The following is a 243,793-nucleotide window of genomic DNA, read 5'->3' on the forward strand; positions in this document are numbered from 1 at the left end:
GCCTGAGACGGGGCTATGAGTGCAGGAGTGAGCCTGGAAGTAGAGGGAAGAGAGACTCCTGTGAAGGTGCATGATCGAGCTGGTGACGGCACTGGACAAAGGAACCATGTGGAATACGCCTCTGAATTGCCCCTCAGAAGGACAGGCAGCTGGGCATTTACCCCCTGGCTCCCATCCCCTGGTGGTTCACGGTTGCCTGTATCAGTCAGGGTTCTCCAGCGAAACAGAACCAGTAGGAGATATGTGTGTGTATATGCATTATAAGGATTTATTATAAGGAATTGACTCACTTGGTTATGGAGGTTGACAAGTCCCGAGATCTACAGCTACCAAGCTGGAGACCCAGGAAGAGCCAAGTTCCAGTTTCAGTTCAAGTTCCAGCTCAAGCAGCCAGGCAGGAGGGGGGGGGGGCGCCCTCTTCCTCCCCTTTTTGTTCTATTCAGACCTTGAACGGATTGGACGAGGCCCACCTACATAGGGAGAGCAAGCTGCTTTACTCAGTCTACCAAGTCAAATGTCAGTCTCATCCAAAAACACCCTCACAGAAGCACCTAGAATAATGTCTGACCAAATATTTGGGCATTTCATGGCCCAGTCGAGTTGACGCATAGAATTAACCATCACACTGGCCCAAGGGCTTTATCCTTCCACCCCCTGCTGAATAGCTACTGAAAAGTCCGATGGATGCTGAGGTGTGCATTAGAGGTGGGACCCAGGCTGTGTTCAAGGGACTGTTCACAACCGCTGTGCTGAAATCAGGGGTGCCCAGGGGATGCAGCTAGGATGCAGAGAACATCAGCCCCTGTCTCCCGAGTTTCCAGCTTGGGCAAGTGCTGCAGTGGGGAACCTGGGAAGAGGAGCATGGGTGGAGGCAATGCTGAGTCTAGTCAGCAGTGGGTTGGGTTTACATGCCCCAGGTGTCCAGGCAGGTTGGCCTAGGGTATGGCTGAGCCTCTGGAAGCCACTGGACTGGGGGAGGTGGCACTTATGGCCGTGGTGAGAACAGCTGTAGTGGAACAAAGGTGCAGAATCTAACTGTGGTGGGTGAGAGTGGATGTGGTGTGGGGACCTGGAGTCCATATGCAAAAACTCTCCTTCAAGGAGGAGAACTATAGGACAGAGGCTGAGGGAGACCTGGAGTAAAAGGAGTTTTTTCAAAAAAAGATTATTCCATCAGTCAGTAAACATTATTGAGTGTCTAATCTGTGATAGTCCCTTAGGATACAGCTGTTATCAATACACAAAGCTTCTGTCCTTGGAGAGTAATCATGTAATAAAAAGAAATAATTTCAGATACTGATAATAAATATCAAGAAATACATCAGGGTGATGTGATAGAGAGCAACAGGGTTACTTCAGCTGGACCACAAGTTAGGGAAGGCCTTTCTGAGGAGGTGACAACTGCCCTGACTCCTGGGTGATGAGAAGGAACTGCTGGGCAGAGAACTGGGGGAGGATGTGCCCGTGCAAAGGTCCTGGGGTGGGTATTCAGGAGAGAAGGAGGAAGCCGTGTGTCTACAGCAGTGAACGAGAGGGTGGGTGGAGGTGGGGGGCAGGAGGCTGCTGGTTCACATCCCGCAGGGCACTTTCACCTGTGGAGGGTTTGAGGTGAGTCTAGTTGCCATGTGATGCTGTTGTAGCTTTTGAAGCAGGGAATGACATGGTCTGATTTATGTTTTTAAAAGGTTACTGTGGCTTTCATGGGGAGAACGGACTTGAGGGCAAGAGCGAAGGCAGGGAGGCTGGTGAAGAGGCTCTGTGACCATCCAAGCTGGGGTGCAGGGGAGAGATTTGAGCATGGTCAGGTATTGCAGGGACAGGTCTGTCTGGATTTCCTGTTATAATCACTCTAGGATTAAAATGATACATAGGGGGACAAAATGACTATTTCCAAATGGAGGTAAGGTCAGGGTGGGGGTTGCCAGCTTGGATGGACCTCAAAGACATAGTAGTGGGGGCGGCCGGTTGGCTCAGTTGATTAGAGTGTGGTGCTCATAACACCAAGGTTGCTGGTTCGATTCCCGCGTGGGCTGGTGAGCTGCGCCCTCCACAACTAGAGTGAGAACAGTGGCTTGACTTGGGGCAGAGCTGCCGGTGAGCGGCCAGTTGGCTCGATTGGTTAGAGAGGCTTGACTTGGAGCTGATGGGTCCTGGAAACATACTGTTCCCCAATATTCCCCAATTAAAAAAACAAAAGGATCAAAAGAAAAAGACATAATACTAAGTGAAATAAGCCAGACACAAGAGGACAAATATTGCATGACTCTGCCTCTAGAGTAGCCAGACCCTTAACACACAGAAACTAGAATAGAAGTCACAAGGGGCTGGGGGAGGGGGAAAGGGGATTTATTGTTTAATGGACACAGAGCTTCTGTTTGGGATGATAAAAGTTCTGGAATAGTACCAGTTGTTGCACAACAGTGTGAATGTACTTAATGCCACTGAATTGTACACTTAGAAGTGGTTACTATGGTACATTTTATGTTCTGTATATTTTACCACAATTAAAAGGGATTAGCACTTTCTAATGAACTGGAGCTCCCGAGGCTGCTGGGACCTTGGCTGGCCCCCAGCCCAGGCCTGGACTCTGTCACCATTCTAAGGTCACAAGAGACCAGAAGGGAAGATAACTAACTGTAGATAAGTTTGAAAAGAATGAAAGTACATGAAAACAGAACTACGTCACCCGTAATTCACATAGGAATCTATGCATTTTTTCTTTATAAAGTTTTATATAAGTTTATACCTTAGTTTTTGTTGTTGTGGTTATTTAGCATTTTTCATAAACATTTCCACATCACTAGAAACTCTATGATAAAACACTGCAATGGCCATTAATAGTCTACCCAATGCCATAATTCACTTGACCAATCCCAAATGTTGGATATTTAAGCTTTTCACATTATAAACTACACTGTAATCAACATCATTTTTTTTTTTAAATTGGGGAATATTGGGAAACAGAGTGTTTTTCCAGAACCCATCAGCTCCAAGTCAAGTTGTTGCTTTTTTCAATCCAGTTGTGGAGGGAGCAGCTCACTGGCCCATGTGGGAATCAAACTGGTGACCCGGTGTGATGAGCATGGCGCTCTAACCACTGAGCAAACCGACCTGCCCTGTATCCAATATCTTTGTGCATCAGTCTCTCTGTCTGCACCCTGATTATTTCCCTGGGATAGCTTTTTAGAATTAGTATACTTGGATATAACACTGAGTCCTTTGAGAGATTTGCCCCATGGTGACAAGTCGATTTCCAGAAAGGCAGCACCTGTGGTACCCTCATTGTCTGACAGACGTGTTCTTCCCTTAGCATTCAGTCCACCACCTGGGTCCCAGCACTGCTGATTCCACATGGAGAAAAAGATATCTTGATTTACTGTGCAGCACTTTTGAGAAAGGCGCTGCCAATTCTACTGGGGGCTGGGGAGCTGAGTGACTGTACATATCCACCTGAGAAGCTGGGATTGATGAGAGGGAGCAGATGTTAGAGACCATCCCAAGCAGAGCTGCACTGAGCTCTCCTGACAGTTGCAGCTTTGCCATTCATCAGGTAGCCTTAGCCCAGAAGAGACAGAAGGGCCTCCAGCCCCCATGGGGTCGTTTGTCATCTAACAAGTGTCATTTTTGCCTAGTGCCTTGTAGGTTCTTCAGGAGGCAAAGGGAGAGAGAGATTTTTCAGGGGTGTGGAAGAGAGGTAAGGCCAGCCCTTGCCCTGGGTGCTTTCAGAGGAGCTAGTGCGACCTGCCTGGAGCATGGTGAGGCAACCAGACACCCTGGTCTCCACTGCCAGCTGGCTCTGGGCCCCACCCTGCCATTTATTTCTATGAGACCTGGGCCGTATTTCTGAACCTCCCTGTGCCACCATTTCCCCATCGGTAATAGGGGCTAATGATACTTATTTCCGAGGGTTGTGGGGAGGGTTAGGTTTTGCAGGTCAGAGCACCTGGCCCAGCCCTGTGTAACAGAGCAGCACACAGTGTGCCGGCCAGGTCCCCTCCTCCCTCTGCCACTCACAGGACAGCAGGCTTTTCTCCTCCCAGACGCCTCACCCAGCAGGGCTGGGGAGGCTTCGCCCTTTGTCCCAATCATCAGCCAGGTGGGTCTGGAGGTGGTGTTTGCTAAGTCCATGGTGGGCATCTCGGCCATGAGTGCTGATGCTCTCCGGCACCTCTGGCTCCCCCCACTTTCCTGTCCCTCAGCAAGAGTCTCTTCCTTTGTGCTATGTCCCCTGAAACCCACCCACCCCCAAAATGTCAGCTCGCCAGCGTCCCCACTGCGCTTGAGGCCTTTGCTTTCTTGGTGATCATTTTCAGCAAGTAGACCCTCCTCTTAATATATTCAGCAGACATCTGATAATTGTGATAACCCTGATGGGTGGCACGCAGGCAAATTAGCTAAAAGATGATTGATTTTTTTAATGCGCAATTTTGTCTTCAACCTTTCCTAGCAACGTGCTATACCAGAGTAATAATTTCTTCTCCCAGGTATTTGCCAGTTTCGAGATTGCACATCTATTTACGGTTGCCTGGAAGCCTCATAATTACAATACAGTCCAAGTGCCCATTTTCTTTTCCAGACTACAAATAGGGATCAATCGAATTTTAAATGACTTCTCCAGGGCTCGCTCCTGATCGTGACCTTTGTAAATGATTAGAGCTCAGCACCATTGCTGTCTGCCCAGAAAGAACGAGGGGGCAGAACTTTCTAATTGGCATTTAATCTGGATGTGGGCCAAAGATATTCCAGGTAAAAACCGGCCAGGAGCTGCCGGTAGAGAAAGAGCTTGTGGACTTTCTCTCCACCCAATGGACACTTCCTGTCTGCCCTCCATGCACCCTTTCCTTTGTCTAAATCCTGCCTTCCATGGATGCCTGTTTGTTCTGGAGCTTGATATAGCTGCCCTCAGTGCCCTTCTGGACTGAATTCAGAACATCCCCGGAAGTTTTAGACAGGCAGATAAAACTTGTTTTGTTTTTTTGCCAGAAAGAAGTTTCCTTTTCTTTTATTTAATGACTGAATTTGATCTCAAATGCTAAGCTTTAGATTGTGAAGCCAGAGAAAGCTGCAGGGTAAAGAGTTCTTACTAAGGAAACTGAGCCCAGGCCTTGCCTGGAGCTCCCTTTTAATACCCACATGGGCCTCAGAGCCCATCTCTGGTCCAACTGGAGCCAGCAGCAGGGGGTGCAGCCACCCCCAGTTCCCTGGCAGCACTTGAGGGCAGACAGCTGAAGCCCGGGCTGCAGAGCCATCCCTCCCTCCCCCCCTCCCTCCCCCTGAACATAGGTCTCCAGCATTTCAGGGTGAGGAGTGGGAAGGCTGCTTCCCCCCTACCTCCCTTGATGGCAGTGCAGGGCCACGAGAGGGAGGCCAGAGAGCATCCTGTGTCTGGCTGTCAAGCCCCCTCAGTCTGCTGAACCGCTGCTCTTAGGAATGAGTGCTGTCTGTCTGTGGCCAGGATGCTGACTTTGTCACTGAAATACACTGGTGCCGGCCTTGCCTTTCCAGAGTCTTCTATGCAATAGCAACATGTTTCCTTCTGGGCAGTAGACTTTGGGCTGTCTGCTACTAACACAATCTGGGGTATCTTTGAGAATCCCTAAGCCCATCCTTGGCGACTGCCCACTGGGTCTCTCTACACCCTCCCTCCCCTCTCCAGCCAGGCCAATCTCACTTGGGACTGACGCTCCGCTCCTCAGCTACCCACGCCATACCTCAGAACACCCCATCATTACCCCCATGCCTCCCCTTGCCCACATCCACCCAGGCCCACCTCTGTGCCAGCTTCCCTGAGCCCTCCAGGCATTGGGGGTGGCACCTGCTGGGGACCCAGACGGTAGTTACCCGTCCTGGCCCCAGCACCTGCTGTATCTTTATAAATACCTCAGCTCCTCAAGGAAATCTTGTCTCCCTACAACCCACGAGAGTTCTCTTTGGCTCCTGAACACCTGAGGTCCCAGGAGGAGTGGGGGAAAGCTGGGGAGGGAATAAATTGAGGTGTGTGGGCAAATCAGGCTTCGTCTCCTGGTTGGCCTGCTAGCGTCTCTCTCTCTGGCGCAACTGCTAACAGAATTCTTAGGAAAGCATCAGTGTGGCCCAGAAATGAAAGCCATCATCAAGAGTTTAAGATCTATAATCACACAAAAAGTCTCAAGCAAACCACTGTTTTGGCCTGCTGTGAAAGTCTCTGGAAGGTGTGTCTCCCCCATGAGTCACAAGAACATGTGTGTAGAGAGTCATACAATAACTGAGAAAGAGAATTCGGAGAACAATATTCTCTCTTTGCCACGGATGCAGAAACAAGAGCTGGTTCAGCTGAGATGAAGGCAGAGAACCAACAGCATCGGCAACCAGCAGCCCTCGAAAAGCTGGGAGCTGAACTCACTTGAGCTTCTTTCTCCAGGTGGAGAGGTGGGCACCAGCCTGTGTGCATGAGCACAGTTTCTGGTATGGCCCTCTAAGCATTCCTTCTGTTGGGCCTTTCAAACACAGCAAAACCCAGTGCCACAAATGTCCTTTGTCCCCTCCCTTTATTTATAGAACAAGAGTTCAGTGTGATCTCACAGGTTGGGGCGAATTCGAAGGGCCTTTGCAGTTGCCATAATTGGGTTTTAATGGATAAATTCGAACAGGCTCCAGTAATGTGAGCATGGCATATTTCAAGATATTTCTCTTATGGTATATTCAAGGATTACAGTTTGAAACAATTGATTTAATTTCCAAATACCGTGTCAGTCTGGAAGCATGAGATGCCTTTTGTGGGCTGTCAGGATGGGCTCTAAAATGTGTCCTTGGGCTCCGGACAAATCAAGCCTGGAGCCAGAATCCATGGAACTGCCATCCCGGAGCCGCTGACATCACCAGGCATTAGTTCCGGCACAGGTTGGGAGGGTAAACCATCTTGACTGTGGAAAATGCCTCTGCATCGTCGGTGTTTGCAGCTACCTTTTGTTCACTCCCTGAATGAAGAGCAGCGACTTTGCTGATTTCCATTTAGTTTATTTTCCCACCGTTAACATGTGTACATGGAAGTGTTTTCGAAGATGCTTACATTAGTGTCATGTTTTGCAGATGATGTGTCACCATAGGATGTAGGTGAGAATCTTTAGTGCAAAATCTATTGCTCCTGGTGGTGAAGGAAGAGTGTGGTCCTCAGTCGCAATGAGGTGTGATCATTGATCCCGCCACAGGCAAATTGTGTCTCTTGAATTTCACCTTTGTCTTGGCACATATAGTATTAGGCATTCTTCGCATTAGAATAAGGGCCTGCATCTTTAAAGTGTATGCTTTGCATTTAAAGTCACTGTTTAACCTCTGTGGTGATGTCACTTTTGCCAAGTTCTGCTGATTCTACAGACAACCAGAGGACCCAAGTGGAAAAAAAACAGGAGTCTGCTCGTGGGCAGAAAGTGTCATCCCCACCCTCCGGGACTCAGGAATCTGGGTCTGTAAATGATGAATGTTTGATTGAGGGATTGGTTCGCTTTCGAACCATTTCTTTTCTGCAAAAGCACTGCCTAAGTGCCTCATGAGTTGGAGTAACTGACTTGTGTAGTGAGGTAAATACTGCAGGTCCTCGGATGATATTGTTTTGTTACAACATGTGTGTGGAGAGTCACACAGTAACTGAGAAAGAGAATTTGGAGGAAAAACATAATCGATTCCCAGCTGGAGCCACTGTCTGTGTGGATATGCACCTTCACCCCATGTTTATGGAGGTTTTCTCAGGGTCGTCCGGTTTTCCCCTACATCCCAAAAATGTGCACATGAAGTGAACTGATGTGTCTCCATTGTCCCAGCACGTGTGAATGTGGGTGTGGGTGTGTGTCCTGTCCATGGTGGGGTCCATCTGTGTATCCTGAGCTGCCAGGAGAGGCTTCATCCACCAGAAACCCTGATCTGGAATATGTGGGTTGGAAAAGCATTCTCTTGTTTTTATTAATCTTTCTTAAATGGATGTATAGCCTACATTTATTTCAATGTTTAAGATTAGGCGTGTTTGGAATCTTTATTTAAAAGTTTGGTGATGTTTTTGTGACTAGAAATAGTGCCGTAGGAACTTAACTCTTGTTTGTATCAATTAGCCTGTGGTCACAGTGGTTTTCTTGTAAGTCGTTTTGCTTAGAGTCGCAGGTTCCAAGAACCTGTCGATGATGTTCAGTGAGGATTTACTATGCAGTGTAATCTCATGTCCCGACCAACTGGCATGGGCAAAACCAGCAAAGAAGATGGCTTTCATGAATAAGAAGTTAGCTGAAAAGGGCAAAGCAAACAGCCATATTTCCCAGCATGTGTTCCGTGAAACACCCATGCTGCAGGAATAGATGAAAGGGGGCTACAGGATAAAAGGGTTCTGTCATCAAGGAAGTTTGGGAAGTTCTGGGTGGAACAACGTGAAACAGATTTCTTTACTAACCTGCACTATGTATCTCTAAGAGAGGGCTGTGATGTCTCCCAGCCATCCTAGCTCACACCTCCGTCCCCACTCACCTGGACAAGTGCCACAGCCTTCCACCTGTCTTTTTTCTGTCCTCCACAACCCGTTCTCTACACACAGCCAGAGGGGACTTTTAAAAAGATAACTTGGCATGTTACTCCCCAGTTGAAGACCCTCTAATGGTTTCCTATTGCACTCTAGCAGTCATCGTGGCCCAAGGTCTGCCTGCCCTTGCCCTGTCTCTCCTCTCCACCTCTCCTGTTCCACTCTCCTCCTTCCCAAAGGCTTCAGCCCCCGCTGGTAGCTTCCAGTCGTTGGAACGTCTCAAGCCCTTTTCTGCCTCAGGGCCTTTGCACTTACTGTTTTTCCTACCTGGAAACTTCTTCCCTCTGATCTTCACGGCTATCTTTTCCTTGTGTCATACAGGGTGGCAGGCGGGGTCTCTAGTCCTGCTCCCCACATAAGAACGCAGGATATGGTGAGGCTAAAAAGGAACACCCACAGAGCCATAGGTAGGGGAGTCATACCACCATATTCTCACTAGCGGCTGGGTTAGACACACAGGAAGCAGGAGCCATATGATCCACAACCTGCTGTCCGCTTCTCTGTCAACCAACCAACCCCTTGCTAACTGCAATCCACGCTTGCCAGCCACCATCTTCTTGCTAGCCCCCATTTTTACTGCCAGTGTAGCCACAGCAGTTATATTAGTGGCCAATGGCGCACTGCTTACAGCTGACGGCCAACTAGCCACAGCTGATGGCCATCCAATCACAGTTGATGGCCATTTACTACCTGAGCCAGCACCTTTCCACGTGAGGCCGAGAGCCTGGAAACTGCACTCCCGGCTCTGTCCCCACACCTTGCCATTTGGATCAAAACTCAAAACCACCTTGTGAGAGGTGCTTTTTCTGATCACCAACTCTATCCCAGCCCCCAGTCCCCTGTCACTTTGTGTACCATTAACATGTATTATTGCCTTTATAGCATTCATTGTTCTCTGAAATTATCTTTTTTAAAAATTGCTTTATTATGTCTCTTTGCCTGACTGTGAATCTCATGAGGACAGATCAGGGGCCTGGTGTGTCTTTCACACTGACCCCTTATGTTTAGAACCATGCTGGGAAGACTCTACAAATACTTGTTGACTAACATCTTGATCAGGGGGCACATGTCTGGTGGAACCTGGTAAGTAGCCAGGTGTAGGCCCCAGGCATTCAGGGATGTGTGTTCTGTGCTTAACCCACATGCAGCTCCTGACCCAGGTGAAAACCTCACCATTGAATGTGTTCAGTGTTTGGAAAGTTAATTGCTCAGAGCTGGAAAGCATTCTGAAAGTCCCGCCTCACTTCCCCAAATCTGGTTATCTCAGGAGTAGGTGCACATGTCAGGTGCCCCTCCTGTCCCCTGGTCCTGATTACAGATGCCCCATCCTGCTGTGTGTGCTGCAGGCAGAGTCCCTTCAGGGTGAACAGCCTCACATGGTTCTGTCACCCCACCACTGCTCCCGTCTCTGGGATTTTGCTCCCCCTCTCTTTTTTGACCCCGCCCCTGCAGGTGTGAGCTCTCATTTCACCTTAATGACCCCAGAAGTTTAGGAACATCAGCCTCCTTGAGAGGGAGCTCTGGCTGAGCAGAGCAGACACAGGGACCCTCATGTGGCGGCTTCTCCTCAACCGCGAGCCACCAGTTTTCCTGAGCTGCTGTATCACTGAGCCTGGAAATGGCTTACAGTTCAGTGCCCCTCTTCAGCTCAGCAGGATTGAGGGGGATGGCAACAGTGGTGTGGGAGCCCTAGGATTCCCCACCATTGAGGGGGCAAAAATGATGGCAACCTCCTGGCCAAAGCCACAACCAGGGCCTTGTGAGATGCTGGCCTCCGAGCCTGCCTCCTGGGCTCCCACCCCCACACCTGTCCAGAACTTCTGCCATCTTCTGTCTGGTGCTGCTGGCCTCTGTGGTGCCTCCCTCTTCTAGACTTCCAGAGCCATCATTCACTGTCAGGAACAGCCAGTCTTGTTCATTCTCCTTGTTCCTTGCTTCCCATGCCACGTTACAAGGCTTTTTGTGGCCCTTCCCTCATCCATCTCTCTGGCATCTGTCTCTTCAGCCTTGCTTGGCTGAGTTCCACATGCCAGAGAAGTTGCGATGTGTTCTGGCTAAAGTCAGACTGTTCTGTGAGTCTGTGGAAGGGAAGATAAATCCCCTTAGCAAGAGTTTCTCCTCAAGTCACACTGTTTAGAAGTATGGTTTTCTAAATGTTTACAACTGCCAGGCTGTAGAGCAGGAACATGGATGGTGCCAGCAAATCCATGAAGACCCTGTTTGTCTCTGTGGTGTGAGAGCCATCGCTTTAGCTTGTGAGGAATATTGATGGATGAAAGTGTGGATTGGCCGGAAGCCCTGGCAGAAGGAAGCAGAAGGTGTGAAATGTGAATGTCCCCATTCACGGAAAGGAGTGTTTTTTTCAGGACAGGCACCGGTGCCCAGTGAAGGGGAAATGACTTAGAAAACACAAGTGGTCACCTGTGGTGTTTGTTCTTTCTCCATGGGCCTGTGGCTCTCTGAGACATATGCATCTGTAAATGGTGTCTTGGACGGATCCTGAGAGTGGCCCTGGTCAGAAATGAGAGCTGGATTTCAGGGTCGTGGGTAAGGGTGTCACACCACTAGAAGGGACTCTAGTTACGTTGCTTGCAAACATCAAGGCACATGAGACGCCCAGACGAAGAAATCCCTACTGAAGTTGAGTTCACAATAATAAATTACAAACCACCATAAGGGAGAGTCCGCTGCATTGAACAGAAGAATTGACATTCCAAGAACCGGAAATAATAGAACAGCCTGAAAAAGAGTCTAAACTGTGTTTAAAATATTTAGAGATGATTGAATATGGATCACTTTACTTTCCTATATATTTGAAACCAATTAGCACATTTAAAATGAGAATCAAAGGAAGAGGACAGTCAATAGTTTAAATGAAAAAGTGACAGGAATTTTAATTAGAAATGAGAACCTATACCTAGTAACACCCACCCCTTTTATTCTGTCCCCTTCTTCTTGGTAACCCATGGTATACAAAGCCAGTGTGCAATCCAGGTCAGAGTGGCCTGTTACAATCTTTATTCAAAACTCCTGAAACAATATGGCCTCTGTCTTGTCAAACAAAAATACAAGAATTTGTTTCTCATGAATAGATAGAACAGGTATGAATTTTCTGTTTGCTCAATGAAAGGAAAGTAAATGGATATGTATGACATTCATTTCTTCTACTCTCTCGCAGCCAGGCACTTAATTTCCCTGGGATGCTATCCATAAACAGAAATTGCTTGTTGCCATGGATTTCTGCTCTCAAGATTTTTGTGTTTTTTCCTAGCCTTTTCCAAGACTTGAGCAAAAGTAGTCTAGCTAAGAAATAAGTGAGTTGTTTCCAATTCTTTGAATAGTTTTTCATGAACTCTTTCCTTCATTTGACCCAAGGCCTACTGGCCCATCAAAGGGATGTTAATACTAAAGCTGGGAAAGGAAAAGGGGCTTTGCTGGGCGACTTATCTCAATGCTAGCCCCTTACCAGCTAGAACCCTGGGCACCCCCAGGAAGCCCATGCTTCTAAAACAGTGACAATGCCAAATGCTGGCGAGGACGTGGGGCAACAGGAATTCTCATTCATTGCTGGTGGGAACGCAACATGGTACAGCCACTTTCTTACAGAGTTAAATATACTCTTATATATCATATGAAGCAATTATCCTCCTTGGTATTTATCTAAATGAGTTGAAAACTTATGTCCACACAATAATTTATATACCAATGTTTATAGCGGCTCTATTCATAATTGCCAAGACTTGGAAGCAACCAAGTGTCCTTTGGTAGGTAAATGGATAAATAAACTGTCGTCCATCCAGACAATAGAATACGATTTAGTGCTAAAAAGAAATGAGCTATCAAGCCTTGACAACACATGGAGGAAACTTAAATGCATATTTCTAAGTGAAAGAAGATAAGCTAGAAAGGTTACATATGATTCCAATTACATGACCTTTCAAAAAAGGCAAAACTTTGGAGAAAGTGAAAAGATCAGTGATCTTCAGGGTTCGGAACAGAGAGGGATGAGTAGATGGAGGAGCACAGGGGTTTTTCGGGCAGTGAAACAATATGATCCTATAATGGTGGACACCTGTGATATTACACAGACTGTACAGCACAAAGCGTGAACCTGAGTGTAAACGATGTAATTATTAGTTAACAATAATATATCAATATTGGCTCATAAATGATAACAAATGTACCACCGTAATGCAAGATGTTAACCATTAGGGAAACTGGGAGTCGGGGGTATATGAGAACTCTACTTTCTACTCAATTTTTCTATAAACTGAAAATTCCTCTAAAAAATGAACTTTGTTAATTTTAAACAAAGGTTCTTAAGAGACCAAAGACCTCCCAGAGTTTGCCTTGTAGCTGAGGTCCAAGGCAATTTTGGGACATTTGAAATGCACTGTGAGTATCAACCCCAAAGCAAGAGTGTATTAGGTGTTCTGGAATGCTTGCCAAAACAACTCTAAACGCTAGTGATAGAGCATATAAATTTTCTATCAATCGATCTGTCCGGAGGTATACTTGACTGGTCGAAAACCCTGGATAGGAGATAATGTCACCTTTCCTGAACACTGTCTGTAGTGTCTCCCCAAATGCCAGGAGTGGGTGCAGCTCTCTTCCTGTCCCTGACCTCATAGAGCAATGCTCTCAAGCATGAGTGTCTTGGGAAGACTTGCTCCATAGCCCTTCATCCCCCAAACCTATGCAGAGTCGCAGAGACGTCAAATGCAGAGCTCTGCTCATCTGACAGTGGACAGTGTCTGCCCTCCTGGACTCAGTCTGCTCCTCTGATGGAGAGTGACGTCAGCCATGGCCAACCCCCAGAAGTACCGCGGTGAGAGTAAAGTGACTTTTCTGAGAGAACCTGAAACCACTGCAAACGTCCTAGTAAAGCTAAGAGGTAAGCTTCCACTTCTCTTAACAGTGCACCGAGGAGCTTTTGGTTGGCTTAGCTTTTCTCCATTAATTACCAGCCTTCTGAAGAAGGCCAGAGGACAGGAGCCATTTCTTTTTTCTGTTGTTATTTTGACCTGGAGCTTTCTCCAGTGACACTCCCTAGTACCCAAGCCATGCTGGGAGCAGGCAGGATGACCTCAGGTTCGAATGGGTGTTGTTGTGGTCTGCCTTGCTCTGGATTTCATCCAGGAAAACATCAACTGGCCACTGACTCCATTTCTTTTTAAATTTGGAGATTATGTTATTGCTTTGAAAGCCGAGGACATTGCCCTATTTGTAGAGGCAAGGTTTAGAGGACAGCATTTTCAGAGATGATTGTGTAAAGCAGCAAGCATGTGCAAAAGTATTGGGGGAAAAAACCGTGTGAGGGCAGGGCTCTTCAAATCTCCTTCCGAAGCACAGAAAGCATGTTTGTCGGCATTGCACAAAGCTTGAGGCACTGCTCCGTGAAGGGCCTCTCAGCAAGGACTGCATCTCCGCCTCTGGAGACAGGGGACCAGATTAAACTAGCGCCTCAGTCCAGTTCTGTTGGGAGGAAGGACAGCTGAAGGGCTCGGGGCTGTAGCCCTGGCAGCCTGGCCCTGACCCGCAAAGCTTCCCAAATGAATCTCACTCCCTCACCCAACCTCTGTCTCCCCAGAAAGTGCCTCTACTAGTGTCGCAAACGTGCTGTGTGACCATGGGAACAGACAGGCTCGGATACTGACTCTTTCTCTATCATAACATCAATCTCTTTTAAATTCTCAAGGCAATTTTGAATAGTTTTTATTTTTGAATAGTTTTAGACTTACAGAAAAGTTGTGAAGGCAGTATAGAGCGTTCTCATATACCCCACACCCCGTTTTCTCTTTTAATCACATCTTGCATCTGTAAGGTACATTTGCCATGATGAATGAGTCAGTGTTGATACATTATTAAATAATAGTCCATATTTTATTCAGGTTTCCTTTTTTTTTTTTTTTTTTGCCTAATACCCTTTGTTCTGCCCCAGGATCCCATTCCAGACACCACATTACATTTAGTTGTCATGTCTCCTTAGGCTCCACCTGCCTGTGACAGTTTCTCTGATTTCCCTTGTTTTTGATGACCTTGATAGATTTGAGTCAGGTATTTTGTGGAGTGTCCCTTGGTTGGAATTTGTCTGATGTTATTCTCATGGTTCGACTTGGGTTGTAAGTTTTGGAGAGAGAGCTCAAGGAGGTGAGGTACCTTCTCGTCACAGCCTATCAAGAGTACATGTTATTCCTCTGCCTCTGATCACCTCGCTGAGTCGTGCTTGTCAGGTTTCTCCACTGTAAAGTTACCCCCCCTGCCCTTTCCATACTGTGCTTTGTGGAAGGAAGTCATGACGCGTAAGGAATGGGCAGCTATGCTCCACCTCATTAGGGCAAAGCACATACTTAAATTATTTGGAATTCTACGTGGAAGATATGTCTATTCTACCGCACTGAGTTATTTAATCAATAATTTATTTATATTAGTATGAGCTCATGGATATTTAGAGTATACTTTGAGATATAATCCAATACTATGTTATTTATTTTGTAGATCGAATTGTTTTAGCTTTGCCATTTGGGAGCTTTTTCCGTGAGTTCCTGCATCTCTTTGACATACCTCCACAATTGTGCCTTCATGGAACACTGCCTTACTTTCTAGTGCTATGAAATGCTCCAGGCTCGTCTTGTGTGTCCCAGTCCTAGAGTCAGCCATGTCTCCAAGGAGCCCGGGCTCCTTTTTATTGGAGAATGAGATTAGAAACCAAAATCTGGGCAATAGGTATGTTCATTGCTACTGGGGTCTTATTGCTTCCAGGACCTCTCCCATGACAGAGCAAGAAATTACGTGTGTGCATACTAACTTGGGTATATATACCTATCTATAAATATTTCTGTATGTAGCCATATGTATCTATAGTAAGCTAAACATGAGTTCATGCTGATGTTTCCAACTGAAATCTATTACCACATGGATTATTCTAATCTCCTCCCCTTGCTTATCTGTAAACCCCACTCCAGTAGTGAGAAACTTGGCTCCAACCATCCCTCATGGTGGTTTTACAGTTGTTAACCCTTACCCCTCTGGGAAATGCTTTACCAACTAGAGTTCAGGAATTATGTACAGTTCCTCTTGCCTTTAGTCTTAAGTCTCCACTCATTTCCCAAATTCCTTAGGTCAATACCTTTTTCCTCCACACCTTTAGGGAGGTTATTTAATACATTTGTAATACTGTTAAATTCTTTTGTCACCATCTGCATACCATCCTGGGAATTTTCCAACCTCCTAAATGATTTTTTAGATTTACCCAAATTGAGGTTTATTCTTTGTGCCGTAAAGGTCCGTGGGTTTGCTAAATTCACAGTGTCATGTACCCACCATTACAGCATCACACAGAGCAGTTTCACTGCCCTAAAAATAAACACCTGTGTTTTGCCTGTTTAAGTCTCCTCCCTCCCCAAACCCCTGGCAACCACTGACCTGTGTACTACCTTTATAGTTTTACCTTTTCCAAAACATCATATAAATGGAATCATATGGTATGTAGCCTTTTCAAACTGGCTTCTTTCACTTAGCAATATGAATTTAATATTCATCCATGTTTTTTGCATGGCTAATTCCTTTTTATTGCTAAATAGTAGTGCACTGAATGGGCCTACCACTGTTTATCCTTTCATTTATTGAGAAACATCTGGGTTACTTCCAGTTTGGGGTGATTATGAATAAATTTACGATAAATATTCACGTGGACTTTTGTGTGGACATAAGTATTCAAATCACCTAGGAGCATGATTGCTGGGTTGTATGTTAAGACTATGTTTAGCTTTGGAAGAAACTGCCAAGCCGTCTTCCAAAGTGGCTGCACCATTTTGCATACCCACCAGCAATATGAGCTCCTATCGCTCTGCGTCTTCTCACCAGCAATTGGTATTGTCAGGTTTTGGGGCTTTAGCCATTCTAATATACGTGTACTTGTATTGCGTTACTGTTTTAATTTGCATTTCCCTAATGACAAATGACATTCAACATCTTTTCGTTTGCTTATTTGCCATCTGTGTATACTCTATAGGTAATTTTTAGTTTTAAATGATGTTCAACCTACAGAAAAGTGGTAAGTACAGTACAAAGAACTTCATTATTCTTGAACAGTATCAGAATAAGTTACTGCCTTGATACCCTGTCACTCCCTAAACCTTGAATATGTATTTCTTACAAACCAGGACATTCTCCTAAATAACCACAGTACATAGTTAAAATTGGGAAATTAGCATTGATGCGTTGCTAACATCTAGTCTCAGACCTCATTCAAGTTTCACCAGTTGTTTCAATAAAATCCTTTATAGCAGAAAGAATTGAGTCCAGAATCAGGTGGTACATCTATTTGTCAAGTCTCCTAGTCTCCTTCAATCTGGAGCTGTTCCTCAGTCTTTCCTTCACTTTCATAATCTTGATACTTTTGAAGGTTACAGGCTAGTTATTTTGTAGACTGTCGTCCCTCAGTTTGGTTTGACTGATAAATCCTTATGCTTAGATTCAGGTTTTGTATTCTTGGCAGGAATATCACAGAGGTGCTGCTGTGCTTTTCCAGTTGTATTTTATCATGTAGCACCTAATTTCAATTTGTCACATTCCTGATGATGTTAATTTGATTAAGGTGTATCTGCCAAGCTTCTTCACTACAAAATTACTTTTTCCCTTCGTAATTAATAAACATTTTGTGGGGAGGTGCTTTGAGACTAAGTAAATATTTTGTTCTTTATCCAACCTCCACCCACTACTTATAGCATTAACTGATGATTCTTGGATGAATTAATTACTGTTATGGTTGTGACACGATGATGTTCTCACTTGGGATAGGTTGGGACCAAGATGGTCTGAGGCTTTGCGGGGTGTAAGAAGGATTGGGTGCCATCAGAATGGCTCAGCACAAACCATTTTCCTCCCTGGGTCGTTCCACTCAAAACTCAAATTCCTAACTTGGAAGTGTGTGTTGAGCCGAACCCTGGGCTGGGGATTGGGTACTGAAATTGACTTCCCACTAGAGCCACCTGAAATAGGAAAGGGCAGGTCGTCAAAGGAAAGGTGGGGCCTGTTGCCCACTAAAGGACAGGCCATGAACAGCTGAGAGTTCAAAATTTTGGTCCTTGATTTAGTTTCCTAGGGCTGTCATAAGAAAGTACCACAAACTAAGGGCCTGAAACAATAGAAATGTGTGTTGTCTCACAGTTCTGGAGGCTGGAAGTCTGAGATCAAGGCATTGGCAGAGTGGGTTCCTTCCAGGAGCTGTGAGGGGAGCATGTGTTCCAGGACCCTCTGCTAGCTTCTTGTAGCCTGAAGTGTTCCGTGGCATTTTCCCTATGTCTTCATGTCATCTTCCCTCTATGCATGTCTGCCTCTGGGGCCATATTTCCCCTTTAGAAGATACATAGTCATATTAGATTGGGGCCCACCATAGTTTAGTATGACGTTATCTTAACTTATTTAATTACATCTGCAATTACCCTATTTCCAAATAAGGTCACATTTTGAAGTACTGGGGGTTAGAACTAAAACATGAATTTTTTTTGAGGGAGGGAGGATAATTCAACCCATAACAGTCTTCGTAGGGCATCCAATCCAGTGTTTCAGGAAACACTAAGTTCCAAATAGTATCTTTCTCACCCCTGTGTATCTTGCTCAGTTCTGGAAGAAGTGTCATTCTGGACAAATTTGAAGACTCAAACTGATTATCTTCCTGGTAAAAATAATCTACTGTTATGGAAATTTCATCTGAGTACATGGCTACAAGTAATCTCAGTGGCAGAAAAATACAGCAGGAGCTGACACCTCCTTCTCCTGCTCAGAGAGGCATGGCCGTCGTGTGGCCATGACAGGGCCCTGGAGTCCTCATCTGATGTCCATCCAGGCACAGGTGACCGACTTTCAGCTATCGATAGCTGTCATTCTGGTTAGTAAGATCCAAGGTAATTGTAAGGTGTTTGCAAATCCTTTCACTACTTCGTATTTGCTAAATCAGCACACAGTAGAAATACAACAGCTATCTTGGAGGTCAGCCATATTTTATGTATTAAAAAGGGATCTTACTCAAAAAAGAATGGGAGCTTCAAGATTTACTACAAAACTATAGTAATCAAGACAGTGTGTTGCTGGCAAAAGGATTGGAAAAAAAATAAATCAATGAAGAAAATAATGACCCAGATGCAGATATTCACGAATATAGTTATTTGATTTTTGACAAAGGTGCTAAAGCAATCCAATGGGGGAAAGAAAAGTCTTTAACAAATGGTACTGTGACAACTGGATATCCATATGGGGGAAAAAATGAACCTCACATGCCATAGCAGTCAAGGTTTGATCAGAGAAGCAGAGCCACTGTGAGTTATAAAGAACAAGAGTTTTATTATAGGAATTAGACCTTACCAATTGTGAGAGCTGGTTTAAAAGTCCAAGTCAAGCTGTTGCTTTGGCTTAGGTGTTAGGCCTGAAATCAGTAAGACTGGTCGACAGGAAGAAAGATGGATGTGAGGAAAGAGACAGCAAAGACAAATTGGAACCTGCACCTGTCTCTCAATGGCAAGGGTGCCCTACAGAATGAGCTGGTGCCCTTCACTATGGAGTGGCCTTTTCTAGCCCAGGACTCAGAGAAGTGGGAGTAGGCAATCTGGCAGAGCTGGAGAAGATGTGTGCTTCTCCCAGTCAACTAGGTGATCCAGCAATCCTATGGGGAAAAGAAAAGTCTTTAACAAATGGTACTGTAACAACTGTGTCTGGCCCTATGTGGATCATTAGAACTTAAAGATGGTGCTTCCTTCACTTCCACCTTCCAAGTATGGCACAAATTTCTCTCATCCCTAACCTAGAACCATACAGGGTTATGTAATTCCAGCTTAGTTACATTGACATGGGAAAAAGCCTCCCCAACTCTTACTTCACACAACACTGAAAAATGAATTAAATATGGCTCACAGACATAAATATAAATGCTAAAACTATAACGCTTCTAAATGAAAACATGGGAGACTATCTTTACAATTGTGAGTAGGCAGATATCTAATATGAGACATAGGGAGCAATAACCAGGAAGGAAAAAAAACTGATAAGGTAGACTTCATCAAAATTAAAATCTTCTGGGGAGGCCAGATGGCTCAGTTGGTTAGAGCACGAGCTCTCAACAACAGGGTTGCTGGTTCAATTCCCGCATGAGATGGTGGACTGTGCCCCCTGCAACTAAAGACTGAAAATGGCGACTGGACTTGGAGCTGAGCTGTATCCTCCACAACTAGATTAAGGACAATGACTTGAAGCTGGTAGGCCCTGGAGAAACACACTGTTCCCCAATATTCCCCAATAAAAAAATTAAAATCTTCTGCTCATCAAAAGACACCATTAAAAAAATAAAAAGATAAGCTAAAGACTGGGAGAAAACATTCATAAAACATATAATCCTTACTAACTCAATAATAAAAAGTCCAAAAAAATGGGCAAAAGATTTGAAAAGACTTCACAAAGGAAGATGTGGTCAATACGCATATGAAAAAGTGATCAACATTGTTATTTAGAAATGGAAGCTAATACCGTAATGAGATAACACTACACACCAACCAGAAGAGATAAAATGTAAAAGATGGACAATTCTAAATGTTGACGAGGATGTGGGGCAGTCACACGTTTTTGGTGGAGGATTATAATGATACCTGTAACTTACTTTGAAGTGCATCAAAATATGGCAGATTACATTTTCCAAAAGCAACTACAGCAACGTCTCCTTTCCCACCTGCGCTTGTACAACTGAGAGCAGCTGTGCCACTGCCCTTTCTGAACATGGAGTCTAATTCCCCTCTCCTTAAATCTTGTGAGTTCAGTGGAAATGATACTGTATGAGTTACAAGGCTGGGTCAGAAAAATTCAAGACACTTCCACTTTGTTCACAGGAACACTTGTGCTTGGAGTTCTGAGCCGGCGGTAAGAAGTTTGACTCTCCTGGGGCCACCATGCTGTAATGAAGCCACCTCCATGGAGAGGCCACCTGTAGTCACTCCATTTGGCTGTCTCAGTCTTTAAGTCCTCCTAGCCCAGGTGGCAGATAGGTGAGTGAAAGAGCCTCCAGCTATTTCCAGCTCCTCGCCATCAAGTGACCCCCAGCTAAGGAGATTTCCAAGCAGAACATTGAAAGTATCACCTGGTTTCTTTTAGCTCTGGGTTATAAGGTATGATATAGAAGGATGCACTAAAGAAGGGAATAATCAGTTTCAAGAATTAAATTTAGAAGAATTTAGAAGTCAGGAGTAGCTGGATTCAAAAACAATTTCTCATTCCAAGTTTCTCACAGTAGGAGATTCTCCAAGTTAGAAAGAGCCTCAAGGCAAAGAACAAATCCAAGGCACTGCCAAGAAAACATCTCAGGGTAAAGGTGAAGCAAATGACCAGCCTTAAAACTCATCATCAAAACGTCAGGAAATTTTTAGGCAGTGACTGGTAGACCCTTTTCAACCAGACAGGAAACTTTTTAAGGATATTGACAGCATGCCTCAAAGATCCTTTGTGTGAAACAGCAGAAAGTCTAACAATCTTAAGGGCATTATCCCACAGTAACCTCATGAATAGCCCAAAGTAGAGGAGGGCTTATTTTGAAGAGATTTGTTAAGTGTGGCTTATGTTTAATAGACTGGATTACAAATTGATACCGAAGAAATACATAAAAGTTTTCAAGGAATTGAATTAGACTGAAAGGGAAAGAGACAACTCAAAATGAAAAGAGGCCTTTAAATTCCCACACTTATATGGGCAGGAAGCAGGTTCAGAAGGCTACTTAGTTGCAAATGCAGGCCCTTTCCTATGGAAAACAAAGGATGACTCAGAGGGCAGGGTGAAGAGCCATGGAAAACAACTCCCAAGGAATCGGCAACATGTACCCAGCTAGATTGCAGAATTATTATGGTCCAGTGGGACGTCCCCTATGTGCTTCCCATTTTCTCCCTTTTTGAATCGGAGTATCTGTAGTGGTTATCTTATTCCTGTCCTGTTCTTCTGTCTAAGGGATGAGGCAGGGGGGCAGACAATGTGTCCATTTAGTTCACAGCTCTTCAAATAGAGTACCCAAGGAACCACACCTGAGGAAACACATCCACTCTTAGACCAGATTCATATGAAGAAACGTTGAACTTCACACCTGAGCCTGATGCTTTAAGGGAAAGATTTTGGGGAGATCTTAGGGTGGGCATTTTACAGAAGAACTGTTATGACCAAAGAGGCAAATGTGGCATCTCCAAAGATGGCCGCAACAAGAGCTCTCGTCTCAGGGGATCTTCTGCAAAGTCACCTTGCCACTTCACCATCAAGAAGTGGAGTCTAAAAAAAAAAAAAAAGTGGAGTCTAATTCTCCTCTATCTGAATCTGTGACTGCTTCCACCAATAGGAAGTGATGCTATGTAACTTCCAAAGCTGGGTTGTAGAGGCAAAGCAACTTCTGCCTTGTTTGGAGCCCTGAACTGCCATGTAAGAAGGCTGATGACCTTGAGTCTACCATCCTGGGAGGAAGTCCAGGACTCATGGAGAGGACACACGCAGGCTCTCGGTTGTCAACCCCCAAACATGTGAATGAAGGTGCTTCCAGATGAGCCCCCAGCCCTCAAGTCTTCCCAACTGAGGCCCTAGACATCGTTGAGCAATGACAAGCCAACCTCCTTATGCCCTGTCTGAATTCCTAACTCCCAAAATCCATGAGCATAACAAAATAGCTGTTATTTTAAGTCACTACGTTTTGGGGAGTTTGTTACATAATTGTAACCAGAACAGCTGGGTTGCTAGATGGATCGATGAATAGATTTGTGATGAAGCAAGTATAGTACAATGTTAGTTGTAGAATCTAGGTGGAGCATGCATGGATGTTCTCTGTACAAATCTTGCCATCTTTCTGTATATTTGAAATTTTCTACAATAGAATGCTGGTAAAAGGAGAAAAGAAGAGGAACTACCGTGAACAATAGAAAAACACTAACTAGCATTTAGCCTGTATTACAATGTGCTGGGCCCCATGCCAAGCACTTTTATATTCATTATCTCATTTAACTTCTCAGCAGCCCCATAGTTGGTGTTATTATTTTCTCCATTTTACAGATGAGGAAACTGAGGCTCAGAGCGGGTAAGTCACCTATCTAAGGTAACAATGCCTGTAAATGGTAGAGATAGGAATCCAGGTATGTGTGATTCCATAATTGATGCTCTTAATTCCCTCAGGTTTAGAGCACCCAGCATTCCTGTCCACCCTCATCCATTTCTTTGATAGAAAGAGAAAGTTAAAACTTAACAAATGGCTTCTAATGACGCCTTAATTTTAACACTTCTCCAGTATTGGATTGTGTTTTTATAAAAGGAAAAATAAAGTTCTTATTGAAGTTCTCTTCCTTCAAGGATGGGATTGTCTCCTTCCCCAATCTTGGCAGTTGCACATTCTTTTCCAAGTGCTAAGAAAACTTGAAAACTCATACCTGGGGCTCTAAAGGTGGCCACGAGTTGTTATGTCTCCTTTTGTTCTCACTTTACTCTGAAGGTAGGGCAGGCTCTTTTTATGAATGAGAACACTGTGAGGTTCAGAGACTAAATAAATTTACCAAGGTCACACAGGATTACAGGACAGGACAGATCTCAAACTCACTCCTGATGCAGTCCCTTATCTGGTCTGCAGACGGGTTTGAGCAGGTGAGCAGAAATTTGACCAGTGGTGGACATGCACTCTTGGCCACCTGTGGGCCTTAAAGAGCTGTTTTCATCCAGGTGTCCGTTTTTCACAAAGGGCCTGTAAGACCCCTGGGTGTCCCATCCTGTGCTTCATTGTGGACCTGAGGGAGGCCATGGGCAGACTTGGTGGTGTCCACCTTCCCCAGCAGGAAAGGGCTCCTATTCTGTGGAAAGTGCTAAGAAAACTTGAAAACTCAAGGAGGAGACAGGACCTTGTTGGACAGTCAGCAGGGCTGCAGCCTGGGCAGGGGTCGACCGGCCTCCCTAGTGCTCTAACACCCACCCAGGTGGAGCTGGTACACAAGCCCGTTGACCACATGGCCTGGGCTGAGAATTCCAGAGACTCGAGCGGGCTCTTGCAGCCCCCAGACCCACCGGTCTGCAGCCCCGGTCTGAGTTGGCTGGCCGCTGCCCTCCTTACAGGCTCCGGGCCAGGCCTGAATCCCACGGCGCAGCTCAGCACGAGCGCGCGTTTTGGAGGTGGCAGCCCACAGCCGTGGAGTGACGGGGTGGAGGCCAGCGGGGGGTGGCAGGGCAGGGACCCAATCCCACACCCAGGCCCAGAGGCGCGATCCTCCTGGCCCAGGCGGGGCGGGAGGAGCTGGGGGTGGAGAGCTGGCTTGCCGGTGGGTTTTCACCAACGGAACTGCTGTCCCAGGTTCTTGTCTCCGCCTGGGGTCGCCTGAGCACTGCAGCTCCTGAAGGCTTTTCGGGGCCGTATGGGGGATGGGGGAGGAGGCAGCTGCGCCTGGGCTGCTCACTGCTCGAGCCCGAGGCTGGGGTTCTTGACACCAGATCTTCCGCTCTGGTCTGGTCCTCCCTCCCTCTGTCCTTCTGGGTCGCTCTCTCTCTCTCCTCCCCCATTGAGGTTCTGCGGAGTCAGAGCCGGGGGACCAGAGGTAGAGCCCAAGTGATGCCTCAGGGCGCAACCTGTGGGCGGGCCCGGCGTTGGAGAGAGTGACCTCCTGCTGCCCCAGCTGCTGGCCAGCGTTTCCCCAACCCGCGGGGCTGAGAGGGGAGGTGGGGTGGAGGGTGGGGTTGGGGACGGGGCAGAGGACTCGGAAGGCTCCAAGAGAGGCGACAAGTCTGTTTCCGCCCGGCCTCCGCCTGCTCCAACTGAAACGAGTCTTTCCAGTGGGGCTGCTTAGCCGGGTCCGCCCCGCCTGGCCTCCCGGAACCGGCCCGGAGACTTGCACCATCCCGCCCAGGCTGCAGGCGAGCTCTGCGACCAGGCCCAAGGGTGGAGCCACTGGAGAGGCGGGAGAGCGTGGCTCCTGGGTTCCAGCTGGACTGCGAGCCTCCGGGTCCTTTTCACACCCACCACCCATTCCGATCCGGTGGGTCCCCAGGCCACCTTGACAAGAAGGTTTTGGAAAAGCTTCCTGGGTGATTGTGTGAATCAAGGATCAAGTCCAACTTTATTACTTTGCAGCTAGGGAAACGGAGGCACAAACAGACTGTCGCAAGGCCGCACCACGAGTTAGCAAACCACACTGGTGTGCCTAGTGAAAGCTTACGAGGAGTGGCCAGACAGGTCAGAATCTTCCTAGGGCCTGAGTCTTGGGGGTCTGGGGTAGACGTGAGGAACCCAGAACTCAGGAAGGCCTGGGCACCCTCTGCCTGGACAGCTCTACAGGGTGGACGGAGCCTCATTGCCGCGAAGGTCCCCGGCCTCAAGAAATTAATGAGAAAGATGTATTTCTTCCCTCAGCTGTGGAGTAGATTCCATTTAACCCCTGCAGAAAGCAAAACAGGGACCACTCTCTCTCCCAGCCTGGCACCAGAATCATGTTAACAGGAGCCAGGAGCTGGGGGAGAAGCCTCAGCTGTGGAACAAGTGAGGTCTCTGATTGCCAGGGTCTGGTTTTTCAAAATCTCAGCATGCTAAGGGGCTGGGGGTGCCCTAGAGGGTTTTTTTTATCTGCTCAACCTTGAGTCAGACTTGCAATCAGTATTTGATCAAGAAACTCAGTCAGTTTCTCAAAATGCAAAATCCATCACTGATTTTACTTTTTTACTTGGCATTTCCTTGGGATATTCTTGGTGCTGGGAATGAAAGATTATAAACTATTGTCTTAAATTCTGTCCTGATTAGCATCCTTCCTCAATTCTGGATTTCCCTGCAGCCAGATCTTTGCAGTTTCAAGATTATGGCTTTTTAAAAGTATAATTTTGATGAATTTTTATCTGTTCCCCAAATTAGAAACTCCCTTAATGATCGGAGAAAACATTTTCAAAGAGAAAGGGTAGACCTTTAGAGTAAAGCCCTGGAACAATGGCTTCTTAAGGAAATCTCAGGGCAGCAGGTCCTCAGCGGACTGGTGAGGGAAGAACCAAGCAAGATCAACTTTTCTGCAGCCTTCAGGCCCACCATCTTGCAGTTATTTCTTGGCTAGAAAATAAAGAATAAATGAAGGTTTGCTTAAAGTTGTTCATCTTCTGGCGGAAGATTCCAACTTGAGAGAAAGCATGGTCTTTTGTGGGGGGAAAGGGATCAGCTGAGCTTTATGTGTTATTGCTTTGGTGGGGGGAGGTGCTCAGGAGCTCTGGGTGGGGCAAGGCTGCTTCCTCTTCAGCATCAGAGGCTCCTGGCTGGGCAGGATGGCGCTGGCTCTGCGCAGGCCCGGGAGGTTGTTGTTCTTGGGATCGTGTGCCGGATGCTGCTGAGGGTGACCCGGGCGTTCTTGTTGATGGTGGTTCACACATAGGAGGTGGTTGGCTTTCGCTGGTCGGATCTCTGCTTCATGATGACCACCACAGCTTTGCCGAGGGCTGCTGGCTCCACGCCCACTGTCTTGCGGTGAATCAGCCCATTGTAGCAGAAGGAGTTGTGGGACTTCAGATTACTGGGTTTGGTGCTGTCGGTCCGCTTGTTCCTTTTGATTAAGAAGCTGGAGCAGTCGCCTGCAACCATCCATTGCAGATGTGCGGACGTGGCGACACCTCTTGTTGCAGCCGCGGGAGATGGAAAGAGACAAGCATGGTCTTGTTAAGTGGTTTTAAATGGTAGATGAGGGGAAATTTCTCTTTATAGAAGTATTTCCAGATAATAAATGAAGAGTGAGATATAGAACATCATCATTTTGCATTCCTAATTAATTAATGGATCTAAGCATTACCAGCGATGGCTACTAACACCATGAAAACTGAACCTGACACGATGCGCCTTCAAATGGAAAAACTCAGCACCAATTATGAAGTCGTCTTGACACTCCTCATGCCCCTGCCCCTCCACACAAATCAAACCTGAATCTGGTTGAGCCTCATCTAGATCAATTACCACCTTTCAGGAAATACAAAGCGTAGGAGACCGTGTTAGAAACACTGTGGGGCCATAATTGAAACTATCCAGATCTTATGGAACTCCAGGACAAAGGACCCAGTTCTTCAATAATTAATTGCAAGGAAAATCATCACATTTAGATCCTAAATCAAATAAATGGTAAAAAGAAAAAGGTAACATTCATAGGAATATTATAAATTTAAACACGGATGGGATATTTGACATTTTAAAAGTATTATTTAGGATTAATACTCTGCTTGAGCTTCTGAAATTATGGAGCTCACTCTCCAGATTAGAAAATGATAAAGAAGAAAGCCACCAAATAGAAGCATGGAAGGCTTTGCAGAAGAATTGATGTTTGATACGAGTCTTGACAGATGAAAGGGAGTTCCCTAGGTGGTGTCAGCTCATCTTCTATGAGATAAGATGGTTAGACTAGATCTACAAGAGAACCCATTTAGTCCTAGTAGATTCTGTGATTATAACCTGCCTGTAACCATTTTTTTCTTCTGTGTTGAAAGACCCCCATGGACTTCCTGTCGTCATCTCTTATATTGTTAGCTGAAGCAATCCAACTTAAGCTGTTGGTCTTGACTCTCCCAATTGTGTTTCAAGGCCAAAGATAATCCCATTAACCAGTCTCTAAACTTCTTAGGGAATGGTCTCTTGAGCTTGCAGATTTATCTCCATCCATCTAGTTCCCAAGGCATTTCACGTAGTAGCCTTAACTATACATTTGCTGGTAGTTATGTCCAGACTTGGTAAAAAAGCCCATTTGCTTATCAAAATGTGAGTGCCTGCAGTCAATACCCTCAGCCTTCCCAACTGCTCTCGTCTTCTCTCTCTTCCTATAGGGCATGCAGTTCAAGATACAGTATGCAGCTCTGGTCTTGAAGTTAACTAGTTCGTCCTGATACTCTGATTGAAATTTATGCCATGATGGCCCTTTCACCTATATGACATGAACCATCTGTTAGGGCAAAGCTTAAAACAGCAGTGTTCATTTGACAAGTATTGAGCTGTATCATGTCTCTACTCTGTTATGGAAAACTATGTTTGTTTTGTCTGCTTATTCTTTCATCTCAGTTTTTATGGATGTTTGCACTTTAAAAGAACAAATTCTGAAACTTTTGGAAAAGATAAGAATCTTTAAACTTGGTTGCTGTGTTTGCTGAGTGAATTTGCCTGGCCTGTGATGCAGAGTCAAACACATTATCTTCTTAGGGACCTGGCAAACATCTTATAGTGTGACCCAGAGTCTGGCAGAGGGCTGGGAATGCTAGGAGCTCTCCTAAATTCTTGCTGCTATAAACCAAAGGTACACTTCACTATGGGAAAAATATTGGGATGTTAGCTGTGATATATTGTATGTTTCCAGTGACTGCTGCAAAGCTCCTTGTACTAATTTAATTAGAATAATTTGCCTTAATAGGAAACTATAATTTTCTTTTTTTCCCAGTTAACCATATCAATTTGTACTTTGTTTTTACCCACCCAGATAGAATTTATTACTCCAAAGCCAATACCCCCAAAATTTTATTTTTGTGCTGACCATCATTATAGCTGAGAAATTACGCTAAAGAAATAGCTGAGACCTCCTCTTCTAGCTCTGGAACACTAGCCTGAATCAAACTAAACTTCTTACCTCAAACAACTAGAAGAGTTCGGAAAATCTGTCTGAAAACATCAGGGATCTACCCAGGCAGTGAGAACTTGAGAGGATAAGATCCTGGAGAAAAGGGAAGCATAGAAAGATGAGCCTGACACCTTCTCTTAGTCAGCTTGGGCTGCTATAACAAAATACATAGACTGGGTGCCTTAAACAGCCGACATTGATCTCTCACATTTATGGAGGTTGAAACTCCAAGATCAAGATGTTGGCATAATTGGCTCTCGGTGAGGGCCCTCTTCCTGGCTGACAGATGGCTGCCTTCTCACTGTGTCCTCACAAGGCAGAGAAAAGAATATCTGGCATCTCTTCTTCTTCTTATAAGAGCATTAAACCCATCGTGGAGTCTCCACCCTCATGACCAAATCTAAACCTAATTACCTCCCAAGACATTACTTCCTTATACCATTAAATCGGGCTTAGGGCTTTAACATGAATTTGGAGGGGACACGAACATTTCATCCATAACAGTATTACTATTTTCCTCAAGGCATTTATTTCTAAGAGCAGTGACTTAAAGGCTAAGAAGCTGAGCAAAACTTTGGCAATCTCAAGGAGGCCCTGTCATAGGCTTTTGGTTAGGACCTCTGAAAGCCTATACTAGCAGTAAGGGCAAATTACAAAAGGATCAACTGTCACAAAGATAAAACTTTGATTCAAACCAGATTAAGATGATCTGCCTCTATACTGTTTTACAAAAGCAAAAAGACAGTCTATGGAGAAAGATAGCATCATCTACAGTATCACATTAGTTCTACAAATTTTCATATACAATATGCAGCATTTAATCAAAATTTACGAAGCATACAAGGAGACAAGACCAAATGACCCAAAACCAAGAGAAGAAATAGATAATAGAAACTGACCCACGGGAAATTTAGTTATTACTGTTATCAGGTATAGACTTCAGAATAACCTCTGATTGATACATTCAGAGAGATAAAAGACAAAATGGAAAATTCCAACAGAGAATAGAAATGTATATATAAAAAAAGAATCAATTGGAAATTTTATAATTGACAAAAATAGAATTAAAATTAAGAATATATTAGATGAGTTCAAAGCAGATTAGACACAGATAAAGAGAGGATTGGTGAATTGGAAGATACATCAGAAGAAAATATCTAGACTGGAGCACAAAGAGACAAAAAGATGGAAAATATAGAAAGAGTATGTCATATTTTGGACATAGTGAAGATGTCTAGCATAATTGTAATTGAATTCCCAGAAGAGGACAGGAAGAGATAGAATAAAACAGAAGCAATATCTAAATAGATAAAGGCCAGGAATTTTCCAAAATTAATGAAAGACATAATTCCAAGATTCAAGAAGCCCTGCAGGACCCTAGGCTGTATAAATACAAAGAAAGTCACACCGAGACATGCTATAGTAAAACTACTGAAAACCAAAGAGTAAGAGATAATCTTAAAAGTAGCCAAGTAAAATGACAGGTTACCTTCTTTGGAGCTACCACAGCACTTACAGCTAACTTTTCAACAGAAACCATGAAAGCCAGAAGACAATGAAATAACATCTTTACAGCATTGAAAAGCCGATCCAGAATTCTATAACCAATAAAAATACTCACCAATAATGAAGTTCAGTTGAGGATATTTTTAAATAGACAAAATATGAGAGCATTTGTCACTAGCAAATATGCACTAAAAGATAAACTAAACAAAATTCTTTAGGCAGAAGGAAAATTATCACAGATGAACTTCAGAAATGCAGAAAGAAGTGAATGCAGAAACAACAGAGAGTGTAAATAAGTGAGTAAATCTAAATGGATAGTGACAAAAATAATGTCTTATAGGACTTTAAATACATATAGAAGGGATTTTTAGCAAAATATATGTAAGAATTAAAATGTCTGACAATAGAACAAAAAGTGGGAACTAATGAATAGAGTTAAGACATGTCAAGGTCCTTCCATTGTTCTAGAACTAGTAAAATTACTAATTTATTTTAGATTTTAATAAGTTAAAGATGCATGTTGTAATCTGTCTTAGTCCATTTGGGCTGTCATAACAAAATACCATAGACTGAGTGGCTTAAACAACAGAAATTTATTTCCTCACAGCTCTGGGGGTTAGAAGTCTGAGATCAGTGTTCTAGTCAGGCTCTAGTGAGGGCTGTCTTCCTGGCTTTCAGATGGTCTTACCATGTCATCGAGAGAGAGAGAGAGAGAGAGAGAGAGAGAGAGAGAGAGAGAGGGAGGGAGGGAGGGAGGGAGGGAGGGAGGGAGGGAGGGGGAGGGAGGGAGGGAGGGGGGGGAGGGAGGGAGGGGGGGGAGGGAGGGAGGGAGGGAGGGAGGGAGGGAGGGAGGGAGAGAGAGAGCTCTCTGGTGTCTCTTCTTATAAGGATACCAATCCTATTGGATCAGGCCCTACCTTTGGGAACTCACTTAACTTTAATTACTTCTATAAAGGCCCTGTCTCCAAATACAGTCATACTGAGTGGCTAGGGCTTCAATATATGAATTTGCAGGGGGACGGGACATGATTCAATCCATAACATAATCTCTAGGGTGTAGCCACTAAAGGAATGGTAAAAATATATAACTAATAAACTAATAATAGAAAGGAAATTACATGAAAATAATTTTTCCAAAAGAAGGTAAATAAGGTGAGATAAATAGAAAAAGATATAGAAACATTATAGATTTAAACCTAAATATATAAATAATTAAATTACATGTAAATGAACTAAACATTGCCATCAAACTACAAAAATTGTCAGACAGGATAAATAACCAGCTACATAGTGACACACACCTTAGGGCATAAAGATCAGAAAGGTAAAAAGTGCAAAGGTGGAAAAAAATATACCATTTAAACAATGACTAGAGAGATAGTTGGGAGACAGAAAGATGAATATTTCTAATGTGACCACACAAATTTGCCACTGTCAATGATAGTTAATGGAAAATGTATTTTTTTTACTTTTATTGAATCCAATTGACTGTTCCAGCATGTCTTTGAGGCAACTCGTTTTCTTAAAGCAGGGTCCCACTCTGTCTTATCCACTATGTCATCTATACTCAAATGGTCAAGTGCAGAGCCCTTCTTTCCAGCCTAGAAAATCAGACTGTTGAGTCAGTGATCTATGTGTAGGGAGGAAATTCTAAGCACTAGAAGCTTTCTTTCCATTCACCCCATGTTTGCTGAGTTTTGCCGGAAGTCAGGCTCAGAGTTGGGCAGTGCCTGTCCGAGTGGAGTTCATAACACCAGAGAGAGACAGACATGCAGCAAGGACACCAAATCTCTGAGTGTGCACTGTAGCAAAGACACAGGAGCCTGACGAGAGAGCGACCCACTCTTCCTGGAAAGTTTCTTTGTTCCTTCCTTATTCCCTTCCCCAAACATTTATTGAGCACTTACTATGTGCCAGGCTAGTTAACATTGCTTTTTTCTTTTTTCTGACCTAAGACCAATTTTCTTTCCAAAATACTTTGACATCTCAAACAAGAGGAAGGAAGGAAGGATGGAAGGAAGAAAGAAAGAAGAAAGATTTTTCTCCCCAGTCAGTGAACTTTGTGAAATACCTATAAAATTAGGAGCAAATGGGCAGATACAGCGGCAGGGTAGGAAAAGAAGAAAAGGAAACCAACCTTTTTAGAGCTCCCATTCCTTGTTATCTCATCGACTCTCATAATAACCTAACATGGGATGTATTGATGCACTCTAAAGACTGGAAATTAAGGCACAGAGAGGTTAAGTAACTTGACTTGAGGCCCCAGCTTAGGAATTGAGGAGCTGACCTGTAGATGCCAAGTTTTCTGACTCTTGATCCAGTGTTCTTCCTGGCATACCAGGCAGCTAAGAAGTAGGTGTCCTGGAGATCTTCTTCCATACCGATGGAGCCCTTGTGCTTGGGGGTGGCATTTGTGAAGCAACATGAGGGGACAGGGGCGAGGGGGGGGACACACATTTCAGGCTCTGCATTTGCTATACTGATGGATTAAAATGACCAGATATCCTGGATGAGGTTGGAGGCTGGTTGCCTCCTCCACCCCTGCTCACCCCTTGACCTCCCTATCTTTGGGACTTTGCACCAGCGCTGGCAGATGATAAGACTGAGCATGGGAAGGTGAGTGAAGGCCTTCGTCCTTGGGGGTGATCCTCTGGTCTCAGGGTCCTAGCATTTCTTTGACAGTTTCCGGATGCAAATCATTAGGAACTGAACTGGTCTGTGAGATAGCTCTGGTGCAAGGTACTCAGCTATTCAGCACTCACTGTCCCCTTGACCAACAGTGTGGCTTCAAGACTAGACAGGAAGAAAGAGAGCAGAAGTCCATTTGTTGGTGTCTTAGTCAGCTGAGGCTCCCATAACAAAATACCATAGACTGAGGGGCTCAAACAACAGAAATTTATTTTCTCAAAGTTCTGGAGGCTGGGTGACAGCATGATTGGGTTCTGGTGAGAGCTCTCTTTCTGGCTTGCACATGGCCACCTTCTCACTGTCCTCACATGGCAGAGGGAGCAAGCTCTCTGGTGTCTCTTCTGGTAAGGGCACTAATTCCATTATGAGGACCTCACCCTCTTGAGTTCATCTAACTCTAATTACACCCCCTAACCCCAACCCCACTTCCCCCAAACAGCCCATCTCCAAATACCATCACATTAGGAGCTAGGCCTTCAACAGCTGAATTTTGGTTGTTGGGGTGGAGGGGAGGGAGGTACAGACAACACAATTCAGTCCATAGTAGTTGGTCTTTTACCTTCAGGCAAATACCTTAATCTCTTACTAATATAATGGACGTATTATAATTCCAAAAGGGTAGCAAGTGAGAGCCCTGCCCTACTGTCTGTTCTTTTCCCTGTCTTTTCAGAGGCCCTTTGGCCGGTTGACAGCCACAGATCAGGAGAGACCAGTCTCCCGTACTGAGAAAAATGCTCTCGAACAGCCTCCATGCTGTTTCCCCAAGTAAGTTAAATGGGGGTATCAGAAGTCCTGGGTGGCACTGAGCATGAGTCTAGACACCTGGACACCTAAGGAAGGTGGCTGCTGCTTTGGTCTGAAGGTCAAGTCATTAAGTTGCTTTGGTATGTTTTATATCTTTCCAAATTAACTTTTAAAACCTCCAGTGTTTGAACCTTGTGGGCTCAACTTCTGAAAACTGAGATGCTATGGAGGCTATTGCCCCATTTTCCCTTGGACGGACTTCGCTCAGTCTCCCTGCTCCCGCCCCACTCCCTTCTATCCTCAGGAGACCTCAGCTACTAGATCTTTCTTTCTGGGAGCCAGGCACCCATTCTCTGGTAAGACAACCTGTGTGCTCTAGGCACAGGCAGGGCTCCAAGTAGAGGCTCAGATGCTCCAGCCAGGCCCTGCCTAGGGAACTGGGTCTGCCTCTCAGGTCTGAGTGGGGGTGTTCCAATAGGCTGAAGATTCCTAGTGCTGGACGCGTGACTGCTGTTGACCAGCCTGGACCTAGAATTCTCCCTTCACTGAACTGCAGTCCTGGCTTCTGATTGGTGATGCTACCACCCCATGTCCTGGTGCCCTTGAACCATTGCCAACTCTTTATGGCTTCCCAGGCTACACCTCTGCACACACACCCCTCTCCTTAGGACATGAGCAACTGTTCGGGTCTTCCTGGGACCTGCATCCTCCCTCCCCACCCTGGAGGGGTGCTCCTGTGACCACACCTGCCAGGTGGCTTGGGAGGAGGCTGGGGAAGCCTCCAGGGAGGGCAAGCTGGGTGGGACAAAGCTGGTAGGGTGTGGAATGCTCTGTTGTGGCCTAGAAACAAGGTTTTACAAAATTGCCCTATAATGCATGCTCTCCCAGTCCCTGAAGCTTTGGGATGGGATGATGAATTCACACACCGCTTAGTAATGAAAACCAGCACTTCTGGTTTGCACTACTCAGCTTTGACAAAGTGGCACCAAAACAGTTGGATCAAGCTGACTCATATCAGGACGTCGGAACCTCCTGGGACAAAAACAAAGACTTCATGTGTGTTCTATTATTTAACCTTCACAACCACCTTGTGGGCACAGAGTGCTGTCCCTGAAAACCAAGGCTCAGACAGGTTAGGTAACTTGGCCATGGTCACACAGAGCTGCTGAGGTCAAGACCCAAGGGGCGCTCAGGCTGTCCTGTGCTCCTCCTATTGCTCCACACTGTGCGGACTCAGGGTAGGGGTGGGGAACTGACATTTGCAAAGATATTTAGTTACTTTATCTTTGAAAAAACACATCACTCTACAACTCTTCAAGTGTGACTGTTTCACAACTTTGCAGACTTTGACAAATGCAGAAACACAGGACAAAGGGCCATAGTGGGAGCGCCCTGGCAGGGTAACAAACCAGCAAATTGGGAGGTAGTGGTTCTCACCCTGCCTCGAACCCTGGAGCTGCCATGACCCCCACCCCAGATGTTGAGACACTGAATGGATGCCCACTAGAGCTGTGCCACACACATGACTGGGTAGCTGGTATGTACACCTTGGACTTCGCCAAAGTGACCATGCATCCCAAGGGATACCTTTGCTCTAAACAGTAACTTCTGAGACCCAGTGCTCTGTCCTGAAGGGGTGGTACCCAGCTTCAAAGGATCCAGGAGAGGGTCTCCTGGTTGCTACCCCTCCTAGGACAGAGCAGAAATTTCCACTCTGCGGCCTCTGACTCACCCTTCCTTCTTCGACCACCCAATGCCCTTTTTTTATGCCCCCCCTTTTTCTGCAGAAAGGGCCCCAAATCCCAGGCCCTCTGACTTCTGGCAGCCACCTCTAACCAGCCACCACTCCCAGCTTCCCAGTTGCTCCAGCATCAGGCGTGGGGCCAGCTTCTCTGGCAGCAGCCGGCCTGATGAGACAGAGGCCTGGGGATGGTGGCTGGGCCCGATTGAAGTCCCCTGTTCCCTTGTACAAAGGCAGCATAATTAATCAGGCAGTAATGAATTCAGGTGCCACCAGCTTGTCACCTCGAGAAAGAGGCTATCTGAGAGGGCTGGAATTCAAAAAAGGGAATCAGGTCACCATTAGGATTTTTCAGTATTAAATGTTAATATTAAGTGGAAAATTTATTGGAATTTGAGTAAAATTTGGTCTGTCAACCTTCAGGAACCCTGCCTCTCTTTCTCAGTGGGCTCTCAGAGCAGGGGCACACAGGGTGGGTGGGACCCTGGCTGTCTCTGACCCTCACCAAGGCTTTCTCGGCTCAAGATGGCTCTCCCCATGTGTACCTGTTACTCAGCATCCTCTGAGATGGGACCATGGGAGGGGGAAGGCAAGGCTCCCCAGGGCTCTGCCTCCAGTGGCTAAGGCCATGGACTGGTGACACAAATGCCGTAGAGAGGGCATGGGTGTTGGGTGGGGGTGCCGGGTGCTGTGGCTGGATCCTGAACACACTGGCTACACTCAGCTCAGCTTCCAGGAGCAGCCAGCCCGGGAGTGCAGCTAGGACCATCAGCAAAGCATGGACACTGTAGGCAGGCTGACCCGAGTTCGAATCCCAGTCTTGCTAGGGCCCTGCTGGGAGGTTTGAAGCAAGTCGTGGAACCTGGTATTGGCAACTGTAAGTAGTGGTGTTAAACAAAGGTGTGACATGGGCCACTTTGCTGAGGACTTGCACACAGTAGGCACTCAGCTGGGAAAGGCTCTGGCAAGTGAAGCCCAGAGAACCCTGTACCCTGGGCTGAGTCCGTGGCTGGGACCAGCGCACTAGTGCTGCACAGCTTTGGGGAGGAAGTCCCAGCTGGTTGTGAAAAGACCCCTGAGGCAGTGCTGTGGGGCCTGAGGTGCAGTGTGTCCCAGGGTCCCCAGACTTCAAGGGGCTCCTGTCAATGGTACTAGCTTATGTCACTGCCAGCTTCAGGATCAGCGATCCCCAAAGGCCATGGGAATACTGAGAAGGCTTCACAGAAGGGGCGATATTTGATCCCTTCTAAAGGAATGTGTCGGAGCCCAAAGCTGCTGTGTCCACCTACAAAGGGAATGGGTGGCTTGAGATCCCGCATGTCCAGAGCTCCTGCTCTGTGCTCAAGCAGGGAAGCAAATGATTTCAAAAGAAACTATTCATTTTTTTTAATGGGCTAAGAATATAAACAGGCAATTCACAAAAGAGGCGTGGGAGATGGATTGTAAATTTATTACAAAAAAAAAGGTGCCAATCCTGTCCAATCTTAAGAGAAACGCAAATTAAATGAGATAATATTTGTCACCCATCAAATGGGCAAAAATTTACAAGTCTGATCGTAGCAGGTACTAACGAGGCCACCAGGGCACTGCTCTCAGATGCGGCTGGACCACACGTTGGTGCGCCTGCTTTGGAGGGCCTGGCGGTGTCGTTTAGAACCAGAAATGTGCAAGCCCTGCAGCCCAGCAAGTCCTTCTGCCTTACCTACCCTCCAGAAACATCTGTGTGCCCAGAGAATCATCTCAGCAGCCTTTGTAGTAGCAGAAACTTAATAGATTGAGGCACCTTCACAGCATGGAGTTTTAAACAGCAATTTTTAACAACTGAATTGGACATATGGGCATGCAAATAGATTTCTAAGATGTATTGTTCAGTAAAAAAAAATCTATGGAACAATATATGTATAGTTTACATTTAAAATATCAACAAAACTCATAAAAGCAATGAATACTACCTAGTTTTAATGGAGTCCCATGTATGTTGCAAAAGCATAGAAAAAAGTCAGATAAAGTATATACAGATTCAGTGGTTACTTTTTGTAAGGTTGAGGAGTAGCCATGGATTGGGATCTAGGTGTCCAGGGGGACTTGAGACTTCTCTGTAATGCTAAAGGTTTGGGGGAAGAAATGGTTCATGTACCCCATTATAGAGGTTAATTTATAAAAGAGGTTTGGCTGGGGAAGCAGACAGTACATCTAGGGGCTCTTGGCATAATACAAAGTGAAAAGCTGAGAGAACGGCTAAGAAGGAATGGAGGTGAGCATACTATGAGCAAACACCCCCTGGGGCTTGCTGAGGGGCGAAAAGGGAGGAAGAGAGTGACAAAGCCAGGGCGCCCACACATAGAAGGTACGCCAGGAAGGGAAGGTGAAGAGCCAGGGCTGGTCACTGCCTTGACCTGGCTGACTTCTCGGCAGGCTGGGAACATGACACACAGAGACGCTTTTCCTAATGCTTAAATTTCCAGCTGTGACAACCAAGGTTCTTCCCCACACCCCTCCTTTCCTCTTTTTAAACTGGAGATCTGTTTATCCTGCTGCTCAGACAGCAAGTCTTGATTATTTTTGCAGAAGGACTCAGAATTAAAAATCAGTGCTCCTGTTGCCGACTTCTCTGAAGGCATTATGTAGAGGAAGCAGACTCTGGTTCTGGGTACACCTTTGTGTCCAGGGCCGCCCAGCAGAGTAGGAGCCCTGCCCCTTCCCGTGGCCATGTAGCTGGGGAACCTGCCTCTGCTGGGTCACATTCAGGGGCCCTCAGCTGCAGGTCCTCAGGCTTATGGGGGGCGGGATGGTGGTGATGGTGGTGGAGTGCCATGATTGCAGCCGCCTGGCCAACCTTCAGCCCTGGTCTCAGCATCCCTGCACAGAGCTAGGCCAGTCAATTGTGCAAGAAAGAGTAAAACCACACTTACCTCCAAGCTCCATGGTATGTGGTTTTTGCAGTCCAATCTGATTTCATCTCCCAGCTCAGCTGCATGGCCAGTGCAAACTCAGGTTTGCCATCAGGGTTGCCGGGAACTAAGCATATTAAAACATGCAGAGCCCTCAGCTCCATGAATGGCAGCCAGCAAGTGATGGTGGTGGTTGATAATAATGAAGCTAATAATACCCGTACATCTCCTCCTGTCTTTTCAAGACCTTTATCAGAACAGCAAACCTTTATGTACTATGAATGTGGTTTCTGACGGTACGTAGAATAATTTGGTCTAGTGTAATGTATAAGAAAAGCTCTATTGTAATTCAGTGACTCTCTTCCCATGTTGGGTTTCAGAAGTCGGAGTTTTCTTGTTTCAGAAGTCTTTATGAAGGTATGAAGTTTGAGAGATTCCAGTGAGCCTGGATTGAGAAGGGCCAGTAAAGGAATTGCTTCCGGCCCTCTGAGACACAGGTGTTGGGAGAAATGGTAGCTTCTCTGCCATGTTGGTTGGTCTAGTCGGGAGCTTGCCTGGATGGCGGGGCATCCATTCCCCACGGAAAGGCCAGGACCATGAAGATGTGAGAGGCACTTGCCTGGGGGCAAAATTTAAGGAGGCACCGAAAAACTTAGTAATCAAGATAAATATTTGAATGCAATTTTTAAAAAATAAGAATTAATGCAAAAAAAAAAAAATCTATGATGACTAAAACATCACAACTTTATACCCTCGCTTGCAGGCCCATCTTACTGACCTGCTCAGCAGCTCTCAGGCTCCTGACACCCCCCTTCCTGGGCTTTCTTGGGGAGGCCGACATCAGCCCAAGTCTAGCGGAAGGGAACTAGGAGGTGAGCTCTGTGGATTTGCCTTCCATCAGCATGGGGAGGAGCTAAGAAACCTTACTTGGCAACTCTCTTTTGAGTATGTATATGATTTTTTAAAAATTTCGGTGGTGACCTGTTGAGAAAATGAGAAATTTAAACAAAATAAAATATGAAAACCAGGGATAGGAACGTGAGAGTTTACAGTAGAAAAGCAGATTTGAAAACTGTTTTGAGAAAGCCTTTCACTTTCTATTGTCTGATCTTTCAGAAAATACTCAAGTGTTTGCACAACCAAGAACAATTTTTCAGTTTTAAGTGCCTTCCCTTTCCCCAACAATACTGCTGTCATAAATACAGGTTAAGTATATAGCACATCTGCCCCTCTAGGATCTGAGCGTTCTGTATACTTGGCTTGAAAGCTCAGCGGATTTGGTCTCAGGCACGCACTCATCTCAATCCCTCCATCCCTGGCCGATGGGGCTGGATTGCCAGTCAGGGAGGACACTTTCACCCAGGAAAAGACAGGAAAATGACTAGAAGGTGTTGGTTCAATGAGACAATCCATTAGTTGGTTGAACACCCTCCCGTAAGAAAAAAAAAAAGCAAAACACAAAACTATTTCTGAAATTTGGAAGTTATGTGACTAATAAACGAATACTTTATTTGTTGCAATAAAATATATTTAAATCAAACTAAATGAATGGTAATGTAACCATATACATTTATTCAGCCACTCTTCTACATATTTTTAAAAAATTAATCTGAGACTATTTAGACATAAGGTAAGCTGTTTGCGGCCAATTATTTGTGGTGTGTGTCTAAACACACTGCTGAGGGGCCCCAGTTCTGTAAGTGAGGACAGTGGAGGGCTGGGTCCAGGAGAGGTGGAGGAAACCTGGGGAGGAGTAGGACCCCCACTTCCAAAAGAAACGGTAGTGGAGGCCGGCGGGTGGGTTTTGTTTCAAGTTTTCAGACAAACACTGCTTTTGAGAAATGGCTTCTGTAATTTCTTCTATTAATGATATTCTTTAAATTATTACTAAAAATGCCACATAAGTGACTGAGAAGGTAGAATCCTTTTTGTCCTTCCCTTTATGTATGGACTTCACTTTAGAATCACTATTTTCAGTACCTCAGTTTTTGTTGTTTTGCCAGAAAGTAACTTTTCTGTTCAACAGTATATTAATGCAGAATAGAAATAAAGATGCTTGAAAAAATTCTTTCAAGCACAAAAGGAGATGGTTTTCAACAGATAATTTTACATATTTACATATTTTACCTTAAGCATTTTGTAGTCTCTGCCTACTGGTGAATGGATCAGATTTTTACACTTTTTCAAAATGAGCCAGTTTGGCTTCTAAGCCACTGCAAAGGACGGAAATGAATTCTAACTTTTTTTCACTTCATTTTCGCATCTTCACATTTCCTTATTTCACATGGTTTAAAATAAAATGCCTGCAGCATTATTTTTCCTTTCTCAAGAGCAAAGTGAATGTGACTTTTCGGAGGGGTCACAGGATGCCCCGGAGGCCTGTGGGTGTTGTTGGACTGCTGCCTGCTTTCAGCTTGACTGAAGGGCTTGTCAGAGTTTTCATCTCCTAAGAAACGAGCCCCCGGTGCTGGCCAGAAGCAGGAGAAGGCAGCAGTATGAGTCCCACGCTGGTTCTTTCCCACTGACATCAAATCCTGAGGTTTTAAAATTAATCCCACACAAAGACAGCCCTTCATTGTGGTGCCTGTTTGAAATTAGACGAGCAATAATGACCTTTCTAAGATGTCTTGTTGTTAAGATAGCCCCCTGTTGAAACTGAGAGGCTGCCGGACGGGGTGGGGGTGGGGAGCCCAGAATGGGTGAGACACCCCAGCAGCCCCGTCAAGGTGACTGCCTGGCCTAGCCCCAGGGTGTTGCTGGGCAGCAGGAAGTGGCCGTTAGCCCAGATGGCCAGGCTGCCTCGGGCCTCTGTGACCTGGAGGCACTGTGGCTTCCCAGGTCTGAGCTGCTGACTCTCCCCAGCTAAGAAACAGGCTTCACCTCCAGTTAAACAGATTCCTTGAGCTCTAAGCAGTATTTTTGTTAAAGGGAACTGGAGACGGGGAAGGGACTAAAACTGAACATTAGCAAAGACAGCAGTCATCCCTCCGAGGAAGAGAAGCCCCCAAGGGGCAGAGAATGAGAGCCAGGTGGTCTCCCACGGAACCCCCATGAACCTCCGTGAATCTTGCTCATTCTGCACAGTGAGTTCTCTTCCCCACAGCACAGTGGCTTCCACAGCAAACTGCCTTGCCCAGAACGTGGTGGTGTTGGGGGCAGCATAGCAGGCCAGCCCCGGCTCCAGCAGTGGACTCTGCCTTCTGACTCTGTGGCAGCACAGCTGCCTGTCTGCTGGACACTGGACACTCATCCATGGCCTCTGCAGCACCTTATGGGCTTCTCACACGGCAACTAAGAAAACATTTCTCAGGGAGAATGAACATTAATAGCCACGTCCCTGTGCATTAATAGCAACTAAGGACTACTTAGAGTTTATGTGGTTTGCATGTGACCTTCTTACCAGGCTAGAGCAGAATAACAATTTAGTTATTTTCGATAACTGCTATGCTTCTAAATAATTAGATATTGTAATCATTTCCATCAGTGGCTCCATTCGAAGCCCGTTTCAGTTAAAATGGTCATTGTGCCACCGCGGCCTGCATGCAGGGGCCCGGTCTTTAGAAACAGAAAGTGGATGTCAAGCGTCTATTATTTGTGCTGCAAACCACAAGCTGCTGCTGTATATTCCTGGTTGTCTTGTGTGGAGAAGGATTCTGTGGTATTGGATTTTGAGTTCCAAGCGTAGTGTCCTCTGCAAAGGTGCTAGCTCCCTCAAGTTGCTTCTTTTAACCCTGGGCTGTGGTTTTGAAGAGAAGAGGCACATGAAGGCAGTCTGAGTATTTTGTAAACAACCAAAGCTGATTTATCAAAAGAGCATTTATTTACTTATTTTTTTTATAGCGTAATGGTCTCTGACAAACTCCTTTCTTTATGCTGGGTGCTGGAGAGTGTGCTGGGTCTGGTCTTGCATTCGGAAAGTTAGAATGACGCCTCCTTCTCTGTTTTAATATATTTCACCTCTCTGAGGCAGACAGATCAGAAGCTCACAAGGAAAACCGATGCCCTTTCCCGCAGCGAAATTAACCAGAATCACGTGGAAAACAATCCAAGCCTTGTAGGAAAGGGGAGCCATTAAAATGTGCCCTGAGCAATGGGCTGCACCCAATCCTGAGCCCGGCTCACTCGGTGGCAGCAGACAGGGGCTGCTCCCCGGCTCGGAGGGAGCCTTGTTGTAGTGCCACAATTAAAATCAGCTCCTCTGCCAAAAAATAAAAGGGAGGAGGGAAGAAGGAGAACATCAAAGACAGATTGAAATGTGTAGTTAGTAATAAGAGTGGTCTCCTCTTGAACCAAAGCCTGCAGCGATGCACGGCCCCCTTGTTAATGAGAAATTTTGACCTCTGGTTTGTAAGTTAAACTTGTAATCCCAGCTAATGAAGTAAATCATTTCCAACTTGAGTCTGTTGTTCCCCGTCTGCTCTGCACACTGGGTCTGAGAGTGAGAATCCAGGTCCACACACACGAATCGAGGGGAAATATAATTATTCGGTGACTGCCTGTTTCTTGCATGTTGGGGATGAGCTTGCGGTAATGATGCAGGCATGTATTGTGGACTGATGCATTATTTTATCATATCCCATGTGTTGATAACAGAGAGAGACCACTAGACGCTGGGTTAAACGGCAGGATTGAATGACACTGTGCAGGGAGGTAAGCCCGGGACCCTACACATTGCATTTCTTCATTTGTCTAACAAATAGAAGCAGGCCTTACTCAGCTCCATGCCAACGATCTAGCACCAGCTCAGTGCTTTGCATATGGTAGAAGGAGATGCATATTTGCTGAAGAAATGCTGCTGACTGAAGGAAGGACTATTTGGGTGCTTTGGGGCTGGGAGGGAAGAAAGTGTGGCTAAGGAAAGTGAGTCCAAGAAAAGCAGGGCTGAAGGGTCGAGCTGGCTTCTGGAAGCACTGAGACTTGATGGGGAGAAGAAAAGCCATTGTGTGAAACTGGATCCAGCTGGGCCGCTAAGGGGGCTTCCTTCTTACAGTGACAGATTATAGCTGAGAGAAAAGAGCAGAAAAAATTACCCTATTTTAATTGTGTGAGGGCCAAAAGTAGGTACTGTGTTTCTCTGAAAAATAAGACCTAACCGGAAAATAAACCCTAGCATGATTTTTCAGGATGACATCCCCTGAACATAAGCCCTAATGCATCTTTTGGAGCAAAATTTAATATAAGACCCAGTCTTATTTTGGGGGAAACGCGGTATTAGGCTATTGTTTCGTCTGAAAGGGATTTCCTTGAGATGGCTGTTGACATTCTGTTTAACACTTGAAGAAGGCCCCTATTTTTATTTGATTCCATGACAGATCACATTCTATGTCTCTAAGCTAGTCTAAATTCTCTCAAGATTTTCCAGATTATTTTGTAAATTAGCTTCTGATCCGGCAATACTATTATTAATTTTCTGCCAGGAGACCACTCAGCCACACAGTATGGTGCCATCCTTGGGGCAGTTACCTAGGGGGTATGGGCTGTTTGGAGGTGAATCTTATCCCTCCCCACAGTGGAGGATACCTTTTCTGGAGCTCAGGCCACCACCCTCCAACCTAGGCTGACTTTACCGGTCGTGGGGAAGCGGCAGCCCCTCAAACCTGCTGGGACCACGAAGAACCAGTGGGAGTCCCCAAAGGGCAGGGACAGGTGTTGCCCACCCTCTCTGCATTCAAGATTTTTGTGACATAACCCCGCAATGGAAAGTCGCACTTGTTCAGAAAATGTGGGGAAACTGTCTGTTTCTTCCCCAGTCTCTTATGTTGGACATCCTGTCCCTCTCACATCCCTCGGTAGGTATCAGCCTGAAAGGTTTCAGAAACTTCTTCAAGCTTTCTGGGCATAAGAGGGGAGTTTAGGAAGGGGGAAGGGTTGTTTTTAAATCACTGGCTCCTGTTATTTCTGTTGAAAGGCACTCAGACATAGTGTCCTTGTGACTTTCTGGTTTTTCATTAGACAAAGCAAAGCATTTGGGGCATTTGTCCTGTTTCTATGACCTGCAGAGAGCTCTGGGGTGACTCTCCAGGCAGGAAAAGTCACTGACTGGTGTCTGAAATCTGAGGACGTCTGGGGCCCCAAGGCTGGGCATTTAGGTTTACTACAAACAACAGAATATTATACGTAAAGTGATTTGAATAATCCAATTTTTCCTCTAAATATGAGCATGTATGAAATGTTAATTTTGTCAACAAGTGGAGAAAATGCCACAGTGAATCTGTTCTCAGATACTATACCTGGTATGGAGAGAAGCCTGTCGAGTGCGGCTGTGAACACAATCATGGTTTATTAGCGGCACAGCCTTTTTCCTTTGTTTCTATTCATTTAATTCAAAGTGAAACAACTCAGCATGCAAAACTAAAATTAGCTAGAAAAAAAGGTGTAAGTGAATAAACAGGCAGATCCATTAGAGTCGATGGGTTATCGGATCCCTTGCCACTCCTCAGACAGCGGCCTATTAAAAGTGGTAATGTCCGCTGCTGGCAATGCCCCCGGCAAAGTAAGAAGGCCGAAGCAGGCCTATTTCACATGCATCAGACACAAGAATTAAATAGACCAATGTTCCCTAAAAGACTGAAGTACATCTCTTTCTGACGTTCATCTCAGGCAAAAATTCATTGATCTCAGTATGTCCCTTGGCAATTATAAAATATTAAATCCAAGTCACACTTTTCTAGTTGGCTTAATTTTTTCTCTTTTCACAGCTTTCTATTTGATCAATTTTAACAAGTTAGGAAGAGCATCTAATAATAAAAAGTGCAGAGTATAAAAGTTTGTTCTTTTGACATTCTTTCCTTTTTATTTTGTTTTGGGTTTGCATTAACTTTGTGTTATGTAAAATGACTTGAATGCTTTTTTAACAAACAGAAAGAACATGAGTGAGCCAGAAGGTTCTTTATTGGGAATGATATTCATTAGTAGGCATCCAATGTTAAGAACAGCCTGTTTTAAAGATGTTTTTTTAGCACATGCCCAAAAAGCCTTCTTATTGTTTTATAGTCATTAATGCTCCCATATTCCAAAATTATCATGTGGTTTGAGCTGGGAGTATCTAGTAGGGCTAGAGGTTTGAGTATGTTCCACTGAGATTTACAAAAGATGCATATTCCTTTCCCATTTTTATGCATATGTAATTTTTTAGCGTTTGATGTTTGTTAATTCAGAATATAACATAAATGCTAGCAAAGACACACATGATAAAAATGCAGAATTTGGGGAGCCCATTTTCATTAGAATATCAATATGGGAATTCGTTGAGGGCAAACGTTGCAGAAGAGTGACTTTACTCTCCAAGTCTCATTGCCACAAACTGTGAAAGCATTCCCCCAAATTTATAAATTTATTTTTATCATATATAGAATCATTTTATGTGACATAAATTTTTCTGAAAGAAAATCTGTAATGATTTTCTCCCTACCTTTAGGTTTTCTTAGGGGAAGTTATTCATTAATTGTCTATTCTTTTATTAAATACTTTTATATTATGTCATTCGATTCTTCCCGCAAACCCATGATGTCATGCTATTGTCTCCACTTTTCAGGTAAGGAGTAGAAGGGGCCCATGACCATCCAGCAACTTCCCTCTCTGGCCAGTCAGGCCACTCTTTTCGGGGTTTTGTACAGCAGGATCAGAAAGAAAAGGAGAGGGAGAGAGGTTCAGGGTGTGGGGGAGTGGCCTGAGGGACAGAGTTGAGGAGAGTGTAAAAGATGGGGTAACTGCACTACGCCGGGGAGAAGCAGGAGAGCGGGGACAGATTTCACAAGCAGCGTTATGATCTATGTATCTTCTTCAGACTGTTTGAGAAATGTCATGCTTGAACTTGGCTTACTTTGAGATGACATTTAGGTTGGTGGATTGTCTGATACTGCCCTGAGACTGGACCACATAGGTGATGGCTTTAGAAGCACAGTGGTTGTTTTGCATGGCCAATTACACACCAATGTTTCAAAGATAATTCAAAATAGAACTGGAGCATGGGTGCAAGATGGCTCGTCAACTGGTGGCTTGTGGGCTCCTCATAGGTCTTGCCGGGGTCTCTAAAGGGGCCTCAGATGCAGAATTTTGTTCACAATCTCTTGGTGGCTGCGATTGTCATTGTCCTTCTTTTCCCGTTTTTCCTTTACGTTCATACCTCTTCTCCTTTCTCACCATGCAAGGATCATGAATTGCGTTTTCCTCTCTGAGAGGGCAAGGACTTGACTACTTGAGGAGATGACTGGTGCCCTAGGAGCCCAAACTATGCTGTGAGCATCTCTCATAGCTGTCCAAGCAACACACAGCCTGCTTGTGGGACCCTGAGCCCAGGGCCAGGAGGGTGTACAACCATGCTGGGCTCACCCACCTCTGGGTCTCCTATAGTGGTGTCCCCTCTCTGAGCCACCAGCCCTCTTTTGAGGTCTGTTCCTTCTCTGGGACCTCTTGTATCACTCAGCACCAAGAAGGTGTCTTGATAAAGAATAGATGTTTGGGAAAAATCTGTTGAACAGAAGGATGGATGGATGGATGGATGGACTGGAGGATGATTGAGAGTATCTCATAGACTCATGTCAGGACTGAAGATGCTGCCCCTCCAAAGAACACTGGTGTTTTTGAAAGACCTAAGACGGATGCTACACACAAAGAATTGTGACCCAAAATTGGGGTTTCTCAAGGCTGCGCCTCTGCCATCTGGAATGAGACTCACCTGAGCAGCCTGTTCATGGAGGCCCCTGAGCCCCACTCAAGACCTGCTCAATCAGAAATGTATCTCTGTAGTAGGCACTCCTGTATTTGAGAACCTCTGCATTTCTAAAGGTAGAATTTCAGGAGTTAGGATGCTGAGCTCCTGGAGATAGAGTAGAAACTCTTACCTGATCTCAGAGCTGAAACCTGTTTTCTGCACCACCTGCTGTCAGTGGGACAAAGGCAGCCCTACGTTCCAGTCCAGCCACCTGGACATGAGGTGCCTTCCCTCCCAGCCAACAGGCAGAGGCTGTGCTCTTACAGCCCTCACGCATCTCTCTCAGCAGCAAGCTTTCTCCTCAAGCCCTGGGATGAGGATCAGGGTGGACCTTTGCAGATTTGCTTTGTCTCCCACGCCTCCCACATTAAGCTCCTTAGGTCCCAGGAAGCTTATGTGATGAGAGGCCCCCAGTTCCTCTGGGACTATGGATCATGCATGCCTCAGGGTTACCTGCAAACTTGTCCAAGTTCCCCAAAGGAGGAAGCAGATGGAGCCTCAGTTATATCATCTGTAAAATGGGGATTAAAATAACACTTTCTTTGCCTCTCACTCAGAGGGCCGCTTGGTTGCTCCAGATATCTCATGTATGTGAGAGCCCTTTCAAGTTTTACAATATGCAAAGGCTCTGTACACATGTGCACATTTTAACCTTGAATCCTGAAGTATATCTGGAGTGATTTTCTTCCTCCATTGGTGGAGCTAGGGCAAGCCTCTCCTCCTCCCCAGATCTGAACCTCTATGTGCTTTAGAGGGGAAAAGTGCCTCTTGCAGATTAGTGTACAGTGAAATTTGGCACAGACTCTGAGAGTTGCAGCATCTCCCCACATTCCTATTCTCCAGTTTAAATGTTTGAGTCTCTTGTTATATTAGGAATTTGCTCTGGTTTGTGGTCACTGCACCCAGTACCTGTAAAATACAGAAGTAGCCGGTGTCTACAAATTGGCTGGTTTGAGTGTGCATGTGTGTGTGTGTGTATAATGTATATTCGAGGTAGGCAAAACAGTTTACGTAGTCTCAACCTGTGTTAACATGATGTTCTTTCCAGAACATAACCTGTTTCTGAAAATTCCCAAATCTTTCCCTCTGAAACTCAGCAGTATTGTTATTAAAATTATTCTGTTTAAAGACCACTTTGGTGAACTTTATTTCCTTTTAACGACCTACTCGTTTGAAAGGTCATGGTGTTGAGTGGTGGGAGCAGTGACCTAAGAATAACCTTTTTCTGCTACCTGCAGTTCTGATCCGTGGTGTTAGCATTTGGAAATGCTTGTTTCCCTTTGAGTTTCAGCAGCTAAATAAGTTGCAGCCCCTTCAGCTATACTCATAAAAATTTGCTTCCAGACAACATGGTCCGTTTATTGTGTAATAATCGAAATGGCACTAAATTGCACTGATTGCCGAACACTTAGGAATTGTATTAACCTCTTAAGTGCTTAAGCGGTTTTACATCATCTCCCCACTCAGACGTGCAGCCCAAATGTGTTTTCTGTCACTATGCAGAAGTGGCTCTAGTCACGGTCTAGGGGCGGCGTTGGGATGGGGGGATGGGACTAAGTGTCCTCACGCCCAGGTCCTGCCCCACAGCAGACTGAACCCCGCTCGCCCCGTGCTAGCCAGAAGAAGACTCCTGCTTGGGCCTGTGACATAGACATAGGCTGTCCCTACATAGGCTGTCCCTAAGAGGCTAGATTGGCAGTCTTGGTCCACAAGGCCCCACTGCTGTCCCCTGGCTTCGGTGTGTTGTGTGTTTTATGACAGTTGGTTTAAGAATAGATTCTACAAAGACCTGAAGGGTAGCCTGCCTTTCTGCAGGAGCCACCACCTTTGAGAAGCTGCACCTAGTTTTGGGTGAGCCCTGGTGGCCCTGCAGGAGGCCGGGTTGCGGGGCTTTGGCGTCCCTGGGCTCTGCCCGGCCAGCCCCGGCTGCACAATTCCTCCGCACGCCAGGCCCGGGAAGGAAGAGTTAACCAGAAATGGAGCGGCGCTGCTCCGGGGCAGGCAGCCTCGCTGCAGAACAGAGCAGCGTTCGTGCAAAGGCAAGTCATTTCCCGAAACACTGCAGACACACGGCCTCGGGCAGCCTAAAACCTTTGGAGACCAAAATGGCTCGCAGGGGTTGGAAGTAATAAGGTGTTTTTCCCTTCTTTCTCCTTCACTGAAATTCTGCGAGGTTGCTCTGCATTACTGGGGAACAATGGTGCTGTTTTTGTGTTTTCTATGGGTATTAAGATCCATTATGCTGTGACATTTTTAAGATTGGTTATCCTGTAGTTTGGTGTTAAATTGAAGTTGTTTGTTTTGAATTTAATTCTTTCATTTTTCAAATGGCAAAAGGCAGCTCTGCGGTGCGGTGAGGCTGGCTCACTGAAGTGTGCCGGTGCTCTGGAGCAGATCTCTGCCATGCCTGGACCTGGGCAGACTTAGCCACGAAAGAACATGACCTAGTTCTCTATTGGAAAGTCTGTAAGAATCACTGGAGATGACTCTCAAAACTAGGAACTAGGGGTCGTCTCCATTGCATCTCGAGAGAGAAATAGGGTAGGAGCTGGTTCTGAACAGAATGTTACCCATCCAATCTGTTATGCCTAATGCAGCGCGCATACGATTATTACTACTCTGTTTACAACAGCAGCAAAATCAGCTTCCATTCAACAAATGACCCAGCAGCAGTGGGCCTGCCGCCTCCGAAATGACATCTGTTAACTCTTTGTCAAATGCCCTCTCGTTGTCCCTTTCTCCCAAACAGCTAGCTCCGTGGTTAATTACGACCTGAGCATATGACAGTCTTTCAGAGTGGAGAGAACTGCTTCGGGGCAGGGAGAAATCTAGCTCCAAGAAATTCTCTTCTCTCTCCCTTCAAAAAATAAAAACCATAGCAAATTGTTTGAAAATAAACATTCATTTGTAGCACCAGCCTTGGTTGTTGGAATATGTTTTGATTAAGCCCCAAGATTACAGGGTAACTGTATAGCATTGGGTCTAGAAGCCCAGCCCTTCATGGAAAAAAGAATCACATTAAATTCTCGTCAAACCATAAGGAAGTTTCCATCAGAGGAACATGGGCGGCCTCGATGCCTGTGAGCTGGGGACCTGGCCCATGTTAGTGTTGCTGTTATCAACTTCGTGAATGTTGAAAGGCAATTTCATCTTAATTGGTCATTGGAAATTGGAAAGACCAATCTGCTAAACCGAAATTTAGGCCCAGCCCCAATTAAGGAGGGCAAGTGACTTGTTTGTCCTGTTGTCTGAGGTTTGTGTGGGCTGGATTTCCTTCCAGGAGGTCCTGTGTTGTGGCTGGTTTCTGGTACTGGACTGGGGTTGCATCTGGAGACCTCCTTACTTTCACTTCCCGTGAGGTGAGCTCAAAGCTGCAGAGTCTAGGCCTTCACTTTGGGATCCACGCATTGGCTCAGAGCTGAACATGTGCAGATCAAGCATTCTGGACCTCTGTGTTCTCTGCCAGCTCATGGTCCCAGGTTCTTGCTAAGTGCCTCCATTGTGATTGCCTGCTAGCCTCTCTATGTGGGGTTCATGAAAGGACTGGCCAGGAGCTGGACTGAGCCACTCCCATAAAACCAGAAAACGCAGGCCTGGCCTGGACACCCGTCTTTGCAAAATCCAGAATGGAGTGCTGCCGTGCTTCAGGAGGAAGCCCCTGATAGCTGCATACTGGCTGTACAGCTGAACCCCTGTCCTGATTGAGGGGAGTACCTGGCAGCCTGGTCAATGCCAAAGCATTCCATAGGCTGCCTTTCTCTGCTTCTCTGCCTTTAGCAGAGGGGACCCTGAGAAGACTGCCCAGTCACAGACATGAACAAGGCCTATTCTCCAATCTGTGGACAGTAAATGGACTGACATTCTCAGAGACTATTTTCATTTCCTTTGCTGTTTTTGATAGAAATGCATTTTAGTACAATTCAAAAATCAGATTATGATCTGCTCTTCTTTCTAGAAGCATCCTTTGAGACACCACCCAGATGGGCTCTGAGGGCTGGCTGTTCCTAGCCCTTCCCAGCTGAGGGGTCTGTAAGAGTGAGAAGGGTCCCTGAGAGTCCCAGATGTAAGCTGCTTGTGTGAATACTCCAGTGCTACCTCAGACATGAATTTCCTCATCTGTGGGCATTTAAATGTGCCTTTGCTTAGAAATCAGGGCCAGACCAAGTGGACGGTAATGGTTAGAGAGAGTGACTCTGGAGGTGGCGAGCCTGGGGAAGGAGGATCTTTATTTCTGCATGGATTAATTCACCAAGATCTTGACTCATAAGCCACCAAAAGGGCCCTGGACCTTGAATCAAAGTCAGACATTTCGGCTCTGGCTTTCAGTGTTGTGTCTCCAATCCCTGTAGTGAATAAACATCTGTGTGAGTTCAGTTTTCTAATTTTTGGCAATCAGTTCCTCCAACTAATATAATTACATTCGAAGTAAGTTATGTGACAGGAGTAGAATTGGAAGAGAGTATTGAAATGAGCACGTTGGCTTTGTTCCCTGCTGGCTTTCTGCTGGCAAGAGACAAGTTTCCTAAACCACGCCTCACGTGTAGCCACACGTCTGGATGAGATCTTATGTGGTCTTGTGGCACATCGCAGAGCCCCGGCCCTGGGGTATCTGTGGCTTTGGTCCTGCAGACGGCGTCTTTCCCATGTGATTGGATAATCTGCCTCCTGACACCCCTGCTTGCCTCAGAGTTTTGAGACATTCATCCTGAGAAAGGGAGTAGGAAGAGCTGATACTCTGGAGTCGAAGCCCTTATGCGCTGACCCCATCCCACCCCCTGCCCACCGGCCTCGTCGTCTTTCCGTCCCTTCAGCTGTGAGCAGTTGCAGGGAGAAGGCCATGGAAGCCACCTTTTGAGTCTCCTTTCTCAGGACACCCCCCTTCCTGCCTGCCCAGGACACAGGTGGAGTGGGGACTCATTTCAGCCAGGGCCCTGGGAAGTGGGTCAGGGTCAGTCCCGAGGCCAGAGCCCTTTCCTGCCATAGCCGCAGGGCTGAGGCTTTGGGTCTGGGACGCAGGACCTGAAGTTTCCTTTTAGACGCTGTCTTAGGGATGCACATGTGGGTTAAATTAGAGCAATATGTTTTTCTAACAGCATCTTGGCTGCAAAGTCAAGCAGATAAATGGAAACAAACCCAGCTCTATGTGAATGAAAAGGGGCTGCTGGGGGTGGGGAGACACTTCTCCCTGAAGCACCACAGGGCTGCCCGCCTGGGCTCTCCCCACCCTCCCTCCTCCCCCTGCAGCCTTGACCCCTCCTCACAGGACTCTTCCTGCCACTCCACACCCCTCACCAGGCCTGAGGTCTGGCCTGACTGGCTTCCTGCCTCTCCCCTTATGCTCTCTGTGCAGCCCCACCCCTTGCGCATGCTGTGCCCTCTGTCCAGGATCTCAAGTCCGTCTGGCACTGTGGTGAAGAATACAACATTCCAGAGTCACTGTGGACAGGTCACTTACCTATTTCACATGCAGGTTCCTGTAAGGGTAGGACAGTATCTCCCTCACAGGGCTCAATGAAGGACTGAATGAGATAATCCATGTGAAGCCCTTGTCACAGTGCCTGGGACACAGAGAACATTTGTTGGGCAGTATGATCGTTGTTACTACTACCTGCCACCTCTCCAAACTCCACCCGGCCATTAGGGCCCAGTTCTGTGGTGGCAGCGCTGACCACGGCCCGTGGAAGGGATCGTCTTCTGTGGGACTCCTTCTGCACCACCTGGCTGCAGGTGGAGCAGGGAGCCCCCAGGGTAGGGCTTTGATGGGGTAGCAGCCGGGGCGAAGATGGCAGGTATTTAGGTAACACTTGTTGGTAGATTGTTTTGTGATTATGGGTTTTGTTGTTGGTTTTAAGGGAAGGAAGAATTGACCAAACTGTCCCACAAAGGCAATTTGCATCCATCACTCCTGGGCCTATTCACAGTTCCTTGTACAGGGCGGCTCCCACGGCTCCATAGGGAAACAGGTGGTAACGTCCTCGCAGTTGATACCTCATCAGGAACTAATTAGTCACTGATAACTCAAGAGTCCGGGAGTAGTGTATCGTATTTGTTTAAACCATTCTGCTTTGTAAACACTTTCATGAACTTGCACTAATGGAGCCCCTTCCTTGGATGAGAAGAGCGTCGGGGGAATCCCTCCTTCTCCATGGCCTCCCCCCCCTCCCTGGTGCCCACTGGCTGTTTCCTCACCAGAAATGCTTCAGAAACCCTTGCTCATTGGCAAACCCCACTCACCTGACATCCCCCAACAGCTGTGATCTCCAAAAGGGCAGGGAAGGGGTTGTCCCTAAACCTGTCACCCCCACCACCCCCAAAGGCCAAGGCATCCAACACAGGTTTCATGAGAGGCAAGCGCTCAGTAAATCCTGAGTGACTGATACTATTTTGGAATGCCAAGCGATCACCAAGTACTTTTCTCATTCCATCGTTACTTTGTGATAAAGACTGAGGATGCCTCTCAGGCGGGCAAATGGGCAGAAATCCTCCTCTCCTCTTGGTCCTCACAGCTCCGTAACTACACTTGTTTTCTAGACACGCCATGTTCTCCTCGAAGGCAGGGACAGCTTCCCACTCCTCGTGGTCGTCCTCTCAACACCTGGCTCACAGTAGGTGTTGCATAGGTAGATGCTGTGACTGAATGTGTAGAAGGAAACAGAGAGCACATGAGATAATAGAAAATATATATTGGTCTCTGACCCGGGTTCCTGGTACTGGGCTCCTGAAACCCTTGTAATTTCCTGGATAGGAGTGTCTTTTGGTCTAATAAAGCAACTCTGAGTGGGCTCCTGGAGGGAGGCTGGTCACCAGAAAGACTGATGACTACTGGATTGAAAATTAAAAACATTGTGTAGAATTAGTGTCACTATGTTAGCTTATCTGCACCAAAAGAAATGCCTTTCTTCTATTGATGTAATTGTCCCCCTTGCCTTTATCTCCTAGTCAGAACATTATTTGGGCTTCTGCCTGGATCAGTGCTTCCCGAATAGCTGCTCTTTTTGAATCTCAACAAAATGCTTGTTCCCTCTTCCTTTGGCCTTTTATTTTTAGGTTATCATTAATCAAACCCAAGGACGGAAGTTCTGATTTATACATGATCGGTCAGAAGCACAGGTGGCAACCTGGATTTGCCATTGGCATCTGAAGTGGGGTGGGGGCAGCCGTGTGGGACTGAGCCCTTTACCTGTGGGACCTGGTACCATCTCCAGGTAGATTTGTCAGATAGTGTCAGAATTGAGTTCAGTTGTAAGGCAGCCAGCTGGTGTGGCAGAATTGCTTGGTATGGGAAATCACCCCACATATTTGGTGACCAGAAGTGTCAGAAGGGAAGTGTTCTGTGTGAAAGTAAAGAAGAAAGACACAGGAGGAAGAAGCACTGAGTTATTTTTTTCCCCTAATACAGAGAAATAGAGGTTGCTAAGAAAATGACAGTGCAGGTTTATTTCACTTTTAGAATATTGTCACAAGAATCTGGTGTGAGTGTGAAAGAAAACAAGGGCTGTGTGACAGCCCCTCTGGGCAGTGACCTTCAATGAGGGTGGCCTGTAAGGAATAAATGCCCTCTGTCCTCCTTTCTCCTTCCAATCTTGAGCGGGAGAATCCCGGGGGCTGCACCCAATTGGAAGCCAGAAGCAAATGAGCCTATTAATGCGTCCCACACGGGCCAGGCTTGAGGGCAGAGAGCCAGGTGGAGAGGGAACTGCAAGGGCAAAAGGAACACATTTGGCTTTCGTGGGGAGGCAGAGAAGCGGCTCCCAGGTCTCAGCAGCATTCTCAGATCCAGACAAAAAGGGCCTTCATCTGCTTTGCTGAATCCTCTCCAGTTCAGATGCTGATGCTTTCTAAATTCCCCACAGAAGACGAAGACAGACTCGAGTAGGGTTGTGGTTAGAGACAAACCTCAGAGGTGTCCACCTCCCACCTTTCTACACCCCAGTCTCCAACAGGGACTCAGAAGTCACAGCAGGGCTCCATCTCCAGTGCTGGTTTGGGATTAGCCAGGTTACAGCAGTGTAGGAAGAAAGCAGCAGACCGCTCTTTTTTCTTTTAGGAAAAAAGAAGGTTACAACCCACAGGCTGCTCTTATATACATGTCCTTCATGGAGACAAAGGGCCGGTGGAAAATTAGGAAGTAGATTTTTCTGTTGTTGTTTTATTTATTTATTTTTAAAGGATTTGATGCCGATGTCTTAAGAATCTGAGTTTATATTAAAAATGTGAAATTGCCAAACCTCAAAGCAAATCCGTGGAGCCAAAGTAAGGGGAATGGTAGCCGAGAAGAAAAACCAAGGCGAGGCTGTGATGTGGGGTAGCGCTGGAGGCCCTGTGGGCTCGCTCATCTCGCATTCTGCCGTGCTCAGGTTGTGTGGGATCACAGCACTTTCCAGCGCTTGTTCGTATCTCTTGCCCCGGGTGAGGCGGTGGGGCTGCAGCAGCCCACACATTCAAAAGACCTGCGTTGCTGACAGAGAGCCTGGGTTGGGTCTCTGTTGGGAAGTCCTAGGATCTCGGAGACCTCTTATCTGCATGCAGTTTTCAGCGGTTCACCCCAACACTGCTCCCTTTTACCTTCACAACGTGGAGACCCCTTCTCAGGGTCCTGCTAAGCACCTCCCTTTCTGGACAGCATTTATCTTTTCGTAGCTTGCTTTTCCACCTCCTCCCCTTAAATACAAACGATGCCAAAAAAATGTATACACATTTTAAGAAAGGAAAACTGTATTAAAATTGTAACACTCGATATATACCGGTAACAAAAGACGAATGCAAGTCACGTTTGACGTCTGCAATTACAAGAGTTGCTCAAAGTGGTAACCATCAGCATCCAGACACTGCTGATGACAGCGAACTACTGCTTGAGCAGCGTTGACCCAAAGCGTCCACTTGTATACATTTTTTTGGCACGCCTAGTATATATTTAATATAAATTTAATAGAAGTATGTATATTTTAGATCTTGTCATATATATATGTTATTCATTTTAATTACTGAGTATATTCCAGTATATGACTATACTACCATTTATTTATCCATTGCTCAGTTAATGGAAATTTAGGATATTCCCACTTCGGGGCTAATAAACAACACTGAGCACATTTTAATGTCTCCTCATGCACCTAGCCTTCAGGATGTGGGGCACATGGCTAAATGAGAACCTGTCCAGCGATGGGGAAGGGCATCTTCAACGTTCCTAGCTCTTGCCAAATTCATCTCCAAATTGTTCAATGAAGATACACTTCCGCTGGCAGCACAAAACTATTTCCGTTTCCCTGCATCTTTGCCAACAGTTGGTGTTATCAGATGATCGATCCCATTTTGCCATTCTTATTTATATTTCCTTGAAAATCTTTCACATGTTTATGGACTATTTAGTTTTTCTCACCTATGATTTGACTGGTGATATCCTGACCATATTTTATTAGATTATTTGTATTTTTCTTATTGATTTATAGCAGTTTGTGAAGTATGCTGGATCGTAAACTTTGGTTATATATATGGGTTGTGAATATCTTCTCTCAGCCTGGGGGTTGGTTTTTTTGTTTGTTTGTTTATTTGTTTTTAACACTAATGGTGATGTCTTTTGATATGCAGAAATTTCAGATTTTAATGTTGTTGAGTTCTCTTTCTCTCTTCGGGTCTATAATTTGACTATCTTACTCAAAAAATCATTCTCTACTCCCAATGACGTAAAAATATTGTATTTTTTTCTTCTTAATGCAAATTGATTGAGGCCTAATTTACACACAATGAAATGCACCCGTTTTGAGTGAAAAGTCTGATTCATTTGACAAATGTATACAACCATGTAACCACATCCTTCCCCCAGAAGATATAGGACATTTCTATCCCCACCCCTGAAAGAATGTTCCCTCACCCCTGCCCAATCTGCCATCCTACCCGGCCCCAGGCAGTGACTAATCTGCTTTTTGTCACTATTGATGAGCTTTGCTTCTCCTAAATTTCATCTAAATGGAATCATGCCGCATACTCTTCTGGCTTTTTTTGACGAGCAGAATGCTTTTGAGATTCAATCATGTTATCACACCTCCTGGAGATCATACTTTTTATTGCTAAATAGTATTCTATTGTACCGATATATCATAATTTGTTTTTCCACCTATCTGTTCTTAGACATTTGGGTTATTTCCAGTTTGGGGCTGTTATGAACAAAGCTGCTATGATACTTGTGGACAAGTCTTGGTTGTATATATACTTTTTCCTTTCTCTTGGGTAACTATCTAGGTGTGGAATATCTGGGTCACACGGTGAGTATATGTTTAACATTGTAAAAATTGCTAAATTATTTGCAAAGTAGTTGAACCATGTTACACTTCTGAAATTTAGGAGAGTTCTAGTTGCTCCACCCAAACTTTGTATTTTCAGTCTTTTTCATTTTAGCCCATTTTTGTGGGTGATTAGTGGTATCTTATTGTGTTCTTAATTTACATTTCCCTAATGACTAATAATGTTGGACATCTACTCACGTTAACTTAAATAATTCAATTCAGTTCAATTCAATTCAATTCAATTCAATTCAATTCAATTCAATTCAATTCAATTCAATTCAATTAACGTGCTTCTTAACTTGTGCAATGTCTTTCAACTCTTTTGCCCATTTTAAAATTGGGTTGTTTGTCTTTTTATTACTGAGTCCTTTGTAAGATTATTAGACTAGTCCTTTGAAAGATATATGTATCAAGCATATCTTCTCTCAGTTTGTGTCTTGAAATTTTATTTTCTTAACAGTGGTTTTCAGAGAGCAGAAGTATTTTCATTTTGATAAGTCCAATTTATCAAAATTTTCCTTTATGAAAAGAAAATATGTATCTTGTCTAAGATATCTTTGCCTAGTTCAAATTCACAAAGATTTTCTCCTATATTTACTTCTGGAAGTTTTATAATTTTGTATTTTACATTTAGGTGTACTAATCCATTTCAAGTTAACTTTTGTGTAAGTTGTGAGGTAAATGTTGAAGTTCATTTTTTCCATATGGATGTTCAATTGTTCTGGTACCATTTGTTGTAAAGACTATCGTTTTCCCAATCAAATAACCTTAGCACCTGTGCCAAAAATCAAATAACCATGTAAATGTGGGTTTATTTATGGACCTCTAATCGGATCTAGATTTCAGAATCTATAACCACTGACCTATGTCTATCCTGACACCAATATCACATTGTCTTGATTGCTATAGCTTTATTGATAAAAGTTAGTTATAAGTCCTTCAATTTTTGTCTTCTTTTCTCAACATTATTTTGGATGTTCTAAGATTTTATATTTCCATATAAATTTTAGAATTAACTTGTCAATTTCAACTGAAACACAAAAAGCCTACTGACATTTTGACTGGGATTGTTTTAAATCTGTAGATCTAGTTGGAGAGAATTGATATTTTGGCAATATTGTCTTCAATCTGTGAACATGGAATATGTCTCCACTTACTTAAATCTTCTTTAATTTGTCTCAACAACGTGTTGTAGTTTTAAATGTAATAATCTTGCATGTCTCTTGTTAAATTTTTCCTATATAATTTAATGGTTTTAGATGCTATCATACATTTCTAAAATTCTCTTTTCAATTGTTTGTTGCTAGAGAAAAATCTGTTTTTTTATATTGAAATTGTACCCTGAGGCTTTACTAAATATACTTATTATTTCTGATAGGCTTTTGGACATTCCTTATGGTTCTTTGTGTCATGTCATCTTGGAAGAAAGAAAAAATTTTTTCTTCCTATACAATCTGTATATTTAAAACTTTTCATTTACTTGTCTTACTGCATTGGCTGGGCTATTCAGTACAAGGTTGTGGTGAGAGATCATTCCTGATCTTAGGATGAAAGCATTCAATTTTTTATGATTAAGTGTGATGCTAGCTGTAGCTTCTTCATAAATGCCCTTTATTGGGTTGAAGAAGTTCTTTTCTTGACCTAGTTTGCTGAACATTTTATTTTTCATGAATGAATGATGATTTTTTTAAATGCTTCTTTTTTTTTAATCAAGGTCTTTTTTATCAAGATCATCATATGGATTGTTCTTTTATTCTGTCAATATAGTGAATTACATAGTTGATTTTGAAATGTTAAACCAATTTTGCATTCCTGGGGAAAACCTGATTTGGTGAGCTATTGGTGGAATTAATTTGCTAATATTTTGTTGAAGATTTATACACCTATGTAAATGAGGTATGTTAGTCTGGAGTTTTCTTTTCTCGTGTCTTTTTCTGGTTTCATTATCAGATCAATATTGGCCATAAAATGAATTGGAAGTGTTCTTTCCTTCTCTGTATCCTGAAATAATTTATGTGTGTTTATGAGTGATTTCTTCCTTAAGTGTTTGATAAAAGACCCCAGTGAAGCCATTTTCACCTTGGCCTGGAATTTTCTTTGTCAAAAGTTTTTTAAATTATTAATTAACTAAAATTTCAAAAACAGATGGAGGACTATTCAGACTTTCTGTTTCTGAGTCAGTTTGCACTGTTTCGGTGCACTCAACTCCATATTAGCCGTGTACAAATAATGTAGTGTGTTTCATTTCCTTTACTATTAAGGTCAAGATATTTTTTAATTTTCTGAGTTCTTGACTCATGGATTATTTAAAACTGTATTGTTTTTTTATTTTCATTTTTTAAATTTTATTGGGGAATATTGGGGAACAGTGTTTTTCTCCAGGACCCATCAGCTCCAACTTGCTGTCCTTCAATTTTGTTGTGGAGGGTGCAGGTCAGCTCCAAATCCAGTCACCATTTTCAATCTTTAGTTGCAGGGGGCACCATCCCATGCGGGAATTGAACCGGCGACCTTGTTCTTGAGAACCCACAGTCTAACCAACTGAACCATCCAACCGCCCCTCCAGAAGCTCAGCGGCAGCTCGTTGTCTTCAATCTAGTTGTGGAGGGCTCAGCTCACTGGCCCGTGTGGGAATCGAACTGGCAACCCTGTTTTTCAGAGCTCACACTCTAACCAACTGAGCCTTCCAGGCACCCAAAACTATATTGTTTAATTTCCAAATATTGGGAGATTTAATAGATAGCTTACTGTTATTGATTCTTAATTTAAAATTTTGTGATCAGAAAATGTACTCTATGATTTCAATCCTTTAAATTTATTAAGATGTGTTATGTATTCTCCATTTCTGACTTTTTTAAAAAAAATGTTTTCTATCTCCCTTTTCATGTCCCTATCTCTTTAGCGGGTCTCTGGTGCCTGCTGAGTCTTTTCTGCCACTGGCTGTGTCTTTTGTGAAGCTAGTTGGGTGGTGGTGTGGTATAGTCTGAAGCTGGCCACCAGGTGTGTTGATTCTGGGGTCTCTTGGGAGGGACTCCGGTGCAGGCCCGGGTCAACAGCTGCCTGACCCTGGGCCACCTGGTAGGAGCTACAAAGTGATCTGCAGTTGGTAGCTTCCTGTGCTGAGATTGGAGGCACCTGGTAGAGGCTATTGCCACTAGTGCTGGGAGCCGCTTAGTGAACTGAGACGAATTGCCACTAGTGCTGGAAGCCGCTTAACAAGAGGTACAGGACACACACCGAGGCCAGCCGCTGCTTGTTTGAGGTTCATGGACCTTTGAGAGGTTTTAGGAAAGTACACAGTATGGTTCAAAGCTGGCAGCTTGTGAGGAACAGCAGCTAAACAGGATGGGGCGAGCAGTGTTAGCCATATTGGTGGAGACTCAGATATGGTGCTATCTTTCACCTGATGGCTAGGCTGGGGGAGGGCTCAACAAAGAAACAATGGTAACTGCCAGCACTTCTGCTGGAAGAGAGATGCCCCTCTAGCTCTTTCCCTGAAGCCAGATAATTCATTTCCCCCCTGCATGTCCCTGGTGCTTTTTGAACTGCTATCCCTTCTCCAGAGCTTGGATGAGTGTTTGTGAGTAAGTCTGTGTGTGGGCCCTTTAAGAGGATGCCTGGGTCTGCCGCAGCCCTCCATCTCACCTGGATGGAATCCTTGCAGATTTTCACAGCCAGCTGATGTGGGTGCTCTGGGCTGAGGAGCCCGGTGTGGGGCTGGGACCCCTCACTCCTCAGGGGGTACGTCACAGCCAAGCTATCCCTCCCAATTCTTAACTGCCACACATCAGTGTAGGACCAGTCCCTTTTGCATCTCTTCCCCTCCTACCAGTCTTGCTTGATGTGGTTTCTTCTTTATATCCTTAGTTACAGGACTTCTGTTCAGCTAGTCTTCAGGTGGTTCTCAAGAGTGGTTGTTCTATAATACAGTTGTAATTTTGATCTGGTCGTGGGAGGAGGCGAGTGCAATGTTCACCTACTGTGCCATCTTGACCAAAAGTTCTCAATGTGGTTTTCACTGGCATTTCTCTAACAGCTAATGATGTGGAACAGTGTGGGGACAGAGTCCCAGAGAGCAGTTTCTAGTCTCTCAGCCTCACGTGGAAAGGTGCTGGCTTGGGTGGTAGATGGTCATCAGCTGTGACTAGTTGGCCATCAGCTGTTACCAATTAGCCATTAGCTACTGATATAACTGCTGTGGCTAAGCTAGCAAGCGCGGATTGCAGTTAGCACGGTGAATTGCAGTTAGCAAGTGGGGTCGGTTGGCAGAGAAGCAGACGGTGGACTGTGGATCGTGTGGCTCCTGCTTCCTTTGTCTCCAACCCAGCCACCAGCAAGACTATAGTGGTATGATTCCCCTATCTATGGCTCCATTAGTGTTTCTTTTTGGCCTCACCATATCCTGCGTTCTTATGTGGGGAACATTCTTATGTGGGGAATGGGACCAGAGACCCTGCATGACACCCTGCATGACAAAAATCTTTTCATGTGCTTATTTGCCATCTGTATCCTCGTCAGTGAAATGATTGTATAGGTTTATTGCCTATTTTCTTATTGGATTGTTTGAGGTTTTTTTTTACTGTTGAGTTTTGAGGGTTCTTTATATATATTCTAGATACAAGTCCTTTGTCAGATATGTGATTTGCAAATATTTCCTCCCAGTCTGTAATTTTGCCTTTTCATCCTGAGTCTTATGCAGAACAAACCTTTTTATTTTAATTTTGATGAGGTATAGTTTATCAAATTTTCCTTTTATGGATCATGCTTTCAATGTCAATCTCAGAACTCTTTGCTCAGTCCTAGATCCTGAACATTCCTCCCTATGTTTTTTCTAGACATTGCATACGTTTACATTATACACGTAAGTCCATGAGCCATTTTGAATTAATTTTTGTTTAAGGTATGAAGCTTAGGTTGAGGTTCAGTTTTTTGCTTATGAATGTACAATTGCTCCAGCACCATTTATTGAAAAGCTCTCCCTCATCCACTGAATTGCTTTGGCTCCTTTGTCAAATGTTAATTGGACATATTTGTGTAGAATTGTTTTTGTGTTCTCTATTCTGCTCCACGATTTGTCTATCCCTCTGCCCACATTATCTTAATTAATGTAGCTATGCATATGTAATGAACCTATGTAATGTCAGGGAGAACGTTTCCTCTCACTGTATTCTTCTTTTTCCAAAATTGTTTTGACCAAGCTAGGGCCTGGGTCTTTCCACATAAATTTTAGAACAAACTTGTATATATCTATAAAAAAAAATCTTACTGTGAATTTGATAAGAATTGCATAAAACCTATAGGCCATTTGAGGGAGACTTGGCATCTTTACTATGTTGAGTCTTCCAATCAATGAACACAGTATGTCTCTACAAGTTTTTAGGTCTTCTTTGATTTCTTTCATCAGCATTTTGTAATTTTTTTCATATTCATATCCTCTTTTTTTTAAATTGAGGTATGTTTCACATAACAGCATTTTGTAATTTTCATCATGCAGACCCTGTACATGTTTTGTTGGATTTATACTTAAGTATTTAATTTTCTTTGGAGCAATTTTAAATGGCATTGCATTTTTGTACTTTGGTTTCCACTTCGTTGTCATGCAACTGATTTTTGCATGTTGATTTTGTATCCTGCAACCTTACAGAACTCACTTACTAGTTCTAGGAGTTTTTTAAAAATTCTTTGGGATTTTACTTATAGGCAACATGTCATCTGAAAATAGAAACCATTTAATCCTTTCATTCCAATTTCTATGCCTTTTATTTCTTTTCCTTGTCTTATTGCAGTGGCTAGAACTTCCAGTATTATGTTGAATAGAGTGGTAAGAATGGAAATACTTATCCTGTTTCTGACCTTGGAGGAAAAGCATTTGATTTTTCACTATTAAGTATAATGTGAGCTATAGGTTTTTTGTAGATGCTCGTTATGAAATTGAAGAAGTACCCCTATGTTCCTACTATACCAAGAATGGTAATCATAGATGGCTGTTGAATTTTGTCGAATGCTCAATTTATGTCAATTGATATGTTCATATGATTTTTCTTTTTTTTAGTCTGTTGAGATGAATTGGTTGGTTTTCAAATAGTGAGCCAATCTTGCATATTTGGAATAAATCCCACTTGGTTATTGTGTATTAGTCTTTTTATACATTGCTGGATTCAATTTTCTAAAATTTTTGTTGAGGATTTTCGTATCTAAGTTCATGAGAGCTATTGGTCTGTAGTTTTCTTTTTTGTCAGGATTTGGTATCAAGGTAGTACTGGCCTGAATAAAATGAGTTGAGAAGGGTTCTGTCTTCTGTTTTCTATGTAGAATTGATATTTATGAATATTTTGAAACATTCTTTTTTGAATGTTTTGTAAAATTCTTTAATGGACCATCAGGGCCTGGATATTTCTTTTTCAAGAGCTTTTAAATTACAAATTTAAAAGTTATAGACATATTTAGATTATCTATTTTGTTTTAGCTAAATTTTGTAGTTTTCAAGTAATTGGTCCATTTCTTCTAAGTTGTTGAATTTATGAGTGTAAAGTTATCATAGTATTCCATTATTATCTATTTAATGGCTACAGGATCTATTGTAACATTCCCTGTTTCATTCTTGATATTTGTGATGTGTGTCTTCTCCCTTTTTATCTTTGCCAGTCTTGCTAGAGGTTTATCAATTTTTAAAAATCTTTTTGAAGTACCAGATTTTAGTTTAATTTTCTCTATTGGTTTCCTGTTTTAAATTTTATTGATTTGTGCTCTTATTTTCTTCCTTCTGCTTGCGTTGGGTTTATTTTCCTCTTATTTTTCTAAATTCTTGATATGGAAGCTTAAATGATTGATTTAAGACTTTTCCTTTTTTCTAATGTAACTATTTAATGCTATAAATTTCCATCTCATCACTTCTTTAGCTGCATATCACAAATTTTGACATGTTGTGTTTTCATTTCACTCAGTGATATGTTTTTTAAAGTTTCTTTTGAGACTTCCTCTTTGACCTATGGATCATTTGGAAGTAAGCATGTTGTTTAATTTCAAAGTGTTTGGAGATTTTCTTGTCTTTCTGTTATTGATTTCTAGTTTGATTCCATTGTGATCAGAGAACATACTCTGTATGATTTCAATTTTTAAAAAACTTTTAAGGTTTATTTTATTACCCAAGATATGATCTATGTTGGTGAATGTTTCATGGGCACTTGAAAATAATGTGTTCTGCTATTGTTGGGTGAATAATCTATAAATGTCAATTAGATCCTGTTGGTTGATAGTTTTGTTTAGTTCTTCTGTATCTTTGCTGATTTTCTGCCTAGTGTGTTAATCAGTTACTGAGAGTGAGGTGTTAAAGTCCCCAGCTATAATTGTGAATTTTTCTATTTCTCCTTTCAACTCTATCAGTTTTTGCTTCATATATTTTGAAACTCTTTTGTTTGGCGCACACAATTAAGGATAGCTAGGTCATCTTGGTGGATTGATCCTCTTATCATTTACTAATATCCTTATTTGTGCCTAGAAATTTTCTTTGATTTAAAGTCTACTTTATCTGATATTAATATAGTCACTCCTATTTTATAAAAAAATGTTTGCATGATATATCTTGTCTATCTTTTTATTTATTTAATTGAGACATAATAGACATTTAACAATATATTAGTTTCAGGTGTACAATATAATGATTTGATATTTAGTATATATTGCAAAACGATCATCACAATAAGTTTTGTTAACACCCATCACCACACATATTTACAATTTTTTCTTGTGATGAGAACTCTTAGCAACTTTGAAATATACCATACAGTATTATTAACTATAGTAACCATGCTGTACATTGCATCTCTAGGACTTACTTATTTTATAACTGGAAGTTTATACCTTTTGACCCCCTTCATCCATTTTACCCCTTCCCACCCCATGGTTGCTCTGGCACCCATGAATCTGTTCTTTATATTTGTGAGTTTGGTATGGTTTGTTTTTAGATTCCACATGTGAGCTCATATGCTATTTGTCTTTTTCTGTCTGACTTAATGCTCTTAGCATAATGCCCTCAAGGTCCATCCATGCTGTCACAAATGGAAGGATTTCCTTTTGTTTTTATGGCTGAATGATATTTTATTGTATATACCACACTTTCTTTATCTGTTCATTCATCAATGAGCACTTAGGTTGCTTCCACGTCTTGGCTAGCGTAAATAATACCACTATGCACATTGGGGTACATATCTTTTCAAATTAGTGTTTTCATTTCCTTCAGATAAATTCCCAGAAGTATAATTGCTGGATTGTATGATAGTTCTATTTTTAATTTTTTGAGGAACCTCCATACTGCTTTCCATAGTGGCTTCACCAATTTACGTTCCCACCAGTGGTGCACAAGGGTTACTTTATTTCCACATCCACACCAACACTTATTTCTTGTTTTTTGTTTTTTTTTTTTTTTTATAATAACCAGTCTAACAGATATAAAGTGATACATCATTGTGGGTTTGATTTGCATTTCCCTCATGGTTAGTAATGTTGAACACCTTTTTATATACCTATTGGCCATCTGTATGTCTTTTTTTGGGAAAATGTCCATTCAGATCCTCTGCCCATTTTTTAATTGAATTGTTTGCTTTTTTGCTATTGAGATGTATTAATTCTTTATATATCTTAGGTATTAACCCTTTATCAGATATATGATTGGCAAATATTTTCATTTTCTCAGTGTTTTCCTTTGCTGTGCCTTTTAGTTTGATGTATTCCCACTTGTTTATTTTTACTTTTGTTGCCTTTGCTTTTGGTGTTAAATCCAAAAATTTATGCCAATTTTTTAAACAAAATAATATTTGGGTGGTGTATGTTTTCCATCCTTTTATTATTTTTAATGTCTCTATGTTATTATTTTGAAGTGAGTTTCTTGTAGACTACATCCCTGGGTTGTGGAATTTTTTTCTTTTTTTTACACATTCTGATGATCTCTGTCTTTTAATTTGTGAATTTAGAACATTTATTTTTAAAGTACTTATCAATATGTTAGAGTTTAAGTCTATCATTTTATTACTTGTTTTCCGTTTGTCACCTCTGATTCTTATTCTGTTTCTTTTTTCTTGCCTTCTGGTGGGTTATTTGGGCAAGTTTATCTTCATTTTTATTTCTTTATGATTTTTTTGAGTATATTGCATTGTATAGTTCTTTTATTGGTTGTTCTAGGTATTACCATATAAATATGTAACTTTTTTCAGTGTTAAAGTTTGACCATTTCAAGTAAAATGTAGAAATTATACTTCCATTTAGATCCGTTTAGTATCCCCATTTTTAAAACAAAATTTTCTTAAGTATTTTCTTAATATACATTGAATGTCACATGAGATAGTATTATAAATTCTGCTTCAACCACACAATATGATTAAAGAAATTCATGAGGTAAACTATAGTCTATTGCACTTACTTGTATTTTTACCCATTCCATAGTTTTGTGGGTTTTTTGTTTGTATTTTTTTCTTTTCTGAATGTTGCAGCCTTCTTCTGTTAATTTCTTTCTGTTTGGAGAGCTTCCTCTAAGGATAGATCTGCAAGCAACAAATTCTCTTAGTTTTCCTTTGTCTGAGAATTACTTTAATTTCTCTTCATTCCTAAAGGATAGTTTCTCTGGACAGAGGATTTGTAGTTGACAATTCTTTTCTTTAAGTGCTTGAAAAATGTTGTGCCACTTCCTTCTGGCCTCTATGGTTTCAGATGAGAAATTCACTGTCATTCAAGTTGATGTTCCTTCTCAGATAATGTTGTTTCTCTCTGGCTGTTTTTAAGATGCTTTTCTTGTATTTAATTTTTGGAAATTTGATTATGAAATACCTTGGTGTAGATTTTTTTTAGTATTTCTTCACATACTTTTTCAGTTCCATAGTTCTTCTCCTCTAGGACTCTGATTATATGAATGTTACATCTTTTGTTATTGTTCCACACAACTCTGAGGCTCTGTTATTTTTTTTCAGTCTATTTCCTGTTGTTTAGGTTGAGTAAATCCTTTTGATTTGTCTTCAAGTTCATTGTTTCCATCCTCTGTCATCTCTGTTCTACTATTAAGTCTATCTAGCAAGGTTTTTTGTTGTGGTGGTTTTTACTTTTATAATTTCCATTTGGTTCTTTTTTATTACTATTTTTTTGCTACAATTTAAATATTTTTTTCATTTGTTTCAAGAGAATTTGTAAGTGTTTGTTGAAGCATTTTTATGATACTACTTTAAAATTCTTGTCAGGTAATTCCAACATTTGATTTATCCAGGTATCGGAGCCAGTTGTCTTTTCTCAAATTGTGGTTCTTTGGAATGATGAATGATTTTCGATTGTATCCTGAACATCTTGGTTGTTATGTTAAGACACCCTTGACCTATTTAAATCTGTTTTAGCTGGAAGTTGTTCTGTTTAGGTTCAGTACATAGGTTCTGGCATATAATTATAGGCATTAGTTTTAGTGACAGTTTGGTAATCAGAACCCTTTCACTGTGATTCTTGTCTTCTAGCTTCATTCTCCTAGCACGGCTGGGGCTACTGCTCAGTGTCTGTTGGTGTCATTCCCAAGGACACTTGGTGTTGCTGAGCCATCCTCTAGGTGGAGGGTTGGGATAGGGGACAGAAGCTGTTGGACCTGGGTCTTTTTATACCTAGGTGGAGTGCAGGTAGAAACATGGCTCCGCTGATGCTATACCTGCTGGTAGACCAGCCCACGAAAACATACTCTTTTTGTACAACTGCTGCAGGTTGTACAACCTGCAAGTGCCTGTGTCATAGAATAGGCACTGGGGGCTCCCCACGAAGCCTCTTTTGAGCTTTTCCTTACTTGTCCTTTGTTCAGAGAGAGCAGGCTTTCTTTGTCTTTTTTTCTAATACCTGTTGGCAGTTCTGGGTTCTAGGAATCTTCACCACCTAGTCCCGGGTATATGAGAGATATAAAAGAAAATTTTTGGAAACTCACTACATGGTTATTCCTCAAGTCCCAAGTTTCCAAGCTAATCCACTTTCTTCTTTACAGCTTTAAGAATCTTTTCATCATTATCTGTTCTTTTTCTTTTTTTTTTTTTTAAAGATTTTATTGGGGGAGGGGAACAGGACTTTATTGGGGAACAGTGCGTACTTCCAGGATTTTTTTCCAAGTCAAGTTGTTTTCCTTTCAATCTTAGTTGTGGAGGGTGCCATTCAGCTTCAAGTTGTTGTCCTTTCAGTCTTAGTTGTGGAGGGCGCAGCTCAGTTCCAGGACCAGTGCCCATTTCTAGTTGCAGGGGGCACAGCCCACCATCCCTTGCGGGACTCGAGGAATCGAACTGGCAACCTTGTGGTTGAGAGGATGCATTCCAACCAACTGAGCCATTTGGGAGTTCAGCGGCAGCTCAGCTCAAGGTGCCGTGTTCAATCTTGGTTGCAGGGGGCGGAGCCCACCATCCCTTGCAGGACTCGAGGAGTTGAACTGGCAACCTTGTGGTTGAGAGCCCACTGGCCCATGGAAAGCACCTTTTCTTTATCACATTGGTAAGGGCGGGTTTCCTGCCCTGGGTTGTGGGGATGGTTGAATTCACAACCACCGAGACTGGGCAAATAAGATTTAAAGCATTTTAATAGTCACATATATTCATAGCCCAGGGGAGAACACCACATGTCACATAGGGTCACATGAAGGTTGCACTCAGGACACAGTGAACAAGCAGGAGCTGTGGGAGGTAGACTAGTAGTATCAAGAGGGTGGAGTGCACCCTGATTTCCACAGGAGGACGTGATTAGCTTGTTTGAATAATTCCATGGGCTAGTAGGGTACTGAAACCTGATACAGTGTGTTTGCCTGGCCCCTTTGATAAGGAGGGTTGTTTGGCTAGGGGAACGTATTTGTGGGAGCAGAATGAGGAGGAAACTTGCATTGGATCATTCAAGGGCCTCCTGATTTTACCAGATATTAAGGCAGCACAGGATAATGAGCCTTACTACACAGGGACAAGTGGGGAAAAGTATCACCTATCTCCAGAACTGGAACTCAAGTTTTATTTTTAAGAGAACTTTGGGTTTTTTTTCCCCTTTCTTCTGCCTCACCTGTCCCTCCATACACAGTCCGGTTCAAGCCTTTGTTTCTCAGTCTAGTTGCATGGACACAGCTCCCTGGCCCATGCTGGTATCAGCCTTGCGCTCACCCCCACCACCATCCCCACCCTCCGCTGAGGCAGTCGTCGCAAGTCGTTGATTGGCCACTCACAGCAGCTCATGGCAGCTCTCTTCTCCTGCCGGCCAATCACGCTGGCCGCTGCCCACTCATGGCAGCACATAGCAGCTCACAGCAGCTCACGGTTGCTCAGGGCAGGCTACGCCAATCTCCCATTGCTCACAGCTGCCCAGCTCCAGGGAGAGCTGTTGTTCACAATCTTAGCTGTACAGGGTTCAGCTCACTGGCCCATGTGGGAATCGAACTGGCGACCATGGGCGTTAGGAGCATGGCGCTCTAACCACCTGAGCCACCAGGCCGGCCCAAATCCAGGTTTTTTTGATATAAAACTTTACTTCTTCAGATCTTCTATTAAAATTGTGGGAATCTTCTTAGACCATCATCATGAATCTTGAGCACACCATATGCAGCTTGAGATGATTTAGAAAGTGCAACTTAAATTGTTTTCCGTGAAATATTTTAATTGAAAAGGACTGTAACCTGGGGCTGCTGGTTAGCTCAGTTGGTTAGAGCACAATGCTTGTAACACCAGGCTTGCCATTTGGATCCCCTGCATGGGCCAGTATGAGCTGCGCCCTCCACAACTAGATTGAAACAACTATTTGACTTGGAGCTGATGGGTCCTGGAAAAACACACTAAAGTAATAAATAAAAGTTAAAAAAAAAAAAAAGAAAAGGAATATAACCATATTATAGATAATTAGGGAAATATGGAAAAGAAGAAAGACCTTCGTAATTTTAACCCACAACCACACCAATTATAATTTTAGTATAATTTCTAGTCTTTTTTCCCCCACACAAAATGTAAAACTGTAACTATAGAATATATATAGTTTGTTAATCTGCTTTTTGTATTTGATGTTTTATCAGAGTTTTTCCTCTCTCTCTTTCTTTCCTGAACAATTCAGATCAAAATTTAGTAGATGGAGCTGAGCAAGGGGGGAAGCGTTGATGATCCAAAGTAGAATTTGTACCCTGAGAGGTGAGGAGGACATCTGTACAGGAGAGCAGTGCGGGGTGGAAGTGTCTGAACCCAGGATGGGTGAGGGGAGCATCTGTGCAGGGGTTGACCTAACACATGTCTCAGAACCCAAGCAGGATGAGGAAGATGTCTGAGAGTTTGGAGGGAGGGAAGTGAGTAGATATTTTAAGGCTATGGGGCCATGTTTCTCACTGTTGGAAAAGAGAGTTAAATATATGAAAAGGGAGAACATTAGACTGAAATGTGGTGTTAAATTGGAATTGAAAGCATTTGTGAGAAATCATGATTTTCTCTTAGAAATAGAAATAGAATTAATATGCATAAAAGCATGAGTACATATATACATATGTTCCCTGGCACTGTCCACTGAGAAGTTCTAGGAGAAGTGACACCCCAATCTTGGTTTTTAGATATTATTTTCCATTAACAGGAACCAGGGTTCCTTTTAATGCAGGAAGGGCTGGAGCAGAGGAAATACAAGATGAGCTTGAAATGGCTTGTTGTGCCAGGAAGCAAGGAGATACTCAAAAAATGATGAGGACATGTAAAAAGAACATTAAAGCCAGCATAAAGGGGCCAAATCGGGGACAATTGGGGCACCCAAATAAATAATGAAAGTAACAGATTATAACCTACTGAATAGAATACAAATGAGTGAGTAGGAAGTCACCGATGTAAACATGAATAGATGAAAAATTTGATGAGGGTCAAAGTTTTACGTAGTTTCAAAGTAGCTACCCACAAAGTACTAATTAATTACAAAAAGGAAAGGAGTAACTTTGTGGAGGGGGCGTGTGGAGCCACCACCATAATCTAGTGATCAAAGTGAACGTTATCAGTAATGGAACAAACAGAAACCATGTGCCACCTGATAGGATGCAGTGAGAAGAACAGGAATACCCTTCTGGGATATTCCTGCCAAAGATGCATAACCAGAATCTTTTTTTAAAATTGAGGTGAAATTCACATAGCATAAATATAACCACTTAAAAGTGAACAATTCATGCTACTTAGTACATCCATAATGTTGTGCAACCACCTCCTCTATCTAGTTCCAAAATATTTTCATTACTCCAGAATAAAACCCCGTACCCATTAAGCAGTTACTCCCCATGACCCCCTTTCCCCAAGCCCCTGGCAATCACTAGCCTGCTTTTTGTCTATGGATTTACCGATTCTAGACATTTCATATAAATAGAATCATACAATGTGTGACCTTTTGTGTCTGGATTCTTTCACTTTACGTAATGCTTTTGAAGTTCATCCAGGTTGTAGCATGTATCAGTCCTCGTTCCTTTTTATGGCTGAACAATATTTCATTGTATAGTTATACCACATTTTGTTTATCTAGTCATCCACTGATGGACATTTAGGTTGTTTTTACCTGTTGGCTATTGTAAATGGTGCTGCTGTGAATGCTTGTGTATAAGTTTTTGTTGGGTCACCTCTTTTCAATTCCTTTGGTATATGAGTTCCCACATGGGCCAGTGGGCTCTCAACCACAAGGTTGCTGGTTCAATTCCTCGAATCCCGCAAGGGAGGGTGGGCTGCACCCCCTGCAACTAAGATTGAACACGGCACCTTGAACTGAGCTGCCTCCGGGATGGCTCAGTTGGTTGGAGCGCGGGCTCTCAACCACAAGGTTGCAATGGCACCCTCCACAACTAAGATTGAAAGGACAACAACTTGACTTGGAAAAAAGTCCTGGAAATACAAACTGTTCCCCAATAAAGTCCTGTTCCCCTTCCCCAATAAAAGTCTTTTAAAAAAAAAATAGTTTTATATGGGACTTGCAACTTTTGTGTAAATTTGGGATTGTTTCAAAATGAAACAAAATTAATGAAAAATACTTGCTCAGTTGTCTCTCAAGAGTTACCCCTATTTGTTTCCAGTTTTCTCCTGTTCTCTCTTGGATATTCTCCATGTAGGTTCTTGCCTCCTCATTCCACTTGATAGGACTAGTGTTAAAGTCCCCAATGAGCTCCTTGTGGCTGCATCCAGGGGTCAAGCCCCAGGCCACGTCGTACCTGCCTCGTCCTCAGCATCCGGCAGGTTGACCCCTTCCCCCAACGCAGCTCCTGGGCCTCCTCCCACCTCACTGGCTGCTCCTTCTCAGTCTCCTCTGCTCGTCCCTTCTCATCTCTCCTGACTTCTAGACATCAGTCTTGGGGCCTCTTCTCCTTTTCCATTGGAGACCTCATCTAATCTTGGCTTTAAATACCACCTAGCTATTGATGAGCCTCCAACTCCTACCTGCAGCCTGGACTCCTTCCTGAGTCCCCACTGTACCTGATCACCTGCCTGCTCAGCCTTTTCATTCGTGTGTCTAACACACATCTCAACTCAACGTGTCCAAAACAGCCTTCTCTATCTTGCTCTCCCCACAATAATCTTGCTCATCCCCGTAAAAGGTTACTCTATCCTTCCTTTGCTCAGGCCAACAACCTTGAAATCACCCTAGACACTTTACTATCTCATATCCTACATCTGAAGAGGCAGCAAATCGCACTGGCTCTTCCTTCAAAGGGTATCCAGAATCGAACCACCTCTGACTACCGCCACTGCTTCTACCCTGCTCCAAGCCACCTTCATTGCTCCTCTGAACTAGTAGAGTAGCATCTAACTGGTCTCTCTGCCTCTCCCCTTTCTCCGTTTAGTCCGTGTCACCCCTCTGCTCGCTACTCACGTCACTCTTATAAAAGCTCAAGTCCTAATAATGGCTAGCCCGCAGGGCATCTTAGGTTGGGGTGCTCCCGAAGCTGATGCTAAGACAAGTGCTTGAGTACAAGTCATTTACTTAGAGGTGATTCCTGGGAGCAAGAGGAGAGACACAGGGAAGTGAAGTAGGGGAAGGAAGGGTGCCAATATACAGTATGCTGATAAGTGAGTTACTGGTGTGAGCAACCAATAGGTGTTGGTGTGGGCTCAACACCCCTGGGGACCTCTGGAAGAGTACCTAGTGCATGCCTCACAATTGTCAAATGCAAGAGGCAAGACATACAGGTATTTATTCACCAACTCCACATTGGTTGAGGCTACTCCCAGGGGCATCAACTCCCTGGCTTTCCCCATGTACGAGGGTCTGTTGCACTCCTGTGGCCATCACAGGCCCTCAGACAGAGCTGCAGAGGCAGTAGGAAGCGATGGGGTCTGTGTGCATCCAGTGGGGGAGTGCTGAGCAGATATAGGTGGGGCACGGGCAGCACCTTCTGTAAAGGCCCTACATGACCTGACTTCTGTCCTACCCCAGGTAGCCCTGTGACCTCACCTCCCACCACTCCCCACTCTCTGACTCACCCCAGCTGTTCCTCAAACACATTATACATGCATCTGCCACAGAGCCTTTGCACTTGCAGCCACCTTGCCCAAAATGTACTTCCACCAGGTATCTGCCTGTCTTCTACCTTATCTTCTTTGGGGCTTTATTTAAATGACGCCAGCTCAGCAAGGCTTTCCTGGGAAAACAGATGATGGCCTCCAGTTAGAACAATCTGAGGAGAGTCTAATAAAGTACTAACGAAGGTGTGGAGAGGGTATAGGGAAATCAGAAGGGGCAGTGAGTCTCCCCCGGGCTAGTAAACGTGGTCATAATTATCATCGCTAGGAAAGAGAGGTGTTCTTGGAGCTGGGTGGGCTGTGCAGGAAAAGCCTCGTGATAGGGGCTGAGGCTTTTGTTGGAGAGACAAGAAATGCTGACCTCACTTGCATTCTTCCTTCCAGTCTCCTCAAGGTGTTTCCCACCAGCTACGCCCAACAGGAACCCAGAGGGTAAGAAAGCCCCTTCATGCTGTTCACAGATGTCAGCCACCAGACACAGGGCAAGGAGAGAGGGGCAAATGATAGATGTCCAGAACACTGACCAAAATAGCAACACACACACACTGCCTATCTCCTTCCCTGCTTTATTTTCTTCCTTAGCACTTAGCACCATCTAACCGGTGATACACTTTGCTTATTTTGTTTATCTTCCATCTCCCTCCACTGGTGTGTAAACTCCACAGGTCAGGGATTTTTGTCTTCATTCATTGCTGTATCTTCAGCAGCACCTAAACTAGTGCTTGGCCTATAGCCTGTGTTTAATAAATATTTTTTGAGTGGATAAAGTTGCTACCCAGGTGTGTAAGGCAGACTAATGCACCCAAATATGTCCACCTCCTAACCTTAGGAATCTGCCAATACTCATATATTAGGTTACATGGCAAAAGGGAATTAAGGATGTAAATGCAATTGAGGTTAATCAGTGGACCTTTAAATAGGGAGATTATCCTGAATTATCTGGATGGGCCCAATGTAATCGTGAGTCCAGAAAAGTCAGAGTCAGAGAGGTTTAAAAATGCTACACTGCTGTCTTTGAAAATGGAAGGGGCCATGAGCCAAAGAATGTGGACAGCCTCTCGAAGCTGGAAAAGCAAGGAGACAGATTCTCCCCTAGAGTCTCCAGGAAGGAATGCAACTCTGATGACACCTTGATTTGAGCCCTGTGAGACCATTCAGACTTCTGACTTCGAGAACTGTATGATGATAAATTTGTGGTTTTAAGCCATTAAATTTGTGGTAATATGTCACAGCAGCAATAAAAAACTAATACACTAGCCTTTGTTTTAATGGAGCCAGTTGGGGCTGGTCTTATAGCCCTCACAGGTGAGGGAACTTAAATATTTTCTTTTCTGTGTAAATAAAACTATTAGTTGCTCCTTCCCACCAGTGTAGTTTAAGGATTTGGTGAGCTGATGTATGTAACAGACATGGCCCCTGACCTCTAGTAACCCCTGACCTCTAGTAACTCCTCTACTGTCTAGTGGCCCTTACAAGTGCATGGCAGACTATATAGATAGACAATACATATTTGTGACTGGATAAATACATTTAATCAAATAATGTTCCGTAATAGATTTCATCTTTCCTCTGTGTTTAGGACACTGGGGTTTCCAACCACATTTTTGTGTGTGATGTCAGTACATTGCCACAGTCTCTTTGTGCATACCACAGTTTTGGAAATTAGTCTTCTCCTTCTTCAAAACAAGAGCCCCAGTGGCTGCAAGGCTGCTGTTCACCACATACAAGAAGTGTTGTGGACAGTTGCCTTCAGCACAGGGTGGTTCAGCCCCGCTGGCAGCTGGGCATCTCCCAGGACAGTGAGCCCCGCATGTGGCCAGCAGGGGCTGAAAGGTGGGGAGGAAAAAGGAGGCGGACTGGAGGCGGTGTTTAAAGGCGCTTTGATAAATTACCTTCCTGGGCTGCACTTCCACTGGGCTCCTCTCCCAGAGCCTGGGAACTGGGGGAGGCTGAGAGCAGGGAGCACCAAGAGAGTGAATGATGGTGCTGCAGTCATCTGCGCCAAGAACTCCTCTCCCTGAGGCAAGAGAAGTGTCAGGGGCCAGTTCAGCAGCTCCGGTGGTGCCAGCCAGGGCGAGCACGTCCAAATCACCCTCCCTTCTGGTGCTCGTCCAGGATCAGCGCTCCTGAGACTGCACACCTACTATCTGTGCAGGGAGGTGGGGGGTTCCCCAGACGTGTGGGGACGTGGGAGAGCCTGAGAGGGACAGAGGAAGCAAGAGAGCAGGCGGTAGCCAAACGACTTTGTAGGCGGCACCCATCTGCCCACCTCTGTACTGCTCACAGCTAGTGCCCCTAAAGCCCACAGGACCTGAGTTTGCAACTCTGAGGGGAGGAAAGTGTTGTGAAGTGAAGCCAGCAGGAGAACAAAGGAGGATTTTCGCAGAGGGAGTCACCTTCCACTAAGGCCTCAGGGGCTGGGGAAGTGACTCACTGGGCCCCTGGGATGGACCCACCCATGGGGGCTCCCTGGGACTGAGACTGCAGTTCAGTTGCCCAAGCACAGGCCCCATGAGGTGGGGAAGGGACTGTCAGTCTCCTGCCTTAGTTGAATGTGGCCTCCCCAATGGTTCACCACCCCCAACACACACACCTCAGGAGCTGGTTTGTGTCCAGCCTGGGGGCGGCCCTGTGCTCACTGGGTACTGCTGGACGGGGCTGCTGCTGCTGCTGCTGCTGCCGCCGCCCAGGGCAATTGTAAGCTCGGTCCTCTCTGCCCAATCCTCACTCCTATTGGCCCAGCAGGGACCTGGGCTCCCCAACTTTCTGCAGAGCCACACTGCCCCCCTGTTGGAGTCAGGTCAAGGTGGCAATGTTGGCATCTGCCTCTGACCCAAGGCCCCCTGGACAACTGTGCTGAGAACTTGGAGCGCTCTCGCTGCACGCCCAGCTTCTTGGGCAGGGCAGTTGCACAACCTCCCCCAATTATGCTGCGAATACTGTGTGGCAACCAGGCGAGAATTCCAGGACCTTGTACATACTCGTACAAATCTGCCTGCCTGCTGTTTGGCTGCAGGGCGAGGTGTGTGTCTTTGTGGGCCTGGGGAAATGGGGGGTGTGTTCGCGTCCAAGAGGGTGTGCCCGCGTCCGGAGTAGGAGCTGCCACCCCACCCTGCCAGTGTAGACTACGTGCCCCAACCGTGGCTTCTTCGGGAGCCCTGGACTGGGTCCAGGACACAGAGGAGGAATATCTGGTGACAGTCTAGACATGGGCTCTGAGCAGCAGGCTTGGCCGGGAGCAACTCCAGCCGGTGGTAGCTGGCGCACTTCCTGCGGGCTGCAGCCAGGGGTGTGGGGGTCTGTGTGGTTCTGGGGGCGGGGCAGTCATCCTTCAGGCGCTGGGACTTCCTGGCCCTGCCCAGGCTCCGCCCCTGCTCTTTTAAGACTGTCCTGGTTTGTGACATCTGAGTGAGGAGGTCCTCCACCTGTTATTCCAGAGCCACTGGGTCAAGGAAGAGCATTGTCTAGCACCGGTGCCAGTTTGTCAGGCTTGGCCGTTCTGTGTAATGGAAAGAAAGACAAAAATCCAAATGCAGCTGACCTCCCGCCCTCACATTTGTCTTTCTTCCAGGCCTGTGCCTACCCCTTTCCTTCAGTCTCTCATTAGAATTTTGGAGAAGCCTGGTTCATTGTGGAGATGCCAGCTTTGAGGCCTGAGAGGTTTTGGGCCCTATGTGCAAGTCAGGGAATTTGGGGGTAATCCATGTTTGATGTCATGACGAACTTGAAAACTATGATATGGAAGGTTCTCTTCCAGATAACTTTACAGAGCCTCAAGTAAATGATGCTTGTGGGTAAACAAATGTCTTCTCTTAGCCTCACGGGTTGTCTTGCGCTCCACACACCTACAGAAACTCGCACATGCTGCCATCAATCCACGGCACATAAGGATCTTTGCAGCAAGCAGGAACCCTTTGGATAATGGATGTCCAAAGCCTCCAGTCACATCAAGTCAGTTATATGACCTTAATATTGTACACATTTTGTCCAAAACATCCTTCCACTGCGAGTAGGAGGGGAAACTAGAAACAGAGCTTTTCCCTGTGGATAAATAGCAGCCAATGGGCAGCATGGATACACATCCCCAGGAGGGGCACCGTACCCCGAGGGGGGCCCTCACTCTGCCCTCAGCTCTTGTTTGGAGAGCTCACCATGGGTCAGGTGGTACCTTGTTTGTCCAGCGCTGAGGCTCCGGGGAGGAGGGCTGCCAACCGGTGTCCCAAATAAGATCAGCTGGGGGCGAGGGGTTGGGGCTGTCCAGGGGCTGGGCTCTCCCTTCCACTGAAAACCCACAGAGAAATGCCGCTGGACTTATGAGGATGCGAGGCATAGACTGAGGCTAGGCCTGGAGGTCTAGGGAGAGTCCCTGGTCAGCCCTCCTTTCTGACCCTCAGCATTCACGGGGTGTTTTCCATTTAGGTCACTTCAGAAAACTCGGATGCTTCTAAGAGAACATCACCGCTAGTCTTGCTCCTGGCAGGAAGCTGCTCTCTGCTGCCACCAATACCTTTTTCTTTCTCTTGGTCCACAAAGGGCTACCTGCTGGGCCCCAATCTCCATCAAACTGTGACATCGTAATTCCTACAACGCCCCACTTCAGCGCAGGGTCAGGCTCAAGGCCAGCAGCTGCCCTCTCTGGATAACTGTTGTCCCTCCAGCTCTGTCTAGAGGCCTCCATTGAACCAAGCACCCTGCCTCAAACTGAAAATCCTCTGGCAGCCCCTGGTTTTGTATGTTCTACCTTGTCACCTACTTATGAGAAACTAATCTTTTGTGTCCTAGAGTGTCCTCCAGGGCCATTGCAGCTGTTTTGCCGTCTCCAGAGTCAGGAGGGAGGACAGAGCCCAGTGGGATGGGACCATCTTGGAAGGTCTGCCTCCTGGATGGGGAGGCGGGTAGTCCCTCCGACCCTGTGATCATTAGACTCTGCTGGGCACGGCTAACTTAGTCTTCCCTTGGTCAGGGTTCAATGAAAAGCGCATCCCCACTTCTCACATATGCGCTTCTTTGCCCCCTTTCCAAATGTACTAGTGGTTTGGTTCACACATACACACATGCAAAAATCAATATAGTGCAAAAGGCCCGCTCCACCCTGAACACAGGAGTCCAGGGTTGGGGTTTGGGAGATGAAGGAAGTCTGGAAGTCAGTGCCTGCACCGCCCTCACTCCCAGGTGTGCCAGCAGGGTACATGCTAGGCGCCTGGGGACCCCTCAGCTGCTTAGGGCTCAGCTCTCCACAGCAGCTCCTCAGATCAGGAAAGTTAAATACCAGGGACTTGGGCTACTCAAGGTCCTATTCAGTGGCCAAGCCAAGTCCCAAGTGTGCAGTGGAGGCTCCAAAATCACCTAAGCCAGCGTCCCTTCTTGTGGCTGCCTCAGTGGATTAGACACAAAGCGCTAGATCTGTGTTATAATTTATAAAATATCCTTTATTTATTCTTAGGAACACAGTCAAATGGTAGCTTAAAAACAACAACACTTTTTAAAAGGTATTATTAGTGTTGTGACCTGGCTTTGAGCCCCATGTGAGGACAGTGGCAGAAGCCACTGGCTACAGCTTTGCTGAGTTCTCTACTGCGCTGGCAGAAGTTTGGTGGGAAACAGGGAGGTGTTGGATCAGCTCTCTGTCCAGTTGCTTATAATAGAAAATTTAATTAGTTTTGAGGTTTATGAAGAGCAGAAGTAACATGTATAAATTGCTGGTATTTGATCAAAAGATTACTTACAATATAGTCATCCCAGGAAGTATATAAATGTTTTAAAGGCAAATTGATCATTTGTACTTATTGTTTATGGGACTATGTATATTAGAATTTTGGCATTACTATGGGAGAATAGTATTTCTCTAGATTCAGAAATTCCACAGTTTATGTGAAATTGTACTTCCTGATTTTACTTACTTTAAAGAAGAAATAAATTAAGAGTAACATTCAGTAAGGTACTTTTTTTTTTTTTTTTTTTTAAGCACAACGGTTTACTCAAAAAGCTAGTTTGCTTAAAAATGTTAGGGAAGCCCCACCAATCAGTAACCATGCTGGCTATCATACCAGAAAAATCCATGAACACACGCAACACTGAGCTATTTTCACAAGACTTCCTTTCTAATAAATACAACACTTTCTCCTCTCAGAATGTGAACCTCAGATGCCAAAATGCAGATGTGCCAGCTGGAGGTGCGTTGCTAAGCAAAGAAGGCTAGCAAGTCTGTCCAGCAAATTAGATTGTACAGCAGGATGACGTCTGCTTTGCAACCTCAGACAGGAAGCGGCTGTGCGCCTGTCCTCCAGGCAGGTCAAGACTGGTGGCCCTTACCGGGCATCTAAAAGTGTCCTCATGGGCTAGAACATAAGGGCTTTGAGGAAAAATACAAAAAGGCTCATTAAAATTAGAGGTCTACATTGAGTACCTTCAAACTCCTTCCCTTGGAAAGAGATGCACTGAGGTCTTGTGCTGCACTCGGGCGATCTGCCCACCTCATGCTGGGGGCTGCATGTTCCCGGCTGGCCTGAGCCATAGACTATCACCTTCTCCTACCACTCTGTGGGGCTCTAAGGAGGACTTCAATTTCAACCAAAAGCCAGAGGGAAAATCTCTATAACACTTACGACTGGGTCAGAAGCCCCTGGATACCTTCTGCCTGCCTTGCCCAGGTTCACAACCAGTGAGGGCTGTGAATAAGAATTCAGAATCCACGCTGCCCAGAGTGGATAAGCACAACAGTGAGGAAACACCCAAATGCAAAAAAAAAAAAAAATTGCCAGCTCGGGACCCTGCGAGACTCTCCCCCAGCTAGCACTGCCGGTTCTTCCTTGATCTGAACTGAATGAACCAGGGGAGGACTCCCACCCGCAACACCCTCGCACAACATCCAGTCAGGAGACCGCTGCTGCTTCTGCACAGGACAGAGCCTCAGTCTTTTGCTTTATAGCATCATTTATGGCATGAACTAGGAATGCAGTGTGTTTACACAAACACGTGACATTGTACATCAGCATCTTTACAATATTAAAGGAGTCATATACAAGTCCACAGGCATCGTACAGGGCGGTGCAGGCGTGGCACCCCACTGAGCAGCTGTCTGCAGTTTTTCCACCAGGGGAAGAGCCAGTGCAGGCAAGCGTGACAAGGCCGGGGTGTCCATCTTTGGGCCTGTCTTCTGGGAGGCAGCAGCTCTATGAGGACCCCTTGGGGCCAGTCCTTGTTGGAATCCGGGGCCAAGAGCCCCAGGTATACCTGTGTCTGGGTCTTACGGGAAAGCTAGTATCACACGTTTAATTCAAATTCAGTGTGCATCTTCGTGTGGGAAAATCAGAGCTGAGGGCGGCTTCCTGAGGTGGGGCCCTAGAGGATGCTGCTGACATACGGGCCCCTTCACCATGGGGCCCATTCCTGAGGTAAGGATGCCATGTGGCCCTCTGGCTGGTCCGGATGGGGAGGGCCCAGGTGTGAGGACACACAAACAGGACTGGAAGCCCTTGGGCATTAGTGACCCACCAAGTGTGGCCTGTGCCCCAGGTGGCAGCAAAGGTGAGGGTCTCAGATGGTTCCCCAGCCATCCATTCCCCACACCGAACCACACTCCTCCCAGCAGCCCTGCCCCCGAGGGTCCTGCTTCAGCCCCTATAGCACTGCCCGCCTTGCAATTGTCCCTTGAGCAGGGACCAGAAGTCTCCAAGCCCCATTCTGGGCACCTGGGCCGGAGCGCCTGGCAGCTCTTCCACCATTGTGGCGTGTTGCACGTCTGACTGAGACCGGAGCACCAGATAAAGAAGTAATGGTCCTTTTACACCTCTCTGGCTTGTGTGGTTACAATTAGTTCCGTCTTAAATACTGTAGAAAAATAAGCCATCTCTGATGCAAGGAGACCCACTAGAGTCTGCCACACGTGGAGAAGGGGGAGCGGTCCTCTGCAGTGGGCTGGGGAGGCCTGTGCTGACCCCGCTGCAGCAGGCCCCAGGGCCTCCGAGTCTCTGCCCCAGGCTGGGGAGCTAAGGGCCCAGGGAATTGGTGGCAGAGTTCCCACCAAGGCATCTTTGGGTCACATCAACAGTCCTTCAGTAGGCACGCCTCCAGCACCCCACATTCTGTTGCCATGACATTTGGGGCTCCCTGGGCCAGCGTTATACTCTCCAGCCCCATTTTCAGTCCCACCGCTAAGCAGGTATAGGCAGAACTCCCCAGCACTGTTTCCAGGTACCTGGGCTGTCCCCAGGTCCAAGGGCCTCAGGTGGGCATTGAGGCAGGGCCTAGTCCAGGGGCTCCTGCTTTATCCGGACAGCGGTAGGGGTGGGCTGTGGTCGCCGTTCCTCCCGGCAAAGCACATACTCGCTGAACTGGGAGGAGTCCACGCCGCCCCCGCAGGATGCGGCCATGCTAAAACCCCTCTGGAACAGCCTCTCCAGGACCTGCCAGGGAAGAAAGGAGGGTCAGCAATGCCCCGCTGCCAGTCTGCCTGGCTTGGCCTGGTGGAAGGTAGCCAGGGCAAGCTACCGTCTCCTGTTATGATCTCAAGTCTCACAATAGAGGTCCCTGAGGACCACCAGATGGGCAAACACAGGCGGGACAGAAGCAGCCAGGGCCCCTCAAGTGACCAAACCTCAGTGGGATACCCCACCTTGCTGCCTCAGGGGGCCATAGTCTTGATTCAGGGAGGCAGAAAGAGCCTTTGGGTCCCTTGTCTCTTCTCCAGGGTGTAACCTGATCCTCACTCTCCAGACACAAGGTCCCAGGGCCCCTCCTCACTGAGGCCTGCCCCAATAATAGAGAGACCCTACCCCCAGCCTCTGGGCAGCCACCTGCTTCCCAGAGCTGCTTTGAGGCCTGGGGGCTCATCAGCTCAAGGGAGCTGGGGGTGGAGAGGAGGAGGATTCTTCTCTGTGTTTGAGTCTCTACAGGCCTCCATGTCCACATGGGCTGGTGCCTCTGTGAGGGTGGGGTCTGGTTACTGTGTCCCATACCTGTGTCCTGCAGCTAGCAAGTTCTGACTGACAGCCTGTGGAATGTATGCATTGCGGGGGAGGGGAACTTTCCACACAAAGTCTACTCTTTCTGCCCCATGCCTGAAACAGGATTCTGCTCCTGGGTCTGGAAGAGTTGGTGGAAAATAGGCCCCACTCCATCCTGGGCTTCCCAACTCTTAGACCCATTTAGGGAAAGCCTTTCTAGAAACACCCTGGGCAGCTGGATGAGGTGCCTATGGCTCAGGTCAGCTGGATGAGGAAGGGGCTCCAGGCCACCTCCACTCTCAGCCTTTGTTTGACCTGCTGCTCCTGTTGCCTGGGTTTAGTATGAATCCAAACTCAGACTCTGGGAGTCAAATGAAGCACACTTTGTTGAAAGTACTCTGGACAATTTTTATAGAACATCCTTTTGGGGAAAAAAAAAAGAGCAAGGATCAATTTTTTTAAGTCCATCCCCCAGGCGCCATCATTTAATTATGAGCAGGATATAAATTATGCATCCACGCATTGTTGCCTTTTCTGTGAGCTGGCAAGGAGGGCTTCGCCATTTCAGGGACCAGGGACCATGCCTCCCTCCGTCTCTCTGCTGCCGGAGGGCTTTAGGGAGGCAGGGGTGAGGTGGATGGGGCAGGTACAACCCTCACCTGTACTGAGTTGAGCCGACAGTAGCCATTGAGCGGGAAGCGGATGACATGGGTGGGGTCCTGGTTCCAGCCCGCATTGACAGAGTTGCACATGACGTCCCCGGTCTCAGGAAAGACCTCCTCGATCAGGGCTTTCTCGCCACTGAGCGCAATCCGCTCACCCAGGTCCGGTGTGACCCGCACCACCAGGCAGTCACAGGCCCGGCTACGGCGCCGCTGCTCCTGGTCCTGCTGCCAGCGCTCCAGCTCACGCACCATGGGCTGCAACTGGTAGTACCGTGCCTCCTCGTACAGCAGGCTGAAGTCCTGTAGGAAAGCACAAACAGGATAGGGGGAGGTGGGGGACCTCCTCTCACTCTTCTAGGGAACTGCGACACCCCTCTTTCCCCTGCACAGTGTGGAGTGGGATAGTTGCGCCCATTGTACAGATGGGGAAAATGAGGCTCAAGTAATTGTGTGCAAGCACAAGGGAAGCAGCTGGTGTGCACCAGTACAAGACCTCCTGAGCCCTTCCTTCTAGCCCTAAGCACTCAGGGAGGCTTCATCTCTCTGGAGCAAAGAGAAACCTATGGAAACACCAGGAGGCTAGACTAGAGGAGACTCAGGTTATATCTGTGCCTGGGGATCTACTGCCTTCTCAAAATCCCAGAGGGGAGAGTCTCACCTGCCCTGGAGGAGCGCACAGACCGACCAGCAGGGAGGCAGAACAGACCTGCCTCGGCTGGATGCTCGGCAACCTCACCTTCGAGCCCTGAGGACCTGCCCACCAGTGGCGATCTCCTCAGAACCTCAGGTTCCTCTTCTAGCAAATGGATGTAGACACCCAGGTCAGAGAAGGGGTAAGGATTTTAAAGGACAACAGGCTCTACCAAGTGCCTGGCCGGCCCCTGCCCTAGCAGGCTGTGTGAGGACGGGTCTGGGGTAGGGAGCCCATCTCTCACCAGGCAGGCAGCCCCCTCCCTGGCTGGACGGGCTCACACTAACTGTTCCTCAAACACATGCCTACCCACACCTGCCCCAGCCCTGCGTAGCCAAGGACCCATGACTCATGCCACTCAGTGGGGCTCAGCGCAAGGTCTGCTGGTGAGCCTGAGGACCCTTGGAGGACAGGAAAGGAAGCCCAACACCAAAGCAGGGCCTCCCCTCCCACCTGCTGGCCGCAGCCTATGGAACCGCCCTGAAGGAGGCCGCCAGTCAGGGACCCATCCTGTCCCTCCAGAGGGGTTCCACCCTGGGCCTCTGCTCTTATCTGCTCCTTAAGTGATATGTGCACACCAAACAACCCTCACACCTTTCCTCATAACCCAGAACATCTCCACCCAACACCCTACTAGCCATTCCATGCAGGAGTTGGGTGTCACTCTCCCCAGCCTGTTTCACCCCTGGGCCTGAACACACCTACTCAGACAGAAGCCGCAGGCCCAGAGGCAACCTTAAGTGTAACCTGACACTTTGCTCCATCTTCCCAGCCTTCACCCTGGTCCACAGCCTTCAAAAAAAAACAAAAACCTCCCTTGGCCAGTTCCCACCTCCCATCCCCCACCCTCCCCACATCCTTCTCTACACAATAGCCAGGGCAATCAATTTGCAAATCTTATCATCGTTCCCCTAACTCCGACCAATCTACTGCATTCAAGGTAAAATGCCAAAAGCTGAGCCAGCCTCCAAGGCCTCCCTTCCAGCCCTGCCCCTCCCAGTCCGTACAGCCCCAGGCTGACACCTCTCCAGTTCTGGAAGGTACTGCTCCTGGCCACCCCACCTCCTAGCCAAGGTCCTCATACCTGTCTGTCCCCCCTCTCCTCCTTAAGCTGCCCAGAGAAACATCCTTTCCTCACGCCTGCCCCACCCTCCGCCCGACCAGGTTTCTATGGTTCCCTCTCACAACACTCTTTACTTTGAAGCATTTGCCTCTGTGGAATTCAAGTGTTTTTCGTTCAACATCTGTCTTCCCACTAGACCACAAGTGCTATGGGGACAGGACTGCCTTGTTTCAGCCGGGGTCTGGTTGTTGGCACCCAGTAACTTAGATGGAGGACAGAACAGCCCCAGGACCACTGGTTCTCTGGAAGCTGGAGGGAAGGAAGGAAAGAAGGAAGGAAGGAAGGAAGGAAGGAAGGAAGGAAGGAAGGAAGGAAGGAAAGAAAGAAGTTAGGGAGGAAGGAAGGAGTTGCAATCCAGCGTGGCCCAGGCCTGAGTTTCCTTCCTTCAGGATCCCTGGTGCCACAGACGGACCCAGCATTGAGGCAAAGGATTCTCGGAACGCGGACAGGTTCACTCCAAGACCTGGGGTATTTGGTCTGGATCTGGGTTTTACCCCTATACATTGTCAACAAGGAACAGATTTACGAGCCTCTAACTCCTGTAACTCCAGCACACAACAGCCCTTCAACATGACAAACATGAAACCAGAGTAAGTGCCGCTGCTGCTGCTTAATTGTTGTTACACCCTGATAAATAAGCTAAAAATGTGAGAAAACAAAATTAGTTTAGAAAAACTGATTTAGCCCTTGGCTTCATCGCTTAACTTTTTATGGTTGCCATGACGACCATGGGTCCATTTATTAAGTCACAGCGTCCCCTGTGTAATGCCACCGCACAGGCAGCGCTGGGAAGCCACCAGCTGCGGACTTACCTTGAAGTCATCTGGTAGCAGCAGTTTCGATGTCCGCAGGAAGCTCAGGACGTAGCGGAAAATCTCCCCATCCCGGTCAATAAAATAATGTTGCTTCAAACTGTCCAGGACGATGGGTTCAGTGCCATTGAAGAGGCGACTTATTCTGGGAGAGATGGAGGGTGGGATGTCTGATGGAAGGGCTAGTCCCCCTGACTCGCCTCCACTCCTTAGGGACCACCCTGCTGGATGGGCGAGGGGCCTTACATCAGTGACTCTGGGACTGTGCCAAGCCTGACAGATGTCTGCACACACCAGAGGCAGCCAGGCCACGGTCAGACAGGACACTGGCACAACAAACAGCACATGCCACACACCCGACCTACACACACAAGCCACAGCCAGAGAAAGAGACACACCCCGCTGCAAACGCCTGCCCGCCAACACATTACAGGCCTGGAAAACTACATCAAGACACAGATACAGCCTCCTTGCCTCCCCTTAAACCCTTGCCAGACAGACCCACCCAGGAAACTCCCACCGACCATCAGACATCCCAGCCCATAGCCACATACCCAGTAAACACATGTAAACCATCAGACAGTCTTGGGTCCCCCACAACCACTTCACTCAATCCACATGGCTGAGCATCAGATGTGACACACCTGGGCAACAGGCACAGGGTCACATGGTTCCTTCCCTTGCAACACATAAATCACAGGCAGACCCAGACACATCCTGGCAAAGGACACACCAGCCAACATGAGCCAACCAGAGACACAGCTATGCATATGCAACAAACTGACAGATAAACCAACACCCACTAACTCAGGGAGCCCTAGGGGAGATGTGAGGCAGCAGAAGTTTCTGCACACAGGCCTGCGTACCACCGTGCACACACACCACAGTACACACATCACTGTGTACACACAGTGTAGGCACGTGCACCACAAAGCACAAAAATGTGCATACCTGAGAGGGGTCTGGGAAGGGAGACAGGTCCCAGCACCCTGTCCTCTGAAGGAAGGGCAGTGGTTCTGACAGAAACGCAGGAGCTCTTCGGGAGCTCCTGAGGCCTGTCCCCATGCACTCCAGGGAGGAGGAACCAGGCCTCAGAGCCACAGCTTCGGCCTCCCCAGCACTCAGGGTGGCAAGCTCTGGGTTGGCTACCTTCCCCTGCAGACCCCAAGCCCAGCTGTGGACAATTAGGAGCCACAAAGAGGGCTGGGGACAGCCAAGAGCTTGGCTCAGAAACAGGAAGGAAGTTGGCAGGGTTTTCCCAGTGACAGCACCTCTAGACACCCTTCTGCAGGCAGGGTCACACACTTGTCCACAACGAGACCCTGCCAAGGCGGCAGCTCGTCTGCACAGCCTGGGAGAAGGGGAGGCCGGACCTGAGACTCGGGCCTTCCAGTCCAGCCTGCGCAAGCGGATGCCTAAGCCCCCTCACTCTCTGCCTGTACCTGCGTGGACCTTCCAGGGAGGAGCTCCTCTCCCCCAGCAGCCCAGTCCTGTCCCCAATCCGGTTCACCTCCCCTGAGGCCCTGCCCTACCCGTCATTCTGCACCAGAGCACGTGAACTGAGCAGAAGCTGAGGGGTTAGAGTCCCAGTGTCTCCCTCGGGGCCTCTCATCTACACTGTCCCCGACTCTGGTGGCCTGGCACATTCAGGCATCGGCCATGAGGGTCTGCCCAGGTGTGGAGTAGAGATGTAGTCACCTGTTCTCACTCTGGGGACATGGCCCAGCCTCTGTCGCAGTGGGGCTGTATAAAAGGGCTGCCTCCTGGATGGGCATAAGCAGGTCAGAGCCTGTGGTGAGGTGTGAAGAGACCTGAACCTGTGGAAATAGCGCTGCAGTCACCAAGATACACTCATCTCAGTGCCACAGGCCATCGAGCCCTATCAAACTCCTTAGGCCTGGCGACAACGGTACCGGGGGACACAGCCCTAATGGAAAATCTTGTGGGCTCCATGGCCTGTGCCAGCCCTCAGAGCCCCTAAGACCTGGCCTCAGCAGAGCCTGGGCATTCAAATGTCAGACTGAGGGCCACCCACCATCCCTGGAGACAGATGGGATTGAGCAAGGCTGTCAGGGGCCACGGGCAGTCATCAGCAAACAGCCAAGGGCCCCGACATGGCACCAACAGAAAGTAAAAGCCACATCCACAGGTGAAAGAGCAAGTCCGAAGCCTCAGCCTCCCAGGGGAACTTTCTCCACCCTTCCTGGTTGAGCTCAAACATTGTGCAGCAAGCAATGCTCTAGGTTTGGCTGTGTTGCAAACACCTCTGATGTCAGAGCTGGCTGGGGCTCCAGACCATCCTGTCAATCTACAGTTCTCTGGATCCACCCACCTTCCAGGGCTGGCTGGGTTCTAGGTTGTCTTATTGTTCCAAAGCTAGAAGATTCTCAATCTGCCTTATTTCAGGACTGGCTGTTTCTAGAGCTCTCCATGGTTCAGTGTATCTTTACAGGACCAAGGTCTTTCATGCCCTTGGGGTTTGAGGCTACCAAGGATGTGAGCAGGTTGAAGGAAACTTAGGTCAGTCACCTGTGCAAAGGAGTCCGAGACACTTCCAGGGTCTTAAGAGACAGCTCCTGCCCCAGGCCACCCTCTGACGGAGGCTTTAGGGATTGGGTTACCAACTTCAGAAGTTTGGTTCCAATTTCCTCAATGTTTCAGTGGAAGGTTTTATTAGTTTAGAAGCTCCTGGCCATCTCCGTTTGTTGTTTCCCACTGCCAGGATGGACGTGAGAGGGAAGCTACGATGGCAGCAGCTAAACTACATCCAGCAGGTACAAACCAGCAAGGTGTCAGTCCCAGGGAGTCTCCTCCCAGCCCCCTTCAGCTGTGCTCGGCTGTCTCAGGGCAATGACTGACAGCTGATCCTGGGCCAAACAGCAGTGGCACCTGTTCCTTGTGTTGGAGCCACTCTGACCAGCCAAGAACCAGAAGCCCAGGCATAGCTCTGGGGGCAGGGACCCAAGGGTCTGGTGGCACGAGCCCCTGGTCTCACAGCACTGTCCAGCGTAGGACTTTGCTGACATCCAGCAGCCCCCCAGGGGACCTTAGGGCTTTGAATTCTCCCTCTCCAGGTGACTCACAAAATGACACCGGGTGAGGGATTGCTCTTGCTTTCCAGAATTGGTGAAAAAAAAAAAGATTTTTCATTTAAATGATTCATTCAAAGATGGACAAAAGATCTGAGGGGGCTTTGCCAGTATAGCTGCCCAACGCACTTTTCAGGCCTGGCCTGACCCACTGTCCCGACACTCCTACAGGTCACATAACCCCCTGGCCTCTTAGGCCAAAACTTCAGGCCAGGGGAGCAGGTCTCCCATGAGCCAGATGCTATCCAGGCAGAACAGTAGATTCATCGGGACCCCCAGCCTCAGGAAAGAATGCAGACCGCCAGCCCCTCTGGGCCCCAGCTCCCCAGAGGGATGGGTGAGGAGCAGCTGCACTGTGGGTCTGGGTGGGGGGAGGCCCACCCCCTGCCCTTCCTGCTCCCATGCAGCAGCCTGGAGACAATAATGAGGAGGCCATTCTCTGTGGGCCTGGGCTGCGATTACTCCAGACAGGCAAGTTTCTGATTTCAGGAAACTCTTCAGAGAGGCTGTGGGCAAGGGTTTTATGAATTTCACTCACAAATGTTGTCAACCGATTAAGGGGTGATCTATCTCAAACAACTCGGGAATGCCACAGAGGGAAAAATTGAAATTAAATAAGCTGAATCCATCTCCCGTCCTAGACAGGGCTCTGCAAGCCAGCGCTCAAGCCGGCACTGCTGATGTGGTCTCATGGCTGCCACCCCCCACCCCAAGGCCCCAAGTTCCCAAGTGCCCCAGGCCTAGCCTCTGTTGGGCTGAGGGAATGAAGCCTCAACTGCTCTCTGTCCCCCAGATGCCCCAGATTCTGAACTGGACATTGCCTCCACCTCAACGTTCCCTCTCGAGGAGCACCTCAGCCCCCAGGAGGGGTCCCCGCTGGCCCCCCACCAGCTGAAGCAGCCACCACCTCTAAGCTCTGAGCAAGCACACTGGCGACGAGGCAGCCTGACAAGAAAGCTTCCAGAGATGATCCCGCAGTGTCTGGGGGATTAATTAACTCCTCTTGCTATTTTCAATGTATAAAACAGGGGCGACGCCGGGCAGCCGCGGCCCCCCCCCCACTGCTCAGCCCTCAGCAGTGGCCGCCTCACCGTGCCAGGAGCAAGCAGCTGCAGGACCAGCAAGCAGCACGTAGCATCACCTCCGGGAGAGGCTCACAGAGACCCATCCCAGCTCGGGCCAATGAGAAACCAGGTCTGCCCGTGGGAACGAAATGCCCAAGAGGCAAGAGCAGAAGAGTCAGCAGTGCCCAAGGCCTCCTACAGATGGGCCCATGAGGCAGGAGCACCAGGGAGCTTGGCAAGGTGCGAGGGTTCTGGTCAGAGACGCTATTTGTGGTGATGGGGTTATGAGGCTCATGCTTCTCTGTAGCCCCAGATATCCCTGAACACCCGGGAATTCCTAGCAGTCACTGCAACCCACCCCTCTTCAAGGGTGCCTGTTGCCAGACCTAAGGGTCCATCCCAACAGGCAAAGATGGCAAATTGCAGCTTTCCTCCTCCTTCCCTTTACATGCTTTCCCAAGGGTTAGAATCGGAAGTAGGATTAAATACTTCTCCCTGACTCGACTCCAAGTATACAGCATTGCTCACAAGTGATCGCTGCAAAGGCCAGGCCTGAGTCCCACTCAGGAGGAACCTGAAGGTATGTGAGATTCCCCAACAGCTGCTGGCCAGCTTCAGGTGGGGTTGGCTCTGAATAAGTGGCTTCTGCCAGAAGCTCCACCCAGCACTACCAATGCTACCAGCTCAGGGTCACAAGTCCCTGTGCAAAGCAGCCTTCAACATGCAGACTCGGCCTCCCAAACGCTAGTTCTCTGGGTCTGTATTCGTGAGTGGTCCCTGGAGAGCCCCGTGTGTTGGCTGGCAGAGGAGACAGGCCCCACTGAGAGCAGGCTGCAAGTGCCGTCAGTCATCGTGCCAAGCCTGGTGTGACAGTGGGCTCTTACCTGGAGTCGGGGTACTTGGTGAGTGTGGCCAGGCTGCTGGTGTACATGTGGCCACCCACGTCGATATGCACAGGTGCGTTGGACTTGGTGAGCTGGGCTGGCAGTGGGATCCCCTGGGCGGCCAGGGGAGACACGGGTGACCGGGTGAGAGACAACCGGGACATGCTTCCTCCCTCCTGGGTACGGAAACAAGGTACAAAAAGAGTTTCTTCACAACAGAGCTGTGCACTCCCTTTATTGCCAATGTGATCACAGATCTAATCAGATCACTTGTGCCTGTGCCTGATCCCATATTCAGCTGACAAATTGTGGCCACCACTGTAATTAAGTGTATTTGCATCATTTTCTTCCGAGTACCAGCGGGAACAAGAAAGATGCTTATTAGCAATAAGAAATCAAGAAAAAAAATTTTTCAAGGTGTCAGCCTCCAGGGGGGCATAAAACAAACTGCAAAATTCTAATTAAAGGTCGCGGGCTTATGTGTTAGATGTGAAATATCCCCTGACAAACGAATCACCAATTTGTGAATTGGGATTCAGGGGTTTTTGCAAGTTTGTCTCAGTAACGAGACACCTCTAAATTAGTGACTTCCTCAGCACCTAAGGCGTTGAGTTTTATACATGTAGTAAATTTCACATCAAATTAAGAGCATTTTTGTTTCAAAAAATACATAATCGTACAGCCAGTCAACAGCCATCTCTTGAATGCCGCAGCTGTGAGGAAGGGCAGCCAGGGCACCGGCGAGCAGGTGCTCAGGAAGAGGGCAAAGAGGTGGCCACCAGCCGCTGACCAGCCCACCCTGCTGGCTCTCACCGCGGTGCCGGCGCTGCCTTGGGCGTGAAGCGAGGACCCGCTCGGCCGCTCCTTGCGGTGAGGCATCTAGTCTTCCATTGCTGCCCGGAGTATCTGTGGGAAGCACCGACAAACCAGAGAGGGTTTACTCCTCAGTAGTCGTGGGTGCTGTGTATCCCATGGAGTCAGACACTTATAATAGTCCTTTCTGGACCCCATGCCGTACCACACAGCGTTCTCTAAATTCCACCCACCACTATCTTGTTCCCATACCCCAAAGCATGCCTCTGGGCTACAGCAAATGACTTGCGAGCGCACACATACACAAATACACACACACACACACACACACACACTCTCTCTCTCACGTGTTTTCTGGGCAGTTCCATGTCTGCTAATTCAGCTAATGACAATACTGAAACATATGCTCACCATAATTGCCCCGAAATGTTTCAGAACAAATCTGATTTTCCTGGTATTTTGGTTGAGAGCCATGTTACCAAGCGTGTCTCCTCTTGCATCAGCAGAGAACCCTGTGGACCACTGCTCAGGGATGATCCCCCACCCTCCATGGGCCCAGGACCTCTCAGACCCCCAGAATGGTCTGATCTGTGCTTAAGGTATCCCAGCCCCCCCCTAGGGATCACACTCCTAAGGCATCAGAGAGCTGGCCAGAAGCTCTCTGACAGCCTCTTGGCAAATGGACCCTATCTCCTGCTCCTCCCCAGTCACTTAGCGCCTTTCTGCTCCACAGCCACCTGAAATGACTGTCCTTCAGTCTCTAGAAGGCATCCAGGGCATTCTACGGGCCCTATGCAGGAGGGCAGAGAAGAGCGGGTTTATGTAGCCCTTTCCAATTATGGTGCTGTCTCATGGGGTGGGAGGTATGCACAGTGAATATCACCGTCCCCACTGGCTTCCACAAGCTTAACCGGGACTTGTTTCTCAAAACCCTCAGGAAGCAATCTCCCTTAAGAGTTGACTTTGTGCCTTGAAATACAATATCCAATTTTGAAACATGGACCAAGGTCCAATGGGCATCAAATCCTGCAAATTTAAGATGACTCTCCTAGGATTTGTTCTGCCGTCAGTGTCCTGGCAAGTTCCCTAACATGAAACTGGGTGGGGGTAGGGGTTTGCTATTAGCAGACAGAGATGTTTAATTTATACCCTCACTGGGGGCTGCTCAGGGTATGCTGCTTTTGGCATTCTTGAGTTCCAGTTAGCTTAAAAAGAAAAAAGCAGGTCACTTTTCTCAAGGAAGTTCTGAGAAACCAAAACAAATTTCAGGAATGGGTTATCCTGCCCTGGGAGGCTCTGCTGGGTGAAGAGTCAGAAGGAAAGCCATACTGAGGATAAACTATGCTGGAAGGAATTCTGATGACTATGCTATCATAGCAGACTGCACAATGTTTCCCCCCACTACCAGGGCACTGCTCAAAAGTGACATTTAACACCAAGTACCCTTCACAAAAGCTGCTCAGTCCGGTTCTCTCCCAGCCTCTTTTCCATTGCAAGCACAACCTGATGTTCATGGCAAACGGGAAACTCACCATTGGAAGCCCCAGGCTTTACGCCTTGACCCGAACCTCCACGGCTCCCTCCGACCAACGCATCTGTGCTGGACAACCCTTTCCCCGAGACCACTGCTGAGGTCAGAAGCATAAAGTGGATGCAGTAAGAGATACAAGTTCATTCCGCCAACACCAGCACAAATCCATGACCCAGCCCCAGCACCACGGCCCTCCCAAGACAGCCTGTTGCAGGGGCCTCGGCGGTGGTGTGCGCGAGAGCTGGCTGGGTATTGACCCGCTTCTCAGAGCTGCGGCGGGAGCCCCGGGTCCCGCGCCCGCCCGCCCGCCACCGAGCCCCGCCCGCCAGAGCAGAGGGAAGCGAGCAGAATGCCACGCTCATTTACACACAAAATGATTTTGTGTCCCATTGTGCTCGCAGTTGTTCAGCTCTCTGGGGGTGATTAAACTGGCTGAGCTGCGGCAGCTTGAGACGATTTCACTAAATCGCTTCTTCGTGAAGTTGCTTCCTTGGTAAGCTATTATTTTAACCATAAAAGGTAAACAGAAGGCGCCTCCCGAGCTCCCTTCAGCTCTGCGCCCTGGGCGCCAGCCCGGAGGCGAGACTGCCAGAGGCCCGCAGAATTGTTCAGGGGGTAAGTCGGAAGGGAAGCCAGCGGGCCACCTGGTGCGCGCCAGCCCAGTGGTGGACCCCGCCGGCCGGCGGATGTGAACTTCGGGTCGCCAGAAGCCGACTGGGCCGAGGCCGGCAGTGCCGCAGGGCGGGGGTGTCCGGGGAACCCGAAGAGCCTGGCAGGGTGGGGAGGGCTGTGCGGTGGAGGCGGGGCGGAGGATAAAGTTAAATCAAGAGGCAGACACTTAGAGACCACAGATGGGAAGCTCGCCTAATTAAGGACGTTAAAAGCGCTTTTGTTCTCAAAGTTTATTGTTGGCGGGATTTAAAAAAATTAATTGAAACTAATGCTGTTATTCAATGCAGTTAAATTCCTTCATGCACATTTGAGATAGGTAGTGAAAACTTGAAGCTTATTTTCTTGCAGAAAGGGGTGGGGGGCGCGGGAAAACCGAAAGGCGCTTCGGTTACAGGAGAAGGGGGGATGCTTGGGACTGTGTGCCCGGTGCGCACGTCCAGGCACTGAGTACCCGCCGGCAGCAGGAATCCAGGGGCGGCGATCGCGTCTCAATGCGGCCCACCCCGGAGCCCCAAGCCCCGCGCGCCTGGGACAACCACCAGCGCGCCTGCCCCTCTTGCCTCGTTTCGGACTCCGGGGGTGGGCCTCAGAGGACGCACATCTGTCCCGTTAGAGACTTTTTCTCTCTCTGATTTGAGCGCCAAGCCGGGCCCTGTCCGCCCCGAAGCCCCAGCTGCGTGAGCCGGGTTCTGACCCCGGAAACTCGCCGGCCCGGCAGGGTGCTGAGCCTTGCACTGAGGCCCGAGTGCTGGGACCTGCACCCGCCCCCCCCCGCCCCCTCTCAGCCCCGCGCGGCAGGAAGCGCTGAACCCGCCCGCGTGGGGAGGGTCTACCCGCGGCCCGGGCCAGCCCACGTGGGCAATCCCCCCTCCCTCTCCAGGCCTTTGTGCTGGGTGCCCCCACCACCCAGCACCGGGACAAAGCAGTCGACCCGCCCAGGTCCGAACCCCGGCCAGGGCGACTTTCTCCATATTGCAGCCACTTTGGGGACAGGGGTGAACGGCGCTGAGCAGTGGCCACCCGCGCGGGGCTTACCTTGGAGCCGGAGCGGGGGATCGGGCTCGGTCACAGCCCCCGCCCCCCGCAGCCGCCGGTCTCCGGCGCCGGGCGAAGCCTCGCCGCCTGTGCTCGCTGCGCGGGTCGCTCCGGTCTCGTCCTGGAGTTACTTTCTCTCTCGCCCCCAACCCTCCCCCCCACCCACCCCTCCCGCCCCGGCCCCCGCTTCGCGCAGCCCCTCACGGCGCGGCGCGCCGGGGCCTCCCCTCCCCGCCCTCCCCTCTCCTCCTCCCCTCCTCGCGGCCGCCGCCGCCGCCGCCTCCTCCTCTTCGCGCCGCTCTCCCGCTGCCCTCCCGCGGCTCCCACCCCCTCTCCTCCCTCCTCTCTCTCCAGCCGCCTTCCTGGATTGCTGGCGAGAAAACCAGCTCCCTACCCCAGTTCGTGGCCCGTGCCCCGTGGCGGCCGAGCCCGGACGCAAAGGGCAACGATTCCGCTCCAAATTACCCAGCGCGGCGAGCGCGAGCGGGAGCGCGCGGCGACTCCTGGCTCGGGGCTCGGCTGCGCCGCGGGGCAGAGGATTAGAGTCTCAATTAGCTCCGCGCGCCCGCGCCTGCCGCGCTCGGCGACAGAAATGCGCTGTTTCCCCTCCTTTCGCTGGGCGATTCCCACCCGCGTCTCCCGGAGCCCGCGCCTTCCCGCCGGGGCCTCCGCCAGGACCCTCCCGGGAGCGGTGCGCCCAGGCCCCCGCGCCCTCGGTCGCCCAGCCCCCCGCCCCCCGCCGGCCGGCCACGCGGCGCCCGGGCCTCCTCCGGGCTCAGGAGGGGGCGGGGGAGAAGCTGATTTTAATCATTGTCATTTCATCTGATGTAATATTTCCCCGGGCGCTTTCAGCTGGGCATAAATTTTCGGCTCCCAAATAAGTAACACAGGGCACGTTTCTCACATTTCTTGACTCCTCGGTTACAAAGAGGAGAGCAGCCGCCGCCGCGGCGCCCGGGGCCAGGGGCGGGACTTGGGAAGAAACTGGGCTGCGAGTCGGCGGGGGCTGGAGCGGAGCCGGGGGCCAAGGCCGCCCCTCCCCCTCCCTGGCCTTCCTTCCCGGGTCTCTGCCCGGATTGCCCCTCTCCTGGGGAGCAGTGCCGCTCGTGACGTCTGCGGACACACGGTCGGTCATTGCAGGGGAGGGGCGCGCAGGGGGCACCCAGTCGGCCGCCCCGGGCCAGGCGCGCCATTTCCGTTCCGTGCGCTGTGCGTTCGAGACTCCCCACAGCGCGGAAGCCAGCGCCCGGGGCGTCCCACCCAGGTCCCCATATCAGCTGCCCCTTCCTCATCCTCTCCTACCTCCTCCCCTTCCCTTTCCTCCGCTTTCCTAGGCGCTTCGCCCGTCCCCCACACCTCCGGATCATTTCCCGGCTCCTAGGAAACGGAGCGCAAAGCTGCCAGTGCGCTGGGCCTGCACTACGCCCCCGTCCGGCTCCAAGGGCGCCGGGGCCAGAGCCAGGCTCGGTCTGGAGGGCGGGTGCGCTCACACCCGGAGCGGCGATGGGGCCCCCACCCAGAACTCCCGCCAGATCTGGGCGCCCTCTAGCGGCCCCACTCATGGGGGGCACTGGGCGCCGGCTCGAAGCAGTGGGGCTGGGAGCATTGGTGGGAGCACAAAGTTGGGACCTGCTTCCCTTGACTAGGGGACCTCACGAGTGGGAAGAGCGCCCGGCCCGCGCTTCTGTAACTTCACACGGGAATAAGCAGAAACTTTCCTCTTAGGGGACGGTATTTATTTATTTATTTATTTATTTATTTATTTATTTATTTATTTAAGAGCTTGAACTACAGGAGAAGGGGGAAATTTTCTCATTAAAGTTACATCCCTGCAGTTAGTTCAATTACTTGATATATGCAGAAGATGCTGTAAATTTATAGATTTAAATAGCTTACAAAGATGCCGCAGGCCCCATCAGTTAATTTCCTTAATTTATGGATTTTTAGCTGCTCCTAGAACAGAAAGGGGGGGGAGGAAGTAGGTCAGGGATCTGCAGCGGCATCAGCCGGCCCACAGGCTGCCTACTGTGCTGCTGGTACCTGGCGCCCCAGGGCTTCTGGCTCCCAGTTCCTGAGCCTGACAGAACCACTCTCTGCTTTCCACATCCTGGCCAGGCCAGGCAGGCCAAACCAGGCCCTGGAAGTCTGCTTTGCTCTATGGCTGACAGTCCCAATCTCTGCAGGGCTGCACAAGACCAAGGAACAGCAAAGCCCCCATTTACACACACCCCACTGGGCGTGAAGCAAGTATCCAAATACTTTGGCCTCCCGAATCCCCCCCTTAAATGGTGACTGGGATCACAGATGGAGGAGAACATTGTGAATACCCCATACTTCTCGGACAGAAACTTACCCCTTCCTAGGCCTTTGAGTGTTTGCAGGGGAGGGGAGAGCATATGGAAAAAATGCACCAAGCTCATGTTTGAGGATCACAGACCCACTGAAAACCTGCATGTGGTGGCCCTTGTGGTCCCCAGTGCCCCTCACTCTCTCCTCTCCTAGGTGCCTGCTTTGTGTTCAACATGAATGAATATATACATATAAATGAATACTTAAAAGATTGGTATAAACTAAACTGTTTTAGGAAGCCACGTGGCAATGTGATTAGTATTGGTATTCATGACTTAACATTTCTTTTCCCACTAGATGAAGTTTCTAAGATTTGCAAGGTACATGTCAAGGACGGGTGTATAAATGGATTTTTATTTATTCACAACTCCAAGACTAATTGCTTCTCTTTGCCTCAAGGCCACGAGATTGGTTTTAATATGACACTTCAAAAGTATTCATGGAACTACAGAGATACTAAGTGTCACTATTTAAGAGACAAATCTCACCGTGGTACTGGTGACCCTGAAAATAGGATGTTCCACTTTATTTTAAATTCCTACATTTTTTTTAAGAGTTTCACTTTCTACCAACTATATTAAAAATGCACAATTTAATCAAAACAAGAACAGACCATTTTGAAGGAACTTTATTTCCTTAATATTGCGGGGAACTTTATTTTCATATTCCTGAATCCTTTTATTAAAGAGATGAACTTTATATATGTCATTAAGAAGAGTAAGTTTGGGTCACAATTTATTCTCGCATTTTAAAAGTTCCTGGCTAGGGGGCAGCTAGTTAGCACAACTGGTTAGAGCAAGATGCTTGTAACTCCAGGATTGCCGGTTTGATCCCTGCATGGGCGAGTGTGAGCTGCGCCCTCCACAACTAGACTGAAACAACTACTTGACTTGGAGCTGATAGGTCCTGGAAAAACACACTTAAAATAAAAAGAAGTTTAAAAAAGAAAAAAGGTTCCTGGCTAAATGTCAACCATGTTTTATACTGAGAGAAGATCTGTGGTATATAATGCAGTGGTGAGGCTTATTGTTTTTTTTTTAATTGAAGATGTATAATTAGGATTGAAAACATATTGAAACATTTTGTAAAATACATCTTGTTTCATTACTATGGTCCAAAAGATGAAATTGGATGTGAGTCTAATGAGAATGTAACTTGCTTTATCCATAGGTATGACTAGCACTTAAGCCATTACAGTTTGCGTTTTAAAAAGCAGGGTCAAACCTGGCTTGCTTTGAGGGGCCTTCACGTATTCACCTGAAGTGAGATGCAGGTCTTCTGGACAAGCCCTCAGTCTCCAGATGTTTCAAAGTGGCTTTGTTGCTGTTGCTGCTTGCAATTATGTTTCAAAATGAGGACCTTAATACAGAGAGTGAAATGAGCCCAAAACGAGATACCAGAGTCTGCTGAACTCAACTTTCTCAGGAAAGCTGTGACAGGACAGCAGACGAACAGGCTGAGACACAGTTGGTGCCCACTGAGGGTGGGGTTGAGGGGCTGGGGTGTTAAGGCAGGGCTGTCTCCTCCCTTGCCCTCAGGCCCCCTGGGGTAAAAGCCTCCTAGATCTGTGCCCACCTCGAGGCACAGAGACAGCCCCTGACCAGGCTAGGATGCAGCCAGCCTGGCCCAGAGATCACAGTCTGACATCCACTTAGCCTCTACCTACACTCCAGGAGTCCCCTCAATCTTTCTTCCTGGTTAGGACCTCAGAGAACCTGGAGAGTAAAGGGCGTGAGGAAACGTGGGAGTGTTGGTGCTGCCACCTGGCCCCCACCACATCCCCCAAACTGGCCCCCCTTGTCTGTCAGTGAGCAGACCCACTCCCTGGAGAGCAGACATCCAAACCTGCCTGAGGGATGTGGGTGGAGGCAGATTGTCCCTGCCTGGCCTTGAAAATAAAACAAGACCAGCCAGCTCTCACTGAGCTCTGCTCAGGCCTGGCACTAGTCTCAAGGGCACTTATGGTTTCTGGTGGGAGAGAAAGCAGGGGCTGTCTCCAGGTGCTACAGACCACTCCCTGCCCACTCAACCCCCCCACCCCACCCCATCCTGCCTTCTGCCTGCTGCTTAGAACCAACTCAACTTGCCCTCCCCAGGAGCCAACCTCGCAGTGACAGCACTGAGACAAGAAGGAGAGCTGACCAGGAAGCCCACTGTGTTGTGGCCTTTGAATGGCCTTGGGGAGACCAGGAACCCCTCAAATTGCTCAATACTCAGAGGTATTTGAACTTTTTTCCCAAAAGAAGTTTCAGCATTTTTACCAGATTCTCAAAGCGTCTATGTGAATTTGGGTGCAAGTAAGAAAACCTGCTTCAGGATGGCTTCGTGATGAGGAAAGTTGATTCTCATACATAGTGGCAAGTGGGAGGCAAGGTGGCCCTGGAGTTGATTCAGTGGCTCAGCAGAGTGTTCAAGGACCCAAGCTTTCTCCACTTTCCTCTGCTGTCCTCTCCACACGGGCCTGTCCTCAGTGGGCACCTCCCTGATCTCAAGATGAATGTAGCTCAAAGCTTCACACCTTCCTGCACAAGCACGGAGAGCAAGGAGATGATCCCAGCACCCCACATTCCAGCCCTCTTTGTTGCATCCCATTGGCCAACTTCCAGGCCAATCTCTCGGAAAGGGATTTGCCTGGACCAATCAGATTTAGCTCCTGGCCTACATGGGGCTGGAACTGCTGCCCTGAGTGAGTCCTTGGGGGAGAAGGTAGACCCTGGGCACAGTCACACTCTGCCTGGGGGAAGGAGGAGACAATGATGGACTTTGTGTTGAGGGTTAGGGTCCCCTCAAGGTGAAGAGCTGTTGACTAGGGCCCTGAGCTGGAAGGAAGGTAGAAGCAAAGCACTGAAGAGAGCACCCAACCCCCAAGGGCCACTCCAAGGAAGCCTGAGACAGCGATGCTGCTCCAGGTCCTTCTCGGGTCCCGAGAGACACAAGACCCAAATGTGGAGGTGGCCTGGCAGAGCATGGCTGTTTGCAGGCTATCAAGCCGGGCCACCGGCCCCAGGCCCTCCCTGCCCCTCACCTGTAGGTTTCTCTCAGGGCTTACTCTTCTCTCCGCTACAATCGTGAAGCCCCCAGGTCCTCCCAGCAGCCCCTCAGGGAGGAGGCTATTCCCTGTCAACAGCACCTGGGGTCCCACAGGGCAGTGTCTCTACACACAGGCTGGCACCTTCCATGAGGGAGAAGCACAAAAGCAGTTCCCAGGACTGTCCTCGCTGCGCAGCAAATGGAAAACATTTCCAGGAAGATGAAACTGTTGCCATCACCAGGGACCCATGAGGTCCTCCTGGTCTCTGAATCAATGGAAGTCTCATCTGGATCCCTAGAAAAACAGCCTTAAACACCAAGTCCTGCCTCGAAATGACTGTGTGGCTGCCACTCTGGCTGGAAGTGACCCTCGAAGTGGCCCGAGGGTCATAGGACAAGGGGCTCAGCAGATGCATTTGTACAGGTCTAAAGGGGGAAAAAAAAAAGTTGAGACTGTCAACTGGCCAAATAATTCTCCAGGTAATCCACCAAAAGAAATCATTTATTCGGGAAAAGAAAAAGAAACGGAACCACCAAGGAGTGTGTGCCCGCACACTCGGTGGCCAGTCTGCCCACTGACCGCCCATGTGGGAAAAAGGTTGAAGAGCCCAACATGGCTTCCCCCTTTAGTCACATCCCTTCCCCGGAAGTTACCACAGAGTTCAACAGAAAGTCAAGACTAGAGAGTTAACTAGGGGCCCCCATAGTCCTCCCAGCTCTATGGGTAAGCATCTTAAGATGCCAGTTCATTTTTATTAAGACAGTGAGGAAAGCAGCCTTTGGTAGGTCAGAAACCCTGCCTAGGGCTGCTGCTCGCAGCCAAAGCACAGTACATTAACCCTCTTCTTTATCACAGGCAATTCCTTCTACTTGGGCCTATCCTGTAGGGAGATGGTCTGCAGACAACAAGAACTTGGAAGTCTGAGTCCAACTGGGTGACCTTGGGCTTTATCTCTTGAGTCTCAGCATCCTCCCTGTAATGTGAGAACAATAATAGTACCGAGCTGATGGGGTTGCTGGGAGAAGTCCATGTGACAGCATATGCAGAGAACTTGGCCCAGCCCAGTGTAAGTGCTGTTGAAATGAGATGGTTAGCATCCTCTTTCAACAGACCTTCCAAGAGCCTCCGGTGGGGCTGTGGTTACAGGCTCACCCCTATTCCAGGCACTGTTGGTCCAGCACCCACCCACAGGAGGCACACAGGAACCGGGAGAATGAGAGGGAGTTCCCTTGAGTGGCCTCTTGACTCTAAGATTTGGGGCTGAAAAACCTCATGATTGTGTAATTAAGATAAAAATGTAGATATACATTAAAGGGGAGAATGTAAAAGTTGCCTAACATTTAAAGATAAAACAAGACTTCAGAGAAATTGCATGCTTGCTTTGGGCCATGCCCCTGGGGTAAGACTAGTGTCCTCAGGCTCCTCTGTCCCCAGGGCACTTGGGGTGGATGGAATCACGGGTTGGGGCCTGGAGGCAAAAAGGAACCCCAGAGGGCATTGGGGATCTGCTGGTAAATTCTTTTCAGTTTTCAAACTGTGAAACTCTTTACTGTCTTTTAAAAAGTATTTTTAAATTTTAATGAAAAATACATGATCATTGTAACACACACGGGGGTGGGGGTGGGGTGGAGAGAGACAGAGAGAGAGAGAGAGAAATGAATGAAGAGAAAACAAAAATCCTGTCTCCCCTTCACAGAGAGAAATGTGTCAATGATTTCATGTTTGTCCAGTTCGTGTACACGCCAGTGTGCAGGCACACAGACATACAATTGCACAGACTCACAGGTATACACACACTCAAAGGCACACATCGACACAAACTTAGACACAATTGCACAGACACACAGACACACACAGCCACAGACACACATACAGTTGCTCAGATGCATGCATATAGATAAACAGATGCATATGCACTCACACACAAGTGGCAGACACAAAGGGACACACAGCACACACACATAATGCTGCACAGACACACACACACGGAGTCCCCCAGAGCCACCGACACAAAGATACATGTGCACACACGCCTGAGCACAGGCATGCACATAGTTTTTAAACTGTGGCATCAAACTGTTCTTAACTAATCCGTAGCCTGTCTTTCCCCCCACCATGTATTTCACAATGTAGAAAATAATCTGACACCCGTATACTCACCACCCAGAATATACCATATATTAAAATTTTGCTTCAGATCCCTCTTTACAAATAAAATGAAATGAAAAACCCCTCCCTTGTTCCCACTGTGGTTGCTGCCCAGAAGTTGCAACATTCCTGAGCACATTTTTTTGCAACATATGAATCTATTTATAAACAATGATAACATTTGTGTATGTTTTCAACTTTTACATAAATGATGTCCTCTTGCATCTTGTTTTTGCCACTTGCTTTTCTCACATCACTGGGCTTGGCAGGTGCCCTCCCGTATCCCTCCTTTAATGCATACCAGGTGTCTGTCTCCTGCCCTGGCCCCCCTCCCTCAGCCAGCTCTTCTGTGTATTATATACCAAGGGCCCCAAAAGGCCTCTCATGGTGGAACTGGGTCTCTGAAGCATTTGCTGAAAGAAGTGGTTTCTGACCACTGTGGTGTCAGAGGGAAGGCTTCATCTCCCACCTCCCACCCTGCTGCTTTTAGAAGAGGGCATTGCCTGGCAGGGGTTTGGGTGAGTGGGGACCCCTCTTCCCCTTCTCCCTTCCTCTTCTGCCTTCCTTCTTCCTGCCGTCTCTCATTTCCTCTTCCTCCTCTCCATGTCTTTTCCCTCTCCTTCCTTTCCCTATCTTCCTCCTCCCTTTCTTCCCTCTGCCCCCTCACTGCCCCTCCTCTCACCTTCCCTTCTCCCCTCTCTCTCTTCTACTACTCCTTCCCCTCCTTCCTTCCACTATCCACCTCCCGGCCATGCAAGCCTCTGGCTGAAAAGCTGGGAGGTCACCCAAAGAAGTACAGAAAGAAAAGGCATCTTGATATATTTCCAAATATATCTCCCTATGATTTTTTTTAGAGTTCTATGTTTTACATTTACCTCCCTTATCCTTTTAGAATTAACTTTTGCTTATGATGTGAGGTCAAGATCTAAAAAAGAATTTGGTTTTTTTTAAAGATGGCTAGCCAGTCTTCTAGGTAAATCAACTAATACACATTTTATATTAGGATTTTGATTGGAATTGGAGAGAACCCAGATCTTCTTACTTTTGCTTTATTACAGAAGGAATATGGAAATACATGTGAGTTATAAAAATTAAACCATCTATTCTTTGAGTAATTAGAATGAATTACAAATCCCCCCCCCCCCCCCCACACACACACATACATCCTGGCAATCTCATTTTCCTCCTAAGGCACTTCAGTCTGGTATGTGGTAAGTTAAATTATGAATTCCACTTTTTCCCTGCCCTGTAGTAACTTTAGACATCTCTCCCCTTGCTCCGGCTTCATGCTGGGCCAAATGTACTTCTCCACTCCCTGATCCTGGGCTTCTCCGAAGAGAAGTTAGTAGATGTGGCACAAGCAGAGGCTTGAAGCTTGCTCCTGCGGCTGAGCTTGCCTCAGACATTCCAGCAGGAAGAAAACGCCCCAGGCGGCTGCTGACCCTCCAGGCTGAGCCCCGGAATGAGACACTCGGGGTGGGGCTACACCAGCCACCACAGACGCCTGAGAAATAAATGCCTATTGTTTATGCCGCTGAAACTTTGTGCTTCATTGTCACGCAGCAAAAGATGACTGATGCAAACTGTATCCGTGTGTGTGTACATTCTCACACAAATTAGATTGGGATTATATGAGACATTTTATCCTATGACTTTAAAATTATAATTATATGAAATTATGTGTGTGTGTGTGTGTGTGTTTATTTATTACCTACCTTGGCCCACCCCTAACATTTGAAGGGCCTAGAACAAGAGGAAAAATGGAGATCGACATACCATATGTCTAAAATGTAAAAGGTATAAGTTAAGCTAACAACTGTTAAATAAAATACATTTTATCCTCCAGTTTTGACAGATATACCTTTATAATGACCTGGAAGTTCAGGTTCAGTTGGAGTTCCCAGGTTCTTTGGAGTGAGTAGTGTGCTGGAATGTGGGGGCATGCGAATAGCTGGCCCCCTTCCCCTTTCTCTCACCTACCTGGCTCCATCCCCATGGTGGAGGGCGGGGGTAGGGGCAGGGAGGAGGGTGGTTCCCGTGTACCACATGTGCACCTTGGTCTGCATAGCCAGGCTCTGTCCACACCGCCCACAAATGCCACCTCTTGGTCACCCCTCATTCCTCGGGCTGCATACACTGGTGGATGCCGTCGACCCTCAGGATGATGGACCCGAGGAAGAGGCCCATGCAGGCCCTGGTCATAAGCCTCAGCTGTTAGGGCAGGAAATTCCAGGGTTCCCAGTGCATCAGGACCCATAGACCCGTATGGCCTCTTACCCTACTGATTATCATGGCTTCCTCCTACAGAGTCCATCTCTCCCTCTCAGTGGATCCTTTCCATTGGCCTTTACACACACTCAAGTTATCTCCCATTAAAAAATGCAAACAAAACTCTAACTGTTCCAGTACTCCCTTCCAGTCCCTCCCCTGCCTCTGTCCACCTGTACCAGAAGCGTGATCTTCACTTCCCATCTCCTACTAGCTTCCCAGTTCCTCCCAAACCAATTCCAGTCACCCTCTGGCCTTAAGGTCCCCAAACACCTCTTTCTCAGGTAAGCAAGGACCCATATCACCTCGTTCAAAGGCATTTCCCAGTCGTTATGGTTCTGAGCCCCTCAGCGGCATTTGGCTCAGCCAGCCACTCCTCTTTCCTCAGCGTGTTGGAGGTTAGTGCTGCCCAAGAGCTCCCAGCTCTCCTCCTCTGTGGGCTCCATCTCTGCCTCCTTTGAAGTTAGACTGGGCCATGTAACTTGCTTTGCCAGCAAACTATGAAACAGAAACCTGAGGAGCCCGGGTGCCATTCCCATACTCCCTTCTCAACCCTGGCAAGCGTGGAAGCTGGTTTCAAGATGGAGTCTCCATCAGCCCGGTTCTGAGTGATGGTGACGAGCAGAGCCCTCGCTGACCCATGTTGGACCAGTACAATGAGGGAGAAGTTAACTTCTGTCTTTTTAAGACTTTGAGACTTTACGGATATTGGTTTCTGCAGCCTCACCTTGCCTGTACTGGCTGCTGCACTTGACATCTCCAGAGCAGGGCTCACACCTGTTCCCCCCACCCCCTACTCAGCCCATGCTTTTCAGCTTTGTTGGCTGGCTCATCCCCCTCTATCTGGCCACCCCTTGGCTGCCTTCTGTTCTCCTCTCACACTTTCTCCCCACATAATCTCATGTAGCTCTGCAGTGCCAATGACACAGATTTGCACCCCCCTTCTACCTGCAGCTCCCACTTCCCACTTGATGGGCCTCCCTTGGGATGTCTCAGAGGTTCCTCAGACTCAACATGTCCTGACTCAGACTCACGATCTTGCTCCCTCCAAACCTGGCCACCTCCCAGTGTCCCCATCTCATCCTGCCACTCAGTTGTGCAAGCCGAAACCTGGGAGTCATCCAGGAACCTCCTCCTTCCTGACCCTCTTCTCCATTCCCCATCTCCAATCCATCACCAACCTCTGTCAAATTACTCCTTAGAACCACCCACACCTCTCCATCACCACTGTCACTCTGGTCCAGCCACCATTATCTCTCATCTGGATGGCTGCAGCAGCTATCCTTCCAGTCTCACTGCTGTCAATCTTGCCCTTGCAATCCATTTTCCCCCATGGCAGTCGGAGGAATCTTTTCAACATTTATGTAACTTGCTTAAAGCCTTGCCAAGGATTCCCTTGCTCTAAGATAAGATAACACCATCATATATGGCACGTGTGGACGGGACCACCTCTTCCCTAGCTCTGTGTCCACGACATCCCCTCATTCTCTGTTGCAGGTTGGGCTCCCTGGGAAGCAGACTCTGAGGTACAGGTTATTGCAGGAGGTTTATGTGGAGAGTGCTTTTTGCATCAACATTTGTGGAAGGGAGGGTAAAAGACGAGAGGGAAGAGAGAGAAGTTGAGCTCTTGCGCAGTCTCAACAGAGGCCTCAGCCAACCCAAGGAACACAGAATTGTCCGCCGTTTCAAGAAAGCAAGCTGGGCCTCTGTGTGGCCATACTGATCCCTGGATGTGACATTGGATATGGGGTATGACCTTGGGCCAGACATCACTCTTTACCTGAAGCATTCTTTGACGGGGACTGATAGCTGAAGGCTTTCTGCGGGCAGCCCTCCCAGAAGCTGGGGGAATACGTTCTTCATTACTGAAGGGGGGTCTGGGGGGTGCCTCACAGTGTCCAGTCCGTCCCCTGCATGACCTGGGACAGCTCCTCAAGATTCTGGTATGCCATGGGGGGACGCAGAAGAGGTAGGTTAGTGGGGTTGACTACAGCCTCCACTGCTGCAGTTGGTCTTCAGGCCACAACTGACACTCATCTTCTCTCCCTCTGGTTATCTATTCTGAATCCCCCCGCCCCCTTAGCTAAGAACTGTCCTGGCCTCAGGGGCTTACCTGGTGACGTAACCAGACCCCCATCCCTGAGGGTTCTGAGATTCTGGCCAACATGACCTTTTCAGGCCAGAGTTGCTGCCCTTGTCCATTTACTGTCAAAATTGGGCAAGAAGGTACCAAGAAACACCCACGTAGATTAATCAGGCACCAAATATATTTTCCTTGCCCCCACTGTATAACAAAAATGCTACCTTTTTCTGATGATCAGGGTCCATTACCCCTGTCAAGATGATGACTGTCTTGCTTGCTGGTCCCTCAGCGTGACAAGCCTAAAGTGCCCAGGCAGCATCAGCTTGTAGTTCATGAAACTCTTGCTGGGTTCCTTGGCAGAAGCATTCCTTGTTTGGAATCTCTAAACCCTTAGGGCCCTGGGTTGTGGGATGGGAAGGGCAGATTCCCCAAGTGGGTGACTAGGATTGATGGTAAGCAGGCACTCTGACTTTCACCCATTGGTTCCCAGACCCATCTTACCTATGATAAAGTGTGTTAGTTTCTCATGGCTGCTGTAACAAATTACCACAAACTTGGTGAGTTAGAACAACATACATTTATCATAGTTCCAGAGGTCAGAAGTCAAAAGTGGGTCTCACTGGGCTAAAGATCAAGGTGTAGGCAGGGCCGCATTCCTTCTGGAGGCTCTAGGGGACCATCCATTTCCTTGCTTTTTAGCTCCTAGAGGTTGGCTGCATTCCTTGTCTCATGGCTCCCTTCCATCTTCAAAGCTGGTTGAATCTTTCTCACGTGCATCAGTCTGACACTCTCCTGCCTTCCTCTTTCACTTATATGGATGTTGGATCTACCCAAATAATCCAGGATAATCTCTCCACCTCAGAATCCTTAATTTAATATCTGCAAAGTCTCTTTTGTCACGTAAGGGAACATACTCACAGGTTCTTAGAATTAGGAGATGGACATCTTGGGGAGAAAGGATCTTTATTTTGCCTACCACACATAGGTAGACCTGTGTCAACCCATTGTTGATTTAAAGTATATGCTCTGGAGAATGGTACCTCATCTTTGCAAAATACCCTCTCTGAGCTGGTACTTGAGCTGTGTTTTTTTATTTTTTTAAATTTTATTGGGTAACAGTGTGTTTTTCCAGGGCCCATCAGCTCCAAGTCAAGTCATTGTCCTTCAATCTAGTTGTGGAGGGCACAGCTCAGTTCCAAGTCCAGTCGCCGTTTTCAATCTAGTTGCAGGGGGCACAGCCCACCATCCCATGCGGGAATTGAACTGGCAACCTTCTTGTTAAGAGCTTGAGCTCTAACCAACTGAGCCCTCCAGCTGCAGCAGCTCAGCTCAAGTGGTTGTCTTCAATCTAGTTGTGGAGGGCGCAGCTCTCTGCCCCGTGTGGGAATTGAGCAGGCACTCTTGTTAACAGCATGCGCTCTAACCAACTGAGCTAACTGGCCACCCCTGAGCTGTGCTTTTAACAGACCCTTCCATTGCTTTATCAGATTCGCAGATTCAGGGTGATCAGTAAGTGATATGACCACAGCATCTTATCGTCATGTGCCACCCTCCCCCCTCCTTTGCTGTAAAATGACTCCCTTCATCTGACACAATGTTGTGTGAGATCCTGTGTTGGACCATCAGATACTCTGGAAGTCCTTGGATAGTGGTCTAGCTCAGGCCCTATGGTCAGGAAAAGCAAATCTGTACCCAGAATATGTGTTTATTACTGACAAAATGAATCACTGCTCCTTCCAGGATGTAAAGGATCCAATGTGGTTCACGTGCCACTAGATGACTGATTGGTGTCCTCCAGGAATGGCGCTGTGTCTGGGACTTAGCATTGGGCTCTGTTGCTGGAAGACTGGACACTCAGCTCAGCCTTGGTGGGTGCGAGCCCATGCTCTTAGGCCTCTTTCTAGCTTCCATCCTTGCAACCATGGCTACTCCTTTCATGCACGCTGTATGCCAGCAGTGAAGAGACCAATAACAGAAGCTGGTTAGTGTCACTCGGCCAAGCCATTCTGTTGACCTGGTTGCTTAGTGTGTCTTCTTCCATGATGGATGTCCTCTAAGGAGTGTGAACATAAGAGACAGTGAGCTTCACACTTGGTGCTAAGACCCATCCACATGACTGCCCCGACAGCCTTGTCCTATCTTCTAACCTGTCTCCTTCTGGCCCCTGACCACTTCTCTTTCCACCAAAGTGGGTGACCAAGTGCATTGTCCAGAGCTCCATCCCTTGGGAGGATTTCATTTCCCACCACCTCTCAAGGCCACCTCTGAGGGGGGCTGCAGAGCAGACTATCCAGTTTTTACTTGCTTCCACGCACCAGCCAACACTTCTGTGAACTAAGCTCTGGCTTTTCCCTCTGTCATCCGCTGGTCATAATCCCCACCATGCGGCCCTAGGAGTCAATGGAGAGGCCTTGGTGCAGCAGTGGTGGATAACAAGGGAGGCTAGGCTACCTGCTCACACAGCTTGTTTGTGGCCTCTCCTCCTGCTCGTACCTGTTCCTGGATGTACCACTTGTGCCTTGTGATGGATGCTGCTGGGTCCATTTGGCCTTCGGACATGGTGGGTCTGACAGAACTCATCTCATGATGGGCAGTGCAATGATCTGAATGTTTGTGTGTCTCACCCCCAACACACACACAAAAAATTGTTGAAATCCTACCTCCCAGAGACGATAGATAGTATTAGGAAGTAGAAGCTTTAAGAGGTGCTTAAGTCATAAGGATGGAGCCCTTATGAATGGGATTAGCCCCTTATAAAAGGGACTCCAGAGAGATCCCTAGCCACTTCCATCCTCTGAGGGCACAGCAAGAAGACACTGGCTATGAACCAGAAAGAAGGCCCTCGCCCAGTGGTGCTGGCACCATGATCTTGGACTTCCCAATATCGAGGACTGTGAGAAATAACTATTTGTTGTTCATAAATTACCCAGTTTATGGTATGTTGTTATAGCAGCCAGAAAGGACTAAGACAGGCAATTATGGCTGCATTTTCACTTGGTGTCCCATGGTCATGGTTAGGTACTCTATCTATACCAGGGTTTGTAGCATGCCAGGAACTGCTTTTCAAAAGATTTATAATTTTGTACATAGCATGGCCTTGTGGCAGAACCTTAAGAGTCTGCATTGTAATTCTCTCTTTAGGGCTTGCCAAAAAGTCTATGTGCTGTCTTTTCCCAATAGTGATACCTCCAATACCACAGGGTGCTCTGGGTCACATAACCCGAGTCAGCCCTCTTGTACCACAGCCTGGACCTGCTGTAAAGCCCTTTCCATCTCTGGACTGGCTCAGAGCTGGCAGCTTTTCACGTCTCCTGGTATGTGGTTTGGAGTATTCCTACATGAGGACTATGCCTTCAGAACCCAAAGAGGCCTACCTAGCATTGCGCTTTCGAGGTGGGAGATGCACGATGCCATGATTTGTCCTTTCCTTTGGTTATCCTGGCATGTCCCGGCCCACGGCAGCTCCTAAAAGTTTTACTGACTTGATAGGCCCCTGGAACTTTACTGGGTTAATTCCTACCCTCCTCTGGAATGCATGGGTCTTTTGAAGGCCCACTAAGTACTAGCCAGTACTTGGCTCATTCATTCTGATTAGCGTGAGGTTACTGATATGATATATTACCTATATGATGTTCTACAGGACGTCCAGCCAATCCAGGTCTTGGACAGAGTGCTGAAGAGCTAACATATTTCTGGGGCAAGACTATAAATGTATACGTTTACATTTCATTATGAATGCAAACTGCATTCCATTGCAATGGAATGCAAACTGGTTTTGATCCTCTTTTTGATAGAGATGGAAAGTAATGTGTTTGCCAGATCAATGGACAAATACCATGTACTGAGGTCATGGTATTTTGCACTGGCAAAGACACCACAATTGGCACAGCAGCTGTAGTTTTGACTACTACTTGGCTGGGTTTGCCATGGTCCACTGTCACCCTTCAGGATGTGTCTTCTTTTTGCAGGAGCCAAATTGGTCAATTCAATGGAGTGAGCTCTAATGAGGACCACTATCCTTGGAACCTTTAGGTTTTATGAGGTAGCTCCAATATCTGCCCCCTCTGTGCACTGCCCCTCAGGATGCAATGTTGTTTTTCATTTACTATTTTGGAAGGGGGTGGAGGCAGTTTCAGAGGCTTCCTCTTTGCTTACCCCATTCCAAAAGCTCTTACCTTATAGGCCAAGGAGTCCATGTGGAAATGTGCCAACTACTCAAGTAAGTATGTTTGAATTACACATTTGGGGGAAAGGGAAGTGACCATGGGGTGAATCTAAGCATCCAGTGGATCCACTGTAAGCCAGACCTGAAAGCCATCACTCCATCTATTACATACCTGGTCCCATATATCTCCACTCTCATTGAGGGCTACCGTGATACATCAGACCTCAGCATATCAATATCAAATCAATGGTCCAATGGTCCTAGATTTGTTTGGGTATCTTCTTTCTCTAGGGCACCTATTGGACAGGGACTGCGGGAATGATTACTAGATATATGAGCTTGGTGTTACAGGTTCATCTTGGGAGCTTACCTCTCCATCAGTCACTGGATTCCTGGTCTGAATACAGGCTCAAGTCCAGAAACTCGGCGAGGAATAACGAATTTTTTTTTAATTGGGAGATTGCCCTTAGGCTCCTGATTATCCATTTTTTATTTTTTTAAAAAGATTCTTATTAAAATATAGCTAACATACAATGTTATATTAGTTTCAGGTATACACCATAGTTGTTCAACATTTATATACCTAAAGAAGTGATCACCATGATAAGTCCAGCAACCATCTGACACTGTACTATGTTGTCACGAAATTATTGACTGTATTCCCTATGCTGTATATTACATCCCCATGACTTATTTCTTTTATACCTGGAAATTTGGACCTCTTATTCTCCTTCACTCCCCCCCCCCCTTTTTTAATTTTTCAATTACAGTTAACATTCAACATTATTTTACATTAATTTCAGTTGTACAACTCCGTGCTAGATAGTTATATAATTTAAGAAGGGATCCCCCTGACTAGTCTAGACCCACCTGGCACTATACATAATTGTTACTAATTATTGCCTATAGACCCTATGATATACCATACGTCCACATGACCACTTTGTAGCAATCAATTTGTACTCTTAATCCCTTCCCCTTTCCAACCCATCCCTAACTCCCACCCGCTTGGCAACCATCAAAACGGTCTCTGTATATATGAGTTTGTTTCTGTTTGTTTGTTTATTTTGTTCTTTAGATTCCACATATAAGAAAAATCACATTGCATCTGTCTTTGTCTGACACTCCACTCACCAACACAGATGGCAAGAACTCATTCACTTTCCATGGCTGAGCAACATTCCATTGTATATATGTACCACCTCCTCTTTATCCATTCTTCCATCGACAGGCACCCGGGCTGCCTCCACACCTTGGATATTATAAACAGTGCTACAATGAACATGGATGTACACGTCCCCTCAAAGTAGGGCCTGGGATTTCTTCGGATAAATACCCTGAAGTGGAATTACTAGGTCCTTCTTTGTCTCTTGTTATAGCCTTGTTTTAAAGTCCATTTTGTCTGGTATAAATATTGCTAACCAGATTCTTGTTTGTTTGTTTCCATTTTCATGAAATATCCTTTACCCCATTCCTTTACTTTATCTTACAGGCAGCATATATAAGGGTTTTGTTTTCTTAGCCATTCAGTCATCCTGTCTTTTGGTTGGACCATTTAATCCATTTACATTTAAAGTAATTGTTGATAGATGTGTGGTGATTGCCATTTTATTATTTATGTTTTTAATCTTTTTTATTCTTTTCATCTTAAAGAAGTTCCTATACGATTCCTTGTGATACTGGTTTGGTGGTGATGAACTCCTTTAGCTTTTTCTTGTCTGGGAAGCTCTTTATCTGTCCTTCGATTCTAAACGATAGCCTCACTGGGTAGAGTAATCGTGGTTGTATGTCCTTGCTTTTCATTACTTTGAATATTTCCTGCCACTCTCTTCTGGCCTGCAAAGTTTCTGTTGAGAAATCAGCTAACACTCTTATGGGAACTCCATTATAGGTAACTAACTGCTTTTCTCTTGCTGCTTTTAAGATTCTCTCTTTGTCTTTAACCTTTAATTACGATGTGTCTTGGTGTGGGCCTCTTTGGGTTCATCTTGTTTGGGACTCTGCACTTCTTGGACTTGTATGTCTATTTCCTTCGCCAGGTTAGGAAAGTTTTTGACATTATTTCTTTGAACAGGCTTTTCAATTCCTTGCTCTCTCTCTTCTCCTTCTATCATGCAAATATCATGCAAATGTAGTTATGCTTGATGTTCTCCCAGTGGCTCCTTAAACTATCCTCATTTTTGGTGTGGTTTTGCTTTTTCTGTTCTGATTGGGTGTTTTCTGCTACCTTATCTTCTAAATTGCTGATTCCATCCTCTGCTTCATGTAATTTACTGTTGATTCCCTCTCATGTATTCTTTGAGCATCCTTTGAGATTATTGAGTATCCTTATAACCAGTGTTTTGAACACTGCATCTGGTAGATTGCTTGTCTCCATTTTGTTTAGTTCTTTTTCTGTAGCTTTGTTCTGTTTTTTTATTTGGGACATGTTTCTTTGATCCCTCATTTTGGCTGCCTCCCTGTGTTCGTTTTTATGTTTTAAGTAGGGCTGCTATGGCTTCCGGTCTTAGTCGAGTGGCCTATATAGTAGGTGTGCTGTGGGGGTCTGTGGCGCAGTCTCCCTGGTCACCTGAGCTGGGTGCTCCAGGTGTATGCCTTACAGGGGTCATGTGTGCCCTCCTGTTGTAGTTGAGCTTTGGGTGCTGTTTGCACATCAATGGGAGGGACTCACCCTCAGGCTGCTTGGTTGTGAGAAGTGGCCGTGACTGTGGAGGAGCTGTTTTGTAGCTGCTGACTATGGAGCAAGATTCGCTTTCACAGGCTCTGGTGCCTACCCAGTCTGCCCTATGGGTGTGTCATTCCCGGAGGCAGCCAGATGATGCTCCGCTGGGTCTGAAGTTAGCCACTGAGTGTGCCAGTCCTGGGACTTCCTGGGAGGAGCCCCACTGCAGGCCAAGTTCAGCCACAACCTGTGCCCTGCCTGGGGACACCTGGCATGAACCACAAAGCAATCTGAAGATGACTGCTGCCCACCCATACTGGGTTTGGAGGGGCCTTGAGAGACCAAGCTGTGAATTGAGGCAGGCTGTTGCTAGTGCCAGGTTTGGGGGGACATGCCGAAGTCAGATGCTCCTTGTTTGGGTTTTGTGAAGCTTTGAGAGATTTTAGGCAAGTCTCCAGCATGAGCCAACACAGGTTGTTTATACGGAAAAGCCACTGGAAGTGGCTTGGGTGGGCACACGTGTACCATTGCCACATTCTCAGTGCCTAGCACAGTGCCTGACTCAGACAATATAGAATGGATGTAAGCTGCGGGCTTCCCTGCCTCATTATTGACCTCTTTTGTTATGGAAAAAGGTTCACATTACTCCCCTTCTCAGAGCCTTTCCTTCAGTGACTCCCGTTGTTCTCAGCACCAAATCCAATCTCCTTATTGTGGCCTACAAGGTCCTCCTCGACCTGGCGTCTGTCACCCCTGGACCCTGCACATAATGAGCTGCAGGGGTCCACAACGTATCTGTGCACACTGCCCTGGGCTCCAGCCCACTGCACCTCAGAGGTGGTCCTGAGTCATGTCCTTGGAGCCAGCCCTACAGGGTCACGTGCCCTGTCTGCCCTTGGGTACCCAGTTGGGGTCTGTACTCCACAGGCCATGGCCCTCAGCCCCAACCTGCCTCTTCTCAGGTTACCATTCACCTAGGACCCCATTAGGCAGAAACCCTGACTGCAATTTCATGGAGTGCCCAACCCCTGAAAAATGATGGCGAGCCCTTTTCCCCATGTAATTAATTCTCCTGTGACCGAGGCCTCTCCCCCAGGGTGGGCGTAGGGCCAGGGTGACTGATTGCACCTGCACCGCCTGTGAAGACTTTGGCTAGTGGGAGGCGTTGATGGCGTTTCCCAAATGAAACGGTGCATGGAGATTAATGAGCCCTGAGCTGGGGGCTCTGGGTGCCCAAGGCCTGAGCAGTCAGGCTGGGCCTGCCAGCCCAGTGCCCCACCGGCCTGCTCCGCCCTGCCACTTCAAGGAGCGGGGCTTTGGACTCTGAATCTTTGCACAGGTTCCCAGGATCTCCCAGAAATGGTTGCTTCAGTCTCATGCCTGAAACCTCAAACACAAATAATTTTCAATTTGCCTGGGAGTTTCAATCGCACAATCCAATGTTAAATAATAGATTAGATGCCTCAGGGAGAGAAACGGGATTTAAGAAGAAGAAATAAATAAAAGGAAAAGTAAAGTTCAGCACATCGGCTTGAAGAGTAAGAATGTAGCTTTCCCTCCTAGCCTGAATTTGCCCGCCCTGCCCCATCCTACCTGGCTGGGCTCTCTTCCTGCGGTCAGTGGGGATTGCCCTTCATGTATCTGGCTCTCCCAGGAGCAGGTTCCAGGCTTCAGCAGCCCTGGGCTCCATCCCGACCCTCCTGCTCCAGCCTCTGCACCCCAAGGAAAGGCTGACTTGTAGCCCTGGCAACAACCACCTATCCGGGCCAACAGGCTGACCCAGACACAGAAAGATACAGATAGTTACAGAGCACAGTCAGGCTGTCCCAGGTTACAGGCAGGTTAGTGGGCAGGCGACAGGCATGATCTGATGGGGCTGGGTATAGACACGGGTGTAAGATGATGGTGTCTTTGGATCTAAGAGGAGGCTGAAGAAAATGTGTCTATGGGGCATGTCTCTAAGGTCTGGAACTGAGGTCATCTCTGTCCAGTGACCTTTCCCTCTGCCCATCCTGGCCACCCCTCCCCACCCCCAGCACAGTCTGCCCTTGCCACCACAGGAAGCCACATCATGTCCTAGGTCATGGATTCCCAACTCCAACCTTCCCTCTGCCCATCAGCCTTTCCTGTCCTCATGCTCCTCCTTATCGAGCTTAGATCCCATGTGTTACCATGTATCTGTCCCCTCCTTCCTTCCGTTATACTTGCCTAGGAGGACAGCAGCTCTGACCTTCTCTGTGCTGCAGGAGAAGCAGGATGGCCTGTTGGTGGTCACCCGGGCCAAACTGCTAGGGTTTGAATCCTGAAACACCTTCTTACTAGCTGTGTGAGTGTGGGCAAATCACTTAACCTCGCTGTGTCTCAGTTTCCTCATCTGTACAAAGTGGGGAGGATAATGATTGTATCTATTTTACAGGGCCGTGATGAGGACTAAATGAGCTAATATATAAGAAATGCTTAGAGCAGTCTCTGGTAAACCAGTAAATCCCATCATTCTTATTATTGCTTCAGGAGCCTTGGTGGGAGACGAAAGTGGCTTGGATTAAGATGAAGGCACTGGAGAGGGGAAAAAGGATTCACTTAGGGGGCAGAGAGAATGACATGTGCGAAAGGGAGGAACCCAGGGCTGATTCAGGATCAAGGGCTGAGATGGAAGCTTGGTGGAGGAAAGGCCTGGGGTGGGAGAAATGGGAGGCTCAGCTGGGACGTGAGAAGTGAAGGAGGTACCCTTTGATGTGCCAACAGAGGTGTGAGCTGGGCAGCTGGCCATGGGGGTCTTGAGGTCAGGGCTGGAGGTGCAAACTTGGGATTCAGCAGCATATCAGTGTGGAACTGGCTGAGCTTGTCTAGGAGTGTGTAGACAGGAGTGTCTGTCTGTCCAGTTCAGAATGTGGCATAGTGGAAGATGCAGAAGAGAGCTGGTTCCAAGGTGGCAGACCATGGCGAGTTCAAGAGTAAAAGGCCAGTGGAGGCGTGGGGCAGCAGGACCAGTTTTGCTGGGAGGGAAGGGACAGAAATGGGCCCAGAGCTGGAGGAGATATGGGGCTAAGGCGTTTTCTGTTTTGAAGATGGGGCCTCAGTGGGAAAGCTGATGACCCAGCAGAGAGGGGCGAGTGAGTGAGTGATGTCCTTGAGGAGGAGACAAAGAGCTGGGGATGCAAGAGGGTATGGAGGGCTGACCCCTGAAGGGCAGGGAGGAGAGATGGGGAGCAAGGCTTGGTGCAGAAGGAGCATCACGTTGACATAAGACAGTGATGGACTTTCTGGCCCTTCCTTGCTTTTCATAGCAGTGAGAAATGCACCGTTAGCCACGCACCTTTCTGAGGATGTCTGTGTAAGCGTGTCTGTTATGTCTGCTGAAGTGTGTGGATGCGTGTTGCTCTGTGTCTATATGCACCTAGGGTTGTGTGCACGTGTGTGTGTCACAAGTGTGTGGATGTGTCCGCATGTATGTTTGTATGTGTGTCCGTGGATGGGTCTCAGGGTCTGGATGTGTATTTGTGGGGATGGATATATGTGTCTATATGTGTTCTGTGTCTGTGAGTGTGGGCATGGTGTATGTGTCGAGGGTGTGCGTGTGGTGGTTGAGGTCATGGATGGCCTGACATCACCCTCATGGAGAGTGGAGGACAAACACCAGCAGGCTTGTGGTCATGAATGTAAGGAAAGCTGAGTGAGCCCTTGCCTCCTGCAGTGTGGGGGGCAGACTAGAGTGGGTTGGTCTGGTTGGGGTTTCCAGGGGAGTGAGACAGAAGGAGCAGTGCACAGGTCATAAGGCGGGCCAGGATGCACCCCAAGTCTAAGCTTGCCAAAGAGGGGAGTGAAGCCAGCAGGGGAGATGGCAGCTCCCCACACATCCCTGGTGACATGTGACCCTTCCACGCACTGGGTTCTCCCTGCTGACCAGTCTGTGCTGTGCTTTCTGGGATGTTCTGGTCCCCCACTGGGCCCATGTGATGGGTGCTGGGAATATTTGGGGGCTTGGTGTTAGAGTAGGTGGGTCCTCTGGAGCTGGTAGATTCCAGAATGGCCTCCGGGGTCTGCCCAGAGACAGCTGGAGAGGCAGGGCTCCCCTGACTCCACGGCTGAGAGGGAGCGAAGGCAGAAGACCGCCAACGGGGTTGGGAGGCTGGTGACGCGGTCTTCTGTGTGTCTGAGGGAACGCTCCGCCCCTCACGGAGATGCACACAGTCGGGGCGTTGCCGCCACCTCGTGGGCTGGCAGGAGATAACCAGGCCGCTGCTCAGGAGCGAGCACTTAGCTCCCTCAGGTGGCCAAGCCCTGTCTCTGCCAGTGGATACCTATGCCCTCCTCCCAGGTAGCTGGGCGACCCCATGGACAGCACAGATGTCTATGGGCACGGCGGTGGGAGAGCACAAGAGAGGCGGGTCCCAGCCCGATAGGTAGGTGGATCCCCGCTCCAGATCTTGTCCTGTTCAGCTCTGGGCAAGTCTCTCTGTACCTCAATCGCCTCACCTATAAAGTAGGGTGAGGTAGGCATGATCAGGGCTGCTGGCAGAGGTCTGTCAGGCAATGCATGGGAGAGACCAGCACAGTACCCGCTGCTCTGAACGCTTGACTCAGGCTGGTACACTGTAGGCCCCACGTTTTGAAAAGACTCACTTCTGACCTCTGACGCTTGCCTTGGGCTTCAAGTGTTCTTGGGAGAGGTAACCTTCAGCCTACTCTCTCCACCACTCCCTTCTCTAGGCTGGTCCAGAGGTGGGGGAGGGGGCAGTAGCATCTGGTCCCAGGTGGCCCCAGCGCCGGCAGACCTGTGGCCACCCTCTGCTGCTGTCTCACAGCTGAGACTCTTGTGCAAAGGGCCCTTCTGGGCAGCGTGAGGAGTCTGGGAGCAGCACAGCTTTCAACACCAGGCCATGCCTCACTGAGGGAACAGAACTCAAGGGTCCCATGCTCTCTCCCCCAGCCTGGGCCAGTGGACCATAGAGGGCAGCCATAGTCAACAGTCTCCATCCTCTCCCCACTCCAGTGACACTTCCCCTGCTCTCCAAGGGTACCAGTTTAGTCCTCATCCAGGTCATTGTAGCCATCAGCACGGAGTCCCCAAAGATGAGGACAGCATTATTTCAGTCCTGCTCAGCCCCAGACTGCCCACCCTAGGTCCTTGAGACCACTCTGGTCCATTCCTGAGCCCAGGTGTCAGCACTAGTCCCCCTGTGCACAGATCTGGGTTCCACTGCTCTTAGGTGGGGTGGGGAGGAGACACCAGGAGGAAATTCCCTTGATGAGCCATGGGTGCTCCCAGAGAGGAAGAGCTAAGAGGAGGTGGAGGAGTGAGGGGAAACCACTTGCTGGCCTCTGGGTTCTTCTGAGGCTCCAGTGTCCCACCCCTTATTGAGGGGGAGTAACCTCAAGGACGAAATTGGCAAATGGGTCCTTCCTGAGAAGGGAAGGAGGTGCTGGAGGACTGTCCCTTCATCCACTGCCTGCCCACCTCTGTCCTGGGGCCCTGTGTGGGAGGCCGGGCCAGTGGGGACAGCAGGAGGCAGAGTGTTTGGCCATGTCTTAGAGACCAGAGGTGCCTGCCTCTCACACCTGACCACCTGGCTGGATCTCACATCTCATCTTTCTAGGGAACTCCCAGGCTTCTGGGGCTCACAAGCCTCAGGGAGAACCCTAGGTTTTGAGGATGTCTGTTCTCTTTACCATTCAGAGAGCAGGGCTCATGTCTGGGGAGGTCTCAGCTGCTCCGAGAGCAAAGGCCTGGCAAAAGCTTCACTGTGGGCTGCCCCGAGAGGCCCCCATTTGGAAGACCATGCTGGGGAAGGGCACTGGGGTTTGGTGGTTGTTTCCCCAACTTGATGAACCTGTTTGACCCCTGGGAGGAGCTGGTGGCCCTTTCTTGGGTCCCGGACCCAGACAGACCCTCCCTCCAGACTATACCAACAAAATGGGGAGCAGACGAAATGGAGCAGGGTTGTGCAGGAGGGAGCAGCACAAGATGGTCCCAGAGAAGATGGGGACTGTCCACAGTCCCCCCTAAACCTGACTCATTATATGGACTCACACACATGTACACACCCCCTCACTCCAGACACAGATACCTATAAGACAGATAGCTACCACACCACTCACATACACACATGCACGCATACACACACATGCACGCATACACACACACACACACACACACACACACACACACACACACATTTTCTTGTGTTGGCATATGCTCCACTGCTCCCAAGCCTTAGGGCTGTACAAGGCTTGAGGTTGGGGTTGGGGGCTGGAGCTGGGTCCAGAACCACCTCAGTGAATTCAGAAGGAAGACTCAGGACTGGGATATCTTGCTGGGGACCATCAAGTGGAGATCATGGTCATTGCCTGTTATCTGCCATCACCATCAAGAAGGAACGCCCCTCTTGAATGGGTGTGTGGTGCGTGTACATCTGTCCAGCTCAGGTCTGGTTGTCTGAGAGATGACACAAGTAAAGATGTGCTTTCCTTCACCCCAGCATATGTGCGTACACACACACACACACACACACACACACACACGCTCACATTGTGGGAGGATGGTCCCAGGGCGATCCTGATTGTCTTCAAGCTGCAACTGTCTCACCTGGGCTTTTGGGTGTCCCCGTTGCTGAGCAGATGACCAGTGCACTGTCTCAGTCTTGGCCAAAGACATCCATGACCAGAGACGGCTTCTGCATTGTGAATTGTGTCTCACTTTGTGAGCACCCCAGCCCGTTTCCGGACAGCTGTTTCTGGGTTATCGTTAGCCCTCCCCGCCTCCTCTCCCTGACCTGGCCCTGGCTCAGCTGTGCTGGGTCAGCCTCTGGTTCTGTGAGCCTCTCAGCACCTGCCTTCCTGCCTTCCGCACCTGAGAGTCCCTTAGGCCCTGACAACAGCCTCCTTCCTGCCCCTCTGGGTTCCTTTTGTCAGATGGCCCAGGCCACTCCAGCTGAGTGGAAGCCTCCCCCTACTCAGCGTTCTTGGACGCATGTGGCCCGAACAGGCAAGTGGCTTGTTCCACCTTTGTACATTTCCAGAGCCCATGGTGGAGGCAGAATGGGAGATGCAGCAGCTCACGGCTCACTGGGATCCAGTACAGGATCCAGCAGCATGTCCCACCCAGGGGACAACAGTGCCTCCTTGTCAGGGTCCAGCAGAACCTGAGACCCTAGCAAGTGGGAACAGATTGAGAGAAATCTCCTGGGAGAGATCCACAGAAAGATCCAGAAGGGCATGCAGCAGACGTCTGGAAGACACAGGCTGGCAGAAATAAGACCCAAAAGTAAGCACACAGACACACTCCTAGAAACAGTCAGGCAACACTTCCCATTACAAACAAGACCCCAAAACAGCCAGTCACACACATACTCAAAGTTCCAACAAACACTTTCTCAGAGAATTTTGCAGGGGTCCCTGCAAAGGGCACTTACAAGAAGGGACCCCAGTGGCCTCCATGGGGATAGGTCTATTTTCTTTTAGGATGAGTGTGCCAGCACCAGGATGGGAGGACCCAGCAGACTGAGTCCTGGCCTCAGAGGCCTGAGTGCGAGGTGCTGCAGCTGGCTCTGAGTGGGAGCTGCCGGGTCCCCTGCAGGCTGCTCTTACCCTAGACTTTCATACAGCTGGGCCTGCAGGCGGCTGGCTCAGGCTAGCCTGGGGAGGGAGAAAGAACCCCAGACAGCATGGGGAAGGGTCCATGTGTTCCCACACCAACACACACAGTGTAGACACTGCTGCTCTGGAAACCATGTGCTTTATTTGGAACCTTATTTCCAAGGGAACCTCCCCCTGCGTAGTAGAAAAGCTGCAAACCTGCGGTTTGGTACAAGGCAATGGCTAAGGGACTGCAGTAAATCCCTTACCGCTGGGCCCTTGTCCTCTGGGCCTCAGACTTCCCTGGTCATCCTGACTCTTGGCTGAGCTGGGTGTGGGCAGCTGAGACTCCTGGGGTGTCCGGCCCACCTCCCAGTATCTTCCTGAGCCAGGAGTGAGGAAGTGGATGTGGGACAAGGGCCAGGGTGCCAAGCCAAGGCCTGGGCCTCTGGCCCCCACCAGGGGTCTGCAGCAGCCACGGTTCCTCACGTCCTCAGAGCCCCGTTGCTCTTGGGGATATCTTGGCTGAGGAACCATGGAGAATGGGATGCCCCTCGGACAGGCGATGGGTGGGCAGGGCGCAGACAGCCAGCCGGCGCCGCGCCTCAGTACAGGTCAGCGAAGGGCTTGGAGTAGTTGAACATCAGATAGTCCATGTAGTAGAAATCGTAGGTGCGCTGCCGCTGCGGGACGGGGAGCTGGGCGAAGTACTGGTGGGCGATCCGCGCTGTGGTCCGCGCCTCCTGGGAGTGCCGGTCCTTGAACCGGGGGAAGGTCAGGTTCTGCGGCGCGTGGATGAGGCTCAGGAAAAAGTTGGCATCGTCCTCCATGCTCTCGAACTTGCCCACAAAGTCATAGTCGATGAGGCAGGGGCTGCAGAGCCGGCTGACGTGGTCCCAGTGGATGTCCATGCCCACCGGCCGGTGCACGTCCAGCAGGTACTGGACGAACTCGGGGAAGCGCACGCCAGAGCCTGTCCGCAGGGCCTCCCGAGACGCATTGGCTCGGTACCGGGCCAGGATGGCCTTGCCGAAGACCGGGTGATAGTAGCTATTGGGGTGCTCGAACTTGTCGCGGAAGGCGGAGACCAGCCTCTCGAAGGGTTCGCGGACGAAGAGCATCTTGGTGTAGGTGCTCAGGCGGTGCAGGATGCCCTGGCGGTCGAAGGTATCCAGCCGCTTCAGGGCGCTGCCGTAGTGGACCGTGTTGTGCTGGATGTCGGCGGTGGACGAGGCCAGCCCTGCCAGCACCATGAGCACCCGCTTCCAGTTGGAGCAGCCTGCTTTGGGCACCTCGCAGTACAGCACGCGGTGACGGTCCTCCACGAAGATGCGGGACACGTGGCGGGGCGTGACCGCCCTGCGGCTGCTGCTCGAGCGGTACTTGGCACAGGCCTCCCGCATCACCCGCTTGCGCTCCTGCTGCCTGTGGTGCAGGCTGAGCCAGTGGCCGTCCAGGGCCCGGGGTGCAGGCCGGACAAAGGGACCAGCCGAGCTGTTGGCCAGGATGGCCGCTGCAGATGGCATTTTCTTGATCAGCAGCCGGCGGCGCCGCTGCCGCGGTCGCAGACGGGCCCCCATGTTTAGGTGGGCTTGTGGTTGGTCAGGCACCAGCAAGTGGAGGCCTCTCGGTGCCCGGCTGGACAAGTCTTGGGTGACCCTCTCTGTGAGTGCCTTAAAGTCACCATTTTGAGAACTGCCTGGTGGGAAGTCCTGGGGTGAGAAGAGAAATGGTTACAGGGACAGCTGGGCACTGAGGGTCACACAGGCCAGGCCCTCAGCATGGCTGGGGTTCCTGCCCCCTCTGTGGCCCTAGTTTTTCCCAGCTGAGGGAGAAGGAGACAGGCTGACCCTGCAGGATGTGATCCCTCTGGTCTGAGCCATTGCGCAGCCCCAGCATCTCTCCTCTCAACCGGCCATGGTCTGAGATGCAAGTGTCACTTGGACCACAAGATGGCGCAGGCCTCCCAGGAAGAGCGGTCTGGCAGGCGGTGGGGGTGGGGGTGGGGGTGGGGTAGCTGGTGGCCTGTAGGAGGCTGCTCAGATTTACTGAGTCAATTAGCACACTCCAAAGCCTCCATCCAACCACAGAGGGAAATTCATGGGTCCCAAGCCCCAGGCTTTGTTCCCAAGACTCCTGGGAAGGACCAGACACATTTTTCTTTCCAAGAATGGGTTTAATGTGAACTCCAAATTTTCTTCCCTGCCCTCCCCAACTTTCCCCAGGCTGCTCATGCTGACATTTATCTGACTCTTAGAACTCACATTGTGGGGCTGCTGTAGCCTGATGTTGAACTTTACTCCTGAAAAGCAAACAGAGAGGACAGCATTAACAGAGGAAGTACCCCGTGGTTCCCAGAGACCCGCTTATGGGCTCTTGACTGTGGGTGCCCGGTAGGGAGGGCGCTTGGGGTAGGCTCTGTGAAAAGGCAGTTTAGGAAGGCAGGAGGAGAGGCCTGGCTCAGTGCGCTTGCCCCTCCCCTCCCCTCCCCTCCCCAAATGGAAAATGGAGGTGGAGCAAAGACTTGATCCTCCTAATTCCCAGATGATGCTCACGTCTCAGCATCTCACCTCCCAATGTGACCTGGAAGGTCTGGAAAGGTGCCCTGCTCAAGGGTGCCCACACACCTGCCCAGTGGAGCAGCCAGGAAACTCATGATCCATTCCCTGCCTCACACTGTCATTAAATCACAGGGGAAAGGACCCTTCAGAAAGTCCCGTCCATGCTCTCTTTATGCCCTGTCCGCTGGCCATGGCTGTAGTCAATGTGGACTTTCTGTACTTATAACACAACACACTTGTACCCACACCTTTGCACACACCAGACCTGGGACTGGAACACACATTTTCCCTTGGGATTGGGGCCTCCCCACTTACTCTGGAAAGTTCCCTAACTTAGCCATCCACTTTGTGATTTTGGCCTCTCAGTGGGCCCTGGGGTTGTGGGGTGAGCTGGCCACATCCTGCTGTCCTCCAAAGGGCTGAGCAGAGCCCAGGCACAGAGTGTCCGAAAATCACTAACCGTGACTGGGGAAGGATGGCGAGAGATCAGCACATCGCTGTACACACTTCAGAATGTCCCCCTGCCCACCAAGGAGGCCATCTGCCTGGGCTCACCCAGGATAACAAACACTGAGGAGGCAAATCTTTGGTCAGAGGAGACTATCTTGCTTCATACCTGGTTTGGTCTGTTTGGGGGAAAGTAGTGGGAGGACAAGAGGATTCCTTTTGGGGGAACCTATTCAGGAGTCTGGGCCACCTTCCTCCGTCCCTGTTTGGCCTTTGAGGTGTCAGGGGCTCTTCCTGCTCCTGTGCCATGTGAGTGGATGTCTCTGCTCTGAGGCTTTGTCAGATGCCACAGTCACAATCAGAACCAGCCACTCCTTAAACAAGCGGAGAGCTAGAACTTCTGGCTGGCATGATGGAGCATGGTGTCTGACCACACCTGACGGAGTTCTGGTGGCTGCCTGGGGGCCAGCACTTCCTCTCCTGTCTCTGTGTACTTGGCAGAGGTCCAGTGGCTGGAGCACAGCTGGCAAGGGGACGTCCAGGTCCTCGATCCCTGACCCAGGTACTCCACTGATTTCTCCATAAGGTCAAGTTTTACAGGTCCGGTCACTGCTAACCCCTTAGCCTTATACTGGTCAGTCTGAGGATGTGCCCACACATTTCTTTCACTCATCAGCAGTCAAGAAAAGGGGGGCCCCAGGTCACCCTGGACTGAAAAGCCTAAATTCCCTGAGCCTGCCGGGACCTTTCTTGAATCCCAAGAAAGGTGGAAGTGAAGGCAGAACTTGGGCTGGTTGCATCTTTTTTTTGCTGCAATATTATTCTTGGATTCCTTTGGGCCGGGAACAGGGGCATGCCCTTGCCTGGGCAAAGGGAGGTGTCCACACCTTCCTGAGGTTATGTACCTATCTGAGTGCATGTGGGAGAGCTCTGAAACAGGCCTTCTGGACTCTTCCACAGAGGCTGAGACGCTCCGTGTAGAACTGGCTGCATCCCTAAGGGCGTGGGATATGTGCCATGGGTGCCTGACCATGACGCAGAAGCCTTTTAGAATTAAGCTCCTCGCCAGAGTCTCCCTCTCAGCTCAGAGCCTACTTCCCTCCTGCTGGCCACCCCTCCTCCCCTCCCTCATCCTCTTCATGGAAGCCGTCCCCAGCATGAGCTTCCTGAGCTCATTTCTTTCTGGCATGTGCAGTTTCCTCCTGCAGCCGATGATCACAGCTCCTTTCTCCAGAAGGGACACATTGCACACCATACTCAGTTTTCCTCCACGCTCCCAGGTTTCCTTAATTATTTTTCTTCTGGTGATGGCAGCTGGCTCTGCTAAATCACCTCTCCTCAGAATTTCAGACACAGGAATTTACTCTGCTTGTCAATCTTGTCAACTTGTCAAGGTGCGATGACACTTATTTATACTCCTTTTCTGGAGCAAATGAATCATACTAGATTTGGTCAAGAGTGGGACTGATGAACCACTTACAAAAGGCATCCTGCCAGCTGGTAGAGTCGGACAAAAATGTGCTTATTGAGGTCGAAGCCCCTATGGCTGAGACCTCCCACTGGCACTCTCACTACATCCTGGAGGGTGGTGCACTGTGGGGCCCGTCCTATTTTATCTGTGCAGACTGGACAGAAGGAGTTTCCAAGGTTGGCCCACTCGAAGACTGGTTGGGTCAGAGCTCTAGGCACGAGGTGGAGAAAAAGTTCTTGCTGGACAGAGCTCGGGGCTGGGTGAGTCTCTGACCTCTTGGACACTTTTGTCCAGCAAAGTCAACCTTGCCGCCATTGCCCCCTTTGAAAAGAAAAGCTGTTGTGTGGAACACCCAACAACAGATCTTATGGGGAGCCTGAATTTGCCACAAGCTGTATGTGTCCAACCCTTAAACTTATGGCAGCTCATTGGGCAAAGACTGCCCCTTTCCCACATGGCCACTTTGGAATAAAGACAGAAACTTAAAGGAAATGTAATGGACTCTCCCCCTGGCCAGAGGCCCAGTGTCCCTACTTTTTCCATGGAGAAAGCTGCTCTTCCACACACAGCTTGGATAAAGGCCGAAGCAAAGACCACCCCAGCTCTGAACAAGTGAAGGCCAGGGGCCTTGAGCATCTTGAGGCTGGGGTCTCTGCTTTTCAGTGGGGCTACTTCAGGACCCTGGACAACTCCATGGAGCGTGGAAAGCCCAGGGAAGGCTGCTGAAGGCTCTGCCTCTGCTGCACCCATGAAGAAGGTATTGTCACCAGGAACCATCAGAATTGGTACCATTTACGGGAGACTTACAGGGTGTGGGAGGGGCTTGATCTCAATATAACCACTACAGCCCCTCCCAAGCTCCCAAATAAACATACAATCTGTATAAAAACAGTGGGCTTGCTGAGTAACACAAGCCTGCTGTTTCATTCAGTGCCGCCAATGCTGCCACGCATGTCCCCTGACCCCCCCATTCCCACCCTGGGACAGAGAAATCCCAAGGCCAGTCATGTACGTGCCACCTGTATAGTGTTTGAGTTACCTGTCCTCTCCTTTCAACATAACGTTAACAATCTGTAAGGGATCGCCATCCCCTGCACGGTAAAAAATAGCCACTTTCTCTTTCTGGACAGGTGACATTCGTAGAGTGGTTGGAACGCATGCAATATGATAAGAGTGAGCGACAGTGTGAATAGACAAGGTGTGAGTTATCAGGACCGCCAAGTGTTTTCCACATTGTGAACTCTTCACGGGCTGAAGGTTTTCTTCTGAGTGTTTGCCTGAAAAGCTTGCTGGTTACCTAGCAGGGGAAGGCAAGGGCTGATGAGGGTGTGTGAAGCCAGTTCCTAGAATTAGGCCGTGCAGCCTGGGTCTGGAGCAGAGCTGGGGAGGGGGCTTCACTGGCATGTGAGCTATTGGGGAGGAGGGTCTGTTGCCCACTCCTCTGAGTCACAGGAGGGAGACCTGCTGGGTTCAACTCCAAAGCCTCAATCCCAGATGCCCAGGACCCACTGGGGCTGGGGCCTGAGGACCAGACTTTTAGGTGGTCTGTGTAGACAGGTGACACTGACGTGGGTCAAAACACGACCCTAGAAAGGGCTGGAAGTACCTCCTGAATCCTTGGCTGCTCATGTTTAAGGCAGGTGACTGGTACTCTGGCTGCTCACATCCCCGCTCCAGGCCCTGACACTAAACACTGCAGTTGAGGGGAAGGCAGGGCCATCCTGAAGGAGTCAGACCTACAAAGACGGACAGAGATGGGGAAGAACAGAAGGGGCCTGGAGAAGCCGCTAGGCACAGATGTAAGTCTGAAGTCCCTGCCCTGTGTGGAGTGTGAGACTCATTGTCCTTGGATCCCTGGAGTTTCCTGCACAAAGCTGTATTTTCTTGATTCCTTTCCATGTCCTAGTCTTCTGGTGGCTGAGCCTGTGTGGCCACATCCACCTGTGCTGTCCACCCGCATGTCCACTTAGACTGCCCATCAGGCCAGGAAACTTCCAGAGGTTTCAGGCTGGCCTGAGCCACACTTAAAGGTGAGGCCCTCACCAGGTCTTGACTCCCCCATGTGTGAGATCCTGAGTCCAAGGTTCGGTCCCACCCCAGATTCCCTGGCAGTTGGTGGGACGAATGCTGTTGCCCTGCTCTGCTGCTTCCATATCCCAATTGGAAAGAAGAAGCTCCTGAGCCTAACGTGTGCCATGAGAAAGGCCTCCTGCCACGTCTGGTCAGTGTATGGGACTCACACAGCAATGATGAGCCACAGGTGTGATGCCGGGCTACTGGCAGGAGAAAGCACACAGGGTGGGTGTGCTGCCCACTGGGAACTGCCCGTAGGGAACTGCCAGGCCCCACTCCACAGGAAATATGGAAAGTTTCTGAATGACGGCCTGTATTTGTCAGGGTCCTCCAGAGAAACAACCAATAGGATAGATACATGGAGAGGTGGGCAAGGGATGTATTTTAAGGCATTGGCTCGTGCAGTTGTGGGGGCTGGCAAGTCCAAAATCTGCAGGGCAGGTCAGCAGGGCAGACCGAGGGAAGCACTGATGCTATAGCTCGAGTCTCAGGACAGTCTGCGGGCAGAATTCCTTCTTCCTCATGTCACGTTCCACATTATGGAAGGTAGTCTGCTTCACTCAAAGCCTCCTGACGTAAAGGTTAATCACATCTAAAAAATACCCCAGCAGAACATCTAGACTGTTTGACCAAACATCTGGGTACCGTGGCCTGGTCAAGATAACACATAAAACTAACTACCACAGGGGTGTGTTTGCTTCCTAGAACTACCACAAAACTGGGTAGCTTAAAGTAACAAAAATTTATTCTCCCACAGTTTTGGAGACTAGATGTCTGAAGTCAAGGGCCATCTCCCTCCAAAGCCTCTTCTAGCTTCTGGCAGCCGCAGATGTTCCTTAGTTTGTAGCAATTTAAGTCTGATTTCGGCCTCTGTCTTCCCTTGGCTGTCTTCTCTTGTGTGTCTATCTCTTCTCATCAGGACAAAGTCATTTTGAACCAGGGGCCACCTGGATGACCTCATCTTAATCTGATTACATCTGCAAAGACCCTATAAGATCACATGGGTAAGTACCAGGGGCTGGGCCTTCAACATATTTTGGGGGGGACACAATTCAACTCATAACAGGGTGTGAGGTGACTTCAGGTTGCTTTAAGAGCACTCAGGAGGCAGGACAGCCACAGCCTGGAGAAGGTACAAAAATATTTCCCCTACTGGTTTGGGCATCCGGTTAGCAGCGAAAGACGGTGTTAGTACTCCAGGTTCTTGGGGCAGGGACAGCTTCTGGTCCACCTGTGTCAGACAGAGTCTAGCAAAGTGCCTGGCACACAGAGGGAGCTCAAAAAATCCTTGTGGAAAAGCTGATGCTGCCTGGTCGGAGAGCTGGCCCTGAAGGTGGGGCTGGGCATTGGGCCAGGCCCAGGGTTCTTTCTGGCTGGAGCCCACCCAACACAGACAGTGACTTCTCCAGCTCAGCCTGGCAGCCTGGGAAGGGTCTGCGTGTCTGGGTGGCAGCTGTCAGCCAAGTGGCTTGATGCAGACAGGAGTTGCCCAGGTTGAGGGCCTGTCCACTCCACCCAGGCTGCGTGGTCTCTGTGTGGCTGGAACTACGACACACCCAGCTGGCTGCTTCCCATTGCCATCTCTGGGGTACCAGGCCAGGCCCTGGGGCCTCGTGGCAGCCACACCTTCTCTGGCTCTTTTCCCACCAGCTCAAGCCCTGTCCTTTTGTGGGGCAACCCTCACTCCCAACATCCGCCTCTGACTGCCTCATTGTGAACTGCTCCCTTCATCTGGGCAGATTGTTAACTTATGCAGATTAGATGCAAAACTGAAGTTTAAACGCACTCAGCAATTAGAGGGCAGCCTGGACTCAAGGCCCAGAATTCAGATGTAAGAAGCCTTTACCAAAGAGCCTTCAATTCTCACTTATGTTCACAGGAAAATTCAGCTCATTAAATTCTTTGCTAGGGCCTCCATCGCAGCCGGGAGAGTAGCCTCAGCACAGCTGTGCCCAGTTCTGCTGCCCTAGGGCCCTGGGCAGGGCAATGGGGTTCCAGACAGTGGGACTGCCCCGGACAAATGTGCCAGCTGCTCCTGGAACCCAAAGGTGGCTCTGTGGTCAGAGTGTGGATCTGAGGGAAATGCAGGTGTCAGGCCAGACATGCTCCTGGGTAGGGCAGAGGCAGCCCTGCAGTGGCTTCCCCTCTTGCCTCAGCCTCTATGGGTGGGCTTCTTCCAGTTTGGTGGTGAGTCTTCCACCAAACTCAGAGTGGTCTCTCCCTTTGGACCTCTCCCTTTGCCTGGAGCGTCCACTCTGAGTCACAGATTTTAAGGAGTCAGTATGTTTTTAAGGAAGGGGAAAAAGAGAGAGAGAGAGAGAGAGCAATCTTGGACCAATCCCTTGACCTCACTGAACCTTACTTTCCTCACCTGTAAACTAGGAATAAAATACCCATCCTGCAGGTCCGCAAATGTGCAAATGAAATGATGCACAGTGCTGGGCACAGAGAGAGTCCATGGGATGGGAGCTACCCGTCCCTGGTGTTCCTAACACCTGGCCCCCTTAAGAGCTGCGGAGTTTCCCTGAGCCCAGCTCTTGCCCCAGCACAGGGACGCTAGGACCTGTCTGTAGGGGAGGGAAGCAGGAATCTTCCCGTCACAGGCTGATGAGCACCTGACAGCTCTGACCATTTGTTGCTTGTTTTGTTTAGTGATTTCATTCCCTCGCCTCCATGATTAGGACCCACGATTCAACGGGGTAGTTCCCTGTCAGCTCAGCCTTGGCTGTGAATTCCCTCGGAGCTGTCAGAGTGGAGCATCGGAGCTCCCTGTCAGTCAACCAGCCAGCCAGTTAGCCGGTCTTCGAACCCAACAGCTGTCCTGCCACTCCTCACCCGCCCATCTGTCCATCACTTGGTGAGTGCAGGGAGTGACCCTGAGCGTCCCTCCTGTGCCTGCCTGTCCACAGGCAGGGGTCCTCAGCTCCTGCTTCGAAGTCCTCTTCTGTCAGAGTCTGGGGGTGGCTTCTACCATGTTTGGGGTGCGTGTGTGGCCCCAGCACACATGTGTCAGGCACTGCACCCCCACGTGTGCATTTTGCATGGAACAGGACTTGGTATGTCTTATGCTATGTTACACCACGCAGGCCGAGGGGACGCCTCACACCCCATCTCTGTGCTGCGCGTGTCCATGCTTCCGGCTGTGTGCTGTGGCATGTGCTGGGTGGGGCGTGTGTGTGTTCATATCTGTGTTCGGTTTCTGAGCGTACATGGCACATGGCTTACAGATGGTCATACTTTTTCTTCCCTCCGTGTATTCTTTCAACACACGTAGGCCTGGAAGGATAAGCAGGAGCTAGTGAATACCACCGCCGATGAGAAAGAACTCGCTCAGCAGCAAAACCGCAGTGACCTCTGACGGCCGCTGTCTCTGCCTCCCCTACAGTATGTTGGCAGCAAGGACACCAGGCAGCAGAACAGTCGTTCTGTCCAACACCATTTGCCCATTCGCTCCACACTGACTGAGCACCTGTATATGCCAGGCGGTGTCGTAGGACTGGTGTCAGTGTGTTGGTCATGAATGAGACAGCGATGGCCGTGCTATCAGGGAGTTTAGTCTAGGAAAGGAGTGAGGCACGGAATGGCAATTCCATGTGTGACAGGACGTGGCAGGCAGCCTGAGATGGGGGATTGCAGCAAATCCAGGTCATCAGGTCAGGGCTCCCAAAGGTTGTGACAATTACTTGGCACCTGGGGGACGATGACCTTCCTGGCAGAGCTCGGTGGCCTTGCACCATGAGAGCAGGGCCCTTGGGATGAAGGGATATAGGGACTGAAGGGTGTCGAGAACTGGCAGGACTCTGGTGCTTGGCAGGGGCCAGCATGCAAGGGCCTATGGTCCCGGCAAAGGTACTAGATCTTCTCTCCTAAGGTCCAAGGCGGGCCTAAAAGGGCTTTAAACTGGGAGTGATTTTGAATTTCAGGACCATTCTGAGATGCAGAGCTGAAGACAGAAGCAGAAAGGCTGGTCAGCAGATGATGTCATTGTCCAGACAGGAGGTGTGCTGATGGCAGGAAGTGCAGGAAGTCATGAAGAATCTGTCGGGGGGAAGAGTCAGCAGAGTGGTGTGCTGGGAAACGCTTCACAACTGACTCCCTGGGTTATGGGAGGAAGCTCATTTGTAGTGTTTGCTGATTTCTGTGCGTATACACCCCCACCGAGGCGGATTTGAAGCGACCCATGTGAATGTGGAGCTGAGCCCTCGTGGCTGGTACCAGCCAGCTCCTGCCCATCACTCCCTGAGCGGGATCTGGGGATGAGTGGGAGCAAAATAAGGGAGATTCTGACCCGAGCAGTGGGTCGCCGCTGCTGCCATTTCCTGCGAAGAGGGGCAGACCCTTGTTGAATTTGAGATGCTTGTGGGTCTCCCAAGGGTAGACATCCAGAGGGTAGATGGAGGATGGGGAGGGACGGGACAGATGTAATGCACAGGAGCAAGTTCTATGGCCTGTGGCTCTCCAGGGCCCAGTGAGAGTAGAGTCCCGGCACTTCTCAGAAGAGCGAATGCAGAACTGAGGTAGCCAATTACCTAAAGCCCTGGCAGCGGGCCTGGCCTGAGTCCTGCCTTTGTCCAGAGCCCATGGAGAGCCCCCATGCCAGGTCTGAGAAGGTGTCAAACGGGACGGACATAATGACTCTTCCTCTTTGGCTGTCAGAGCACCTAGTGATAGTTCTCCAGCCAGCTCTGCAGGAAGGAATCTAATTTGGCTTAAATATTGGTGAATTCCCACCAGGGGTTACCAGGAAATAAAGGGCTGCCACTGAAGGGCTGCTTGTTTGCAGGAAAAGTGCCAGCAGCACTGACTGGGCCAGGCCTGCGACAGGAACTTCTTCACTGGAACAGAGAGTCAGGCCATCGGAGGCCGCCAGTAGGGCAGCCTTATTCCTGTGGTGGTCAGGCCACAAGATAACGATCAGGCTTGCTCTAGCCGGCTTCTGGATGTGTCACTCCGGCTGTGGCATCAATTACTGAGCTGGCCTGTGGCTGTCAGAATGGTCACAGCTGTTGCTGGAGATACCCTGAAGAGCCACAAAAGTAAATCCGTCCTAGCTGATGCTTCCTTGAAATGCCATCCCCTACCTGCTGCAGGGGCCTGTCTGTCCTGAGGGAGGCGTTCCAAGCCCCCAGGGGAGAGCCAGGTTTCTGCTAAGGGTGCTGCCCAGGGGCTCAGGGATGGATGCACTCAGAAGGAAGCCCTAAATGACTGAGTACCAGTTGTCACTGCTGTCCACTGATTGCACCCCAATTCTGGGCAACAAGCCCTCCCTCCTGGCCCCAACTCAAGCACCATGAATGGGCAGCTGCAGCTCTAGGCTCTTCCTGTCTCCAGTGTCTCCTCCAGCACCACAGGGATCACCGAGGGGCTGGTGCATTTCAGGGATCGCGCTGTGTGCCCTTGAGCAGAACAGGGCCTCTGGCCACTCACAAATTGAAAGGACAAGGCTGGAGGTGTCGTGAGCACCGGGGGCCCTAGCAGTCAGCCCAGATGCTCTGTGCTATGGGTCTGGATCGCTGCAGGACACATCTGAGAGGAGAGGTAATGCTCTGACAGCAAGGCCTTGAGCCCGGAGTTCCGTCCAGCCAAGACTGGGCCACCAGCAACTCAGGAAGCCTGTGGCCTAAGGATTTGGCTGGCTTCTCTGAGGGGTAAGGCTCAGAGTACAGATGTGAATCATGGCCTTGGCAGTGGCTGGCTGTGCGGACACCATCTTCCCTGGACATCTGGCCAAGAACCGCTTCCTCTTTCTACTGCTTGGTTCTGCCCAGCCTAGCACCCTGGTCCAATGGTGAACACCACTGGGTTGCCTGTGGGCTGACCATGGCAACCCCAGGCCATCGTGAGGAGCATAGACATCCTATGGTCCCATCACAACGTACTGGGACTGTGCTCCACACGCACACCACACACGCATGCTTCACCCAGCCTCAGGCTCATGCAAGGTGACCAGTCCCTCGGGCATTGACTGCCTGGCTGAGATAAGGGGGTGGCCTGCAGGCTGCACGTTCAAAGGTCTTTCTGGAGGTGACTGGGGAGTGGCCTGGAGAAGAGGAAAACCTAAAGGAAGAGGAAAATGGATTAAGATTCTTAAATCCTAAGGTAGGTGAGCAGTGGTGGGACCTGAACTCCGGCAGGGCAGGGAGATGAGAAGGGAGGGCAGATTCTGGAGAACAATCAAGTGCAGGGCTGGAGGGCTTGGGGAGTCGGGGTTCCGACGGGTAAGGTGAGGGAATGTCTGCCCCCAACCCTTACATGCTGTCCGAAGGAGGTCTGGGGGAGGGAGGAGCTGATTGGGAGAGAAGCCCCCACCCTGGGTTTGGCCATATTGAACCGGAATCACAAGACCTGCAGGGTGAAGCTCTCAGCTGGAAACAGTGCAGAGTGTGGGGAAAAACAGTGTCCGGATACAAACCACACAATGCAGCCCCGCGACTTCCAGCACCCTTGCCGCACGCAGCATCTTTGATGCACACAGCCAACAAAACACTGCCTAACACCCTCATTAGCGCTGAGCACAAGAATAGAAAGTAGAACTAAACACTGGGAATGTCATCCAGAATGTTCACTATTGTCGTGTGGACTTAGAATTTGCCATAGACTTTGAGGCGATCCCTCAACCGAGACCCCTCAGTCCCCTTCCCTCTTTGGCATGCTAGGGATGTCTCCTGAACTATAAGAAGTCCCATTTGCAGGGAACTCGGTGCTGGTGTTTGCCTCCGGGAGTGGGGGCTGCTGAGTGCCCGGAAGGCACTGTCTGAGGTCCCCAAATTCTCCAGGCTCAGCCTTGGCACACATATCTGCAGCAAAGCCCTGGGAACGAGACCGTGGCTTTGCGAATAGAATATGGTCCCCGCAGAGTGGTTGCTTGAAGGGTGGCCAGGTCACTGTGAGAGGAGGGTGGAAGATGTCCTGAGCTGTTTTCCTGCTGCCTTTGAAGTCCAGCCAGCAGCAGCTCAAGGAGGAAAGAGCCATCACAGGCACAGAGATGCCCCGCTTGGCTGCATGCATTTCCTATGGAATAAAGATTTCTTTCTCAATTACTGGGCATGTGTTTGGGGCACCTCTTTGCAGTCACGAATGTGCTATTCCAAGACACAAAGCAGCCTGCCTTGTGCCTGCGGCCTTCTACACCTGTGTACAGTGGAGAGGAAGAGCTGCCCATGGAGGTGTGCATGGGGCCGTCCTCTCCGGAATTAATGATTCGATAGCTGGGTGAGAGCCGCTCAGCCCACCGAGGCATCTTCTGCAGGATTAAACGTCATTCCTTCTAATGACTTGATTTATGTCTGGAGGTTTGCAGCTCCAAACAAAATATCGTGGTGATGGCAATAAATCACACAGAGGATGCTTACAACGGCTAGCATGTTTTCTGTTTGTACGGAAGTGATGGCAGAAAGAGGGGGTGCCGTGTAAGGGACACGCGGGACAGAGAGAGCACAGGACACACGTGATGTCAGACGGTGGGAGCTTGAACGGGGGTATCAGGCTTTGGATGCCTGAGGCTTTGGTGGGGATTTCTGGCTGGAGATGGCAGGGATTTCAGAAGAGCTGGAAATCCACAGGAAGGCACCATCCTGGGTGCTGGGGGAGGTGGATAGCCTGAGACTGTCACTGCCAGCTTTCAACTCCTGTCTGCCCTGACTGTTGAGTATGAGTCTGCTGAGATCAGGCCCCGGGATCCACATGTGTCTCCTGAGAGTTATACCCCTCTTGTGTGCTCAGGACAGCTTCTGGAATACACTGGGGCCATTTTCTAGTCTGCAGCCCTGTCTTAGGTGGGGAGAGGCCTGGATAGGGCCAGGCAGGGATGTCTCTGCAGGGCTGAGCAACTTGGAAGAATGAGGACCCACTGGGCTGCAGACAGGTGCCCCTGGGCTGGTATCTCTCACTCAAGGATCAGCAGAGAGTGATCCCTTACCACCAAGACCTTGCCTTGCAGAGAAGAGCTCAGAGGACCTGACATTGACAAGTTTACCTCCACAATGGATTTAGATAAGACCCCAGCCTGGGCTCAGGAAGAAACTGGCAGCTCTGCTTCCCCAGCTCCCATCCTTGTCCTCGGCTAAGGTCTTCTGTCACAGATGCTGTCATCCATGCCCCCGACATCTGGGACTGGCTGTCCCCTTGAGGCAGGGCAGAGGCTGGAGATGGCATGCAGGGCTGGTGACCACTTGAGGGGCAGCCACAGAGAAAACCTGGACCGTTTCTACCAGCCCAACTAAAGCTCCAATCTGGCCAGAAGTCTATGAGAGCAGGAGTCTCTTTATTGGTAAAATAAATCCTGCCTTTGGTACCCAAAACCGAGGGACAGGGGATGGGAGGAGGTGAGACTGGGGTCAAGTTTCAGGGGTCGGTCTTCTCATCCCGGGGGAACACAGCTGCTCTTGGGGCCTGTGTGTTCTTTTCCTGAGACACAGAGATGTGTTCCTGGAAAAGCCCCATGGACTAAAATGCCACATCAAAGACAGTTTGCCCATAAGAAGTCATGATACAGGGTGACTCAGGGATGCTGGGCACCGGAGGAAAGCGATCCCTTATCCCTTGTTCATGGCACATTTAAGTGGGACATGTGGGTAGGGGTATCAGGGTGGGGACAGGCTCATGTGTTGCAAAAGGGGTGTCCTCCATGTCAGATGTGATGGAGCACAGGTGATGAGGAGATGGCACATGGGTGGCACGCTGACGGCAGCTGGGATAATGGATGGATGGTGCATAGAGGACAGTGGGTAGGAGGGAATAAGGGTGGCAGGTGGATGTCGGGTGGATGGTGGTGGGTGGTGGGTAGATCCTGGGTGGATGGTGGGTTATGGGTGAATGGTGGTAGGTGGATGATGGTGGATGGTGGGTGGATGGTTGAAGGTCGAGAGGAAAGGATTTGAGATGGGGGCCAGGCAAGGGCTGGGACTCGACTGACGGGTAGCTGGAGGAGAGACAGAGGGATGGGGGAGCTACCTGGCCACAGGCAGGCTCCATCTAGTCCAGCTCCACTGGCCAAAGGTGTAGCCTCTTGTTGTACCTTCCCTGTGGGCGAGGCAGACAGGAATCTGGGGCCTCCCTGACTGTCTTTGGCTTCCCTAATGATCAGGAGGTGGCACAGGTGACAGTGGTGGTGGCAGCTGCAAATCAAAGGTATGCCAGGGCCCCACTAACCCGCTTGAGCCTTGAGTGTATATATTCTGGCTGCTGCAAAATATGGCTGAAAGCAATCTCCCATAACAGAAGACAAAGCCTCTGTCCATCTTTCAAACAAGAGCAAAAAAACCAAAAACGTTTGTTTTATAAAGTCTGGCAAATCTTGATAATGAAAACTTTAGAACATATGATACTGCAACCTTTCTAATTCCAGGCAGATAAGGCACAGGGATACTGTGTTTCAACTTCAGACGCAAGGAATAACCTTTTGTCACCTAATTTAACAGCGTTCCTGGGAAAATATGTTAGGAGAATGTAAAATGTTTAAAGGATAAAATACGCTGTCTTGGATGGCGAGGGTTTTAATTGCCCCAATCGGAGTCCAAACACACTTCCATAGTAGCTCTGACAGCCGCTGCTGAAGCACGCAAGGTCCGCCAGGAGGCGAGGTCAGCGGCGACTTCTGCCCTCTCCCCCGGGAGCTGTCTGGGCTCCATGGCGCTCGTCAACATCATCGCCGTGTGAAGTATGAATCGGTTCAGATATTAATATTAATCGGCCAACACATTAATATTAATCGGTTAATATATATTTCCCATGACAACAAGAGATAAAGGAATCTTATTATATGGGGGATCAGGGAACATGGAATATCTACCAGTAAGTGGATTTCCTTGGGACTCATGGCATAAAGGAACCTAAGCCTCTTAGGTTTGTCATCTCTGCAGAGAGCAGAGCTGGGGGGGGGGGGGGCACGCGTGGGCAAAGTCGCAGCAGGAAAAGCTTCAGGGAGTACCTTCCTCTCCAGGGGCAGGGAGTTGTTTCCCCCAGTCTGTGAGCAGGTTGATGGGATGGGGGTGGATGTGGGTGGCCCCCACCTCTCAGGGCTCAGGCGGCCACTGCCGATCTTTCCCTAGGGGCAGGCAGGCTGCATAGAACCGGGTCCCTAACTGCCCACGGGAAAGAACACCATGAGTCTACCCTTCTGTAATGACTCATCTGGGGCCTGGTGGGTGCTGAGGACACAGGGTAGATAAAGAGAAGCTCCGGGCTCTCAGGCATTTCGGCAGGGTTGGTTTTTACTATCCATGTTTTGCACGAGGGCGGTGAGTCCCAGAGAGGTGACGTGTCTGGCCCTGGTTAAGTTGCTGGCCCGGTGGAGGGCAGAGCCAGGGTCTAGGCCAGACCCGTTTGACTCTGTGCCCTCATTCTAACCATTATGCGACACTGCCTGTGGGCCAGAGGACTGGCCATGCAGAGGGTGACAGCAGGTCTCACACAGCCATCACGACAGTGTCACAAGGTCTTGGCCTCGGCTGCCCACATGGGGTTTCCTGGGGAGGCCAACCTGTGAGGTGGTGCAAGGTGTGGGGTCAGAGACCTCTCCACAGAGGACTCTCTTTCTGCAGGCTCACTTGCAGACAGCCTCCGCGGGCAAAGGCACATCTGAGCACAATTAACATTTGAAGCACTAATTATTTTACTTGGGTGTCTAAGTCGGCCGATCCTTCAATTTCAGTTTAATTGGAGAAAAATGGTCATCAGTTACTGAACAGCAGGAGGGCGGCTCCATGCTTCTCTGACACGGAGCCAAGCCGAGAATCATCGGAACATATGTGTCCCCACCACAGCAGCCGGGCAGCCGTGCCAGGCGAGGGGGCAGTGGGTGGGGCTTGGGCACCCTGCCCCGCCGTCCCTGACATCTGCTGGGAAGAAGGCTTTTGGGCCGAGTTACTTACTCGCCTTTTTATCTTTTCCATTTTGTTCCATTTTCTGCAACAGCATCTGTTGCAAGAAAACCAACTACGAGAGGAAATGGGATTCATTATTAAAAGGAGAGCTTATAATGTCTCCTTCACTCCCCCTTGTACTTGATAATAATCTGAGCTCATAATGAAAAATCCTCAGGCCCTCCCTAGCATGGCAGGGAGTCTTGAGGGGGCTGGTAGAGGTGCATTCACCTGCTGCTGAGGGACATAGGTGCTGTCCTGGAGGGGAGGCTCAGTCCGAGGGGCCCATGCTGCCTCTCCCCTCCCTTAGGGGTGGGCGTCTGGTGTCCAGGGTCTCAATGGAGAACTGTGAGGATTTGATGCCCACACTTGTGGAAAACTAAAAAGAATGTTTTATTTTGCCTTGCCTATTTTTGTCTTTGGTCTCCTATGGGCAACCAATTAAGAGCCAATCAATAGTTCTACTAGAGTTAGGGTTAGGGAGACTGAGAAGGTGGGCCCTGGGAGCCTGGCTGCTGGTGGAATGGGGGTGTGGCTCCCTCTTCTGGCCGTCTCTGTGGACTGAATGGCCTAGCCTGGGGGGGCATGAAGCAGGGGTGGCTCAGGACCCAGGGAGAGGGTAACTCTGGGTTTCTCCTCAGGGACAGGCCCAGAGGCCCAGGCAGCCCCACAGAGGAATGAACAAGAGACCCTGAGGACAAAGGGTCTGTCCCTGGGCATGCCCTAGCTGGGGACCAGAGCCTCCCCATCTCTGCAATGGGATATTGGTGGACGGGAATGGCAGCAGGGTCTATGGAGAGGGCTACCTGAGCTCATCGGAAGGGAAAGGGAGGCAGAACACCTGGAGCTGGCAAGTGCTTAGGCATATTTAGACGTTTAAGGTCTGGGTGCTGAGTATCAGACAGTGGGACGGCCTGGCTCTAACAGCCCACCATGTCCAAAGAAGAACTGCATTTTGTGAGGTGGGGGTAGCATTCCCCTTGGTCCTCAGTGGGAGGGGCGCTGGATAGGGCAGTTCTGTCCACTACCCTCACTCACCCCTCCTCCTGCCCATCCTGAGGGAAATGGCATTCTCCATCCACAGGGCTACGCTTCTCCTCCACAGAACCCGTCAGGAGTGTGAATTTTGTAGATGCACCCAGCAGGTGGACGCAACGGAGACCAAGACCAGCCTTCTGGTTGCTTCCTCAGTCTCCACTGAAAGCCATGCCCCACACGTGCAGGTGAAAACAAGTTCAAAGCTTAAAAGGCTTCCTTAGAATAATTTTCGTTGTGAAATATTTCATTCACGCAATAGAAAGTATACAACATATAATATATACCATACAAAGAATAAGAACACACGTACCCAGGTATTCACCACCCAGTTTAAGAAACAGTTTCATCAGTAGCATCGAAGCTCCCTGCTGCTCTCACACATCCCATCGCACCCCAGGCAGTGATAAACACTGAATTCTGTGTTTATCATTCATTTGTCTTTTTAATGTCATTTTTTTTTACATGTGCTTATACCCCTAAGCTACTTATCATTTATTTTTGCAAGGTAGCTTGCAATAGGCCACAGTGGGAGTATTTACACCACAGAAATTGGCAAATGTTACAAACCAGGGCTTTGTTTGTTTGTCCCTTGCCCCCAAAGCACATTTACTAGCATGTGGCTTGATTATAGGCCACCTCCGGGGGAAGGCATCACCTTCCAGAAGAGGATTCTGTCAGCTGAGGTGAAATCTCTGATTAAGGATGCAGCTGTGAGCCATGAACAGCCCACACTCACCGCAGCCTGGAATGGCTGCATCCACTCGGAAAGCAGATCTGGGCGGGCCCCCCAGCAATGCCATATATCGAAGTCCAGACTAGAAGTGACCCCACAAATCTGTCATCTCATTTTTTGTTCTATGGCTCATGGTATTTACAGGCCACTCCCTGTCAAGTCAAGCACATACCTAGCAGGGCTCTTCCCAAGCTGAAATTATTTATGACTTGACATTCAGAGAGGAAAAGCAATTTTCTCAGAATGTCTGATGTCATGACATATAGTCCGTTTGACATGCATGTGCCCAAACCCATGGCTCTGCAGGTCTGTCCCTCCATTTCTATTACCCTGAATTAAGAAAGGAGACTTGAGATTGCTTGGCACGATGCTCACTCAAGTAGCAGCCAAAGAAAATGCCTAGAGCATCTTCTGGAAAAATGCGCGCTTCGGAAGGAAGGACAAGATGCACAAGTTATTTGGCCAGGTCACATTTTCTAGGGCTCTTTTGTTACGTGACGCTGGAGGGAAGCCTGGCTCCTGGCGCATGGAGCCTGCCTCCCAGTGCCCCTGCTGCCTGGCTATGGGCAGGTCATACCTCCTGCCTGAATTTCACTAAGCGGCAGGAAACTCAAAGAACATGCCCACCAACAGCTGAGTGGACAACAAACTGTGGCACATCCATACAATGGAATAGCACTGTCCATAGAAAAGAGACAAACTCCCAATACACAAGACAACATGGGTGAAGCTCACAAACATCAGACTGAGTGAAGTAAGCCCTACTGTACTTCCTGCAGCATCTCACTTATATAAAATGCTAATTTCTGGCAATGGATTAAGATCCATGGTTGCCTGGGGGGGGCCATGGTGGAGGGGGTTTGAGTGAACGGGCATGAGGGAATGTTCTGGGGTAAGGGAAATGTGTATCTGGATTGGGGTGATAGAACACATTTGTTAAACTCACAACGAATATATTTTCCTGTGTATAAATTATATCTCAATCAAATTGATAAAAATTGTGTGAACATATTTTAGAACTGTACAGTGCCAGGTTAAAAAAAAAAAAAGCTATTTCAGTTCTGCTGAGATCTTGCTTGTATCTCAGACACGAAATAGTAATACCTGGAAGGAAAAGGCTTTCATAAAACTGAAAAAAGAAAAAAAAGTGAATTCAATAACATTAGCTAGAGTCAATTTTCAATGATCCTTGAGTAAGCAAAGCAATTCGGAAACACTGTCCCCACTCCTCCCCCCAAATAAGCCTTAGGCATTCCTTGTCCTGTGTGGAATGAGGGGCCCAGTGAGTGGGGGCCCCTCACAGTGAGAGGTGAAGGCTGCCGGGAGCCGGGGGTCAGATAAGACTACGGGTATGCCCGAGTGCAGTGGCCGCTGTGGAAGCAGTGTGACACAGCTCACAGCTGTTTCCCTCCAGAGATCACTCTCAGCCACAGGTCGCCTCACCCAAGGTCACATCTTCTTCCCAGGGGCTGCCTGCATCCAGCAACTGCTTGATGTGAACAGTAAGGTGCAGGCCCCTTGCATCAATTCTGGACCCCTCTGCAGGTCACCCCAGCTCCAGAGCTCCACGTGGGACTGGCTGACTACATCACAGCCCGACCTCTCCTTCTGCCCACTCTTGCTTCCTTCCCTTCCCCTACAGGGGTTGATCCAAGAGAACACATACACATCCTACATTTTCTCAGTCTCCTTCCCTAGAATCTGACAGATGGTACCAGTGGTCCAAGAAAGCAGATGCTAAGGTGAAATGTTAGAGTTGAATCACCTGGTGACCAGCCAGCAACGAGACCCCAGCACTGGTGCTAGATGGGGCACAAATCGCCCTGGCAAAAGGCAGGAATGTAACTGTGAACATTTGTACTGGTGGTGAAGTAGGATGGCATACCAGTAGAAGGCAATGGGCTGGTGTGTAATAACATGTGTCAGGAGGCTGAGAAATACGGGGTAAGTAGTAATTTAGGGACAATGGAGTTGGTTGGCTAGTGCCTCTTTGGCAGCCTATAAAGACACTCTCGTCTTCCACAGGAAGAGGACTGGTCCCAGGACGTAGTCGTAATAGTAGCCGAGCTGCAGAGAAGGTTAGCTCCCCGCAATGTCGGGTATCTGACTGAGAAGGAACTGGGTCCTGAGAAATGGGATGGGGACATCTGGATTGATGCATGTGAAGAGGAGGGGCTGTCCCCTGAGAGGTGAGTGATCTAGAAAACAGGTACTGGCAGGAGCCAGGAGTACACACAGAACTTGACTTGAGGGTGTTAGCTAAGAGAGCAGAACATAAAGCTGGAGAAGGAGGAATAGTTGATGGGGGGCCTTCTCCTGGGGTACAGGATGTAACAGTATGGGAAGGACCCCAGATGATGATGCTTGCAGGCTGCTAGGATGGTTCTTAGAAACGTGGGGAAGGCTATGGCCCACACTAAGTGAAGCAGAGATGGTGCACCTGCTGTGCAGACCGTGGAGGCTCACAGGGGTGATGGTGCCGGAGGGGCCTACGAAAGGCTGGGAAACCCACCACATGACTATATTTTGGGAGGGCCTGGAGCAAACTCCCTTGTCTAAAGCAATAGAGAATACACCAGTGAGAGGAGTACCAGCAGAAGCTCAGTGATGGCTCTTCTCTGTAGGCCAGGGCTGAATGTGGAGACCCACATTACAGACCCAGACTCCCCAATATCAAGGGGGACAATAGGATCCTGAAATACCAGAAGCCACGGTGCTTAGTCACCATCAATGAATCGTAAGGAGTAGCAATATCAGTGCAGCAATCAAGAGGAGCTGGCCTGCAGAGAGCTATGGAGATGGTTAATAGAACAGGGCACCCCTCAGGGAAAGAAAGATGGGCGGCCAACAGGCTATTGACCAATACGTGCAACCGAAAAAATCAAGATGGCAAATCAAGAGGCTGAGGGCAGCTGTCCCGAAAAAAAGGCACAATCCCTTGGCCAGTTTTCGGGCCCAGAACTCAATGACTGAAGGGGCGATCGGGTCCCCAAGAGGAAGAATCCTGTAACCTCATGGCAACGGTACAGAGTAGTGTTTCCCAGCCCTTCCCCAAAGTGACCTGTAGCCATTTATTTGGATAAGTATCCACCTAAGGGGAAGGGAAATACCCAAACAGTTCTAGATTTTTGTCCGAGTAGACATTTGCACCTGGAGACCTGACCCTTGCGAACCTGAAGTGTCGCTGTAGCTGCCCTGGTAGAGTGAGAGGAGACAGGGCTGTTCCAGGTAATGAACAGCCCAAATCTGGCTCAAGTCAGGTTCACCGACTCCCCTACCCTGGTGATCATTTTTCCTGGTCTCTGGATGCATGGTCAGAAAGGACATATGTGACAGCTGGCAGAACCCCTATGACCTTGATCTGTGGGTGGTAAGAGCCATCTTAGTGGAAACCTTTGAAAGTTACCCAATCCCCTGAGCCAAGATATTACTTCTGGGAGAATGGCAATGATTAGTGCCGCCTTTAAAGACCTAAAAGATGTAGGCGGAGTCATGCCATCAAATCACCGTGTAATTCACCAGTCTGTTCCTGACAAAAGACAGTGATGGGTCCTGAAGGGGGAGAAGTAGATTACTGCGCTCTGTCAAGTGGTGGCCCCGACTGTAACCTCTGTGTCAGGTGTGGTATCTTGCTAGAGAAGATGTACATGGCCTCAGGTACATGGTACGTGACACTGCTCTGACAAAGAGGTTCTGTTCCATCCCTGTCAAAAAGGAGTATCAGAAACCAAGATTTGCACGTGCACATGACACCAGTTCTTGGGCTCATAGGAAAATAGATCATTTATCTCCAGAGAGGTTAACTGTACAGTGGGAAAGACAGCTAGGTGAACATGTAATGGCCTTTAAGGATCCTTGAACTTCCTGAAATGGTGAGCAGTGTGTGTGTGTGTGTGTGTGTGTGTGTGTGTGTGTGTGTGTGAGAGAGAGAGAGAGAGAGAGAGAGAGAGAGAGAGAGAGAGAGAGAGACCAAATTTTAAGACCCTTTCCTGTGGATCTTTAGTGGAAACTCCACACTATCATTTGATCACGGGAGCTTACGGGTGTGTCTTACTCTGTCAGTCTAGGTCTGTTTCAGAGTGATTCTCCTCTCACTGGAAGGCTGTTTCCACTAATTCTCTGCAGTGGCCAAGTCTCTGTCCCAGACCCACCTTCCCATGGCACATGTCCACACAGGCTGCAAGACCACAGGGACCAGTCTTCTCCGCCTGGCAGGTGCTCTGACGTTGAACTTAGCATGCCACACGGTTTCTGTGAAATAGTTCTGCAAACAGATACCCACAGTCTTGAGAAGGATCCCTGAGCGTCATTGGAGAGATGCCGTCACCTTCAGGTACTGCGGATTTCCCCCAAGGCGTCCCATAACCTGCTGTGGGCCATCTTGAAAGGAGCTGCGTGAGGTTTGCTGCTCGGACTGAGTTTCTCTACTCAGGGCTCCTATGGCTTACTGGATGATTCCAGCACAACCTCATGTTTACATCTGATTCCAGGACAAGTTACAGGCATCTATCACAAATTGTTTTAGAAACTATTTTAAAGCACACACTTTCTTTTTAAAGGTAGTATGGAAGGACTGATAAGGAGAGAGACAGGGTCCCCGTCTCCCCCCTGCTTCTGAGAGTTGACCTCCTCTAACCAGACAGCACCAGTCTGAGCCTTTAGTGTGAAGTACCACTTGCCAGGATGTGGGCTTGTCTGGTCCTCTATGGCCACTTATTTGTCAGCCAAGACCACCTCCTATCCTTTGACCTTCTCTTTCTGAGAGATGCCCAGAGCCTGGATGTCCGAGAAGAAAGATCTCATTTTCAACTCTTACCTACGCATTCAGGGAATATCAGAAGAGACAAAAATGTGTTTTTGTAAAAATCCATAAATACATGCGAAGTCTAGGAAGCAATGTTTTGGGGCTGATGGAATGAGTCTTGAATTCCATTTAACACACAAGCCCATACACAGTTTCACACCCATGCATTCACAAATGTAAGTACCACTGGAGTCTCACACCGTGATCCGTAGCAAAAAGTAAGTGACTTAATATCTATTTATTAACCAGCTCTGAGAATGCAGGCTAGAACAGTGTCATTTGGGCTGAACAACTGCAAATACCACGAAGGTGCATAGCTGAAGACGATCAGATCCTCAGGAGGGGAAGGCGACTGGTCAGCCAGCACTGATAGAAAGGGAGGGTGGGAAGGTTTTCTGCCTGCCTGACTTCTGAGGGTTCCGTTAACCTTTCTCTGCTTGGCTGTACTCCATCCTGTGGGAGTGGGGAGGTCAGCTCGGGCTGGTAACAGTCACGGCTGGGAGTGAGCTGGGGAAGACATTAGGTGGTTGGAACTAAGTTAAAATGAGACTCTAAATCGCCATAAACTTACATTTTCCTTGACACCTCTCTCTCTCTTTCTCTCTCTCTCTCCCTCTCCCTCTCCAGATGGAAATGGAGCGAGGATAGTCCAGGCAAAGCCTGTAACTATAAGCGGCAAGTGGATTTCTGCAGGGGGGCAAGGTTAAGGTGGGGAGCCGTGCCTGGTCTCCTCGACACAGACCATACTCAGGAGGCCTTCTGGAAGGCAGAAGTGGCAGGATTCTCACAGCCGTAATGAATCCTGGCAATTTCCTCTCCTCTCACTGTCTCCCTCTCCAGCCAGGGAACTGTCTGGTCACCCAGAGATGAAGTGCACTTGCTAAAGAACTTTCACTCTGTCTCTCCAGACGACAAAGAAAACTGGTACGGACATCAGAATAATAGCACAGCGCTCCTTCCTGGCTTTTGGATTCCTTTGGAGTCCATTGCACGTTGCTTCTGAGAGAACTGCAGTCCTGAAGTAGTATGAGAATGTGTTTAATTAATCCTGCTCGACTACGGCCAACTAGTTTGTGGCATTTTGCTGAAAGCTCGTGGCTGGGAGCTTGGAATGAACGCAGACTCTTTACAAAGGTTGACAAGAGTCGTCCTGCGTCTGTTGTTGTTCTATTTTCCCAATTAATGACTCAGGGAAGGGAAGAGATCAAATGCTGCAAAAAATGTTCCAAATACACATTTTCAGGGCCTTTTTACATGGCCAGACCACGACCCCACCCTCTCACGCTGGCTGACGGTGGCCAGGGGACACAGAGTCCCCAGATCAGCCCTGAGAAGTTTTGAGCAGTCAGAGGATATGATGTATTTATCTAGCAGAACATTCTCTGGCTGCATGTCATATCCTCATCAAGAATGGGAAGAGGGTAATTGGATTTAAATGTCAAGATGTTCCCAGTGTAGGGTGGAAGGCACATAGCTCTTTTCTCAGCTACATTTTTTTTTTTTTAAGTCTTATAATAATGAAAACTGCAACCACTTGTTGCTGAAGGTGACAGGAGAAAAATCTCCAGGACTTGGAGATAAATACTGTCACAGCCTGGGGGCCAGGTTCAGGGCTATCAAATGCAAAGGCGACATAACAAACTGTGGGGGAGGATGAGTGAGAAACCCAGGATTGGGCAAGGGGCCAGAGCTGGGCAGAGGACGGGGGGAAGAGGCCCCAGGGGAGCCCAAGGAAAGAGCTGACTAGGACACCTGCCCTGGGAGGACGCCACACTTCAGAGAGTGAGACACACCCAGGTGTCCCCTGGCGACATTGCTTTCCTGGAGTTCTGTCCTGTGGCCTTTTTCTGGCTTTTGAAAAGCTGATTGTTAGACCATAGCAGCATGGGTAGGTGAACTGTCCCCCCATTTGTCTCAGCTCTAATCACGACCACAACGAACTCTTATCCCTGGTCACCAGGGCAGCCAATTTCCACTGCTGGGGACAACTCTGAGTGCATGTCCCACTGGCCCTGAGCTTGGGCAGGGAATGATAATTACACACCACACATTCTTTCTTTCACATATATTGGGGCCAGGGCTGTGGGCTGTATCCTACATGGCCACAGACCCCCAACTTCTGCATGTAGAGTAGGGAGGCAGGGGCGGTGGTGGTGGCCAATGTACCTGGTGGTGTTAGTGCATCTCTTCAGGAACAGAGAGTCTAGATAGGACATTTCCCACAGACCCAAGGTCATGGAACCGCCTTCCTATAGTGCCCCAGGTCCCCAAAGCTTCCCCCAGACTCATCTGCCAGGTAAGTGGTCACCCCAGTTGGCCCCGCAGGCAGTGGACTATACATCCAGTCTGTGCTCAAGCAAACACCCCAAAGTGTCTCAGAAGGATCCCTTTTCTGTAAAAGTGAGGTCTGCCTCTCTGGAGATGGCAGTACCAGGCTAAAGGCACAGCCAAGTGCAAATCATAGACAAGGGAGGGGGAGGGGGAAGCTGTCTGGCCAGTAGTAAGACCAAGACCCACTGGGGAACCTTTCTAAGTGCCTGTGGGAAGCACCACTCCCCATCCCGATTTGGAGGGTCTAGAAGAGCCTGGTGTGAGCCTGACCTGTGTCCAAGGTTGAGAGCCCCTCGTTAGACTAAGGCTCCCTCCCTGACCCCAGCATGCTCATAGTTGACCAAGAAGGACAGCGGCCCCCAGGAGGTGGGGTGGTGTGGGGAAGGCCGGGAGTAGCATCCGGCAGGCACCGGGAAAGGCACACAGGGGTCCCAGGTCAGTACTGAATTCTTTGCTAGTTCTTCACTCCAACTCCCAAATGCACCTGGTCTTCGAGGCGCTCTCTTGTCGGTCCTCCAGCTTCTTTTCTTGCCCTTCTGGGTCCCAATTCTCTGTTCAGTGGGCACAATTGATAGGAACAAATATGAAAGCCAACCATTCAGACTGGGGGCAGCGTTTGCTCCCCAAACTCAGGGGAGCACATGCTCTGGCAGGAATTCCACAGGCTGCCTCCACCCTGACGACCTTTAAGACTGTCCCCAGGCTGAGGGTCCATGACAGGCGAGTGAGGCAAGAAGCCCTTCCAAGAGAGGGCTGGGACTGGAACCCAAGCCCTGCCCCTGGTGTCTGTCTCAGTCACCACAAGTCTTGGCTTTGTTGGGATGAGAGCCCTGTGGCTGCTCAGTGGGGAATAGTCCTCTTTGTCGGTGATAGGATGGCACCTTGGAAAACACACGTCCTTACCTAGAAACAGGTGGAGGGGGCATTCTATTCCATTCACAAGTGTGAGCGATCTTCTGGAAGAAAGCAGAGTGTGATTTTCTATGGCTGCTGTAGAGAGCTGTGTGTGTGTGTGTGTGTGTGTGAGAGAGAGAGAGAGAGAGAGAGAGAGAGAGAGAGAGAGAGAGCGCGGGAGGAGAGGGAGAGAGAATGCACTAGAACAGACCCTCTGGCTGCCTGTGGGCTGGGGAGTCAGGAGGAGGGAGGCACTTGGCTGGGGGCAGGCATGTCTCATCTTATATCCTTGTTCTCACACTGCCAGGGGCACACTTGACGCCTCTCCCTATCAGTCTGTGAATTCTCTTCTCTTCTCCAGCTCAATTGCTTGCTCTGTGTGTGAGGCATTTGAAGCCTGTCTGGATGTGCCCCTTTGCTCCCCGCTGAGAAGCAAGGTTGGCCAGGGTGGTAGGAGGCTGTGTGCCAGCGGGGGAGGGGGCCTAGAGCTGTCCCCACCCTCTCTTCCATCTTTTCCCAGCCAGTCTGTTTCTAGGGGTTGTCTTTAGTCTCTGCCAACAGCTGGGATTTTCTGATCAAAAGCCAGGCCTGGCACTGCTGCCTGCCAGTAAGCACAAGCCTTTAAAAGCTGCTCCTTCTCCCCTGGGCCGAGAACTTCTCTGCCCGATGTTTGCTATGGCCTTTGGCCCTGCTTGGGCCACGCTGTGGAGGACCCTCAGACAGAGACCCTGCTCAACCTCTGCTCAGCTTCATGCAGGGGTTGGGAGATGTTTCAGGAACCAGCTGGGAAGGATTCATGGTTGTCAGTGAGACCTCACCATACAGGGTCTTCACCTGCTCCCCCTACCCCCAGGCAGGGAAGGTATTCAACATAAGTCCAGTTTCTGGGGTGTTGTGCTGGTCGTGGTGGCAAGAGGCAGGAGAGGGCCAGCCAGGGGCAGCTCTGGGAGCAAGACGGTGGGTCGCCACGCTCAACAGACTCTGCTGCTGCTGCCCCTCCTGGCCTGGGCACTGGGTGAGTGCCGTCCCTCCTTCCTCTCCCCTCACTGAGCTCCTGCAGTTGGGGTGACAATGGAAGGGCATGCTTCTAGAAGTTACGAGCCTGGGGTCTGGCCTGGCTAGCCAACCCCCCATCCCTTCATCTCCACCCCACCTGTGTCAGGGGCAGCGCCCCCGTGTCATGCTATGTGGGTCCCTGTCACTGTTTACGCATAGAGAAATGAGCCTTGACATGGAGGACCCACGAGGTCAGCCACTGAAGTCTCTGCCACAGGCTGCAGGTGTGGAGCAGAGGCCCAGGAAACGGTGCTCCTAGAGGTCACGTGTGACACACACAGGTAGTTTCGGCTCTTACCTTCCATGTTTTGGAGCTGAAGCTAGAGCCAGCGATAATTTATCTATTCTACTCCGTCTTGTGCTGAGGCTTTTGGATGGTGTACAAGAAACAACGGCATGGATTAAAAGTGAGACTGACAGAGGAGGGGAAAACAAGTAAGGAGATATGGACGGATCCAGACGTAAGGCTGAAAGTTGATTTCACGCTGGCGGATTCACTTGGGAATGGGCTGTGGTATAATAAAGTGTATAACTGGTCCTGGGCCTCAGGTTCCTGGTGCAGAGCTTTAAAACCCTAGGAATTTCCTGAGTGATTAGTGTTATGCTAATGAGGTAACGCTGGTTGGCCCCAAGACAGCTTCAGGCCGTGGGCTGGTCACCAGAAAACTCACCCACCTGACGGGAGGGGTGGAACTTTCAGGACCTGACCGAGGGAGGGCGCCTGGCGATTGTGCTCCATCTCGTGCTCAATGTTAATTGATCAGGCCTAGTACTGAAATCTCTGTAGAGATTCTGGACACCGAGACTCAGGGAGCTCCTGGTTGAAAACGTTGACGTGCCAGGAGTGTGAGGTGCCCTGACTCCATGCGGGAAGGTCCTGGAAGCTCTGCATTCAAGACCCTCCCAGACTTTGCCCTATGTGTATCCTTTATAATAAAACTATAATTGTAAATGCGGCACTTTCCTGGGTTCTGTGAGTCTTTCCAGTGAATTATTAAACTTAAAGAGGTCATGGGATCCCCCTAAATTTGTAGCCCGTTGAACATCAGTGCAGCTGGCCTGGGGACCCCACTTGGGGCTGGTGTCTGCAGTAAGCTCAGTCTTGTGGAGGATTCTGCCGCTCACTGTGGGGGCGACACGCACTCCAGGTATTAGTGTCAGAACTGTACTGTAGTGTACCCCAGCCAGGGGAGAAACAGAACGTGGGCTCATGCACGAGGCGTGAGCTTCCCAACAGCCAATGCCGAGCAAGGATTCTTGGTCTGAGGGTCAGACAAGAGGATGTCCTGTGTGATGGGCCACTGTGCTTGATGTCATCCTTAAAGGGCAATCACGAGCCTCAGGGGGCTCTTTTTCAGACGCTCAAAAGAAAGAGGCAGCATCACAATGGAGCACATCCAGCTCTCAGCTGAACTCACAGAGCCACCTTCAGTGTGGTGGCAGGCCTGGTGGGGTGAAAGTGGAGGCTCAGCTGTCCCAATATGTGGGTAAGGGACCCCCTACCCTTGCACGCTAATGTCTGCCATGTGATGGAGGTGCTGAGATGGCCCTCCTGCTTCCCTGAGGCGTGAGCTGCTTCAGGTGGAAACGGGGTCTTAGGCAACCCACAAGGAGAGCAGCGCAACCTCACACCTCTCCTGTGCCCAGGCTCTTCTTGGGCAAACCAGAGACTGGGGCTGGCCCCTCCCACCCGGGGCCCGGAGCTCAAGGGAAAGACTTGAACCTTGTCTCCAATCATTATTCACATATGGACCCACAAAGACACATCCAGTGAACTGGTATGTGGAGGGGGGATGGCAGTATATGCCAGACACTGGGAGGGGAGGTGGGCAATGGTGTGTCCAAAGGAAAAGACCACATGTCTGCCCAGACCACATGTCATACCCAGCAAGCTCCCCATATTATCTCATTTAATTCTCATGATGTCCTCTGAGGAAGTCTCTATTATTGACTTTATACCACCTTATGGACAGGGAAACTAATCTCAGGGAAGTGAAGTGTGTCCCAAAATGTCTCCCTCCTTATCCTTGCCCCACCCTACCTGTTTCTCCACAGCGGCCAGAGTGATACTTTTACATAGTAAATCCGAACATGTCTTCTCCCCATGAAAGCACCTCAATCACATCCCACCAGGAGCACACAGCCTCCAAGATGGCGCCAGTGGCCCCACTGTCTGGTAACTTGCCCTTGCAATTCCCTGTCCATGAATGTGGGCTGGACCTAGAGACCAGCGTCTCTCACACACACACACACACCACGTGGTGGGATGTCACTTTTGAGAGTAAGTCACAAAGACAGAAACTTCTGTTTTGTTCGCCCTCTCTCACTTACTTGCTCTGAAAGAAGCCAGCTTCTTGGTTGTGAGCTTTCCTATGGAGAGGCCCACACAGCAAGGAACCCAGGGAGTTCTCTGGCCAACAGCCTGAGAGGAACGAATCCTGCCAACAGCTGTCTGGCTGAGCTTGAAACAGTTCCGCCCTCAGTCGAATGTTCAAATGACGGCGGTGTGTTTCCCTCTGGGCTTCTGCTGGATTTCCCACTAAATTCCACTGGCAACTGAGACCTGGAGCTTTTGGCATGCCCAAATGGCAGGGTGTTCTGGTACAAAACGGGGGTGGGCCCGTCCTCCCTCCGTTCCACCCCTGCGAGATGCCAGCAGAGCAGCTCCCCGTGCCAGAATGCTTTGTCAGCGTTTGGTGAGATGCTCTTCTTGTCTGCCCCTCCGACAGGACCCAGACATGGTCCACAGAGGGCAGGGTCAGACACTGGAGTAGAGCAGCTGACACCATGGGTGTCTGAGCTTGCCTCCATCCTGAGGCCCAAGGCTCCTTCACCGGGCAAGACTGCCTTATGGTGTATTCTCTCCCTGGAGGCGAGAGCAGGTCCTCTTGACCTCAGCTCACAGTCTCCCAGCGAGCTGGAAGGGGTGGGGTCTGCCTCTCTTCCTCCATCCCCTACTCGCTGGGCTACCCCACACCTCTCTTCCCAGTGGGCTATGAGCCTCAGAGGGCAGGTGCATGTCTGGGTACCCACAGCCAGCTCAGAGATGGCAAGGGGAGGCTGGGAGGCTTCTCAAACCAAACCCAAATATCAGGGGACATGCTAGGCGCTCTCGCCCAGGACTGCATGAGGCTATGGGGCATGGGGATGTGAGGCTCAGCCCAAATGTGCCCCTTCTTTGCCTGGCACCAATTGGCACTCCATCCTTCCCACCCCTTCTTTGGACCTGAAGGACATCCTTTGGTGAGGGAGGTGCCATGTAGTCCTGAAAGAAAGCCAAGAGGAGATGCAGCTATTACCCAGAAAGCTGAAGGGCACCCCCCTGCCCCAGGAGCACCCTAACAGCAGCATCTACATGCAACCAAATCGAGGACGTGGATGCCACCCTTCGCCCAGGCCTGAGCCTACAGAGAATTATGCACTAGATGGGAATGTGTTCATTATCCCGAATTTGTCCAGGAAATCATGGATTGGACTGAATTTACCTGAAAGGGTATCTAAGGAGTCTGAGACAGGTGGGCTGGAGGTCTGGAACAAATAATTAAAATCTATTCTGGAGATACGGCTCCGCCTGTTAGGCCCGAATCTGTGTGGACTGCCATGGGGGCTGAGGTGCACGATGGAGCCCCCGGGCTCTGCTCACAGCAACCCCACATTGGTGCTGGGCTGCCACAGCCCTGGCCCTGGCCCTGTGGGGAAAGCACCAGCTGAAGGGCATCCATCCATGCCCCCCCCCCCACAGGTGGTATAGCCTGGCTGGGTTTGGGGCTCAACAAGGCAGTGCGGCCCAGGGCAGAGGGACTCGGGAAGGGAAGGCACACAGGTTTGTGGAAACAGCACACAGACGCTGGCCTGGAAGGGAAGCCACCAGCCCGCTGCACAGGGAGGCTTCCCTAGGGAGCAGCTTCACTTGGCACCTGGTCACGGTAATTACTGCTGAACTTTAAAACCTAACGCAGCAAAACTGCAAATATTTAACATGTGTTCTTTCTCCCCAGGGAGCACGGAGGAGACGGGAGCAAATGGACAGATTCACAACATGAACTCCTGAGTCTGCTCACAAAATGGGCTAATAAGGAAGCCAGCCACAAGGAGAGGCACAACCCTTGGCGAGCAGCAGCCCCCAACCCCCAGAACGGCTGGCCACGGCGACTGGCCTGCTGCAGACGCTCAGCTCCCCCGGGCCCACTCAGAACTACGTGGCACCCACTTATACAGACACGCATGGGTGGGGATGCACATGCCTACAGGCCTGCAGCAACCTGAGTGCACACACAACATACTCAGGCGCAGGGCCCTTGGGCCCCACACGGGGGGGACTCCGGTGGTGCTCAGAGCTGCCATGGGAGCCTGGCTCAGCCTCCTGGGTTAGCAGGAGGTTGTGGTCTGGCCCTGCTTTTCCATCCCAAGCTATACCAATGGAGGACTTCCAGGAGGGGATGCCCGTGGTACCAGGTTTTTCCCTGACAGGAACACAGGCTCAGCAAGGAAACACGTGATTCTGAAGACAGAGAGGTAGTATGAGAGGCTTGTGATTTGTGGGGTCCATCTGAGGAGCCAGACACATGGCTTCCAAGGGCCTCTGAGTAATTCTGGATGAAGTACATTGTCCTGGCACCTACATGTGCTGGGAGGGGACTTGTCAGGTCAGGAGCAATCAGGGAGTGTGGCCAGGCTGGGCTGATGGTGTGGGTTGGAAGCAGAGGCACTGAGGCCAGGCAGCTGAGAGAGCCCCGAATGTCAGCCTGCTGTCACATTTTCCTCCCACTCCCCTTGCTCACACCTCTCGGCCCACATCTTCCTCTCCGCTTGCCAGGGAAGCTCCCTCCTCTGTGGCAGTGGGATGGAGAAGCAAACTCAGACCTGCCCTTGCCAAGCACTGTTGCCAAGAGGCATACACTTGGTGGTTCTCTCTGCTCCCGGGAAATGACACAGCTCCGTCTTCTCTCCCACCTAGAAGGGAGCTCTCGAGGCCTCAGCCTCACCACTACCCCCGGCTGAGTCCTCACACTTACGTGACCCAATGCCAGCACCAGTGTGACCTGGTACGTGCTTACCTCTGTCCCCTACCTCCCCACCTTGCACTCCCGCGTGCTGCCTGGCCATCTCTAGAGCTCAGTGGCCCCAGGGCCCCCTCTCCAGTTCCATGAAAGCCTCAGAACTGGGTTAACTTCGTTCCTAGCCAACCTTCCAGGTCCAGGACGGGAAGGAGAGGAAGGACGCAGGGAGCCCCCACCTCAGCGAGCAATGACCATGATGCCCAATCCTGGCTGCCTCTCTCTGGGCTCACGGGGACAGGACCACCTGCAGGTGAGAGCCCTGAATGGCCCCATTCTCAGTGTCCCGGGTGGGCAAGTCCAGCTGAGCCCAGGCCACTCTGACCTAAACCTCCCAAAGCATCTATCATGACTGGATGAGGGAACACAAAGGGACAGGGAATGCCGGGGCCAGAAATGAGGGGTCACCTGCAGCTGAATGCCTCAGCCTGGTCCTCCTAGCTCCCCTCACATCTCAACCCCTCCCATCCTCACGCCTCTCTCCTGAGACTCCTGGGGTCCCAGGTGGGGGGGAGAAATCCTATCTCCCACTCGTGTAACCTTTGGAACAGATGAAGAAGAGTCACCCGTTTCTACTAACGAGGAAACCAAGGCTCTTTCAGGCGATCAGAGCTGTCAGGAGAAGAGCATGTTTGGCCTCCAAGACCCCATGCAGGGCCCAGTAGGGAACCCAGGCTGGCATGGTGACCAAAGAGATGTGGCAGTTGGTTTTTAATTTTCACCTTGCACAAATTTCATTACCAGGAATTTCAGGTTTGAAGGAGTAGGACGAGGCTCAACTCTCAGAGTGAGGGTCTGGAAGGAGCCCCGACAGCAGTGAGTGGAACAGCTCAGGTGTAGGATGCCCGGGGAGTGCCCTGGGGCTGTGTGCGAGGGTCAGCCTGGAGTGAAAGGAGATGCCCTTCCAGGCCCAGGACCTCCTAGCCCTGATCAAGTCTCTGACACGCAGAGCCACAGACATGGAGACCCAGTGTGTTCCCTCAGTCACACACACAGCCATACAGCTCCTATTGCACCTACACAGTGTGACACCCCTGCACATACAGACTCATGGCTCTCAAGACAATATCTGCCTCCCTACACACACGTACACGTGCATGGCTGAGTTCAATGGCTGCCTGGAGCTCCGGGCAATCACTACCTGCCCCCTCTCCCTACCACCTGCAGGGTCCCTCCTCCGGGGATCTGCCTTGAAGCAGCTACAGGCTGGCCCTGCTCCAGCCTGGCCCTTAGTTGGGGTCTAACCAGATGTGCTCTCTTCCTCTGGGCGCCATGGAACAGCTGCCGAGAGGAGGGGCTGCTGGGGATGGCCCCTTATCCGTCTTCCCCCACCCCCCACCTCCCCACCCAGAAGTGAGCCTCTCAGTGCAGCCCGGCTCATGAGCCCTTGGGCTGGCCTGCCATGCCTGCCATCTGCAGCAGGACCTCCTGGCTGACTCTTTCCTGACCTGGGGGTTCCCAGGTTGGGGAGACAGGGGCGGGGGGGTGGGGACTCTGGGATGGGGGGCAGGCTCAGGAGGGGCAGGCCCGGGCCTGGCCTCTACCCCCTTCCAGGGCTGTCCCTAGCAGATGGGGCCCTCCCAGGGGCATTGTCTGGGCTTGCTCCTGCACACAGTGGGGGAGGGGCGTCCTCCTGGCTGCAGGAACACATTTTAAGATGCTTTCAATTATTCATGGGGACTTGGAAGAGCTGCCTGCCTGCCCCCCGAGCAACCCTGCAGCCATACTTTGCAGAAGGCTGCTTGTAGCTCCTGTGGCTGTGCCCCAGAGGGGCCATGTGTGTCCTCATCTAGGATGAGAGAATCACAGGGGAAGGCAAGGCCCCCTCACACTGTACCTGACCTCGGGAGTGAGGGCCTGGCCCAGCACCTCCCCTTCTTCTGAGAGGCTCCACAGGGCCAGGGGCCCCGAGCCCAGGGCGCAGAGACCACCTGCGGGCCAGGGTCTATCAGGAAGGGTATTGGGCAACAGTGGAGGAGACTGGACAGGGCCTGGCCAGGGAGTCTGGGGTAGGGTTTGGGTTTCAGGGGCAGGACGCAGCTCAGGGCCTGGGTGGCTGGTAACCAGTGGAGCCAGGTCAAGGGCACATGGCTGGAGGCCAAAGTCATTGAAAGCCTGAAGCAAGAGCAGCCGGCCTCACCCAGGGCCTACATAGTGGCTGTTGTGAGCCCCATGTGGGGCTGGGGGCACCGAGGAGGCAGGCCCAGCACCCTTTGGGATGTACCTCTTAGCACCAGGACATGAGACCTATGTCAGGTAGCAAAGTGTCCATAGACTGCTTCTGCCCACTGATCTCCCCATTCCCATTCCGCCAGCACCTGTTTTCCCCTCCCCATTCTTAGCCCCTGTGCTTTGATGAGATGACACCACACACATGTGAGGGGCATGTGATTCAGCTGGACCAACTAGCATAGTCCAGTCCCTTGCCTTAGGAATTGGCTCAAGGAGGGTGAGGTGACAAAACTAAGGTGATCATGGAGGCCTGGAGGTGCCAGGACCACCCATAGGGGAAAGGCTGCCTGGAAGGGAAGCCCATAAGGAGAAAGCAGAGGTGAGGAATGGAGAAGCTGAGTTCTGATGACACTGAGGCAGCAGCTGAATTTAGCCTGACCTGATGCCGTCCCTTTCAATTGAAACGTTTCTGTCAGCCCAGAATCCTTCTCCTAGGAAGGGGACAATGGGTGAACACAGGGCCACCACTCCTCCCTTCCAGGTACTGGCCAAGGGGGAGTGACAGTGAGATGGCCCAGGGTAGGGCATCCTGAAGACACCCCTCTCCTGGAAAGAACTCAGGAATACCCCAGGGGGTTGTAGCCTCTGGCATGTATAGCAGAACCCCAATGACAAACAGGCACCCAGCACACACACTTGCATAGACACACACAAGAGGTACACGTTCACAGCTCATGTGCTCCTATATCCATGGGCACTCACATGGACAGATACATGCATGGACGTGCACAGAGTCTTGCACACACAAGTAGACACGCACATTCTCAAATCCAGTCCTAGACACACACTTGCAGAGCAGCCCTCAGGCATTCATCCTCCAGGTATGCTCACACACGAAGATCTGCTCACACTCACGGCACGCATGCTCTCAGGAGCCCAGGGCGTGTACAGCTTCCCACTACACTGCATACTCATGTGTGTTGGGAGCCCCCGCGGCCTGCAGGGAATGGGGGCAGAGTCTGATACTGCCGCCTAGTCTCCAGCAGGCCTCGGAGCACAGCCCGCGGATGTTTGGAAGGGTGAACACCAGGTGAAAATGATTAGCTGTCACTCAGCACTTGATTGATGCAGCTTGTTCTTGGCAAAGGGCTGACATGTTATTGATCCATTTAGTGTACTCATAGCAGCACCCCCCTGTGCCTGGACAAGCTAAAGAACATAAGAAGCAGGGGAGGGAAGGGCCATGTCGCTGGGTGAGGAACGAGGCCTGCTGCCAGGCCACTCCAGGCCTACAGCCCTTGCTGGGCCAGCAGTTATGCCTGGGGCAGTGGGGGCGAGAGGTGGGGTGGGGGACCACTGTTTCTCCTCAGAAACCTCTTTGAGGCTTTTGTTCTTAGTCGTGAATGCCCAGCCCAGGTTGGAGAGGGGAAGGGGTGTAACCAGAGAACAGGGAGGACAGAGGGAAACCTGATGATAAGACCACAGGAACACTGGGTGTAAGAGCTGGAAAACAAAACAAAACCCAAAACAGCATTTGGGCCCTTTACTTGGAGATGTGAAGAGTTTTCTGTTTCCTGACAGAGTTTAGTCCACAGCAGGGGTTATGGCTTTAGTCTACCAATAAACCTTGACTGAATTCCCTCTCACTTCCTTCTTATAGGATATTTACCTACCCATTCATTGTCTGTCTGTTTGTCCATCCACCCACCCACTGACCCACCCACTCATCCATCCATCTGTCCGTGCACCCACCCATATATCCATCCATCCACCCATCCTACCATCCACCCAACCATTCGTCCACCCACCCACCGATCGGTCCATCCATCCATCCATCCATCCATCCATCCATCCATCCATCCATCCATCCATCCATCCAACCGTCTTCCCCTCGCTTCTTTCCTTCCTTCCACTCAACAGACATTTATTAAGTATCTAGCATGTGCTTGGTCCTGACATCCATTATGCTTATGGGAAGTGGGGAGGTAGCTGGCGGTAAACAGAGATAGGAACAGATCTGGGTCCTGTCCTGGGAGATGCCCAGTGTCAGAGGACCCAGAAGGACAGAGGAGGACAGAGGGCAGATACAAGTACGCAGTGAGCTGGCTCATGGCGCCCTCTGCTGGTAGCAAAATAAATGCACACCTCTAAAGCCAACACTGGCTCTAGAGACCTTGGAATTGGGCTTCCTGGAGTGGTTATGGAGCTCCCAGAAAAGGTCCTCAGAGACCATCAACCTTCCTGTTAGGCTCTATCACCTCCCACAAAGGTTTCATTCATGGATATGGGGAGTTTGGGTTTCCTGTTGCTACAGACCAGGCATATCTGGGACAAATGGCCTTGAATTTGGAGATGGCTACAGGTGCACGCCAAGGACAGGTAGAACATCTTAGGTCAGACCAAGCTTTGGTCACCCTGGTTTGGGCCAGGTCTGACCATGCTTCCTCCCTGCGTTTAGGTTGGGCCAGAGCCCAGTGCTGGCCACCTCTGCTTTCGGCAACAGTAGGCATGGCCGTCCTTCATGGGGACTCCCCAACTCCTGGCCCCAGCTCCCAGGCTAGGCTGGCCTCTGTACGGAGACAGGAACCCAGGAGCGACATTTAGGATAGGCGAGCAGTGTCTTGCTCCTGGAAGCTCCTGCACTGCACACCAGCTCCCTGCTTCCCGCGTCCCTTCTGGCTTTGGAGTAGAGAAGTTACCCAGCTCTCATCAGTGTTGGGTGCTGCAGTCACTGCAGAAGCCCCAGAGGGTTAAAGCGGGAAAAAGAGCCTCCCCCTCTGCAGTGAGGAGATGCTAGATTTGGCAGAGACACTTCAGCTGGGTGTGATTTTGGCTGGTGAACAGGGGCCAATGGGATAGAATGGTGTGTGTGTGTGTGTGTGTGTGTGTGTGTGTGTGTGTGTGTGTACCAGAGGGCCTAGACAGTCCCTCTCTAATGTACCAGGAACTGTGGGTCCTTCTCCGTCCTCTGACAGGCAGTTTCTCTAGTCAGGAAGGCGTCGCTGGGAGTTCTGTGGCTCAGAGGGATAAACTCCCAGCCTGGGCAGGAGGGAGCCGTGGAGGCCCGCGCAGAAAGCAAACAGCGTGGAAGCCCTCGCAATAGGGAAGCTGGAGCCAAGTGTCTCCTTTGTGGTCCTCCACCTTCTTATCTTTTTATCCCGCAGCTGACACGTTGAGTGTGCAGCCACAGCAGGGTACTGTCACGACACAGGCTAGCTAGAGAATTGTTTCAGGAAAGGGTCACACACCGTGTAAAGCCTGGCCTTGCTGTGAGCAGTTCGGGTCCCACTACACAAGTTTCTTTACTTCTTGTAAGTCAAAATAAATTGCTCCAGGCCCCGTTCTGCTGAAGGGAGGGTCAGGCTCAGCTGTGTACGGCCCCCTCCCCCTATCTAGGGTCATGCCAAAAAAAAAAAAAAACAACCCAAGCAGTCTGGGGTATCTGGGGAGGGACCTATGCCTTTGGTGTCCCCCACAGTCATGCCACCTCCCTGGGCCTGTCACCCACTACCCAGGGAACCCCAAACACCTCTCTCTTCCTAGCCTTGGGCAGCTCCCATTCCTCTCAGTTTTGGACATTGAATCTGCTTCACCTCTTTCAAAGACATTCCCTCTGTCCTTTTCCCTAGAACAATTCCTCAATGAGCTCAAGATTTCCAAAACAGAAGCCAAAAGTGAGAGGTGCAGCCTCAGATACAAACCCGCCCCCCACCAGGACACAGAGAGACCTGTGAAGAAAAAAATTCAACTAGGACTAAACACAGATTATTAGCGCCGATCGATCGTCTTGCCACAGCTGTACAGCCCCTTTCTGCCTGCCCTGAAGTCCCTCCCCGCCAAGATACCAGGTCCTCCCTCAGGCCTGGTCTCCCCACAGTCTCCCCTTAGGCCCCGGGGAGAAGCAAGACCCAGAGCTGCTCTGATCCTGCTTCTCCAGTCTCAGGCACCCCCATCCGACCCACACCCAGTGACAGAAGGTATTTGCCTTATATCAAGGGAAGTGTAAATTGTTTTTAAAAACATGTTAGCAGCTTCAGCAACACTTTGGAAAACACATATTATTTTGGAGGTGTCAGACACCCACCTTGTATCTGGCTCTAGAGTGTCCCACCCATGACACAACCAGCGGAAGAAGGGGCTGGCAGGCAAGGCAGGTTCCAGCCTGGGGCCTGCTGCCATGCAGAGCAAAACCTGGGAGCCTCCTTCCCTCTCTGCGTAGCATCAGGAATTCAGGACTCAAAGGGCAGGCCCATGGCCCCACCTGCAGCCTCTATCTCACCTCTCCCCTCCTACCAGGTCCAACGGGGTCTGAGTCTGCTTCTCTGTGGGCTGCGGCTTTTCCCTCTCCTTGGACACATTGGACGGAACACATACAATCTCATCTTCCTCCCAAGATCCCTGTGTAATTACAGCAAGGGGATAAAACAGAGTCCCCGGAGGGGGGACAGCAGCAGGTGACAGATTCCCACAAGTTTTGGGGAGTTGGAAAGTGATGGAGGGTGGTAACAGATACCCCAGGTGAAGGAGACCTATAGTTGAACATGCGTGTGGAGGCTGAGGTGCAGCGGACTCCAGCCTGGGAGGAGAGCGGGGCAGCACGGAAATAAAAGGATGAACTGACAGCCTTCAGAGGGACGGGTAGAACCCCAGGCATCCTACCCAACCTGCACACACCAGGGGCCCCCCCTCAGGCCGGTGATTGCAAGGCTCTCTGTTATGGGCTGAGTCATGTCCTCCCAAAATTCATGTTGCAGTCCTAACCCAGGACTTTAGAATGTGACTGAAGATAGGGTTTTTAAAGAAGTAATAAAGTTATAACGGGTCGTTAGGGTGGGCCCTAATCCAATTTAACTGGTGTCCTTATACGAAGAGGAAATTCAGATACAGACACAGAGGAAAGACCAATGGAAGACACAGGAGAAGAAGGCCATCTACTAGCCAAGGAGAGAGGCCTCAGAAGGAATGATTCCTACTAACACCTTGATCTTGGACCTCTTGCCTCCAGGACCGTGAGAGAACAAATTTCCATTGTTTAAGTCCCCCAGTCTAGGATAGTTTGTGGCAGCCCTAGCAAACTAATACACGCTTCCTTGGAACTTTCCAGCAATATACTGACTCCTCACTGCACACGGTGAATGAGGTCCTGTTCCCCATTTACATAAATCAGTGTTTGGTGTCCCACTCTCTACTACGAATGAATAACTAAAGGTCACCAGGCATCTGAGGACAGCCTCCCACACAAGAGAGATGAAAAGAAACAAACAGAAAAAGACCCCAGAGGAAACAAAAATAATTCATGCACTAGCCCAAGCCTGCGATCAGCTTAAACATAAATCAGTAGGGAGCTGGTAAAACAAACCAATGGTACATCTTTACAATGAATAAAATAAAGCTGCTGAAAGCGTTTCACCCCTTTTATAATCTAGATGTGTCAGTGTGGAAAGAAGTCCACCATGCAGTGTCAGGGAAAAGAAACGTATTACAGTCTGAGGAGTGTAATTGCATTCATGCAACTTGCAGGTATATTAGAAGGCTCTGGCAGGCTGGCAGTGGGGATGTGTTGAGAATATCTTCCAAATGGGCCGACACATAGGCCAGGTGAAAATCGCTAGGGACTTCCTGAATTCCGTGCTTGCCCGGGTACCTCTGGTCCAACAGAGGTATTCTTGTTTGACCTGGAGGGTCAGGAACTCATACATGCGTATCTATCTGAAGAAGCAAGCATGAGGCCAGATATACAGCAAGTGCTCAATGACTGCTTACTGGTGGGAAAAAAAAATGGGTGGATGGCTGGATGGGAGGATGGGTGGCTGGTTGGACACAACCATGCAGGTGGCTGGATGACAACCAGGGCTGGCTGACACAGCAGAGAGGTGAAAGTCATCCTGAGTGCCAAGTTGCCTGCCCCCCGGAAGATCTGCACACTCCAGGGGCTCTGTCACCTCCTGCCAGAGCAGACACCAATGCCCAGAAAAGAAGTTGAACCTGTTGAGTTGCCAAGGCAACGAGAAGCATGCTGGGATGCAGAACTGCCAGTCTCAGGGAATTCCTGTCTTCCATTTCCTAAATCACAGTTCTATCAGTGGCTTGTCCCTGTCAGCTCAACTACAGGCCCTGTGTCTGTTTTCTCTCCCTGACCCTAGTTTTTAGGAGAAGTTGCCGCAGCCTAGCCAAGATCCCTGTTACTCACGCCTGGGAATGGGGGCCAGGGTCCAAGCTCCTGCAGGCTCAGATCACACTGGGGACAAGGCCGGGGATGGCACCGCCAGACATCGGATTAGGAGCTTCAAGCCATTCACAGCACAGCCGTGGCCTTGACTCAATAGTAGCCCTGGGTGAATGGGGAAAGGGAGAGCCAGGGTGCAGGGTAAAGGGGTGACTTGTTCAAAGGCCAGGGCTAGAGGTCTTCACTGGTGGGAGGAAAGGGGGCAGCTCAGATGGCAACAGGGCAAACATGAAAACAGCAGAGCAAGCATCCTGAGTGAGTCTTCTAGAGAGACGTGGGTATGTAGGAGAAGGTGACACAGCTTTGGATCAGGAGAGCTGATTTTTAACAGGTTGTCCGAGTGATGTGTAGTTGTGTTAAAGTCTAAGAAGCACTATTCTGAACCAGTGGAGCTTTGAAAACTGCTGCCTGAGTCCCTCTCCTAGAGATGCGGATTTAATTGGTCTGGGGTGGGGCCTGAACATCAGGCTTTTAACACTTAAAGAACTGTTATTCTAAGTAGCTGCTGCCCCGTCCATGGAAGCCGTGGCATTGGACTTGTACTTCTGTGGTGGCTCTCACCCAGGGCGCACTCCTCAGCCAGGCTCTGTCCGGGACACTGCAGCTCAAAAGATGGCAGGTTCAAAACCCCAATCCCAGCCTCTCCAGCAACAATGAAATGCCTGAGTCTTGCCTGATAGCTCCACGACTTGAGGAATGGCGACCCTGGGGAGGGACACTGGGAGGAGAGGCCGGTGCTTTGCAAACACAACTGCCCGTGCCACAGTGGCAATTGAGAGAGCGCCTCAAAGACAGCTGAGGTGGGGGCCTGCCACACCACTACTGCTGACCTAGTATACCAAGGCATCTCCAAGCAACAGTGCCTGCCAGCGGTGACCAATTCGCTCTCATTCCTCCACTGGGAGAGCAGATGCTGGAAAACGTGGCACCTCCATAGACCACGGTGGTCTAGAAGAAGCTGCACGTGGCAAGTTGAACCTCACTTCACCCACCCACCGAAGTACACTGGTTCTTGAAATGGTAGCAGTGGATTAGGGATAGAGGGGCCTGTGCCAGGTGAGGCTGGGGTTACCTATGGCAGAAACCCCAATGAGAACTTAGGGCTTCATAGCTGATGCCTGGCTGCTGTCCACTGACCAGCCCATGCACTTATTCAAACAAGCCAATAACACCTTCCTGCAAGACCCAGGGTGACCCCACCCCCTTGGTACTACGAGCCTGCCTCCACAGCCCCTGCTTGTTCACTTTCCGTGTGACCTTGCATGGCACGTGGTGTCTGCCTCCCCAGGGCTGTGAGTACCTGGGACTAATCCACTGCTGTTGAGCTCATCTGTCCAGTGTTGAGTGTTGGCCACTACCATCATTATAGGGGGGAGTCTCGCTTACCAATGAGGTGACTAGGAGGTGATTAAACAGGTGCCCGTCTCTAGGAGAGGGGCTACACTGAGAGGCGCCAGTGTAGAGGCTCAGAAGATAAGCATTATACTTCCAAATGTGAGCTTTATTTTAAAATAAAGGCCCAAGTTTAGTACTATCCCTAGTTTCCTCCTTAATAAGATAAAGATCTTAGAATTCTTACCTCCAGCTACTATTTCCATCTAAACTTCCATGTTATTGCAGTTCCTAACCCTCCATAAAATTGGTGTTGTTTACTATTTTTAACGTAAGTACCTGTTTATATTTATCTACATGCCTACAATTTATTTCCTTACCATTATTTCTTGTATCTCATTCTTTCTGGTTAAATTTTCTTCTTATGGGAGTACAATGATTTATCATAAAAATAAAGCCACTTCAGAGAGTGAGGGAGGCACTGATAATAATTATACCAGGCCACAGTGTAAACTGGGACTGTCTCAGGCAAACTGGGCCAATGGGCAGAGGTTTGATGCCTTCTACGGGCACTGTTTACAGAGAAGTTGCTCTCCAGCTCAGCAGCTGGGTCAGGCCAGAGGCGATGTTAGACCCCAGTCCTGGAGGCAGAGCCTCTGGAATGGCTGAGTGAGGATCGTGCAAATTTCTTCCCCCAAAGAAATGACAAAACTGGAATAATAATAAAATAAAATCCCAATTTAAGAACTCTGGAAATTGACTAAAAGTATACAACATATTTAAGAAGCAATTTTTTTTTTTTCAAGAAAATCTACTGAACCTCAGAAAGAAGAGTGTAAGCTTATGGTATTTTAGCCTGGGGCTACTTCCATCAACCCCACCCAGTTTGCTAGTGGTTGAAGTTCTACCAAGGTGGAGCAAGCCATGAAGTCTGGTTGAAAAATTCTATGCCCAGGAATGCTGTTGAAAATAATAATTCTAAAATCTCAGCTAGCCTGAAGTTGTGATACAGGTTGGGGAAAGCAATAGACCAACAGACCGGACAAAGTTTAAAGGGAGATCTGGGAAATGAGATAACTAAAGTAAACAACAGATAAAGCAGTGCTTGAGAGGGAAATTTATAGCTATAATGTCTGTATTAGAAAAGAAGGATCTCAAATCAGTAACCTAAGCTACTACCTTAAGAAACTAGACAAAGACAAACTAAACTCAAAGCAATCAAAAATAAGGAAATAATAAATATTAGAGTAAAAATCAATGAAACAGAAAAACAAAACAAAACAAAAAAAACAAGACAAAAGCAATGAAACCAAAAGTTGGTTATTTGAAAAGATCAACAAAAAATTAACAAACTTTTAACTAGACTTAAGGAAAAAAGAAAGAATACAATACTAAAATCAGGAATAAAAGAGGGAACATCACTAACGAATATAAGGAAATATTATCAACATCTTAATGCTAAAAAATGAAACAACTCAAATGGAATAAACAAAGCCCTAGTAAGACATAAATTACTGAAGCTGACTCAGGAAGAAATAGAAAATTTGAATAGACCTATAGTAAAGAAATTAAATCAGTAATTTAAAAAATCTTCCCACAAAGAAAAATCTAGCTCCAGATGCCTTCACTGGAGAATTCTACTAAACATGTGAAGAAGAAATACTGCCAATCCTTCACAAACTCTTTCAGAATTAGAGGAGGAGGAAACACTTACCAACTCATTCTGAGACTTACATTAATCTGATACCAAAGCCAAATAAAAACATCTCAAGAAAACTATAAACAACTATCTCTCAAAATATTCCATGATACAATCCTAGCAAATTGAATCCAGCAACATATAAAAAGGACCATACACCATGACCAAGTGGGATTTATCTCAAGAATGCAAGGTTGATTTATTTATGCAATGCACCATATTTACAGAATAAAGGATAAAACCACACAAACATCTCAATAGATGTAGAACAAGCATTTGACATAATCCGACACCCATTTATGGTTAAAAATTTTTTTTTGTCAACAAACTAGCAATAGAAGGAAACTTCCTCAAATGGTAAAGGTCATCCTATAGCTACCATTATACTTAATGGTGAAAGATGGGATGTTTCCCCCAAAGATTGAAACTCAATAATTCTGCTTCATTTTGTACTAGAAGTTCTAGCCAGTGCAATCAGGAAAGGGAAAAAAAAGAGGCATTCATATCAGACAGGAAATAAAACTCTCTTCATTTGCAGACAACATAACCCTGTATTTAAAACAAATCTTCATTTGCAGACAACATAACCCTGTATTTAAAACAAATCCTAGGGAACTCATAAAAAGAACTACTAGAATTAACCAAGTCACAGGATACAAGATCAATATATTAATAGAAAAATCAACTGTATTTCCATATATTAGTGATGCACGACCCAGAAGTAAAATTAACAAAGCAATCCCATTCACTATAGCATCAAAAAGCTAGGAATAGGACTTAGGAATAAATTTAACAAAAGAAGGGTGAGACTTGTATATTGAAAGCTACAAAATATTGGGAAGAAGAACTAAAGAAGATCTAAATAAATGGACAGGCATTCCATGTTCATGGATTGGAAGACTCAATATTGTTAAGAGTGTAATTCTTCCCAAGTTGATTGTTAGGTTCAATGCAATGCCTATCAAAATCCCAACAGGGTTTTTGTTGGCAGAAATTGACTAGTCCTAAAATTTACATAAAAATGTACATGGTTTTATAAAGGCCCAGAGTAGTCAAAGTGATCTTGAAAAAGAAGAACGAAGCTGGAGGACTTACACTTCCTGATTTTATAACTTATTATAAACTTTACGATATTGTACTATTGGTGTAAGGGTCGACATATAGATCAATACAATAGAATTGAGACACCGGAAATCAACCCTTATATTTATGGCCGATTCATTTTTGACCAAAGTGCCAAGGCAATTCAATGGAGGAAAAGATGATCTATCTTCAATAAGTCGTGCTGAGACAATTGGATATTCACATGCAAAAAGATGAAGTTAGACCATTATCTCACACAAAGCACAAAAATTAACTCAAAATGGATCAGCGACATACCAGGGCTAAAAATATAAAACATTGAGGAAAACACAGGAGAAAATCTTTATGACTTTAGGTTAGGCAAAGATTTCTTAGCTACAACACCAAAAGCATGATCCATAAAAGAAAAAAAAAAAGATGAACAGTACTTCAAAATCTTTTGCACTTCAAAGACACCATTAAGAAAACGAAAAGACAAACCACAGATGGAAGAAATTGTTTGCAAATCTAATAAGTACTTGTATCTAGAAAATAAAGAATAACAACTCAATAAAAAGACAAATAACAATCTAAAAGATGAGCAAAAGATTTGAATAGATTATTTTACTAAAGAAGATATTCGAATGGTTAATAAGCACCTAAAAATATGCTCAATATCAGGTGTCATTAGAGAAATGCAAATTAAAACCACAATGAGATACCACTTCATACCCACTAGAATGGCTATAATTAAAAAGGCAGATTATAACAAGTGTTGATGAGAATGGGGAAAAATTGGAGCCCTCATCCATTGCTGGTAGGAATGCAAATGGTGCAGCCATTTTGGCAACAATTTGGCAGTTTCTTTAAAAATTCAGCATAAATTTACTATACAACCTAAGTGTCTGTCCAAGAGAAATGAAAACATATGTTCACACAAAGACTTGCCTGTGAATGTTCATAGCAGTTTTAGTCATAATCGCCAAAAAAGTATAAACAATCCAAATATCCATCAACTGGTGAACAAACCAAAGTTCCATGTAATGGAATATTATTCAGCAATAAAGAGGAATGAACTAATAACACAAGCTACAACATGACGAATCTAAAACATTACGCTAAGTGAAAGAAGCCAGATGTAAAAGACTACATACTGTATGATAACACTTATGGGAAGTGTTCAGAAAAAAATAAATCTATAAAGACAGAAAGTAGGTTAGTGGTTGCCAGAGCAACAAGGAGTGACTGCAAATGGGCATGAGAGATTTTTGGGGGGCAATGAAATATCCTAAAATTGGATTGTGGGGATGGTTGCACAGCTCTGTACACTTAAAATAGGTGAATGTTATGGCATGTAAATTTCACCCGACTAAAGCTGTTTTTTAAAATAAGCCCAAGCCCTCAGCCCCATGGCAGGCATTCCCTGGAGTTCACAGCTTCCCTCTCATTCCTCTCATTTTCTGGCTCCTGGGACTTCTCCTTCCTGAGTTTTAAAGATGTTTTAGGTTCCATGTTACCCAGGTCGGGAGGACACATCAGCTCAGTCACCCACACTGCCAAGGCCACACTGTTGGCATTTGCTCTCGTGAGATTCTGGCATTTTCTGCTCCCTGAGAAGGGCTGTGTATTCCCCTTAGTGAAGCAAATGGAAGACATGAAAAACAGGTTTGGTGGAGGGATGTCCTGACCTGGGTGTGAGCTCCAACTGACTCCTGCTCTGGGACCTGGCTCCTTCACTCCCCTCTTTAGGACACAGGAATGGTCCGATGGAGACCAAGCCATGCCAATGCCCTTCCTTTCTCTTTCTCTGATCAGCAGGAAGTCCCAGCACGGTCTCAGCCTCAGACCCTAATTTACCAGGCCACAGAGTGGAAGAAGGAGGCAGTTCCAGACATCAGGAGCTCCTGGAAACAGTGCTGAAATGCCTGCTTGGAAAGGAGTGAGGGCGGACACCAGGAATCCCCCATCACCCCACTCACTGTGAGTTCCACTAGAACAGGGACCTCATGACCCCATTCTCTGCAGAATCTGGGTGTCCCCGGCTAGGCGGGAGCTCACTTCTGAAATAAATGCGTGTAAATGGAAAAGTGCCGCAACAGTAAGAACCCCCTTCCTCCTGGCCTGTAGTCTTACTTCTCTCACGGACTGTCTCTCCCATTGCTTCGGAAGGGACGAAGCCCACACATACTCGTGTTTTGCAAGCCCTACATATGGTACCTGCTTGAAGAGCAGACTTGGTTGAAGCCCAGAAAATCCTTTAATTACTGCTGCTCCTTCTGGCTGGGTTCTGGGAAGGAACTAACTCGAGTAGCTGAAATATTATGAATGTGATTTCATCATTTGGTCTGCCCAGGGTACGTAGCGGGTTACAATAACTGGTTTTGCCAAGTTCGCGTTAGAATGGCAATTCCTCACCCACTTCTGTGGCTGAAGTGACCTGCCCCAGCCTGGGCCCTGACTGCGTGTCTCACGCCTGCTCGTGGCAGGTGAAAATGTCAGCGTGCACTCAGGACAACCAGCCCCAAACTTCGGTGGGAAGTATTTCCCGTGTGAGCTGCAAGCCCAAGGCGCGCACACACACACACACACACACACACACACACTAGTACACACGATTGTGGATGGGAGCCAGACACGGACACACATTCAGAGAGGTCCCCGCCCCTTCACCAGCACACACATGTGTGCACACATCAGAACATGTCTGCAATACACAGGAATAAAGCACACCCCGAGACATCTGCGTGGCCGTGACGTGCGGGCCCCAGGCTGACCCTCCAATACTATGCGTCTCAGACTGCGGCGTCCCCAGCTTGGAGTAACTAATAAGACCCTATGTGTTTGGGATCTGAAGACCTGAGGGAGGTTTGGGACATGGGACAGACACTTTCCTTCCAGCCCATCCAAGCAACAGTAGGTGTCAAGTGTGACTTATTGTCCGACTCTGAAAACACCTTCTAAAATTTGAGCTGCCGCTTAAAAATCAGGAAAATTCACATAAATATATGTTACAGATTCCTAGCTTCATTGCAAAACAAAATAAAAAGGAGGATCTGTCCCCCTTGGGCTGGCACCCCACACGGAACTCTTGGCTGGAGCTGAGCAGCAGCCCACCCAGGAGATGTCTGTCCACTTCCCCTCCCTCCCAACTCTGTTTCCTGTGGTCTCCCCTCCCCAGGCAGCTCTGCGCTTAGTATACATTTTCTGACGGACCTGGAAGTCCCATACAGTTTTCACTGACATCATCCCTTCTTTCCCCCATCTCTCTTCCTCCAGGGCAGGGCCCTGGCCCTGAGGGCAAAGGTCGTAGCTTTTTGAGGAGGGTGGGGTGGGAGTCCCAGACTCTTTCCAGGCTGCCTTTCACAGGACAAAGCACATTCAGATACACAACCAAAATGTGGCGAGGGGTTCACAGATCACCCCCTCAATCCAACCCAGGTTGGGCTGTGAGAACCACTGTGCAGGGACTGGACCCTCTAAGGCCACTAGCCAGGGACCCTGACCTGCTTTGGAGACAACCAAGCTGGGGGACGAGGGGCGCTTGGATGGGGACCAGCCTCCTCTGTAGGTAGTCTTTAGGACTTCTGAGGGCCGGAAAATGCCATGGCCAGGCCTTTGGGCTTGGTGAGAGACAGCCCCCAACTTCCTGCCTGGACCCCAGGCTGTGAGAATGGGAAGACCCCCAAGTGCTCCTCACCCGTCTGTCAGAAGCTACCTGTGCAGGGGCTCCCGAGCAGCAGCTGTCGGGAACAATGCAACCCATTTACGTTAGGCTATTTTTCCCATGTAAGTAAAAATTTCTGAATAAATTCCACCATAATTCAAATTAATACTGCAGAGCCCCAAATCCTTTATAATGAAAACATCAGCAGCTATGTAATGGTGAGCTTCTGGTTTAGATGGGATCTGCCTGAACTCCCAACTTCTCTCAAATCTTTCAGGAAGGAGAAGACCCATACTGACCCTAAAGCCACATGAAAGGTGTCACCGTAAACAGGACGGGCCGCAGTGGAGGCCCGAGGGCCTCAGCCCACATCCGGGGTGTCCCCGATGGGCCCACTGCACCACGGATGGTGCATCAGCCTCCAGAACCAGCCCTTCAATGCTTCCGTTGTCATAACTACCACCATGACCTTTTCAGGGTTTAAAAAATCAAGAACCACCCAGTAGCCATGGAGAAAGGACAGGAACCGTAGCAATAGCCCTGTCCTTGGACCTTGTTCTGGCACAGAACCATCCTCCAATGCCCATGCTAGCAACTTCGGGCTTCGGGGACGTGAGTGGGGCCTTGAGGAGCCTGTGTTAGGACCCCACCGCCCCTTCTCCATGCTGGCAGTGGGTGCGGTCTCCCAATGCACTGTGCGTCCTGAGTCCACCACTCCCCGTCCTCCTCCCACAGCTCTGACACTACAGGCTAAGTGGGGCTGAGTGGGGAGGCAAGCCAGGCGGAAGGGGCCACCCCTCGGAACCCTGCACCGCTTTGCGATTGCAGTCTCGCCCAGCCTTCCTTCTCTCCCTGGCAGGTCTGGGCTGAGTAGGGGGTTTGGTTCTGATGTCAGGTGACCCTTATGAAGCTGCCTGGGCAGTGAATGGGCACAGAGGTGGGGGAGGTGTCAGGCACAGGTGTGGGACACCACCCAACACTGGGCTCGATGCCAGCCTAGCCGCAGTCACTGCGTCCCAGATCAGATGTAATTCTGGAGCATCTCACACACAGATCTCGATCTCTTCCTCCTCTCTGGGTCCCTCTAATTCATTCCGGTCCAGCAGAGTGGGAAAGGGGTCAGCTCACACCCGAGTCCCGTTCTGGGCCCGCTGAGTCATGACGCATGTCTCAGGTGAACAGAGCCTGATTTACCTGCTGAGTGGGAGGGCTCGGGGAACAATCGGCTGCTGTGGAGACATCCTGAAACTGGGCTTTCCAGGAGCTGGCGTGAGCATCGGAAGCTCCGGCCCTGCTCGGCCCCGGCCCAGGCCCGGACACAATGGGAGACCCAGTTTTCCAGCTGCACTGTAATTTCAGAAGGTGTCTTTGTATGAACTTCATTAACCATGACACCAGAGCAGCCTTGTGGCTGGGGTTAGGGAGGCGGGCTGCCACCAAAATCTGCTGGGTGTTGGCAAGAAACGCCCTTTGAGGAAACGGTAGAAAAACAGAAAATACAAGAAATGGATTGACCACGACATGAACCAGTAGCAAGGAGAGCAGAACGAGCCAAGCAAGGGCGTTGCAATCAGGTAAATCTGGGTTCGAATCCTGGCTTGGACCACTCTGGCTGCAGGATTTTGGGCATCTGACTTAACCTCTCTGAGTCTAAGCTGAGGACGATGCCTGTCTCACAGGGTGAAGGGAGATGAAATGAAGGCACTGGGGCAGTGCCAGGCACCAATAAACGATAAATGGTACTACGTTTCATGCACACTAAAGCTAATTGCATTGTCTCATTTTAAAAGTTATCGTCATACACGTGTGTGGAGCTCTGTGGCTTTCCAAGCCATTTATGTCCATTATTTCATTAGATCTATGCAATGATGCCGTCTTCTATTTTTAGCATTTTATTTTAGTTCCTTTAAAACATAAGTCTTGCTCTTATTGGAAACGATTGTCCCAGTATTCTGTTCTGCTCTTAATTTCTCCACCCCTAGGAACCTTTAGCACAACAATTCTGGGACCATTTTCTATTAATACAAATTTTCAGATTACAGTGCTATGATGTCTGTTTCCTAATTTAATTAGGTGATTCCTGTTATTAGTTCCTACATGCTCATTATTTTTCATTTAGCATATTTTAACGTATCAAAGGAAAGAGAGGCTCTGGCAGGAGACCCCCAGGGCATCTTCTGCAGAAAGGAGGGGAAATGTTCTCTTCACCTGCAAGAGGGTGGAGGGACCCAGAAAATCGAGGCCACATCAGGGAAACAGAGGCCGAGTGGTCACTGCTGCCACTCAGAATGGCCTAGTCTCAGGTGAGAGAGGGTGGGGGCAGATCAACTCCCACTGCAGAGACGGGGCTCACAGTGGGTGCCCTGAGGTCAGGGCCTCCAGGGAGGGTAGTAGTGAGAATCCTTTATGAAGCCCCGTCCCCAAAAGTACAATCCAGCGAAGGCCCCCAAATCCAGCACTCCCAGGGTCCCCCAAGCCCACTGGGCTCCTACACCTGAGGGCTGCATATCTGACACTGCCCCCCTTTCTGGTATTCATTGGCTGATTGCTATGTGGGCCCCCCTATCTGCCAGTGCATCAGTACTGCCTGCTGCACAACTCCAGGGGGCACCCTACACAGTGCAGTTTAAATCCACACTACCCTGGAATTAGCACAGAACACAGTATGAGTGGTACCCCCAAACATGCACGCCCTGCCTCAATGCTCCCACCCCACTGAGGTGGGCTCGGCTATCCCTGGTCCCCTCCCCATTTCCAACCCTCGCATTGTCCACATGGAGCCCACCAGGGCTCCAGTTCACTGTCCACCCGTGGCACCAGAAAGAACTCCCACAAAGCCACTCTGGAGCTTACAAAGAAGAGGGGGGCCAGAAGCCCAAGGGCCACGCTTGGAAAGGGCACTATTATAGGTATCCCCACCCCTGGCCCTGACTTTGAGAACCTGGGGCATGCTGTGAGGAGCAGGAGAAGGCACTCGAGAGAATGAAACTCAGTGGGTGGTTGTACTCAGAGTACAATTTTCTTTGCTGTGGCTGCAGAGAGGCGAGTGGAGGGAGGGTGAGGCAGACGCTCGCTTGTGAGCCTGGGCGGCGCTCCGCAAGAGCTTGAACGCACTGCAGGTGTATTGTTTAGAAACACCGGTTCCGAGAGTCCCAGCCCTGCTGATTTTGCAATGATAGATTGCCAGCTACTTAACAGGATGGATCACTGCAATTACATGTCACTTCTGATATTCACAGTCACAACAAGGAGGTGTCAGCCTCGCAAGGTTTGTGGGAAATACAGATGATGCTTCGCAATGCCATTAGAAAATGGTTTCAGGAAACTGACTCAAGAGGATTCCAATAAAACCCACCTGTCTGGGGAAAACAGACAGCTCCAAGGAAACTGGAGGGCCTGGCTCCCCTCCCCAGGAAGGAGTGTGGGCTGGGACACCTTGGCACAGCAGGCTGCCCCTCCCCCGAGAGCCGGGGAGGGATGGCCACCACGCGTCCCTTTACTCTATCCCCTTACACCGGTGAGCTGTTAGACCCTCGCAGTAGTTACTCCTGTGGCCCTGGCCCACCCAGGGCTTTTGGCCTGATGGTGTGGTCTCAGAGGTCCAAGGGGACACACCTGGACAAAGGTAGTTGCTGTAGGAACAAGACAAACCCTCTGACATTGTAACCCTCATCATTGGCACAGGCAGGACTGCGTGTCCCTGGTAAACTTGGGCCCGAGAGTGAGGGCCACACTTCTTCCAGCCAACACAGCCCTGCCTCCAGGGGACCAGAGCAGGACCCTGGCGTCGGTCAGGGCCGAGTGTTGGAATTATGGTTCTGTCAAGTTCTAGCTGTGAGATGTGGGGCAAGACACTCAGCAGTGTGTGCTCTGGGGAGAAACCCTAGGCTCCAACAGAGCCTCATCCAGGTGAACTTCAGGCTTCTGCTGGAGGTCACCACCTGGTCACCTCTTATCAGCTAGAGAAGGCAACCCAGCAACCCACAGCTCCCCTCCTCCAGGAAGCCCTCCTGACTCCTCTAGCCAGGACTCCGCCCTTGGCTATATGGGAGGAAAGGAGTGAGTGTTTGACCTGTGAATGGAGATGGAGATGGAGGAGGGATGGAGCAAAGTGGAGATTTCCTGCTTCTCTCACTTGGTCCTGAGGTCTATGGATGGGGCTGGAGTCGTGGGTGGAAGAGTTATAGGGTAACTCTATACACCCTGCCCAGCATGTCAGATGTCATCTGCTTAAAATAGAATGTGTGGTCGCCAGCCCCCTCCCCAGACCACACGCCATCTGGCATATCTGCCTCAGTGAGTGGCACCACCTGCCAGAGCCAGAAACCCCAAGCCAGAGCCATCCTGAACCAAGATGGCTGCCATCCTCACCCTGTGCTCATGACCCCTAATGCCCGAATCCACCCCTCCCTGTCCCCGTCCACCCTAGGCTTTGACATCTCTTCAGGCCTCACTCAAACCCTCCAGCTGGTCTCCTTATGCTTGTTACCCCTCCCCTCCCTTGCCCACAGCGCCACTACATACAACCACTAGAGTGGGCTTTCTAATGGCCACTACCCACCTCCAAACCCCCCGAGCTCCCCACAGCTTGCAGCAAAAGCTCGCTCCTGGGTAATGCTGCAAGGGTTCCCTGGGCCCCAGGCCTGGCTGTGTCTTCAGCCACCAATCAAGATCCACAGGTCACATGCTAGCCCCTAACCCACTGGGCGTTTTTGCCATGCCTCATTCTCTCGCCTCCAAACCTTGATCCATACTCTGCTCTCTGCCTGGGCTCTGCTCTGGGACCAGACCAGGCACTTCCAAGCCTCACAGTTGTGGGGAAGGCAGTAGGTGCAGTGGGCAACAGCCAGCTGTCTAGGGACAAATCCTGGCTCTGAAGCTTCAAGCTGTGTGGCCTTGGGCATGGCACTGAACCTCCCTTACCTCAGCAGTCTCGCCTCTCAGATGGTGCCATAGTGCGTAATTCATGGGGTTTTGACAGCATTAAATGAATACATGTAAAGCGCTTGTGATTGTGCCTGAGAATGTGTGCTCCCGTCAGTAGTGTTGCTGTCTGTGTATCCACACTAGGGAGAGCTTGGCACCTCATCTGTAATAGGAATAATCACTGATTACAAGAATTACATGCATTAAGACCTGGCATGTGGTAGATACCTGATCGGTGTTGGTTACTATCCTTGGATGCCCTCGTGCCCCGGAAGGAATGCCCTGGGGAGGGCTGGCTGTGGAGCAAGGTGTCATCAGGGCTGTCCAGTCCCTTTGTGCGTACTCGGGGCCCCTCTGCAGGGACCTCTGCCATCACCATGGCTGCCTTCCCGCCTCGACACCCCAGACCAGCCCCCGTCCCCAGCACCGCCACCTACTATTCCATGGCTTTGGGAAAGCAGAGTTATATCCATGAAACGTAAGGTGGCCCCACTTTCAGAAAACTCACTCTGCAAAAACCAAACATTAACACAAACTTTAGTGTGTGCTAGCAACAGAATCTATATCCTAAAGTCACATTTTTTTTTTTTTTTCAAGAAGTGATTCTGGCTACCGCATGGATGACTCTTGAAAACATGATAAGTGACAGAAGCTAGCTACAAAAGGCCACATTGTATGACTCCATTTACAGGACATCCAGAGTAGGCAAATCTACGTAGACAGAAACCAGGTTAGTGTTTGCCAGGGCCCAGTGAAGGAGAGAAAGGGAAATGATAACTCAACGGTATGCGGTTCCCATTTGATGTTTTGGAAGTATATAGAGGGTATTAGCGGTTATCGATGATTGCACAGCACTGCGTACTTTTTTTTTTTTTTAATCAATGAACAAACCAATCAATCCACCTTTCACTTTGGCTTCATGGGTCACTAACAACAACTCGCTTCACCCCATTAAAACAAAATCCATCCCACTTAAAAGAAAGAAGAAGGAATGATAAAATTAGAACATCGCCTGGCGCGGCCCCGGTGAAGGGATGGATCTAATGTCCTCAACGGTGGCTGGCTGACATCACAGAAGAGAGCCCGGCAGATGTATGCCTCCTGATGAAAGAACACGGGACCACACGTAAATTCTGGCCCAAGAAAGAAGAAAAAAACCAAACCTATAGCTGATCGAACTGCTAATTTACTTAATTTGTCGGGAATACAAAGAACAGAAGACAACGTTGAGCTACACCACACAGACACAATCAGCAAAAACCTCAATTGTGAGAAACTCTACAGGACATGTGACCCAGTTTCTTCCAATAAATAGCAAGAGTGAAGTTGGAGATGAAACCTTACAGATGGAAGAGATTTAAAGACTCACCCACCAACTGCATGTGTGGGCGTTATCTAGATACTGAATGCAATAAACTGGAAATAAAGGTATTTATAATATTTGTGAGACAAAGAGACATGTGAACAGTGGCTGGATATTTGGTGATATTAAGAAAGTGTTGAACATTTTTAAAAAAGAGTTCTTATCTTTTAAACTGAGGAATATATTGGAATATTTATGGCTGAATTGATATTCTATCTAATCTATGCTTCAAAATCGAAGGAGGGAAGTGGATGGGGCTGTGGACGGGGCCAGCTTGACCATGTTGGGGGTGCTGGGTGACAGGTGCATGGGGTTCACTGTACTGTTCTAACCTCCTTCTGTCTGTGTTTCAAAATCTCTATAATAAAAAGTTCATAGAGAAAGGCAGCTCATAAAAATGCAGTTTGCTCAGCCGCAGGTGAGGAGTCTACCTTCTGCCTCCCCAGTGCCCGCATGTCAGGATGTGTCATTCCCGGTTCTAGCATGCTCTCCCAGTCTTCTTCTTAGGGAAGGGGCAATTCTAGTCTCCTGGGTCAAAAAGTAAGGTTCCCGAAGCCCCAGGACCTGGCAATATGGGGGACGGGAAAGTAGGTGGATAGGTGAATTCACTGATACGCAAGAAAATCTAATCTTAGAATGAAGGTAGGTTAATTGGCAGTGATTCATGTTTCAAAAGGTTTGATTTAAACATGCAAATGTTTATGAAAATATGGCTTGATTTACAAGAGTTGGCAACCCCACGAGATTACATCTAATACAGAGCCAGGTGAAGTACGCTGAGAAGTTCAGGTGCTGTTAACACCTGGTAGCTGCCTGAGAGAAAGCTGAATGACACAGCAACCACAAGCAACTAATAGCCCACCTTCTCAAGCTTGTTTCCAAATCTTCACCTGTCACCCCCGCCCCGCTCCCACTTTGGTCAGTGCCACCAACAGCAGATCTTAGTGACTCTGTTCCCAGAGAACCTTCTGCTGCTGTGAAAAAACAGAGACCATGTGGAATTTTCTCTGTAGATGGGTCCCCCCAGTGGCCATGCCTGATCCAGATGGCAGGGCAACCTGTTGCGTCTGCACCTCCCATGGGCAGAAATCCACAGGGAGAAGACTTGTGTCTGGGGCCTTTGGGGCCACCCACTCATGCAACTGGATACGTACACTTTGTAAGTACTGGTTTCCAACAGATAAATGTAATCAAGGTTTATATGCTCAGAGAAGCCAACAGGATGGGATTGTTTCACTTGAAAGATCAGAAGAAAATTGTAACTAATGTTGTGGAAAATTACTTTGATATTGCTTTCTTGGTACCGAATCACAATTAGGCTGCTGTGAGAAGTACAGGGAAAGAATAAATGAATAGTAACAAATCAACACAAACAGTCTGTGTCAGGAACACTTTGCTCAGGGAAAGTAACATAAGCATTATTTAAAGTTTTATGACTCTGTTTGATGTGATTTACATAGAGTGTTAAGGTTGCCCTCACCTGGCACATGGCGAGGGTGGTCAAGATCCATGGCCAGCCAGAAGAACACGGCGCAAGCCCAAGTGTGCTTCTTGCCTACATCCACCAGGCCCAAGCGGTCCATGGTGGCAGGTGACGCTGGCTTCAGCTTCCTTCCATCCTACAGGCCCTGCCAGCCCGAGGCTCCATGCTCCCTTCCCTGCTCACCACTTCATCCAAGAAATCTCACATGTGCGTGCACTGGGGCAGCTGTGCAGGGCCATGCTGGCTGGCATGAGGGCCAAGAATCCACTGCCCACAGAAGACATGAAGATCAAGGGCTCTGCTTTGCCAGCTGGCTGCAGCACAGCAGGGCATGTACCGTGGCCACCAGACACAACCCCACCTAGGAATACAGCACCTGCTGGACTGTATTCCCAGCTGGACGTCATAGGCACACTCATTCACACCTTCTCTCTCAGGCTCGTTCCACAGAACGCAGACACTGGCCGCAAGGACCCTCTGCCCACGCGTGTGCCCCAACCACACACACACACCAAGATACGCACCAAAGATACATGGGTGCTGTTTACCCCAAGCTGTGATTGAGGGCCCTCTTTCAGGAGCTTGCTTCTGCACATATAACACACAATGGCGAGGCCAATTTTCAGTATGTCCTTACGACACTGCCTTGGAGGGCCCGACTCTGCTGACAGTGTCACTGGCCAGTCTAGGGCTCACATGAGGCTGTCAAGTCCCCACAGAGGAGCCAGTTTGGTCCCTCGTCCTTGCTTCCTCAGAAGCCGGGAATAGCCAGACGCACTTGTGACAGCCACGGTCTGTGAAGGTCCGGCCCAGGCATGAGTCAGCACCAACGACTGGCTGCTGTCTCCTGGGGCCCAAGGCTGCCTCTCACTGACTCTCTGTGATTAAAGAAGCAACTCATTAGCCCCCCCAACAGGGCCTCTGGTAGCAGCTGCCAGGCCTGGGGCCCTAGTTCTGGGCTCCTCATGCTCCGTCTGCCTTCCCATCTATTGCCTACACACCCACACTCTACTTTGAGAGTGCAAGCCGGTCAGTGCTGAGGGGAGGCTGCACACCTGAGGACCCTGTGCCCCTCTCCTCTCCCAGGGCCAGTTGCCCCCAGGCCATGCTCTGCCCTCTTGTGCTATGTGCTGCTGGCAGGGAAGGTGCAGGAACCCCCTACCTAAGCCCCCAGCCTCCACTCATGCTTCACATTGGCCATGTCCTGGAGCACGTGGTGTCTTCATGGAACCTCCCCCAACAAGGCCCCCAGGACCACTGTTGAGAGACGCTGGTCCTCAGGTCTGGCAGCAGTGCTTTTCTTTCACTGCAAAGCAGAGTGAGCCCTGGCCTTGGCCCTGTGCCTGCCACCCTCCAACCCTGCTGTGCTCTCGGGGGCAGGAGCTGTGTCCCGGGAGCAGGCACCTAGTCCGAGCGCCCCTCTCCACTTCCCATCTGCCTGAGGCTCCAGAACCATGCTTCCTGCTCTCTCCTCTCTGCCATTCTCCTGTCCCCAGCAGACCTCGGCCAGTCAGGGAGGGTTGACCCTCCAGTAGGTCACCAGGGACAGGTAGGCTAGGAGGCAGCAGGTGGGGCTCCAGCAGAAGTAGTCTCAGCCTCACAAAGCCAAGACATGCCCCAACCCCCTCTGCCCAGGCTGGAGGGGCTGGACGCGAGGGGTCTGCAGCGCTGGGCAGAGACGGAGTTCCACTTAGGGGAACTCAAGGAGAAATCATTCACCCTCTGATGTCCCATATCAAGTGGAAGAGGCCCAAGAGGTGGCAGAATCCTCCTTAAATCTGAGTTTCATCAAAAGCAACAACCAGCTGAAAGATGAGCAGCTTGCCATCATTTCCAAAAGGAGTGCACAGGCTAGAGGCCAGAGGCCAGAGGTCAGAGGTCAGAGGCCAGAACCCTAAGACGAGTGGTCTGACATCAGACACAGTGTTTCTAAAAGAGGCTGATACCCCCCAGGAGGTGGCCAGACCCCTCCTCTGCCTGCCGGGGGTCTCGGCCCAGACTTGGCACCAGGGCAGCTATGGAGGCTGGCACCTTGGGTGGGAAAGCTGGGGCAGGCAGGTGGCGGGGCCGAGCGTGAGGGCTCACCTGGCACCTGCTGGGGGATGAGCTCCGTGGGGTCCTGCAGACTGATGAAGAGGAGGAGGCCTGCGGCTCCGAACAGCAGGATGGATGAGAACATGCAGGCCAGCCGCATCGTTCCAACACGCAAGGTCATCTGGGCCTTGCTCCAGGGTCACCTGCTGGGTGTGGGAGGCGAATTCTTCCCTCATCGTCCACACCAGGCATCCATCAGGCCACAGTCTACAGGGCAGAGGGGGAGAAAGATGGTCCATCACTGAGGCACAGGGCCTGCCGGCGGGCTGAAGCACCAGTCACTGCACGGGACCGAGTGTGATTCCCTTGATCCCTCCATCTTTTGGAACTGACTCAGGTATGTACCTTCCACCGTTTCACGCCCAAGGAAGCTGAGGGAAGCCCAGTTACCACCTGTCGCTGGGATACCAGCTTCCCCCCAGGGTCTCCTGTATTGGCACTCCCGGAAAAAACCATGGAGAGAGAACACTCTGGCCTCTGCCTGGGGGAGCTACTCTCCCTGCACTGCCCAGGCTCTCTGAGCCTCTAAACAAGCACCCACTGTAGGTTCTAGGTACAGGCAAGAAACCAGGTCCTTGTTACTTGCCACTGGCCTGGTGAGCAGAGAAGGCCTGGGATCTTCCTCTGCGCTGGCCCCTCTATGGGGTGCTGGGGTATCCACAAGGGTGTCCACAGAGCAGGAGGCTTTGAGAAGGAGCCTCCCAAGCCCAGAGGATGGCCGGGACAGACTGACTCCCCAAGCCTGCCTCTCCCCGACACCAGCCAGAGCGGGCCCTCCCTGATAGACTGATAGACGGGCTGGCAGGGTCAAGGCCCCACTGGATAATCGCATTAGTGGGAACCGAAGCCCTGGCCAGATCATGGTTGTCCCCAATGCTGAGGGCCTCCGGCATGTGGCAGGGCAGTCAGATCTGCATCTGACCGATCCTAGGCTCAGATACTAGCACCAACGTTTCTGCAGATGGGCACCTACTGCTCTGGCCATTGCAGACCCAGAGCTTGCCCATGAGACTTGGCCCTTACCCTGGTTCCTCCTGAAGGGGAAGAAATTCCAAATACCCCAATATCAACCTGTGATCCCAGTTGGGTCAGGCTGTAGGTCCAAGATGGGGGCATCCCAAGGCCATCTGCCTGAAGGAAGGATGCCAGTTCCCAAAGTAGGGTGGCATGCGTGCTGAAGAGGGATCCACACAGGAGACCATGACAGGTGGGCAGGTATCCCAGGACCTCCCTTTTAAAGGAGGGTCACTCTGTCCTCTGACTTTCACCTGTTCTTACCAGCCCAGGTCCAGGGCAGCACCCTCTTTCTACCCAAGGAGCCCTGGCTTCCCCCATCTTGGCACAGGGCAGTGCCTAAGGGAGGCTGAGCCAGGTGGCCAGCTCTCAGCAGCCTCCGAGACCACAAGTGGGAGGCTGGTCGGGCCCCAAACCAGATGAGCTGCTTGGCACAGGGATGTTTCCCACAGGTGCAGGGAACCCATCCTGACCTGGCACCCAGGCACTGGGGAAGGAAGTCTAGCTATTGTCCCTCTGCATCCAACCTGTGGGGCATGAGGCAGGAAGTGCTAATAAGAGAAGCCCCTCCCTCCCCTGCCCAGACAAAAATTCCCAAGGACTGGACTGTTCTCGGGAAAGCGGAGGAGTGTTAAATTGCAGGTTTGTGTTTCTCCCTTCTGCAGTCTCTGTAATTATTTTTTCACTCAGTTAACTTTAATTAACCTGCCCCAGGCCTCTACACACGGGGAACGCGCATGAACGCTGGGCTCTCTGGGCCGTGCTGAGCAGGTGGTTCCCACGACCTCCTGGCTTTCATGTTTGGGAGGTAGCGCTGATCCAGGCTCAGCTTTGTTTTTGGAGCTGGCTCTGGGACTGGCCCCTCTTTCACTGCAGTGGCCCCCACCTCAGAGAAAGACTGCTGCTTCCTGCTTCCCCCTTGCAGTGGGTGAAAATGGGCAGCCACATGTCCTCAATGGCTCAGACCTTGAAGCCCTCGTGTGGGGCCATGGCCTCCCCCTCCGTGGTTGACTTGGATGGGCTGTCCTAGGGGCCAGCGCAGGCCCCAGACTCTGTCGAAGAACAAGGACACTCTCAACACTGCCCAAAGGATGCCCAATGCCCTGTGGTCTCCCAGCTACTGCGTGCAGGACGCACGGGTGCCAGGCCTGAGGTCCAGGGGAAGGGTGAGCCACTGAGGGGGAGATGGAGCTAGTCTCTCCTGCTCTCGCTCTGCTCCCCACCCCTAGCAGTTGGCTTAACCCTTGGGTGTCCCAGGAAGTCAAGGAGAAGAGTCAACAGCGTGGGGATGACGTTATACACACTGAGGCAGTGGGGACAGGACCGACAGATGGGGCGCAGGGGAGTCAATTCAGGCCTTTCTGGAGCAAATGCACATACGCTGACATTCACGCACACACACGCTCCAGCACCCACACACGCACACCACTGATGGTCCCCAGCAAGACCCCGGCTGTAAGGAAATCGCCACGAGGCCCTGATGACGCTGGTCATGGAGTTGACACACTTTCTGCAGCCACGCTGGCCTCCTGAGTCAGACACGAGGCCAGGAGGCCAACCTGATCGAGGGTGACCTCTGACATCAGGACATTTCATAAGGAGGGAGAGAGGGAAACAGAGAAGAAGAAGGGATGAAAGGACAGCATGTTTATGGGTAGGCCCCGTAGCTGCCTGGTAAAACAGTTAACAACGTGCCACACAGCCTCAGCCCAAAGACTCTGATGCAAAAAGGGGACTCAGATGCCCACGTGATCATCATCGCATCGTCTGTACAGTAGCTGGCACTGCAGAAGTGACTCCAGAAGGGCTGGCCAGTCCCTTCTTCTCTGCAGTCTGTCACATCGTCATCATTCGAGCCAGTACAGACTTTCCCCGTCCTGCAGCTATGAGCCCCTTCTCATGTGTTTTTGAACTTGTCCAAACCAACCCACCACACGGAGCCAGGCTCCAGCAGCCCATGCTCCTGGAAGCCAGGATGAGGACCACATCGCTGCCCCCAAATCTGGTGGGGGGAAGAGGACACAGCCCCAAGACCTGCACCTTCACTGTGGCAGGAGTGACAGCCATTCGAATTTCTCTTTTCAGAGGCCCCAGAGAGAAGACAAGGACCCTCTCCGTGCCTAGGGAGCTGGAGTTAGAGCCGTGCATGGCTTCCCCTGCCCAGCCCCTACGCATCAGACCCCAGCCTCACCCCCACCCCCCGGGACCCTCTTGTCAGTGTCTGCTCTCACTGGAGACCATCTGACCCACTAACTCCCTTCTCTGAGCAAAACTCCCTTCTCTGAGCAAAAGGAATAAAAAGGTTTGCATGCCTCCCCTCCTGGGTAACTAGTTCACAGTCTGGCTGGGTCTTCAATGCCCCAGGAGGGGCCAACATTATAGAATTGATAAGAACCTCTTTCCTTTAAAGGTGGGGGGTCGATGGGAGGTCACCACCCCACCACCAGACACTCCAGATAGTGTGCACATTTGATCCCTTATAGTTCCCCTGAGGGTGATTGTCTTTAAAGCCACAGGTTATTTTCAAGGCAATGGGGAGATGCTGGTCCAAAGGCTGTCCCCTTCTCCTGGGGGTCGAGCTTCTCCCTGGGGAGCGGATGCCACAATCTGTCACAGGCGGGGCTGGGCTGCTCTGGGACCCTATAAACACATCCACAGGCCTCTGCTCCCACCTGGGACTGTTGCATCCTCATCACACACTGTATCACCCTCGGCTCCAATGACAAGTGGAAACCCCTCCCTTTCCTCCCTGCCTCCCTTCCAAGACCAACAGACAATAAGGAAACTCAAACAACTGAGGGTGGAGTGGGGAGGGGTAAAGCAAGACAAATAAACAGCCCATTTAGTTTCCAGAAGGTCCAGCCCTCATCACAATTCCTACTCCTCCCAGCTGCTTCTCTCCCTGAGACCTGAACAGCGTCACCAATTTTTACTGTAAGAAAAATTAAAATCCAATTAATCTTGTAAACACCTCCTGGGACATAGGGCAGGGCCAAGGATTCCTCCCATTTCCTTATTTATCTGATTTAAAAAAATTTGTCTCTTCAGAAATTCACTTCAGGGCACAAGCAAGGACTTGGGAATTCAGCCAAAACACACGCACCTCTAGTGGTGACCGGCCGGCAGGCAGACGAACGGACGGCTCCAAGGACACGCTTGGCTGCGGCTGCTCCAAGGCCTGGACGCTTCCCCCCGTCACCCAGAGGACCCTCTCTGGCTGTGGGGACCCACCCCAACACCCCACTGGAGGCAGCAGGAGACGTCCGGCCACGTGCCCATGGGTGCACCCATTCGGTGTGCGGACCCTGGGCCGGGAAAGTTCTCTGTCCAGTCAGTCTCTTCTTCGCAAGGGCAGGAGCAAACAATGACGTCCCTCCCTCCCGGCTGAGGGCTCCAGGAGAAGCTGCTCATCGGGAGAGAGGCTGCTATGGCAACTTGAGGAGAATGGAGCCAGGCACTGCCGTCACCTTGAATCCGGCACCGAGCATTCACCCTGGTGGCAGAGCGGTCGCACCTCAGCCCTGCCCCCGCTGGGGTGGTGCTGGAGCTGACCTCCGCTGCCCTCCTCAGCCTCCTGGCCTCAGTACCTCATGTGCTCCTCGCTGAAACGGAGTACACAGCCCAGTCCCCCGAGAATGCCACCTCCATCTGTTTTGTCAGACGAGTTCTTCTGTGTGTGCGGCTCCTGCTGTACTTCTGAGATGGGGTTCTTCTTGATTTCAGATCATTAAAATCCTGCAGCTAATTAAAACTGCTCTAACAGCAGCAGCAGCAGCGGCAGCAGCAACAAACTCTGGGACGAGTCCCTCCAGTTTTTATGCGTAGGCATAAAGTTGCAATGCTCTGCAACGATGACAAATGGCTGCAAGTGCTGGGACTTTAGGGCGGGGTTGCAGGCTTGGTGTGGCTTCTGCCCCACCGCTGACAAGGGGGAGCGCTAACCTGGGTCCTGAAATGCCCAGGGCCCAGCCTCCCCATAGCTGGGCCCTCAAATTTGCACTCTACTCTTAGAGAAGGAAACTCTCCCTCCACCTGCCTCCCTATTATGAGGCAGGGATTCCCTTCAATCCTCCATGCTTCTCGCAGGGGGCAGAAAGGGAGTGCTAACATCGAGGCTGAGGTGTACATGAGGCTCAAACATCCCCAACGCCTTGTCCGCACAGCCCAGCTTCCCACCATTGCTTATACAAAGAGGCTAACAACGGGAAGCCTGCAAACACACAGCTGCAGGGAGTGTGGTCCCAATAGCCTGGTCAGGGCGTCATAGGCCTCAAGGCCCTCGTTTGCTGTTAGGGGTAGAACCACCCCATAAATACCATCTCTTACATTTTCATGGCATTTTGTGCCCATGGGGCAGAGGAGGGGACAGTAATTCTGCAGGTAGAGAAGCCGAGTCCTTACCATCCCTACCCTGGCAGAGTCCGGAATGGGGAGTTAGTCTCCCCATACCTTATGAGTGTGTGTCCCTTGATGACAGCCCTCCCCCCACAGTGTGACAGCATTCACACGCCTGTGTCACACTCTTGGGTCCTTGGGCACAGGGTCGCCCCCCCATCTCTGTATCCCCAGCACTGCTGCACAATGCCTGGCACAGGGAACGTGATAGATAACAGTGGCTGCATGTTGAATGCCCACGAGTCAATAGACGGAGGTGTCTGGGCCATCGCGAGAGGGGTACTCCATGAACCCGGAATTTTAAAAAGGTCATTTATGTTTCAGGGAGCTGTGGGTTTGTTTTGATCAGGTCTGGGTTAGGGTCAGGTCCAAACTATAGCCCAATCCTGTGAGACAAGAAGAGGCAAGGAAGTGAGCTCCACAAGGGAGCCGGATGGAACCTGACGGCTCCCAATACTCAAAGCACGCTCCCTACCAGCGTGCCGCTTTTGTACCCGCATGTTGGGAGGACAGATTTTAAATCATGGGGCTTGAAGACTAATATACTTGTAGAGGTAAATCTTGACTCTCTCTATACATACATGTACTCATATACTAACACACGTAACACATGCACACAAAAATATAGTCACTTAGATGCCATAATATGGATTATCCCCACATATATAGTATGAAGCTAGGATACTCCCAAACAAAATTACAGTTTAAATGTGTCGATCAAAGTCAATGAAAGCAACACATGCTCCCACATGCATGAACCTGGAGGGCATTACGCTATGTGAAACAAGCCAGTCACAATAGCACAAGTACCGTATGATTCCGTGTAGTCAAATTCAGAGACAGAAAGCAGAATAGTAGTTACCAGGGACTGTGGGGGAGGCAGGAATGGGGAATTATTAATGAATGGGTACAGAGGTTCAGCAGGGGAAAATGAACAAAGTTCTGGAGATGGATGGTGGTGATGGTTGTCCAACAGTATGAATGTACTTGGCTCCTCTGGACTCCAAAGTCGTTAAAATAGGAAATTTTATATTGCGTATATTTTATCACAATAAAAAATAAAAATAAAAAAGCTAACTGGAGGTTGACACTGAGCAGAAACCATTCTCTCCCCGTTACGTTCACTCATCCCACAGGTGCCTGGGTACGGGCCCAGGAGCCGAGGAAGACCAGAGTGGTCAAGTTCATGCCCATGTAAAGTTCATGCCCACGGTTGACCAGGACATGAGAGGGCTGGGTTTATGTCCCTGGGCAAACTGATGAAGCAGCCGGGTGTCTGCTGTGGGATGGACACCACATTAGGAGTGGGGAGCTCAGGTTCTAGGCCTGGCTGCCCTTCCAATCATCTGTGTGACCCTCAAGACTTGATTTTCCTATTCTCAGCATCAGTCTGCATCCAAAATATCCACTATAGGTGAGTTCCCATGTTCCTTGCAACTCTGGTGTGAGACAAATGTCCTGAAAAACAGGAAGGCACCTTGTGAATTTCACTGGTATGAGGCCACTTTCAGGCAGAGCAGGTGGCCCTCTGAGGAGTACATCCCTCTCTCACACCCTTGCCACAAATCCAGGTCACTGCTGGGCCCCTATGGATGCCACACTGTTTCCCTTTTAGACAACTCTGTTACTTGCAGAAGGAGCAAAGGCTCCTGATGCAAGTGTCAAACTGGAAATTGTGTTCTCAGGTTCTTTCTGATCCATGAAGCCATGCTCCCCCGAGGCCTGCCTGGCTGAGGCGAGTTCCACCTGCGGCCACTCCCTACTGAGGTGACCACTGTTCTCTGTTTGAAGCCCTACACGGAGCTCCCCCTCCCCCACCGGGGCTAGTGCCTCACTTTACCATAGATGTCATTTTGAGGCAGAAATCTCAACAGGGCTAATGATGGAGATTCCACTGCATTTATAGTCATTTGTGTCATGTAAAAAACCACGAATTTCTATAGCGTGTAAAAGGGCCACCTGAGGGATTCTTGTGGTGATGACAGTGTCCTCTATCCCGACTAGGTCAGTGTCAGTATCCTCACTGTGGTTCTGTACCATAGTTGTAGGAGATGTTACTATTGGGGGATATGGGATCAAGGGTGCACACAATTATTTATCTGTGTTCTTTCTTACAACGGTGTGTGACTCTAAAATGATCTCAAAAATAAAACGTTTAATTAAAAAACTCAAGAACTTAAAAATAAAAGTTACTGTCCTTTCAGCTCATGCATAATGGAAGCAAATTCTAATGTTGTGCACGTAAATAATAAATAACCATTTTCATGGATCAGCGCCATCCTCTGTTGTACGAGAAACATTTTAAAGTTAAGGGACTATGCCTTTAATAGGAAAATTTGATGTGTTAGCAACTACTGGTTGATCTTTGTGCATTTTTCAATTGCAAATTGCACTTTAAAAATGCAAACAATTATTAATATTGATTTGGACTAAAACAATATTGAATTTCAATATATTTCCAGCACTTTTATGAATTACCCTGTGGATATGTGGTGATTATGATAAAAGAGTATTTGCATGCTCAATTTCTTTTCAGTGAGGAACCTTGAAGAGGGCTGATGGGATCCAGGGATAATGGACTGCACAGAGACAAGACTGGCTTCAGAATCCTTGTCTAGGTCCTCAAACTTAGCAGCTGGCATAGACTTTCAGGGCCACTTTCCTCTCTGGGTTTTATCCAAACCAATAATAGAGAGCACAGACAATGAACACCCGCTCAAGGCCTGAAATGGGATTTAGCATCACAGTTTCTAGAGGAAGGAAAGAGAAAGGAATAGACATTTACAGTAGTACCTCGGTTTTCGAACATCTCCGTTGATGAACATTTCGGTTTACAAATGTCGTAAACCCCCGAAGTAAACGCTTCGGTTTGCGAACACGCCTTGGAAGTCGAATATGTCACTCGGCTTCTGCTGAGTGCAAGATCCTGAGGCCTCGCTGTCAGCTGTTTTCGAACATTTCAGAACTCGAACAGTCGTCTGGAACGAGTTACGTTCGAAAACCGAGGTACAACTGTATCATGTTCCGTTAACGCTCCAGGCACTACGTTAGATACCGTATAAACACCTCATGTAGCTTTCACTCAATAACCTCTTGAAGTGAAAATCATTATCCATATTTGTCACAGGTTTGGGTTTCCTTAAGGAGATGCTGAGATGGATCTTGGGGTGAAAGATGTTTATTAAGGATCAACACCTGTGAAGGGAAAAGGGAGGATGCCGAAGTGGGCAGGAGAAGGCGAAGAGGGATGCAGATCCAGCCAAGCCTGGACGGGGAGCTCTGGAGCTTGTGCAGCTGGTCCGAATGTCCTGCAGTGGGCAGAAAGGGCCGCACCTTCCAGCCTCACCTTACTCAGTAGCTGGATGTGGGTTGCTCAGTAAGGGCATGACCTCGGATGAGGCAGTTTGCTACAGCTGAGGCAGATCCTGAAGGAGCTGACAGCGAGGGGCTGGCTGCTGACCACACATCCTGTGGGTGGCCAGCAAGTCCTTCCTGGAAGGGGATCTGGACAGCATATTTCCAAGCCCAACACTCTGTTGTGCAGAGGGTGAAATGAAGATCCAGTGATACTAAATATGGCTGAGGTTACACAGTAAATAAGTCATCCCAGATCTGACTCGCTTCTCTCAAACAAAAGCACACATCAGACTGTCCTGACCTTCAGTTCCTGAGACATAAAAGTCTGAAAGTCTCCAGAGGAACATGCAGAAAGTTTGACTGCATAAGCAGATACCCTCACTTCGCCTCTACTAATATCCCTGCCACACGCACGCACACATGTGCATGTACACACACTTCTTGGCAATTTTCTCATTGCTAATGGAAGGCGGGGACATGGATTATTTGGGTTAAAGTTCCCCTGACAGTACAGCCTGGAGAGCATCTCCCCCTAGCAGAGCTGCCGGATCTTGCCAAGTGCAGCAGACGCACGATGCTGTATGGCCTCTTTTTACTTTTAGAAAGCACTGAGCTATTCACATTTTCCAGCTGCTCTGACATCCACAGCCACAGCAGGGAAAATTACAGGGAAGGAAAAAATTGCATATTTACTTCTCAAATTTGAAAGTTGGGGTATAATATGGATAGAAAGGAGTGTATGAGTTAACCCAGAATGCACTGGCCCCTGGCAGGGTATAACTGCCTCCAAGCTGCAAACAGCAACCCACAGACTCCAGAGAAGGAGAGAATGGCAAAGAGATTTGGCTTCCTTCCAGGGAATCCCTCTCCCTGTGGCTGGCACAAGGAGGCCCCAGAGGAATTGCCTTTGTGTTCCCAGCTGCCAATAGTGCCTGGCACAGAGTAGGTACTCGGGCAATGTTTGGGAAGCAAAAAGAGCTGGTAAGAGTAGGGAGGAGGGGAAGGGATGCTTGCAAATGAGGGCCGGCTGGGTCCTTTGAATTGAGGTCATGTGGAGTCCACAGGTGTGCCCTGCGTGTTTGTACATGTACAACCATCTTCTTTGAGAGCAGGCTGACCTCTCTGAGTGGGCTCCAAGGCTGACCAACACATTCTTGACCCCCACTAGTTCGGCATGATTTTCCCTGGAGCTCTCCTCAAAACAGGTTGGTTTTTCCCCTCTGAGGGCTCAAAGACTAAGAATGTGGCAGCACAATCAAGTCTGTTGGCCTTATCCTGGTTGCTGTGTGGAATAATTGGGTCTGTCTCTGGGTACCAGGATGGGGCTAGGGCTGTGAGTGACTTGGAAGGTCTTTTTTTCCCCCCATTTCTTTTTTTTTTTAATTAAAGTTTATTGGGGTGACAATTGTTAGTAAAGGTACACAGATTTCAGGTGTACAATTCTGCAATACATCATATATATATATATATATATATATATATATATATATATATATATATATATATGTCACACTGTGTGTTCACCACCCAGAGTGACCTGGAAGTTCTAATGAGTGGTTATGTGTGAGACAGGAGCCTGACTTCTCCGTGAGTCTCTGCCTCATGTCTCCCTCTCGCTGACATCCTGTGTTTCAAGTCTCCTCCACCCCACTGACCCTCAATGCCTTCCCTTTCTTTCACCGCAGGATGTAGAAAAGTCAGGAGTTTAGGCCGACTCCAACCCTCCCTCCCCTCTCTCCACACATGCAACTGTAGACAGCCTCCTGCACACGTGTCCTGTCTGTCTTTTCCAGCCCGTCAGGGAGGGTGATTCAGCACTGGTGTCCTGGACAGCTCCCGGCCTCCATGCCAGTCCCTGTAGTACGTTTGTAGTCACTCCCCTGTTCAAAACCTTCAAAAGCATCTGAGGGCCCCCAGTTACCCAATGGTTGAAGTTTAAATGTCTCAGCATGTCCCACAAGGCCCATGAGTATCCGTCTCATCTCTCACCATTCCCTGATGGCCCTCAGGCCAGGACAGGCACCCTCCTGTTTGTCCCCAGAGCCCCCAGGCTTTCCTCCAACACAGCAGAGCACCGGGCTCCAAGTATCTGCTACTCAGTGTTAAGTTTTCTCACTGGGAGACTTTGGGCAGCATCATTTTACGTCTCTGAGCTTCAGTTTTTCCAACCAGTAAGTAGGTTCCTGGTGAACTGATACCACAGGGCTATTTGTGACAGTTTCTGCTGTAATAGGATGCTGTCTGTCTTGGGGTGGAGGGAAGAGGCTCAGGGCAGTGGGTGTGGGTTGCTGGGTCCCAGTTCTCTTCCGGCAGGGCACATGCTCCTCCATGGTTGGTCTCGCCCTTCTTGCCAAATGGCTTTGCTGACTTCTTTGCTTATATTGAACAACAGACAAGGGGTCTGGTTTTTCTCTCCCTGAGCCGGCAGCCTCTTTCTGCTGTCCCAAGTCCCAGGTGTCCTCATTTCTTAGCTTCAGGGACAGAAAGGGTACTATACCTTTATGATCCCTGGCATGGCACTCAGTGGCATGTGTGCCAGGCTGGCATGGTGGGCCAGGGATGCAGGCAGCACTCAGCTGACCGGGAGCAGCTGAAACCAGGCCCCACACAGCCCCCATGCTTGTGCCCTTGTACCACACTGTCATCCACAGGGTCACTTGAGCCCTGACTCCGTACATGGTTGCGGAAAAGAGGAAGACACAGGTGGAAAGACACATTTTTATGACAAGACCCAGAGTGGCCAATCATTGGTCTTTAGTGAACCTTGTCAGAAGTAGCCTATTTCCTCTAATAACCATAGAACACTTTTATAATGAAAATTCTTTTTCAAATGACATAGCCAATGGCCCTCAGTAGCAGATTCAGACCTTCGGATCTTGCAATTTGGAAACCTAGATTTTTAACTTGAAATTTCCTGATTCTCCAATTGGCAAGGGATGCACGTTTTAAAAACCTACTTGAGCCAGTCAAAACTCAGACCCAACCTGCATTTGGGCCTGGGGTCTACCTGTTGCCAATCCTGCCATTAAAAGAATAGCCTGGATGGGGGACCATCACCTGACCTCTGAATAAAAATGATGCAAACAGTTCAAGGAATTCTGTGCAAAAGCAGAGAGGAGAAAAAGCCCGTGAGTCAGCTGGTGTGGAGAGAGGCTGCAGCAGCCTCGCTGCTCAGGAGCTGCTTCCTACAGCTCTGTAAGTGACTAGCACGCATGCAGAAACATGGGCGTCCAGCACAGAGCACCTGCCTCGCCTGAAGGAGTCACTGCGCTGGGAGTAGTGGCACAGGGTCCCCACCCAGTGGGGCACAAAGGTGTACCTTCACACTCACATTCATAGACAACTGTTATGGGTTGAATTGTGTCTCCCTGCCCCCTCCGCCCCAAATTCATATGTTGAAGTGCTAAACCCCAGAACCTCAGAATGTGGCCTTATTTGGAGATAGGGTCATCGAAGAGGTAATTAGTTAAGATAAGGTCATACTGGAATAGAGTGGGCCCCTAACCTAATACGATGGATGTTCTTATCAAAAGGGGAAATCTGGAGACAGACATGCACACAAAGGGACCGCCACGTGGATAAAGGCAGAGATCTGCAAGCCAAGGGATGCCAAAGGCGACCAGCAAACCCCAGAAGCTGGGGGATTCTCCCTCACCACCCTCAGAAGGAACCAGCCCTGCTGACACCTTGATCTCAGACTTCCAGCCTCCAGAACTGTGTGACAATAAGTGATGGTTGTTCAAGCCCCCCAGTCCGTGGTCTTTGTTTGGGCAGCCCCGGTGGCAGGAGGCTCAGTCTGGCCTGCAGGGTAGTGTATTCAGAAAGGGGCTGAGGTGTTGCCAGGAGTCCAGCTCTTGCTTTGTTCTGTGGTTATCATCAACTGTGTACAGACAGTGTCAGCCCAAGCATTTGACATGAGCCTGTGACAACCAAGATGTGTTTGGAGGTGAGTAATAGAAAACCGAGCTCGGTGGGGGTCCCTCAGGACCCAATGGTGTCACTGAGGACCCAAGTCCTTCCTGTGGTTCTGTTTCTCTGTCCTTTTAGCAGGTTTTATCCTCAGATGGCTCCTTCATGGCTGTGTGATAGCTACAGTCATCCTCATTACATCCAGCAGGAGAGAGGGAGCCCCGTCTCCAACCATGAAACAAAACTCATGGACCCTAAGCTGATGGCCCCTCCCTGAACCAATGCCTGGGGCTGGGGGAATGCCCTGTTCTGGTGGGTGCAGACTTGAGTTACTGGAACCAGTGGGATGGAACTGCCCTTCCTGGGGCTCATTGTGGGGTCAGCTCCTCCCAAACTCGATGAGTAAAAGATAAGGGGAGGAGTGACACGGAGTTGGCCACAGAGTCCACTACAAATTCTCCCCTTTGCTTCATACAAAAGCTGTGAGAACAACTGCAACACCCATTTTACAAATGTGGAAACAGGCTCAGAGAGGCTCAGTAACTTACCCAAAGACACACTGCTAGTAAGTGGTGGAAGCAGATGTGAATTCAGGTCTTATTCCAAAGAAAGCACTCTCCACCACTCCCTCTGTTGAGACACAGCATGAACCCTGCCTCACATGACTGAGGACGTCCTAGACACATGCCAGCACAGACCTGTGTCTGTCAGTGGGGAGGTGGTCAGGGCCACTCTGCCACTGTCAGAAGCACTCCCAGCCAAGCCACAGCCTGCCTACAGCACTAGCCCACTGACTCCAAAGTGGACACTAGCCTTGGTGAGAGCTTGAGGGACAGCGGGAGTGATGAAGATCCTGAGAGGGACCTTCGGTTCACGTGTGAACATTTCTGTGACTTTGTGTGTGCGCACACATGTGTGCACATGAGGACATGTCTCTGGGACTCTGTCCTATGGATTAGTGGGTGAAGGCCCGTGTATCTGTGTGCCTGGGTGAGTGCCTGAGTGGGTGGACATGTGTGCACCCATGTGTGCGGGATTCAGACCCTCCCATTCCTCTGCTCGATGGCCACTAGCTGGGAGCAGTCCAGCCGCAGCCCAGGCCATTCCCAGCTCCTGGCCACCGGGAGAATGGCCACAAGCAGACCTCATCCCCAGCTCAGCGATGCTTCCCAACAGCCACTGTCCGGGGTTAGGCCTCCTTCCTGGCACAGGAGAGCAAGGCTCCCTTTTCCACCTGGGCCTGGAGGGAAGGCATGGGGCGGGTGGGCTGGAGAGGGGCTCAGGAGAGGCCACCCAGCGGGACCATCTGTCATTTGTGCCTCCTGCTCCACTCCCCCCTCCGTTCCCTCTCCGCCTCAGGGTGCATCGCTCTGGCGACCCCTGGGAGTTGGAAGCTAATTTTCCACGATCATTAGTGATGGAAAGACCTCAGGTTCTGCCTTTAATTAAAGTCAAATGTGGGGCTGAGGAGAAGCTCTGCATGCAGGCGTCCTCTTCTCACTTGCAAAAGCCATATGCAAATAATTAAGCCAGGCATGGAAACCATAATTAAAAATTTCACAAACCCCCTCATTAGCTGAGCAGTCTGCACAGAGAAGTGGGACCAAGTCCCTCCCTATGCCAGTGGAAGCTCCTGCAGATGGTTAATTGGGCCTGGGGAGAGAGGTGGGCCACACCCAGGTGACAGTGCACCTGGCAATGAGCTGGCAGGGCTCCTGGCCTCCCAGGCCAGCAGTGATGACCTCCCATTTCTGTCTAGGAAGCATCTAGCCAGAGGCCAGGGCTCCCAGAGCAAAGTAGGTGAACATAAACATTCACCACCACCCCCAATCCATCCATCCCTCTCTCCCAGGGTGAGGAGGAACCACAAAACAGGACCCTGGTCCCAAAACTCACAGCCTCCCCTGGTCCCAGCTCCCATTTGGGCATAGCTGGGACACACTGATGGAAGCGGGGAGAAGGGTCTCAGCTAGAGACTAGAGACCACTGCAGCTGGACACCTTGCAGACCCTCCCCCAGTGTGCCCAGAAGGGAGGTGGGACCCGTGGACAAAGGCAGGCTCAGGAGATGGCTTCTCTCTCCCAGCAACAGTGTGTCCTGAGGTCCTCAACCCCTTCCATGCGCACAGATGTCCCCAGGCCTGGTGGCCACTGTCCAGAGAATGGCCCACCTGCAGACAAAGGCCCCTTCCAGGATGCTTACCCATACCCCACAAACACTGTCAGCCCCAGCTTTAATCAGTACCCCCGGAACTGGGAGGAGGGACGCATGGCTTGGAAATGTCTGACCTCACTGTTCCAGACATTCTCCGGCCCCTTCCCCCCACCCTATCCAGGGTCCCAGGCTGGAGCCCTCAGACCCTGTAAACATCTGGCTCACGTCACATCCAGAATCAATCTTGCCAGGCAAGTCGCCAAAGGCATAATCCCTCTTGCTCACTGACATTTCCAAATGAATACTCACTCGCCCCAATCACGGCCACTTGTTTTCCATCTGGCCTGATCAATGGCATTCCTCTAAAGGAATCGTGCTCACCAGAGGCATTGATCGCCGTCCAGGAAGCTGCCCAGTGTGTGAGGGGACGGGCTGTGTCCTCCTGCCCATGAGCCTGGACACTGACCAACACCTCGCCTGCACACCACAGGCCGTGGGTTGGGCTACAGCTTCCACACGGCCGAGACTCGCTCCTTCAGTGTCATAGACATAAACTGAGTGCAATGAAAACAAATCCAGAAACTGGCTCTCCTTTTGAGGATCTGGGGGTCTTACGGGGCTGCAGGAAGCCACAGAGCTGAGTTGTGAGTTGGGTCCTGCTCGGATCAATCCTCCATATTGGATCAGGTTCCTGACTCAGCCCTTTCAGTTCCAGCCGGGCTTTTTGGGTGGCTCAGAAAGCATTTCTCTTCCAATCTCTCCTCTGACAAACGAGGGGGGGCGGGGGGGGACATACGCGCTCATGCCAACGGTCATCGGACACCCATCGCCAGTTATCTTGCTCTCAGAAGCTGCTCCAGCGCCGTTGTGATCCTGCCTTACGCTCTGTCATGTTTCTCATCTGTCCCTAATACGCTTTGATGGTCAGCTCTGCAAGTCGGCTCAGCGCTCCCTTCATTTGGTTCACCCTGCAAGCGAAGCTGCCCTGATGGCCAGAGCCGCTGGCTCACCTTTTCTTTTCTATCCCTCCACATCTTCCCCATTACAAACACAGCTGCCTAAGAACCTGCACTTCCAGCCATGGACACAAGATAATACAGAAAAATGAGGCAATATGTTGGGATGGGGAAGGAGACTATTCCATTTATACAAACCATACATAAATTTTACTTTTTGACTCTGTTTGATTCTTTAAAAAAATCATCATGAACTATTTCAGATTTATAGAAAGTATAAAAAATACTATAAACAGCAACCAGCTTAAAGAATAAAATAATTACCAATATTTGGAGTCTCCTTTGTATCCCTTCCTCCTGCTGCCTCTTCCCTCCCGTCTAGAGGAAACCACGCAAGCAATAAATATTTAATGAGCACCTACTATGTGTCTGGTACTGTTCTAGGCAATTGGGATCCATCAGTGAACAAAACGGTCAAAGATCCTGCCCTCATAGAATTACATTGTTCTAGACAGACAGTTCTAGAAACATAATAAATTATAAATAACAGTAGAGGATGACAAATGCTACGGAGAAAAAGAAAAACAGAGCAGGGTCGGGGGATTGGGAGGGTTGGAGGCTAGAGGCCGATCTCAAGATCTAAGCATGTGGGAGGGGGGCCTCATAGAGAAGGTGACATTTGAACCATGTGGTTATCTAGGGAACAGCTTATTCAAAGAGCCTGGGGTAAGAGCATTTCTGACACCCAATGTGTCTGGAGAGAAATGAACATAAAGAAAAGTGAAAGGAGATAAAGTCAGAGAAGTAATGGGGGGCAGTCATGTGAGCCACGCAAAGGATGCTGGCTTTTACTCTAACTGGGATGGGGCAGAGGAAGGGACCTTATCTGACTTGGAATTCGGCAGGTCCCTTCCAGTTTCTGCGAGGGCAGAAGCAGGGAGGCCAGGGAAGAGGCAACCATAATAGTCCTGGTGAGACATTTCAGCCACGACATGAAAATCTGTGTTTGCCATTCTCACAAGAATTGGCACTTTTAGAAGAAGGCTTTATTTTGCTGTTGAAAATTACATGTTTTTACTCCGATACTCTGATATCATTGTGTCTTAGGTCCACTTACTGGCCGTGAGCTTTTCTGATGTGAGTATTCTGGATCCTGAACAAGTATAAGTCACTTGTCATGTCAAGCCTGATCCTCCCTACTTGTTTTCATATCTAGAAGTGCAGGAAACTCAGCTGCTTGGTATATGTGAGTGAAACCGAAATGGGATAATGAGACATACAGTGATGGTGGAGGGAGGGTCCTGGAGCTGCCAGGCTGCCTGAATCCAAATCCTGGCTCTATCATTTACCAACTATGTCACTCTGGGCCAGCTACTTAAGCTCTCTGTGCCTTGGTTTCCTTATCTGCAAAATGGGTGTAATGACGGGTACCGTGCAAAGTTGTTATAGGGACTAAGTGGGCAATAAGGCTGATGCTCTTGGAGGAGTACCCGGCACGCAGGCGACTGCTTTGGGGAAGATGAACAGAGCACCCTAAGGTCCTTCTCCTTCTGGCAAGTCCATCAACCTGAAACTGTAGAAACACTCTCCTCCTGGCTATCATCTGGCAAAGCCTGGATGCCAGCAAGAAACAGGAGCTGTGAAGCTTCCAGTGGGATCACCAGGAAATGTCTCAGAAGCTCAGGCTACAGGCAGAGCCACAGAGAAATGCAGCACTCCTGAGAAGGGCTTCCATGAAACTGGCCCTCAGGCACTTCATCAAAAAGGGAAAACAACCAGCCGGTGGGCAAGCAAGATGCCTCTGCAGCTACCATTGGCCTTGGGCGACCACTACAGGCATGTGTCACCACGAGAAATGGGGTTTGCATTTATTTTGAAGTTCTGTGTTTGCAAAAAGATTTCAGTCGGGTCTGCTAAGTATGCCAAGCACATCAGAACGATCGATTTTAAAAGTTTAATGCAGTTGTTTATTTTTCCCTTAATGATTAAAAATATGGTAACTTCTACCTTCAGCCCATTTACTCACCAAGCACCTTTGGCAATTTTCAGTTCAGTCCAAAAGAACCCAGTATGCAATTTGATTTCACTTGCATTCAAATCTTCACAAAATTAAGAAAACAGCATGGCATCCACTGCATTGGGTTTGGGGGTGTTTGGGATTGGGGTTTTCATTTTTTACATAATTATGTTGTCAGCAAGGTTGACGTCTTCTACAAAAAATGGCCAAATGTTAGAAGCTGAAGCTTGGCAGTCATGATGGAGTATATTCTGAAAATATTTGTGAGGTTTTCCCTTGTATTCACACAGACAGACGCAGACACACACAGCCCTTGTCTTGAATTTGGCATTGCAAGCATACCCATAATGCAAGGATAATACTATTTTCCAGTTCAGTTCATTTACTTCGAAGAAATTTGACTCCAGTTCAGAGCCATAATGCATTCTATTGGTAGTCTCCAAGGCTCAGGAAAACATTTGCTATCATCTCTTTAGCCGTACCCAGGTATTGTGCAAGGTTTCCTTTATCATCCGTTCATCAAAACTAACAGCCAAATAATAGATTTGACCTTTGGCAAAACTTTTAGCCTGCTGCCCTCATTAAGTCGCTAGTCTGGCCTTCACAAGGAATTCCTTCAGGCTGCATTCTCCGTTTCTTCGCCAAGGCAAGGTCTGACTGCCCTCTATGCTGGTTTCATGGGAGTTCTCAATGCGGCAAGGTTCTGTATCCTTTAGGATCGTAAGGGTTTTGTACGGACGGGTGACAAGCCATTCAGATCCTGATCATGTGTTCGTTCTGCTGCCAGTTTCTTTCATGTGAAGCAGAGAAGGACGTTTTGCAAGAGAAAAATAAAACCCCTTAGGTTTTAGAATAAATTTCATGTGAACTTGGTCCAACATAACTTAAGGTATGAAGGTGGTTTGGCATCACTACCCAGAATTTGCCAGCACCTGAAGGAAGATGCACCCCACCTTTGCAATGGACATAAATCCACCCTTGATAGGAGCCTCATGCATCAGCAGCAGCCCCCCCAGAAGGGACAAAGGAAGCAAAACCAAGAGTCTTGAGGTTCTGGTTTGGTTTGCAAATGGCAATGTGACCTCCATGGCCAGTCGCCAGAGGGTGGTGTGGCAGGTCACACATCCCTCCATGCACAGGCTCCAAGAAGGCAGGAATATGACTGTGGGTTTGTTTAGCATAAAAAGTCATGAGCACAGAGGATGTGTGCCCATGGTGATGGAAATGATCCTATTTTGATTTCCAGCCTGTAGTGTTAGGACTAACTTCGATTCTTGGAAAGGATAAAACTGAAGATGCAACAGGCTCACCATCCCTTTTTTGTGCTACTCTGTGGTAAATACAAAAATCAAACTTTTCCTCAAAGCATATCCTCACCTTAAAACAGCAAACGCGTGTGTTTATGACATGTAATGGGAACTGCGGTACACGTGGCAACATAAATACACAGTGACAGCCCACGATGTACCTAGTACAAGCGTCACAAAGTGAAATCTCAAAATCTCTTTCATTAGAAATTCTGCAGAGCCCCACCCATCAGGAAAATTATGAAAACTTTACTTTCTATAGTTTTTGAAAATATAATTTTATTCTTCAAACCGTCCCCCAATAAACCTCTCCAATTATGAAATATTCTTTTTCAAGCCTTACAAATCCTCCCCTCGGTCCCCAGAGATTCATACACCTGCTTGAGGTTCACCTGGTCTGTCCCTCCCCCCATTTCCCTGGAGAAGTGCTGCTGTTGACCATCACCTCTGGGAAAGGTGGTCAAATGATGATACTTATTTTTCCAAACCCAAATTGCTTTTCCTTCCCTCCTCGCAAAGCCACAGCACCTCCTCTCATTTCAGACATCTTGGTCTGAAAGCCCCAACATCTAACATAGTGGAGGGTGGAGTTCCCAGAGGTCTTGTATTTTCCCAGCCCAGTGATGAAGAAGGTCAGTGAAGGCTCTCGAACGGAAGGCAGGGTTTTCAGCAGCACGCCTGGGATAGGAAACCCAGGGTCCCTGAGCTATAAGCCTCCATCCCCTTCCAACAACCACTCAGATGCAATTTAGTTAATTCCCTTCCACATGATCTCAACATTTAATACCCTGCATATAATAGCAAAAGGGGCAGAGTTGTGCGCATGAAGGGACCTCAGAATCACCCTTTCTCGAGCAGCGACAATAGAAAAACCAAGTGTCAGATTTGCTCTTTGACACATGCAGGGTTACAGACACTCTCATTTTTTCCCTCAGGCCCTGTTGTTCTAGGATGATATGAAGTGACTCTGAAAATGGCCAATAGTTCTCCCCCCGACACAAGGGCATAAATCACTACATCTTCGGCGCTTTCTTTGTGGTATCGATTCTTCTGAGAATGAAGGCAGATGGTTCCGATATGGCATCATCTAATATTCCCTGAGCTTGATTTATAGATTTCTTTGTGCATTACCTGAACACAAACGAGTTTTGCATTATTCCTTGCACACTTGTCAAATTAAGGTAAGATAGCCTTGTTGACCTTTAAACCTAAAAAGAAATTAAATGTGTCTGAGACATTTTCCAGCAAGCATTAAAATGAGCGGGGGCCCTCAGATGCCGATTAAGAGGATGTAATTATGAAAGGGAGCGTCATCTGTGCTTCGGGTAATGATTTAATTTTAGTTTTAATGCACTCACTCAATGGAGGAAAAGAAAATAAACTGGTTACGAATAATCCCGTGAAAGAGATGAGAACAATTTGGCACCATTTGTTCCTTCATCTACCAAAACGAGAAGGAGCTGGAGGAGCTTGGCACCCCGGCCTTTTAGAAGTAAAGAACACTTCTCGGAAGGTGCGGAAAGAAGCGGCAGGGGCCAGAGCCAACATCCAGACGAGACTGCCGATTGCTGCGATGTTACCAAACAGAGCCAGCGCCAGCCTGGAGGCAGCAGGAGGGTGCGAATTGGCTCTGACTTCCAGCAGGGGAGGAAATTCCTTGTGGGCGCTGCATCAGGCTTCCTCCTACTTTGTTTCTCCCAGTGCCCTGTCCACAGCCAGGCCCAGACGCAGGAAAACAACACCCGCACGGGACTGTCTGCCAGGACACAGACACAATGAACACACCTTTCACAGACCTTCTACAAACCCCATTCTTCAATGTGAAATGACGCTGGCTGCATCCACCTGGGCTCGCCTTGGCGTGTCCAAAACTAGGTGTGCACACGAGTGTGCATGTGCACACACACACACAACTGACCACATAAGGCCCAGCCTGAGGCTGGCTTTGGCACCCCTGAGGTCCCTTCCAGAAAAATACCCACTTAAAAACCAGCTTCGAGTTCAATCTACTCTTGAAACTCACTAGGATAACAAAAGGGATCCCACTGATCCCACCCAGCTGCCTGTTAGAGCCCTCTCTCCCGCCCTGTCTGGAGATCTCACACGCATGCACAGCAGCCATCCCGTCCCGCTCCTCTCTCTCCCCAAACACCCGTCTCTTCTCCCCTGGCACCCAGCCCAGGGCTCTGCAGCCCTCTGGCCCTTCTCACCTTTCACGCTTTTCTTTTCTCCACTGTGATAACTTGGCTCTTCTCTGTGTAACCCTATCCCCTCCTTCCCCCCAGGACCAGCGGGATTGCCGTTCTTCCTCTCACTACCCTGACCACACAGAGGCCCGGGGAAAGCAGAGCAGACAGAATTCTCCCCATGAGGCTGGAAGAAGGGATTCGCGGTCCTCGTCTGTTAGTGATTGTTTCTCTGCCACACCCATCTGCAGGTGTCCACGTGCACGCACACGCACACACACACACACACACACACACACGTCCTTGTTCAGCATGGAGAGGAAACACACACACCCTAGGGGTCCCTGACCCTCCCAGTCACATGGGGCATGAGGTGCTCAGTCTCAGACACAGCTGTTCCATCTGCAGCCATGTGTCTAATTGCTGTGGCCTATATAGTCAGCACGAATGGGTCCTGCCTATCCTGCAGCCCTCGGTGCTTAACCTCAGCCCCTGACCCCGTGAAAGAGGGGTCAGGCAGAGCAGTTCTGACACCCCATCCAGGAGGGCAGAGGTTGGCCCCCGGAGGGGCCTGGCACTCAGCCTCCAGCTGCAGGGATGCCACTAGCCGCTTCCCTAACCTGAGGGAAGTCTGCCCCAAGTCTGCCCCTGTCCACTGCCTCCCCAGGGTGGGGCAGGCTCCTCGGAGTCCTGTTCACATTATGAAAGCTCACTGAGTGTCAACCGTGTGCAAGTTCAGGCACCTCAGTCTTGCACAGGATCAGGGAGCTGCTGGAGCACCTTCCAGAGGGCCTGCTGCCCCCAGAGCCACAGAGGACATGGTCCTCACACGGACTTTTTCCTGGGTTCTGCCAGTCCCAGCTTCACCCTGGTCCATCTGGAAGAGGGTAGAGGACAACGCTTGAGAAAAGCAATGCTTTTTATTTTTTTTAAGTTTTGCAGCTCCTCAAACAATCCTTTCAGCATGATAGTTCTGATTAAATTCTTAAAATATTTCCATTTGCCATTTTCCTCTATTTCATACGTGTCTGTGCCTTCAGGATCAATTAAGCCACTAGGGGTCAGACAACTATGGCACACAGGCCAAAACCTACTGGCCACCTGTTACTGCAAATAAAGTTTTATTAGGACACAGTCCCGCCCATTCATTTTCATATAATCTATGGCAGCTTCACATTATGACGGCAGAGTTGAGTAGTATCAGTAGAGGCCTTTTGGGCCACAAAACCTAAAATATTTACTATCTGGCTTTTTAAGAAAAGGTTTGCTGACCTCTGACCTAAATACAAATATAATTTACTTAAAAATTACTAAACTACAAATATAATTTACTTAAAGCATCAGTCAGATAATTTCAGGGATGTCCAGTAAACTTTGGGTAAGTCATTCAACACCATCATGCAAAGAAATAAAAATGAAAATCCCAGAAGCTCAGGTTATGTTATGTAGATTCCCAATTCTAAATCCATACATCTCTTTACATTACATATGAACACGGGAATACATTTTCATAGGAAAAAACTTCAAACAATAAATTAAAGAAAAGATCCCTTTGAAAGCCACCCCAATCCAGCCACTCCCCACTGGGATATTTGGTATAATTCTCTCTAGACTTCTTTCTAGATATGTACTTATAAATACGTAAATAGTGAATATGAGGTCTGAAAATTAAGTTTGCGAACTCATTGCAACACTGTTGCTAACCTTTTTTGATATAAGAGGGATTATTCATTATGAATTTGCACCGACTGAACAGACAGTTAACCAAGTTTATTATTTGGAAGTGCTGAAAAGGCTGCATGAAAAAGTTAGACGACCTGAAATTTTCTCCAACAGTTCATGGATCTTGCATCATGACAATGCACCAGCTCACATGGCATAGTCTGTGAGGGAGTTTTTAGCCAGTAAACAAATAACTGTGTTGGAACACCCTCCCTACTCACCTGATCTGGCTCCCAATGACTTCTTTCTTTACCCGAAGATCAAGGAAATGTTGAAAGGAAGACCTTTTGATGACATTCAGGACATCAAGGGTAATACGATGACAGCTCTGATGGCCATTCCAGAAAAAGAGTTTCCAAATTGCTTTGAAGGGTGAACTAGGCACTGGGGTCAGTGCATAGCTTCCCAAGGGGAGTACTTCAAAGGTGACCGTAGTGATATTCAGCAATGAGGTAGATATGTAGCACTTTATCTAGGATGAGTTTGTGAACTTAATTGTCATAACTCACATATCGTTGTGGCTTTTTTGCACGGATGTGGGGTTTTTTTAAGCCATAAATTGTATATATGTACATACTGTTCACAGTTTGCTTTTTCACTTAACAATACGTTTCAGACACATTTCCCAGGCAGTACACACAGATCTACCTCATGCTTCTTCTCTGTCCAGAATATTCCAAGGTGTGGGTGTTGCAAAGTGTAATCTCAGTGACCACAAACATCTGGAGTGGCCACTAAACCGGCTCTCCTCCTTCCCAGGAAAGAGGATCCAATGTCCACAGGTCACCTTGGAAAGCAACCTTTCAGCGGATGGACTGCATGCCCCCAGCACAGACCCCATTTATTTGAAGGTACACCCCACCCTGGGAGCCCCTTGTCATCTACAACAAGCACCCTGTCAAGGAGTCTTTGCATGACCCTCAGCCTCCCCTAATAGAGTCCCTAAGACCCGTGGCTCCAAACGCTCCATTCAAAGAAGCTATTGGAGAGGAGAATCACTGTGAATTTAAATGACTGTCTCAGAAGCCTGACTTTTAAAAAAGGAAAATGAATCTGGCCCTTGCAAATACAAAACAGATTGAGAAGCTGAGCTTCGTGGAGTGACTTAAACAGGCATTCAGAGCTGGCACCCGCTGGGAACAGTGCGGCAAAGGCAGGCGTTCAGAACAGGCAGAGCCTGGAGCTCAGCTCAAGAACACCGCCCCCCACCTTTTTATCTCCTTTTTTTCCCTTGCCTTCACACCTCCTCCCACCTTCACCTCATCACTCTGTTCCACAAACCCTCACTGAACAGTGCACCTACTATGTGCCAGCCTGTATTTACCACCCTCACAGAGTTCCCAGTGAGGCAAAGATGGTCCTGAAGTAAGGAGCCGTGGCCTGCAGCCCTGGTCTGGGCAATGGAAGGCCCCTGGGCCTAGGACGGGAGAGGTGAGAACTGCAGGAGGAGAGGTAAAGGATGAGGGAGGGCTCTCTCAGGCAAAGGTCTGGTGGCAGGGGCGTGAACCTCTCCCTCCAAGATGTAAGTAATTTTCAATTTAAAACTACCCATTCTGGCTGCTGGTGGAGAACAGGTCTGGGTGGGAGGCAGCTGTTCCACCCACCCACTCCACCCACCCAAAGGCAGTCTGTGTGGTGCTGGGTAGACATCAGTGAAAAGAGGAGGGGTCCCACACGCTTGGCTGGGGCAGGGGCAGGGGCTGTGCAGGCTGCAGGGCAGAATGTGGCTGGGCCGTGGGCATTGCCTCTCTCCTGATGGTCCAGCCAAGGGGTTGCTGAGATCTGTTCCGGCTGAAATTCATGAGGTGACCAGGATTAGAGGACTTGAGTGAACATCCCACTGGACCATTGATCGGCTGGATGAATGCACGCGCGCGCGCGCACACACACACACGGCTTAACCTCAGATCCCTCCTCATTAGCAGCTCTGAGGCTTTGTTGTGAGAACTTAATGCATCACACAGTAATACACCCAACCCAGTGCGGGGCCCACTGGAGGTGATCAGCAGACACCCAGTGTTGGCCGTGCACTAATATCCCGTCAGCAGAGTGAGTTCCCAGGACTTGTTGACAAGCAGGAAGCAGAGGAGCCTTCCTCCTAGAATCAAACCCAGGCTGCCAGGCCCACACGGCTTCTGTGGCCCCAGGTAGGGGCCAGGAGTGCTGGAAATGTTCCTTCCTGCCGTGAACTCATGTATAAATGGATGGCGTTCACCTGGAGTATGGGGGGAGGTTGGAGTTAAGGAAGGAGGTCAAGTTGAGTAAGAGAAAGAACCTTCATGCTTGAAAAGCAGCTTTCAGAAGGAAAGGGACTTCTGTGTTAAGAATGGCAACAAGCACCATGTGTCTAATTTCTTTCCCTCCCAATTTGCATTGAAAGGATCAAATAAATGTACAAATGGGTTGGGGGTTGGCGCCTTTAACCATGGAGGAAAATAGCTCAGGGTGCAGCTGCAAACCAGGTACAGCCAGAAATTCCTGCAAGCCCAGTGCAGAAGGCACAGGACATGTGACGGGGCGGCCACTCCGAGGTCAGGGTTCCCGGCAGAGCCCAAAGGCCCACAAAGGAGGTCCATGAAGGCATCAGGGGGATGCCAGGGGTCCGTCCTGTGGAGTGACCTCGAAGACAGCTATCGATATGTCTCACAACATCGCTTCAGAGTCTAGAAAGCAAACAATCATGGCAAAAGGAAACTTGACAGATCCCTAGTCATAAAGGTGTTAACACTTTTGAAACGAACAAATTATCCAAACAAAATTAAGTAAGACTATTAAAATTTCACTGGTAAAAATCTGGTATTCCCTCTCACCTTTGCACTCAGCAAACAGAATGCAGTTTTCTCAATCACTCATAATCACTCATATATTAGAAAAATTGTCTTATATTATAATAGACTTATATTACAGTATAGAAAACAATATCTTTTTTGTAGTAAAAAAATGTTTAATCTGCATATGAAAAGGTTTTTTTTAAATAAAGTTTATTGGGGTGACAATTGTTAGTAAAGTTACATAGATTTCAGGTGTACAATTCTGTATTACATCATCTATAAATCACATTGTGTGTTCATCACCCAGAAAAGAAAAAAAAGAAAACAATATCTCAGTAGAAGTCATTACTTAACTATGATGCAATAAAAACAGAATCTAACAAAAAAAGAGAGAGATTAAAATGTTGGCTACAACATTGTTTTTAATAGAAAAAAGATGGAAAAATATAAACTCCAATTAGTAGGTGAATGTTTAATTAATTTTTAATCCAAACTCTGGAATGCTACGCAATTATTAAAGAGGAATCACTTTGTTCATCTAATACAGAGTTCCAGAAAAGGAGAATGGGGTACAAGTAGAAAAGCAACAAATTAAGGGGATATAGCTAAGAATGTTCCAGAATAGAAAAAACACATGATTTCTTACACTGGGAATGTACATTGAGAATGCTAAGCAGGGAAAATAAGAAACAAAAAAATTCACCCATGTTGGTAAAACTCTAGGATACCAAAAACAAAAAGAAAAACTTTAAAGTTTACCAGAAAGAAAAGACATTACCTACCAACAGTTAGACCAACAGCAAACATCTTAGCTTCAAGAGATGCCCAGAAGACAATGGAAGAATACTATTTCCTGGTAAGCACTGTAGGAAAATAAAGGCCTTTCTATTCAATTATTCCAGAATGAACGAAAAATAAAGACGTTTGCCACCTAAAATGAAAGAATTGCTAAAGGATACATTTCTATAAGAAAAATGAACGAGCAGGATTTAAAAAACATGAACACTAGTAAAATTTGTTAACAAATTTAATTAACTATCGACTCTACATATTAATAATGCATTTTTTTGGTATTAAAGTAGAAAAAAAAGTCCTCGACTACAGTCCTCAATAACAAGTATAACAAGTAGGAAGATGGAGGGAGGGAGCATTCAGTGTGAAATCACTATGTGCAAATATCCTTGACTGTTTCGAAGGATGACAGAGATAATTTTAGACTTGCTAAAAACTTTATAGTTAAATATGTATGTTAACATTTTAATGGTACTCAATTCAGCGATAGGGAAAAAATCTATAGTTTTCAAATCAACAGAGAAAAAAAAGAAAGGAAATTATATTGATTGGACTGAGTAAACAGCCATAAATGAAGTGATAGAAATAAATTTAAAATATTAGTGAGGACGATAAACATTAAGGGACTAAGCCCATCTAATGTTTAGTGAGGCTCGCTATGTGTCAGGCCATGGTCTAAGCATTTTACACGTTTTGGGTTATTTAATCCTCAAAACAAGCGCATGAGGTAGGTACCATTATCATCACATTTTGTGGCTGGGGTAACTGAGGCCCCAGGAGGTTAAGGAAAATGTGCCGTAACCACAGCTGGTAGAGAGCAGAGCTGGGATTCAGACCTGAGTACGCAGGTTCCCCAGCCCATCCTTCTTCTTGTTCTCTGCCACCTTTACACAACCGGTGCTCACACACATAGAGAAACCACTGCTTGCCAGATGAAGACCATCGGTCTGGGTGGAAAACCCCGTTTCAAAGCAACACAGAGAGGTGGGAAACAAGTGAATGGAGCGTATAATGCCAGGAAGTACTAACCAAAGGAAAGCTGACATGGTGATCTTACTATCAGAGAAAACTGAATTCAAGGCAAAAAAAAAAAAAGGGAATTACTAGGGGTAAGGAGTGGCACAACGTAATGAGAAAAAGAACAATTTTGAAACAAAGGTATAACAATTAGGAACTTGTAGGCATCTAACAACAGAACCTCAGCATATATAAAGAAAACAGTGGCAATCACCAGGAAAATTCACCAATCCACAATGAAAGTGGATGATTTTAACATGTCTTATTCAGAATAAGTCTAGCTGATTAAAAAAAGAAAATTAACAAGCATACAGAAAATTTGAAAAGCAGTTTCAAGACTAACTTTATATATGCATGTGTCTAAGTGTGTACATATATGGAATATGCAGAAATGTGTGTATATATTCCTTTAGCCAGCAAATAGAGAAGATACATTATATTCAAGTACATGTAAAACACTTAAAAAAACTGACCACATACCAGGACATTATTGCAAAGAACTAATACAGTTCAGATCATATCCTCTGACCACAATGCACTTAAATTTAAAATGAATTATAAATAAACTCCATATTTCATACATTCTAAGATGCACTTTTTCTCATCATCTCTGAAGCCAGGATGCATCTTACAATTGATGGAATGTTAGAGTTTAACTAGCAGTAGGTTTTTTTTGTTGCTTTCTTAGTTGTACATAAAATAACAGTGTACATTACAATCAGCATCATTTTAGATTTCATGAAAATATGGTACTTTTAAAAAATGTATGGGATATAATGCTATCTGACTAGAAATTAATAACAAAAGAAAAATTAAAAAAGTTTTAAAATACTCTCCTGAACACCTCCCTTATATCAAAGAGGAAATAAAAATAGCAATTTTACAGTATGAAAAATTATGATAATGACAACTTATGCACATCAAAACGTATGGAATGTAGCCAGAACTTTACTCGGAGGAAATTTTATTGCTTTAAGTGTTTTATTCTTAAAGAAAAAAACATAATAAACAACTTGATCATTTGACTTAAACATTCGAAAAAGAGCAAGATAATGAACCTTAAAAAGGGATTAAAGATGCAAGGAGGAAGTACTGATTTTTAAGAGTTCAATAGTAAAATGAAGAAATAAATTCAACAGCTGTTTCTTAGAAAATGTCAATAAAATATACAATTGTCTGGTAAACTCTAAGCAAGAAAAGAAAGAGAGGAAAACAACATTAATTAGAAAGAGATATAACCAGAGATGCAAAAAAATAATGAAAATATAAGAATACCATGTGGAATTCTATGCTAATAAATTTTAAAATCTTGATTAAATGTATGATAATCTAGGGAAGCAGAAGTTACACAAACTGATTTAAGAAGTAGAAAAGCTGAATAGAAAACAAGTGCAAAGCAATCATTCCCCCACCCCCTGAGGCATTGTCCTTAGACAGATTTCACTGGAAAATTTCAAACCTTCAAGGTACAGAAATTTTCTATGCTACTTAAAATGTTCCAGAGGATAAAGAAAGGAGAAACACTTCCTAATTGATTTTATGAATAACACATAACCCTGGTACCAAAACCTGCCAAAGATGAAACAAAAATAAAATCAGACTAATCTTGCTTGTCACTCTAGATGTAAAAATCCTAAATAAAAGATCATGGCAGACAGACACACATCCCACCATCACGACCCCTAGCTCCAAATGCATGAAAATGCTGAGTAAAATATAATGCATAAAATATAATGTAAAAACATAATTGAGCTCAAAGGAAATCCTTAAGTGCAAAAAATCAAGAGATGTGAGAGCTGTAGCGACAAACTGTCAGTGGGTGCCCCAGAGACGCTGAACAACAACAGATGGCAGACCCCAGAGGCCAGGGCTGGGGGCGTTAGTGCCCACGCGGGGCACTAACTGACTGAGCGCTCCTAAGATGAGGAGCTGGAACTGAATTCCTGCATGAAGCTCAGGCTCCAGCAAGGATCCCCTGTTGTTGGAAATGGGGACTGAAAAACTCAATCCCTGTCTGGAGAAATACAAAAACTCTTGGGGGGATAGGGAATTTCCAGAAAGAACGGAAGTCCCAAACCTGCATCATGGCTGTGGAGTCCAAATTTACACTAGCTATGTGGTACGAGAATCCCCACATATAGAAATAAAGGGGAGAATGGGTCCCAACTGATGCATCCATAGGAACACCCAGAAGAAACAATTTTTGAAATGTTCTAAAGCAACATTTTTACAACCCAGGAAGCACAGGGCTACCATTAAAAAAAAAATCACCAATCTTAAATTAGTTTGTATAATTTTTGCTTCCCTAAAATGTCATATAGAAATTATAATCTGCTCAAGGAAATGGTCCACCATGAGGGAAAATCAGCCAATAAACAAACAAAAGAAACAAAAGAAAGTAGCAAGCACTCCATGAACCTGCAAACAAACGAACAAACAAACAACAACAACAACAAAATCTAAAAAGACAATATAATTATGTTTTAGATTAGTGAGTACAAGAAAGACTGAAAATAATGAAAGAACAGAAAACTACAAAAACAAGCCTGTAGATTCAAAAGATCTACACAGAACTTTTAGAAATAAAAAAATAGTGATTGAAATTAAAAACACAATACAAGAGTTTAATAACAGATTGATTAGTAAACCAGGAGATTTAGTGATCTGGGAGATAAATCTCACATATTCACCCAGAATGCATCCATGAAAAATAGGCGAGTGAGGTTACAAGAGAATAGAATGAGAAGACACTGCCAGAAATGCATCCTTAGGAACTGAAACAAAGTGAGATCTTTCTAGAAAACTTGCAATAATGATCTGGAGGTAAACCTGTCAGTGTCAGTGTAGGGTCCCTGGAGCATTCCAGGGAACCCTAATAACCAAGACTTACATAGAGATGACCATGTACCAGTAGTTATTTTAAGCACTTTACATATATTAACTCTTTTAATTATCACAACAAACTAAGTGTATAGTAATATTATTATGTCCAATTTATGGGTGAGGAAACTGAGAAACAGAGCATTTAAGTAATTTTCCTCAGCTATTAAGCACTGAAGTAAAGTCAAATCCATGTAGCTATCTGCAGAGTCCCTATTCTTAACCACCATGCTACACTGTCCCTCATAAGTGTGGCTGGCAATTCAAAAGCTATTATTGAGAATAAAGAAAAGGAACTGTTTGAAGAGATGATGACTGAAAATTTTTCAGAACTTCAAAAAGCCATGAGATTGAATAAATAAGTGTTTCGACTTCCAAGCTGGAGAAATATAATTATATACATATATCTAAATGAAGCTGAGGAATATCAAAACAAAGAGAAAAACAAAACTAGAGAGAAAGATATTATCCACAAAGGGCAGATAGACTAACTGCAGGCTTCTCTGAGGAATAGTGGGGACCAGAGCACAATGAAAGAGGTCTGCAAAGGGCTAAAGGAAAATAATTACCATCCTATCATCCTAGAATTCTATACCTAGCTCAACCATTATGGCAAAGTCACATTTAAATGAACGCAGTTCAAGAGGGTTTACACAAGTCTTCTCTGAAAGAACTACGAAAGGGTTACGTGAGACAGTGGGAAATAGAACCCCGAGGGAAGGAGTAGGATGCAATCAGCAAGGGTGAGCAAAAAAAGTTTGAAAGCAGCTGTAAATCAAATAATCATTAATTGTAAATAGTGATAAAAATTGGGGAGTTTATTAACAAAATGGTGCTAAAATTAGACAAAAGACATGAGATGGGAATATGATCAGAATTAAAGGGTTCTATGATCATTTTATTGTTTTGGAGAAAGTAGACATTTTGATTTAATCCATACTGTCTTAAGCTAAGCCTGCATGTTAAAAATGTAAAGGTAATCACTGAAGGAATAAAAAATGTATAACTTCCAAATTGGTACAGGGAGCAAAAAAAGTAAAACAGAAAGTATAATTAATCCTCTAGAAAGTAAAAAAGATTTTAAAATAATAACAACAAAAAGCAAGAAAAATAGAAAACACAAAATAAAACAGAAGAATGCAAATGCACCAATAGCCATGAAAAAAAAAAGAAAGAATTCAACTTGCTGAGAGACACTTCTAAAACATGATGCAGAGATGTTGAAAGTCAAGACATACTAAAAAGATATACAACATAAATAACAAAGAAAAAGTTGTTTTTACAATAATGACATAAGGCAAAATAGAATTTAAGGCAAAAAATGTATTAATGGAGATTAAAAGAGTTATTACACAAAGGAAAAAATAATTCACTAGGAAGTTAAAGCAATCTTTAATCTGCATGCTTCTATAATACGGCTTTTTAAGAATATAGAGTAAAAGTTTACAAAGAAAAATCAACAAATTCATAACAATATTGGGAGATTTCAACACATCTCATTCTGAAATTGACAGATTAAGCAGTCAAAAATATTAAGAATATAGAAGATACAAACAATACAATTAATAAGACTGACCTAAAGGATATATACAGATATAGATATGGAATTCTGCATCCAGCAATCAGAGAGTATATATTATTTCAGACATAATGGAACAAAAAATGACCATATACTAATCAGGGCACAAAGCAATTTTCAACTAAAATTAAAGAATCAATAGCATGCAAACCACAACCTCTGACTACAATGCAATAAAATTGGGAAGAGGAAAAGAAACATATGCCCTTGTAAAGCTTAAAAGTCTAAATAATTCATAAGTCAAAGAATCACAAAGGAAATTATACAACTTCTGGCTATTGAATAAGCAGTATAATAAAATAATTACGTACCCCAGCAAATTAAAATTAATCCAGGAATGCGTTACAGAATGGGTCAATATTAGAATATCTATTAATATAATTTATTGTCTCAATATGTCAAAGGATAAAAACCATGTTTATCTTCATAGATTAAATACATGGGGGGGGTTCCTTGATTATTTATAAACACTAGTTAGTAATAGGGGATATTTTGGTGTTTTTTTTTAAGTTATACAAATCTTATCCCATAAAACATGTCTTGATTAATGGTAAAACATTGAAGTCAGGAATATAAAAAGGGAAACCTGATACTATTTAATATTGTTCTGGGAACACTCAGCAATTCAATTAGAAAGAAAAATTAAATAAATAACACAAATAAATAAAAAGCAGAAAGGAGTAAATCTTCATCATTTGGGTTAAGCAAGGCCTTTTTAGACACAATACCAAAGTACAAGCAACAAAAGACAAAAATATAGTAAGTTGGACTTCATCAATATTAAAAACTTTGTGCTGTACATGACACTATCAAGATAAGACAGCTCACAGAATGGGATAAATATTTGCAAATCATATATCTGATAAGGAACTTGTATCCAGAATATCTAAAGAACATTTACAACTTGAAAATTTAAAAAAAATTAATTTCTGGACAAAGGATCTGAGTAGACATTTTTCAAAGATATACAAATGACCAATATGCACATGAGAGGTTGCTCAATATCATTAATCATTAGGGAAATGCAAATCAAAACCACAATGAAATCAAATACTAAATACAAATCAAATACTACTCAAATACTACTTCACACCCACTAGGATGGCTATATAATCAAAGGGACAGATAATAACAAGTATTGGCAAGGAGGTGGAGAAACTGGAACCAGTCATACATGGCTGATGGGAATGTGAAATGGTGTAGCTGATTTGGAAAACAGTCTGACAGTTACTCAAGAGTAAGCATAGAGTTACCAAATGACCCAGGATTTCCACTCCTCTATATATACCCAAAAGAAATGAAAACATATGTTCACTAAAAAATTTGTACATGTATGTGTACATAGCAGCCTCGTTAATAATAGCCAAAGGTGGAAACAACCCAAAAGCCCATCAATTTGATTAAAGGATAACAGAGTAGATGTGATATATACATTACAATGGAATACTATTCAGCCATAAAGAGGAATGAAGTACCACAACATGGATGAATGGAGAAACCAAGATGCTAAGTGAAAAAAAGCCCAAAAAAAAGACCATATAGTGTATGATTCAACTTACATGAAGTGTCCAAAATAGGCAAATTTATAGACAGAAAGTAGATTAGCGGTTCCCTAGGACTGGGAAGGTATTAATGGGGAGTGACTGCTAATAGGTACAGGGTTTCTTTTGGGGATGATGAAAATGTTCTGTAACTGACTGTGTTAATGGTGGCAGAACTCTACACATACTGAAAACCATTGACTTGTACACTTTAAGTGGGAAAATGGAATGGTATATGATTATATCTCAAGAACACTGTATGTGTGTGTGTGTCTGTGAGAGAGAGAGAGAGAGAGAGAGAGAGAGAGAGAGAGAGAGAGACTTTCATATTCCAATTACCATATTTATATTTGCACCCACTATTCTGCTCCTCAGCTTTTACCAGAGGTTAAGTGTCTCCTCCTAGAGCCAATCCCTCCACTTCCACCAGCTCCAATGCTCTCTTACCTCTTCAGGGACTTGGCTCCAGCGCTCCTCTCCTGTCCCACCTATAGGATTTTTCACAACCTATTGAATCGTGCCCATCAACATAAAAACACGCTGTTATTTCTCCCATCCTATAAACAAAAACAAAACTAAAAAACCCTCTCAACCCCTCTTCCCTCAGCAGCGACCTTTCCATTTCTTTGCTCTCCTGTGCAGCAAAACATGAGTTACCTAGATTCACAATCTCATCTCTTCCCATTCTCTCATAGATCCATTCAAGTCAGAATGTTGTTCCCCCCACTCCACCAAAGCTGCTCTTACTAGGGCACAGTGCTGAATCCATTGGTCAATCCTTGATCCTCAGCTTACCTGACCTCCCACCAGCATTTGACACAGGTGACCACCCACTCTTCTATGAAGCACTTTCTTCACCTGGCTTCTAGGACATGATACTCTCCTGCTTTCTTCCTACCTGACTGGTCACTTCTTGGTCTCTTTTCATGGTCCCTCCTTGTCTCCCTGACTTCTTCATGTTGGAATTTTCTAGGTCTCAGTTATTGGTCCTCTTTCTTCTCTGTACTCACTCCTTTACTGACCTCAATCAGTCTTATGGCTTCAGAAACTATGTGTCGATAACTCCCAAATTTCTATCTCCAGCTCTAAGCTCTCTCCGTAACTCCAGACTCATATATCCAACCAAATCGCCAACATCTGCAATTGGATGTGTGTTGGACATCTCAAGTACAGTATGTCCTTAACTGAACCTGCTCCAACTCCTGTTCTGTCTATTCAGTGCCTTTTCCATCTCAGTTGTGAGTAACTCCATCCTTCTCATTGCTCAGACCCAAAGCTTTCTTTTCCCCATACCCCATCTAATTAATCCATAAGGAAATTCTGTTGACTCTGCCTTCAAAATATATCTGGAATCTGACCCATTCTCTCCACATCACTGTCACCAATTTGGCCCAGACCATTATCTCTCATTGCAACAGTCTGACAGCACTCTTTGCCCCTCACGATGGCGGCAAGAAAAGAGTGATCTCAAAACATAATTTGATCACGGCACTCCTTTGTTCAAAACCCTACAGTTGCTCCCCACCTCACTGGGAGTAAAGTCAGATTGCTTATCCTGCCCTGCAAGAACTCAATCATCTGCCCTCTGCCCAACCCTCTGCTCCTACCTCTGTGGCCTCATTTCCAGCTGCCCTCTCCCTCCATCTCTCCACCTCTTTGCTATTTTTCACTCCTGTCCTAGGACCTTTTACTAAGTGCTCCCTTTGCCTGGGAAATTTTCACTTAGATCAGGATTTCTCAACCTCAGCACTATTAACATTTGGGGCCAGACAATTCTTTGTTGTGGGGCTGTTCTGTGCATTATAGAATGTTTAGCAGTATCCTTGGCCTGCACTCACTAGATAGCAGTAGCACCCCCAGATGTTGTCATTTCCTCTGGGAGCCACAATTGCCCCAGGTTGAGAACCATTGGTGTAGATCCTCTGTATGGCCAATGCCCTCATTTCCCCCAGATCTCATCTTTGCTCAAGTCTCACCTCAATGAGGTCTACCCTGACCACCCCACTTAGTTCTTTGTCCCATCCCCTCCTCCCCACCCCACACTTCCAATCCTCCCTTACCCTGTTTGACTATTCAAAGCAACTACCATGTAGGATTTATGTGGGCTGGGATCTTCCTCTGCTTTGTATCCCGATGTATCCCCTAGTGCCTAGAAAAGTGCCTGGCACACAGCTGGTTCTCAGTAAATATTTGTTGAATAAGTGGATCACAAGACTCAATAAGGTAAAACACAATAAAGTAAGAGGTCAGTTTATCTGTAAATTTATTTATCTATAAATGAAACACAATCCCAATACAAATCTTTATTGGATATTATTTGAAACTCGACCCAATATTTCTAGAGTGCACCTAAAAGAATAAAAATGTGATATCACAAAAGAATAATAAGAAGAGACTTGTCCTCTAATATATTAAAAATGTGTTCATAAGCTACAATCATTAAAATAGTGGGTCTGGTATGAGAATAGACAGACTGAAACAGAAGAGTCCCAAAGCGGCCCTAGTAAATATAAGAATTAAGCAAATGATGATGCTGGCACTTTAAAAGAGTAAGCAAAGAGTGAATGCTCAATAAATGATGCTGGGATAATTGGTTGGTCATTTTACTCCTGCAGTATACTCATGTTATGTAAAAATATAGAGTAGTAATACATGCCAAGGAAATAGCTCAGAGAGTTTTAGGTAGTTGCCTCTGGGGAGCAGGACTGGGAAGGGACTTGACAGATGAGGCAGAGGACTGCTGGTTTTATTATAAGCCCTTTATTATCTATGCTTTTAAAACCACATATATGTGGATTTCTGGTCAAGATGGTGGAGTAGGTAAATGTTGTGCTTGCCTCCTCTCATGACCACATCAAAATTACAACTAAACTACAGAACAACCTTCATTAAGAATGCCTGAAATCTAGTTGAACCGAAGTCCTACAACTAAGGACATACAGAAGAAACCACCTCAAGACTGGTAGGAGGGGCAGAGATGCAGAATGGGTGGGTCCCACACCTATGTGTGACCATTACAAATCAGGAGGGATATCTCAGCTGTGGAGGTTCCCCCTGGAAGAGCGAAAGACCCCAGCACCCAGCCCCACATCAGGCTTCCCAGCCCAGGGTAGTGATGCTGGGAAGAGGAGCCCCTACAACACTTGGCTGTGAAAAATAGTGGGAATTCCAATCATTTGGCTGGGACAGAAGGCTGCAGGAAACCCAGACATCCTTTTAAATGGCCCGTGCACAGATTCACTCCCTCGCAGGAACTCATCTGAGGCTCCAGCAGAGGAATGGTGACTCAGAGGGGCCTCAGAGACATACAGGGGGCAGATTAAGTTGTGTGGCTTCAGGGGGAGGACTGGAGGACAGTCAGCATTTTCCCAGTGAGGAGTCCTTCTCCTATGCAGCTGGCAGGTGAGCGCCATCTTTCCTATGTTGAGCCCTCCCCCACTGGCCAAATCTGAATCTGATGGCCTGGTGAGCTCTGCTGCTCTGACCTGCTAGCTCAACTGGGACCCTGCCCCACCCAACTTGCGCACAGCTGGAGGCACTTTCTCCTCCAGCAGCCAGCCCCTCCTGCATTGCACTCTTTCTTAGAAAATTATCTGAGCCCACATGCCCCAGGCTGAGGGTGACTGGCCTCGGTGTGCTCTGAAACTTTTGCTGAGTCGCTCCAGGCTCAGCACTGGCGACAAACCAGAGCCTACATTAACCTGGTAACCACAACTCTTCCACTCTAGTGACTCCCCGAGACCCTGCCTCACCCAACTTGCATACCATATGAGGCTTTATCAGTGGCTGAACCTTAAGGGAGCCAGCAGGTGGCAGCAGACCTCTGGGTGTCCTGCATTTTTGCAGAGTTACCCTAGGCCTGGTACTAGTGGCAGCCATTCTCAGTTCTCAGGGTGGCCTCTCCCATGTGCCTCTAGGTTTAGCACAGGCAACGAACAATTGGAGAACAACTCCTACCAGGTAGCCCTTGACCAGTCACAAACAGTGGCTGACCTGGGCCTGCACCGGAGCTCCTCCCAGGAGGCCTCAGAACCACCATGCTTGGAGGTTTGCTTCAGACCAAAGCAGAGCACCGCCCAGTTTGCTCCACAAGTGGTACAACCAAAGGGTGGTCTCAACAGGCACCAGAGCCTCCTGGGGCAAATCCCACTCCATGGGGTAAGCCTCCCACACAGCAGCCTATAAGCTGTGGACATGGCCAAACCCACAGCCAGTCAGACTGAGGGTCAATCCCACCCACTGAGATGCCAATAGCAATCAAGGCTCAACTATTACAGGAGGGCACACACAACCCACACAAGGGACACTCCTGGAGCACCCAGCTCAGGTGACCAGGGAGACTGTGTCACTGGGACCAAGAGGACACCTACTACATAAGGCCACCTGGCCAAGACTGGAAGGCATAGCAGATCTACCTAATACATAGACACAAACACTGAGAGGCAGCCAAAATGAAGAAACAAAGAAATATATCTCAAAGGAAAGAACAGGAGAAACATCCAGAAAAGAACTAGATGAAATGGAGGTAAGTGACCTACCAGAGACAGAGTTCAAAACAATGGTTATAAGGATGCTCAAGGAACTTAGCGAGAACTTTAACAAAGAGATTGCAAGCATAAAAAAGGACATAGAAACCATAGAAAAAAGAACCAGTCAGAAGTGAAAAATACAATAACTGAGATGAAGAATGCACCAGAAGGAATCAACAACAGACTAGATGAAGCGGAGGATCGAATCAACTATTTGAAAGACAAGGTAGCAGAAAAACCCAATTGGAACAGCAAAAAGAAAAAAGAATAAGAAAACAATGAAGATAGTTTAAAAGAACTCTGGGACAGCATCAAGTGTAACAACGTTCATATCATAGGGGTACAAGAAAGAAAAGAGAGAAAGCAAGAGACTGAGAACCTATTTGAAGAAATAATGACTGAAAACTTTCCTAAGCTGGAAAAGGAAATAGACATACAAGTCCATGAAGTGCAGAATCTCAAACAGGATGAACTCAAACAGGCCCACACCTAGACATATTATAATTAAAACAGCAAAGGTTAAAGACAAAGAGAGAATCCTAAAAGCAACAAGAGAAAGGCAGCCAGTAACTTATAAGGGAGCTCCCATAAGACTGTCAGCTGATTTCTCAACAAAAACTTTGCAGGCCAGAAGGGATTGGCAGTAAATTTTCAGTGATGAAAAGCAAGGACCTACAACGAAGATTCCTCTACCTAGCAAGGATATCATGTAGAATCGAAGGACAGAGAAAGAAATTCCCAGCCAAGAAAAAGCTAAAGGAGTTCATCACCACCAAACCAGTATTACAAGGAATGTTAGAGGGACTCTTTAAGATGGAAAAAAAGAAAAGATCAAAATTATTAATAATAAAATGCAAATAGCTACATATCTATCAACAACTACTTTCTATGTAAATGGATTATGCTCCAATCAAAAGACATAGGAGGGATGAATGAATAAGAAAACAAAACCCTTATATATGCTGCCTACAAGAGACTCACTTCAGATTGAAAGACACACACAGACAGAAAGTAAAGGGATGGAAAAAGATATTTCATGAAAATGGAAATTTAAAAAAATAATAATAAGCTGGGCTAGCAATACTTATACCAGACAAAATGGACTAAAACAAAGGCTATAAGAAGAGACAATGAAGGACTCAGTAATTCCACTTCAAGGTTTACCTGAAGAAACCCAAAATGCTACTTCAAGAGGATGTGTGCATCCATACGAGTATGTTCATTGCAACATCGTTTACAATGGCCAAGATATGGAGGCAGCCTGGGTTTCTGTCGATGGAAGAATGGATAAAGAGGAGGTGGTACATATATACAGTGGAATATTGCTCAGCCATGGAAGGGAATGGGTTCTTGCCATCTGTGGCAGCCTGGATGGATCTGGAGGGTATTGTGCTGAGTGGAGTATGTTAGACAGAGAAAGACAGATGCAATGTAATTTCACTTATATGTGGAATCTAAAGAACAAAATAAACAAACAAAACAGAAACAAACTCATAGATACAGAGAAAATTTTGATCATTTCCAGATGGCAGGTGGGCTGGGGGTGGTGAGTGAAAAAGGGGAAGGAATTAAGAAGTATGAATTGGTAATTACACAATAATCACGAGGATGCAGGGTATAGCATAAGGAATATAGTCAATAATATTGTAATAACTATGTATGGTATCAGATGGGTACTAGATTTATCAGGGTGATAAATGAGAAAGGAGTTGGGGGCCAGGGTGAAAAGGTGAAGGGATTAAGAAGAACAAATTGTTGGGCCAGCCAGATGGCTCAGTTGGTTAGAGCACAAGCTCTGAACAACAAGGTTGCCAGTTCGATTCCCACATGGGCCAGTGAGCTGCACCTTCCACAACTAGATTGAAGACAACAAGCTGCCACTGAGCTTCCGGAGGGGCAGCCGGATGGCTCAGCTGGTTAGAGCCCGAGCTCTCAACAATAAGGTTGCCAGTTCAATTCCCACATGGGATGGTGGGCTGCACCCCTGGCAACTAAAGACTGAAAACAGCAACTGGACTTGGAGCTGAACTGCGCCCTCCACAACTAGATTGAAGGACAACTACTTGGAGCTGATGGGCCCTGGAGAAACACACTGTTCCCCAATATTCCCCAATAAAAATTAAAAAAAAAAAAAAAAGGAAGTACAAATTGGTAGTTGCAAAATAGTCATGGGGATATAAAGTAAATAATAGGGAATATAGTCAATAATATGGTAATAACTATGTATAGTGCCAGGTGTGTCCTGGACAGTCAGGGGGATCACTTCTTAAATTATATAAATGTCTAGCCACTATGCTGTTCACCTGAAATTAATATAAAATAATATTGAGTGTCAACTGTAAATAAAAAATTTTTAAAGGGGTGATAAAGGTGAAGGGGAATAAGTGGTTCAATTATCTGGGTATAAAACAAATAAGTCATGAGGATGTGACGTACAGCATATGGAATATAGTGAATAATATTGTGATAGCGTGTACGGTGTTAGATGGTTGCTGGACTTATGGTGATCACTTCTATAGGTGTATAAATGTTAAATAACTATGGTGTACACCTGAAGCTAATATAATATTGTATGTTAGCTGTATTTTAATAAAATCTTAAAAAATAAACTACATACATATATTACTTTGATAAAATAAAAGTTATTTTCTAAAAATAACTTTTTTAGAGTAAAGAGCTAAAGAGTAAGCATGCCGCTCTTTAACTTATAAAATTGGCAGCGATTTAAAAAAAAACACCTTTGCTGGGGTGCAAAAAGGCACACTCATTCACCAATGGGTCTTTCTGGAAGGTGACTTGAAGGACATATTAAAAGTCTGAAAACCATGCATATCCTTCAGCCAACAATTCCACTGTTAGAATTTATCCTGAACTGACACAAAGGAATACAGTAAGAGCATTCACTCCAACGTTTTTTAAAATTGAAAAACAAAAATGAAAACCACCAAAATGTCCAAAGGGGAACTGTTTATATAAATGATGATAAATTCATACAAAGGAATGCTGTGCAGGTGTCAAAAGCAGGGTGGAAATAGATCCATGATCATGTAAAGGCATTCATGATATATATAAAGCGATTAAACAGGTCATATGCAGTAGGCATAAAAATTACTGCATTTTTATAAAATGAACGACTTATGAGTTTATGTATATAAAGTGATTTAAACAGAAGAAACTCCCTCTCTGTGACAATATGTGGGAACCCCCAATCCAGAGATAGGCTGGGTAGTGAGATTTCTGTTTTCCTCTTTTTGCTCTTGTTAAAGCATTTCTGTAGGGAATTGCTACGACCGGTGAAGGTGGAGGCAAGAATGCTGAGGTAAGTTCCATCCAATGTGGGATGAGGGTCTGCATAGGACCCCTTGCTACCCACTCATCCACTGAGCCCCAAACTGAGTGGCCCAAATGGCCAGGGCTGGGCTTACCAGGATCCAACCACACTTGGGGTCCAGCCAGCAGCCCGGATGCCCATAGCCCCAGTGGCAAGAACCTCGTTCCAACAGGTGGGGGACAGGGTGTCCCAAGACAATGGCCATATTTGGGCAAGTCACAGTTGCCGGCAGCCCAACAGTTCTGCAGCCATAGCCTGTAGTCTTGGCAGTTACTGCCTCTTTCCGGGGCTCTGGCCCTCCCCGTCTAGGTGGAGAATTGTCCACTTTGTCAGTGAACTCCTGGGCTCCAAATCCTCCAGTCCAGTTCACAGGCATACTGTTTGGTCAGTGTAGAACTTTGATTTTAAATTTTGAATTAGTCTACAGACTTTAGAAGGGAAGCAAGTTCATATAAAATCTACCATTCTGGCCATGCGGAACTGCCACCTCTTCCTGTGATGACAGCTGGAGCTGAGTTGCACTGTCCCCCTCCAAAGGAACAAGTGTCCTCAGACATCCCAGACCACACCACTTCCTTGCCATGAGGCCTGGCTGCACTGGGGACTGAATTTTCCACCTGGGCTATCCTAGGTCTGGGCTGCCTCATGCTCTCTCCCCACATTACCAAGCCCCTCTCCCCACATTACCAAGCCCCTCTTCCCTACCACTGCCAGCTGTGGGAACCAGCGCCGTACACTAAGTGTCCTCAGCCCAGTCTGCCCTGCCTTTTTGGGGTTTTCACTGCAGAGCAGGGTGGTGTGGCCTCTCAGATCCAGGGGAGCCCTTTGGTGGTGTTGCTGCTCAACACCCTGTGCAAGGAGCCTGGACCAAGGGCAAGACCCGGTCAGCACCTCGCCCCAACCCTGAGCTCAAGAAGGGGACAGAACAGAAAAAACAATCCTGGTCCTTGGGGACACTCACCTGTAGACAGCTGTATTAGGAAAACCAAAATCCCTAAGAGCCAGTGGCATGGGCTGAGTTCCCTGGAAATCCGAGGTGTACTGGGGAGGGTTCTTGAGGGATGGGTAGAGGGAGAAGCCACAATACCTCCCAACGGAGGACAGGCGCTTTGGAGCTGGGAGGGTCACCTCAATGAGTCACTGAATGAAGGATAGGGTGTAGCCTTGGGCAAGGAGCCCACGCAGGACAAGGGTAATTCTTGGGGTGCCACTGGGAGCATCAGCTACAAATTTTCCCAGCGGCCCCCATAGATGATGCAGGCAGAGCACCCCTAAGGTCATCAGGGAAGCATCCTAGAGAAGGAGGTGTCAAATGAGTGACAGAGGGCTGCCTAAGGGCTAGAGATGCAAGAGGTGGAGAGTGCACTGAAAATTCAGTTACATCCCTGGCATTTATTTGAAACAGAACATTAATTCTGACTGTCATTAGAGTCCATTTCAATTTCGTAATAACATAAAAAGTTAAGAGTCTAATTTATTCATACAAATCTTGTTAGCATCCAATTTCCACGTAATGTAACACATCCCTTAAAAAGCTGACAAAGCAGGAGAAATTAAAAACGTAAAAGAAGACATCCATGGGCCATCACTGCCACAGAGCCAAAGGTGAGGGGGAGAGCAGGGCAGCTCCAGAAAGCTTGGAAGGAGACCTGGCAGACACTGAAAAGGCAGGCGGCGCCACCTGATGGAACTTGGGTCCCCATCACATCCCAGACTGCCCACAGACGCCGTGGGGGTTCCTCCTCACCACCTCCACGGCCCCCCACGCGGCCCATAGCGTGTCCCTGCCCTTCCCGCTCCACAGACAACTCCCTCGCACTCTCCTCTGCAAATCCACCCTCCAGAGCCCGCAACGCCTCTTAATTACACGTCTACAGTGTTTGCACTAGATAGCTGTCACCCTGTAATTTACCCGTACGAGTACACAGGTTTTAATTGTACATTCATCTTTCCTACATGCCACTCCTCTGTTAGAATCTGTAACAGCAGCACTTTGAGCCATTTTGTTTATTCCTCAACCAAAACTAGCTGATGAATGTAATTGTGGGCTGCCTTTAAACACAATGTTGGACTGTTTACTAGCTGACAAATTTCAGTGGGAAGGTCAGTAGCAACAAGCAAATCGCCTGCCACATGCCCCCTGGGCACCCCTGCTCACATCCTTTCTCTTAACCTCCAGCCTGATGTTTGCTAGGGGCAGTCACTTAAGGGCTATTCTCACAAGAGGACCGAGGGCAATGTGTAAACCCAAGGAATCCACCAGCTTGGAGGTTCCAAGGTCACTTGGAAAACCACAAAGGAGAACTATAAATTACGAAGCCCTGGATGTCTGCCAGGGCCCCAGGAAGCTACATTTAGCATATCATTCTCCTAGCAGCAGGAGGAAGCCTACACTCCCTTTCCCAGGGAATTTGAATGGAATTTGTTACAAGAACATTGTGATTGAAATATCACCAATTGGCTTTTCATGACAACTCTGCATAGATTGCAATTGCAATGGGGTGCCTGTGTGTGTGCACATGCGCGGACGGTGGGGGGTGGGGGTGGCTGTTGTGTTCTCCAGTTGGCCAGGTGGCTATAAGAGAGCCCCATACAATATTTATGAAATCCAGATGAAGCCCTGCCCTGACGATGAGCTGATATCATAACACAGATTTCAAAAACGCCTTGACATTTGCCCAAGATCAAATTTCCCCTTGTGAAAACCCACGAGGCTTTGAGCTGACAGCCGTCTGTGCACTCTCCCCTCTCCAGCAACCTTCTTCTTTAAGCCTGGGTAATTAACACTGGGATGGAAGGAACAGAGGGGTTGGGGTGGTGCAGAGTAGATGAATACCAGGGAAGTCCACTTTTCCTTAGTGGAAAATATGAGCAGTGGTTTTCACTGGAGGAAGACAGGCGTTTTGATAATTTTTATTGTTAAACATTTTCCAATGTGCAAAAGAAAGCTTGGTGATCTTACTGACGAGGCTCTGACGACACATCTTTGGACAACGAGAGACATGCTGCAATGATCCATCACACATCCCAGGAAGGAAAAAAAAAAAAACGAGAGCAGGAAATGTATTTCCTTGGAGCCACAGATTTCCTTGAAGTGCAACCTGTGATTCATTTTAGGAGATCCTGCTAAGAAAGGTGTCCTCCTCAGGCTTCCCATGTCGTAGGTTATGTTATTCCCAAAGTGGTCCCTTAAGGCATCCTCCATCCCAAAGGGCTTCTCCTATGTCTGTCTACTGTGGCTTTTGGAGACAGAGGCTCCCTGCCTCCCAGGACCCAGCGTGGTAAAATATTGCATAGAATCCAGGCCTGAAGCCCCCAGAGTGTTTATGAGTAAAAGGCAAGGGCTATTTAGTTGGTTTTTGATAAACACTTCATATCGCACCTCCTAAGAGAAGCAGCATACTTGTCAGGCATGCATCTTTATGAGCTGCCCGCTTATAAACCTTGCACGAAAGGTCCGTGCTTAATGTTGCTTTGGCAGTAAATTGGCGCGATGCACGGGTCTGCTGCATCAAATTAGCATCGACCCATAAAACGTTACTGAATGATTCCTCAAATCTGCCAGGTCTTCAAATCAATTTTGAAGAAAACGTCAAGGGTTTTTTTTTAAGTTTGATAAACCTTTCCTATTAGTTATCACAGAAGAGCATAAACCTTTCTAATCTGCCTTTCCAGAAAGAAAAAAAAAGAAAAGGTGTTGTTTTTCCCAAACTGCTTTTAGCTCTTCCATCTTTGCACACCCGCCTCCACATCGCATAAACAATATGTGTGTCGTGGATTCTTTGTTGTCCTATTTTAGAGCAACTGACATTTGGCCCACATTGTCTATGTCCCATGATCTGACAGCTCAGAGAGAATTTCTGCTGGAACCAGGATAAAGTTCTCACCTCTAACCTTGGACATGCAGTCCCTTGGACATGCACTCCCAAGCTTGCCTCCTCCAGGAAGCCTTCTGTAACTCACCAATGAACTCTGATCATTGCTCTCGGCCTTCGTGTCTTGGGTCAATTAGACTAGTCTCCTGGGGGCTCAGTGCACTTCCTTCCCTGAGCACTTCCCGTTGCTGATGCTTGAAGGCAGAGCCCACACTGAGTGGCCCAGGAGGTGTTATCTCCCCCGTTCCCATCTTTGAGAACAAGTCCAAGCATCCCTCCTTTGTGGAGCCCCCAGCAGATGCCCCAGCTGGAATCCCTTGCCCTCACTCTTCAACCTCAGAGATCTCAGCCATCCCAGTCCCCTCCACTGGTTGCATCAAAGTTGACTGTGAATCTGCCTCTCTCCCCTGGGAGTAACGGCTGGATCTCGAAACCAAACAAGAACAGAACCTCAGTTTGAACCCGAGGAGTCTGACTCAGAACTCTCATTCCCCAGGACATGCTGCTTTCCCAAATCACTATGTCAGACTTGAGGAGAAAGGAAACAAGCCATAACCAAAGAAGGGAGGCTTTCATCATGGCCCCCATCAAAATGTGATAGGGCAGGAGTGGATGAGGTGGTCATAGACATGGCCCTTGGGGCTTCACTTCACTGGAGGGCATGTCACCTACGAAAAGGTGGTGTTGAAAGAGCTGAGGAACCTACATGGAGCAGGGGTAGAGTGCTGCTTTCAGGGGGGCTTCTGGGCTTCTGCAGAGCCACCCAATGACAGATAAGCCCATCAGGGACGAAGTCAACCTGGGGATGCTTCTAAATGGCCAGTGCCTGGAGCTCTGGGGGTGAGGATGGCTCTGGGGGATGCCAGCACAGAGCTTGGGGCCTGGAACCACAGGCCTTGGTCAGAAACTGACGTTGGAAGCGGGGGGGGGGGGGGGGGGGGGGGGGGGGGGGGGGTGTCGTCGGTCATTTAAAGGAACAGAACTCCAGGATGGGACACTCTCCAGGGTGCAAGAGCCCAGCTTCCAGAATCCTCCCCATAGCAGCCCACGCTCCCAACACATCCCCATCAAGTCACCTTGGGTGGGAGAGGACACAGGCCAACAGGCAGCACTTTGTCCCTTGGTCCTTCATTCAGTGGGTATTTACAGGGCCCCACTCTGTACCAGGGCGTTTCTAGGCACTGGGAGGGACATAGCAGTGAATACAACAGACAGGGTGGTCTCAATGCTCATTGAATCTGTGGAGAGAAAGAAAAGCAAGCCCCAGTGGGACTGATGGATCACAGGGGTCCATCTGTTAACTGGGAGCTGGGGTAGGGCCCAGCATCTGCAGCTCTGATGAGCTCCCTAGGTGATTCTGGGGCAGGGGGACGGGTTCCCCGCCTCATCCAGAGAAACACCTGCCTACTCCACCAACTGCCTTCCAACGTGGCAGATTGAAACCTGCCCCGGAGAGGGAATCACCAGCACCCCACACTGAAGACATCTACAATTTGGAGATAAAAGTGAATTTTCAAATTTGTTGACTAATGTTTTCAAGTTCAACATATACTTGGCCAAAAATATACTGTATTATTCACCTGGGAAATAAAATTAAAACCACAGTGTGATACCTCTACATACTCACAGAATGGCCAACGCGTAAAAGACGGACAACCCAAAGTGTTGGAAAGGATGTGGAACAACTGGACCTCTCACATATACCTGGTGGGGGTGGGGTGGGCGATTAATACAACCACTTTAGAGAAAACTGTTTGACAGCTCCTGCAAAAGATGGACATGTGCCTATCCCAAGACCCAGCAACTCTCTTCTAGGTACATACTTAGTAAATAAAATGTGTACATATGCCCAAGAGACACAGGCAAGAATGTCCACAGCAGCACTGTTCATACGAGCCCAAGACTCTGAACAATCCAATTGTCAATCATGAGGAGAACGGATAAACAAATCGGGGTATATTCACACAATGGAATACTAGGCAGTAACAAGAATGAACAAACTACAACTACTGACAGCAACGTGGATGAATCTCACCGTGATGGCAAAGCCAGACACCAAAGTGTACAGATTTGTGATTCCACTTATGTCAAGTTTAAAAGCAAGGAGAACTAGGCTGGTCCAGTGGCTCAGGCGGTTAGAGCTGCCGGTTCGATTCTCACATGGGCCAGTGGGCTCTCAACCACAAGGCTGCCAGTTCAATTCCTCGAGTCCGCAAGGGATGGTGGGCTCCGCCCCCTGCAACTAAGATTGAACAAGGCACCTTGAGCTGAGCTGCCGCTGAGCTTCCGGATGGCTCAGTAGGTTGGAGTGCGTCCTCTCAACCACAAGGTTGCCGGTTCGACTCCCGCAAGGGATGGTGGGCTGTGCCCCCTGCAACTAGCAATGGCAACTGGACCTGGAGCTGAGCTGCGCCCTCCACAACTAAGACTGAGAGGACAACAACTTGAAGCTGAACGGCACCCTCCACAACTAAGATTGAAAGGACAACAACTTGACTTGGAAAAAAAGTCCTGGAGGTGCACACTGTTCCCCAATAAAGTCCTGTTCCCCTTCCCCAATAAAATCTTTAAAAAAAATAAAAAATAAAAATAAAAACAAGGAGAGCCAATCAATGCCATTACAGATAAGGAGAGCAGTTACTGTGGGGGAGGGGAAGTGCCTGGAAGGGAGGGGGTCATAGGTACCTCTGAGACGCTGGTCCCCTTCTTCCCCCCCTTCTTCCGCCTCCACCCCCCACACTCTGCTTCAAGCAGTTGTTTCTTAGTCTAGTTGTGTAGGACACAGCTCCCTGGCCCATGCTGGTATTATGAGCCTTGCACTCGCTGGGCATCTTCTGATTTCGGCTCTGGTTCTGGCACACAGGCCCGTTCTGTTTGTGGCTATTCACTGCATTGTACACAGGATCTGTGCACTCTTTGGTGTGCATACTGTGCTTGGAATAAAAGGTTTTAAAATGTACTGAATGCAGGACAAGAAAAAGGCACCGACAGGAAACTGTTTAGAAAGGGCAGGACTTATGGGGACACTAGCCAGTAGGGTCACATGCCCCCTACGCCTTTGTCACATCACCAGGCAAAGCCATTGATCAACATGATTCCTTGTACCAGAGATGAAGAGGGGCTGAGCCTTAGCTGAGAGACCAAACACAGGAGATAATAATAATAATAGTAATAACAATAATAATAAATAATAATAGCAGCTGTCATTGATTGTGGGCTGGCTGGCTGCTAGACACAGTGGCTCTGTGAGGTGGTTTATACTGGAATCCCCATTTGTAGATGAGCAAACTGAGTCCTTAGCCCACAGAGTGACCAAGTGGTGAAGTTGGGATTTGAACCCAGGCTGTCTGACTCCAGGTGCTGCCTTGAATCAAAGCCCTGAGCTGGCTGCATGGGGCGGGGCTGCTGGCCATGGCTGTCCGTTGACACTTTAATTTATGGCAGAGGGAATCGAGAAGAGTTAAATAATAGGCATAGATTGTACTTTCACAGGGATGAATGGTCATGAAATTAATTTTACAGATGAGGCCAACCTTCAGGAGGTGAGATAACAGCAGTGGAGATTGCGGCTCAAAATCTAAGCAGGAGACGGCAAGTTAGACCCAATTTGGAGAAGTGTGGTCTCCATACACACAGAAGCGAAAACCCATGCCTAGATGACTCTCCTGAGAAAAACGCATGTGAGTGGCCGCTGTGACAGACGGCGAGGTGGTCATGACCACTGACAGCAGGAGCAGGCTCAGCCCCCGAGCATGACAGGGGAGGGGCATCCAGGTGAGATCATGATATGTCACCATGCCCCACATCTACACCCCTCCCAGTCCAGAGCCAGCCTCTGCCAAAGAGATTGGAATAAGATGTGAGAAAGTTGAGGGACCCGTCAAGGAAAAATTCTTGCAAGTAGGACTCAAATTGAAGCCAGATGTGTACGAGGGAAGGGGTAGAAGAGTATTCTTGGTGAGGCGGTCAGAAGGAGCCCAGAACACAGGCCATAGGCTGGCTGCATCACCCACTGGCTCAACCAGTATAGACAGAGTGCCTGCTTTGAGCACTGGATCAAGCAGTTTAGACAGATGGCTTGCATAACGCACTGACTCGACCAGTGTAGGCAGATTGATTGAATCATATGCCGAGCTCAACCCATCTAAACAGATGGCCTGCATCAGGAACTGGGCTCAACCAGTGTAGACAGAGTGCCTGCTTTGTGCACTGGCTCAACGAGGGTAAACAGACTACATCTCATATTGGGCTCAACCCCCTTGGCTCTGGGAGACGGAACCGGATGGGTAGAATCACTGTCAGCCACAGGGAAATTCACCGAAGCCACAGAGTTTGAAAGCTCTGAACATTGTGCAGAGACCCTAGCCAGCAAAGAGGCAGGCACAGATTAAATGGAAGGTGTTCACACCCGAGACTCAACCCATATAGACAGACCGCCTGCATCACACGCTGGTTCAGCCAGTGTAGACAGACTGCATGGTTTAGCTCACTCTGCCAGCCAGCAGCTGTCACCGAAAACCTTCTCCGTGCCGAGCTCGTCATGACCCAGACAGTCTGAGAGCAGTATTTGCACTGTGACCTACCCCTGTTTGCTCAGCCTCCTTTGGGCCTGATAGGAGGCTCTGCACATGGCAGGACCACAGTGGGTATTTGCTGGGTGCCTGGATGCTCCCCTCAGGAGCACAGGAAGCAAAGCCCCCACATCTCAGGACCCAGAGGAGGGTCTCAGTGTTCACAGATTTGGGCAAATGGATCTTGCCCAGAGAGATGAGTCAGCCCCCACCAAAAGGGAGCTTGGAAGGTGAGAAGGACTTGTCTGCCCTGTGTGAGTCAACCCGTGCCCAGGCTAGGGGCTGCAGGCATAGGGGCTCTCCTGTGTTGCCTTTCCACTGGTGAGCACCTGGGCATGTCCAGTGGTCCATGGTGGTGAGGGCTGTGGCCAGAATGGGAAGGAAGACCAGTCTAATGAGTCCACTCTCCAGGCAAAGAGCCCAAGGGTTGAAGGAATCAGCCCCAGAGAGCTCTGGCACCCAAGGGGCAGATCTGTACCTCCTAGCATCCTCTTCTTGACTCTCATCTCTCCTGTCCCTGAGTCTGGCCCGGCCAGGGAGGGGCTGGCTCAGACCCAAGCAGAGTGAGGACAAGGTGACAGTGACCTGGGCTGCTGCCTACAGCTCAGCAGCCGTTCGGCTCAGGGCCCAAAGCCAGCAGCGTGGGCACAACGGGAAGTGGGGTGACTCACAGACCTGCTCTCTACCCCAGCTCTGGAAGACAGAGCTGCATGGACCCGGTGATGTCTGTAGGGAGGCTGGGGCCTGAGCTGAGTGGCCGACAGCCACAGGGAACGCAGCAACATCAGAGGGAGTACGGGAGCTCTGAGTCTTGGGCAGAGCTCCTCGCAGAGGGCAGGAGCGGGTACAGACTGGCTTACACAGGTAGGAAGGAAAGGAGGGGGCTGGCGAGGAGAAAAGGGCACAGGAGAAGAGTTCTCTCTGGGGCAGGTGCCAGCCAGCTGCCAGGTGAGATACAAGTGGGTGTCAGGTGAAGCACCTACTGGGGCACCGGGAAGCTAAGTGGATGACACGCAAGCCAAGAAGAAGGTGGGCATCAGAGTAGTTTGTCCTTCCCAGAGAGCACTGGGCACAGGGCACTGAGCTGTCACTTACTGAGTGCTCATGATGAACTAGGGCTAAATAGTAACCACATGGGGGGAGGTAGCAGAAAGCCCAACATCTCAGAGGAAAGCTGGAAGGTGGGCCAGGTGGGCAGGGGCACAGAGGCAGGGCCCCATGAGCATCTGCCTGACCCCCAGCCCTGGAGGACATAACCCAACCAGGGTAGACAGGTGCTTGGTCCAGGGGGCGCTGCCTCAGAGCGCTAACAGCTTAGCTCCAGTTGTGATCCAGAAGACATGGTCCCAGCACCCTCACCATCTCCCCTCCCGCACTTAATCCAGCTTTAAGCCCTGGCAAATTCACGTCCATTCACTCCTCTTTGGGACCACAGTCACCTTCCTCCAGGATTACTGCAGCTCTCTCCTCAATGGACTCTCTTCTGTGCAGCCGCTGGTAGGATCACGTTCCAAGCCCCTCCCTGGCCTTCGTGGCCCTATACGGCTGGAACTCTGCCTGTGTCTGCAATCCCAGCTCCCCTCCTTCATTCTGCTGGCCACATGGGCCTTCCCACATCTCCCGGACCCGGCTCTGTGCTCCCTCTGGCTTGTTCACATTCTGTGCCAGACAAGCTCCCTCCCTCCCTTCTTCCCACCCCTCCCTGATTAGTTCCAGCTCCTCCTTCAGATCTCAGCTGAAGTGTCACCTCCTCAGGGAGGTCCTCCTGACCCCTCAGCCTAGACCAGATGACTTATTGTAGGTTTCACACCCACCGGGCCGTGTCCTTGATATGTTTATCGTACTAGCCCAGAATCACACATATTGGTTATTTGTCTAATAATGGCATTGCTGGCAGAGCATGAATCAGTGAGGAATGAATGAACGATGAGAGCATTTCTGACCCATCAGACTACAAATCCCACAAGGTCAGGGACCACTCTTAGTTTCGCTCATCCTGTGTCCCCGGAGCCTGGCACAATAACAGACACCTAATGCATGCTTAGTAAATACTCACCGAAGGCAGAATGAAGGAGAGAAACAGCGGGTCTGACACTGGGAGTGTGGGATGGAGAGTCATTTGGCTTCAGGTTTCAATGTTGACAACTCTCATTTAGTTTAAATAACTGTCACTCTCCAGAGCCAGCTCTGGCCAGGGCCTGGCAGGGACAGGGTGCCCTGCCCTCAGTCACCAGCAGCAAGAAACACTGATTTCCCAGAAATGCACAGCCTTCAAGGTGGAGAGTGGGAATGCTGAGACTCAGGTTGCTGGCCTGGGAAGACAGCTGTGCCTGCATACAGATACTCTCTGACTTCCTTGTAGGTGGCTTTCAAGATGGAATCAGGGTTGCTTCTAGGTGTCAACCCACCTGGATGCAGGTTTCCCCATGTTACTGGTGGCTGAGGCTACATTTGTGGCCAGCAAGTGCAGGCTAAAGCTCCAGATCACAAATGACAGGTAGTTTAGTACAGGGTAAAAGTCACAACTTTTTCCCATGACCAATTTGTAAGTCTCATCTTCTGCCACAGTGATTTACCGACCATGGGGTCGCACGTCTTCCAGCCAGGAAGGAATGAGCTGGTGCCTCCCATGTCCTCTGCCACCTGAGCTAATGTAGCCCTGTCCCCTGGCTGTCTGAGCCCAGGGGTTTCCTCTGCCTTTGGGCAGCCTTTCCCCAAGAGGGAGGGAATACAGCCGCTCTGGAGGCAGGCAAATTCCTGGCTAGGACTCCAAAGACAGTGCCAGGGAGCCTACTGTCACCATGTTGTCACCACACAGGCTGCCTGCCCCCAGCAAATTTCCTGGAGCTCCGGGACACCACTGCTACATACATATCCAGACAAGCATCCTCATTTTTTTTTTTTTTTAATTTCTTGCTGTCCTACAGTAGGACCACACTGATCTCCTTGGGCCAGCACTTCATAAATCTGTTTATAACTCATTATCTTCTGATAAGCTAAAAGGCTTGCCACTTGTTTCACACAGTGTTTACTGATTCTAATTGCCAAAGTAGTTCCATGAAAAGATGCCATAAACTTACGTCCGCTTTCCTGCCTGCTCCCCATTTCTCCAATGTAGCTGCCACATGTGGGTAAATCAGGGAAGTTCAGCAGTGCAGTGAAGACAGGTATCTCTGACTCGGGGCCAGGCAGGAGGTACTCTTGCCAGCTCCCACAAGACTCCAGCGCCCACCTTAGGTGCCTCCAACCAGACATATCAACAAACAATGATAAAAGCTCTAAGCGACCATCTCTTCGATCTGCAAACCCACAAAAAGCCTATCAGACCACTGCTGGCACAAAGTCAGCGTAAAAAGCAGAAAAGCAGCCTGCACGTCGTTTTCAATCAGGGGACTCTGACTTTCCTCCTTTCAAGTGAATTGAAAGTAAATTCTAAGATGAGCCCACCAGGCACACTTTCCCAACAACCATGCAGCAAAAACGTAGTTGCCGAATTTTCCTAGACTTATTAGCTTACATGAACAGAGCTTTGAATAAATGTTTAAAAAATGAAATCCCCATGATACTCTGTAATCAGTAAATGTTCATTATGGAAACACAGCAAATATGCTTGAAATGTCCCAAGTGGTATTCTGGCTACAAGATTAAAAAGGCACCCATGACAGCAGGCTGGCTTACAAAGCAGCCTTCTCTGGTCATAGTCCAGGAAAGCTCTGCCAAACCCAGGAGGTCAGCAACGCCCACTCCTCTCCCAGCCAGAGCCAGAATCAAAAGATGCTCCTTTCGCCCACTCAGGCGATTTATAAATGAGCCCCTGAACTGGCTGACTGATGTCTCTATAAATAATTAATCCTTGACCTTGCTTTAAGAAAGCGTTGACTTTTTAATTTGGGGTCTTTAAAAAAAAAAATCAATACCTGGGGAACATAATTCACTCTTGTGGAGTCTGAATCCAGGTACGTAAATCAATAAACTGTGCCATCCGTGTGTCCCAGGGTGAATGGGCCAGGCGATGGGATGGGGTCAGACTTTGAGGTTTTCTGTGTTCAAATGCTATTGATCATTCCAGGAGGCTCCATGTCTTCAGGTCTGAATTTTATCCTTCCCGTGGGTCACTTCACAGAGACAAGTCTGATGACGGCTCTGGAATGTGCTTCCACTCCCTGCAAGGGCTCCCCAGACCCAGTCCCTGTCATATATCGTAGGCTGTATAGATGAAAAGAGGGTCTCCTCCAGGGACCAGAGTGTCACCCTTTCCTGTGGACTGTCAGCCTTGCCTTCCCAACAGGGATAGAGGGCGAGCAGGAGAGGCCATGACAGTTGAGAAACGTGAAAGAGGACTCTGACACACTCTTGCTCCAGAGGCTGTGCCGTTGTAGGGCAGGACTCAGGAAAAGTCCTCCACTCTATGGGCAGGGGTCAAGGTGAACTCAGACGTGAGAGGTTACCCAAAGAAAGGGGACTTGGGAGTACAGCTTGTAAGCACACCAGGGATGGGGAAGAGGCGAGTTTGCCCCTTACCCCTCGCTTTATTCAACCGCATCTCCCGCCTGCTCTCCTGCTGGGGGCAAATCCGGGCCATGCAGATAACAGAGCCCGGACGTGTATACCCGGTAGCATATATAGCATAGTCTCGGCGCAGGAAGGAAGCCCAAGGACCCAGGCTCCGGAGACGGCTGCGGGACAGGAAGCCCCACGATCGGCCCCTTACTTCTCCGTTAGGTGAGACAGCCGGGCAGCGAGTGCCCACAGCCCAGGATGCTGCGTGGCTGCTGCGCCTGCTCGGGGTTGGGGTCGCGGGGCCTGGCGACCAGCTGTACTGCGAAAGTTAGGTGGGCGTGAGTCCCACGCAGGGGAAGGGATGAGTTCACCTCCGACCTAAGAGCCAGCACTGGCACTGACAAAACCCGCGAAGCTGACTTCGCGTGGCCCTGCCGGCCTCCGGCGACGACAGAGCTGGAGTGCAGAACTAGAAGCCAGCAGCTGGAGTTGCGGCCGCCGCCAGAGCTCGGCTGGGTCCCGTGGCAAAGCGGATTTTTTCATCGCCTACCAGAGCCGCCCCAGGCTCCGACTCCCGCACTCCTGGACACACGCACGCACACACCTTCACCAATCACTGAAGCACACACACTCGCCTTGGGTACAAAACAGGCCAGTGCCCTGGAGAGTCGCAGGGTGGGGACGCGCGCGATGGAGTGCGGAGACACCTTCCGCCGCTTGATAGGAAGCCGGAGGCAGCCTCTTAACTCCTCCTTCGCCTCCGCTCACCACAATCCGCCCCGGAGTCCCAGTCCCGAGAGCGCGGGAAAGCCCTGCGTGCCTTGGGCTCTCCAGACTGGCTCTCTCGAAGTCCGACGCTGCCTCCCCGCGCCCAGCAGCAAGGGCGGGGAAGAGCAACAGAGAATCCGCAGGGACCCAGGGAGCCCGAGGGGCGACAAATTACAGACGCGCGGCGGCAAGTGAAATCCAAGGAGCAAAAGTCTAATTAAAGTTCCCACTACTGGAGCCGGTCCCCAAAGTGCGACCAGACCGGAACCCTGCGCGCCGTATCTCAGCCCGCAGCTTCCGACTCCTATCCGCGTGAATCCGCGGGGCTGGGTGCAGTGCAGTTCCCGGCCCTCCTGGGACCCTTCAGGGAGCCCCTCCCAGCCGGGAGCCTGCACAGGGCGGCGACAGGGGTGGTGCGGGGACGCAGCGCACTTACCTGGCGCAGCAGGCTCTCTCGCGGCCGCGGTTGCTCCAGACCGGGTTCGGACCTCCACCGCAAATCCTCGGCTCTGGGGCGCCCCGGCGGCAGGGAGGACCTCCGCCCCAGCTTGGATTGGGCCCACTCGCAGCGGAACCCCGTGTGGTGGGTGAGGCGAGCGACGTGGGGCTGGCGGCCCGAGAGCGCAGGAGAGGGAGAGGGCGCGGTGGCGTGTTCCTCCTCGGTCCCCGGCCCGGGTCTGTTTTCCGCCTTCCGCTGCCACCTTCTCCTCTCTCCTCCCCACAGCGCCGCTGGAACCGGCTCGCGCGCGGGGAAGGCTCCCAGCTAAGTGCGAGAGAAGCCTCAGGCAAGGCTGGAAATAGCGGCGCGCCCGCCTGGTGCCCCGCCCCCGGCCTGGGCTCCGCCCCGCTGTAGTGGTGGCTACGGTGGTGGCCCGGCCCGGAGGGGATCACTCCGGCGATCTGCTGGCCCCTCCCCGGAGCTCATGGGCGCCGCGCCCACGCGCGCTCTGCGGCTCCCGCGGCCCCACCAACTGAGCGCAGGGAAGGATTCGCCGCCGGGCGCGGCCCTGCGGCCGCGGGGGTGGAGGCTGTCGGGTCAAGACCCGCGTGCGTCTCCCCGGTTCTCTGAGAGCTGGACTCCCAGCTGTCACTTGGCGGCCAGAGTGCTGCCACTGCCTCTGTGGGTCGCATGCTCTCGCCGATCCGGGAAAAGAACAAGGCGTCATCGGAGCGGGTGGTGACCACAGCTGGGCAAGGATGCGCGCCCAGGACTCGAGGCTTCGGGGGCGTGGGGCTGTTGAAACACGGAGCTTTGATCCCGAGGAAGATTCCGAGACACACAGACTCGGTGGAATTCGGTCAAAGTCTTAGGCGGCCTCCCTCAGCCCGGTGTCCACGTTAATGCCCAAATTCCTGAGCTCTGGATTCTGCTTGAAGTACCCTATGACCAGGCTCTCCCGTAAGGGCTGCCTCCTCGAAGTCCCTGTTTGGTCACAGGCCTGAGAGCTGGGGGGAGGGGCGTGAACGAGGTCAACCTGTGTCAAGCGACCCCTCCCGATACACACCCCAACAACAGAGTGGGCATGTACCAGAACCACAGCCACACAGCACCAGGACAGAGCAGGGAAGTAAAAGGGGCGCGGGGCTCTAGAGGTAGCCCCCATCTGTAGGAGGCAAGCAGGTGCCAGGAGGCTGGACTGACTTCTCACAGGAACTACATAGAACTGTGTAAGTCAGTCACCTCTTAGTCTTGAAGGGACACTCAGTATTTTCAAAAACCTGCAGAGAAACCGTTAGTAAAATAAAATGAAGCATGCTCACCCCTCCTCTCATTGTATCTGCTGCTTGGTTAGCCTGATATCTCCATCCAGTTAACTCAGAGTGTAGGATGAAGTTGGGGACTGGGGTGGACTCATGGCCCTTGAAGGGACAGAGAAGGGAGGGCTCGGGCAGGCCTGGCAGAGAGCAGAGCCCCTTCTCCGGAAGGCTTGAGCGCTCCCAACACTAGACCTCTGGTAGGCCTAGATGGTACCCAGATTCTGCCCAGGGCAGCCCTGAGGCCTCCTTCATGCCCCAGGTAAGCCCAGAGCATTCTGAGATAGATCAGGAAAGGTTAGACAGCAAAGTGAAACATACCAATGTTATCATGATCTGCCCTCATTCCTGCAGCAAGAAAGGGGGCATTGTCATGCCTGTCTCACACATGATGAAAGGGAGGTAGAAGAATGCCACCAAGTTGCTGGAGTCCACACGTCTGAAGGATGGCAGAACCAGGATTGGACTGCTGATTCCAAAGTGGCATCAGTTCGATGCTGGGGTTCCTTCTGCAAAACCCAGAGATTATGAGCTCAAGTCCCAAGGCACTGGCCCAGCCATGCTCCACTGGCTGCATGTTACTCGTGTGTGTGTGTGTGTGTGTGTGTGTGTGTGTGTGTGTGTGTGTGTTGCGAGGGCGGGGGTAGTGTATATGGCTGAAATCGCTCCACTCCACCTCAGTCAGGTGTAGATTAGATGAATGAAATGTAAGGGACAAGGACCCAAGTGTCAGGAAGGACAGGGCCGTGGAAGCCTTATCCAACCCACTTCTAAGAGCTGTCAGAACAGAGAGTAGGAAAGAACAAGGTGTTTTAGGGGGTGGGTGACGTGAGCAGGAAGCTACTTGCCCGACTGGCCGAGTGCACTGACCCAATACCTTCCCCTGGATCCTCTTGGCCCCCTAACTCCAGCCCTCTCACCACCTGGGGTCCGGGCCACTGGTTGGCTGGGCAGCCGCTGAAGAGGCCTGGTGGTCCAGGGAAGCTTTTCAACACCATGCACACTCCCATGGGCAAATACACACACACACACACACACTCACACTCACACTCATTGGGCAGTGGGGAGAGGATGAGAAGAGGAAGTCCCATTCCCTGAGGTCAACCCTACAGCCAAGAGACCCACAGATGCCTCTATGGGACAAGTCTACACAGGCTCTATTTCCACAGGATGAGTCTACACAGGCTTTACCAGGACTACACTAGCATTAGCAGCAATGGGCTGGTCAGGCCATCTCAGTTGCCCTGTGCCTCTGCGTGCAGTGATTCTCCTGGGAAGTGTGGTTTTTCCATTAGCTTCCCCAACTGTACTTATTAGCACTTATTTGCAACTAATATTCAAGCAGATGCCGCTAGGAATCAACAATGCTGCATTCCTTCGACAGCCATCTGCTATATTTCCCATTTTTCACTCAGACTGCTTCTTGTTTGGAAAGGCCCTTGGGGAAATCCCCAAAAGGGGCCAGAGGCCACTGGCACGGCAGTGCACTGAGTCTCCTCTGCAGGAGTTGCCCAGGGCTGTGTGCCCTTTTTGGAAAGTCAGGTTCGGCCTCTGCAGCGAGGGAGGTGGAGAAATGCTGCAAATCCCCATCCTGAAGACTGTGTGTCCGCTTGCAGGTTTTGATATGTGTGTCTCCCCTGAAAGATTAGTGGGAAACACATCCCTTTGCATTCCAACTAAGGTGAAAAGATATTTTCATGGGCTAGCCCAATGAGTCCACAACCTAAGCACCAGAAGAGGTAACAGAGATGTTCAGAAGGCACTCTGTTTGCCGCCAAAGGTGTGGGCCTGGGAAGGTGGGGCCTAACTGACCAGGTGTGGTGGTGCGCAGCAGGCAAACACCTCCTCCCTCTCCTTGCTCTGGGCCCAGGTCATTCCTTGGAGCAAAGATTCCCACCTACTGGTGGGCAGGGAGCTAAAGGCAGCCCAGTGTGGAAGCACCTTATGTTTGATGAAGGGCTGGTAAACCAGGTGCAGGACTGAAGCCTGAGTCCCAACCCTTCCATTCTATCGCTGTGAGAAGAACCAGAGCACTATTCTCAAGAGGGAGGAAGGGGAGCCATCGGAAGTGGTAGGTGTGGGATCACCTATCTCCCTGTATCCCATGAGACAAAGAAGAGAATAATGGGATGGGTCAGGGGTCTGTTTCAGCTCTTCAAAGCGCCAGCTGGGAAGTCTTGAGCATGTCTCCTAGCTCTTCGCAGCCTGTTTCTGCATTTGTGAAATGAGAGCAATAGACTCTGGCCTGTTCCTGGCAGCAGGGACCCTCAGATAAGGTGAAAAGTGTAAAAGCATTTTGGAAAGTGGACCCCCACCTCCTCTGAGTCACACTCAGATTAGCCATCTCAGGGCATGGGTGTCAAGCATCTGGCCCTGTACTGGCCTCTAAAATACTGTCCGCCCAAGGTTTCCCGAGTCAGTTCAACACACCGTGACAGGCTGATCAGAGTACCATGCAGATAGGACACTCCTCCTCGGGAACAGAGCTGTCTTCCTCTGCTTTGGCCCTGGTGTGGGATGGTGGCCAAGCCTTCCCCCCACGTGAACAGTGAGAGGTGTGAAGCCTGGGCTCTTAGGCCCCCTCCAGGCCTGAGTGATTCCACAGTGCCCCAAAACTCCTCACCTGGAAAGGAGGCCCCAAGGTTACCCTTGGTCGTCTGGGAGCTTAATTGAATAAATGTCTCTTCTCTGTGCTTTTCCTACTCTCCCCATGACCCTTCTCCTTTTTATTTTTTATTTTTTTGTCACCCCTTGGGTTTCCAAGGAACTGGAGAAAATGGGTTGCTTTGTTTTTTCTGTGTTGAGTCGCCTGAAATTTCCTGATGTCAGCATGCCCAGCAGAGAGTCCCCTACATTAGCAATGCTCCTGGGGGTTCCAGGCACCCTACATTCCTTACACCTGTTATAATACCTGAAATTCCACCATCAACCCTCAGAGCACAAGAATCGTTCCTGTTTAAAGAGCAGGTCTTGGGCAGGCTAAGGTGATGCCAGTGTTTGTCCTTCGCATGGATGTGAGTTGGTGCCCAGGTTCGGGTTTCTGGGTAACACCCATTAACCAAGGACTGTGGCTCACGAGCAAAAAAAGGAGGTACTTCTTGAAAAGACAATGGGGATCTCACAGGGCAGAGGGGGAACTGAGCATCCAGGAAGATAGAGGGCTAGAGAACCCTTGGGGTCTCCAGGAGGGGCACCTTCTCCTTCAACCTAAGATGAGCAGGTCTGTAGATGGGCCTTTGTCGACCCCAGACTCCAAGAAGGAGCCAGGCCCAAGTCCAAGTCCAGCCCATCCATGTAAATTGGGCTCAGAGCCAGTCTGGTTTCTCTGTTGAGGTTTTGCCAAACTCAAGTTCATTTTGGTGCTTCTTAGTTAAGAGAAAAAGAAAAATCAACTTCAGGTAGCGTGCTGATGGTCACTTCTTGAGCCTGATTAGGGGAGAGGCCACTGTCTAAGGTAGGGGCCAATAGACCCTGAGCAGAAACGATGGATATTTTCTTTCTCACTTTGGGCTAAAGAGTTTCAAATTCTAAAATATTTCTATGTCACAATTCAGTAAATGCTGTTTAATTTGGACCAAAACTAATTTAGCATTCATGTCATGCATCGCCGATCTGAAGTTTACTCTTTCACTGTCAAAGACAGTGGGCAATAAGCTTGTGGGGGTCGTGTCTGCCTGGCCTCGGAGAATGAATAGGTTTTGACTCCTCTTGCCTCTGTGGTGTCTCTCTGCATCTCTCTGCATCCAGAAACAAGTGAGCTCATTAGAAACAGTCTCTCTAGTCCATCAGGTTGGCGTGGCTGACCTTCCTTTTTGGCTCTACGTTGTTAGTCATTAACTAAGGTGACTATTAAAATGAGGAAATGACTGTATGACACAAATAAATTGCATTTCTTTGTAAACGCTCACTAATTGGAGAGCTTGCTGATTCTCCAGGGCTCCCTGTGGCTTCGCCGTGATTGACACGACTCAGCTTTGTTTCCTGTGCCTGTTGGTCATCCCCCAGAGCAGAGTGGCTGTAGGATTCTCAGTGTCGCTGCCTCACTGCGGGCTCTGTGAGGTCTGAGAGGGGCAGTGGGGCCTCCGAGGGCAGGATCTCCTCTCCAGCCCCATCCGTCCAGAGTGCATTTTCAGTTCTCCTCTGCCTTTACCAAGGGTTGTAAATCAGTTCATCGCTTTCCATCATGTGGTAGGAAAGTGGAGCTTAAGTATCTTCTGAGTTACTGAGAGAGCTAAAAGCATTTTTTTGTTTTTTGAAAAAAATGCAAACTTGAACGCTCTTCTACATTTAATGCTCAGCGTTAAGAATCGGGTTTTGGAGATTTTGAAAGGAAAGAATGAATTGCTTTGAACTGAACAAAATATTTCTACAGGAACATTCCAGAAACGTCAGATACCATAGGGAGCATGCCGCTGGGTAAGGATGTGTACCCTGACACTTTCCTGACTTGGGAGGTTCATAATCAGATGGGCTTTAAAAAATGGACCCAAAGATAATGGACACACATGTGGCAATTTCATAGCCAGGCTGGAAGGATCTCATCTTGGAGTGCTCAGAGCTGGAAAGCAAAGGGGTCACTAAGCTCAGTAGCAATTGTTGCTTGCCCAAGGACAGACACTCTACATGTCTCTCAAATGCAGTCTCAAGGTTTTCTCAGACTCTCATAGCATAGGCGAATTGTGCCATAAACCACATGGCAGCCTCAGGGAGATGGAAAAACAAAGGCAGGTACTGCCCTTCTCAGGCAATCCTGAGCAAGTGGTATTTTCACACTGTGTGGGGAGCCCACACAATGCCTGGCAGTATGAGTCTCCCTCCACCAGGACTGAAAACAAAAGGCTGGTGGCTGATGAATCCAAGGAGATGAGCTCAGGAGGAGCCATCAATCACGCAGCATTCCCCTCAGAGGGACGTCCAAAGAAGCAGATGGGGAATGCCAGCCCCAGTCCAGCACCCAAACCGACCAGCCCTCCCTGACCCACAGCCACTGCTGCCCACTCCTCTGTAAGAGGATGCTTCAATAGGAAACACCCAAGGTAGCCTTGGAGGGATGGCTTGTCCTGCAGATTCCCTGTGAAGGAGAAACTGGAAGTGCCTGAGAGGGTTTTGTTCCTCAGACCTTCCAAATGTTTTCCAAATTGGAAAGCAGGTGATGCTAAAACTTACTGTCAGCCCCTCCTATCCCATGCACAGCATGTCACTGAGAGCCAGCCAGGTGCTCAGGAAACTCCCCTCCCAGCCCTGCGAAGCCATTCTCCAGCGCCGAGAAGGCACCAAGGTCACCAGGCTTTGGAAGGAGATGACAGGACCTGCAGAAGAACATCTTCGGCTTCCCAGGATTCCTGGGTGCAGGAGTGTTCGACAGGGAAACCCTTGGATACCTGGAGAAATTAAACCCTGTCACTGAAAATAAACGGCAGTTGTGACAGAAACTCAGATAAGCAACTGCCACTTCATTGTTGAGTTCTCCCAGAGCCCAGGAACTTCATCCTGCAGACAGAACCTAAGACGCTCTGGCGTTCAGAGCGCTACCCAGTGGCGTCCTGTCGGTAGCTATGGAAACAGTGAGCCATTGCCTCCCTGTTGGCTTTTGTGCCAGAGACATCTTGCTGTCAGTAGTGTTTAAAGTTAGCTTTCAAAAACAAGAGAACCCAAACCTCTTCTTTTGACACCATGTGAAGGGCCCTGTGGCACTGAGGCAGCCCTGCAGTTCCCAGCATGAAGACTGTCACACTCTGTTCCCCATCTCTGTCTTCAAACAGAGCTTCCCATCTCCTTGCTGTTGTTAGTGGTGACGTCTTATGCTCAAATGAGTCCACGCTCTGTGCCTGTCCCAGCCTTGGTGCCTTGTGCAAGATTCACGGGGGGTGAGGGGGGGCATGGGTCCTGCTCAGCCACGGTTAGAAATATGCTGAGATGATACACCATCTGGTGCAGGCTCAAGGGTGAAGCCCAGCCCCTTTTACAGCCGTCTGAGTAACCTGCCTTTAGGCATAGACTGTCCAACCAAGACTTTGTTGAGGGACTCCTAGGAGCAGGATGGAGGGAGGCAAAGGGGAAAGCAGCTCACCATCAAGGAGGAAGACAGACAGACAGACAGACAGACAGACAGACAGACTAGAATGCCAGTCAGATTGTAATGGAGCCATGAGAGAGATGGCTGAAGCATCTTCCCAGGAGATCAAGGAGGGCTTAATGGAAGAGGTGGCATTTGACCTGACCTAATCTTACCTGGCTTGTCCTTACTCATAAGACTCACAGCCACAAAGAACTGGGGGGGACAATAATTCAATACATATTTTGTTAAACACAATGGATATTCTGGCACATATAGATAAAGGACTCTCACTTCCATGCCCAGAGAAAGAATAGACTCTACAATTACAAGGCAGGCTTGTTGTATTCTGATAAACAAACCTAGCTTTAGGAAAGACAATGTCTAGGGGAAACAGCTAATCAACCATGGCCTTTTGAGGGAATAAAGAAGGTGTAGACAAAGAAAGACAAGCATTTCATTTTTGTATACAAAAAAGATGTCTCACCAAATGCTATTAAAAATTTTAAGCTAACCTCATTCCACTTTTGAAAATCATAAGCAGCGTTGACTGCATGAGAGATGTTTGAAAAACAGGCAAGGTTACTGGAACGCGGCTTAGTGTCTGTCTTGGGTTGTGCTCCCCCCAAAACAGACTTAGAGACAGACATTTGGGTTCAGGTAGTT

At 48.6% G+C, this 243,793-nt stretch overlaps 2 protein-coding genes, 1 long non-coding RNA gene and 1 pseudogene across 6 annotated transcripts; 1 reads left to right on the forward strand and 3 right to left on the reverse strand.

The window, feature by feature from the left end:
- Positions 1–25,758: 25,758 nt before the first annotated feature.
- On the reverse strand, positions 25,759–37,744 carry LOC109453137 (large ribosomal subunit protein eL28 pseudogene; annotated as a pseudogene).
- A 40,857-nt stretch (positions 37,745–78,601) lies between these two features.
- On the reverse strand, positions 78,602–94,675 carry KCTD15 (potassium channel tetramerization domain containing 15). 3 transcript variants are annotated; one of them, XM_019742742.3, is made up of 7 exons: positions 94,518–94,675; positions 92,812–92,907; positions 91,280–91,372; positions 90,467–90,642; positions 85,430–85,574; positions 82,798–83,103; positions 78,602–81,598 (listed from the first exon to the last, which is right to left on the reverse strand). In XM_019742742.3, the coding sequence occupies exons 3-7, from the start codon at positions 91,343–91,345 to the stop codon at positions 81,440–81,442; spliced, it is 852 nt and encodes a 283-aa protein (XP_019598301.1). In that variant the 5' UTR covers positions 91,346–91,372; positions 92,812–92,907; positions 94,518–94,675; the 3' UTR covers positions 78,602–81,439. The 3 variants fall into 3 exon arrangements, with proteins under 3 accessions (XP_019598301.1, XP_088656313.1, XP_088656312.1); XM_088800187.1 differs by having other exon boundaries at positions 92,812–92,904; positions 94,518–94,673; XM_088800186.1 differs by lacking the exon at positions 94,518–94,675 and adding an exon at positions 87,128–87,246 and having other exon boundaries at positions 92,812–93,109.
- Positions 94,676–120,939: 26,264 nt separating this feature from the next.
- CHST8 (carbohydrate sulfotransferase 8) lies at positions 120,940–236,494 on the reverse strand. 2 transcript variants are annotated; one of them, XM_019742759.3, is made up of 4 exons: positions 235,754–236,494; positions 180,138–180,353; positions 123,063–123,100; positions 120,940–122,510 (listed from the first exon to the last, which is right to left on the reverse strand). In XM_019742759.3, exons 2-4 carry the CDS (start codon positions 180,265–180,267, stop codon positions 121,404–121,406), a joined length of 1,275 nt encoding a protein of 424 aa, XP_019598318.3. In that variant the 5' UTR covers positions 180,268–180,353; positions 235,754–236,494; the 3' UTR covers positions 120,940–121,403. The 2 variants fall into 2 exon arrangements, with proteins under 2 accessions (XP_019598318.3, XP_019598319.3); XM_019742760.3 differs by lacking the exon at positions 235,754–236,494 and adding an exon at positions 184,264–184,938.
- Positions 152,891–161,920, forward strand: LOC141567459 (uncharacterized). The gene is made up of 3 exons (XR_012490100.2): positions 152,891–154,113; positions 154,251–154,378; positions 159,927–161,920. It is a non-coding gene; the product is annotated as an uncharacterized LOC141567459 (long non-coding RNA).
- Positions 236,495–243,793: the final 7,299 nt, after the last annotated feature.

This window comes from Rhinolophus sinicus, chromosome 8 (assembly GCF_057876585.1).
Source record: "Rhinolophus sinicus isolate RSI-liver-muscle chromosome 8, RSI-T2T, whole genome shotgun sequence".
In the NCBI taxonomy this organism is placed as follows: Eukaryota; Metazoa; Chordata; class Mammalia; order Chiroptera; family Rhinolophidae; genus Rhinolophus; species Rhinolophus sinicus.

Bases quoted from the DNA above. Each gene is read 5' to 3' on its own strand.
- CHST8 (XM_019742759.3), bottom strand. From the start codon at position 180,267: ATGACCTTGCGTGTTGGAACGATGCGGCTGGCCTGCATGTTCTCATCC. The intron at 123,101-180,137 runs GTGAGCCCTCAC...TTTGCTTTTCAG, and splicing joins CATCCCCCAGCAGGTGCCAG to GAGTAAAGTTCAACATCAGG. The intron at 122,511-123,062 runs GTGAGTTCTAAG...TTCTCACCCCAG, and splicing joins GGCTACAGCAGCCCCACAAT to GACTTCCCACCAGGCAGTTC.
- KCTD15 (XM_088800186.1), bottom strand. From the start codon at position 92,923: ATGCTTCTGACCTCAGCAGTGGTCTCGGGGAAAGGGTTGTCCAGCACA. The intron at 83,104-85,429 runs GTAAGTCCGCAG...GCTTTCCTACAG, and splicing joins TGCTACCAGATGACTTCAAG to GACTTCAGCCTGCTGTACGA. The intron at 81,599-82,797 runs GTGAGGGTTGTA...CTTCCCTGGCAG, and splicing joins GTCGGCTCAACTCAGTACAG to GTCCTGGAGAGGCTGTTCCA.